This window comes from Capra hircus, chromosome 27 (genome assembly GCF_001704415.2).
Source record: "Capra hircus breed San Clemente chromosome 27, ASM170441v1, whole genome shotgun sequence".
NCBI lineage: Eukaryota > Metazoa > Chordata > Mammalia > Artiodactyla > Bovidae > Capra > Capra hircus.
This window is the reverse complement of record NC_030834.1, coordinates 19899691-20188048: the sequence shown is the minus strand read 5'-3', so window position 1 is coordinate 20188048 and position 288358 is coordinate 19899691. Positions and strand designations below refer to the sequence as shown.

Genomic DNA, 288358 nt, shown 5'->3' with positions numbered 1-288358 from the left:
CCACGATGTGCTCAAGATAGTGCAACTGTGCTGGTACAAGATATTTAAATATTGCCGCTACCGACGAAGCAGTCGCAGTCCAGTGGGAGAGCCAGTGTCATAATCAACCCACTAAGAAACAGTGAGCACTGTTTCTCACTGTAGAAACTAAATTGTATAGGAATGCTAATGAGGAAGTGAAGGTCCTTGAGGGACAAGGGAGGGGGCTCCCAGCGATGATGGCATTTGTGCTGTAAACTGTCTTATTTCCCTGATCTGGGAGATTGGAGGCACAAGGAGCTGTATCAGGCATGGGGAGAACTGTACACAAAGCTTGGGATGCTAGATAGGGGTCCATTAGGGGGTCCCTGCAAGGGGATGGCAGGAGATTCAGCTTGAGTCGTAGGTTGGATTCTGCATGAAGAACCTGGCATGTCGGGCTCCAGGGTTTGGCTTCCTGATGCAGGCAGTAGAGAACCATGAGAACTTCCCAAGCAGGGGGCCACCTATTCCCATTTGCATGCTGGAAGAAGAACAGGGGAGGCCATCTGGACCATAGATTAGAAAGGAGAGAGTTGGAGGCAGGAAGGCCGTAGTGACTCTTCAGAACATAAGGGCTGAGCAAGACCGTGGGAAGTGGACAGAGAGTAGGGCTCCCATCTGACAGGATGGATCACACATGTCAGAGATGTGGGGCTGTTATCCATTTCTCTAAGGAAATGCTGTTTAGTGTTCCTCCTTCTTTTTCAGAATCAAAAAATCTTATAGGTTTAAGGCAGTACTTGAGAATTTGAGAAGTGAAAGCACTTCTGTAAGAAATGAAGAAAAATAAGGGAAGTTTTCTGGGGTTTGCAGCAACGTGATGTGCTTGGTCTGGATGCCCTTCGACTTGCTCTCCAGATACCTCCAACGAGACTTTAAAGTATAAGGAGTTACTGAAATGGCCATTATGTAAATGGACTGTGAAATGGATTATATTAGCCATTTTCCCAGGCTCCATATTCTAACATTCTTCTGGAGAAAGTATGTTGGTCAAAATGAAGTCATTAAGAAAGAGAATACCTACAGAGGGGTTTCTCCAGGAGTTATTTTACAAACTTTGTCCCCAAAACACAAATGGCAAGATTGGCATGAATGTCCCAGTATTGGGGGCAACCAAAGTCTGCAAGATGCTTTGTGTTCACTGATACATCTAGATTTGAAAGGTAGAAGACGTTTGTTTTCAGATTTTTATTTAAACCAAGAGGTAGGATGCTGAGAGTACAGAAATTTTTTTAAAGCCTGTGAACTGAAAATTTTTGTCCAGGACTGCGTTAGGAGCTGACAGGGAAAGATGTGAATACATAATAAATAAACACTCAAAGGGCAACTTAGGAATTTCAAAACATTAAAAAAAAAATGAACTATTTGATGAATAGTGTCGGAACATTAAGTTGGCCATGTAGAAAAAGCAAAAATCCAGATTCCTATATACTCATTAAACCAAAATAGATTCTATATAGGGAATAAAAATATTAAAACAAAACATTTTTAAATGTTTTTATTCTAAGAAATTTGTAATATTTGTAATGATTTTGTAATAAGGAAGGCATTCTTAAGTAAAAAATACACCTTGAAGTCATAAAGGAAATAATAATTTTGACAATATAAAAAGTAACCATATATTCTATAACTTCTATAACCATATATTAATATATTATTAATATCATATATCAAAAAAGTCAATATATAATATACTTATGAATATGTTGCTGCTGCTAAGTCACTTCAGTCATGTCCGACTCTGTGCGATCCCATAGACGGCAGCCCACCAGGCACCCCTATATGCAATAAAGTCAATGCAAATATTTATATACTGTTAATATTATATATATTAATAAAGTAAGAAACAAACAACAATCTGAGAAAATAGTCATTTGCAGCACATATGACCACCCCTCACTTGGCCTCCACACCTCTGTCTACAAGTGTTAAAAACCTCCCTAAAACCCCATGGGTTCATGGCCAGGCTCCCTCTTCTCCCAGCTTCAGCTTCCCAGCCCCTTCAGCTCCACCCTCATAACCTCACCCTCATTTACCTCTTTGTGGTCATCAGCACTCATCTCTATTGCGACCTTTATCTTTGTTCATTTCAGTCCCCTCAAGAAGCCCAGACTCCCCCTCATTACTTGGACCCTTCCTCCCATTTGGCCCTTGCATTCCTCTTCCAACCCCACACCTCACCCATCCCTAATTCCTAAAACTGTTCCACTGTGTTATCACTTCAAAGCAGGTCTCCTATATGCTGTACTTCTTCTCTAAACATTCCCATCATTTTTTTTTTTTCATCTTTGAGGCACTTGGGACCTTAGTTCCCTGACCAGGGATCAAACTCACACCCGCTGTGTTGGAAGCTCAGTCTTAGCCACTGGACCTCAAGGGAAGTCCCTCCCATCAACTTCTTACTCTAACTTCTACCCCACTGTCCGTGAGCATAGTGCTTCCTCACAGCCCCAAAGCAGTCGACAGAGAGTGTGTGTGTGTGTGTCCATTAAATTATCTCTGGAAGGACATATAAGAAGCAGTTAATAATTTTTGTCTCTGGGAAGCAGTTTCAGAGGTTGAGGAAAGGGAGATTTTGTTACTGTTATATTTTTTTCTACAGGGTTTACTTTTCATGACATGTATGACATTTTCTTTTTTTCAAAGGAGAGCGAAGCATCTTAAAAGACATGATCAAGTTCTTTTTTCTTTTATCACTTCAACATCATTGTGTGAATCTATTCACGCGCATGCCCACACACACTTACACGTCACCTTTGATGCAGTGCATAGAGTGAAAGCAATTTCACATCAGTTAATGGATCCAGTTTTTGTTTAAGAGCTGTTTTCAGAGGGCAGAAACAGCTTGTCAGGATAGTTGATCAAGTGTTTCCCAACCCCCCATATACACATACATAAATCTGATAATAGAAAAATAATCTTTCAGACCATTTGTTTGGCATTTTGAAGACAAAGCAGCTAATCGATAAACCGCTTCTCAGTTGTGTGTGTGTGTGTGATTCTTCAGACAAGTATTGCATTTCTGGATTTAGATGGGGAAGTCTATTTTATCTGCCATATACCCAAAGTTGTCCAAGACCGGATTAGGTCCTAAATTAAACAAACCAAGTCTCTCCCTCAAGATGCTCATACTCTTTGAAAAGGTGGAAAGAACAATAAAATCATACCGGAAATTGTCGGGAAAGACTAAATGGAAGAGTGAAGACTTGAGAGGCCACAGCAGAAATCAAACCACATAACCAACAATCAATGTCTTTCTTCTAGCCTTTGAAATCACAGTTTTAATAGTCCATGTACTCCAGTAAATTATGACAAACCAGAAATGCTTCTATTCAAATGGACCCCTGGGGCAAAACTCCTTACCAAGCCAATTTGAATTCAAATGGGCAGCAGGATATACAAAGAGAGGAAAACAACAGACCCTATTTACAACACTGTTTCATAAAGATAATTAACTTTTATTTATTCAGATATAAGAAGATACTGCAGAGTGGAAAACGGTGACTATTGGAGAGATTGCTAAGGACGCAAGCCTTTCAGGAGATTTCCTCCCCTCTGTTCACCCTTCCTGAATTATTACGCCCATTACCAACCCCATGTCTAAATCAGAATATTACTGAAATGCAAATTGAACAGAGTAATTTATCTGTGCCCGAAAATATCTCTGAGTTAACAGAGCTCCACTGATGAGATCTAAACAAGCCCAGGGAATCGTGGTACCTAATTTACAGCAGTATTATGTAGCAACATAAATTTAACCACAAGCAACATATATTGTGAAAGTCATAATAAACACCAGAGGAAAATGGAGGAGAGATGAGGAGTCACACAAAATGTGTTTCATTAAAAGGGAAAGGAATTGCACCGCTATCGCATTAGTACCTGATGCACAGTCCAGTTTCAAATTGGTCAGAGTGAGGAAGCCAGCAAATTAAAAATCGTGATTCCTTCCCTCGCTCCACTGGAGACTTACAAAGAAGTACATCAACTTTCCGTGTGATGGAAGATTTCCACAGAAAACTCTTTCTCGTGAAAGATTTCCACAGAAAAATCTTTCTGTATTACCTTGTCATGGTACCTGAAATCATCAGTATGGATGTGAGGATTTTGAAAATCTTTTGGTTTCTAAGATTTCTGTATTAAATCTCAGAGAACACTGACTCTTTAATCAGCTAATGTATCATCAGGAATGATATATCAGAAAACTTGTATTAAAACTTGTAGACAAAAGAGAGTTTAGTCATGCAATTACTGTTTCTTCTGAATTTATAAATGGGTAAATGGAGGCTCAAAGATATTATCCAAGGTCATGAAGTCAACTGCTGGCTGAACTGGAACTAAAATTTAATCTTTGACATTCCTGATCTAGTACCCTTTCCCAACTCTGTACCTCAGTTTTCTTTCAAAGCTCTATAACAATGAGACATGAGTGAGATAGCTGGGGCAAGAAATAGGAATTGTCAACATGTCCCCAGAAACAAAAAGAGAAAGCACCATAAAGTAACTTCACTAACTGTACAACTTTGCCTAGATGGGCTCTGTGTCTGTGTTATGTTAGTCGGTCATTTGTGTCTGACTCTTTGCAACCCTGTGAATTGTTGCCTGCCAGCCTCCTCTGTCCACTTCCTTCTCCAGGGGATCTTCCTGACCCAGGGATCGAACCCAGGTCTTCTGCATTGCAGGCAGATTCTTTTCCATCTGAGCCCATAGATAGGCTTTATTAAAAACAATTGAGATTAGGAATTCCCTGGTGGTCCAGCAGCTAGGACTCTGCCCTCCACTCTAGTGGGGCATGGGTTTCATCCCTGCTGGTGGAACTAAGATCCTGCAAACCATGTGGTATGGCCACTAAGTAAGTAAATAAATAAAATAAAATGGACTACACTGCCTTTTTAAAAAAATTGAGTTTGGGTCTCCCACCCGCTCCCCGCCCCATCAAATTCAAAGCTGACCAAAGTAGACTGGAATTGAAGCTTGGTGTTGGAAAAGTTAAGACACTGTGTACAATGTTAAATCTTGTTCTTAGTTGTAGGTGATCTTAGTCCGCAGGCCTTACAAGGTAAAATCCCTAAATCAACACTATTTATTGTTCTCCTGGTCAAAGTTGCTGCTGGTCAAATTGATCACTTGTTATTTGCAAGAGTGAGTTATTATACCAAGTCGATATGTACTCACCCACTTATGGTAGTGAGGTGCTGGGTTACCTGGTGAGCACATTACATAAATGGTTGGGAAACTTGTAAAGCAGAGGCAGTAGGGATAATGGAAAAGAATCTGAGAGTTGGTATTTTTAAAAATCAAAGTAGACTTCACTTAGGAAAGAATGTTGTTAGATGGCTTTACACCTGTTTCATAGTTTGGTGATTCACTTTAAGTTCATACAGCTGAAAGGTACCTTAATCTTTTTTAGAGCTCAGGGCTGTTAAAGCTTTTGTACTAGAACTTCAGGTCAGGATGGCACAATGTCCTCAGGCTTTGCTACATTCCGGATGCCCCACTCTCAACCTCTGATCAAAACCAACCATGATAGATAATGAAATGGCATAGTCAATGTAAGAAAACAAGATAAATACCTCTGTGGACCAGGAGCCGAATGGGACCTCAGAATGGTGATAAAGACAGAAGCCCCAGCCCTGCTTGTATCTGGGTCTGGAAGTCCTTGAGGACTCACCCTTGAGGAGCGGCTTTTGAGGAGTCATCACTTTAGAAGGACATGGATGAACAGCGCTTCTCCCCTAGACGCACCTGAAGCCACATGAACGGAGAGCCCGGGGACTGGAATGAGGGCCTCTGTTCTTGAGAAGATGCTGAACACAAATGCTGCTGCCCTCTGCCTGGAACTGTGACTTTATGGGAACTCAGACGCCTGGGAGAGCAGAGAACAAGCCAGTCCTCAGCTGGAGACTGAAGTTTTCCTCTTGGCTCGAGAGAGGATCTGCAATACCCTCAAGGTCACCGAGGGCCATTCTTCCCCAAATTTCACTTTGAGCATCTGGTTTTGTTAGAATAGTGAACACTTTCTTAGTCCAATCAACCAAAGTCCACCAGGGACAAATCTATAGTCCAACAAAATCAGGTTCATTTGCTCATTGCTATGAGTAAGACAGCACATGAGAGAAACTGAGTGTCTCAACAAAGGAGGAAAGTACATTGATTATAGGATTTGGGGAAGAGTGGAGTTTGGGTGAAATTTGAATGAAGAGGGTGTTTGTTTTTTTTTTATAAACCATTTGAGCCACTGTGAAGTGTATGAAAATGAAAGTATTATTTGTTCAGTCGTGTCTGGCTCTTTGCAACCCCATGGACAGTATCCTGCCAGGCACCTCTGTCCATGGAATTCTCCAGGCAAGAAAACTGGAGTGGGTTGCCATTTCCTTACTGCACGGGATCTTCCCAACCCAGGGATCAAACCTGCATTGAGAGAGAGAAGACCAGCATTGAAGGCAGATTCTTCACCATCTGAGCTACCAGGGAAGCCCTTTGATGAATATAATCCAGTGGCATTTAGGACACTCACATTTTTGTGCTACCCTCTATAGAACACTTTCATCTATAGAGTACTTTCCATTTTGCACAACTGAAACTCTGTAGTCATTAACCGTTAATTCCTCATCCCTTCTCCCAACCCACACCCCTAGCAGCTACTCCTATTTTCTGTCTCTATGAATTTGATTACTTAGAAACCTCATGTGAGTGGAATTGTACATCTCTCCTTTTGTGACTGCCTGGTTTCACTCAGCCTAACGTCCTCAAGGTTCACCCATGTTGTATCACATTTCAGAATTTCCTTCCTTTTTGAGGCTGAATAATATTCCATTGTATATATATTATATACAAAATTTATACATTTTGTTTCTCCATTCATCAGTCGATGGATATTGGATTGTTTCCACATTCTGGCTATCAGGAATCATTCTGCTAAGAACATGGATGCACAAATATGTTTGAGTCCCTATTTCCAGAGCTTTGGGGCATATATCCAGAAGTGGAATTGCTGGGGCATCTGATAGTCCTATATTTAGCTTTTTAAAGAACCACCAAATTGTCTTCCATGGTAGCTACACCATTTTACATTCCCACTAGCAATGCATGAGGGTTACAATTTCTTCACATCCTCACCAACACTTGCTATTTTCCATGATTTTGATTATGGGCATCCTAGTAGGTATAAAGTGGTATCTCATTATAGAATGAAGCAGTGTTTTGATGGGCTCAGTGCTAAGCAGGACTGTGAATAAAAGGGTCAACACCAGGTTAGGACTGTGAAGTGGACTCGAAGTCTCATTTCCTTGGAAACTGCAAAGTTAATGTGAAATGTTGTGTTCCAAAACCCTCATCTGAGCCCCTGTGCCTGGTTCGGCCATCGAGGCTGCTTCTGTTACAGAATGCCTTTTGTAGATCTTCCTGGCCAAAATGGAATGCTCATTCTTCCTGATATCATTTTAAACTGAAAAATCTCAGACAATCTGTGATTTTTAAAAATAAGGTTTCACAGAGAATAAGCAAAAGAAACATCCCTTGAAAGTGGGGGTTGTTGTGAAAATTTACAATGGCAGAGTTGTCCTTGGGAGGAAATAATGGTTACTTTTCACTTTGAAGCTGGCTTTATCTGCTACCTGCTAGTCCAGAGTGATGACAGTGGCAGGGCCGATATTTTATTTACTTTCTTAGTCTGGGCTTTTACTTTTCAACATCAAGGATACGATAGCGAGAAAGGAAAAAATAAGTCATAAATCAAAAGCTTCCTACTGAAAAATGCACCTACAAACCAAAATTCCAAATCACATAAATATAATTAAAGAGTGACAGCCACATAGCTATGGTCACGTGGGCATGACGCTGATGGCAGATGTGATGGGGTGCGGGGGATTTGCCTGTTGCAGGAAGGCGGACCCCTTCCAGGGCCCGAAACTGAGCTCTTGTCTAACACTCGGAAATGAATTGTTCGAGGAGACACATGTGCTGACAAAGCAAGAGATTTTATTAGGAAAGGGCCCCCGGGTGGAGAGCAGGAGGGTAAGGGAACCCAGGAGAACTGCTCTGCTGCGTGGCTCGCAGTCTTGGGTTTTATGGTGATGGGATTAGTTTCCGGGTGGTCTTTGACCAATCATTCTAATTCAGAGTCTTTCCTGGTGCCGCACGCATCGCTCAGCCAAGATGGATGCTAGCGAGAGGGATTCTGGGAAGTGGACGGACACGCAGGGTCTCCTTTAGACCTTTCCCGAAATTTTCCAGTTGGTGGTGGCTTATTAGTTCCATATTCCTTATCAGGATCTCCTGTCATAAAACAACTCATGCAAATGGTTACTATGGTGCCTGGCCAGGGTGGGTGGTTTCAATCAGTGTGCTTCCCCTAACATGCCTGCTTTACCATTATCCAACAGGTGGCTAGGTGAATCATCAGCTTTTATTGGGATTTTTATTTCATTATGTATAAAATAGAATTAACAACATGACCCACTCCATAATCTTGTGCAGTATGTGAGACAGGCTTCACATTTCAACACATCTTTGAAAGACCTGGTATTACTATTAGTGGTGCTATTTATTCTTCTCTGAAAAAAAAAAAAATATATTTGGAGACAATTGGTGTTGCTTCACCTGCAAACAAAACCATCTATTCTTTCCATGTTAAACGAGATGCATGGAATATTTGCTTCGTAATCCTAAAATGTACGAAAGCAGGGCAGAGTCTGGGCAGGACTTCCTCGACCTCTTCCCTCAAACCTCTTCTGCTCTTCTAAAGGGTTATTTCAGCCCTTTGGACGGTATCTTCATGGATCGAGATATGGTTGGTAATCTCATACTATTTCAGCCATTCTCCCTTAAGCAGCAGAAACAGAGTGAGCCTGTGAGCCTCAAGTGCCGACTGTGCAATTTACATCCATCTTTACATAATTAGCAATTAGCTGAGCACTACAAAGGGAGATCCTGCTACGAATACCTCTGCATACAATCCAGACTGGGAGACCGCGTTTACTTCTGCCTCGAAAAGTGCAAATTGGGAGCCATCGAAGTCTTTAGCGAGAATAAAGTACAACATTTAAACGAACTGTTTAGAGATGATGGTGGGGCGGATTTCGGTGGATAGTCAGGGCTTCTTTGGGGACCTCATTTTCATTGAACTTCAGCTTCCTGAGCCCCGGGGGGGACTCCCTAAAGAAGTATTTAAGATATTTTCTAAATGAAGATGGGGCATTATTTTGGGTAATGACTTCAGACCCTAGGCTACAGTTAGCAGCTGACAAGGAGACTTTCAAGCTGAAAGCTAATATCTAAGAGGGGAAATATCGGCCCTTTTCTCTCTGCTTCTTGCATGCTGAAAGCCAAGTAGAGCAGTCCCTTGCTGGCAGGAAAGGTAAAACAGACCAGTGTAACCACGGCATCCTTCAGCTTTGCGATTAGAGCGATAATCACTGTGCCCCCTCATTTTCCTGCCACTGCAGGAACTATAAATGGCATTCTGTGAGGCCGCAAATTGCAAGGGAGCACTTTGTACGTGAGGGAAAGTCTCCCATTGTGTAAATGGATCGGTTCCCACCCCAAAATTACTGGCCTCTCTCTGACAAAATGATGTGGGAGCCTTGTTATTGCCTGCTGGGTTGTGTAAAATCCAACTAATTTTACAGGGAGAAAGCTTTTCCTACCTTATGATCCCTTAAAATGAGGGTTGGCAATTTTGGGGCAAGCTAGTGAGAGACGCAGCGGTTCTTTTCTTTCTTTTTCTCTTAGGAAAGGTCATCTCCTGAACTGTCACGGTCCAGGAAAAGAAAAGAGATTCCCCATCAGAGCACATTTTTGAAATCTTTTTCACCATGATTTTGGACCTAAACCCTCTAAAATGTACCCCTCGCCACAGCCTACCTATCTTTCCGTCTCCACCACCCTCCTACATCCACACCCATCCCCTACACAGATTTACTGTTAGGAATTTGCCTAAATTCCTGCACCCTCTAGGCAGTTTTTCTTGGGATATCCAAGAGAGGTAAACACATCCTTCTTTCCTCCTACACTGCCTTGCTCATGCTTCTAAAGTAGCTCAGCTCACATCCCCCTACTTGTATCCCCACTAAACTGTAACTTGCTAGACACCAGAAACCATATCGTATTACATTTAACTTTGCTCCCCCAATATTGACCACAATGCCTGGTACACAGTTGGTTTTTAATGAATGTTTGCAGTTGAATATGTCTTCTAAATGATAATTTACCTGTTCTTTCATGACCTGCAATTGAAGCAGAATTTAGGATACTAATTTAAGAAAAGATGGATAGATTTACTTCCTAGGTGTATATTGTATGTCTTCTCTGGACTGGGCAACCTGGGTACAAAGAGGACATTGCCTACAGCCTGAGGAGCTCACAGCTCAATTGTAGACAGACTTGAAGACACATCATTACCATAATGAAACAGAAAGAAATCAGTGCTAAACAAGCATGCTGGAAGTGACCAGCTCCATCAGGGCCAACTCCAGAGGATTCCACAGTGAAGATGACTTTTAAAGGGATCTTGAAATATGGGTAAAACTTTCCATGTATAGGAAGATGAAAGGTGTTCTAGGGGAAAGAAACTACATTTGAAAATAAACATTTCAAGTCTAAAAAGGCCATGAAGGACTGTGTTGCTGTCCTTCTTACTTTTGTGTTGTCTTTCAGTCACTATGTTGTATCCTGCTTTTTGCAGCCCCATAGACTGCAGCGTGCCAGGCTTCCCTGTCCTTCACTACCTCCCAGAGTTCGCTCAAATTCATGCCCATTGAGTCAGTGATGCCATCCAACCATCTCACCCTCTGTAGCTGCCTTCTCCTCATGCCTTCAGTCTTATCCAGCATCAGGGTTTTTTTCCAATGAGTCAACTCTTCACATCAGGTGGCCAAAGTATTGAAGCTTCAACTTCAGCGTCAGTCCTTCCAATGAATATTCAGGGTTTGTTGCCTTTAGGACTGAATGGTTTGATCTCCTTGAGTCCAAGGGATGCTCATGAGTCTTCTCTAGCACCACAGTTCAAAAGCATCCATTCTTCTCAGCCTTCTTTATGGTCCAGCTCTCACATTCGTACATGACTACTGGAAAAACCACAGCTTTGACTATTTAAACCTTTGTCAGCAAAGTGATGTCTCTGCTTTTTAGTATACTGTCTAGGTTTGTCATAGCTTTCCTTCCAAGAAGCAAGCATCTTTTTAGTTCATGGCTGCAGTCACCATCTGCAGTGGTTTTGGAGTCCAAGAAAATAAAATCTGTCACTGCTCCCACTTTTTCTCCTTCTATTTGCCATGAAGTGATGGGACTGAATGCCATGATCTTAGTTTTTTAATGTTGAGTTTCAAGCCAGCTTTTTCTGTCCTTCTTACTTGTGTGTACACCAACCTAATTCCCTCCCCTCCCCACCTCCCATCTCCAGCATGTGTTGTGGGCTTTCAAAAATGAATCTCTTCCAGTAGGGTATGGTTGAAATATGTGAAGGGGGTCAAAAGGTACAAGCTTCCAGTTATAAAATATAAATGAGTCCTTAGGATAAAATGTACAGCATGGTGACTGTTAAGAGACTTATTGCATATCTGAAAGTTGCTAAGAGACCAGATCTTAAAGTTCTCATCACAAGAAAAAAAAAAAACTGATACCTCTGCATGGTGATGCATGTTAACTAGACTTACTGTGGTGATATTTTCTCAATATATACAAATATCAATTCATTATGTTGTATTCCTAAAACTAATACAATGTTACATGCCAATTACACTGTTAAAAAAAGAAATGTCTACACAACTATTTCAGAGTCTTGTTTGCCTTTCCTGTCCTGTATTTGGGTCCTGGTAGACAGGGATAGGAATTCTGTAGGGGCTCAATCACTTAAGTCACGATTCACAGAAGGAAAAGAAAAACCCCTCTTCTCAGCTATAAGTGAGATCCCTGATTCCTTGTTTCTGGTTGCTTGTTTGTAGAATCGGAGATGCTTCTTACCAGAGAAGCCTTTAGAAGCCATAATTTCTGCCCCAGTAGGAATGTCCTTGGAGAAGGAAATGGCAACCTACTCCAGTATTCTTGCCTGGAGAATTCCGTGGACAGAGGAGCCTGGTGGGCTGCTGTCCATGGTGTCGTACAGAGTTGGACATGGCTGAAGTGACTTAGCATGCATGCATGCATTCGAGAAGGAAACGGCAACCCACTCCAGTATTCTTTCCTGGAGAATCCCAGGGACAGGGGAGCCTGGTGGCTGCCGTCTATGGGGTCACACAGAGTTGGACACAACTGAAGTGACTTAGCAGCAGCAGCAGGAATGTCCTAACACAGTCCCTCCACACTCCTATCCTCCCTTGTGTGTATCTGACTGGCTGAGTTCCAAAGACCCTGGAAAAAATTCTGGAGCATCACTAGAGAACATCCTAGACAAAATCTCACCCGAGAATAAGAATGTAGCCTAAGTTCCTACCAGTGGAATCCAAGGTGTTACCTTTTATCCTGTTTTCTTCCTCACTGCTGTTTTATCATCTACTGTGATATCTGAAATGACCTCCCACAAGATTCTGACAACAGTACCAGATACATTGCATACTTAAAAATAATGGTTAGGCTATTCTTTTCCAGCCAGGCCAACTTTAAATGTGTTCCTGAACTGCTCCTTTTAACTGCAGCCATCCTGGTTTAAGTGGACTGGAGGGAACGTATTAAGCCGATTTGCATTGTCAACTAAGATACAATGGTTAGCTATAGATCAACTTTAAGAGACTTTGACCTTATGAAAGTCCTGATTCAACTCCCATATTTTGTGTCTCTCTTGCCCCTTTGGGTGCCCCCCGGCAGTTGTTTTAGTGCTCTCATCCACCCACTTCACTGTCCACAGCCTCTGCAGGAACACCTTGCCTGGAATTGACCTTGTTCCCTATACCAGTGATTGCTCAACCTGGATGTCCAGTTGAATAATCTGGGAAGCTTGTTTTTTATTTCAATTCCAGGGCAGACTGCTGGTGTTTTTAAAAGGCCCCCAGACAATGCTACCGTGCAGCCAGGGTTGAGAATCATTTCTGTAGACAGTGTTTTGTTTTGTTTTTAAGCTTTTGAAAGCTGTAGAACTCAGTTCAAGGGAACACTTACACCAAAACCCAAAGTGTAAATCAAATTGAAGCAGAGTCTTCTTTAGTTGATGAAGTATAAGCATGGAAAGGAACACACATCTGTAGGGGACTCCCATAGGACTGTCTAATAGGCTTCATGGATATCTACTTGCTCCATCAAAATGTACCTTCCCTGAAAGTCACTGCATTCAACCCATGTGTCTGAAAACTTTTTCTATAAAGAGTCAGTGATAAATATTTTTAAGCTTTGCAAGTCATATGGTCTCTGTTGCAACTACTCAACAGTGTTATTGACCATTAAAACAGCCAGAATTTACAATAGGTGTATTAATGAGCATGGCTGAGTGCCAATCAAATTTTATTTACAAAAGCAGGCTGCAGACTGGCTTTGACACGCCAACCATAGTTTTCTGACTCATGTCTTAAAACATCATCCCCTTCTAGATGATGGATTGCTAATTTTAAAAATTAAGTATGCCTATGGTTTGCTTACATCCAAGTTACATCTATGCTCATTAAGTTACATGTGTATTAATTGGAGATCTCTGATAACACCCTCAAATACCAAGAATTGGACTTCCTAGATGGCTTTGGTAGAACAGAACTGAGGGGAGAATTATTCGGTGGAAGTGGCAGGTCTACGCCAAGGGCTAAACTGGGACGATGGTAACTCCATCAGTCGTCTCCTGTGAGTGGGAGTTTAAAGAGTAAGGAACAGAAGTCCCTCCAACCTCCTGGAGGGCTTCCCAGGTGGTGCTAGTGGTAGAGAACCCACCTGCCAACGCAGGAGACCTAAGAGACGCGGGTTTGATCCCTGGGTAGGGAAGAGCCCCTGGAGTAGGATGTGGCAACCCACTCCACTTGGAGTTCTCTACAGAGGGGCCTGGCAGGCTACAGTCCATGAGGTCGCAAAGAGTTAGAGACGACTGAGCATGCGCGCGCGTGTGCACACACACACACACACACACGCACATGTACACGCACACGCACACACCCTCCTGGAAGTACCTAGCACGTGGGCCCTGATTTGGGCCAGCTAGAGCTGTAGTGATCTTACCCTCTTTACCAGATAATCATGATATTGTGTTTAGGTGAAAACTGCCCTTTCAAAATCTGCCCTGTTTGCTTGTATGAATCTTTGTGTCCGGGCTTCTCCTACTTAAAGAATCACATCCAGTTCAGTTTAGGAACAAAAGCTGAGCCCCCATGCTCCAGGGAGGCTGTAACTGCTCCTACCGAAGAGACCACAGGAGCTGACATGGGGGCTGATCAAAGTGTGGGGATCTGATTCTGCCTGCCAACAGTTCTGCAGGTGTCTTTACCTTTGTGCCACCTACCTCTGGATGCGTTTCCCTTGGGCCTCATTCAAGGTCGACTTGTCCTCCTCCATCGACCAAACGGTCCTCTTTCCCCTGGTCATGCTGCTCCTGAGATGCCAGAGCTCAGTTACTGAAGAGCATTTTTTAAAACCACATTCTTTCTACTGCTTTATGTTTCAAATCTATTTGACACTTACTTTTCTTTTTCATTCAGAATGCCTTGATTTTTTTTTTTAATCTATAGCTTCTTGTAAGTAAGAAAAGAAATGAAATGTTGGAGCTAGAGATATGAACGCTGAAGTATTTATGGAGGAAGTGTGCTTATACTTTGGAGGAGGAAATGGCAACCCACTCCAGTATTCTTGCCTGGAAAATTCCAGGGACAGAGAAGCCTGGTGGGTTCCAGTCCATGGGGCAGCAAAGAGTCAGACATGACTGAAGCAACTTAGCATGCATGCATGTGCTGATATTTGCAATTTACTCTGAAATACAACAAAAAACTGGGATAGGTCGATCGGATGGAGAGAAGGATAGATGGGCCTGTGATATAAGCAGAGTGAATGTTAATGGTAGAGCTGAGGCTGTAGGTATATGGCGGTCATTGTAAAATTCTTTCCATGTTGCTGTAAATTTGAGATTTTCATAACAAAATGTTGAAAAGAATAAATGTTGGAATATTTAGAAAAAAATTATTTCTTCCTATGAATTATGCCAAGGCTTGAGTCAAGACTCAAAAACTTGGACTAATATATGAGAACTACTCTGCTTGGAGTACTAATTACGAGTAACCGTATTACAAAGGAGCCTAATTAGATTCAAACATTTTATTCCATCATCATGGTTATGAAATTCTATTAAACAACAAGTACTAAATGAAGTGTTCTAGAATCAGCATAAATTATTCTTGTTTTCCTCTTTCATCCCTTTAGCTCTCAGGTGGCCAGAATTAGATTTACCCTAATCCTTGGTCACAGTCTCATTATTGGCCTATGCTTGACCCATTTCTGTTTATTCATTATTTAGTCATTTGTATTAAACAACTATAAACCCACCACCCAAAATAATGGCCAGAACCTTGAAAACCCACATCCAACTATATGGTCTCCTCAACCCATTCCACACCATCTCAATTCTGTGGACATCACTTCCTGTTTTCATATGTGCGTGTGATCTTTCTATATCCACATAATCTTTTAATAACATTTTAAAAATTGCTTTTAACTTTGGAAAAGTAGTATATTCATTTAGACCAGTCTTAATTTTTCCCACTTAACATTACTTGCAGAGATTTATCCAGGTTCAATCCAGGCAGGTTCAATGCCTGGGTCAGGAAGATCCCCTGGAAGAGGGCATGGCAACCCACTTCAGTATTCTTGCGTGGAAAATCCCATGGACAGAGGAGCCTGGCAGGCTATAGTCCATGGAGGATCACAAAGAGTTGGACATGATAGAAGCAACTTAGCATGCATGCAAGCACCCCTACCTTAAATATGGTTTCTGTCCTTAAACAACATCCAGCAGAATATAAGAACATATAATGATATGATTTAATATTGCACATACATAAATGGGGTGAATAATGGAATAGAAGCTTCAGGAGAAGACTTTTAGCAGCAGGAAATAAGTGGTATTTGTCTCCCCTCTCAACTGATACTCATTGGAGTTACATCTAGATAGATGTTTGCGTTTCTCTCCTTCCACTCCTGTTTTGAAATTGTTTGTACTAGGGGAGTCTCTTGGGTTCCTCTCCATCTTAGAGGCTGTGGCTATGTTTTAACCTTTCATTCCTTGGCAAAACTGGAAGCCTCTCCCTACAATTCTTTCTGTACCAAAAAGCGTTCTGTACTCCCCACCCACCTCTGCCAATAGTTGTCTCTCCTTCCTTCTCTGTCCATGTGCTTCCGTCCAACGAGCAGCTTTGTGCTTGGAGGTCAGAGGTGCCAGATTCACTTACTTCTTTATTCAGCATCCAGAGAACTTAGCTGGGCCTCTGAGTTTGTTAAAAACACTCCCGGCTGGACACAAATTGGTGTGATTCATTTTATAGCTAATCCAGGTACAGTCGGGCTCTCAGCGTCCTATGGGTGTCCAATCCGTCTAATCTCTGGACAGCCAACCCTGAAAAATGGATGATCTCGGCAGCAGCCGTGATAGGCCCCTGACCACCCCCCACCGCCCGCACTAAGAGCTTTCAACATTTATTCTGCATATCAGTTTGCCCAGACGGCGACGGAATCTGCCACCTGTGCGGCAGGCGTGAGGGTCACCTCGGGTTTCCTGGCAGCCGGTGTTCAGTATGCTGCCCTGCTTGCCAGTGCGGCTCCTGCACCAGGCGGCCTCATCAGATAGCGAGCTTCATTAGGCACTGTCCACTGGGGGCTCCACTAAAAGCAATAACTTCATTTCGCTGTGCTAGTCTCTGGACTATTAAAGCGTTTTAGTCCTGTTTCTCCTTTAACCTCCCGGGAGCCAAATATTCACTCTGACAAATGCTATTCATTACAAAGTTGAGATGACTTTGACTCTGTTTCTCTCCCTTATAATACAATGAAGACTCTTTGTGCTGGATTCATCTACAGCCTGACGGTATTAGGGATGAAAACATGCCAAGGCAGGCAGCCTTCTCTCCAAAATGGATTGAAATTACCTCTAGCGAGCTATGCCTTGCTTAGATAAAGGGTAGCTGAAAAAAAAAAAGAAAAAACAGGTTTTCTGCTCATTTTTAATATCCTGACCAATAGATTGCTTAAGGGTAGATGATTGGAGAAAAAATAAAGTAGAAAAATGAAACATCACTGGAATATAAAAAAGATCAAATCCCTTTCACTCTTCTTTAATCCACAGATATTGTCCCCTGCTGTTTCTCCCCAGGCTGGGAGTTAGCAAATAAATGAAGGAATTTTGAGGAGTTATGGAACATCTCCAGAGCTGGACACGGAGAAGAGCTTAGAAAGATCATGATGACTGATTGATTTGAGCAGAAATTAGAGCTGTATTTGATGTATCATCAAAGTCAGCTGTGCGCCCAATTCATACCCCTAACATATACCAGCATCAGGTACATTTGATAACCTCTAGGGTGGTTAACCTCTTTTTTAACCTCTTTCCTCAACTATAAAATGGGAGAGATAGCACTTCCACTACAGATTCATTGTGAGGACTGAATGAAACAACGTATATGAATCTCAGAATCACTGCAGATGGGGATTGCAGCCATGAAATTAAAAGACGCTTACTCCTTGGAAGGAAAGTCATGAGCAACCTAGACAGTATATTGAAAAGCAGAGATATTACTTTGCCGACTAAGGTCCGTCTAGTCAAGGCTATGGTTTCTCCTGTGGTCATGTATGGATGTGAGAGTTGGACTGTGAAGAAGGCTGAGAGCCGAAGAATTGATGCTTTTGAACTGTGGTGTTGGAGAAGACTCTTGAGAGTGCCTTAGACTGCAAGGAGATCCAACCAGTCCATTCTGAAGGAGATCAGCCCTGGGATTTCTTTGGAGGGAATGATGCTGAAGCTGAAACTCCAGTACTTTGGCCACCTTATGTGAAGAGTTGACTCATTGGAAAAGACTCTGATGCTGGGAGGGATTGGGGGCAGGAGGAGAAGGGGACAACCGAGGATGAGATGGCTGGATGGCATCACGGACTTGATGGACGTGAGTCTGAGTGAACTCCGGGAGTTGGTGATGGACAGGGAGGCCTGGCGTGCTGCGATTCATGGGGTCGCAAAGGGTCAGACACAACTGAGCGACTGAACTGAACCGAACTGAGCCCTGCACTTGACATATACAGTAAGAAAAACTGAATATTTATTTCCTTTCCTTTGTCCTCCGACCTCTGTGGAGAGATAAAGAGAGAGGCAAGTTAAACCTTTCCTTGAGCAACAAAATATAAAGAAACTATATGGGTCTAAAAGTAACTGTGTGCGTGTGCAGTTGGGGCAAATTATGGAGGGAAAGATATGAAAAGACCAAAAAAAAACCAAAACAAAACAAAAAACCCTGATTGCGACTTCTGAAGAGCCAGGAGCAGAAAGTGGGCATTGGGAGCAAAAGCAGGGTACTGCACGTGGCCCCTGCACTCAGTGCCACCAGCGGGGCACGCAGCCGCCTAAGCCACCCCTGCACCCCAACCCCTGGACACACCCGTGCCCTCACCCCACATACGGAACAAGGTCGCCACCCTCCACCCCTGCCTTGGGGGCTAGCCGAGCGAGCAAGGGAAATTGTGTGTTCTTAGTCCCCTACTGCAGTAGGGGCCCCAATAAAGCCTTGCCAGGGGGAGGGGGGGCGGAAAGAGGCAGGAGTGAAGAATACAGACATAGATAGTTGTGAGTCTCAGACAGAAGGCTTTGTCCCACCTATTTGACTTCAGAGAATGTGATCTCTCCTCTGTCTACACTGATGGAATTAAACCGAATAACCACAGAACATTTGATCACTGTGTTTGATGTAGGAATGAGAGTGCAGATCTTTCAGATAAAAGCTGCTGGAGGAATTTCTTTGAGGTCAGAAGCTGGAGAAGAGCTTTGCCTCCCATGAGAACGGGCCTGCTCTGGTCTTAGGTATAACTGATCATCCTATACTCTTTATGTACCCTGGGCTTCATAGCTGTGTTTTGGGTACCAATTTCCCACCTAGTTGCATCTTAATCTTCCCCTTTATGTCCTTTCTCTTTCACCCACTGCTCTTCTTGATTTCCTTGCTTATTTCCTGCATTATTGTATGCTGGGTACTGTTGAGAACAACCTTGTCCCTATCTGATTACTTTGTTGGCTAATTAAAACTCCCCAGAGTTCTGCACCAGGCTTTTTCTTTGCACGCCCATTGGGAACACTGGAGGCTTGTCAGCTCTAACAGCTACAGTCCAGCCTCAGGAACAAAGGGAGGCTCTGTTGCTTCCACAGCCGTGGCTGGTCCCACCCCAGAATAAGGAGCGACTTGGGCTGGACTTTCCAGAACACTGGAAAAACAGCCCCCTATCCACCAAGAACGTAAAAGCCAACTCACTTGTCTGTCCAATTAGGGACACTGCTTTATAAATATTTTTCTAAGAATGTTCCTGTCTACTCTCTTCTGGTAGAATAATACCTGATGTTGTCAACTCTGTGGAGTTCCTTGGAGAGCATGCAGGATCCAACAGGATATGAAAAACTCTCCATTAATGCTTTCTTTTAGAAAAAATGTCTTCTTAAATCCTGGAATTACTTTTGAAGGACACCATTAGAATACCACAATGGGGGGAGGGGGAGAATAAGGACAAATAAGAGGTTTTTTCCCAATTAAAGTTGTGTATTTGTGCCTCAATATATTCAAATAACCCATAAATTATTAACTATCTGGGAAATTTTCCAAGTGCTGTGTCAAAACATACAACACCAGAAGGTATTCACCAAAACAGGTTCTATTTATCAAACGTTGTTTACTATCTCTTGGCAGTTTTGTCTTTGGGGATGCTGTTCGAAGTCTCCCTAACATATACACTGTCAAGGGGAGAGATCTTTGTTTGGGTTCTTCAAATGAAAGACTGGCACACACCCAAAGGCAAGTGTGCTCACTTCAGATCCTTAGAGAGATCAAAGCAAAGTATTTGGTGGTAAATCCACCTATGCAGAGTCCTGCCATATGTTGAATCAGTTCAGGACTCTGATATAGTGGTAAGGATTAGACCTGGAAAGCTGTAGTATGAGATGATGAAATTCTGAGATTAAAATATTGCGAGTGTGAAGCAAAGAACAGATACGAGTAGGGAAGAAAATAGGAAGAGTAGGAAGATCTCCTGGAGGAGGGCACGGCAACCCACTCCAGTATTCTTGCCTGGAGAATTCCCATGGACAGGTGGTCTGTAGGGTGTCAAAGAGTTGGACACGACTGAAGCGACTCAGCACAGTAGAGAAGAAAATCCATGGTATTTAAGATGTGAGCTGGTGTTGTCCATTCTTGGCAGCATTGAATATTTCTTTTTATCCTAAAATCCTGTAGTTTGTTAATCTGAAAGGTAGAAAGAGTGGAGGAAGAATGAGAAATACAGGAGATTCTATTCTGTATATCAGACAGCATTTTGTCAGCACCTACAAATATAAAGGCCCAGCTTTTGAAACCACCACAATTGTGAAGCCTTTTACGTGTGAAACTGTGAATTTATATGTCTTTTTATTGAGTTTTTTTCAGATGAGCATTTTATTGACGCCTTACTTACTTTCAAAGGAATAAAGAATGAGACCACAGAATGAGGGAAAACGGTTGGGAAAAACAGAGCCGCTAAGATCTCATGAGTGACTGGACATGATCTTGACTTTGCAACACAGTCTCAGAGATCTCAGTGTGTTAAAGATCACAGGGCAAAGCAGCCATTCCAGTGAATGACCTGGGCACCTGGGCCAGGCACAACAATTTAATGTATGCCTGAGTCTATAAGGGGGTACTTTAGAGGCTGTTTCTACCAAAGTAACCCAGAATCTCAGATGTCTATCTCAGGCAAGAGGTATGTGAAGGAATCTGGGGTACCTGATGTGCAGGTACAAAAAGCAAAGATAGGCAGATTCCTGGTGGTGGTATCCACCAGCATCTTTTGCATCCCCTCACCACCAACCTCCCTCACAACCTGAGTGAAGGCCCATGTAGGATTCTTGGGGCACTGAATGCCACAATCCATGGGGAATAGCTCTAGCCAAGCATTTGGATGACTTTTTCTATATTAACCCTTATTTCTTGGAGAGACTTAAGTCCAAGGAGGTTCAAAGTACTTGTTCACATCCAGCTGAAACAAGGCAATGGCCAAGAATTTATTAAAACCTTCGAATTACATATTCCAGGCCCATGATTAAATGTTCAAAAGGGCTGTTTTTCTCTGTAGAGCAGTACCTTAGAGTGAATAGTCCCATAATATAGGATCATATAATTTTTATTCTAACATAGAGAGGGATAACTGGAAAATATTGCCAAGTCTTTTTTAAGAAAAAAAAATGAGAGCATCTAAAGCTGTTTTTTTTAATTTTATAAATCCAGAATATAATAATGGTTTTATTACAATATTTCATTACCACTCACATTTCCAAGAAACATCGTCCTACTTAACCTCAGGAGACTTGAAATAGGCAGAGTCCCACTCTGTCTAGAACACTTGAGGAACTGGGGCTCTGACTTTCTTTGCGGACTCTTGAGAAGGACATATTCTTGCTATGTCATCTGAAGATTTACATTCCAAAAATAACCATCGTATTGTACTTGATTAACAGCATTCATGCATGCTAAGTGGCTTCAGTTGTGTCTGACTCTTTGTGACCCTATGGATTATAGCCCACCAGGCTCCTCTGTCCATGGGATTCTCCAGGCAAGAATACGAGACTGGGTTGCCAAGCTTTTCTCCAGGGGATCTTTCCAACCCAGGGATCAAATTCATGTTTCTTAAGTCTCCTTCATTGGCAGGTGAGTTCTTTACCACTAGCACCACATGGGAGGCCCCAATTAATAGCAACCATGTTCTATAATATTACTACCCTGGTGGTGGCTTAGACGGTAAAGCGTCTGCCTACAATGCGGGAGACCTAGGTTCAATCCCTGGGTCAGGAAGATCTCCTGGAGAAGGAAATGGCAACCCACTTCAGTATTCCTGCCTGGAAAAGCCCATGGATGGAGGAGCCAGGTAGGCTACAGTCCATGCGGTCACAAAGAGTCAGACACGACTGAGCAACTTCACTTTCTTTCACTTTCTATAATATTAATAACATTCCGCGTACTTGCTCCATGCTATCCCTAACACAGAATCATAAAATGGAGATAAACACTTGTAATACAGCCTTCCTCATCTCCTACCTTATTCCTCATTATATGAAAGCAGTGACATTTTTCTCTGAATAACATACCTAAGAATACTTTTCTTTTATACTTCCCCAAGGAGCACATTTCACAAGAAACAGAGTTATAGCCACCAAGAGCAATTTGTGTACCTAACGCACACAGAAATGCTCAGCCTGCAGAACCATCATTAGCATTCAATCACACCCTTTATTCTTAACAAGCACTCCTTGGCCCTACAAAAGGAAATAATTGTACTTCTTCTTCATTCACTTTAAATTAATTTATCCTTGGGGGTCACAGGACTGCCAGGTTAGCAGCCCTAGAATCTAACGTTATAATTGTTAGCCTTACAAGCCTCCTTTAACAATCACTTTTTAAAATTATGATTCTCTCCCAATCCTGGAGTTTAGAAAATAGGCAATGAGGGATGACATCTAACCAACCTAGACCTAGAGGTTGATTCCTAAATTATACAAGACAGGACACAGAGATTATATGCTTATTATACATATTTATCTGTATAATTAACAGATACTTACAAAGTATAATTAGGTTATATTATTATGAGTGATCTGAATTAAACAAAATTAATTAGAGAAAATATTAATAAAACCACAGACTTCCCTAGAGTTTGCTAATCTTGGTGGATTTGAATCCGTTGTGTCTTTTTGCTTGTGTCTACTTCAAAAGTGTATTTAACAAAGATAATAATAAAGTGTGCTGGGCTGTGTGTAGCCAGTCACGTCCAGCTCTTTGTGACCCCATGGACTGTACCCTGCCAGGCTCCACTGTCCATGGGCTTCTCCAGGCAAGAACACTAGAGTGGGTTGCCATGCCCTCCTCCAAGGAATCTTCCCAACCCAGGGATCGAACCCCGGTCTCCCACAGTGCAGGTGGATTCCTTACCATTGAAGCCACCAGGGAAGCCCAAAAATAAGGTGTAATCTTAAGTAAAGAAAAAAACAAACCTTATGGAGATTTGAGAGATCCAGTCGATGCCACAGATTTGAAATTACGAAGTAATCAACATTTTAAAAAGAAATTTAGTTCCAGCCTCACTGGGTCTTAGTTGCTGTGCATGGGCTTTCTCTAGTTGCTGTCCATGTCTGTCTCTTCTTTTGGAGCGTGGGCTCTACAGCATGTTCTCAGTAGTCGTGGCATGCTGGCTGAGTTACCCTGTAGCATGTGAAATCTTCCCGGACCAGGGATCAAACCCATGTCCCCCGTACTGGCAGGCGGATTCTTAACCACCAGACTACCAGGGAAGTCCCAGGAACCAACATTTTTAAGCAGTTACTCTATGCCAACTTATGTGCTGATAGTGTACATTTTAGTCAGTTCAGTTCAGTCGCTCAGTCGCGTCTGACTCTTTGCGATGCCATGGACTGCAGCACACTAGGCCTCCCTATCCTTCACCAACCCCTGCAGTTTACTCAAACTCATGTTCATTGAGTCAGTGATGCCATCCAACTATATCATCCTCTGTCATCCCCTTCTCCTCCTGCCTTCAATCTTTCCCAGCATCAGGGTCTTTTCAAAAGAGTCAGCTCTTCACATCAGGTGGCCAAAGTATTGGAGTTTCAGCTTCAACATCAGTCCTTCCAATGAATGTTCAGGACTGATTTCTTTTAGGATGGATTGGTTGCATCTCCTTGCAGTCCAAGGGACTCTCAAGAGTCCTCTTTAACACCACAGTTCAAAAGCATCAATTCTTCGGCACTCAGCTTCCTTCACAGTCCAACTCTTACATCCATACATGACCACTGAAAAAACCATAGCCTTGACTAGATGGACCTTTGCTGGCAAAGTAATGTCTCTGCTTTTTAATATGCTTTCTAGGTTGGTCATAACTTTCCTTCCAAGGAATAAGCATCTTTTAATTTCATGGCTGCAATCACCATCTGTAGTGATTTTGGAGACCCCCAAAATAAAGTCTCTCACTGTTTCCATTGTTTCCCCATCTATTTGCCAAGAAGTGATGGGACTGGATGCCATGATCTTAGTTTTCTGAATGTTGAGTTTTAAGCCACATTTTCACTCTTCTCTTTCACTTTCATCAAGAGGCTTTTTAGTTCTTCTTCACTTTCTGTCATAAGGGCACTGTACATTTACTGTCTTATTTAATATCCACCACAGCCTGATGAAATAAATTCTGCCTCCTTCAATTCTGCCTCCTTGTAATTGTTACAGAGTAGAATTTGAAATTCATAGATGTAAAGTAAATTAATTACCCAAGATCACACGTATTTACAGGTGGTAAAGACAGGTTCCAAAGCATGTCCTTCCCACTACTTGAAGCAACTCTCAAACACTGTATTCTCCCCTCTCCAGTAAACCCATGCTGTGGGTTGCTCTGCTGCTGCTGGCAGAGCAGACTAGGAGTCCAGGCAGGAAGATCAGGATCCATGGGTGCTGGGATCCACATACTCGACTGAGCCCCTAAAACTTTGTTTGACCCAACAGGTCAACCAAGAAATCACACAGTAAAGTACTTCTCCTGGGGCCAAACCAAGCCCAGAAAAACTGGGTTTTTTTGTGGTTACAATCAGAGCCCATTACAGAGTCCAGGAACAATTACAGGAATTAGAGGCTGTGTTGAGCAAAAAGAATAGCCATTTACAGGGTCAGACTGTACTCATCGGAGAAAGATGATTGCTGAGCAAAGTGGAGAGGACGCTGAATGAACCCAAAGTCAGAACAGAGAGATCCGAGCTGGCCTGAGCTGGCTGCCTGCTGCTCTGGTGGGCACCCAGGGAGCAGTCACTTTTTGAAGTTAGAGCTTCATATTCTGTCCTTACTTGACCTTCATTTCAAACGCCTTTCACCTTAGTAGGCTGAGAAGCTGCCTGGGTCCTCCCAGTGTTTGGTGACTCTAGAGAGAGCCATGCAGGGAACTCTGATCATTAGTTTGAACCTTTGTGTCCGAAAGGTTGAGCACGCTATGGAGATCATAAGAAGGACTTAATAAATATTTGTGGAAGGAGGGAAGGTAAGGAAAGGGTGAGTGGGCCAGATTCAAGTACCACTAGCAAACTATTCACAAGTCCTGGGTCCGAGGCTGTGTCCAGAAAGGACAGAAAGAGACATAGCTGAGCTCCAAGCTGCGGGATGGCAACCATCAGAAAAGAGACTGGGACCTCGGCCACTGGGGAGGTGGGTAGTGAAACTCTCCAGTCACAGAGAAGGCCTGAGGGGACTGCCCTGGCGGTCCAGTTGTTAAGACTTCACCTTCCAGTGCAGGGGGGTGGAGGTTCAATCCCTGGCTGGGGATTTCAGATCCCAAATGCCTTGCGGTCAAAAAACCAAAACACAGAACAGAAGCAGTATTGTAACAAACTCAATAAGGACTTTAAAAATGGCCCACATCAAAAACAAAAACAAAAAATCTTCAAGACAAAACAAACAGAGAAGGGCTGAATGCAAAACCCATTCAGTAGTGAGAACGAGGAATACATCCTGCCTCCAAGGAACTGGAAAATCGAGGATGACCTCAAACACCAAGACACAGGAAGGAGGAGAGACCAGGGTGTCAGGGTTGGGAAGCATTGATAACAGCAGGACTAGTAACTGTAAATCCTTACCAGGATATTCCCCTAACCAGGGTCACTGTTAGTCTGGGGTAGAGTTGAACCCGCACAAGTGGCTCCGTACTCTTCACAGAGAATGTTCAAGGTTGGGCAGAAATGGAAACCTAACAGGCTATTGCACATCTTTCTGGTGGCTGGTTATGAGGAATGCATTCTATTCCTCTGGATAGCTGGGGAGGTGGGGTAGGCCCTGCTCAGTTTGATAGAAAAGATCTCCCTGTCCTGTTCTTTTTTTTTTTTAAGAGATAAAGGACAAAGGATGTTAATGAGCTGTTACCTGGAGAAATAGGTGGTGGGGAGGTTCATCTATCAGGACAATTCTTTTAGGAAAGTGTGATGGAAGGAAACAGAATAACCCTTAACGGAGAGGCATGGTGTTTCAGCTCAACAATACCCTATCAATCCAGCCCATGGCTGTATATGATATTTCAGTTCCCAATGTGGGACTATTTGCCCCTTCCTAGCATCCTTTACTATCCCCATCTTAGTACACTCTGTACATTCTTTACAATTTTATTTTTATCTCTAACACTATAAACTCGAAGAGAATAGATACCATGTGTACTTTTTAAAATCTCTGTATCCCCAGAACCCAGTTCTGTGCCTGTGATACTCAATAAATAACGGTTGGATGGATGAATAAATACATGACTAAATGAATAAAGGTCAAGAATTTATCTCCAGTTTCAATTACAGAGAAGAGAAAATTTTAGTTTAATTCTTTTTTAAAAATAATTTTTATTGATTTGTTTATTTTTGGCTGTGCTAGGCCTCCATTGCTACGCAGGCTTTTCTCTAGTTGGAGTGAGAGGGGGCTACTCTAGCTGTAGTGTGCAGACTTCTCATTTTGGAGGCTTCTCTTGTTTCCGAGCATAGGCTCTAGGGTGGGTGGGCTTCAGTAGTTACAGCACAAGGGCATAGTAGTTGCAGCTCCCAGGCTCTAGAGCACAGGCTCAGTAGTTGTGGCTCACGAGCTTAGCTGCTCTGAGGCAAGGGGGATCTTCCTGAATCAGGGATCTTACCCGTGTCTCATGCACTGGCGGGTGGATTCTTTACCACTGAGCCACCAGGGAAGCCCAAGAGAAACTTTTAGAGACAAGTGAAGCAGAGATAGTGTTGCTTCTAAGCTTCTGCTTGGAAGGCTCCTGAGGGCTGTACTGCAACAACATATAATCTCTCTCAACACAGAATCTGGGGCTGGAAGTCCAAAACTGACAAGAAAAGAATGGATGACAAGATGTCCACAATAACTTAACGGTAATTTCTAGGTCACTTGCAAATGATTACCGTTAATAATTACCAGCTTTTATTGGGCCCTTTCTATTTTCAGAGCGCTTTGCTGTCATTAGTTTGTAATTTCTCACAATATTGCTGTGAGGTAGATCATCATTATTATCGCATTACAGATGCACTAAAGATGTCAAGTTGGATTTAATTGACCCAGGGATGTAGCTATTCTTAGTGGTTCATTTGCCCCTCTGCTTTCTGTTCTTACAAATCTATTGATGCTGCCTAGAGGGTGATGCTGCTGAAGTGCAATTTAGAAAGAAACATTGCAGACAGCCACAGCGAATCGCAGGAGCAGAGTAGGTACTAAATTTCTGAAAGGTAAGAGGCGCCAGAGAGAAGCTTCGATGTAGTCTCGAAGTGCACCCACTAGCTTCCCATCATTTTCTAAAAACTTCCTTTTCTCTTTAAGGTGACTGTCACCTTGAAAATACTGATTTAATTTAACATGTGTAGGTTTGAAAGCAGTTAACATAATATGGCCTCAAAATGCTAAGGCAGCTTTCCTATCCATGATAGAGCTGAGTCTGGGGACCAAATTGTTTTACTCATATGGGAGCAAATGATGTTCACTCCAAGGACTAAAAGTCATAGGATCAAAGGCTGGAAACAGTATAGCCCGAAAACGCTGGTGAATCTGGAGAGCAGCACTGCAACTATTGGAATGTTGTGTCTCCAGATTCAAGGAGAGAGTTTTACCTACATGTCTATGGGAGGTTTTTCCTTCCTTCCATTGTTTGGTTTCCATTTGCCCACCTGTAGAGAGTTCTCAAAAAGCACTGAAATTGTTCTTGCTGTGAGATGAATTGTGTCACTCAAATAAGATATGTTGGAGTCCTAACCCCCAGCCCCTCAGACTGTGACCTTACTGGGATACAGGGTCCTTGTAGAAATAATCATTTAAAATGAAGTTGTTAAGTTGGGCCCTTATCCAGTATGACTGGTGTCCTTACAACAAAGGGGAAGGTTGAACACAGACAGACAGGCGAAGAGGGAAGAAGGCCAGGTGAAGGCCAAAGATTAGAGTGATGCCTCTACCAGCCGAGGAACGCCAAGGACTGTCAGCAAACCAGAGGCGACAGAGAGACAGGGGGAGCCTACCCCATAGGGTTCAGAGGATGCACAGTCCTGCTGAGGTCTTGATTGCAGACTTCTCGTCCCCAGAACTCTGAGACAATAAATTTCTGTTTTTCTAAGTCCCCCAGTTTGTGGTAATTTGTCATGGCAGGTCTAGAGAACTAATACCATTCTAGTGATAGATTAATTTCAAAAGACAATGAAAAATTACATACTGTCCAAAGCACTGCCCAGTATCCAACTCTTCTTATTTGTTTAAATAAATAAGTTATTTATTTGGCTGCATTGGGTCTTGGTTGCGGCATGCAGGATCTTTAGTTGTGGCAGGTAGGATCTAGTTCCCTGACCAGGGATAGAACCCAGGCCCCCTGCATTGAGAGTGTGGAGTCTTAGCAACTGGACCACCAGGGAAGTCTGTATTCAATTCTTCTCTGGGTATGTCACTTCTTACTATATAATAAATTGGGTGTGCAAGAGATGATCTCCACCCTCCAGACCAATGGGCAGCATTTCCAGTTGTTATGTTAACAACGTTATAATTATGGCCACAGTTCTATACCATAGAAGCTGTGCTGAGTCGCTTGGTCCTGTCTGACTGTTTGGGACCCCATGGACTATAGCCTGCCAGGCTTCTCTTTCCATGGGGATTCTCCTTCCATGGGGATTCTCCAGGCAAGAATGCAGAGTGTTTTGCCATGCCCTCCTCCAGGGGATCTTTCCAAGCCAGGGACTGAACCCAGATCTCCCATAATGCAGACAGATTATTCACCAACTGAACCACCAGGGAAGCCCAGCTACCATCTAAAAAAAGTAAGGCTTTTGTACTTAGTTTCTTAGGGATCCTCATTTGAAAACACATGCTTTTGGTTCCTTAAAAGACAGCAGGGAGAAAGGTGAATGGTATAATGTAATCTATCACCACTATGGAGAAAGTATTTTAATGTATTTCTTCCCAGTATCCATCCATCACAAGCAATTTTTTTAAAGCACAGTAAATCAAATTCAAATAATGTTGAAGAAAAGAAATAACAAAAAGGGGAAATGAATGAAATAGAAAATATAAAACAAAAAAATCAACAATGTCAAAAGTTAGTTCACATTTAAATGTAACAGATACTGAGAAAAAGAGAGATAAGACACAAACTGTGAATATTGGAAATAGAATAGGGACATTACTGTAGATTAAACAGATGCTAAAATCTGATAAGATATAATAGATAACATTATGCCAACAAATTGACAATTTAGACAAAATGTATACATTCAAAGAAAAACACAACTCAATAAATTGACAGAGAGATAAATTTAAAATTTTAAACACCTATCTATTAAGCAAATTTAATCTGCAGTTTAAAACTCTCTCACAAGGAAAACACCAGAGCTCTATGGTCTTGATAGTAAATTCAGGAGTAACACCAGTCTTAACAAAACTGTCCATAGAATTTAAGGGCAGAAGCCATCTTCAACTCGTTTTATCAGGCCAGCATAACCTAACAATGACATTACAAGTAAGGAAAACGACAAGACGATATTTCTCATGAGCATCAATGTTAAAACCCTAAACAACATGCTAGCCAAGACCTCTACAGAAAACCATAAAGCACTTTTATAAAAATTAAAGTGGTCCTAAATAAATGGATAAACCATATTCACCAATTAGAAAACTTGCTATTATAAAAATAGAAATTCTAGGGCCTGGTGGGCCACTGGTTTGGACTCCTTGCTTTCACTGCTGAGGATAGGAGTTCGATTCCGATTCCTGGTCCAGAAACTAAGACCCACAAGCTTCACGATGTGGCCACAAAGAAAAAAGAATTTCTCACACAAATAGATATACAGATTCAATGAAATAACAATCAAAATCCCAGAAGGTTTACTTCTGTGAAAATCGACTCTAAAGTTTAGAGGAATAAAGGAATAGCCAAGACAACCTTGAAGAAGAAAGTTGTAGGATTTCCCTCCTAAATGCCCAGACTTAATACAAAGCTGGAATAGTTAAGACAGTGTGCCATTGGCACAAGGATGGATAAATAATTTGACTGATGGAAGTAGATAGAGATAGCAAATAAACACAAGAAAAGATGCTCAACATCACTCATTATTAGGGAAATGCAAGTCAAAAGTATAATTAGGTATCATCTCACACTGGTCAGAACAGTCATCAACAAAAAACTGTACAATAAATGCTGCAGAGGGTATGGAGAAAAGGAGACCCTCTTGCACCATTGGTGGGAATGTACAATTGATACAGCCACTGTGGAAGACGGTAATTAGATTCCTTAAAAGACTAGGGGTAAAACTACCATATGACCCAGCAATCCCACTACTGGGCATGTATCCTGAGGAAACCGTAATTGAAAGACACATGTACCCCAATGTTCATTGCCTGCAGCACTATTTATAATAGCTAGTGTAGTCCATGGGGTTGCAAAGAGTCAGACACAACTGAGCGACTTCCCTTTCACTTTTCACTTTCATGCATTGGAGAAGGAAATGACAGCCCACTCCAGTGTTCTTGCCTGGAGAATCCCAGGAATGGCGGAGCCTGGTGGGCTGCTGTCTGTGGGGTCGCGCAGAGTCGGACACGACTGAAGCAACCTAGCAGCAGCAGCAGTACATGAAAGCAGCCTAGACGTCCATCAACAGACGAATGGGTAAAGGAGCTGTGGTACGTATGCACAGTGGCCTACTACTCAGCCATAAAAAGGAACACGTTTGACTCAGTTCTAATGAGGTGGCTGCACCTAAAGCCTGTTACACAGGGTAAGTCAGTCAGAAAGAGGAAGTAAACAGAGAATCTAGAAATAGATAAATAAATACTTAATTTATGACAAAGGTGGCACTGCTGTACGATGCAGGAAATTACGGATTTTTCAATAAACTGAGTCAGTTGGATATCCATATGGGAAAACCATACTATGATTTCTGCCTCATGCCATATTAAAAAAATCAAGTCTAGACTATTTCAGATTTAAATATGAAAGGCAAAACAGTAATGCTTCTAGATGAGAGAAAATCTTCATAAACTGAGGAAGCGGATTTCTCAACTGGACACAAAAAAACACTGACCATAAAGATTAAAAAAAAAAATACTGGACTTCAGTAAAATTAAGAATTGTGTCCATCAAAAAGTAACATTGAAAGTGAAAAGGCAAGACTCAGAATGAGATAAATATCCATCCAAAAATAACGCTGAAAGCAAAAAGGCAAGACACCGAATAGGATAAATGCACATGTGTACATTTAGGATGCCGAGGATATATAACTCCAAATATATAAACAATTCCTAAAATCAATAGGAAAAAATGAGCAAAGGACTTGAATATAAACTTCACAAAAGACAAAAATCAAAATGGCCAATAAACATATAAAGAGTTTTTCAATGTCAGTAGTCAGCAGGGAAAATAAAACCACAGTGAGATAGCACTACTCATCCACGGAAATGATCAACATGAAAAAGGGCGATGTTTTTTTTTCCTGTCTTGCATACAGGGTCGTCATTGCCATCTTTCTAAATTCCATATATATGTGTTAGTATACTGTATTGGTGTTTTTCTTTCTGGCTTACTTCACTCTGTATAATCGGCTCCAGTTTCATCCATCTCATCAGAACTGATTCAAATGAATTCTTTTTAATGGCTGAGTAATACTCCATTGTGACACAGCTGTATATAACGGACTTTTGGACTCAGAGGGAGAGGGAGAGGGTGGGATGATTTGGGAGAATGGCATTGTAACATGTATACTATCATGTAAGAATCGAATCGCCAGCCTATGTCTGACGCAGGATACAGCATGCTTGGGGCTGGTGCATGGGGATGACCCACAGAGATGTTACGGGGAGGGAGGTGGGAGGGGGGTTCATGTTTGGGAACACATGTAAGAATTAAAGATTTTAAAATTAAAAAAATAAAAAACTGAAAAATAAATAAATAAATAAAATAAAACTGGAAAAAAAAAAAAAGAAAGAAAAAGGGCGATGTTACCAAGTGAGGATGTTGAGGATGTTGACGAGCGTTTATCCACTGTGGGCTGGGAATATAAACTAGCACAGCAACCTGAGTAAACTGCTTGGTGCTATCTATATGTATATCAGGGAAATATATACCCTGAAAGTGAAAGTTGCTCAGTTGTGTCTGACTCTCTGTGACCCTACACAGTCCGTGGAATTCTCCAGGCCATAATACTGGAGTGGGTAGCCTTTCCCATCTCCAGAGGATCTTCCCAACCCAGGGATCGAACTCAGGTCTCCTGCATTACAGGCAGATTCTTTACCAGCTGAGCTACAAAGGATGCCCAAGAATACTGGAGTGGGTAGCCTATCCCATCTCCAGAGGATCTTCCCGACCCAGGAATCGAACCAAGGTCTCCTGCATTGCAGACAGATTCTTTACCAACTGAGTTATCTGCTAATGCTAAGTTGCTTCAGTCGTGTCCGACTCTGTGTGACCCCATAGACGGCAGCCCACCAGACTCCCCCGTCCCTTGGATTCTCCAGGCAGGAACACTGGAGTGGGTTGCCATTTCATTCTCCAATGCATGAAGGTAAAAAGAGAAAGTGAAGTCGCTCAGTCGTGTCTGACTCTTAGCGACTCCATGGACTGTAGCCTACCAGGCTCCTCCGTCCGTGGGATTTTCCAGGCAAGAGTACTGGAGTGGGATGCCATTGCCTTCTCCGCAACTGAGTTATCAGGGAAGCCCTAAATGCTGGAGTGGGTTGCCATTTACTTCTTCCAGGGGACCTTCCCAACCCTGGGATCGAACCTGGGTCTCCTGCATTGCAGGCATATTCTTTACCACTGAGCCACCAGGGAAGCCCTTTACATATTTTATGGCCTAGAGCTCTTACTCCTAGGTGTATGTCCAACTATAATATATACCAGCAGTTGCCAAACAAATATACAAGAATATTTGAGAGCAGTGCCATCCCTGATAGTCCCCAAAATAAAACAACTTCATGTCCATCAAAATAAAATGGATAAACTGGAACACAACACAGCATTGAGAATAAACCAAATATTGTTACACACACGAACACAGACAAACCTCATAAACATATGTTGTACAAAAGAAGCTAGATATTGAGTTGGCCAAAATGTTCATATGGATTTTTCCGTAAGATGTTACAAAAAAGTCCAAACGAAATTTCTGGCCAAACCAACACAAAAGGGAAGATACTCTACATAAATAAACTTTACATGAAGTTTATTATATAGAGTTGAAGACTGGAAAAACTAATCACGGGTGATAGAAGGAAGGGGGCAGGGAGTGAGAGGAAGAGAATCTGAACAGACTAATAGGGGAGATGGCGATGATATGTCCTTGATTTGAATGAAGGTTATGTTATGAAAATTAATCAAGCTATTTATTGATTGAAAGTTGAAAGTGAAGTCGCACAGGTGTGTCCAACTCTTTGCGACCCCATGGACTGTAGCTTACCAGGCTTCTCTGTCCATGGGATTTTCCAGGCAAGAGGACTGGAGTGGATTGCCGTTTCCTTCTCCAATATATTGATTATTATTGCACAAACATAAAGGTTTGCGCACTTATCTGTTTGTATAATTTAATACCAATTCTCCTTGAAAAATGCATCTCACTGATAGTGGATCTTACAATACCACTGGACTTTAAAATCTGGTGAATTCTTAGATTTAAGGGTCAAGAGAGGATGACTGACTCACCCTTGACAGGGAGGTGGCAAGAAATGGGGCTGGAAGGATAAACTCTGGCAACACTGTGGTGGTCTCTCAGCACAATGTCAGGGATTTGAGAATTTGTTCAATGAACCCTAGAGGGTGAGATGGGACTCAGGGAGTCAATATGACCAGATTCATGTTTACAGAAAAAAATTTTATACCAAGATCCGAAATAAATTGAAAATGGAGAAGGGAGACAAGACCCAGAGGGACTAGGTAAGACACTGTCAAAATAATGAGGAAAGAAATGAAGGCCTGAGATGGCAAAGAAGTACAAAGTTTATGTTTTCACCCTGCCCATCCATGTCTGCCCTTAATCTGGATCTACCCAGTAAACAAGTACAGATGCTGAAAACACTGGTTATGCCTGGAAAGTTGCCGTCTCTTTAGCCCAGGAGCATCTTCATGTTGATGGCTAGCAGGAGAGAGGCCAGCCCCCAGAGCAGCTGCTGTCAGACCGTTTTTATTTTGATGAGTTCTTGGGTGCTAGTTCTTGTCATGCTTCACATCTCAAGGTACATTCAAGCGTGGCATTTCCTGGGAAGTTAAAAGAGAAAGTCATGTAATCTGTTGAAAAATCACAGGACAGAAACTGCAAAAAGCAAAGATCTGAGGACTACAAAGGTGGATTGACATTTTTTGACACTAACTTCTTTACTTGGGTAATACAGTCTGAAGTTTCAGGTAGACTGGAAAGGTTTTCTGGTCTCTTTGATGGATCTTTGTGCATAAATACCTTGTTCATGAATGGAAGGGGGATTTCAGATGTCCACAGGGCTGCAAGAATTCTTGTTATATATAAAACCATAAACAAATAACAGCATTCCCTATCCTTTTTTCCTGTTTCCCGATAGATGGATGATAGATAGGTAGGTAGGTAGATACAGAGGTAGGCAGGGATCTTAAGGAATTTGTTCTCATGATTATGGAGAGTTTGGCATATCCAAAATCTGCAGGGTGAGTTAGACACCCAGGAAGATAACCAAGACATCTGAACACCTGCTTTCCTTCTGGGAGTTTGGATATACGGTGTCATCCAGGCAGAGACTGCCTCTGTGAGCAGCTCCCAATAAAACCTCGGGCGTGGAGTCTCTAATGAGCTCCCTGGTGGACAAAAATTTGCAAGTGTCCTCACGACTTGTTGTTGGGGAAACAAGCACATGCTATGCAAGTCCACTGGGAGAGGATCCTTGGAAGATTGCATCTGGTCCCCCAGACTTTGATCGCATATTTCTTTTCCCTTTGCTGATTGTGCTCTGCATCTTTTTCTGTAATAAATCACAGTTGTGATCATGACTAGATATTGACTTCTGTGAGTCTTCCTAGGGAATCATCAAACCTGGTGGTGATCCTGAGAACCCCCAACCCATCTTATTGGGTAGTACAACAACCCATCTTATTCTTTTTCCCCCTTGAACTACACTGAAACATGTAACGAGAGTAAATCACATATTGTATTAAAAGAACATTATAATGGGTAACATAAAAACAGCTCAAGAGGAACCAGTGATTATATAGTATTTGGGGAATAAAAAGTACGAAAAAATACAAAGTAATGACGATAAGACAAATTATACTTTTCCATTAATTCCAAAGGACATTTCCACTGATTTTCACAGAAAACAAACTTAATTATGTATGTCCAGCAAGAACTATTGTAAATCTTTTAAATAGATCCAGAATATTTTTAGTGAGGATAAGTACAGAGATCTATTAACCAAAGAGAAAAATGTTTAGGGACAAGTGAATGAAATTTCAAGCCTAATAGGTTTTGAAATCAATTTATTAGAACTATAAGGAAATCTTTCATGTATAATGATCTCTGGGTTTTGCTTAATAGTCACACTAATTAACTTCTCAAATTCAATAAAAGTGTAGGAAATTTACTTATGTTCAGTTCTTGACAAATAAATCATGGTAATTACATATTCACATGGCCAATGATAATTCCTCTAATTCAGTCTAATAAGCAAGAGTTCTTTTGGATAATTACTCCTTTAAAAAAAAAAAAAGAAAAAATCACATGTGTAAAATGATTCCTACTGATTAGGAGTTTTGAGGCTTTGTTATGATGTATGAACAAGAGTTTCCGAAATCTCCAAGTCAATAGTAACATCCTTTCAGGTCCAGCTTTAGTAAGATGTGTATTCACAGGACATCATAACACATCCAGATGTGATCTCTGGGGGGAGGGCGGGGTTTGAGGTGTTGGGTGACACAGAACTGGGATTTTTCAGTTTCAGGTCTGCCTAGACTTCCACTGTTGCTTCATGGAGAACAAGGTAATATATCAAAATCCTAGGAAAACCATAGATGATGAATATCAAAAGCCTGCTGCCAAGTTGCTGCTAAGTGGCTTCAGTAGTGTCCGACTCTGTGCGACCCCATAGACAGCAGCCCACCAGGCTCCTCTGTCCCTGGGATTCTCCAGGCAAGAACACTGGAGTGGGTTGCCACTTTTTTCTCCAATGCATTAAAGAGAAAAGTGAAAGTGAAGTCGCTCAGTCGTGCCCGACTCTTAGCGACCCCATGGACTGCAGCCTACCAGGCTTCTTCATCCATGGGATTTTCCAGGCAAGAGTACTGGAGTGGGTTGCCATTGCCTTCTCCATATCAAAGCCTAAGAAGATATTAAAATCTAAGAAGTAAACCATACACCAAGCAAATTTTTCCCATCTTTTATACCACAAATAAGACTGGGATTCCATCACTTAACATATGTAATCTAAAACAGTGATTTTCAAAGTATTATTCCCAGATCATCATCACCCGGGAACTTGTTAAGAATAAAAATTATTCATTAGCAAAGACAAACCAATTGAAAAATGGGCAAAAGACTTGAATAGGCATCTCTTTTTTTAAAATTTTATTTATTTTACTTTACAATGTTGCATTGGTTTTGCCATACATTGACTTGAATCCACCATGAGTGTACATGTGTTCCCCATCCTGAACCCCCTTCCCACCTCCCTCCTGGCATTTCTGATAGATGGACAGATACATAGATAGAGGTAAACAGTACATGTGTGCAAATGGTTAATAGGCACATGAAAAGATACTCAGTATCACTAGCTGTAGTGTTAAGTGCTTGACTTTCAATTCCTGAGGCATTTATTTCAAAAGATATCCATTCTGAATAAACACATTGCCAGCTCTATGACACAGTTATTAATACTAACAAACCAACCAGATAAGGGGCCAGACTTTCCCACCCATGGAGATCCCCTTTTGGAAAGCCCAAGGTAATCAAGATAATTGATTGAGTTATCCCTTTGAATGACCCTACTTTCCCTTTCTTGTGCTATGATTCCTGCTCTTACGCTTTCAATTAGCCAATAAATAGTGAATCCAAGAAACTCTATAGACACCTCACTCTCAGACCCTAATAAAGGCAGAGCCCAAGCTCTAAGCTCTCTTTTTTCTCCCATGACCTCACTGTGGCCCTTGGTTGTGCAATATATCCTCCAGGACTTGTGAGTTAAAAGCATCTTCCTCAAAGTCCCCTGATGGTTTTTGCTGAAGTATGTCCTGCGATCATAACAACCACAAGAACTGGTCCAGTTGTAAGTAGGGACTCCCAGTGGGAAAACGTCTATGGAGATAGCTAGGATTAACATGTGCCCAGTGAGTTTAGCAGGCATTCCAATGGAGAGCACTACCCCCAGGAGGCTTGGGACCTATGGAATATTAATCATCAGGGAAATGCAAATCAAAGTCACGGCAAAATACCACTTCCAACCCATTGGGATGAAAATGTAAAATATTTTTTTAAAAAACAGGAAATAGCAAAATTTGGTGAGGATATGGTAAAACTACAACCCTTGAGCACTGCTGCTGGGAATATAAAATGGTGGGGCCACTGGAAAATTATATGGAAAAGCTAAACAGAATTATCAAATGATCTAGCAATTCTACTTCTAGGTATACATCCAAAGAAATTGAAAGCAGGAACTCAAACAGATACTTGTACATTGATCTTCATAGTAGCATTATCCACAGTAGCCAAAAGGTGGGAATGACCTAAATGTCCATTGACAGATGAATGAATAAATAAATGTAGTTTATACCAAAAACAGAATATTACTTAACTTTAAAAAAGGGATTAAATGCTGATTCATGCATGTTCACACAACATGCATGAACCTTGATCTTATTGTGCTAAGCCAGACATGAAAGGACAAAGACCAATTCCACTTATATAATAAGGTGCAAAGCCACAGCTGGAGACATCCAAGACAAACAGACTAGGCCTTCTCAACCTCAAAGGACAGTGAAGTCTAATCTTAACAACATTTCTGAGTTCTCACCCTCTCAGTAGGCAGCAGCAGGCAGGAAGAACTGATTCATTAACAGTCATAAGTAACCCTGGGAGTTCTAGAGAGTATTTGGAGAGGAGAAACCTAGGAAGAGTTGGACTTCTTGATCACCTGGGAAGTGAAAGGGTATAAATTTGGGTATAAATATGTGATCATATTTTATTGTTGCAGATCAGTAAGGCCCAGATTCTTATGTAACAAAAGGGAAATAATAATGAGATGTGATTCTCAGCAAGGCCTTTTTTCATCTTCTTACACACTTCCTTCCCATGGTACTTGTCTGCAATAAATCATAGTGGGAAAGAGTTTCGGCAGCCTATTCAGTAATATCTAAATATCCCTGGCAATGGAGAAACTAGGCACTCAAGAAAAGTAAAGTAGGAAATAAAATAGGAAGAATAGAGACTTTCAAGTCAGACGGAGGGTGGTAGTTTCTCCAGGGGTTCCCTGGCGGCTCCATTTCTTAGTCATACTTTGAGAAACATTGTAGCCTGTACTGGATTGATGGATGATGTTGTCATTCCTGTTATACGATAGCAGTAGACCTGTGAATGGGGCTTCCCTAGTGGCTCACTGGTAAAGAATCCGCCTGCAATGCTGGAGATCCGGGTTCGATCCCTGGGTTGGGAAGATCCCCTAGAGAAGGGAATGGCAACCCACTCCAGTATTCAAGCCTGCAGAATCCCATGAACAGAGAAGCCTGCAGTCCATGGGGTCGCAAAGAGCCAGACATGACTGAAGCAACTGAACAAGAGCAACAGCAGACCTGTGAAAGAAGTGCCTTTAGTAAACTCTTATCTACTGCTTAGTTACATCTGCTTCGTTTTTTTTTTTTTTTTCAGTTTTTTAATTGGAGGATAATTGCTTTACAATGTTTTTTTTTTAAAGATTTTAAAAATATGAACCATTTTTTAAAAGCCTTCATTGCATTTGTAAGAGTGGTGTTTCTGCTTTATATTTTGTGTTTTGTTTTGTTTTCTTTTTTTTGGCTGCAAGGCATAGGGATCTTAGCTTCCAGATCCTAAATGGGGACGAACCTGCAACCTCTGCACTGTAAGTCAAAGTCTTAACCAGTAGACTGCCAGGGTAGTCCCAACTTACATCTGCTTTGATTTCACAAGACCCCATAAGCACCCTGAGTATTCTCAACAGGGACCAAGAGCCACTGGATTCTCTATTTTAATCCATTGTCTCTGTCACTTTGGAGCACCTCCTCCTCCACTAATAATAACCACTCTTGGTAGCAGACCTCTTTGGGTATCCTCTACTTCTCCAAGTCTGAATAGTGATGATTATGTATTTCCAATCTTAATCAAGGCTTAAGATATTAAGTCAGCCCAATCAATAGAAGCTTTGTATAATTCAAGTTGAGCACCTCTTATTTTGCTTGAGAAAAGCCGTAAGCATGCTCTCGCTTCTTAGAAAGGGCTGGCTGAAGTCTAAAGATTTTCAATAAGTTCAAATTGCCAGAGACATTTGTTTCTCGGAGGGTTTGAAAGAAAAACGGTGAAAAGAGTTTGAGAGTACTGTAAGGGAAAGAATTATAAAGGTGATTACCCACATTAGTCACATTTTATCCATTTTCTTTCCTGCTTTTTTTCCTAAAACACTAGAAAAGGGATCCAATAAAAACACTGAAATCTGTGAGATTTTCAGGGTCGTACAAAATAACAGAACTACTATTTAATGAAGGTGTGATTCCATGAAGCTTTCAACACAGTAGAGTCGTACGTATTTGCAGCCCTCTGCATGTGAGGACCCATATGCAGGGGTGATAGTGGTATTAACCTGCTCTTGGGATGTAAATAAAAAATGGCAGTGCTGTAACTGCCAGCACCTGTTCAAATGTTCTGTCCAAGTTAGGGGCTGAGGTGACACTCCATAAAGATACGGATCACTGGTGTTCATAAGAACTTCTCGGGTGCCCTTGGGTTGGCATGGAGCTCATCAAGGGAGATGGTGGTGTGAATCTGGGCACTCTGCTCACAGAGTGGAAACAACGATGCTGCATTCGATCTGCCTCTAGAAGCACGGGAGGCCTGGGAGCCCAGGAGGCAGCTCCTTCCACGATTTTAATGCCATTAATACCACTCACCATTTAAAACAAGATCTCGGTAATCAATAATGGTGCTTCATGAATACACACCACACCTAACCGGCTGATTGCTGTTTGCTGGAGATCTGTGAGATTTTTGGTGTTGTACAAAGTAACAGAACTACTATTACTGAAGGTGTGAGTCCATGAAGCTTTAAACATAGTAGAGTTGAACGCATTTGCGACCCTCTGCATACGAGGAGTTCATTTAGTAAAGTCTTATCTTCTGCTTACTTACCTCTGCAACTTTTTTAAATTTTTAAATTGGATGATAATAGGTTTACAACGTTGTGGGTTTTTTTTTTTTAAGATTTTTCAGCAACAGTCAAAGTATGTAATAATCTATATGGTCCAGCCACCAACCTGTCAGATGTCAACCTGACAGATGTCAGTCAACAACAATCATTGCAGCCCTACTACTGCTTTTTTTTTTAAAAATTATTTTATGTTGGAGTACAGATGATTAACAATGTGTATTGTGTTAGTTTTAGGTATATGGCAAAGAGAAGCCCCACTGTAGCAACAGTAATTCTGATCTTAAATACTTAGTGCGTATTTCAGCAGAACAGTTTGAAAGAAGAGATCAAATTCTACCACTAGAGAAAGAATGCTGCTGGCTTTAACCATAGGGCATGATTGTACCAAATTTCCTAACAGATTTGGTATACTGAATAGTACTCATCTCCATTTTACAGTAGCAGCCCAATTTCCCTTTGGTAATCAGGATCAATCATCCCAGCCAGTATAGTAACTCCCTTATCTGTGTATTAATTCAGGAGCAAAAGGAGCCCAAAGCACTCAGGTACTAGCCTTAACTTCCAGTTCAGTGAAATAATTAGTGTGTTTCCTGGTGGAAGTATTCCTTGCTTTGGAACTAGGACTCCTAGGCTCAGATGGTAAAGCGTCTGTCTATAATGCGGGAGACCCGGGTTTGATCTCTGGGTTGGGAAGATCCCCTGGAGAAGGAAATGGCAATCCACTCCAGGACTATTGCCTGGAAAATCCCATGGACAGAGGAGCCTGGTAGTCTACAGCCCATGGGGTCGCAAAGAGCCAGACACGACTGAGCAAATTCACTTTACTTCAGACTAGCAGAGCATAAGGTCACAGGGACAGGAAGTAAACATTTTGCTGGTGGGTCACTAGGTGTAACAGTGAATGATGACACTTTAATTTCCAGCCTTTGATTCCTGGACTCATGAATCCTGACTATGGGAGAAACAGCACCATGGGGCTTTACTGGTGGCTCAGATGGTAAAGAAACCACCTGCAATGCAAGAGACCCAGGTTTGATTCCTGGGTTGGGAAGATCCCCTGGAGAAGAAAATGAGTACCCATTCCAGTATTCTTGCCTGGGAAATTCCATGGGCAGAGGAGCCTGGTGAGTTACAGTCCACGGGGTCACAATTAACACACACATCCTCCCAGAGAATATTGCCCAAACCCTGCAAGTACTGCCACCTAACTTGTGCTGTGTATCTGACCCTGTTTAAAAGACTGTTTTACAAGCTACCTGCTTTAGAGCAATGGGGAACATGGTAAGACCTGTGAATTCCATGAGCATGGTCCTATTGCCATACTTTATTTGGTGTGAAACAAGTTCCTTGATCAGAAGCAATGCCTATTACAAGGCTGATACTATGACAGTGGGTGAGGCATTCTGTAAGACAACAGATGGTAATTTTGGCAGAAGCATTGCAAGCCAGAAAGGCAAATTCATATCCAGAGTATCTGTTCCAGTAGAAGCAAAACACTGCCCATTTTGTGATGGAAGTGGAATAGTGTGATCAACCTGCCACCATGTACCTGGCTAATCATCCCAGACTGCTGCCATATTGGGAACTTGGTTTTAAAGTTTGCTTTGGAGAAGGACTGGAAAAGGTCAGTTTTCATTCCAATCCCAAAGAAAGGCAATGCCAAAGAATGCTCAAACTACCACACAATTGCACTCATCTCACACGCTAGTAAAGTAATGCTCAAAATTCTCCAAGCCAGGCTTCAGCAATACGTGAACTGTGAACTTCCTGATGTTCAAGCTGGTCTTAGAAAAGGCAGAGGAACCAGAGATCAAATTGCCAACATCCGCTGGATCATCGAAAAAGCAAGAGAGTTCCAGAAAAACATCTATTTCTGCTTTATTGACTATACCAAAGCCTTTGACTGTGTGGATCACAATAAACTGTGGAAAATTCTGAAAGCGATGGGATTACCAGACCACCTGACCTGCCTCTTGAGAAATCTATATGCAGGTCAGGAAGCAACAGTTAGAACTGGACATGGAACAACAGACTGGTTCCAAATAGGCCAAGGAGTACGTCAAGGCTGTATATTGTCACCCTGCTTATTTAACTTATCTGCAGAGTACATCATGAGAAGTGCTGGGCTGGAAGAAGCACAAGCTGGAATCGAGATTGCAGGGAGAAATATCAAGAACCTCAGCTATGCAGATGACACCACCCTTATGGCAGAAAGTGAAGAGGAACTAAAAAGCCTCTTGATGAAAGTGAAAGAGGAGAGTGAAAAAGTTGGCTTAAAGCTCAACATTCAGAAAACGAAGATCATGGCATCTGGTCTCATCACTTCATGGGAAATAGATGGGGAAACAGTGGAAATAGTGTCAGACTTTATTTTGGGGGGCTCCAAAATCACTGAAGATGGTGATTTAGCCATGAAATTAAAAGAGGCTTACTTCTTGGAAAGAAAGTTATGACCAACCTAGAAAGCATATTGAAAATCAGAGACATTACTTTGCCAACAAAGGTCCGTCTAGTCAAGGCTATGGTTTTTCCTGTGGTCATGTATAGATGTGAGAGTTGGACTGTGAAGAAAGCTGAGTGCCAAAGAATTGATGCATTTGAACTGTGGTGTTGGAGAAGACTCTTGAGAGTGCCTTAGACTGCAAGGAGATCCAACCAGCCCATTCTAAAGGAGATCAGCCCTGGGATTTCTTTGGAAGGACTGATGCTAAAGCTGAAACTCCAGTACTTTGGCCACCTCATGCGAAGAGTTGACTCATTGGAAGAGACTCTGATACTGGGAGGAATTGGAGGCAGGAGGAGAAGGGGATGACAGAGGATGAGATGGCTGGATGGTATCAACGACTTGATGGACATGAGTTTGAGTGACTCCGGGAGTTGGTGATGGACAGGGAGGCCTGGTGTGCGGCGATTCATGGGGTCACAAAGAGTCGGACACAACTGAGTGAATGAACTGAACTTGGAGAAGGAAATGGCAACCCACTCCAGTACTCTTGCCTGGAAAATCCCACGGACAGAGGAACCTGGTAGGCTACAGTCCATGCGGTTGCAGTGTCGGACACGACTGAGCAACTTCACTTTCACTTTTCACTTTGACAGATTAGACACTCAGCAGTGACTGCAGCCAGATCAGCATTGGTGAGTGGAAGTCTATGTTGCTGAACACAAGCTAAACCTCCATCCGTACCACCAGGACCACTTGGTTCCTGGGTCCATAGGATGAAGGCAAGAAGGGCTGGGGAAAGGCTGACTGGAACCCACAGGACATGTCATCTCATCCTCTTGATTATTAAAACCCCACTAGTTAGTGAGTATTAACATGGGATAAAAGTATCTTCATTTTTTTTTTTTACCCAATTACAGAGGTTTATCTATATATTGCTTCTCAAGACTTCTTTGTTACTAATTATTCAGTCACATTCCTTTTAAGTCCCTACCTATCCAGCTAAACTGCCAGCCACATTTCCTGATTGGTATGTAATTGCACAGGCCCCTTCTTTTTGCAAGCACAATGAACAATAAGGTGCACCCCTCCAAGGTTCACTTCGTGGGAGGATTTCCCTTTACCACTAAGAAAAGGGCTGCAGAGCTCCTGTGTATTGTGGTGCCTGAATCCTCTGCAGAACCGTCTGTGACTCAGGCACACATTCTGTCTTCATTAGTCAACTGGCTTTAGGGAACTCCCCAGGAGGCCATAAATGTAGGCTGGAGAAAACAGTGTTAAGAGTGGAAGTGGGAGCCAAGGGCACTTGGGCCATTTCCTCGTGTAACTAACTTGTTTCCTCAGGGCCTGCTCAAGCCTGATCTCTGTGCTGCTGCCGCTGCTTAGCCCCTTCAGTCGTGTCCAGCTCTGTGGACTGGAGCCCCCCCAGGCACCACTGTCCACAGAATTCTCCAGGCAAGAGTACTGGAGTTGTCATACCCTCCTCCAGGGGATCTTTCCAACCCAGGGATCAAACCTGTGTCTCCTACATTTCAGGCAGATTTCTTTTTTAAAAAAATTAATTTATTTTAATTGGAGGCTAATAACTTTACAATATTGTGGTGTTTTTTGCCATACATTGACATGAATCAGCCATGGCTGTACATATGTCCTCCATCCTGAACCCCGCTCCCACCTCCCTCCCCATCCCATCCCTCTGGGTTGTCCCAGTTCACTGGCTTTGAGTTCCCTGTTTCATGCATCGAACTTGGACTGGTCATCTCTTTTGCATATGGTAGTATGCATGTTTCAGTACTATTCTCTCAAATCATCCCATCCTCGCCTTCCCCCACAGAGTCCAAAAGTCTGTTTTTCATGTCTGTGTCTCTTTTGCTGTCTCGCATATAGGGTCATCATTACCATCTTTCTAAATTCCATATATATGTGTTAATATACTGTATTGGTGTTTTTCTTTCTGACTTACTTCACTCTGTATAATAGGCTCCAGTTTCATCCACCTCATTAGAACTGACTCAAATACGTTCTTTTTAATAGCTGAGTGATATTCCATTGTGTATATGTACCACAGCTTTTTTATCTATTCATCTGCTGAGGGGCATCTAGGTTGTTTCCATGTCCTAGCTATTGAAAAAAATACTGTGATGAACATTGAGGTACACATGTCTCTTTCAGTTCTGGTTTCTTCAGTGGGTCAATGCCCAGGAATGCAGTGGGATTGCTGGGTCGTATGGCAGTTCTATTTCCAGTTTTTTAAGGAACCTCCACACTGTTCTCTATAGTGGCTGTACTAGTTTGCATTCCCACCAACAGTGTAAGAAAGTCCCCTTTTCTCCACACCCTTTCCAGCATTTATTGTTTGTAGAGGTTTTGATAGCAGCCATTCTGACAGATGTGAGATGGTACCTCACTGTGGTTTTGTTTGACCTTTCTCTGCTATGAGTGATGTTGAGCATATTTTCAAGTGTTTGTTAGCATTTCTTCTTTGGAGAAATGTCTGTTTAGTTCTTTGGTCCATTTTTTGATTGGGTCATTTATTTTTTTGGTATTGAGCTGCTTGTATGTTTTTAAGATTAGTTCTTCGTCAGTTGCTTTGTTTGCCATTATTTTTTCCCATTCTGAAGGCTGTCTTTTCACCTTACTAATAGTTTCCTTCATTGTGCAAAAGCTTTTACATTTAATTAGGTCCCATTTGTTTATTTTTGCTGTTATTTCCATTACCCTGGGAGGTGGGTCATAGAGGATCTTGCTCTGATTTATGTCAGAGAGTGTTTTGTCAGGCAGATTCTTTACCACTGAGCCACCAGGAAGCCTCGGTCTCCTCTACACTGGCTGCACTGGATGTCGGAACATGCTGTGCACGCCCAACTTTATGGCTCCGTGGATCTGACAACATTCAGCTCATGAGCACAGCTCAGGTCTCATAGTCGGTTGGTGAGCCATATGTAAGCATTCCAGTCTCTCTAAGACCCAGTAGCAAGCAAGTTTCTCAAAAGGGGAATAATCACCCCCAAAGGCTGGCAAAATTTGCTCCAAAATCCTAACGGTTTGTCCTGTGATTCACATAGAGGGGCTGCCAAAGGCTCCAAACAGCGTCCTCACCTGCCACTTCAAGCCCCATTCCATCTGCTGACTTGTGTGGGCCAAGTAGCAGAGCAGTTTGCACAGCATCCTGGCCTTGCTGCAGAGTCTCCTCTTGCTCTGGACCCAATTCCAAACCAGCAGCTTTGGGGGGTGGGGGTGGGGTAAACAAGCTGGAGTCATACACTCTGAGGAAAAAGGGAAAGTTGCTCAGCCATGTCTGACTCTTGGCTACCCCATAGACTGTAGCCTGCCATGTTCCTCTGTCCATGGAATTCTCCAGGCCAGAATACTGGAGTGACTAGCTGTTCCCTTCTCTAGGGGATCTTCCCAAACAAGGGATGAAACCCAGGTATCCTGTATTGCAGGCTTATTCTTTACTGTCTGAGCCACCAGGGAAGCCCAAGATTACTGGAGTGGATAGCCTATCCCTTCTCCAGAGGATATGTCTCCTCTACAACCCAAAGAGACCCACTAAGCTTCATGCCTCTTTTTTGACTGTAGCAGGGCCAGATGCAACAACTTATTCATCTTCACCTTAGGAGGGATGTCTTGACATGCCTTAGAAATTTCACTGAGGCCAAAGACCCCATCCTCAGACATGAAAATGTTTTACTAATAAGTCTACTGTCATTACAAACTCTTGCTTACTAGGTCCAATCAGAATTCTATCCTCCGGAATTCACTGGTGGTCCAGTGGTTAGGACTCTGCAATTTCACTGCTGAGGGCCCAGGTTCAATCCCTGGTTAAGGAATTAAGACCCCACAAACTGCATGGCACAACCAAAAATTTTAAAAGATAACATCTTCAATGTGATGGGCCAGTGTGGTATCTTATGGAAAAGAAATCTATACTTCTGTGGACTAATCACAGGAGTCTAGGAAGCTGACATGCTCCTGATTCAGGACAGTGTGAAGCACAAGCTGGAATCAAGATTGCAGGGAGAAATACCAATAACCTCAGATATGCAGATGACACCACCCTTAGGGCAGAAAGTGAAGAGGAACTAAAAAGCCTCTTGATGAAAGTGAAAGAGGAGAGTGAAAAAGTTGGCTTAAAGCTCAACATTCAGAAAACGAAGATCATGGCATCTGGTCCCATCACTTCATGGGAAATAGATGGGGAAACAGTGGAAACAGTGTCAGACTTTATTTATGGGGGCTCCAAAATCACTGCAGATGGTGACTGCAGCCATGAAATTAAAAGATGCTTACTCCTTGGAAGAAAAGTTATGACCAACCTAGATAGCATGTTGAAAAGCAGAGACATTACTTTGCCAACAAAGGTCCATCTAGTCAAGGCTATGGTTTTTCCAGTGGTCATGTATGGATGTGAGAGTTGGACTGTGAAGAAAGCTGAGTGCCAAAGAATTGATGCTTTTGAACTGTGGTGTTGGAGAGGACTCTTGAGAGTGCCTTGGACTGCAAGGAGATCCAACCAGTCCATTCTGAAGGAGATCAGCCCTGGGTGTTCTTTGGAAGGAATGATGCTAAAGCTGAAACTCCAGTACTTTGGCCACCTCATGCAAAGAGTTGACTCATTGGAAGAGACTCTGAAGCTGGGAGGGATTGGGGGCAGGAGGAGAAGGGGACAACAGAGGATGAGATGGCTGGATGGTATCGCCGACTCAATGGACGTGAGTTTGAGTGAACTCCGGGAGTTGGTGATGGACAGGGAGGCCTGGCTTACTGCGACTCATGGGGTCACAAAGAGTTGGACACGACTGTGCAACTGAACTGAACTGAACTGAAACCCCATCATGGTTCTTTGACTGATTATAATGCTTTGTCTTCTCCTGCTACTTTCATGTTGTAAATTAACCCAAATCTGCCCTTAGAGCAGCCTCTCTCTCCTCTTCAGATGAGCGGCTTTTGGCATTCTCATTGTAGTAGGCTGAATAATGACTTCCCAAATATTTCCACATCCTAAATCCAGAAGCCATGAAACTGACTTTATATGACCACATTGAGTTTGTAGATATGATTAAATTAGGGATTTTGAGATGGGGAGATTATCCTGGATTATCTGGGTGGGCCTGAGTAATCACAATGGTCCTTTATAAGAGTGAAGCAAGAGGAGTCGTAGGCAGACAGAAGGTGATAGATGGTGAAAGCTGTCATTGGAGTGATGGGCTTTGGAGATGAGGGCATTATAAGTAAAAGAATATCGGCAGCTACAAGAAGCTGAAAGAGTCAAGTAAACATTGTGCCCTGGGAGCTCCCAGAAGAGACCAGCATGGTCAACTCCTTGATTTTAGCCCAGTGATATGGCAGAAACACCTCACCCCAGAACTTTAAATGAGAGAATAAATTTACTTTGTGGAAACTTATTACAGCAGCTGTAGGAAACTAAGATGCCCTGCTTAAGGCTCTGAGGTCAGCCTATGCTGTGAATTGTGATTGTGAAAAGTGAGGAGGACATTTTTGGGACTGCAGAATCCATTGCATGGTCTCCCATTCAACAAGAACCATGCCATTTTGTGAACTGATCCCTGGAAGGGGTCATGATTAGTTCAAGCCCAACTTCCTTATAGCTGGTTGATTCAGGAGCACAAACTCAAGTCAATCAGTGTGCAGAGTTGTCCTGGCAACAGGGATTCATTTAGAAGTGGGCATGTGATCCAACTGGGGCCAATGAGATACAGGGAGAAACAAAGACCCATCTTTCTCTTCTGTTTTCTATTTTACTAAGAAAGAAGAAGAAATTAACCCCATCTGCTCCCACCTGCTTCTCTTTACGTGAGATAATAAACCCTTTTTGTTAAAGAAAAACAAAAAAAAGAAGAAGCAATCAAGAGTCTTTCTCAATCTCCCACCATGATGTATAGCCATTTATTGCATCTGTGCCCATACACTCTGCCTTTTTCTGTGGTACTAAGGATGAATTACCAGTTACTGCCCTCTTGATTTGAGTTCTTCACCTACTTAAGGACATATGGCCCCAGAAATTCTCCCCTCTATTTACTGAAATATGAATTTCCCCCTCTACACTAGATTCTCCTTATCAGCATAAAAATATGCTTTAATTTTTGCCATCCTAAAAATGCCTCTCTTTAGTGACTAATAGCGGGTATGCAGTTTCTTTTTTGGGTACTGGAAATGTTCTAAAATGGATTATGGCAATGGTTACACAACACTGAATCTACTAAAAATCATGGGTGTTTGCACTTCAGATGGGTGAACTGAATGTATGTGAAGTGTCTCTCAAAAGAGCTATTTTTTGAAAAGAGGATATTGGCAAATATGATACTCTAAATGTTTGAAGTTGGGTAGGGTAGGTCACAATGATATTTTAACTACTTTAATGGAATATCTGAGAACATTTGCAAGCTTATTCTATAGAATGATATAAATAGCATCTATTCATTAATAAAAAACATGATTAAAAAGAAAACAAATATAAAAAATGAGTGTATCCATAAAAAAGACCTCTCTTGACCCTACTCCTCCCTCCAGTTGCTATTTTATTCCTCTTCTTCTCTTTGCACCAAAGTTTACTACTTTTAAAATTGCCTTTGCTTTAAAAATATATATATTTATTGGAGTCCAGCTGCTTTGCAATGTTGTGTTAGTTTCTTCCGTACAGTAAAGTGAATCAGCTATACATATACACATATCCCCTCATGTTTTGATTTCCTTCCCGTTTAAGTCAGCACAGAGCACTGAGTAGAATTCCCAGTGCTATACAGTAGGTTCTCATTGGTCATCTGTTGTATACATAGTATCAACAGTGTATACATGTCAATTCCAGTCTCCCAGTTCATCCCACCTCCCCTTTCCCTCTTGGTGTCTGTACAATTGTTCTCCTCAATCCTTCCTTTCCCCCACACTCTATTGAACCTATCACTTCAACACTTCAACAGAACTGCTCTTCGGGGTTGCCAGTAACTTTCATGTAGTTAAATTTCATTGTCAGTTCTCAATCCTGATCTTACTTGTCCTGTCAGTCGCATTTGACCCAGTTTACCATCTCCTTCCCTGTCTTCCTTTATCTCAATTATGGCTACAAGAGTACTTATAACAAACCACCCCCAAACTCAGTAGTTTAAAACATTTTTGCTTATTCATCTGTGAATCACATGAGTTTTCTGATCTAGGCTTGGCTCAGCTGGGCTGGGTGGGCTCCAAGCAGCAAGATGGGTTCAGATCTGTTCCACAAGTCTCTAATCTTTCTTGGACCAGTGTGCTAACTAGGTCATGTTTCTCTCTTGCTGATTATGCACCACAAGAAGGCAAGTGCAAACACAGGATGCCTCTAAGGTCTAGACTCAGAACTGGCATGGACAACTCCACCATCATTCTGCCAGCCAAAGAGAATCATGCCTTTGAACACCAAATCAGAGAGCTGGTGAATATGCTCTATCTCTAAGGGGAGTATTTACAAAGTAATATGGCAAAAAGCTTGGACACAAGGACACTAAGGCCTCTCATTTGATCAACTGTATAGGGCTTCCGCGATGGCTCAGTGGTAAAGAATCCATCTGCAATTCAGGAGACATAGAAGATGCAGGTTTAATCCCTGGGCCAGGAAGATCACCTGGAGAAGGCAATGGCAACCCACTCCAGTATTCTTGCCTGGAGAATCCCATGGAGCAAGCCTGGTGGGCTACAGTCCACAGGGTCACAAAGAGTCGGACATGACTGAAGTGACTTCGCACGCATATTTCTCCTTGAATCACTTTCTTCATTGATTTCCAGAATACCCCATTCTATTAGTTTTACCCTTACTCCATTGACTGCTTTTTAGCAGTAGAAATGTGATGCCTTGAGGCTCAGTCCTTGGACTTCTCCAGTTTAGTGACTCATCTGGTGATCTCATCTAGTTTTATGGTTTTAGAATTGTCTATATGTTGATGACTCCATTGTTTGTATCTTCACTCTGACTTCTCTCAACTCCAGACTCACATACCCAACTGTCTAAACTTGTATGCCGAACAGCAAGTTTAAACGTAACAAATCCAAAAACAAACTCCTGAGTCTTCTTCCTAAATAGTCCCCCAGGTAATAAATGGCAACTCTTTTTTTTCCAGATGCTCAGGTAAACTCTTGGTGTCATTCTTACTTCTTCTTGTCACCATCATCTCCTACATTTTAATGGTCTCTTCCACCCTAGAATCTGTTTTCAATACAGCAGCTAGAGCAGTGGTCCCCAGTATTTTTGGCACCATGGACCGGATATGTGGAAGACAATTTTTCCCACGGATCAAGTTGTGGGGGAAGTTTTAGGATGATTCAAGCACATTATATTTATTGTGCACTTTATTTCTACAATTATTATATCAGCTCCACCTCAAATCATCAGGCATTAGATCCCGGAGGTTGGGGACCCCTGAACTAGACTAAGCTTTTAGAAATGTAGCTGAGATAAAGCCATTCTTCTGCTCAAAACTTTCGATGCCCCCCATCTCACTTGTGGCTCAGCTGGTAAAGAATCCATCTGCAATGTGGGAGACCTGGGTTCGATCCCTGGGTTGGGAAGATCTTCTAGAGAAAGGAAAGGCTACTGACTCCAGTATTCTGGTCTAGAGAATTCCATGGACTATGTAGTTCATAGAGTTGCAAAGTGTTGGACACGACTGAGTGACTTTCTCTTCACTATGACTTTATAGTACAATCCAATCTTCTATTATTCTTTGACCTTATTTCTTTTCACCTCCTCATTCACTCTGCTCCAACAACATGAACTTCATTGGTGTTCCTTGAATAAGCCAACTACTTCCTGTCCCAGGACCTTTGTATCTGTTGTTCCCTTTCCCTGCAACTCTCCTCCTCCAGATACAGCCAGGCTTGCTCCTTTAAATCATGACCCTTATTTTTATCATCCATTTCCCAAGCTGTTTTTTCTGTTTCTTATTTTTTATCACCATCTGACAAATCATAGGTTTTTACCTATTTGCTTATTGTCTATATCTCCTCGGTGGATATGTAGGTTTCATGAGAACAAGACTTTTTGTTTTGTTCGTGGCTATATTCTCAGGATGTAAAACTGTGCCTGGCATTTGGAATGCACACTATAATGGTATTTGATGAATGACCTGATGGATGGATGGATAGATTACATTGAAAAATTTGGTTAACTTGATATTAATAAAATCTGCTTGATTCACTGTGGTTGAGCTTAATGACTGCTAAAACTAACCTGACAGACCTTAAATGTCTCAATAAAAAGTGACTGCCTAATGAGTGTTATTATTAATAGCATGATGGGTATGATGGAACTACCCAGGAATTACATATAAACAGGGAAAAGAGGGCAAGGATTCCCTTGCTCTTTCTTCACCTATCTGTCTAGCTACTTTCTATGTCTCCTTGAAGCACAACCATTTCTTTAAAAACTTTTTATTTTAACTAAAAAAAAATTTTGTTTTGGTCATGCTGCATGGCTTGTGGGATTCTAGCTCCCCGACTAGGGGTTGAACCCAGGCCCTTGGCAGCGAGTGCATGGAGACCAACCGCTGCACGACTAGAGAATTCCCCACAGCCATTTCTTAGAAGCTATTACCAGTAAAAACACTGGGGCTGCAGGGAGTTATTTTACCTTTGAAAAGAACTGGTATCTCTGCAAATCAGGGTCAGATAAAGCTCCAGAAGAGACTTGGGTCTCATAGCATGGACAGGCATTAATTTAACTTCTGGCATCCAAACAACAGTCCGGGAGTTATTACAGAACGTAGTAGAGGGTATAGGTTAAAAGCCCAGATGCCAGAGCCAAGATGTGTTGCTTCAAATGGTAGCTCCACACTATTAAGTGTCCTGTGACCTTGAGCAAGCAACCTAAATTTTCAGTTCTTCCCTGCATCATCTGTGCAATGCCTTTAATAACAGTAGAACTATTGAGAAGATTGCAGGATTCCCTGGTGGCTCAGACAGTAAAGAATCTGCCTGCAATGCAGGAGAGCTGGGTTCGATCCCTGGGTTGGGACAATCCCCTTGAGAAGGGAACAACAACCTACTCCAGTACTCCTGCCTGAAGACTTCCATGGACAGAGGAGCCTGGTGGGCTACAGTCCGTGGGGTTGCAAAGAGTTGGACACAACTAAGCGACTGACACACATACACACACACACACATTGGGAAGACTACATGAATTAATGAAGGCACTTGAGACATAAAGTACTATAGATGTACTAAGGCACTTGAGACATAAAGTACTATAGATGTACATATGATACATAGCAAGTACTGCATAGTGACAGTGACGTGGCTGCTGCTTGGAGCTAGGATCTTATTATTTGAGGCATGGCACCATCCCCTCCTTGGATGCTCATGCAGGGTTGGGTTATGAGAGAGTCAGTTCCTAGGAAGGTTGATAAGAAGTCCAAGAGTCCCTGAAGAGAGATGGGTCTGGGGCTCTCAAGGAGGAGCAAAGGACAAACATCTTTTTTTCTCTATATTCCTTAGTCTTAGTCACGTAAAATGTTTTTTATTTTAAGCCCAGAACTGATGATTACACAACAAACAACTCAGTTTAAACTCTGTACTAAGGATTATATAGCAACAATGTATCCTTCTTGAGGACAGTTTCTCCTTCCTGAAAACCTTCTGGCTAATCCTGTTATCTTAAAATGTACATTATGGGAGTGGGTCTAGTAAGATCTTCACAACCTTGAGACATACTTTTGATTTAGTGTAAGTTTAAAAGTATTTAAATTTAAACACTTTTTTACATTTAAATACTAATGTTAATTACTCATATTTAATAATTAAATACTAATATTAAATACTAATATTTAAATACTAATTTAAAAAGTATATAACTCCCTTGCTAACACTAGGGATAGGGGCATTCTCCATCCCCCTTCTGATGTCTGTGTCAGAAGCTTTCTCAGTCCCTTTTCACTTTAATAAAATTCTGCTATACAAAAGCTCTTGAGTGATCAAACCTGGTCCCTGGTCCGGAAGGTAAATCTTCTTCTTCGGAAATCACTAATCCGACACCGTTCTGGGGGATCGTCTGGGATCTTCAGGACAAGGTAAGGACACTCAGAGCTCTAGCCGCTCTGCTTTCTAAATATACCTGTTTCCTGCTTTACTCTTTTTCACTTTACTAACTCTCCAGTGTGCCGTGTGAATGAATGGCACACCGTGCACGAAACAAGGGATGAGCCCCGCTCTGTGGTTTCGAGGTGCCTCGTAATGACTGAAGGCAGCCCCCAAGGGGGGCGTCTTGTCGGGGGTTTATACCAACCTGCCAGTGCCAAGAGACACCCAAGCTCCCTGCGAGGGGAATGGCCAGGGATGCGCAAAGCGTGTGGACCTAACTTTCTTTTCTCAGTCATCCTTTCCTGGTCTCTTTGACCATTTCGTAATTGCGTGGGGAATTAGAACCACTAACCTAATCTGTCGGATCAAAGACTTTCAAGGGACTTGTGATCCATGCCATTACTGTGTACTTTTACTTAGACCTCAAGCTTGGTAGCCACGGGGAACCCAGACTTGCTGGGAGCACGTTTGGGAGCGGGGCGGAACTCTAGCTCCAGGAATGTCTCTCAGGTGAGAGGTCACTCTCTTGGCTGCTGCCCCAGGGGCCAGCCACCTGAAAGTGCGTCTTTGCCATGGCTGTGCCTCCAATCTGTGTGGACAGCAGCACTGCTGGTGAGCATAAGGTTTCTGAAGACACAGATCGGGAACTGTAGGATCTGGTCAGATTGTAAGTGCAATGGGCTGCTTCCTTTGGCAGTGCTAGCTCTTAGCAGGCCAGAGGAGGCTCTCTGACGGCTTCTGTCTCAACTCCTTAGATATTCTGTCTGCGGTATCTGTGGAAATGGACTGGAAGGACTGGCCCTAGTACCTTGAGGACAAAAATCACTTTTTCCTCACAGGGCGACCCTTTCGCTATCGCTTATACTGATGTGGCAATGACTCACCACTGCGACCTGCAGCCAGGGCAATATTCAGGAATGTGCGTCGACACGGGAAAGACCGATGCTTCCCCCAGGCGTCCCAGGAGACACTCCAGGAAAGCTATTCTGCTGCACTCGGGGTGACTCAGAGAAGGCGTGAAAATCGAACAGAGGTCTTGGTGGTAAGGAGCTGGAAATCAATCTGGGATGCTATCAGGTCTACCCCTGGTGCCTCTCCACCCCACCTCAGTGGTAGAACCAGGGGGGACGAGTAAGATGCCTGCATCAGTAAGGGACAGACTAAGACCAACCAAGGAAGGAAAGCTTTGGTGGAGAGTCTGTGTACAACCCCATCTAGAGCAGGAAGGGATGCCTCTGGTGGAAAGAAGCCATGGTGGTGGATACTGTTTTTTTCCTTCTTACAGATGGGAGCTAACAGTTCCAGAACCACTTCTTTAAAATGTATTTAAAGAACTGGGACAAGTTTGATCCCAAGAGTTTAAAAAAAGACACTCCTGATCTTCTTCTGTGATACTGAATGGCCACAGTATCCTTTAGAAGATGGGGAATGCTGGCCTGTTGAAAGGTCTGTTAATTACAGTACTGTTTTATAACTAGACCGGTTTTGTAGAAAACAAGAGAAATGGGTATAAGTGCCATATATGTTGGAGAAGGTAGTGGCACCCCACTCCAGTACTCTTGCCTGGAAAATCCCATGGACGGAGGAGCCTGGTAGGCTGCAGTCCATGGGGTCACTAGGAGTCGGACACGACTGAGCGACTTTACTTTTACTTTTCACTTTCATGCATTGGACGAGGAAATGGCAACCCACTCCAGTGTTCTTGCCTGGAGAATCCCAGGGACAGGAGAGCCTGGTGGGCTGCTGTCTCTGGGGTAGCACAGAGTCGGACACGACTGAGGCGACTTAGCAGCAGCAGCAGCAGCAGCAGCCATATATGTTGCTCTTTATCTCTCTGCAAGACATGCCAGACTTGTGTCCTAAGGGTAAGATTTGGGTGTGAAACCTACAGCTGCCTCCTGTTCTCCTACTTTTCCCCTGTACATGGAGCTCCTGACTGAACAGGTTGAGAATCAGGGCACCCTTCCAGAAGGGGTTTCCTCAGCCTCGTTAGAAACTCAAACACTCCCAACTGTGGTTGAGACTGTTCAGAGGATCCAAAAAGTACATAGAATCCTTTACGGGACTAACTTTACTTTATAAGATTACTTGGAGAGATGTAATACATGTCTTGGGACAGACGCTGACTCCTGACTCCAGAGCTTGAGTTTTGGGGGAAGCTACTACTCTTGAGAATCCCTTGGACTGCAAGGAGATCCAACCAATCCATTCGAAGGAGATCAGCCCTGGGATTTCTTTGGAAGGAATGATGCTAAAGCTGAAACTCCAGTACTTTGGCCACCTCATGCGAAGAGTTGACTCATTGGAAAAGACTCTGATGCTGGGAGGGATTGGGGGCAGGAGGAGAAGGGGACGACAGAGGATGAGATGGCTGGATGGCATCACTGACTCGATGGACGTGAGTCTGAGTGAACTCCGGGAGTTGGTGATGGACAGGGAGGCCTGGCGTGCTGTGATCCATGGGGTTGCAAAGAGTCGGACACGACTGAGCGACTGAACTGAACTGAACTGAACTGAACTACTTTTGGAGATTAATGGCTTAAAGGTAAGCAGAAAGAAGGAACACAAAATACCCCTCCTCCCTACTGGGAACCAAGAAGTTCCCAAACAGAACTTATTATTCCCTAAGAGAGCCACTCTGCTGGCTGTATTCTTGAAGGACTCAAGCCAGCACACACTGACTTTAAACTATGCTAAGTTGGCTGACATAGAACAGGGAGAGAAGGAAACTCCTGGTAAATTCCTAGATAGACTATGGGAGGCTCTCTGAAAGCTTACGGACATTGATCTTGAAATTACAGAGGGAGAAATTATCTTAAAAGATAGATTTCTCACTCAGTTGGCTCCAGATATCTGCTGATAGTTACAAAAACAGGAGTTTGGACCAAATCAGTCTTTAGAAAAACTGTTGCGGCTGGCTCACATGGTATATCATGGTAGGGAATATAAGGAGAAAAATAGGAAAAAAAAGAACAAGACAAAAGACTGACGCCCCAACAATGGCTGTTCAGTTCAGTCGCTCAGTCGTGCCTGACTCTTTGTGACCCCATGAATCACAGCACGCCAGGCCTCCCTGTCCATCACCATCTCCCGGAGTCTACTCAAACATGTCGATAGAGTAGGTGATGCCATCAAGCCATCTCATCCTCTGTCGTCCCCTTCTCCTCCTGCCCTCAATCCTGCCCAGCATCAGAGTCTCTTCCAATGAGTCAACTCTTCCCATGAGGTGGCCAAAATATTGGAGTTTCAGCTTTAGCATCAGTCCTTCCAAAGAACACCCAGGACTGGTCTCCTTTAGGATGGCCTGGTTGGATCTCCTTGCAGTCCAAGGGACTCTCAAGAGTCTTCTCCAACACCACAGTTCAAAAGCATCAATTCTTCTGAACTCAGCCTTCTTCACAGTCCAACTCTCACATCCATACATGACCACTGGAAAAGCCATAGCCTTGACTAGATGGACCTTTGTTGGCTTTTGAATATGCTATCTAGGTTGGTCATAACTTTCCTTCCAAGGAGTAAGCCTCTTTTAATTTCATGGCTGCAGTCACCATCTCCAGTGATTTTGGAGCCCCCAAAAATAAAGTCTGACACTGTTTCCACTGTTTCCCCACCTATTTCCCATGAAGTGATGGGACCAGATGCCATGATCTTCGTTTTCTGAATGTTGAGCTTTAAGCCAACTTTTTTACTCTCTTCTTTCACTTTCATCAAGAGGCTTTTTAGTTCCTCTTCACTTTCTGCCATAAGGGTGGTGTCATCTGCATATCTGAGGTTATTGATATTTCTCCCGGCAATCTGGATTCCAGCTTGTGTTGGGAGCCAGTGTGAGGAACTCCGCCCATGGCAAAGGTCATGAGGAAGGAAACTTGGCATATGCAAAGGCGTGATCAAGCCTCAGGAAACCCCCTGTTCCCGAGCATCTACCCCAAAACCAGAGTACTTTACGGGGAGCTCTCCCCCATAACCATTTCTCTCAGAGAAGGAGTTAACTTGCAGCTCCAGTTAATAAAAATTCCTGGGCGTGATAAGAGTGTTTCAACTTACAAACTCTGGAGGTTCTCTGGCCTGCCTGATCAGGCTCGTCCGGCCGCATGTGATTGTTTACAGCCTCCCAACAGTGAGAGGCACGGGATGTTTTAAAACTTTCTAAATACAGACTCTTTTGAGAAGTTAGAAGATCATTAGTATAGTATTGGTAGGTTGATTAGGAATTACATTGGTGAAGGGTTTTTTCATTTATCCTGCCAATAATTACTGCTGATTCCCTGCCCTGGGTGTGACAAGGATGTCTCAGGTCAAACCTCTCTGGTGACAGACTAGCTTGTGTGACAGCCTCTCAGCCATAAACAGCACAGAGAGTTTGGAGTATTAGCATAGGGCTTTTTTCATTGATGAGTCAATGATTGCCATCAGGCCTCCATATCCTTAGGCATATCCTTCCCTTATATCCTGGGAATATATTAATCAATGTATTTGGAATATAGAAAAGGAAATATAGTAGTTTTTTGATGTTAGCAATACTAGACTTTTCGAGTTAATGAATCTTCTCTTTTGTTATAGATCACTGTACTTTGTTATAAATCACTATAAATCACTGTGTCCTTGTTATGCAAAAATGTAACTTTATCACTATCTTAAGATAAAATAGATCTTAAGGGGAACATTGGTGAAGGGTTTACATTTGTTGAGCCAGTACTTGCTGCTAAATCTCCATATTCCTGTCCTTATAATGAATATAACTAGCATATAGGAGAAATAAGTATTAACCTTTAAGATTAATCATGTTAAACCTTAGGTTAAGTAAATTCCTTTCTTGATTGTAACTCACTACACCCTCACCCTATAGGAATGCAACTTTATTTGGAGGGTGGCGCCTGATTTAAGAAAAAATCACCCCTGGAAAAATAAGTTTTCTGGTTAACTGACCGGTATCAGAAAGGGCCATAAAATGTCAGCAGACCTCATGGCTAGAAGATGATGAAACTCATAAGACCTTTGTATAATTTTATATGAAGCACCTGATTGTGACAAGGGTCAGGTCTGCTGACCCCCGCGTGACTCTGTATTCATCCCTATGTATAACAAAAAGGTATATAAACAAACCTGAAAAATAAAGAAATCGGATCAGTTTCTGGAAAGACTGATTCCCCCGTGTTGTCTTTTTCTCGCTCCCCCGTTTTCCTATCTGAATTCAGCCTCTTTTTCTACTACACTATCTGTTCCTAATCTCCCTCTATATCTATAATTAAATAAGTTTTTTCCAGGACGCCGACTCCGTCTCCACCTTCGAATCACCCTGGATCCACCGGGGCTGGACCCCGGCAAGTGGCACCCGGAACAGGCTATTCGAAGGTAAGTTCTTTGGAGCAAAAGCTCTCCCCAGAGTGATCTAATCACTCCCCCCCGCCCCAGTGTTGAGTTTTCCGGATGGCTAGGACCCCACTTAGGGTGCTGCGGACCCCTCTGTAGGATAGACAGGGCGAGTAGAAGTGGGAAGTGTTGAAGGGTTTAGAGAAACCTAGTTTTCTAGAGGTCGAAGTAAAGACTTTGACAGGGCAGACTTTTACAGGTTGAAAACCCCCCTTGGCTAAGGTAAAACCTTTGTTGAGGCAGACTTTTCTATAAAATTTAAACTTTAAATAAGTTTTTTCCAGGACGCCGACTCTGTCCCCACCTTCGAATTCCCTGGATCCACCGGGGCTGGACCCCGGCAAGCTTGTGCTTCTTCCAGCCCAGCATTTCTCATGATGTACTCTGCATAGAAGTTAAATAAGCAGGGTGACAATATACAGCCTTGACATACTCCTTTTCCTATTTGGAACTAGTTTGTTGTTCCATGTCCAGCTCAAACTGTTGCTTCCTGACCTGCATATAGATTTCTCAAGAGGCTGGTCAGGTGGTCTGGTATTCCCATCTCTGTCAGAATTTTCCACTGTTTATTGTGATCCACACAGTCAAAGGCTTTGGCATAGTCAATAAAGCAGAAATAGATGTTTTTCTGGAACTGTTTTTCAATGATCCAGCAGATGTTGGCAATTTGATCTCTGGTTCCTCTGCCTTCCTCAGTGATCAATGCAAAGAAATAGAGGAAAATAACAGGATGGGAAAGACTAGAGATCTCTTCAAAAAAATTAGAGATACCAAGGGAACATTTCATGCAAGGTGGGCTTGATAAAGGACAGAAATGGTATGGACCTAACAGAAGCAGAAGACATTAAGAAGAGGTGGCAAGAATACACAGAACAACTGTACAGAAACAATCTTCATGACCCAGATAATCACGATGGTGGGAACACTCACCTAGAGCCAGACATCCTGGAATGTGAAGTCAAGTGGGCCTTAGAAAGCATCACTATGAACAAAGCTAGTGGAGGTGATGGAATTCCAGTTGAGCTGTTTCAAATCCTGAAAGATGATGCTGTGAAAGTGCTGCACTCAATATGCCAGCAAATTTGGAAAACTCAGCAGTGGCCACAGGACTGGCAAAGGTCAGTTTTCATTCCAATCCCAAAGAAAGGCAACGCCAAAGAATGCTCAAACTACCGCACAATTGTCCTCATCTCACATGCTAGTAAAGTAATGCTCAAAATTCTCCAAGCCATGCTTCAGCAATACGTGAATCGTGAACTTCCAGATGTTCAAGCTGGTTTTAGAAAAGGCAGAGGAAAAATGGCTGTTATACCTGCTCTGAAACAGCCTGAAAAAAATGCCCAGAGGGACCCAGGTGAAAAGGGATGAACTTGTTATTACTGTGGGAAGAAGGGGCATCTCAAGCTGGATTGCCCTCAAGTGTTTAAGCCTCCCCTGGCTCCATGTCCGGTCTGCAAGGACCACACTGGAAAAGTGACTGCCCTCTGAGGTATAGGTACCAGGGGTCAGACTCACAAGGCAAGCAGGACTGAGGGTGCCTGGGGGTCCCCGCACAAACTCCCATCCTAGCTACACCTGCAGAACCCCGGGTATTAATAACCGTGAGGGGCCAATCTGTCGATTTCTTTTGGACACTGGGGCAACTTTATCTGGGCTCACTGGGCTCACTGAAGCCCCTGGTCCATTTTCCTCCTGATCCACTACTGTAATGGGAATGTCAGGACAAGCCAAACGCTATTATTTCAGTCATCCTTCAAGCCGCAACTAGGATTCTGTGCTATTTTCTCGAGTTTCTAATTGTGCCAGAGTCTCCCCACTCCTTCTGGGGAGGGATATACTGAGCAAGGTCCAGGCCTCTGTTTTCATGAATATGGAACCTGCTCTTTTAACTAAAGAAAATGTAAATCCTAGAGTGGGGGCTGATGAAAAAACTGTGGGTTGAGCACAAAATACTGTTCCTGTCGTTATCAAACTCAAAGACCCTCACTTATTTCAAAAGATGCTGCCGCTAAGTCACGTCAGTCGTGTCCAACTCTGTGTGACCCCATAGATGGCAGCCCACCAGGCTCCCCCATCCCTGGGATTCTCCAGGCAAGAACACTGGAGTGGGTTGCCATTTCCTTCTCCAATGCATGAAAGTGAAAAGTGAAAGTGAAGTCGCTCAGTCGTGTCCCACTCTTAGCGACCCCATGGACTGTAGCCCACCAGGTTCCTCCGTCCATGGGATTCTCCAGGCAAGAGTACGGGAGTGGGTCGCCAGTGCCCACTAAAGCCTGAGATTAAGGAAGAGTTAAAACCCATCATTGAAAATTTAAAGAAACGGGGGCTATTAATTCCCTGTAACAGTCCATACAACACTCCTATTTTGGGTGTGAAAAAAGTCAAATGATAAATGGAGACTTGTTCAAGATATGCAAATAACTGCCTAATCCTTATACTTTGTCTGAAATTCCTAAACAAGCCAAATATGACTTTAAGACAATTGAGAGGATTCTTGGACATTACAGGCTATTGCCACATTTGGATTCTGGGTTATGGGGAACTTGCCCAGCCTTTCTATAAACTTGAGACTCAGTAGGCCCAAACCAACAAGCTGGTTTGGTCCCCAGAGACTCAAAAGGCTTTTAAAGCTATTCAAACTTCTTTCCTACAGGCTCCAACTCTGAGCTGTCCCACAGGATCAGAGTTTAGTTCGTTACTAAAAAAAGGCTATGGCCACATCGAATAAGGGCAACTGTTATTATTGTTTTACTAATGCCTAAAGCTCATAAGTTTACTAATGGGCAAAATCTTACTGTACTGACTTCTCATGATGTAAGTGGGATCTTAAACTCTAAAGTTCAGAGCAACAATGCTCCACCTTTAAAGCTGCTGTAACTCAAGTGGTGTTGAAAGCTCTAGGAATAGAATATCACTTACACTGTTCCTGGAGACCCCAATCCTCAGGAAAGCTGAAAAGGCTGACATTATTAAGAGGCATTTGTGTAAGCTAACTCAGGAAACACAAGACAGTTGGTTTAAAGTTTTACCCATACCTTTAATGAGGGCTTGAACTGCCCCTAAGAAGAAGGGACTGTCGCTATGACAGACTTTTTGTGCACAGATATTTTCATAGATCCTGAAGCCTTAGAATTAACTATGTGACTCAGCTTTTAGCTTTTCAACAGACATTACTGGGAAGTTAACTCCTGACCCAGCCTTTGAGTCAAACAAGCTACTATTTGAGCCAGGAGCCAAGATGGGCCTGAGAATCTACGTGGGCTTGCTTTTGCTGACTCCAAAAGTTATGAGTCTGCCGTTTGACCCTCAAGACAGCGACTTCCTGTCCTGGACTCATTCCTATGGTGCATTCCACAATCGGTCTAATTGCTGGGTCTGCGGAGCACTCCCCTCCTCATCAATTGAAGACTTCCCATGGTGGGTTTCTCTGCTTAAAGGAAAGGACTTTCTTCAACTCTGTGATGACATCTAACAATCCTAAGATGGACTGATGTAACTATGGACATAATGTGACTTTTAATTTTGGTTATGCTTTAACTTGGTTTAATAACTATTTTGCCTTACATCTGTAACTGTATAATGGGGTTTGTTTCTAACCATCTGAAAGCTTTTAAGCTATAAATGGTTGTTCAAGCTCCTACAAGTGCCACAATTTCCTCCAACTATTACTTGGGGCCCCTGGATCAAAGACCCTCAGTATGAGGGTTAGAAGAATATGTTGCCTCAACAATTTAGGGGATGATGCCCCTCAACAGAAGGAAGTAGTTATGCAACAAAAATGACGCTCCTTTCCCATGGCAACATAATTCTCCTAAAAGAAAAGGGGGGAATGAGGGAGTCAATTCCTAGGCAGGTTGATAAGATGTTCGGGGACCCCCAAGGAGAGAAGGGTCTGGGGCTCTCAAGGAGGAGATAGTGTTAGTTGCTGAGTCATGTCCAACTCTTTGCAACCCCATGGAATGCAGCCTGCCAGGCTTCTCTGTCCATGGGATTCTCCAGGCAAGAATACTGGAGTGGGTTGTCATTTCCATCTCCAGGGGATCTTCCCAACCTAGGGATTGAACCAGGGTCTCCTGCACTGCAGGCAGATCCTTTATGGTCTGAGCCACCAGAGAATCCTCAAGGAGGAAATAGGGGTCTGGAATTCTCAAGGAAGAGGAAAGGACAAACATCTTTTTTTCCCTTCTACATTCCTTAGTCTTAATAACACACAATATTTTTTTTCTTTAAGCCCAGAACTGATGATTACACAACAAACAACTCAGTTTAAACTCTGTACTAAGGATTCAGTTCAGTTCAGTTCAGTCACTCAGTTGTGTCCAACTCTTTGCAACCCCATGAATCGCAGCACGCCAGGCCTCCCTGTCCATCACCAACTCCCGGAGTTCACTCAAACTCACGTCCATCAAGTCAGTGATGCCATCCAGCCATCTCATCCTCTGTCGTCCCCTTCTCCTCCTGCCCCCAATCCCTCCCAGCATCAGAGTCTTTTCCAATGAGTCAACTCTTCACATGAGGTGGCCAAAGTACTGGAGTTTCAGCTTTAGCATCATTCCTTCCGAAGAAATCCCAGGGCTGATCTCCTTCAGAATGGACTGGTTGGATCTCCTTGCAGTCCAAGGGACTCTCAAGAGTCTTCAACACCACATTTCAAACGCATCAATTCTTCGGCACTCAGCCTTCTACACAGTCCAACTCTCACATCCATACATGACTACTGGAAAAACCATAGCCTTAACTAGATGGACCTTAGTTGGCTTTTGAATATGCTATCTAGGTTGGTCATAACTTTCCTTCCAAGGAGTAAGCGCATTTCATGGCTGCAGTCACGATCTGCAGTGATTTTGGAGTCCAAAAAAATAAAGTCTGACACTGTTTCCACTGTTTCCCCATCTATTTCCCATGAAGTGATGGGACTGGATGCCATGATCTTCATTTTCTAAATGTTGAGCTTTAAGCCAACTTTTTCACTCTCCTCTTTCACTTTCATCAAGTAGCTTTTTAGTTCCTCTTCATTTTCTGCCATACGGGTGGTGTCATCTGCATATCTGAGGTTATTGATATTTCTCCCAGCAATCTTGATTCCAGCTTGTGCTTCTTCCAGCCCAGCATTTCTCATGATGTACTCTACATAGAAATTAAATAAGCAGGGTGACAATATACAGCCTTGACATACTCCTTTTCCTATTTGGAACCAGTCTGTTGTTCCATGTCCAGTTCTAATTGTTGCTTCCTGACTTGCATATAGATTTCTCAAGAGGCAGGTCAGGTGGTCTGGTATTCCCATCTCTTTAAGAATTTTCCACAGTTTATTGTGCTCCACACAGTCAAAGGCTTTGGCATAGTCAATAAAGCAGAAATAGATGTTTTTCTGGAACTCTCTTGCTTTTTCCATGATCCAGCGGATGTTGGCAATTTGATCTCTGGTTCCTCTGCCTTTTCTAAAACCAGCTTGAACATCAGGAAGTTCACGGTTTACATATTGCTGAACCTGGCTTGGAGAATTTTGAGCATTACTTTACTAGCGTGTTAGATGAGTGCAATTGTGTGGTAGTTAACAATGTATCCTGCTTGAGGATAGTTTCTCCTTCCTGAAAATCTTCTGGCTAATCCTGTTATCTTAAAATGTACATTATGGGAGTGGGTCTAGTAAGATCTTCACAACCTTGAGACATACTTTTGATTTAGTGTAATAACTAATTTAAAAAGTATATAACTCCCTTGCTAACACTAGTGAGGGGGGCATTCTCTCTGCCCCTTCTGATGTCTGTGTCAGAAGCTCTCTCTGCCACTTTTCTTATTTTAATAAAACTCTGCTATACAAAAGCTCTTGAGTGATCAAACCTGGTCTCTGGTCTGGAAGGTAAATCTTCAGAGATCACGAATCAGACACCATTCACTGTAAGCTATCAGTTATGTGCTGCTTAGTACCCTAGATGCACTGGCCTTGGAGCACTCACAACATTGTGTTCACATCTGCTGATGAATCTGTCTCCCCCACTAGACCATAAACCCTCAATGTTTAGAGCCAGGTCCAATTCATTTTGATAATCACTGCCTGGCATGGCACCTGGCACCTGGAAAACACTTTTGTGCCTATAGGGGCCCAGGTCTACTGAGTAAAGTCATCCAGATATCAATCACTAAAAGGAATGGTAGAGAATAATTGCCCTCTCTCAATACCAAGTAGCAGGAACTATGCAAATTCAGTTTATTGTCACATGGAAAAAAAAGCCGGGGGGCTTCATATCACCCGATTTTCCAACGCTCTGTGTTCATTTTCTATTGCTGCTGTAACAATTAACAACCTTAATTCTATCTGCAATCTTGAATCCACTTTGCCATGTAAGGTAACATATTCATAGGTCCCAGGGGTCAGGGCATGGCTATATTTGGGGTGCTATTATTTGGCCTACTACAAGCCCCAAATATAGACAGAAAAATAAATGTTGGATTGTTCTATGCTTGCTCTGACATAGGGCCTTTTATTTGTTGGGTTGGCTTTTTCTCTCTCAGGTTATAGGTCCTTCTCATGTATTTGGTGACTTATTATGTAAGCTCATGTTCTCTTGGAGATTGCAGCACTCACTCACTGACTTGAGGAACTATGGCTGTGTGGGTTTCCCTTGAGGCTATGGTTTCTCAGGCTCTGTGGTTTCTCAACAGGCTCTGTGGTTTCTGAGTATTGTGGGCAGAATCTTTGGAGGGAGAAACATGCAAACTTCCACACTGAGGAGCCTTCCTTTGCAGAATCTGCACCTCCTCTACATCATGACTGCATCCAGAAGGGAAGATTTCAATCGTCTCTTCCAGTTTTCAAGTTTATTAGACCTTCCTTTACGACACAATGAAAAAAGACATATGAGAGAGTAAAGATCAACATTAGCAGGTGAAAAGGAACCTACGTGTAATTGGGCAGGCAAAACCAGTCCTGTCTCCCAGGTAACCTTTAATGTCTCATACCAGAGGCCTTCTCCAGTTTTTGATAATAAGGGCTGACATTTACATAGCATTTAGCAAGTGCCAGAAGCTGTTCTAAGCAACTTGGCATACATTAACTCATTTATTTCTCCCAACTCTTAATATCCCCACCTTGCAGATGGGTTTACAGATATTGAATAACTTCTGGATTATTCAATGTTTTATTCTGAGCAACATCAAAACAAAGACAAGATATGAAGGAATGGGCAACAGCCAGAGAAACTGCACACACAACACCATTTAGCTCAAACAGCTTCTACTCATTTATTTCCTTCAACCAGCCAAACAATGCAAGCAGGCAAGAGGAGAAGTGGGTGGAATCCTGTTCCAGGATGGACTAGTGCCTCTTACACCCTTCAGTCAGTTCAGTCGCTCAGTCACGTCCGACTCTCTGCGACCCCATGAATTGCAGCACACCAGGCCTCCCTGTCCATCACCAACTCCCGGAGTTCACTCAAACTCATGTCCATTGAGTCGGTGATGCCATCCAGCCATCTCATCCTCTGTTGTCCCCTTTTCCTCCTGCCTCCAATCCCTCCCAGCATCAGAGTCTTTTCCAATGAGTCAACTCTTCGCATGAGCTGGCCAAAGTACTGGAGTTTCAGCTTTAGCATCATTCCTTCCAAAGAACACCCAAGGCTGATATCTTTTAGAATGGACTGGTTGGATCTCCTTGCAGTCCAAGGGACTCTCAAGAGTCTTCTCCAACACCACAGTTCAAAAGCATCAATTCTTTGGCGCTCAGCTTTCTTCACAGTCCAACTCTCGCATCCATACATGACCACTGGAAAAACTATAGCCTTGACTAGACGGATCTTTGTTGGCAAAGTAATGTCTCTGCTTTTGAATATGCTATCTAGGTTGGTCATAACTTTTCTTCCAAGGAGAAAGTGTCTTTTAATTTCATGGCTGCAGTCACCATCTGCAGTGATTTTGGAGCCCCCCCAAAATAAAGTCTGACACTGTTTCCACTGTTTCCCCAGCTATTTCCCATGAACTGATGGGACCAGATGCCATGATCTTCGTTTTCTGAATGTTGAGTTTTAAGCCAACTTTTTCACTCTCCTCTTTCACTTTCATCAAGAGGCTCTTTAGTTCTTCTTCACTTTCTGCCATAAGGGTGGTGTCATCTGCATATCTGAGGTAATTGATCTTTCTCCCGGCAATCTTGATTCCAGCTTGTGCTTCTTCCAGCCCAGCGTTTCTCATGATGTACTCTGCATAGAAGTTAAATAAGCAGGGTGACAATATACAGCCTTGACATACTCCTTTTCCTATTTGGAACCAGTTTGTTGTTCCATGTCCAGTTCTAACTGTTGCTTCCTGACTTGCATATAGATTTCTCAAGAGGCCAGTCAGGTGGTCTGGTATTCCCATCTCTTTAAGAATTTTCCACAGTTTATTGTGATCCACACAGTCAAAGGCTTTGGCATAGTCAATAAAGCAGAAATAGATGTTTTTCTGGAACTCTCTTGCTTTTTCCATGATCCAGCAGATGTTGGCAATTTGATCGCTGGTTCCTCTGCCTTTTCTAAAACCAGTTTGAACATCTGGAAGTTCATGGTCTACATATTGCTGAAGCCTGGCTTGGAGAATTTTGAGCATTACTTTACTAGCGTGTTAGATGAGTGCAATTGTGTGGTAGTTTGAGCATTCTTTGGCATTGCCTTTGGGATTGGAATGAAAACTGGCCTTTTCCAGTCCTGCGGCCACTGCTGAGTTTTCCAAATTTGCTGGCATATTGAGTGCAGCACTTTCACAGCATCATCTTTCAGGATTTGAAACAGCTCAACTGGAATTCCATCACCTCCACTAGCTTTGTTTACAGTGATGCTTTCTAAGGCCCACTTGACTTCACATTCCAGGATGTCTGGCTCTAGGTGAGTGTTCCCACCATTGTGATTATCTGGGTCATGAAGATCGTTTTTGTACAGTTGTTCTGTGTATTCTTGCCACCTCTTCTTAATATCTTCTGCTTCTGTTAGGTCCCTACCATTTTTGTCCTTTACTGAGCCCATCTTTGCATGAAATGTTCCCTTGGTATCTCTAACTTTCTTGAAGAGATCTCTAGTCTTTCCCATTCTGTTGTTTTCCTCTATTTCTTTTCATTGATCGCTAAGGAAAGCTTTCTTATCTCTCCTTGCTATTCTTTGGAACTCTGCATTCAAATGGGCATATCTTTCCTTTTCTCCTTTGCTATTTGCTTCCCTTCTTTTCAAAGCTTTTGTAAGGCCTCCTCAGACAGCCATTTTGCTTTTTTGCATTTGTTTTTCTTGGGTGGGTCTTGATTCCTGTTTCCTGTACAATGTCATGAACCTCCATCCACAGTTCATTAGGCACTCTGTCTATCAGATCTAGTCCCTTAAATCTATTTCTCACTTCCACTGTATAATCATAAGGGATTTGATTTAGGTCATATCTGAATGGTCTAGTGGTTTTCCTAACTTTCTTCAATTTAAGTCTGAATTTAGCAATAAGGAGTTCATGATCTGAGCCACAGTCAGCTCCTGGTCTTGTTTTTGCTGACTGTATAGAGCTTCTCCATCTTTGGCTGCAAAGAATATAATCAATATGATTTCAGTGCTGACCAGCTGGTGATGTCCCTGTGTAGAGTCTTCTCTTTTGTTGTTGGAAGAGGGTGTTTGCTATGACCAGTGCATTCTCTTGGCAAAACTCTATTAGCCTTTGCCCTGCTTCATTCCGTATTCCAAGGCCAAATTTGCCTGTTACTCCAGGTGTTTCTTGACTTCCTACTTTTGCATTCCAGTCCCCTAGAATTAAAAGGACAGCTTTTTAGTTCTAAAAGGTCTTGTAGGTCTTCATAGAACCATTCAGCTTCAGCGTCTTCAGTGTTACTGGTTGGGGCATAGACTTGGATTACTGTGATACTGAATGGTTTGCGTTGGAAATGAACAGAGATCATTCTGTTGTTTTTGAGATTGCATCCAAGTACTGCATTTCGGACTCTTTTGTTGACCATGATGGCTACTCCATTTCTTCTAAGGGATTCCTGCCCGCAGTAGTAGATATAATGGTCATCTGAGTTAAATTCACCCATTCCAGTCCATTTTAGTTTGCTGATTCCTAGAATGTTGATGTTCACTCTTGCCATCTGCTGTTTGACCACTTCTAATTTGCCTTGATTCATGGACCTAACATTCGAGGTTCCTATGCAATATTGCTCTTTACAGCATCGGACCTTGCTTCTATCATCAGTCACATCCACAACTGGGTATTGTTTTTGCTTTGGCTCCATCCCTTCATTCTTTCTAGAGTTATTTCTCCACTGATCTCCAGTAGCATATTGGGTACCTACCGACCTGGGGAGTTTCCCTTTCAGTATCCTATCATTTTGCCTTTTCATACTGTTCATGGGGTTCTCAAGGCAAGGATACTGAAGTGGTTTGCCATTCCCTTCTCCAGTGGACCACATTCTGTCAGACCTCTCCACCATGACCCGCCTGTCTTGGGTGGCCCTACAGGGCATGGCTTAGTTTCATTGAGTTAGACAAGGCTGTGTTCCGTGTGATTAGACTGACTAGTTTTCTGTGTTCATGGTTTCAGTGTGTCTGCCCTCTGACGCCCTCTCACAACACTTACCGTCTTACTTGGGTTTCTCTTACCTGGGACGTATGGTATCTCTTCACGGCTGCACCAGCAAAGTGCAGCTGCTGCTCCGTACCTTGGACGAGGGGTATCTCCTCACTGCGGCCCCTCCTGACCTTGAACGTGGAGCGGTTCCTCTTGGCCCTCCTGCACCCGCACAGCCACCTCTCCACGGATGTGGGGGACTCCCTTGGGTGCCACTACTTATTCTTGCAGAATGAATATTCATCAAGACTTGGCTGGCTAGCACACTGTTCTGATTAGGGAGGCTGAGCCCTCAGGCTTTGCCTCACAATCTATCAGTCTGCAGCAGCATCAGCCGTATTCTGATTGCTGTGCTGTGCTTAGTAGCTCAGTCCTGTCTGACTCTGTGTGACCCTATGGACTGTAGCCTGCCAGGCTCTTGTGTCCATGGGGATTCTCCAGGCAAGATTACTGGAGTGAGTGGCCATGCCCTCCTCCAGGGGCTCTTCCCAACCCAGAGATTGAACCCAGGTCTCCCACACTGCAGGCAGATCCTTTAGCATCTGAGCAACTGCTGCTGCTGCTGCTGCTGCTGCTAAGTCACTTCAGTCGTGTCCAACTCTGTGTGACCCCATGGACGGCAGCCCACCAGGCTCCCCCGTCCCTGGGATTTTCCAGGCAAGAACACTGGAGTGGGTTGCCATTTCTTTCTCCAATGCATGAAAGTGAAAAGTGAAAGTGAAGTCACTCAGTCGTGTCCAACTCTTAGTGACCCCATGGACTGCAGCCTACCAGGCTCCTTCACCCATGGGATTTTCCAGGCAAGAGTACTGGAGTGGGGTGCCATTGCCTTCTCCATCTGAGCCACTAGGGAAGCCCAAAGTTACATAGGCCATTACATCATTGCATATGCATTATTATATATAGTTGTATCATAGTTACATCATTTCCACATCAATATATTCCAGAACTTTGGAGAACTTTCCTAAACGTGTTTATGACTTTGGAAGTTTTTCTAAACATATTTATGACCTTGGGAACTTTTCTAAACTTGTTTATGACCAGGTGTTTATCTTTTTTGAGTGAGAAAGCCATGTGCTAATCCTTCATGGGGAATATATGTTCGATTTTAATCACTTTTGGAAATAATGTTTAGAAAAAATGCTTTGGGAAAGCTAGTTTACCATTTTTAAAGTACAGCAAATAGATTTTTATTTATCCTTGTTAAAATGTAGATTATCCTTTAATCACACACAGCTAGTTAGTGACAAAGTTAGGATTCACATTCAAGCAGTCTAAATGCAGAATCCCCATGTTTAACTATTGTCTAATATTGTCCTTCTGTCATCAATGCCCATGATGCCAGAAGCCCAGATTTCTCTATGAAGGTATTACTACTAAGCTGAGAGAATTTTTAGCTGAAGTTTTATCCAGAAACCCAGGAGAATCTTTTTTTCTAAAGCTATAGGTGAACACGGTCTGGAACCAACAGTTCCTTGTTCCACTCAATACTACTCCCAAGTGTACAGTTCATACCTGGAGAAAATCCAGTTCATCAGAGGGCAGACAATGGATGTCTTGTGAGCAACATCCAGAGGACGTTAAAAAGATAAAAAGCAACTGAAAATTTTAATGGTGGGGGGGGCAGAGGGGATGCTAATAAACTAATATATAGGGAATCTTTAAATTATTATAATTTTCCTCCCTTGTAATAAGTTGCTTTACCTAATAAAATTTTCTCTGGCACAATGTGGTTAGCATGACTGCAGCTGTTAGAATTATTGTTCACCTATCAGTTCAGTTCAGTCGCTCAGTCATGCTATTTCAAATCCTAAAAGATGATGCTGTGAAAGTGCTGCACTCAATATGCCAGCAAATTTGGAAAACTAAGCAGTGGCCACAGGACTGGAAAAGGTCAGTTTTCACTCCAATCCCCAAAATGCTCAAACTACCGCACAATTGCACTCATCTTACACTCAAAGTGATGCTCAAAATTGTTCACCTATAGCTTTAGAAAAAAAGATTCTCCTGGGTTTCTGGATAAAACTTCAGCTACAAAATCTCTCAGCTTAGTAGTAATACCTTCACAGAGAAATCTGGGCTTCTGGCATCATGGGCATTGATGACAGAAGGACAACATTATCTTCTTCTAAGGCCCAGGTGAGGAAATGGCACTGTCTCAGCCAAAAGATGACTTTAGTTTACGCTGTGGTTGCAGAGGAAGCAAAGCAGAGAGCACTGAAGAATAAGTGGACTTAGTACATGGAAGACGCTGCCAGTGTACCTGGATCTGGAGCAGATCAGTGGGGAGGATACGGACAGAATAAACACACCAAGTCTAATGGCAATAAAGACACCGCACAAGTTCATGACTATGTAATTTACAAAGCTTATCCTATGGGGACAAAAATAAACATCACAACACTGTCCTGAAAATGAGTGACCTTTTAATCGGCGGCTCTTCTGTGTCAGCAATATGGTTAAGAGAGAGTGCTATGTGCTCACAATTTTATACCACTGGGACATGAATTTTCTGAAAACATTTTTGGAAATAAGATGCTATACAACTATGATACTCAACAACAGTTACTGGAGATAGTGAGGGGCTGGGCGGGATCTTCAATTTTCAGAAGAAACAATTAAACCTGATTTTCTCTGTTTAAGATTCCTGTTACATGTAAAACGGTGATATTTATTCCCAGTCAGTATCTTTGCCATAAAGGAAATTGTGGGGTGAGTGCTATCAATAGTGGCTATTAACACATTATGTACAACACACAAGAGCAAGAAACTAAAAACCAAAATATCCTTACAAAACACCCTGATCTTTTAATCCTCTCGACAATACTACAATAAAATCAGAATTTTAGAATGACACAGCTGAAGCCTATCTACCAAGACTAGCCAGCTAGTAACCACCAGAGATGTGATTCGAGCCCAGGGTTGCTTTACTATAAGCTTTGATTTTTTTTTCATAAGGGTACAGTTCATCCCTCATGGAACTGTGTTTAGCTATAAACACAATTATAGATATCAGGTAATGATATCTGCTCTTTCATGTTTAGAACTCAACATTAGTCCATACAAACCCAAACCTTATAAATACTTAATGTTAAGCACTTTTACTACTTTCCAGTGAAGGGGGAAAAAATTGCAATTGATTGAATGCATTTAAAGACACAGTTTACCAGTAGAATAGTTTCAAGCAATTCAACCTTTTTTAAAAAAATCTCTATCCAGCAGAAACTTTTAAATTTATTTTGTACAGATAAACAGACATACTAGATGCATTTGAATTAGGGTGAACATTACTATGAGTAATGTTTGCTGCTGCTGCTGCTAAGTCACTTCAGTCGTGTCCGACTCTGTGCGACCCCAGAGACGTCAGCCCACCAGGCTCCCCCGTCCCTGGGATTCTCCAGGCAAGAACACTGGAGCGGGTTGCCATTTCCTTCTCCTAGCAGTAGCAGATGCATTTTGAATTAGGGTGAACATTACTATGAGTAACTGGCATTCAGTGTAGCAGGTGACATAATTCCTGTGTTCCCATTTAGGGACAGGGTCACAGTAAACGGGGCAAAGGGGAGTTATGGACACCTAATGCAACATGTTGATTCACCAACTCCTCAATGCCACCCCGTGCTGTCCATTAAGATTCAAAACCAGGAGAATGTGTGCTGTGAACAGATTTTAGTTACACTGAGGGAAGTTTTTCTATCCAGTCACACATTTGCTAATGTGAACAATGGCACAAATTTATAAAACAAATGGATAATGTTAGTATTATAATCTGTAACCACAGACTAGATGGCAATAAATGTCACTCATAGCATTAATTATGTTTTTGACCTTATTGTATTCAATGGTAGTCATAAATAAACTTACCTACTTATTTGGATGGGAACGTTAGCATCACACTAATTACACTGAATAATGAACATGCGAAAAACCAGCCTATCATGTGGTTTAATATTCTGCAAAGCGCAATTTCTACCTGACCCATCTAAATCTTAGGAATTTCCTAAGACACAGACTCTCCATCTATGTCTACTCTCTTGGAATAATGCTATTTTTCTAAATTTCCATAATGCCTCAGTTCAGTTCAGTGACTCAGTCGTGTCCAACTCTTTGCAACCCCAAGAATTGCAACACACCAGGCCTCCCTGTCCATCACCAACTCCCAGAGTTCACTCAGACTCACGTCCATTGAGTCGGTGATGCCATCCAGCCATTTCATCCTCTGTCGTCCCCTTTTCCTCCTGCCCCCAATTCCTCCCAGCATCAGTCTTTTCCAATGAGTCAGCTCTTCACATGAGGTGGCCAAAGTACTGGAGTTTCAGCTTTAGCATCATTCCTTCCAAAGAACACCCAGGACTGATCTCCTTTAGAATGGACCGGTTGGATCTCCCTGCAGTCCAAGGGACTCTCAAGAGTCTTCTCCAACACCACAGTTTAAATGCATCAATTCATCGGCGCTCAGTTTTCTTCACAGTCCAACTCTTGCATCCATACATGACCACTGGAAAAACCATAGCCTTGACTAGACAGACCTTTGTTGGCAAAGTAATGTTTCTACTTTACTATTAAACAAGAAGCAGGAAATGGAGACCTTAATGAGATGATCCAAATCATCGATACATTTCTTTTGATGGTAGACAAGAAAAAAAGGAAGGTATAGGCAGAGGAAAGAGAAAGAAATTGCTGAAGAATGGCTTCTGAAGGTGAGTGATGGGTGCAGCAAGCTGGTTTTTTATCTTAGTTGGGGAACGAGAGGGAAGAAGGATGAGAGGAATAGAGAAGGTCAGCTAAAAAGAATTCAAAAGAAAGGAACATGTTTGTAATTATTTCAGTCAAGTTTAAGGTGAGAAATGAAAGCACAGAGATAACAGAATAGAAAAAAAAACACATAATTTTAGTAGTTAACATTTATTGAACTATTAATTCTATTTTGCAGAGGGGAACCTAAGACACAGAGGGGTTAAATAGCTTGCCCAAATCTACACAGCTCGTTCTTGGCAGAGCCTGAATTTCAATCCTTGTAATCCGAACTTCTATTTTAAAATGAAGTACTTAACGAAGCACATAAAGTGAGAACTCTCATAGAGAGGTGATATAGAGACCAAGGGATTAACTGGGAGGGGGAGAAGGCCGCATTAAAAAAAATTGTTTTTAACCAGTGGCATAATTATATGTGTTGTATGTTAGCCGCTCAGTCGTGTCCGACTCTGCGACCCCATGGACTGTAGCCCACCAGGCCTCCTCTGTCCATGAGATTCTCCCGGCAAGAATACTGGAGTGGGTTGCCATTCCCTTCTCTAGGGGATCTTTCTGACCCAGGAATCGAACCTGTCTCCTGCACTGCAGGCAGATCTTTACCATCTGAGCCACAAGGGAAGCAGACAGAACACTTTGTATATGTTAGCTCATTTAATTCCACTAACAATTCTGTTCGATAGATACTAGCTCAGTTTTCAGACAGGGGCACTTGACATTTGATAAACGACACATACCTTGCACAGAGTTCCATCTCAATAGCAGGTTCTGCAGCAAGATAAGGAAGATTGAAGGAGACTTGGCAACAGAACGGAACAGGGCAAGGTAAGCAGGTTCAAAATGAGAAATGCAGGAAAAGTTTCTCACTTAAGTCTAGGCTAGTTCGTTTTCAAATCTCCCCGGTCAGCCCGCGAAGGCGTCACAAAGCCCGCCCCTCGGCGGCGAGGCCACGCCCCCTTCCGCGGAGGGGCTCGGAGCTCCCAAGACTTCCCTCCCACCCTTTGACCCCGCCCACTCCTCCCAGCATCATTTCCTGTGCGCTGGGCGCTAATTGGTCCGGCAGTCGGAAGTGAGGGCGGGCGGTGGGGCCGTTGCCGCAGTGACAGAGCTGGGGGAGTCCGAAGATGGCGGCGTCGCGTCGCTCTCAGCATCATCACCACCATCATCAACAACAGCTCCAGCCCGCCCCAGGGGCTTCGGCGCCGCCGCCGCCACCTCCCCCGCCACTCAGCCCGGGCCTGGCCCCTGGGACCACCCCGGCCTCCCCTACGGTGGGCGGCCTGGCTCCGTTCGCCTCCCCGAGGCACGGCCTAGCGCTGCCGGAGGGGGATGGCAGTCGGGATCCGCCCGACAGGCCCCGATCCCCGGACCCGGTTGACAGTGCCAGCTGTTGCAGTCCCACGAGCACAATCTGTACGGTTGCCGCCGCTCCTGTGGTCCCGGCGGTTTCTGCCTCATCTGCCGTCGGGGTCGCTCCCAACCCAGCCGGCGGCGGCAGTAACAATTCACCGTCGTCCTCTTCTTCCCCGACTTCTTCCTCCTCTTCCTCTCCATCCTCCCCCGGATCGAGCTTGGCGGAGAGCCCCGAGGCGGCCGGAGTTAGCACCACAGCACCATTGGGGCCTGGGGCTGCGGGCCCGGGGCCAGGGGTCCCAGCAGTGAGCGGGGCCCTGCGGGAACTGCTGGAGGCCTGTCGCAATGGGGACGTGTCCCGGGTAAAGAGACTGGTGGACGCGGCAAACGTGAATGCTAAGGACATGGCCGGCCGGAAGTCTTCTCCCCTGCACTTCGCTGCAGGTCAGAGACTTTTTGAATTGTTTATTAAGGGTTTTGGTGTTTGGCACTGGGGTCCGGGTAGGGAAAGAAAACGAGTTATGATGATGGGAACGATGGGGGCGTGGTGATGATGCCTCAGTACTTCTCGGGAAGCCTTGAGGTTCCTTTTTTTAGGTGGTGCCAGGGTGACGGGGGCGTGGTAGGGGAACGTGTGAGTCCCTTTTTAGTTTGCACAGTGATCCTCGTTCTCATCCCCAGCCTCCCTTAGTGGTCGTCTCAGGACATGGATATACTTAAACTTTTTCAGTTCCGAGTGTGTCGGAATAAAGTTAGATCTGAGTAGTGTTAGAGTAGTTTTGTCGTGTGTTGGCTCATTTCCTTTTTACAGGAGTAATGTCGCATGAGGACAAACTAGACCAAGAGAAGTTTAATAAAACTCAACAAGTGTTAAGTAGCTATCGTAACCTTATAATTAATATAAGAGACTTAAATGTAGTTAGTGAAACCTTCTCTCCTTTTGAGGTAGTGTACAGTCGGATTGGGCAGATCAAAATGTTCCTATGTGAAACAACTGGAGAAGAATACTTGAATGCATTATGTGATGGCAGAAGAAAAGGCTTTGAAGTTCTGGCAACTGCTGTCTGTTGCTTGTGAAACAGATAATTTACCTTGTCTCAGTAGCCTCCATCTCCTCATGGGCAAAAATGTATATGGGGATTGTGTGAGGATTTCCTGAGAGGTATCTGGGACCTAAGTTCTCCCGCGAAAATACTTGTTCTTAAAACCTGGACCACTGCACACTTTTTTTTTTTTTTGAAGCAAGTTATTATTATCTTTTAAAAACAGATAGTATGTTTTTATATAAACTACAGAGAAATTTAAAACAAAAAGGATCATAATCTCATTGCCTAGATATCTCCTGACATTAAAAAAATAAAGATGATAAGGTTATATACCTTAGAAATGTTACATTAGAAATGTATATATTGTATGTACATTCATATAGTACAGAAATAAATGAAAAAGCGTCACACATAAACATCAAAGATCATACTCTGAAGATAACTTCTGTTAAGTTTCATGCTTTATTTCTAATATATACCACTCTTTGAGTTTGTTCTGTTAATGTAAAGCATATGTTAAGAACTTAATGTATTGTTTATCAGAACTCGGAAAATATTTTTATCCTCATTTACAGATGACAAAAGTGAAGCGTGTACAGCTTAGATAATCCTAAACTCACATAAGAAGTAGTGGAACCTGGATTTAAACTTAGTTTGATTTTGGAATGTGTGAAGTCCAGGTTAAACAATTATACTTGGTTTAAGATCACTTTTCAATTTGTGGGTAATTTTTATGGAGTTTTCACTTTGGCAGTGTTTGGGGAGAAGTAATTGGGGGCATATATACTCCAAGAGTAGTGTTCACACATTTTTTTTTTTTTTGCAGCCCATACTTAGCAATAAATTTTATGTTGTAACATGCAAAGTGAATCAAAGGTTTCAGTAAACAGTTCTTTGCCTTGCTACATGTGTTGTACTCTGATATTTTATATCCTAATCCATTTCCTGTCTTGCAAATGCTGTTTGTGATCCCATTAATGAGTCATGGTCAGCAATGTGAGAAATACAGGAAATCATTATTAGATCGCTGGGAATGTGGAGGCTACTGTTAGGAAAGATTGAGGGCAGGAGGAGAATGGGGCGACAGAGGGTGAGAGGGTTGGATGGCATCATCGACACAATAGACTTGAGTTTGAGCAGACTCCAGGAAATAGTGAAGGACAAGGAAGCCTGACATGCTGCAGTCTGTAGGGTCGCAAAGAGTCAGATATGGCTTAGCAGCTGAACAACAACAACTATTAGGAATGTAGTGAATTGAATCAAAATCAGGCTCCCCTTTAAGTAGACAGATGCTCACAAGTGTTGCTTCTTTTAGATGAAATAATTTCTTTATTTAGGCAGGATGAAAGATCTGTAATAAATAAAGCAAGACTGCCTTTGTAAACTTTGTTCCAAATTTGACTATTATAACATGTTGTTTCACAAATCTTGTCATTTTTCATCATACTGCATTGTAAGTAATCACTTGCAGATATTACATTAATTTTTGTAATATTTAGAATTAGTTGCACATAAAATAGTGCTTATCTCCCAAGTCACATCTTTTTGCCATAGTAGTTATTTTTTGTTCTATTTTAGAGTTTTTTGTGTACCCAGCTAAGCTAGAAGACAACCAGTGAAACAGTCCTGTAATTATGTTGTAGTTATGAGACCCTAATCTTGAAGTGGCTTATTTAGGGGAAAAAAATAATCTGTTTTAGTTCCGTGTGGAAACCTGAACAAAAACAGTGAAACTCTCTATGGGTTAAAAGCATAACACTCTAGTCAATTTACTGTGTTTCATGTTTGTGTTCATAGCATTAAAGCTTTGTTTAATCTAGTCTTCTTCATGCATAGGCTGGGTAATTAAAAGTGATTGTCAGTTGACTATTACTTGATTGGAATGCTAGTCACTGAATGTCATGGAAGAGCTGTTTTAAAGATAGGAAATTGGTACCATGCCTTGGATGGAAAGATTTAAAAATTGTAGTTCCAGTGTTCCACAAATCTTTCATTAACTAAAGATGTGAAAGTCACTCAGTCGTGTCCAGCTCTTTGGGACCCTATGGACTTTACAGAACCCCATGGAATTCTCCAGGCCAGAATACTGGAGTGGTTAGCCTTTCCCTTCTCCAGGGGATCTTCCCAACCCAGGGATTGAACCCAGGTCTCCCACATTGCAGGTAGATTCTTTACCAGCTGAGCCACAAGGGAAGCCCAAGAATGCTGGAGTGGGTAGCCTATCCCTTCTTCAGCTGATCTTCCTGACACAGAAATCAGAACGGGATCTCCTGCATTGTAGGCGGATTCTTTACCAAGTGAGCTGATAGCTTATCATGCTGCTGCTGCTGCTGCTGCTAAGTCGCTTCAGTCGTGTCTGACTCTGTGCGACCCCATAGACGGCAGCCCACCAGGCTCCCCCATCCCTGGGATTCTCCAGGCAAGAACAGTGGAGTGGGTGATAGCTTATCATAGGTTGGTGTTAAATATTGACACAGTTTTGAAGTAGTCAGTTGTCCTTACCCTTATGGAGCTTACAGTCTAGTGGGGAAAATTAAAAGCAACAATAACAAAAACCCCACAAAGTGTCCTAGAGTGATAGTAAAAGTAAACTACTCTCTTTTGGAGCAGGCAGTAAGGACGTTTGTCCTGATTTTAGATCATTTAAAGAAGTCTTTCTAGATAAAGAGATGTTTTAAAGTGAGGATTTAAAGGTTGAGTCCAAGCTAGCCAAGCAAAGATGGGAAGGAAGAATGTTAATTAATGCCTTTATTTCCGTTTAAAAATAAGTATAGTTCTATAGAATGAAATGAAATCATTTTTAAGGCTCTTTGAAGTGGTGTGCAGTCATATTCATATTTAAATCCTTATGCCTTTTTTTAAACCATAATTCTTTCTAGCAGCAGAGTTAAGAATCCTTTCTATCCTACTTTGGACTGTGATATTGTTAAACATGCCTTTCAGTTCAGTTCAGTTCAGTCGCTCAGTTGTGTCTGATTCTTTGCGACCCCATGAATTGCAGCACTCCAGGCCTCCCTGTCCATCACCAACTCCCGGAGTTCACCCAGACTCATGTCCATCGAGTCAGTGTTGCCATCCAGCCATCTCATCCTCTGTCGTCCCCTTCTCCTCCTGCCCCCAATCCCTCCCAGCATCAGAGTCTTTTCCAGTGAGTCAGCTCTTCGCATGAGGTGGCCAAAGTATTGGAGTTTCAGCTTTAGCATCAGTCCTTATAAAGAACACCCAGGACTGATCTCCTTTAGAATGGCCTGGTTGGATCTCCTTACAGTCCAAGGGACTCTCAAGAGTCTTCTCCAACACCACAGTTCAGAAGCATCAATTCTTCAGCACTCAGCTTTCTTCACAGTCCAGCTTTCACATCCATACATGACTACTGGAAAAACCATAGCCTTAACTAGATGGACCTTTGTTGGCAAAGTGATGACTCTGCTTTTGAATATACTTTCTAGGTTGGTCATATCTTTCCTTCCAAGGAGTAAGCGTCTTTTAATTTCATGGCTGCAGTCACCATCTGCAGTGATTTTGGAGCCTAAAAAAAATAAAGTCTGACACTGTTTCCCCATCTGTTTCCCATGAAGTGATGGGACCAGATGCCATGATCTTCGTTTTCTGAATGTTGAGCTTTAAGCCAGCTTTTTCATTCTCCTCTGTCGCTTTCATCAAGAGGCTTTTTAGTTCCTCTTCACTTTCTGCCATAAGAGTGATGTCATCTACATATCTGAGGTTATTGATATTTCTCCCGGCAGTCTTGATTCCAGCTTGTGCTTCTTCCAGCCCAGCATTTCTCATGATGTACTCTGCATAGAAGTTAAATAAGCAGGGTGACAATATACAGCCTTGACGTACTTCTTTTCCTAACTTAGAGACAGTATTAATAATGTCCACAACTAGAAACATAATCTTTAGTTTCCACTATTGGTATAGATTCTTACAGTACTGCTTCTGATACCTTCTTAAAATGACTATGTCAGAATGATCCAGTCTTTTATTGTTGAGGAGAGTTTATATAAGTCTTTTACAGTTAAGATGCTTGACCTTGGTTGTTCAAAGGACCATCAAAGCTGTTGAAATAGGATCAATTTAGAGTGATATATCTCCTGAATTCAATTCCTAGTAATGACATATTTTTGTTAAAGGACCAGTATATTCTGATAAGTTTTCTTTTTAAAGAAAAGTCTGGATAAGGTCTTTGTGAAAAAACAACAACGAAAAAAGAGTTTAATGAAGCACTGATTTCTGAAATTTCATGGTATTTAAACTGAAGAAATTTTGAAGTAGGTTTCCTGGTTACTTTAATGGTGAGCATTAGTTAACATAAGACTTGACTAGGACTTGTGATATGGGGTACTTCAATATCAAATCCAGCAAAATATGTATGGGATTTTTGTGCTTTCTTTTTATTTGAGAGATATCTACCTCAACACACATTAACTGTATAGAGATTGCCTTACTCATTTCTCTTTCTCTTAATTTTTTGTCATCGTGTCCATGCTTGTCCCCCTACCTCCATCTCCTTCACTGTTTCAATTCTGTTTAAAAAAGAGCAAAACAAAACACTGTCCTCTAGACTGTTGTTGCCCATCAGTAGGTAAAAAAATGAGTCAGAACACTTCAGTTCTGGAATGGGAATCTTCCTATACATTGTGTGGCAAAGTCCTTAATTATACTTTTAGCCAAATGTTTTTGCCTCAGGGTTTAGGAAGGGTCCGATTTGATAATAGAAGGAAAGGAGCTAGTTCCATAAATATCTTTTCAGACTTAAAATTGTTGGCTGCAAACTGAATTATCTTTTACTTAGTCTTTTCTCAACATCTTATACTTTGGTTAAGGTACTGCTTTAAAAAAAGTTCACATGGAACTTTTAGTTAGAAAGGTGTACAAAGTGTCTCTCTTTTTTTTTTTTTGGATTAATGGTACTACTCTTTGGAAGCAAATGATTGAAAGAGCAAATTAGTTATATGAAGGTGTTATGTAGAAGTGTCTCTCAATAGTAGTAAGTTGGTAACAAGCAAACTGCAGCCATAGAAGAATATGTGCATCAGTTAAAAATACTGTCTGATTTCAGTTACATACCTGTCTGCTTATATTTTCCTTTATCCATCAGTATTTTTTTATGATGTGTAAATTGTAGACATTTATGCAGCTGCCCGTAAATACACCACTATACATATCATTATCCAGAGTTTAGTGTTTGTTTAAAGATTTGTCTTTTCATGTAAAGTCTGTACAAATCTTACGTGTTATATTCACAGAATTCTGACAAATTCAAATGCCCATATAATCCAAATCCTTACAGATAATTCTAACTTCAGAAAGTTCCTTCATGTTATTTCCCTCTATCCCTATCCCTCCCCTTCCAGCAGACACATTGTTCTGACTTTTTTCCACTATACATTGAGTTGCCTGTTTTAGAAGTTCATATAAATGGAATTATGCACTATTTGCTTTTTTGGTAAGACTTCTTTTGGTTTTGATGTAACTTGTGTCAGTAGTAGGTATTTCATTATATGAGCATGCTACGTTTGGTTTATACCTTCAGTTTGGTTTATCCCTACTTTTCAGACCCTTAGGCTGTTTTCAATTTTTGACTATTATGAATAAAGCTGTTATGCTCATTCTTGTAAAATTCTTTTTGAGAACATAGATCTTTCTCAGTACCTTGTATTGAAATTGCTGGGCTTTAGGCTAGGTAAATTTTAAGTTTTATAAGAAACTGCCAACCTTTTTTCAAGGTGGATGTGGCATTTTACATTCCCATTAACAACATACGAGAGTTCCCGTTGTTCCATATCTTTGCCAACATTTAATGTTTTCTGTTGGTTTCATTTTAACCATTCTGATGAGAATGTGTGCTCTCTCATTCTGGTTTTATTTTGCATTTCCCTGACCTTTCCATGTGTTTATTTGCCATTTATATTTTTTCATAAAGCCCACTTACCCTTTTTTTTGAATTGGGCAAATCAGTAGTACTATATTAGTAGTTATTAAAGCCTTACTATATTAGTTACTGTATTTCCTAATGTGTATGAAACTACCCCAACACTTCCCTGATTTCCCCCTGGTGGCTCAAATGGTAAAGGATCTGCCTGCAATGTGGGAGACCCAGGTTTGATCCCTGGGTCAGGAAGATCCCCTGGAGCAGGGAATGGCAACCCACTCCAGTATTCTTGCCTGAAGAATCCCCATGAACAGAGGAGCCTGGCAGGCTATAGTCCATGGGGTCACAAAGGGTAAGGCTCGACTGAGTGACTAACACTTCTGCTTTTCACCCCAAAACTTAGTAGCCTCAAATAACAAGCATATTTTTTATTTTCTGTGGTTCGAGATTCCAGGTGTAGGTCGGGAATCTAGGCAGGCAGATTCCTTACCATCTGAGCCACCAGGGAGGCCCCTTATGTATAACTGAATCAGTGTGCTATATACCTGAAACTTACAAACATTGTAAATCAGCTGCTGCTGCTGCTGCTGCTGCTGCTGCTGCTAAGTCGCTTCAGTCGTGTCTGACTCTGTGCGACCCCATAGATGGCAGCCCAGCAGGCTCCGTCGTCCCTGGGATTCTCCAGGCAAGAACACTGGAGTGGGTTGCCATTTCCTTCTCCAGTGCATGAAAGTGAAAAGTGAAAGTGAAGTCGCTCAGTCGTGTCTGACTCTTTGAGACCCCATGGACTGCAGCCTTCCAGGCTCCTCCGTCCATGGGATTTTCCAGGCAAGAGGACTGGAGTGGGGTGCCATTGCCTTCTCCCTTACATATATATGGCCAGACAATAAAGATTTTAGGCTTCATGCCCTGTGTGATCTCTGTTTCAACTGTGTCAACTGGTCAGCTCTGCTTTTGTGCCATGAAGGTATCCATAGACAATGCATAAATGAATAGTATAGTTATGTTCCAATAAAACTTTATTTATAAAAAAAAAGGGATGGCCAGATTTGGCACATGAGTTTTAGTTTGCTGATCCCTGTCATAAGGCATTGTGTGTATCTTTTTTTTCACTTTTGTTTTCCTTCTTCTTTAGTCTTTACTTCTGAAATACTTTTTTATTTTGAATTATTTCTGAGTTCCATCTTAATTATTTCATCTTATTCTAACTCACATATATACTGGTCTTTCATATCTTACATCTTTTTCATATTGTCTTTTAGCTAATATTGAAGTAGTAGATCCTAATTTTGTTTTTTTGGGGGGAGCATTTTCTTCTAGTATATATTGCTGATAGAGGTGCTCACATTCTTATGAAAACTCTGCATGGAATTTGACCTAATTTTTTTTACTGCTCATTTTTAGAGAAATTAATTGCTAAATAATCAAGGATAAAAATAGAAGCCTGAACCTTGAGGGTAACTCCCCTTGTCCTTTCTCCTCATGTTGGACATGGAACTCTGACCTAAAATAGATTAAGTCTCACAGGAAGGTTTGCAGTATCATCTCTTACAGTCATAGCATTTAAATTAAGAAACATAATTTTATATTAATATCTTAGTTTATATAGCCTACATTGCTGCTTTCTAGGAGCCTTAACCAGAGACATCATGCTAAGGGCATTTTATAGGTAAGATGTCTTCCTCATGGTCTATTTACATAGAAGTTTTCATGAAAAGAGGCTTAGTATAGTCACCTGCCTTTTTTTCCTCCCCTCAGGCATCCCTTTGTTTCGCAAGGAACTGACTAGGTCACAGGCTAGGTGTGCCTTTCTTCCAAACCAGACATGATTCTTTGGCAGTTTAAAGACCAAAGAAATCTATCTGGAGGATATATCTTCAAGGGCCAAGTTGTGAGCATAGGTATGTTTAAAAAAAAAAAAGTTGGATCTTCAACTTAAATGCCAGGAGAAGAAAAGTGATGGAGGAATGTGAATAATGCTAAGCAAATGCATTTTATTTTAGTGTTAGGTCTTAGAAAGGAATAAACATCATCATGAGTCTTGCAATGAAATGCAAGTGAAGACACTAGAGTAACTTATTCATAAATGTATTTAATAGCCTGTTTTTGCTTCTTGGACAAATAAATGTTTTGAGTAGTTGATTATAAAATATGTGAGAGATACGATTGAAGACACAAGAGCCTCTTAAATTCTCATTTTCCCCCTATGTCAGGGTACTTGAAGTTACCTTGGTCTATGTTTATTCTTCTGACAGAAACACTCAGAAAGGTGGGTTGTAGCCCTGATCTTGGGGGGAGCCTAACACCTGTATCATCAATGTGGGTTCATGATAAGAATTGAGTAGCATGGGTTTCTGGGGTATTTATGGTAAAGCCCAGGTGCTCAAGATAACTTTGAGGTTCATATTCTAAAAGTTATTTAATTTTGAATAATTGAGGAAAGTTATGAATGTTTTGTTTTTGTGTGCCTACTGGGTTTTCCTTAAAAGGCTTCATCAGATATTCAGAATTGCTTTTCCCTACAGTGAGTTGCTGGGACCTTTGTCAAGTAGAAACTTGCTTTGCCTGTTAGTTCAGGAATCCATGTTTAAAATTAAATGAGAGCAGTGTGAGCTTAAACTTTTTTTTTTTTTTTTTTTTAGTGTTTTCTTGAAATGTGTCAGTTCCCTTTTGAATTGAGGTTTGTGAATTTTTTAATTGTGCAAAAAAAGGAAATAAAGTGTTGTAAATTTTCCTTTCCCTTTTGCCTTTTTGGTATAACACAAACTAAACTAATGGTTGGTGGCAGATGATTTATTGGTTTGTTTGTGTGGACTTGAAACTTTTTTCTTCTGTGGTAGGCTTTTTGTAAAAAAGAAGCAACTTTTGTTTTATGAAGAACACTTTTAAGTGAAGCTGCTGGGTTTTTAAAAAAAATTGTGAGGGTCTGATGGTGAAGAATGCAGTGACTAACGCGTATCCAGGTATGTCAGTGCCACAGAATACAGTGACTGCCTGGTGCCCGTGTTTCGGTTCACGTCAAGGTGTCAGCAGTTTTACCTACTGTGGCTTTTGCATTATCATGAGCACCATCTTAATATTATTTTGTAAATGGTTTTGGCTTCTCAGATACCCCCAGAAAAGGTCACTGGAGCCACCAAGGGGTCCACAGACCACACTTTGAAAACTGTTGAGCTAATACAAATAGTTCTTAATTTTGCTTTTTTTTTTTCGTTTGAGAATCTGATAATAGGTATGGGCATTTCCTCTGAAATATATATTTAAACATCAAACTTACGTGTAATTTTCAGAGGGTTATAACTTCCAGAAGCACTAGCTCGGTGATTCTCAAACTTTGTGTCAGAGTCACCGGGAAGGCTTTGTTAAGGCAGGTTGCTAGGCCACACCCCCACTGCTTCTCATTCAGTTGGTCTGGAGTAGTCTGAGAATTTGTATTTTTTCATCCATCCTCTTTAGTACTTCATGAACTCTTACTATTTTTGCATTTTCCTTTAATTAGGAGACATCCTGTCACTATTTCTACAAGTATCTGTCCTCTCTTCCAGTCCTCTGTCTCACCTCTCTCTTCTCTCCGTTACTTCAGTTTCTCCTTCTCCGATGTATTTTGGGAGAGTTTGTCAACCGGTTTTTCCCCAGGAATTGTTTCCTTTATTTCCACTATTATTCAGTCAACTTATTGTATCCTTCATTTCTCCTGTTTTGTTTTTCATGATGATATTTCCAGTTGGTTTTACTTGATAGAGTTTTGTTCTCATGTTTTCAGTATTCCCCAGTTTTTCGCTGGCAACACTTAATTTGCCAACTTTAAATATCTTTTTTTGGTCTATTAATTCTGCTTTCATTTATTTTGTCATGGTGCTTGCACTCCTCAGACATTCTATTATTTTCTGCCATGAGTTTATAATCCCTTGGAAATGACAGCTACTTGGGCCAGTATTGCATTTGAGAGGATGAGTTTGGGGTTCTAGGTTTTGGTTCTTCACGTGGTTTTAGACAAATAAGGGCATGCGTCAGGGTAGAGAGGCCCTGGATGTGATGCCATCCTAGGTGCTCAGGATTCCCCTGACTCTCTTCTGTCCTGTAGGCATGTAGGCATGTCCTTTGCATCCCACCTCAGCCAGGTTCCACTGTTCTGCCTCGTATTGTCCCTTCTCTTTTGGCTAGAGGCACACTGGAGATTCCGAACTCATGTTCTGCTGCAGCCCAGGGGACAGTGTGGCAGAGGTGAGGGGGAGGACACAGATCTCTCGCCTCTCTTCTCTGTTCTAGCCAGGATTACTGATCATCTGCAGTTAAGCTGATGATTCTTCCCTCAGTGGCACTCAGCCTTTCTTTTTCCCCTTCCCAAGGAGCTGTGATTTCTTACCGTGTTTTTGATTGTTTTGTATTTTTGTTGTTGTTTAAACTGGCATCGGGAATTTGTGTCTTATCCTTTTGCTTTTGGTGTTTTTTCCCAGTGTTTTGGGGGAAAACATACATTTTTCTACTGCTTCCTAATGAAATACTTCTTTATTAGTGCTTCCTGATGCCATACGTCTCTTCTTCTATCTAACTATAAATGTTTTCCTTTCTAAATCATATTCTGTAAGATGGAGAAATTAATTGGTCAGAGTCCACCTTTGACAAATGAAAAATATATGCGACTTTATTGCTTTATAGAAGTCATTTTGTAGTTTGCTTTCTAAACTGTTTTTTTAGAATTAATAGGGAATATACTCCCTTTTGCTTAACCATGACTTCTCATCTAATGAAATGTAAAACAGTTCTTTATTTAAAAGCTGATATAGTTAGGATTGAAATTAGAAAAGGAAGTAACAATGACTTTGAATGTTAAGTAGAAAATGTATGTTTCTTTGTCATAGAACATTTCTTATAAAGTAAGCAGAAATCTAATAGGTATCTAGGGATCTGTGTATATCGGACTGTGTAAATTTAACCCAGTGCATAGGAAACCTTTGACATTTTAAAGAATTATCACAAGACTTCCCCTACCTCCCAATTTAGAGCGTAATATTGTGGCATGTAATTTCCTCCACGCATGCACGTGTGCTAAGTCGCTGTAGTCATGCCCAACTCTTTGCGACTCTGTGGGCTGTAGCCCGCCAGGCTCCTCTGTCCATGGGTTTCTCTAGGCAAGAATACTGGAGTGGGTTGCCAGTGCCCTCCTCCAGGAGATCTTCCCGACCTAGGCTCGAACCTGTGCCTTCTGCAACTCCTGCATTGCAGGTTTCTTTACCACTGAGCCACCGAGGAAACCCATAATTTCCTCCATAAAATGTAGTGAAACTGAAAACTTAAAAAAAAAATAGAACTACCCATCATGTTGAAATGGATCTGCTCTGCTGAGTGTCCTCTTAATTTTGAGACTGCCTCTTGCACATCAGCCAAGATACAGGTGTGAGTCAGGCTGTTTTCCTTCTAGTTTTATTGAGATAAAATTTACTTTATCACACTGTATAGTTTTTAAGATGTATGGCATAATGATTGATTTATGTATGTCATGAAATGATTACCAGAGTAAGTATACTGAATATCTGTCATCTCATATAAATATAAAATGAAAAAGAAACAAATATTTTCTCCTTGTGATGAGAATGCTTAGGGTTTATTCTCTTAACATCTTTCATGTGTAATGTAGAGCAGTTGTAACTGTGTTTGTTCTGTTGCACATTACATCCTTCGTACTTACTTATAGCTGGACTTGTCTGTATTGACAGTCTTTATTCAGTTCCCCCTCCTGCACCCCCCACCCGATCTCTGCTAACCACAAATCTGATCTCTTTCTCTGAGTTTGTTTACTTTTTAAATACAGTTGACACGTGAATAATGCAGTGAACATAGTGGTGCAAAAAAAATATTTTTTTGAATTAGCGTTTTAATTTTGTTCAAAAAATACCCAGAAGTGGACTTGCTGGATTGTCTGGTAGATTTTTTTCTTTTGAGGAACCTCCATACAGTTTTCCATAGTGACTAGGCCAGCTTTCATTCCCGCCAGCACTACACAGCAGTTCTCTTTCAAGGAAATGAAGACCTGTATATTGAAAACTATAAGATGCTAATGAAAGAAATTGAAGAAGACAAATAAATGGAAAGATATTCTGTGCTCATGGATTAAAAGAATTAAAATTGTTAGAATGTCTGTACTACAATATAGCAATAAAGATTCCATGCAACCCCTATAAAAATTCCAATGGTATATTTCACAGATATAGAACAAAATAGTTCTCAAATTTGCATGGTATCACACAAAAGACTCCAAATAGCCAAAGCAATCTTGAGAAAGAACAAAGCTGAAGATATCACATTCTCTGATTTCAAACTATATTACAAAGCTAACTTAATAAAAACAGTATGATATTGGCATAAAAAAAGACATGCAGCCCAATGGACAGAATAGACAGCCCAGAAGTAAATCCATTCATATATGGTCAATTAATTTATGACAAAGGAACCAAGAATATACAATGAGGAAAGAACAATCTCTTTAATAAATGGTGTTGGGAGAATGGACATCTACATGCAAAAGAGTGAAACTGGACCACTGTCTTACACCATACATAGAAATTAACTCAAAATGGATTAAAGACCTTAAACCATAAATCTCCTAGAAGAAAACATAGGTGAAATCTCCTTGACATAGGTCTTGGTGAAGATTTTTTGACTCTGATGCCGAAAGCAAAGCAACAAAAGCAAAAATAAGTGAGACTACATTGAACTAAAAGGCCTCGGCATAGTGAAGGAGACCATCAGCAAGCATGAGAAACCAACCTACTGAATGGAAGAAAGTCTTTGTGAATGATGTTTCTGGTAAAAGGTTAATGTCCAAAATATACAAAGAACTCAAGTTGAAAACAATGTTGAAAGAATGTGTGTGTGTGGGTGGGCAGATTGACATTGAGTAATTAGAGTCTCTCCAAGTTGTTATCTTTGGGCTGAGAATCTGATGACAGAAGGAGCTAGGCATGTGAAGATCTGGGTCTTCAAGCAGAGAACACAGCAAGTACAAAGTCCTCTAGGCTGAAATAAGTTTGGCATATCCAGGGAACAGAAAGTGAAAGACAGGGTTGGTAAAGCTCAATGAGATAGGAGAGGTGAGAATGGCCAACTCACTTGTTAGGTCATAAGGAGGTTTTACTATGTGTGTTATTGGAATCCATTGCAGGATTTCAAGCAGGGAAGTGACCTGATCTGATGCATGCCTTGAAGAGAGACACACAGTCTGCTCTGATAAGGATGAATTGTTAGGCAGCAGATGTGACAGTAGAGAGACCAACAAAAGGTTTTGTGCTGAAGTCTAGACAAGAGATTGTGGGGCTTCAAACCAAGCTGGTGACCCTTGGGAGTAGGCAGATTTGAGATGTGTGTTTGGAAGTGTAGTTCACAAGTTATCAGAACTGAGGGAAAGAATTCTTCAACAATAAAATGAGGAAAATGCTTGTCACAGGATATTATCACTGGAGCTAATGCTTGTCAAGCATTTGGCATTCTTCTTGTCAGAAAAAAGAGCTTACTAAATGTTACCTACTTACCATTATTATTGCTATTTTTATTGTCAGGAATGAGGCATATACTTAAGCAAAAAGAATTTTTCTGTAAGAAATTTTCTGTAAAAGTTAAATTATACCTTTTGTACAACTCTCATTTGGGAGTCTCTTCTAATAGCACATACTGTTTTGTTGGTAAAGATCAGAGTATTACACTGTCTTGATTTTTAACAGCATCTGTTGGCTCAGAGAGATGGTTCATTGGTTTTTCTTTTGTGCTTTGTAACACTAAGCCATAAAGATATGTATAAATAGCAACATTATTCCTTTTAAAAATTGTAGCCTTTTTTGACATGTGCTAGATTGGTGGAATAGGACACTGAAAATCTTGTGTGGGTCTGTAATGCTTTCACTTAGAAGCTATTTCCTATGAGTTAATTTATAGGTAAGTTACTGTGTGGTTAAATTCTGTGTAGTTCTTTGAACCAGCCCTAATTATTATTTTTATTTTGGTTCTTTAGACCCCCCAAAAAAATCAATTACAGAGATAATTGCTACAAACCTTGGTTATGAAACAAAGGCCTTGTATGACCATCATAGGTAATGAATTCTCTTTATGTATAAAAAGTAATTAATGCATATCCATTAAACATGGATAGAGTGGCCAATGACCAGTTATGAATTGTACTTAATAGTACAGGTAGAGTACATGTTTTGCTAAGCTTTTTATGTATGGTTTTCTAAATTACAGTATTTTAAATAGGGGATTAATTTTTTTGTGGGTAACACTGATTTAATGCATTTTATATCGACACATAAAATGTATCTTTACTGATTTTGGCTGTTCACCTCCACCTTTTTAAACTTGTGTGTGTACACATACATATATTTTATGCAAAATTATGTTTTATGTAATAAGAAGAGATAAAAAAGAAGAAAAAATTCCGTATTTCTGGTACCTAGTGATTTAGTCTCATTTTCTATCCATCTATATTTCAAATATCATATTTTTTCTCCTATATTTTGTTTTATATATTTGCAATCCAAAAGGCTAATTGAGGGACTTCCCAGGAGGCCCAGCGGTTAAGACTCACGCTTCTACTGCAGGGAATGCAGGCTTGATCACTTGTCAGGGAACTAAGATCCCACATGCAGTGTGGCACAGCCAAGAAAGAAAGGAAGGGAGGGAAAAAGGGAGGGAAGGTGGAGAAAGAATGGAAGGAAAACTGATTGATGTATAAACAACACCTTTCTGTGTTGGAATTTTTTATAATATTGTATGTTTATCTGTGAGGGTGGGTAGGTGGTTGGTCTATAGCTTTGTGTTTTTTTTTCACTGTGGTAAAATATAAATTTAAAATTTTTATTGATTTTAAGCAGTTTAAAAGTAAAATGCCATTTTCTCCATTTTAAAATATATGGCTCAGTGATATTAAGTCCATTCAGTGTTCTAGCATCCTTTCAATACAGATTATTTTATTCAGATACTGTCATTTTATCATTTATGTAACAATATTATTGGACATCTAATCTCCATGATTTTCTGTAAGTAACATTATGATAAACATTCTTGATGCAAAATCTTTGTCCATGGATAAATCATTTTTTAAATGATAAAAATTGAAGAGTGGTATTTTGAGTCAGAGAGTATATTTGTTTAAGCCTATTCATGATAATGCTACATTTTTTTCTGAAATGTGGTGCCATGAGACTTCCCTGGTAGTCCAGTGGTTAATACTTTCCTTCCAGTGCAGGAGGTGCCGGTTCAATCCCTGGTCAGGGAACTAAGATCCCACATGCCTCTAGACCAAGAAAACAAAACATAAAACAGAAGCAATGTTGTAATAAATTCAATAAAGACCTTTAAAAAATGATCCACATCAAAAAACCTTAAAAAAAATGTGGCACCAGTTAATATTCATATTAACAGTGTGTGAACACAGCTCCATTTCACCACTTTCTTGCTGATACCAAGCATTTTTGTTTTTACTTCATTTATTAGTGAAGAAAGGAAATTAGTTCTCAAACATTGTTAGTACACTAATTAGAGAAATGTGAATTTGCACGCAGGCTTTACTCAAATCTATAAAGCAGGAGACTTTTTCTTGGCCCACTTTCCTGGAGTGAGTGAATTTCTAAAGATAGTGTAAAGGACATATATTGAAATAAATCTTTTTTTGGTTTCTATTTTCCACATAATTCTCATTTATTTAGTTAATATATGCATAAAATGAAAGAAGATATGACCATTACTGCTTTCCAGTGTTAAAATGTCATTTTCTGTCATTTTCTAACAACATTACATGGTAAGTAATAGCATGGAGGCAGTGATACCCAGCTGGCAAGTCCTAATAAAATTTAAAGTAGGAAAGGAAAGATCACTAATAAAAGTATTAAGCTGGTAAAGATAAAAATAGTAATATTTTCAGTTATCTTTTTTTTAACCCATTGAATTGTAGCTTAAAATTTCATCACAATACTATGATGACCTTCAAATTGTCAAAATGGCTATTTTTTCCATTTTTCATTATCTCACTAAATCCTCATCGTGCTGGACTTGGCATAATGTTGTGGCCCTTTAACATCCATAATGTGTTTTCTTGGTATTCCTTACCATTCTCAGTGTTTGCCTGGTCTGTACAGTGCTTTAGATTTTTTTCTGGCTCTTCTAATAATACCCTCCAGTACTACCATTTTTCTGTCTGAAAATTGTGATGCTTTTCACCAGTGTTCTGGTTCTGTATTTCCAAAAGCCTGTATTCTCATTTGTTTGTCCTAAAATTCCCTCAAACTCAGTAAATCCAAATTTGAATTGTAACTACACATTCATTTAGTTTGCGTACCAGTCCCAAGAGTAGATATTATGGCATTATCTTTAGTTCTTCCTTTTCAGATATCTTGTAACCAAACTGTCACCATGTATTTCTGGTATCTGTATATTCTTCTCCAGTTTCCCTAGTATAATGTTAAGTGCTGTACTTTGTCTTAGATTTGATTTTCATTGGTATTTAAAAATACAGAAATGGATTTTATGCATCTGATTTTGAGAGGAAAGTGAATGCCTTGGACAGGAATCTTGCCTCATTCATCCTGCATTTCTAGCATGTAATAGGTGTTGAAGAAATGTTTTGGGAAGGAATTGCCCAAACTAAAGGAAGAGCTTCCTTAGTTCTCAGTTCTGTGAGATGAGAGAATCTATTTGAATGGCATCTTTTTTTTTTTTTTTTTTTACCTTTTTGCTATAGAACATAGTACTTCAGTTGTTCATATTTGTTGATATTATTGTTAAAGGAATTCTAATGGTTCTTTTTACAAAACTGATTTACAATATAAAATATTTTCCCTATTTTTAGGTTTTGGAAGAAAGGACGTGGTAGAACACTTACTACAGATGGGTGCTAACGTCCATGCTCGTGATGATGGCGGTCTCATTCCACTTCATAATGCGTGTTCTTTTGGCCATGCTGAGGTTGTGAGTCTGTTACTGTGCCAAGGAGCTGATCCAAATGCCAGGGATAACTGGAACTATACCCCTCTGCATGAAGCTGCTATAAAAGGAAAGATCGATGTATGTATCGGTAAGTATTATTTGGTGATATCTAAATTGTAAGGTCAACCCCACAGATAGAATAACATTTAAAATAAAGGTTTACCCTTGCTTGTTTTTTATTGTAGTGGAAATAATGTTTCCTCAGAATAAAGAACACTTTGTTACTTCTTATAAGCCATTCTTTTCCATCAAAGGGAAAGTAGAGACATGGAAATCTAAAGTTGGTTAGGAACAAGATTCACAATATTAACTCTCCAAATGTAAGGCAAATGCCAGCTGGTGTGGAACTAAATTTTGATGGATTACTGTTATCAAATTTAGTTAATTTACAGTCTTTAAAAGTCTGAAAGTTTTCCATCCTAGCATCAATGAGAACCATTATAAAGTATAGGTTCTTACTGAATTGGATGACATATTTGGATGTTCAGGTTGATTCAAGGAAAGTCATCTAGTACTAAGGCAAAACCTGTTTCTTTATGTTGCTAAAATTGAACACCAGCTATTTTATTAGCCCTGGAAAAGCTTTGAGTGATTCAAATACAACAGTTCAAGGCTTAATATTTTCAACAGAGTCTAGAGAAAAAGCAGTTTCAAACAAAATTGAACTTTTCAACGATTTTAAGTATTGCGATTATATGGAATTGTATTCAATCAGCATTTCTTTCTCCTTTATATGTATATCTAAATAGGCATCTATTTTAGACTTTGCTTTATTGTGTAAAATCTTTCGTTTTGAAATCTAAAATGGGCTTCTAGAGAACAAGCATAGTGTCTCTTGAATGTATCGTCTCTTTCTTGAAACTCAAGATGATGGATATTTGTTTAGCCTTTGGCAGGTTGATTTATAAATTATCTTCTTGACTGGCACCCATTTCAGTATAATTGGCTATTTTTTCTGATAAAACCCAAATAAATATGTCACGTTTAAAGATACAGAGGTGGTGCCAATATAAGATTTTCTCCCACTTTATAGCCATCTATTCCAGCTTCAAATATATTTTTTCATTTTCCTCAAATTATTGCATTGTCTGACAAACTTCTTTATCCTATTCTCTGTCATTATCCTTTATCACTTCACCAGCCAGTTTTACCAGATGAAATTCAAGGTCATTTCAACATGACCCTTGAATACCCTATCCTTTGACATCTTACACTTTCACTTGATTGTCCCATTTCCTCCTAAGTCTCCCACTAAACCAGCCATGTCCTAGACTAAGTCATTCATAAAACTAATCTGAAAAGCTTGAGTTTACCACGTATTCTCTGATTACTAAATCTCTTAAGTTATTTATGGTAAGTTACTATGTGTTCACTGTTACTGAATTTGAAGTGTGCTCTTATCAGATCTTCCTAGACCTTCAGCTTCCCTGCTGTCATTCTTTCTTGCTTCACTTTGTCACATCCATTGGATTTTTCTGTTGTTAGTTATAGGATTTTACACAATTTTCACCTTCCAACGTATTATCTCTTTTAGGCTGACGTGTTCTATTTTCCTACCTGTACCTCCTGAATTTTTCATTCTGTCGCTGCTTTTAAGAAAATTTCCTTTTATGTTGTCTTTACAAGATTGTGGTACTTACCAGTAAACCACAGATCTTAAGAAATCACATTGCTTTATTATATTTGACTCTTTAGAACTCTTTACATAATAAGAGGCATTTATTGTGTATTTTTAACTTTTTGTTTTGAAATAATTATAGATTCATGGAAAGCTCCAAACATAGTACAAGAAGGTCCACGTATCCTTCTCCTGGTTTCACCCTTTGGTTATGGTGAATCTTACGGTGTCATAATACAGTATCAAAAATAGGAAACCAGTGTTGGTACAGTGTGTAGAGTTCTGTGCCATTTAATCACATGTTCAGATTAATGTAACTGTAGTCAAGATACAGAACATATTATTGGAAGCTCCGCCTCATTTATGAAAGAAAGTGGAAGTATTAGTCGCTTAGTCATGTCCAGTTCTTTGCTACCCCATGGACTGTAGCCTGCTAGGCTCCTCTGTCCATGGGATTCTCCAGGCAAGAATACTGGAGTGGGTTGTGGTTCCCTTTTCTAGGGGATCTTCCCTACCAGGGATTGAACCACATTACAGGCAGATTCTTTACCATCTGAGCCACCAGGGAAGCCTACTTATAGCCTACTTTTATAATGTTCTACTCCCCATCCCAGATCCTTAACCCTTAGCAACCAATAACATGTTCATCTGTATACTTTTGTCATTTTGAGAATGCTATAAGCGAAATCATACAGTATGTAATTTTTTTGAGATTGGCTTTTTTTTTCTTATTTGTCTTCCAGATCTTTTTAAAAATTGCTGATTATTATGCCATGGTTTTGATGTACTTTAGTTTTGCATTCACAACTGAAGAACGTTTTGGTTGATTCCACTTCTTGGGTATTACAAATAAAGCTCCTGTGAACATTTGTGTACAAATTTTTATATAGAGATGAGTTTTCTTTTCTCTGAGATAAATGCTTTAGAGTGTGATTGCTGGGTAATACAGATACTCCTATATTTATATACAAATATAAAACATTTTATAGTCAGATATAAACTATGTTTAGGTAATCGACTGTTCGTCAAATCATTTTTATTCTTCATTAAGAATGGGTTGTTGAAAAAAAAAAAAAAAAAGGATGGGTTGTTGGATATTGGTCCTGAGCATGCATTGACTTCTCTTTATGGATTGTCTATAATGAATGGACTGTCAAACATTTTTTGTTGGTACTTGTAGATTAAACCCATGAGTTCTGTCATGAATTGAAGAGTTGAGATAGGGAGGGAAAAGAAAGAAAAAGGTGATGCTGGTAAATCTACCAAAAATTGATGTGGTTAGATGATATATAATTCACTGTTTTCCCTTGAAGGCAACTCAAAGTACTTAACCAAAGTTCTTCACTAATGTTTATATTCTATGCATGAAATGCATGATTCAAATTTCCTACCGTTTTACTAGTAAAGAAAAGAGAAGGCTGTTTGTTTGCCACAGTCTCTAGAGCTGATATAAAGCTGTTATAATAAGAAATGTTTTCTCCACTGAGAATGAAAAGTTCTCTCTGCTTAGTGAGATTTATTTAAGAGTGTATTTCATGTCAATGTATGGCAAAACCAATACAGTATTGTAAAGTAAAAAAAAAATAAATAAAAAGAGTGTATTGTAAGCCTAAAAAAATTAATTTCATTCTTTAAATGTGCCAAACATTCTTCTTTATTCTTAGTTTAGTTTTTTTTAGATCATCAAAAACTTAACAAATTTAAAGCGGCAATCTTTACCTTACTTTAAAAAAAACTTAAGATAATCTATTTACTAAAGCTTAAACTAAATCCTTATTATTATAACTCACTCCTAAAGTAATCTTGCTTTCATGATTTCCAGGAATGATTTCTATTTTCTGTGTCTTATATCTAGAAAGATATATTTACTTCGCTTGTTCAGACTCTAGTTTAAATTATCTGTTCTATGTACTCATGTTTCTCTTCAGATCATATACCCCTTTACTAAATTACCTGATCACTTCCATGGTCCTTTGATTAAAAAGTCCTGGAACTTGAGAGTGGCATGGGATTGGGAGCAGAGGAGGGAAGAATGGTACCACTTGATACATTCTTGTCTTTTGTTATTTCAAATATAGTATATTGAAGATGAACAGCTTTCTGGGTTTATTAGCAAGTACAATGATATTAACTGGCACACCTCATTTTCTGTCCATCAAGATTTATGCTGTCTGATATTGTAGCCAATAAATGAAACCTGGTTAAAATGTAAAAAATTTTAAATTTAATTCTTCAGTTGCACTAGCCACATTTCAAGTGCTTAATAACCATATCTGTCCATTGGTTACTGTATCTGAGTGTGTGAATAGTGAAATCTCCATCATTGTACAAAGTTCTGTCAGATAGTGCTGTTGGAGCCAGTGTACCTGTGTACATAGTCCTTATTCTACACGTGCCGTTTTCTTATTTTTTCACTGTGTTATGACTGTATTTCATTATCAGTGAATTTTTTGTTATCTAACCCTACTTTTAAAGGCTGTCAAGAATTATATAGAAATAACCACTTTTTTAATCTTTCACCCATATTAGGCCATTTAGAAGATTTCTGATTTTTCACTATTTTATAAACAGTACTATAGAGAATGTCATTTTCATTAATCACATATGTAAACCCTGATTACTTTTAGGAAACTACTGGAAAGCTAGAGCTTCTTAATAAGAATCAAAGAAATATAGCTGCTGGAGAACTTGGAGGACTAGGGCTCTGGACTTAGCTTGTCACTTTCTTTATCCGTATGTCATCTATAAATGAGCTGGGTTAAGAAAAGTCATTTCCCACACCTTTCTTAACTCCTTGCAAAAATTCATTGAAAATTCAGTGAAGCCTTGAGAATTTGATTCGTTTGCCTTTGTTTCATTGTTCCATCTCTTGCCTCTTCCTGCCAGAGTACCTCCCTTTGGCATTTTTAACATCCATTTTTCATATAAAAACTGAATTGGGATCTTTTAAACAAGTCTCAATGTAGCATTTTTGTAAAAGTAAAAAATTGGCAAAATTCCATACTTGTATCTTTCAAAAGGAGAAGAGCCAAAAATGATAGTAATTTTTCCCTTCTGAAATAATCCCTGCTGACACTGAGCACCATTATGTTGATGACTTGCCCACTGATTTCAGCTGCATTCAAGAAGGGTAGTGTTTTTGCATTTACCTGATAAATTTAGGACTGCTTTAGTAGGCATTCTGGTTAATAGTGTTAAATTATATAGAGAGTTTATTTGTTCATTGTATTCTATTAAAGTTTCTAGAATGAATGCCTTCATTCTCATTTAAGAAATATATCAAAGATGCTTAAATTAGAGGGGAAAAGGTCAAATAACAGAACAAAAGAATGACCGAAAAAGACCTCATACATTTCTTAAAGTGAGATAATGCTTTACTTAATGCTCAAGACTGTCTGTTAAGGAAATTAATTATATGCTTGCATTTACTTTTAGATTAAACATGGCCATTCAGATCATCTGTGGAGTTCATTGAGATGCATGGATTAAGCTTGGGGTTGTTTAAAAAGTGGTATTTGAGACAAATGGCTCATGTAACCATTTGGCTCTCTCTTTACATGATCACCGTGTTATCTGAAATGCGTGTAATAGTTGTAGTTGTGATATTATTTAAGAAATTGTGTCCTTGCTTTGTACAGTTCCCTGGTAACTGAGATTTCAGAGGCAGGCCCAAATTGGAGATAAAGATTTATGGAGTCCTTCTCACTCCTCTTTCTCACTGACCAAACTAGAAGTTGTTAAGTATAATAATTGCAGTTTTAGGGCTTTAAAAAATTGTTTAGTTGTTCAGTTATTTAAATCTGCTAATTCTGTTTTTTTTTAAATGGAGTGGGTGTTAGACTTTTCATCTATAAACAGAATCTGGGATTAAGAATGTTGCTTTATTGTGAGTTATTTGATAGTCTACCCTCAGGTATGACAGTCCAAATAAGACATTAAGAAATGCCACAGTGTGCCGAAATATATGTTTATTTTGTGTCAAGCCGGAACTTTTCTATATTTGCTGTGGTATAAATAATTGTGGTTAGAGATAGAGGGTGTATATTTTATTTTGCCTTTGGGGGAACCATTTTGAGTGTTGATCTTTTGAAATAATTTACTTGAATGTAAGGATGGAGGGAACAAGAGCAAGAAGGATTTTAGTGGGTCTCCTGAAATGAAACCCTGGTGTCTTGGTGTTCTTGCAGAGTTGTGGTTGCATGTTGATGGGATTAGGACAAGGTCATTTGTCATTGGAGGAAGGTATTTAGGACAGTTGCATAGATGCCCCCATTAGAAGTCACATAAAGGAAAGAAAGCTTGAGTTACAGTTCTGGTGTGATCTTGACTTGTACTTGTGTAGAATGATACGGCAGAAATTAAATGCTTGGCTTTAGAATTAAATATGAATTCTCTTTTACCACAAACAATTTAATTGCGTTGAGCCTCAATTTCTCATTTATAAGGCGGGCATCAGACCTGCTGCACTGGGTTGTTATGGGAAGTTAACTGAAATAATAAAGCAGGTAGAGCCTCAGCAAGTGCTTGTGCCCTTCCGTGCTCTTTCTCCCTTGGGTGGCAGCATAAGATGTCCTCAGAGATCATTTTTGTATTCTGACCGTCAGTAAAACCTTAATGAGAGATACGTGGCTCTTTGTTGCCATCACTGTGAATTCATTTATGTCTTTTGTTTCAGATTCATTGTAATTGTGTAAACTTGAATTATGATTTGATAAGACATGAAATTTTTTTTTTAATTGCAATTTTGGTCTTTTAACTTAGCAGAGATACTGCAGATAGGATAATGGAAAATCACTGTAACTTAAACCTTTCCCCACAAATAATTCAGTAGCAGTTGTATGAAGTTCTAGTGATTTGCTGTAACTGAGTAAAAAGTCTGTGAAAGCTTGACAATTGTAAAGAAGTCTGAACAAATGTTCACACTTGTTTTTATCTATAAACAGTCTCACACCCACTCCATTTAAAAAAACAGAAGTGTTTTAAATGAGCATTATCATTTAGAAAATGATAAATTTTTAAAGGCAAACTAATTATGAGGAAGTAGTTCTTCAAGCTATTGGAGGGCATCATAATTGGCTGTTTCTGAAAATTGCAACCCCCTAGGAATGAGAGAAGGGAAAGAGCAAAGGAAAAACTTGAATAAAAGAAAAAGGCATTCTTTTCTTCCTGAACGTGGGCTAAAGGAGCTAAGGTGGGAGTCACACTTGTGACTGAGTACTGTCGTTAAGAGTTTCACTCATAGGATAATTTATTGAATCTAATACAAAATAAGTAGCATTAAAAAATTATTTATTTCCCAAAGAATGAAAACTTAACAGTTATGTTCTTTTCCTCCTTCAGATTGAAAGTACAACAGTGTATTGAAGTTCTAGTCATTTGAATTCTTAGAGACATAGGAAAATAATAAAGTTGTGATATTATTGAAGAAACTGAAATTCAAAGCAGGATCAGGATATTATGACATCGGCTCAACCCTATGTTCTTTGTGGAAAATATTTTAAAACATTTGACTTTAAACTTTGTGTCTAGTAGCACTAAAACTGAATTGGTCTTAATATTTTATACTAATGAGCAATTTACCTGGAAATGCTAGTAAGTCCTTGAGGCCTTACTTGGCCCTTGACAATTTAGGGATGGATTCAGAAAACCATGTATCTGAAACTTCACTTAGAGACAGATTGGAAAGCAGCTCTTGCGTGTGGTCGCTGTCCCTGGAACTGTAAGACTTCTGTCATCCTGTTATAAACTTGAGGGCTTCGCAGGTGGCACAGTGGTGAAGAACCCACCTGCCAGTGCAGGCAGGACACACAGGTTCAGTCCCTGGCAGTCTGCGGTTTAGGGGGTCTCAAAGAGTCGGGCGCAACTGAGCACCCGTGTTATAAACTTATCTGGTCAGACTGAAATGTCTGCTTTGTCCCTTAATTAGTATTTTATCTAGCTGATCCTAGTCAAGTATTAGAAAAAGTAATCTTCTCCTAAGTACAAGCAAGCATAAAACAGTACTTGGGCACAGATTCATTGTTCCTAGGGCTGTTACCAGTTTGCCTTTATTTTAATCAACTGTTTTTTGTTTTTTTTTTTTAAAGCACCTTCTGTGTTTGCAGTTGTTTTTGAAAGCAGATGAAAAGCTGATTGAAGGCACAGGGTTTTTATTGAGTTCCTATTATGTGCTAAGAACCAAGCTAGATTTATATATATATATATATGTATTGATATCATAATTGAGCCTATATATATAAGGTTTATAATTGAGACTATATATAAGGTTTATATATAGTCTCCATTATGACAGCAATCCTTGGTGAAAGGTAGTGTTTTATGAAAGAGGAAATTGAACTCGACAGAGGTGAAGTCATTTGCCTCAGGCCAGACAGTTGCTAAGTAGAGAGCAGTCTTCTCAAACACACATTGGTCTGACTCCTAGACAGGACTTTCTTTTAGACTTGATTCCCTAGGGTTTCCAGGTAGAAAGGAGATATGCTTTGTCATAATCACTCTTATATTTATTCTACTACCTGCTTTATCTTAAAATAAATTGTGGTTTGTGTAAGAAGATAAGACTGATTTCCCACATGTATTGGGGCCTGCCTTAACTTCTTATTGCAAAAAGGATATAATTGAATTGGATATTAAAATCTGCTGTACACACATACAGAATAATACCTAGTTACTCCAGATGTAACAGGCTTCTTCAAAACTTCTTGGTTTTTTCTGTTTATAGGAAGACTGGGTTATAGGAGCAAAATTTAATTGGATGATTCTTTTATTAAAACATTTCATGCCAAAATTTTATCCTAAAGAACTGCTCTCTTATGTAAATCTGGTAAAATTTTATTTTCTGAAATTAGTTTCCTAATGTCTTTTAAAAATTCTTATATGCACATGTGGACTATATGTTAGTCCCTGTTCTAAGAGTGCCTCAAATATTTATTTTGTCCTCCTGGTAGCTCCATGAGTAGATACTGTTACTCTCTCCTGATTTACAGATGAGGAAATGGAGGCGCAGAGAGGTGATGTTGCTTCCAGGGGTCCTAGAACTAGGAGATGGTGGACCTGGGATTCTGTCCTGTTCAGTCTGATTCCAGGGGACCACTCTGAACTGTGGTGATTTGCCACTAGTAAGTGAAGCAGCCTTAGGAGAGAATTTGATTTTTTGAACTTAATTTTACCTCAGTGAACTATCTGCATTTATGTGCCTCATTAAATAGGAACCTATTTTTAATCCATTTATTCTTGTGTACTTGACCAGGAAAAAATAAGAATGCACTTTTTTTCTAAGTTCAAAGGCACATAAAGGCAGATAGTTCATTGAGGTAAAATTAGGTAATGTATCACAAATATGTTGACAGAATTCTGAATTTTTGGTGACTTATATCAAAGGCAAAGACAGAAGGTGGTATGGTTAAAAATCTGGACTTTTATACAATAGAAATTACTTCTTGACAGTTTTACTTAAGACTTATTCTCCAGTCTCAGCATTATCACAGTTTCTAAATTAATATATTTATTTTATATTGATCTTGTTAATTTAATGCTGCTGCCATATTTAATGTTATTCAGTTGGTAAGAACTACCTGATTTTTATTTCTCCATTAGTTACAAATTAATTACTTAAACAGCAACTTTAAGAGAAGTATTGTTTTGGTGAATATATTTGCACAGTGTGCATAAAGATCTTTTTTGTCTGAGGAGAAATATCTCTCTCATTTCCCTCTCATTATAAATATAATATACATTTGTAATAATTGGGGCTTCCCAGGTGGTACTAGTGGTAAAGAACCCTCCTGCCACTGCAGGAGATGTAAGAGACACAGGTTTGATCCCTGGGTCAGGAAGATCCCCTGGAGAAGGGAATAGCAACCCACTCCAGTATTCTTGCCTGGAGAATCCCGTGGACATAGGAGCCTGGCAGGCTACAGTCCATAGCGTCACGAAGAGTTGGACACGACTGAAGTGACTTAGCATGGCATGGCATTTGTAATAAACATTAAAATACTGTAGAAATGTGTAAAATAAAAACATTTTTATAAGCCTACTCATTTACCATGTATTCTATATAATACTTTAAAATTAAGATCTCTTTTTGCTGTAGATGCCTATTGAGATCTGCCCAAGTACTCTAGAACTATGCCTCTTACTCCATCATCATTGTTTTTATTGCCTCTTCCTCTTCTCTGGAAAAATTTTTGAAGTCCAGAACAGGATTTTGAGGCAAGCTGGAGCAAATTCTCTCCCATGAGAATTTGGAATTAAGATTCAGATAGCATATGTATTGTCTATATCTGAGGGTGATGGCGACAGGAGCTGAGAGACAGGGATTGGCAGCAACAGGATGAATTTGGGGTCATGTTTCTGCCTTTGCTTTGGATGAGATACCTCTCTTCTTTAAAAAATTTTCATGTTGTTTAAGCCAGTTAAAGTAGTTTTTATCCCTTGTAATAAATAAAACTGCTTTATTAATATAAAGTCAGTACCCCAAAAAATATCTTCATAGGTCACAGCATCTTAAAATGAGAAGAATCCTTAGAAATCACTTTTATATTTACCATTTACTATTATTTACTATTACGTTTTTAAAAGCTATTTATGAGTTACTATTTTACTAATTTATTATTTGGTTCTTTCTTATTAAGTTATTAAACCACAAAAGTCTTCCTTCAAATGAAATCTAATGCAGTAACCCAATATGTAAAAGTGTGGAGAGGAGAGAAGCAAAGACCTTCATGTATTCCACCTCACACAAGTGCATGTGTATAAGGGGATTGGCTGTGGGCCCATAAGACCCTCAGGAGCAGTGGTTTCAGCCAGGAATAGTTTTGCCCATTGAGGAGATATTAGCAATGTTTAGAGATGATTTTGGTTGTCACAGCAGGGGAATGCTGTTGACATCTAGCGGGTAGAGGTCAGGGGTGCTGTTAAACGTCTTGCAGTGCCCAGGGCTACACCCTGTTGTTCATGTTGCATGGCAGTCCGGGGCCAAAGCCAGAGCCTGACTGATTTGATTAGAAAAGATGCCACAAGCCACTTTTAGACAGTTTGTTGCATACATAGATTGTGAAAAGAAGAATAATCGAAGTGTGCCAGCTCCTTGTGGTCCTTGTACCATGCGCTGCAAAAGATAACACTGAGAGAAAAGGGCCTAATGACGGCAGCAGGCACTGTGGGATGCTCTATTGCTGAAGGGGAGAGGAAGAGCGCCCCCTACCCTACCTCATCAGTTACTTCAGTTTACAGTTGAAATGGTAGATTAACATATCTAAGGTGTTCAGAACAGATTAAACATTTTCCAATAGTTGGATCATGCTTCAGTTTTAATATTTAATTAAAATGAAATATAATCAATAATTCAGATCATCAGTCTCACTAGCCACATTTCAAAGACTCAATACTTGTATTTGGTGAATGGCTACTATACTGGATGGTGTAACTCTGGACACTGGAAAATTACTAATCATCTTAATTTCTGGCTAACCAGACCAAACTCAGAGAAGGCGATGGCACCCCACTCCAGTACTCTTGCCTGGAAAATCCCATGGACGGAGGAGCCTGGTGGGCTGCAGTCTGTGGAGTCGCGAAGAGTCAGACACAACTGAGCGACTTCCCTTTCACTTTTCACTTTCATGCATTAGAGAAAGAAATGGCAACCCACTCCAATATTCTTGCCTGGAGACAGGGCAGGGCAGCCTCACGGGCTACCGTCTGTGGGGTCGCACAGAGCTGGACACTACTGAAGCAACTTAGCAGCAGCAGACCAAACTAAGACCACGTGACCATGACTTCAAAACTTTTCTCTAGTTTGCTTGGTTCTCGGTTCATTATACTAGAATGTGCTCAGTTGCTCAGTGATGTCTGACTCTTTGTGACCCCATGGGCTGTATTCTGCCAGGTTCCTCTGTCCATGGAATTGTCCAGGCAAGAATACTGGAGTGAGTTGCCATTTCCTTCTACAGTATACTAGAATAAGTTCAGTTCAGTTCAGTCGCTCAGTCGTGTCCGACTCTTTGCGACCCCATGAATCGCAGCACGCCAGGCCTCCCTGTCCATCACCAACTCCCAGAGTTCACTCAGACTCATGTCTATCAAGTCAGTGATGCCATCCAGCCATCTAATCCTCTGTCATCCCCTTCTCCTCCTACCCCCAATCCCTCCCAGCATCAGAGTCTTTTCCAGTGAGTCAACTCTTCGCATGCAGTGGCCAAAGTACTGGAGTTACAGTTTTAGCATCATTCCTTCCAAGGAAATCCCAGGGCTGATGTCCTTCAGAATGGACTGGTTGGATCTCCTTGCAGTCCAAGGCACTCTCAAGAGTCTTCTCCAACACCACAGTTCAAAAGCATCAATTCTTCAGCGCTCAGCTTTCTTCACAGTCCAACTCTCACATCCATACATGACCACTGGAAAAACCGTAGCCTTGACTAGACGGACCTTAGTCGGCAAAGTAATGTCTCTGCTTTTCAATATGCTATCTAGGTTGGTCATAACTTTTCTTCCAAGGAGTAAGCGTCTTTCAATTTCATGGCTGCAGTCACCATCTGCAGTGATTTTGGAGCCCCCAAAAATAAAGTCTGACACTGTTTCCACTGTTTCCCCATCTATTTGACATGAAGTGATGGGACCAGATGCCATGATCTTCGTTTTCTGAATGTTGAGCTTTAAGCCAACTTTTTCACTCTCCTCTTTCACTTTCATCAAGAGGCTCTTTAGCTCCTCTTCACTTACTGCCATAAGGATGGTGTCATCTGCGTATCTGAGGTTATTGATATTTCTCCCGGCAGTCTTGATTCCAGCTTGTGTTTCTTCCAATCCAGCGTTTCTCATGATGTACTCTGCATAGAAGTTAAATAAGCAGGGTAACAATATATAGCCTTGACCTACTCCTTTTCCTATTTGGAACCAGTTTGTTGTTCCATGTCCAGTTCTAACTGTTGCTTCCTGACCTGCATACAGATTTCTCAAGAGGCAGGTCAGGTGGTCTGGTATTCCCATCTCTTTCAGAAATTTCCACAGTTTATTGTGATCCACACAGTCAAAGGCTTTGGCAATACCTGCTCTTAAATCTCATTTTAGAAGAGCTTTATTAGTAAGGTCAATTTAAGCCAGGCATTATATTTGAGGTTCTCAGAGGTTTCTCCAAAGGATATTATTTAAGATGAAAGAAGCTTATTTCACTCATTGAATGTCACTGCTCGTTCAGTGAGAAGATAGCCACTGAGCATCACACACACAAAAAAATCAACATGAGTCTCGCTTACATTGAAACTTACTGATTAGCATGAGTATGTTGACAGGGAATTGAATTGATCACTCTTTCTGAGTCCCAAATTTAATTTGCTATTTAGAAGCAGTATTTATCACCAATGAATGTTAAAATTTGAAGAATTTAAATGTTGAGTTTTTTTAGAGGTAAGAACTCTGCTGGGAAAAGATAGATCTTAAGAATTGATGGGAATTCTAAAAAGAAATATAAAGAGGAAATTTTTTAAAATGAAAATTTTGCAAATGAAAATAAATATTCATATCAAAGGAAAAGTTTTCTTGGATTTGGCTAATCAGACCTTATATATCTTGCTTCCAGAGTAGTTTTATAGAAAAACTTTGAATGTATTTAAAGCTATTAACATTTGTTTTAAAATAATTTACTTACATTAAATTTGTCCTGAGAATAGGAATATGGTGTTTTTATATATATGTAGAAACAGATTTATAATTAAATCATTGCTTAACATTTGCTATATAGTATAACATATACTATAGTTGGGTTTCCAGTGGTAAAGCATCTGCTTGCTAATACAGGAAACACAAGGGACACAGGTTCAATCCCTGGGTTGGAAAGATCCCCTGGAGAAGGGAATGGCAACCCATTCCAGTATTCTTGCCTGGAAAATATTATGGACAGATGAGCCTGGTGGACTACAGTCCATGGGGTTGCAAAGAGTCGGACACAGCTGAGCCACTGAGCACATGCTATAGTTAGGGTAGTTTTACAAATTGTTGATATTTACCTCTGATGTGTTGTACTATTACTCTATTAACGTATTGACTTGTCTTGAATTATCAGCTGTTTTTTATAGTAGTTATTCCTAATTTATATGTTTAATATTTTTTTCTGTATCATTGACTTTATCCTGTTTGAGCTTCTTGAATCTGTAAATACCTGTAAATTGCCCTTCTTATTTTTAATGTCTTATTAGTTACGGGAAGCTCTTAGATATTATTTCTTCAAATATGTATGTGTTTCTTTTTCTTTTAAGACTGGTTACAACTTATTAGACATTCTCACTCCATCCGTTGCCCATGATAATTTCTCCTTGTAGCATTCTTAGAAGTATCTATTGATATATTTTCGAGGTCAGTGAATTTCTCTTCAGGTGTTTCTAATCTGTGGTTAGACCCCTCTTTGAGCTTTTAAAAAAATCAACTTTATTGAATTTTACCATAAAATTAGTTTGATATAATGAAATAAAATGCATCCATTTTAAGTATGTGTATTGATGAGTTTTGATAAATGTATAGGCCCATGTAATCACTACTATAATTTTGTAGAACATTTTTATCACTCTAAAAAGTTCTCTGGTATCTATTTGCAGTCAGTTTTCTCTTCTCCCTCTACCATCCCTAGAGAACAATTGATGTGTTTTCTGTCACAGTAAATTAGCTTTCTATTCTAGAAATAGGTTCTTTGCTGAGTATGTTTTAGAGATTTCATCCCTACAGTGTATTGTTGTTGCTTAGTCCCGAAGTCATATCCAACTCTTTGTTACCCCATGGACTGTAGCACTCCAGGCTTCCCTATCCTTCACCATCTCCCAGAGTTTGCTCAGACTCACATCCAATGAGTCAGTGATGCCATCCAACCATCGCATCCTCTGTTGCCCTCTTCTCCTCCTGTCCTCATTCTTTCCCACCATTAGAATCTTTTCCAGTGAGTTGGCTTTTCCCATGTGGCCAAAGTTTTGGCGCTTCAGCATCAGTCCTTCCAATGAATATTCAGGGTTAATTTCCTTTAGGATTGCCTGGTTTGATCTCCTTACTGTCCAAGGAACTCTGAAGAGTCCTCTAGCACCACAGTTCGAAAGCATCAATTCTTTGGCACTTAGCCTTCTTTATGGTCCAACTCTCACATCTGTACATGACTACTGGAAAAACCATAGCTTTGACTATACAGACCTTTGTTGGCAAAGTGTAAGTCAATAGTTTATTTCTTTTAATTGCTAAGTAGAGTTTTTTTGTATGGATATGCTAAAATTTGCTTATCCTTTCACCTGTTGATGAATATTCAGATGTTTTTCATTTTGTTGCTGTTCTAAATAAACATGCAGTATTCGTGTGCAAGTCTTTTGTATGGCCATATTTCTTTTCCTCTTGGATAAATATCTAAAAGTAGGATGTTAGCATGTAACAATAGTGTATATTTACCTTTGTAAGTAATTGCCAAATTGATTTCCAAGTAGTTACGGACCACTTTATATGCCCACCAGTAATATATAAGAGTTCCAGTTTAGTATAGTCTCACTAATACTTAATACCGTTAATAATAAAAGATGGATTACTGCCCATCTTTTACATTTGCATTTTTCTTTTGAATGATGATGTAGAGCATCTTTTCTCATACTAGCAGTTTGTGTGTCTTTTTGTCTTATGCATTGAAGATTACAGCTAATTAAAATTTGGTTCCATAGTATTTTGCTTTAAAATTTAAAAATTTTTATTTGCTGAAAAATCTAATAAACTTAATGCTTTGTATGATTTAATTTTAGAAACTCAGTCAAATGAATATCTCTGTACTCTTAAGAAAGTAAGATGATATTGAAATACTTGTAAAACATTTCAACATAAACATAGCTTCTTTTAAAATTAAATATCTGTTCATTGTGAAGAATAGTTTTAGATCCTTAATGTAGCTCTAAAATTGACATAACAAGGAATTTGCCATAGTTTAATAGGTGAATTTCTGCCATTAAAAGTGAAAACCATTCGAAATGGTTTTTCATAATTTACGTAAAAGCCTTGCTGCATTTTTAGCTTGGAAAATTCACATTGCTTCTATTTCTTCCATCTTCTTAAATCAGTTATTAATGCCTGTACTTAAATATAATTTACCATTATAGCATTTCATTTTTTTTTTTTTGGAATTTGATGAGACTTTTTTACATGTATATAAAATATTTCTTTTTGTTTAGAAGAATTAAAATCATGTGAATACTTAAATTTAATAGTTTTGAGGAATTAAATGAGTCCATTTCTATCTCTGTTTGATTGGTCACCGGCTGAAGGCATGCTCTCTGAATCTGGTATTTTACTGTAGTTGAACATTTGTCCCAGAAATAGGAAAATCACATGTCCTTCATGCCATAGCTCTTTTGAGAATGTTATTTTGAATATTGGGATCTTTCCTTAGTTTTAACTCCCTGTTATTGTGTATGCTAGCTGCTATATTTTCTCCACTCTTCTAATTTCCAAAGGAGATAAATGAATTTGAGATGTATAGCCTAGTCATTTGGGATTTGAGGTTTGATAATGCCCTAATGGTTAAAGATATTGTAAAGAGATTTTGAATGTCTCCAGTAGTCTCAGATTTACATACTGAATATCATTCAGATCTTAGTTTTCTGTTTTTCCTTCAAACCTTATTTTGTGTATTGATTGTGTATTTGGGGGACTTTCTTCAGACATATGTGCTACTTTTGAAGAAGAATCTATTACAAAATGAATTTCTTATTGTATTATTTATCTGTAGTCATATTTTATTATTCCTTTTGGTAGCACATAACTTTGAAAGCAAATTTTGAAGCCTTTAGCAGAGTCCTGCTTGTCACCACTTCAAGTACAGACTGACATTCTTGAAAGGCATGGTTGTTATCTTTGCCCTATGTATGTGCTGTTCCTCTGGTATTAGAAAATAGTGCCACACAAATCTTCATGGAGAATAACGTGAAACAGAAATTTGACTTGAGCAACTGCTCGAAAAGTCGACTTTTTTGTATGTACCCTACAACTTTCATTGATCTATAGTCTCAACTTTTAGTTTTGTTTTAGTTAGATAGTGTTAGGATAAATAAATCTTTCTTTTTTCTTTGACTTAAAGCAAGGGAGAAAAAAGGTCTATTTGAGGCAATTTTTTAAAAGATTTTAGATATTAATGCTGAGACTGTAAATCTAAAAGCTTCATCAGGGATTTGATACCATTCTGAACAAAGAAGGTTAGTCCCTCGTTAGTGTCCAACTCTTTGCAACCCCTTGGACTGTAACCCCCCAGGCTCCTCTGCCCATGGAATTCTCCAGGCAAGAATACTTGCTGCTGCTACTGCTAAGTCGCTTCAGTCGTGTCCGACTCTGTGTGACCCCAAAGACGGCAGCCCACCAGGCTCCCCCATCCCTGGGATTCTCCAGGCAAGAACACTGGAGTGGGTTGCCATTTCCTTCTCCAGTGCATGAAAGTGAAAAGTGAAAGTGAAGTCGCTCAGTCGTGTCCGACTCTTCGCAACCCCATGGACTGCAGCCCACCAGGCTCCTCCATCCATGGGATTTTCCAGGCAAGAGTACTGGAATGGGGTGCCATTTACTTGAGTGGGTAGCTATTCCCTTCTCTTGGGAATCTTCCCTAACCTAGGGATCGAACCTGAGTCTTCTGCATTGCAGGTGAATTCTTTACCGTCTGAGCCACCAGGGAAGCCAAGACCATTCTCGATACCTAGAAATCCTCTGTGGTGGCTCGGACGTTAAGACTCCATCTGCAGCGCGGGAGACCTGGGTTCGATCCCTGGGTTGGGAAGATTCCCTGGAGGAGGGCATGGCAACCCACTCCAGTATTCTTGCCCAGAGAATCCCATGGACAGAGGAGCCATGGTGGAGTCTCACGGAGTCCATCGGGTCACAAAAAGTCAGACACGACTGAGTGACTAAGGACAGCACAGTCCAACTCCTTCACTTTGTAGACCTGATAATTGTCTAAGTTGTGCTTCTCAAGCTGTGGTTAGGGACCAGTTTTTTTCTTTCCTCAATGAATGGCAGGCCAATAATTTTGTAAACTACAATAAAGAGAAAGTACTGGAAAAAGTAATTTTTACATGACATACACAGTTTTAAATGCTTCTTACTTTTTGTGGTTATCTCAATGTCAATTACGGCAAATTCTGGGACTAGAACAGTCCATAGACCACACTTGGTCTATCCCTGCCCACACTTTATCTGTTACTGCCCAAGGTCAAGGTTGGCAAACTGTGACTATGGGTCATGCTCAACCCTTGTTTTTGACTTGTCCTTTAAGCTAAGAATTGTTTTTATATTTTTAGTGCTTTCTTAAAATTCACCATAATAGTAAATTTTCTTATACATGAAAATTATACAAAATTCAAATTTTAATGAAGTTTTATTGGAGCAGAGCCACACACATCCTATAAGTATTGTCTGTGACTGCTTTTCCTCTTTAATGATGGAGTTGAGGCAAGGCTGAGTAGTTGGGACAGAGCCCATGTTATCTATAAAGCCTAATATATTTTCTCTCTGGGCCTTTACAGAAAAAGTTAAAATCTGAAGGTTTGGCCCTAGGACACAACATAGAATTAGTAGTTAGTGCTAGAGTTGAGAGTACAAATAAATTTTAAAATGTGTTTTAAACACAATTATTATTATTATTATTAGCTGATACATATTATCAGTCTCTGTGCTTAGTACTTTTGCTGCCATTTCTGTTCTCATTTAATCTCCTCAGTGCTGTCCTTTTCTAAAAACTTAGGTAAGTTTAGATCTTTTCTGGTCCAGTTATAGATACCTTTATTGCTCCTAAAGCTCTTAACTCTGCTCGGTATTATGAGTTTTTTAACCCATATCTGGTCAATTTAAATGGTTTGATATTTGAATTTTGTTATCAGCATGTGGCTTGGAAAATCCAGCTTCTTCCCTGTTGCTACATAACTCTGCAGTGATATTTCTGTGTGTTCAAGTCCAGTGAATGAAATGCATATGACTCAAAAATGTTAAGAAAACAGATATTTCTAGTGAAAAGATTAATCCTTTAAAAGTGAGCTAAAACAAAACAAAACTGCAGTTAAACTGTAAGGGCAGATTTCTGTTGCAGATAGCAAAGATATAACAGCTAAGGTTGAGGCTTTAGGTGACTTTTGGAGGATCAATAAGGCTTTCAGTGTTTTGCCTCTGCCACTCATTAAACTGCAAAGTCAAAGCTCCCATCATATTACTGTCAAGGCTTTTTAAACTAACATATTTCTTTACTTCTTGCTTAAAGCAGGTTCTTAAGTTCTCAAAGTATGCAATTTTAAAAAAAACTGAGCTTTTCATGGTAGCTGTTATTTCTTTGTTTTCCTACCCTTTGCATGTGATCACTCAACAAGTAAAGATAGAGCAATAACTGTCATCTTTACATTTGATACATGAGCCTACTTCATGGTATAGACCCATTATAAGCCAAATCTTCATGCTGGGATTTCTTCTTGGAATAAAAAATTACCTAGTTGCAGTGAAAGCTTATTCATTATGAGGAAAGAATAACTGCAGTTTGATAGTATGATGTTTGATATTATGATACTTGCTATTTTGTGCTACTTAGCTCTTGTCACTTTATGAACATATGGAAATGAATTATGTTCATTGCTTACAATCAAGAATGAAATATTATAGACAGTCTTGACAAAATCTCACTGCATCTTTTCAAGCCATGGCTAGTTGTTATTACCCTAAATCTCAAAGTACCCAAGGTTTAGTGCAAGAGATGCTGGTGTACATTGTCCTAGCAGCTGCCTCCCAAATCTAGATAAGGCTGTTCCTTTGTACCTTGTAATAAAGCCATTGACTAAGTGGCTTGTGCATTACAGGGAGAGGAAAAGCCTTATAAACAGCAGGATTTATTACTTAGTAATACATGAGGATTGCATTCCCAATATTCCAAAAGATTGTATGTACTTTAGCATAAGACTATTAATGAATGAAAATCTGGGACACATAACAGTCATTATATAATGTCTTTAACCATTTATTTGAATTGAATATTTCTGCTTTGTTTTAAATTTATTCTATAGAATGTTGGTAAATGGTAACAACTCCTGTTCTCTCCAGGCATACACAAAATCTTGTGTTAAATTTGAACTGTTAGAATAACTTGTGATTGAACATCCCTATACACACACATACCAAATGTATTTGAAATCTTTTGAATTAATAATGAAACAGTGTTCTTTCTTTTGGAAGCCTACACTTCTCAAAATTGTCTGTAGCTACTTTTTACCCATAATAGCATGTGTAACATTCATTCCTCAGCATATATTACAGTGATCAAATTACTGATTCTAAAAATTTTAGATGGCCAGAATTATTGTGGAAGGCAGTTGTTTTCTGCAGCTTGACTGCAGGGAACCCGAGTTGCATGCATTGCTGTGTCTGGTAAACTTCCTGGAAGCCAGCCAATGTGTTCTAGTGAGTTGCCACATATGTAAGTGGTGAGCACTAAAAGGCTTACCCAGTATTACAACCGTTCTGAGGCGAGGAAACGGTGGGAAGTTCAGCGAAGCAGCGGCAGCAACAAGCAGCCACAGTGGTAGGAAAGACAGGGCAGGCTCACCGTGAGCGGATTTCCTAGCGCGAGGCAGCGAGCACACAGCTCCCCATCCTGCCTCCCGAAGGAGGCAAACCCAAACTGTCTGTGGCAAGATTTCTCTAGTTTCATGTTTATGATGTTCAGTCACGTGATAATCCTGTACCACAAGTTGCCAACTTCACTGTACTCTAGAGAGGAGCCTTTGCTGCAGTGCTTTTTTTCCTCCTCTCTTGCTTTTTCTTCCTTTGCTTTTTTTTCTTGAAAGAGAAAATCGTGCAATGTATGTTTATGCCTGCACCATGCCGAGGCGACACTTACCAGTAAATACTCTTTGTATCCCCGAGGTAAGATACTGTTTCTGCTTTCCCTGCACAGTGCTGCTGCAGCACGGAGCTGATCCAAACATTCGGAACACCGATGGGAAGTCAGCCCTGGACCTGGCAGATCCTTCAGCCAAAGCCGTCCTCACAGGTAAGGAGACAGAGCTGCCCAATTATCCTATCTACTAGCTATTAGATCTATCAGCTTGCTTGTATAAAACCTTTATGTTCTGAATTTTCTTTTTTTTCCTACTCATAAAAGCTCAAGAAATATATCCCATTACCTCTACTTTATTATTGATTTGTTATGTTAACTCTTAACCATAATTGCTGTACTGTCACAGCAGAAGCAATAGGATTGCTTATTCTGCTTAGAATGTCTGAGAATTACAGCATGAGATGAAAACATAATTATTCACATTTTACACTTTCTTTTTTTATGGTTTAGATCCTCATTTCCTGTACTTCATCTTCTCAGTTAAATCTTGTGGAGACCTTCACTATGGAGCAAGCAAGGGCATTTGTGTTACTTTATAAAAGTAGTTTTGATCAGAAAGACAACCTGCTGCCTCATTGCTTAGGTCAATAATTAAATAAAATATGGTGCTGCTCCTCCCTTGCCACTCTATTTATATTTTTTATCATTATCTTCTCCCCATGATAACTAAGTAAGTACTTTTTAACTGAGGCCATGCATTGCCTTTTTACTTCAGATAATACAAATTTGGGCTTAAGTATTGGTTTTATTAAGGCCGATGTCAAGAAGAGCAAAGAAGGAATGCTGGAATAGAAAGGCTCTCAATAACAACATAGGAAAGAATGCTATGAGTGATGTGATATTGAGCAACCATTTTCATTGATCTTCATTCGCAAAATGCTGCGTTGGGTCTATTTTTGTTTTTATTCTTAGCATCAGAGTTCTGCTGCCTCTGCCTTTTACTTAACTGACCTTTGTAATTTGGAGCCTCTTAGTCACTGCAGTGCTAACAGTATTGTTTCAGGTTGCATGAAAGTAAATGACTTTTAGCTTCCTTTTAAATCTGTCCAAACTTGAGAAAAATAAATCTTGTATTTACTTTTAAATTTAGAGTCCATTTTTAACAAAGTCCCTGACATGAATGAAAAATATCTATATACAGAAAGGTTTAAAATTATGTGGACTTTTGCTTAATTATTCTACATAGAAAGACAACTTCCCTCAGTGTTAAAATTAATATAATCTCTGCTAAATCTGAGTTATCTGATTTATCTAAATTAATAAAAGGTTAATTAGGTGATTCGGTTGCTGAATCAAGATAACACACACGAGAGGGATGAAGCTATTTTAAACCAGAGTAGATAAGGAAAAATTTAAATGTAATTATGAAGTTTTAAATAATGAAATGAAAGTCCCTAGCCTCAGGTCTGCTGTTTAGGTTCCACAGCCTTTCAGTTTTTCCATTTAACAAAGCCCTGGGCAACAGTTGCAGCCTTGAAGTGGTCTCTGACCAAAGGAGAAATATGATTCACAGCAAGAGAGGGATGTTATAAAAGCTGACCAAGACTGTCTGTGCCTCTGTGTCCTCCCTCTGACCTTTGCTTCTCTCCAACCCTCAGCACCTGCCTTGTCCATGGTCTAGATTTGTTCATTTACTGCAGCACTGCTTAGATCCACTTTCACTTTTTTTAAAAGACAAAGTTTGAATATGTTATTAACAACAAGAAACAATCTTCTAATCGGAAATGAATTTCATGGGAGATTATATTGCCTGTTGTTAGTTTGGGAAAGAAATTTGGCAGAATAACTCATAGACCCCAAAGATTTCCTGGAGGGCCAATACTGTGTCTGTTAAACTTCACTTGAAAAGCATCTAGCTTGTATTTTGCTTAGTAGGAAAGTATTAAATTCTTCTTGGTCGTAATACTGAGCTCATTAATTGTTTTTTTCAAGAATATGCTCTCTTGGAAATGATATACAACTTTTCAGGTATGATTTATAAGAAAAACATTCTAGTGGAAAATGTTTGTAGAAAATATAAGCTAATGATATTTACACATTTGTGTTATATAATGCAATGAAATATATTCTAAAATGTGTTTCTGCCCATGCAGGTTCTCTTCTAAGCAGTTCTTTCTGATGGAAATATGGTGGAAGTAATATTTCCTAAGTTAAATTTAAAAGATTGAGCACTGACAAAAAGATAATCTTTTGAAAGGAAAGCCTTAATTTAGAGTTATTAGAGATTATTCTGGATGATGTGTCATTATTTTCATGCCAGATATAGTTGTAGTACCGTTACTTACCTTGAGGGTCCAGTATTTTTTATGTTACTGTTCTTGTGCATTAGCCAAAATTGCATATAGGTATATGTATAATCTTTAAAAGAAATTAGCAAAGTGAAAATCCCTTTTACTGAATATTTTAAATATGTAAATATTTTAAATATGTAAATTACTAATACCCTCTTCTGTATAAAGAATGCATGGGTTTTTACAGAGCTGTATAAAACAACAACATACTTCTGGTTTTACAGCTAAGGGACCCCAGCTTATAGCCATCTGCTTTGGATAGTCATTTAGGCATTTTTAAGAGAATAATTAATTGGAAAAGCTCATTAAACTCTTTGTTGAATTATTATGTTAAGTGACTGATGTGCTTAGAAGAGATCTTGAGGGTTTTGTGATTTTGGTTTATAAGTCTGAACTTCTGGGCAGTCAACTGAAGGACTTGGATATGGTTTTGTTTTTTTTTATTTGTTTGTTTTTTAGGAAACAAGGATAGGAAAACTTTAAACAAGCCTGTGTAAATTTCATTGAGGAGCAGTTTCAGTATGTTAAGATGATGAATTTTTAAAAACTTATTTGTTTTGACCTTTGTTCTAGGTATATAAATATATTCATTTAGAAATTGGAGGAAATAGGAAAAGTACAAAAAAGAAAAAAATTGCTCATTATTCTGCCACCTAGAGAGAACATTTTTGTATATTTTATTTATAACCTTTTTTTCTGAGCACACACACCCCACATTCTTCTTTCTCTTTAATCAAATCAGCCTTATACATTATATATTGCTTAATAATCTTTTTTAAAAATTGAGTTATATGAATATCCCCAGAAGGTACAAAGTATTATTCCGCAACATGAATTTATAAAGACTTCATGGTATCCTTCTATGAATACATTTTAGTTTTTTGAGCTAATCTTCTAGTGTTTACCATTTAGGTAGGTTGTTTTCATCCTCTATTCTTTCTTATGAATTTAGAGTTATTTTATCAATTCCATTGGCATTATCTTCTTTACCATATTCAGTTTTAGCGTCCACACACGTTTCTGCTTCTGAATGAAACAGAGAATTTGGTGAATGAGGGACTTCCTTTTTAAAGGACTGCACTGTATGTGATATTATTTTGAGAGAGCTACATGTAAATTGAAGGTGGGTGATAAAGGGAGTATTCGTTGAAGAGGATAAAGATGTAGAAGTGTTGGTTAATCATGTAAAGGGGATTCTGTGGGGCAGAGTGGGAAGTTGGGTCATAACAAGAAGTGACAGCAGATTGAGGCTGAGAGTTTGGGAAAGACTAGATGGCCAAATGAGAGTTATAGCTGGCCGAAGCCAGGATGACAGGGATATAACAGTGAGTTTAGGTGATCACAGGGTTGCCAAGGTCATTTGTCCCAGAAGTTTCCTAGTAGATTTAGGGGTAAGGGAATAAGGAAGAGGGATATATTTGCACCAGGGTGTCTCAAGAATAAACTTTAATCTGGATTCATTGCACTTCTGAGGAAATTCTAATCTGTGATTGATGGGCTGGCTTTTGGCTCCCTTTTTAGAAGGAATCAGCTGTGGCTCAGTCTAAAGGCAACATTGAGGGGTCTTAATGTTTAGCTTGCTGAGCCTGGTGTGCTAAATCAACAAAATTTATTTGCAATCCTATCTCTTTTTTGTGTTGTTGTTATTCTACTCCACTGCTTCCTCCTGCTTTTCAGATAAAATGAAAACCTTCAGCATGATCAGTGAATACTTAAAATGATCTGAATCCTGATTGCTAGATTTTAGTTAAGCAAAAATTTAGGATTCCTTTCTTTTTCTCACATTTCAAAACCAACCTATCAGTTGTTCAGGTCTACCATACTTTCAAATCCCCAAGCCAACCATTTCTTACCAGCTCCACTACCCTAGCCTTAGTATATGCTTTTTGTTGTCTTTCTTTCCTGACAGCAGTAGCTTCATAATGGGTCTCTGCCTCCACTATAGCTGGAGTGAGTTTTCTAAAGCATAAATCAGTGCTGTGATTAGAAAACTCATCAATATGTTTCATTACCACTGAATAAAATCTAGACTCTTAACCATAGCCTTCCATGGTCTGGCCCCTGCCTTGCACATCTCTGATCTTGTCGTCTTCTGTGTTCTCCCTTGAGCTCTCTGCTTCAGCTACAGCAGGATGCTTGCTGTTGCTCAAACAGATGAAGCCCATTTTGGTGTCTGGGCCAACGCATGCTCTTTACTAAAACTGGAACACTGGCCCAGAGCTTCACATGGGTCATCAGTCAAATCTCCACTCAAATGTTTACTCCTCAGGGAATGCTTCTTGTCCTCAATCCTGTCAGCTTACTTTAGTTCCCTTATAGATTTATTATTGTATTTTCTTTACAGTGTCTAAAATTGCATTAGTTTGTTATCATTATTTTTTTTTGCCCGAATAGAATGAAAGCTTCACAAGAATTTGGGCTTTTGTCTGTTTTGCTCACTCCATTGTGCCCAGGACTTAGATGAGTATGTGAAACTATTGAATAAACAAGTACATCTAGGTTCTGATTATTAAGTTTTCTGCTTCTTAAAAATTATTTTGAATTGCTAATAGTCATGTACACCTCTTAAAACATAATGCACTAAAGTTTTTTCTGTTCTTTTAATCAGTATATACCTGATGCGTAAGATACGTACTGAACATTTTATCAACAGAATTCTTGGATAGCTCCTTTGATTGAGAATATTTCAGTTCTGGAAAGATCAAACCTGCAGCTGTCACATCGGAATTCCAGATGTCAAGCCAGGGCCTCATTTTTACTCTTCTTTGGTTCTGTTAATTGACTGTTTTGCACATCGCCCATACTACGGTGTAGCCTATTGCCTTTCATGTGTAGTACATTTTTACTATGTCTCCCATGATTGAAGACAGTGTTTACCTGATTAATATTGCCTGCAATATTTATCATTGTATTATTATAAAAGTTAATTATTTTGATAATAATTAAATTAATAAATTAATAATAAATTGATTTATCCAACATTATAAATGTTCTTCTCAAGTCTTTGCTCTCTAGGCAGTAGGCTTGAATTCAGCATTCATTTGAAATATTAAGACAACAATATTTAGAATCTATAAGGAAAGATCTAATAATCAAAATGTTTGAGCTATTCATAGTTAAGAGGCAACTCAAATAATGTAAGTATGTAAGCCTTATATGAGTTACAGGCCGTTAAACATAGATACGAATTTACCAGGTGGCTCAATAGTAAAGAATCTGCCTGCCAATGCAGGAGACGTAGGAGATGCAGGTTCAATCCTTGGGTCTGGAAGATCCTTTGGAGATCTAGTATTCTTGCCTGGGAACTCTATGGACAGAGGAGCCTAGCAGGCTACAGTCCATGGGTTGCAAGAGTCAGACACTACTTGGTGACTAAAAAACACAACAGACATAAATACATGGATTGGAAGAAAATAGAAACTTTCTTTTTGGATAACCCAGAATTCTAGTATCTCAATCTCTTCCTATTAGCCTTTTGTGTAATTAAAGCCAGCAGGCCTGCATCATTAAAACCAGCATGATCTTTCAGCTCATCAAAAATCACCTGTTTGTGAAGCATAATAACCTGTTAGTGTGCACTCTGAGAGCAACTGTCATTTTCCACAGTAAACTGTAGCAACTTTATAGTGTTTTCACTGTATTTTGTATTAATACCTCAACTACAACCAAATTGCTGTTTTGAATGGTTCTTTTAAAAAATTCTTATAATAATTACTGTTAACATTTGCTTTCTTAAATAGCACATTGGACATTGAATTCATTAATACTTTAGTATTATAAGGGTTAATAACTCTATTCTTTGCAATTTTTATTAAACTTTTATTTTGACAATATTGTAAATTCATATGCAATTATACAGGGAAGTTCCCTGTACTGTCTGCATTGCTTTCACCTAGTGAAACAATAATGTCTAGTGAAACTGTGGTATGGTATCACAACATTGCTGCACTCAAGATACAAAACATTTCCATCACCAGAGATATTCTTCTGTAGTTTATTCTTCTGTAGTTTTTACTACTTGTAATGCCTTAACAGACTGGTTCCAAATAGGAAAAGGAGTGCGTCAAGGCTGTATATTGTTACCCTGCTTATTTAACGTATATGCAGAGTACATCATGAGAAACGCTGGGCTGGAAGAAACACAAGCTGGAATCAAGACTGCCGGGAGAAATATCAATAACCTCAGATATGTAGATGACACCACCCTTATGGCAGAAAGTGAAGAACTAAAAGGCCTCTTGATGAAAGTGAAAGAGGAGAGTGAAAAAGTTGGCTTAAAGCTCAACATTCAGAAAACGAAGATCATGGCATCTGGTCCCATCACTTCATGGAAAATAGATGGGGAAACAGTGGGAACAGTGTCAGACTTTATTTTGTTGGGCTCCAAAATCACTGCAGATGGTGACTGCAGCCATGAAATTAAAAGACACTTTCTCCTTGGAAGAAAAGTTATGACCAACCTAGATAGCATATTGAAAAGCAGAGACACTTCTTTGCCAACTAAGGTCCATCTAGTCAAGGCTATGGTTTTTCCTGTGGTCAGGTATGGATGTGAGAGTTGGACTGTGAAGAAGGCTGAGCGCCGAAGAATTGATGCTTTTGAACTGTGGTGTTGGAGAAGACTCTTGAGAGTCTCTTGGACTGCAAGGAGATCCAACCAGTCCATTCTGAAGGACATCAGCCCTGGGATTTCTTCAGAAGGAATGATGCTAAAGCTGAAGCTCCAGTACTTTGGCCACCTCATGCGAAGAGTTGACTCATTGGAAAAGACTCTGATGCTGGGAGGGATTGGGGGCAGGAGGATAAGGGGACGACAGAGGATGAGATGGCTGGATGGCATCACTGACTCGATGGACGTGAGTCTAAGATGGACAGGGAGGACTGGCATGCTGCAATTCATGGGGTCGCAAAGAGTCGGACACGACTGAGCGACTGAACTGAACACCTTTATCTGTTTGGGTATTAGGGTAATGCTGGCTTCATAGAATGAATTAGGAAATGTTCTATACTTTGGCCACCTGATGTGAAGAGCCAACTCATTGAAAGACCCCGATGCTGGGAAAGATTGAGGGCAAGAGAAGAAGGGGTGACAGAGGATGAGATAGTTGGATGGTATCATTGACTCTACGGAAATGAGTTTGAGCAAACTCCGGGAGATAGTGAAGGGCAGGGAAGTCTGGCGTACTGCAGTCCATGGGGTTGCCAAGAGTCGACATGACTGAGCAACAACAACTATCTGCGTTTATTTTCTGGATGAGATTGTTTTCTGAAAGAGATTTTTTTTTTTTTTTTTGAGTGAATGTTTGGTTGAATTCACCAGTGAAACCATCTGGGCTTGGTACTTTCTCTTTTGGAAGAGTACTATTAATTCTTTATCTCTGATTGGTACAGTGGTAACTAGGTTATGCATTTTTTCCTGGTGTGAGTTCGGTAGCTTCTGCCTTTCAAGGAATTTCATCTAAGCTGTCAGATTTCTGTGTATTGAGTTAGTTGTAGTTTTCCTTTGTTAGACAGTTTTTAGTATCTTTAAGATATATAGTGTTATCCTCTGTTTCGTTCCTGTTAATAGGTAATTTGTGCTTTCTCTTTTTGTTTTCTAATTCTCTATTAAATTTGTTACAACATTGCTTCTGTTTTATGGGGTTTTTTGTTTGTTTGGTGACAAGGCATGTGGGCTCTTAGCCTTCCCCACCAGGGATTGAACCTACAGCCACTGAATTGGAAGGCAGAGTCTTAACCACTGGACTACCAGGGAAGTCCCTGTGTTTTCTGTGTTATAAATGTTGCTTAGAAGTTTGTTAAGTTTTTTGACCTTTTTCAAAGAAGCTAGTCATTTTTTCATTGATTTTCTTTCTCTTTTCCATTATATAGATTTCTGTTCTTATGTTTATTACTTCCTTCTGTTTACTTTGGGCTTATTTCACTGTTTTTCTGGGTTCTTGAGGTGTCTAGAAAACTGATTTGCGATTTTTCATCTTTTCTAATGTGCCATAAATGTCCCTCTAAATATTGCTACTGTGATTGTGTCGCACAAATTTTGTATTTTCATTTTCATTCAGTTCAATGTGTTAGTTTTTAATTCTCTAAGACTTTCTCTTTAGCCCACAGATATTTAGTAGATGTATGTTGCTCAGAATCTTAAGTGTTTGGAGATTATTTATTATCTTTTTAATATACCTTCTAGTTTGATTCCATTGTGATTGGACAACACTTATGTTTTCAGTTCTTCTCATTAAAAAAATTTTTGTTTTATGGCCTAGAATGTGGTCTGTTTTGGTGTATGTTCAATGTGCATGTAAAAAAAATGTGTTCTGGTTGTTGTTAGGCGAAGTATTCTATAAATGTCTGTTCCATCCTGTCGGTTGATGGTGGTGTTGAGTTCTGCTCTATCCTTGCTGATTTTTTTCCCCAAATGGCCTTGATTGGCATCATAGGAAGAAAGGAGCAGTGACTTCATTACTATTGGGCTGTAGTGAAAATCTGTGGAAGTCTGTTGTCTCCACCAACATTGTGGTGCTGCTGCTACTGCTGCTAAGTCGCTTCAGTCGTGTCTGACTCTGTGCAACCCCATAGATGGCAGCCTACCAGGCTCCCCCATCCCTGGGATTCTCCAGGCAAGAATTCTGGAGTGGATTGCCATTTCCTTCTCCAATGCATGAAAGTGAAAAGTGAAAGGGAAGTCACTCAGTCATGTCTGACCCTTAGTGACCCCATGGACCATAGCCTACCAGGCTCTTCCATCCATGGGATTTTCCAGGCAAGAGTACTGGAGTGGGGTGCCATTGCCTTCTCCGAACATCATGGTGAGGAGGGGCTAATTATTACCTGGAAAAGATGAAATCTTGGTTCCTAATAAGCTTGCAGATTTAGGCTCATCCCATGGGCTTTGCTTCATGAGTAGGGGTAGAGCTATAGGTTTTTTGTTTGTTTGTTTTGAGGTGTGATTTTTAATTGCTTATATATTTATTTATTTATTATTATTATTTTTTAAGTATTTGACTGGAAGAGGCAGTTACTGTCCGAAGGTTTGCTGTCATCTTAGACTGTACCTGTCTTGGTCCTTTGGCTTGAGAGAACAGGCTTTTGTTTGTCTGAACCTATTGGTGTTTTCTGAGTTGCTAGCTTCTTCACTTCTTAAAGTCTGTTATCAGTTCAGTCACTCAGTCATGTCCGACTCTTTGTGACCCCATGGACTGCAGCACGCCAAGCCTCCCTGTCCATCACCAACTCTTGGAGCTTGCTCAAATTCATGTCCATTGAGTCAGAGATGCCAGCCAGCCATCTCATCCTCTGTCATCCCCTTCTCCTCCTGCCTTCAGTCTTTCCCAGCATCAGGGTCTTTTCCGGTGAGTCACTTTTCACATCAGGTGGCCAAAATATTGGAGCTTCAGCTTCAGCATCAGTCCTTCCAATGAATATTCAGGACTGATTTCCTTTAGGATTGACTTGTTTGATCTCCTTGCTGTCTAAAAGACTCTCAAGATTCTTCTCCAACACCACAGTTCAAAAGCATTGATTCTTCAGCAATCAGCTTGCTTATGTCCAATTCTCACATCTGTACATGACTACTGGTGAAAACATAGCTTTGACTAGACAGACCTTTGTTGGTAAAGTAATGTGTCTGCTTTTTAATATGGTATCTAGGTTGGTCATAGTTTTTCTTCCAAGGAGCAAGTATCTTTTAATTTAATGGCTGCAGTCTCCATCTGCAGTGTTTTTGGAGCCCAAGAAAATAAAGTCTCTCAATATTTACATTGTTTCCCCATCTATTTGCCGTGAAGTGATGGGACCGGATGCCATGATCTTCATTTTTTGAATGTTGAGTTTTAAGCCAGCTTTTTGTCTCTCCTCTTTCACTTTCATCAAGAGGCTCTTTAGTTCTTCTTCCCTTTCTGCCATAAGTTCAGGTCAGTTCAGTCACTCAGTCGTGTCCGACTCTTTGCAACCCCATGAATTGCAGCATGCCAGGCCTCCCTGTCCACCACCATCTCCCAGAGTTCACTCAGACTCACGTCCATCGAGTCAGTGATGCCATCTAGCCATCTCATCCTCTATCACCCCCTTCTCCTCCTGCCCCCAATCCCTCCCAGCATCAGAGTCTTTTCCAGTGAGTCAACTCTTCACATGAGGTGGCCAAAGTACTGGGCTTCAGCTTTAGCATCATTCCTTCCAAAGAAATCCCAGGGCTGATGTCCTTCAGAATGGACTGGTTGGATCTCCTTGCAGTCCAAGGGACTCTCAAGAGTCTTCTCCAACACCACAGTTCAAAAGCATCAATTCTTCGGCGCTCAGCCTTCTTCACAGTCCAACTCTCACATCCATACCTGACCACAGGAAAAACCATAGCCTTAACTAGACGGACCTTAGTCTGTAAAGTAATGCCTCTGCTTTTGAATATTCTTTCTAGGTTGGTCATAACTTTGCTTCCAAGGAGTAAGCATCTTTTAATTTCATGGCTGCAGTCACCATCTGCAGTGATTTTGGAGCCCAACAAATAAAGTCTGACACTGTTCCCACTGTTTGCCCATCTATTTCCCATGAAGTGATGGGACCGGATGCCATGATCTTTGTTTTCTGAATGTTGAGCTTTAAGTCAACTTTTTCACTCTCCTCTTTCACTTTCATCAAGAGGCTCTTTAGCTCCTCTTCACTTTGCCATAAGGGTGGTGTCATCTGCATATCTGAGGTTATTGATCTTTCTCCCGGCAATCTTGATTCCAGCTTGTGCTTCTTCCAGCCCAGCGCTTCTCATGACGTACTCTGCATAGAAGTTAAATAAGCAGAGTGACAATATACAGCCTTGACGTACTCCTTTTCCTATTTGGAACCAGTCTGTTGTTCCATGTCCAGTTCTAACTGTTGCTTCCTGACCTGCATACAGATTTCTCAAGAGGCAGGTTAGGTGGTCTGGTATTCCCTTCTCTTTCAGGATTTTCCAGTTTATTGTGATCCACACAGTCAAAGGCTTTGGCATAGTCAATAAAGCAGAAATAGATGTTTTTCTGCCATAAAGGTGATGTAATTTGCATATCTCAGGTTATTGCTATTTCTCCCAGCAATCTTGATTCCAGCTGTGCTTCTTCCAACCCAGCATTTCACGTGATGTCAGTATATAACCTTGATGTACTACTTTCCTAATTTTGAACCAGTTTGTTGTTCCATGTCTGGTTCTAACTGCTTCTTAATCTACACACATATTTCTCAGGAGGCAGGTAAGTTGGTCTGGTATTCACATCTCTTTAAGAATTTTCCAGTTTGTTGTGATCCACACAGTCAAAGGCTTTGGCCTAGTCAATAAAACAAAAATAGATGTTTTTCTGGAACTCTCTTGCTTTTCCTGTGATCCAACAGATGTTGGCAATTTGATCTCTGGTTCTTCTGCCTTTTGTAAATCCAGCTTGAATATCTTGAAGTTCTCAGTTCACGTACTGTTGAAGCCTAGCTTGGAGAATTTTGAGCATTATTTTGCTAGCTTGTGAGATGAGTGCAATTGTGCGGTAGGTTGAACATTCTTTGGACTTGCCTTTCTTTGGGCAAGTTTTCCAAACTTGTTTTCCACTGTTGAGTTTTCCAAAGACATTTTCACAGCATCCTCTTTTAGGATTTGAAATAGCGTAGCTGGAATTCAATTACCGCTACTAGCTTTGTTCGTAGTGTTGCTTCTTAAGGCCCACTTCTTAAGGCTTGACTTTGCATTTCAGGATGTCTGGCTCTAGGTGAGTTATCACACTGTCATGGTTATCTGGGTCATTAAGATCTTTTTTGTATAGTTCTTCTGTGTATTCTTGCCACCTTTTCTTAGTATCTTCTGCTTCTGTTAGGTCCATACTGTTTCTATCCTTTATTGTGCCCATTTTCGCAAGAAATTTTCCTTTGGTGTCTCTAATTTTCTTGAAGAGATCTTTAGTCTTTCCCATTCTGTTGTTTTCCTCTCTTTCTTTTCACTGATCACAGAGGAAAGCTTTCTTATCTCTCCTTGCTATTCTTTGAAACTGCATTCAGATGGATATATTTTTCTTTTCTCCTTTGCCTTTCATGTCTCTTCTCAGCTATTTGTAAGGCCTCCTCAGACAACCATTTTGCCTTTTTGCATATTTGCAAAGTCTGGATGTATGGGACAAAAAGGACTTGGGAACTCACCACCATGTCTTTCCTTGGGTTCCAAGGTCTTTAACCAGTATGCCTTCTTCTGTCCATCATTGAGAGTCTTCTCATGCATATTTTCTATATGATGTCCAGGTTTTTAAAGGTGTACTTAGTGGGAAAAGTATGGAAAAGTACATATACTCCATTTTCCTGGAAGTAGAAGCCTTGAAACTGTTTTTGATTGGTTCCTATAGTATTTGGAACCAGTCTATTCTCATATATATACTCTGAATATTTAAGCATTGAGTGTAACCACGTGAACAAGGGACAGTTTGGATGGCATGCTTATTTTTCTAAAGCTATCTGCTGATCAGAAACCTAAATTTAAGCAACTGTGAGTTATGAGGGGTATGACTGGGCTCCCAGTTGTAGTCTCATAGTGCTGCAGAGAATGTAACTGTGTAGTATGTTTGTTTTTTTAGCTGAATCAAAAGGAAAAGTACGAGTTTACAATTGAAATAGTTGTGACCAGAAGTTACCAACAGCTTGCTGCTTTATCTGTCAGTTGGTAACTGGTAGATAAGCCCATCTTCCATGGTCTTCTTTCTGTGCTGTTCATTATTTCCATTTATTCTTTGACTTAGCCCTAAGGTTGGAATAGCCCAGCAGCCAGTATTTTCCTAGTTGGTCTAATGTAGGAGAATTATTTTTCCTAAACTTTAAACAGTCATTGAACACATGGCATGAGGTTTTATTATTTAAAAAATGAGGTGTCCCTGAGTGGAATAAAGGGAGTAATTAGTAATTATTTCACATCAAAGAGGCTCCATAATTAAAGTAAGTTAGTGTTGGAGAATTTCCTAGTAGAATTTTTGTAGAAAACCATCTTTTCCTGCTGTACTCCAGCTTTGTCAGTGTGCCTTCCTAACGTTACTCATTCATAAGGCTCAGGAAACTGGAGCAGGATATGATGATGCAAAAAATATAAGTTGACCTAAAACAAAAACCTCCCCTTTGAACATATACCCACTTTTACGCCTGATATTTTCTAGCAGCGTTTGCCTTACACCTACAATTTCACACCTTCCAACATGCTGTATAAGCAGATGTCAAGAAGGAACATGTGCTAGCTGGCAAGAAGAGGCAAACGAGTTGTGTATACCCTTTTACTTAGGGAGCAGTTTAGCCAGGCTTTGGACTGGGAGGGTGTTGACGACCTAGGAGACAGGGCTTTTCTTAACCCTTCCCCCTCTTTACAAAGGAAAAGGCATCACGAGCTGTAGGTTCATGGCCATGCTGTAAGACTGCAGCATTCCACCAGGCCCTCAATCAAGAATGGGGTAGAAAGAACAGTTTCAAACAAACCCTGAATTCCTTCCATTAAGCTGTTTTGCAGTAATGGGATATAGTAACTATGAAACTATTTTAGGTGTACTGTAAGATTGAGTCAGTGTGTTAGGAGTAAATGAGTTAGGAGTTCTTTGGGGGAAAAAATGATTGATTTCAGGACTAGATTGGGGAAGGTATTGTGAACCTGGAATATCTTCATGTGCTGGAAAGTAAGGACGTGCTCAAACAATAATGCAAGCAGGTCTAAAGGACACAGGGGCATGTCAAAAGGACAGCTTGAAGGGGCTCCCACTGAGCAAATCTAGGACAATTTGACCATCAAAATAAGTGAGAGTAAAGAATTATAACCCATTAGATAACATAGGAAGAGCTGTGTTCATCCAGTGATCATAAATGAGTAGAGAGAGTTCTTCTCACTGCTCAAATGCTCATTGATAAATGTGGATTGAACTGTTGGAACTGGAAAATCCCCATTTGCAGGCACAGTAGCAGACTGGCTGGGACAGGACTCCTTAGTGGATGCTGAATTTCAAGGACCAGGTTTGATGAGGAGCAGAATGTTGGGTGGTTCTGAGCATGGCTGCCAATAGATTGATTATTGCTTGGGGGAAACTGACACTATGCAGTAGAGAAACCTGACAGTACACTTGTTGAGGAAGCAAAGTTAATATAATCAGTGTGAGTCAGATAAGCCTGAGTCTGGCAGATGTAATACCTGAGGAGGACACAGCATCTCTCATGTTGTATTCTAGCCAGGGATGCATAACTGAATCTCTCCAGGAGACATTAAACGAATACAAACTTAGGTGCAGTCTACAGAATAATTGGCCTGTAGTTTTCCAAAATGTCAATGTCAGGGAAGACAAAGGCTGAGGAATTATTTCAAATTAAAAGAGACTAAAGAGACATGGCAACTGAATGCAAAATAGATGATCCTGGACTGGAGGGGGAAAGCGCTGTAAAGACTGTTACTGGAACAGTAACAAAATTTGAATGTGTGCTCTCTAGTAAATAAAAAATATTGTACCAGTGTTAAATTTCCTGACTTTAATTACTGTATAGTGCTTACATCAGAAAATATCCATGTTTTTAGGAAATAAACAGTGAAGTAATAAAAGACAAAGAGACATGATGTATTGCAAGTTTCTGAAATAGTTTAGAAAAATTACTTATTGCTTCTGTGTACCTACATGGAGATATAGAGGAGAAAGAAAGGATATAAAAAACATGGACAAAATATTAAAACTGGTTGAGAGGCAATTCCCTGGTGGCTCAGATAGTGAATCGTCTGCCTGCAATGCAGGAGACCCAGTTTCGATCCATGGGTCAGGAAGATCCTCTGGAGAAGGAAATGGCAACCCACTCCAGTATTCTTGCATGGAAAATCCCATGGATGGAGGAGCCTGGTGGGCTACAGTCCATGAGATCACAAAGAGTCGAACACGACTGAGCAACTTCACTTTCAAAGGAATTCTCTGTACCTATTTTGCAGTTTTTCTCTGTGTTTGAAATTATTTCAAATGAAAATATCTTAAAAAATTAGTACTCCGGGCACACACACAAAAAATGTGACAATTTGGTTAATAAATTATATGGTCACCCTGTAATATTTTTTTGTACTTTTCATCCTCAAATAGTTTCATTTTTTTTCATTACTACTGTTTAGGAAAAGCTTAAGCTTTTTTTTTTTTTTTCTTTGCATTTTACTTTTAACTGCCTTGGTGTCGTTTTCTAGTTGTTACTACCTCAAAATTAAATACTTGTTTCTTTTCTATGAATAAAAGTTTCTTTGCCTTGTTTTAGATTGAACACCATCTTATGGTCATTGTTACAACAGTTAACTTTTCTTGTTTTCTGTCATGTTCGGAAGAAAACTCTTGGGCATTAGATTTGTTGAGATTGTTTTGAAACAAATATTATTTGTACCCTTTTGTTTTGTTTTGTTTTTGTCTCCTCAAGAACACAATAAATTCAATGTTCCTACTTGGGCAGGAGTATATTTCCTTTGGTTCTTTGAGGATACATGGCCATAGTGGGCCCAAGGTTGGTACTGACTATTTCCTAAGAAGCTTTTTAATCAAATGAGCCTTCTCCTGCTTCTGTGGAAGGAGCAGTATTTTCTTTTTTAGGGAAAGGATAAGGTTTAGTTACAGTGTCAGTGACTTAAGAATATCTACTGAAAAGTGTGTATTTGGGACTTCCCTGGTGGTCCAGTGGCTAAAAGTCCACCCACAGTTCCAATGCAGGCAGCCTGGGTTCGATCCCTGGTCAGGGAACTAGATCCTGCATGCTGCAGCTAAGACCTGGTGCAGCCAAAAAAAAAAAAAAGTATGTGTTTGATCATCAGCCTCTGACAGTTTTAGAATTGCTAGACTTTTTTTGCTGTGGACATTGAAAGTCATCCGAATTGATAGCCTGACAGGGCATGGAGAGAAATACAGTGAATTATATACTCAAGTCTTTCTAAATGAAAGTGGATATATAATCTGAAATAACTACAAGTATTGTTTTTTATATGTGGGGATTTCTTTTAAAAGAAGTAGTTACTAGGAAATAGACAGGAAATCAGTACTAGATAAGGAGTGCTTGACTATCCTTTGATTTGTGGATTATCAGAATTTCATCATCCCCAGTTTGTATCATGTTTCTTTTCTTTCTGAAGCAAAGGAACATTCTATGTATCAAATTTTATTTATGTTGTTTTCCCTCACAGTTTTTCTTTGTAGGGAAAAAATTCATTGCTCTTTATAATTCTAGTTATATGTATTTGGCTTCAGTGTTTGAAAATGGGCCCCAGGTGAGTGAAGAAGAATCCTTCTTTCTTTATTGATGTTCTAATCTTGCCACATGTTGTTTTTCTATTATTCTATTATCCTCCATTGTACTGAAGATGAATGATATTTTGCTTATGACAGGACATAAAAATGACTCTAGTTTTTAAGAAGTTATTAGAATGCCAGTGGCAATAACAGATAGACATGGAAGAGGATCCTTTCCTCCGGAAGAGCAGCTGATTTTGTGAACTTGTTTGCAAATAAGTCTTCTTCTTTTAAAACCTAATAAGAGAAAATAAAATAACCGCTTGCCTATACTGTTTGTAAAACAAAAACATGCCAGGTAGTAATGTTAATGATGATTTATAGAAGAAAAGGCTAGCCATAAAGTAGAAGGAAAAGAAGTTCAGTTAAAAATAGAAGTAATCTTTATACCAGAAGTTCATGATATTACTCATTCCGTTTTCTTAAGGATATGTTTTTATACTTAGCCTTCTTCATATTTTAATTCTTAACTTGACCCTTAAAGGACTAGAACTTCATAGAAAATTCTTGGATCTTTTATATTTCCCTACATTCATCTTAATTATGACTTTTCAATGTCAATGTTACTTTCTCTTTTATTTAAAGTACACTTTGGGCCAAGTTCAGTTCAGTTCAGTTGCTCAGTCGTGTCCAACTTTGTGACCCCTTGAACCGCAGCACGCCAGGCTTCCCTGTCCATCACCAACTCCTGGAGCTTACTCAGACTCACGTCCAGTGAGTCAGTGATGCCATCCAACCATCTCATCCTCTGTCGTCCCCTTCTCCTCCGCCTTTCATCTTTCCCAGCATCAGGGTCTTTTCTAGTGAGTCAGTTCTTCACATCAGGTGGCCAAAGTATTGGAGTTTCAGCTTCAACATCAGTCCTTCCAATGAATATTCAGACTGATTTCCTTTAGGATGGACTGGTTGGATCTCCTTGCAGTCCCAGGGACTTTCAAGAGTCTTCTCGAACACCACAATGCCAAAGCATCAAATCTTCGGCACTCAGCTTCCTCTATAGTTCAACTCTCACATCCATACATGACTATTGGAAAAACCATAGCTTCGACTAGATGGACCTTTGTTGGCAAAGTAATGTCTCTGCTTTTTAATATGCTGTCTAGAGAGCAAGCATCTTTTAATCTCATGGCTGCTGTCACCATCTCTAGTGATTTTGGAGCCCCCCAAAATAGTCTCTTACTGTTTCCCCATCTATTTGCCATGAAGTGATGGGACCAGATGCCATGATCTTCCTGTTTTGAATGTTGAGTTTTAAGCCACCTTTTCCACTCTCCCCCTTCACTTTCATCAAGAGGCTCTTTAGTTCTTCTTCACTTTCTGCAGTAGGAGTGGTGTCACCTGTGTATCTACTGCTGCTGCTGCTAAGTCGCTTCAGTCGTGTCCAACTCTGTGCAACCCCATAGATGGCAGGCCACCGGGCTCCCCCGTTTCTGGAATTCTCCAGGCAAGAACACTGGAGTGGGTTGTCATTTCCTTCTCCAATGCATGGAAGTGAAAAGTGTAAGTGAAATCACTCAGTCATGTCCAACTCTTCGCGACCCCGTGAACTGCAGCCTACCAGGCCCGTCTGTCCATGGGATTTTTGCAGGCAAGAGTAGTGGAGTGGGTTGACATTGCCTTCTCCCTGTGTATCTGAGGTTACTGATATTTCTCCCATCAATCTTGATTCCAGCTTGTGCTTCATCCAGCCCAGCATTTCACATGATGTACTCTGAATATAAGTTAAATAAACAGGGTGACAATATGCAGCCTTGACATACTTCTTTCCCAATATGCAGCCAGTCCGTTGTTCCATGTCTAGTTCTAACTGTTGCTTCTTGACCTGCATACAGATTTCTCAAGAGGCAGATAAGGTGGTCTGGTATTCCCATCTCTTTAAGAATTTTCCACGGTTTGTTGTGATCCACACAGTCAAATGCTTTGGTGTAGTCAATAAAGCAGAAGTAGATTTTTTTCTGGAACTCTCTTGCTTTTTCGATGACCCAACAGATGTTGGCAATTTGATCTCTGGTTCTTCTGCTTTTTCTAAATCCAGCTTGAACATCTGGAAGTTCTTGGTTCACATAGTGTTGAAGCTTGGCTTGGAGAATTTTGAGCATTACTTTACTAGTGTCTGAGATGAGTGCAGTTGTGAAGTAGTTTGAGCATTCTTAGGCGTTGCCTTTCTTTGGGATTGCACCAAGTACCATGTTAAATGTTGTGGAAATACTGTATAATCTAATTCCTTATTTGTTTGACTGTCTGGGTTTTCCTAAGTAATTTTCAATGGAAGACTTAGTATCTTTTCATGATATAGGATAATGTAATATGTATTTACTATGTTTTATGTGTTTTAATGAAGCTCAATAACTTTTGTATTTATCTGATTTAATTAAATGGGCTTAATTGACCACTGAGTCTATTCCTCAGAAACTATGGTGAGTTCTTAGTGTCATAATTAGGGAAAATTGCTTTGTGTTGTGAGTCTGCTACAGTAAGGGGGTGCATGGAAGACGGTGCAGAAACAAGATTTCTTTGAGTAGTTGCAACGAGTCCCTATGTTTAGAATCTTTCATTCATTTTCCCTTAAGACACTCATGTGTACATTATGTCTTCTAGTAAACTATATAAAGCTTGATGTTCAACACAAGAAAGATCAAGAGCAGTGGGAGATGTGATTTTTATTTACTCACCAAAGGATGATTGCAACAAAGCACTGTAGGCCTCTGTAAATCTTTCCCACTGTATCCGAACTCCTTAGCTGAAAAGTACTTTTACAGGGAATATATCAAAAGATGTCTCTGGTAATTTTGATATTCTTTGATCTTGATCATCCCAAGGTTAGCCTTACTTACCCGTACATACAAGGCTCTACTAGTTGGAAAGATCCCCCTGGAGGAGAGTGTTGCAACCCATTCCAGTGTTTTGTCTAAAGAATCCCCATGGACAGAGGAGTCTAGCAGGCTACAGTCCAGGGGTTCGCAAAGAGACAGACATGACTGAGCAACTAAGCACATACTTTTGGAATTATTTATTGCAGAATTGTTTTCCCCTTGAACATTTTTAGTTAGACTGTAATATTGGAAAGTAAATAGATCACTGTCTGCCTCCACTGCATTCAAGAATCTGTTGGTTATGTGGATTGGGCATAGGAAGTTTCCAAAGAGAAGTTTACCTTTTTTTTAGCTTGTAAATTTGTGCTCAGCTAAACAATAGAAATATTAGAATAATTTTTTCATTATCAATTAATTGAGTGTTCCTTTTGAGAAGGAAAATAGAACTTTATAAATGGGAACTGTTTTAATACATCCAGGCCACAGATCAAAACAAAGTCATGGTGCACTCACAGCAGAGCAAACATCTTCTTCATCTGGTTAATATGAATGACAGCTGTCTTTTCACCCAGCCATAAAATAATTGCCCACCATTTTCTAATAGCATACAGTCTAGAAGAAATCTTAGTTTCCTTAAACCCTCTCCCAGTACTCTCAACTCAGCTCAAAAGCTGTGGTGGAGTCTTAACACCCTCTGACTGAGGCGCCTGCTGTCCCCTGTGGCCCGTCTTTTCCCTCACTGTAACAAGTAACAATCCCAATTTATTCACCTGTAGCTGTCTTCCTGGTGGACTTTGGCTGGAAGGCATCAACATTTTCCTTAAAGACATTTCTTAGATTCAGATTACTCCCCCAACACTTAGAAGGTGAATGAAGGATTTGTTAACTTTGTGTGTGTGTGTGTGTGTGTGTGTGTGTGTGTGTGTGTGTGTCCAGCCCAGCATGTTTGTTGGCACGTACATGTTCATTTTGATAGTTGTTAAGTATATAAGTATAAGTAAGACACTGTCTCTGACCTCTAGGAAGTTTCAAACTGAATGATTAGTATGTTTTCATATGATAATAACAGTGAGTCTGGTTAATTTATAAATCTCTTTCCTTCATAGATTTTAATCATTTTTACCATGTTTCATCTGAAGCCAAAAGAAAATGCTTGAAAATTTGTTAGCTTTGTGTAGTGTAGGGTATGGAATTCTGATTACCAGTACCACAGAGTTTATAAAGGAAACTCTTACTGAAAATGTGTTTGTATGCGTGTGTGTGTCAGAGAAAAAGAGATAGGGAGTCATAATGATTTACACAGAACCACCTGATGGTAGTTTTGATGATATAGTATGTGCCTTTCCTAAGAGAACTTCTGGAATTACTGTTAGTTCCAGCGTCTGCCCCAGAATATATCTATTTCCGCAAGTCATTTTCAGTAAAATGTGAAAGTTTCTCAGTTTCATCTATGTCATGAAAACTGTAGGTCTTCATCTCACACAAAGAGAATGAATCTTAATATGTTTCTTAGTTTCGCTCTTCAACAAATAACCTTGCCAAGTCTTAATATTCCAAGGCAAATCAGTGGACCCTGGGATTTAAAATTTTGCACTTCCAAACAGCTATAGATATTTCTTTCCACACTGGATTAGAAATGTTTGCCTTAAATCTTTTAAGATTATCAAAATGAGAAAACATCAGGTTGTCAAGAATCTGAAAATACCTTCCTTCTATACTCACTCACTCTTAGGTAGTCCTTTTCAGGATTCCTGGGTAATTATGTGCAGAAGCCGTTATACAAATGGCTGGTTTTATCAGTTAAGCCACATTTACTCAAAATGAATGCATAGTATTTTTTGCTAGCATAGAATGAGAAATTATGTATGGAAAGAAATATTTTCAGTATTTAAACAGTGCTAGTTAACCTTAACTATAACTTTCCCCAAATGATATGGTCATTATTATATAATCACAAATTAGAAGTATTAAATTATTTAAAATAATTATCTACTTTTGTCACACTAAGATTTCTACAAACATTATTTAATTTTGTGTGTGTGCCTATATGCTATCTGGGCTGGAAACAAATAACTTGAGATGGTGACAGGTGGGTCAGAGTAATGTCATCTTTCATGAACACAACTGGCCATGAACTATCATAGCTGTCATTTGTCAGACTGTTTGTTTTATGTATAAAATAAATTTCTCAATGGTGTCCTTGAAGTGAGACTCAGTTTTAGTTTAGAATGTTGTATACCATTTTTTCTTTGATTTTCTTAGCACTGGTTTCTCATCAAGTCATTTCTGGAGATACTTTCTGTTTAAAATGTGTAATAGTACCTTTAGTGAAAACATGTTATCTCTTTCTAGCATATAAACCTTGGTTTATCACTGCAAAGAAAATATGACTAAATAAATGTACCTACTTTTGTGTCTCATAAAAATGTACATAAACTCAAAATATGGAAAATTTATTATTTTACCTGTTTTGGAAGACTACTATCAATAATAGCCTGCTGAAAGTATGTAGTTACTATACTTCTTTATGTTGTTGTTTAGTAGCTAAGTCATGTCTGACTCTTTGCAATCCCATGGATTGTATCCCACCAAGCTCCTCTGTCCATGGGATTTCCCAGGCAGGAATACTGGAGTGGGTTGCCATTTCCTTCTCCAGGGGATCTTCCCAACCCTGTTATAAAGTAGCTGATTATACTACACTACAATTATACTGAGAAAAAAATGAATATTTTATTGAATTAAGTCAGTGAAAGGAAAACAGATCAAGTAAAAACCAAAATCTGCTCTAGTAAACATAAGTTAATATAAGAAATCTTTCAGATAGGTTTGCTCACCCATATTTTGAAGTCATTTATGGAATCTTGAAAAGTCAGCTTTTATTAAAAATTTATCCGTTAGGAATAGTCTTGAAATTTAAGGTAATACCACTTCACACCCATTGGGATGGCTACTATTTTTTTAAAGAGAGAGAAAAATAAATATTAGTGAGAATGTAGAGCAATGGAAACCTTGTGCACTGTTTGTGGGGATGTAAAATGATGCAGTGGATGTGGGAAACACTATGGAGGTGCCTCAAAATTAAAAATAAGATTACCGTGAGGTAGCAACTCAGATTCAAAAGAATTGAAAACAGAGACTCAGAGAGATATTTGTACACTCATGTTTGTAGTAGCATTATTAGAGCCAAAACGTAGAGGCACCTTAAGTGTCCATCGAGAAATGAGTGGATAAACTAAATGTGGTCTGTACATAAAGTGGAATTTTACTCTGCTTTATAAAGGCCCATCACTCATTAGTCCAGTATTCTCATAGAGAAAAGTAAGTTCTTTGCATAATATAAAGGATAATATGTTTGATTAGTTTACTATTGCTATTAATTTTTTCTTATTCAAATAGCTCTCTCCCCAAAACTATTTGCCTTGCTTTCAGGAATAAGACATGTTCGCAAAAGGCTAAAAAGTAATAGCAAGCCAAAGTTTGTACTGTAAAGAGCTGTTATATGTATGTGCTTATAATAATTGTTTTTGACTGAATTAGAATCATAACAGTTTCATTCAACAATTTCAAATTGCCACATCAAATTTTGTTTTTATTCTGATTTACGATGCACTTATATCTGAATCCTGTCCTATTGATACTCCCCTCCTCCCTGTGCCTGCAGGGATTTCCTATGTAATAACCTGGTGATACTTTCATTTTTATATCTAAAATTAGATACAGTAGACTCTCTCATTGTTGCAGTGGAGTTTCCTCCAAATAAGATATTTCTTTTAGGAAACACAGGCAGCTCTAGCAATGGGGACATGGAATAGGTATGCCTTTTTTATAAAGTTCATTGTGCACTTCTGGAGATATAAGAAAGAGTATAAAATATGGTCCCTGACTTCAAGGGTCTCAAGTTAGGCAAGGGAGACAGACCCACAAGTGATTTTTCATACAACATAGAAAGTGTTATGGAGCACAGAGGAAGGCGCAGGTGGTTCTTTGCAGAAATAACTAAAGCCAGGAATTCAGCATTTACTGCCCCTGGGTTGTTCTCTGTCCACTTTTGTGACTTAGTATTTTCTGTCTAACATATCTGTGTATTTTTCCATTTAGAATATGTTGTTTTTCTGTACTTTTGATCAGCAGTGTCGAAAGAATATGACCTAGACTAAAACCAAACACTCTTACTCAGTTTCTCTCCCCAGTTACTTCTGGGGCATCTAAAAGCTTGGCACCAAATAAAAACAATAAGCAAACTAAGGAAATGGAAAAAAAAAAAATACAATTCTTCTGTAGCTTGTCCTCATCAACAACAGTATCACTCTACCAAGTGGACAATACTTTCTTCTGAATCCATCAGAGGCATCAAGTGATCAGTATTATGCAGAACTTGAACACAGAAAATTACTGTCTAGAATGAGGGTACAAGTGTGTTTGCCTGTGTGTGCACACTGGTTTGGTAGTTGTTTCTTAAAGTTATACAAGGTTAGAACTTGTATAACCTTGGAACCTTTTCCGGAAGATGGTGATTTTCGTACTTATTTGAGTTTCAAATGTGCCTTTTCTTTAATTTTCTAAGCTATTAATACCTTGCCACTAAAGAAGCAAGAAAAAAGGAAAAGGAAATATTAATATTAATAGATATCCCCAATCCACAGATCGTAGATTTCTGTGCTAATTTATTTAGTGGTTAGCTGGTACACTGGGTGGTATATACACCTATGCCTACACACATACGCCAGCACCCGCCACCCCCACCACCACCCCCCCCTGCCCCCACATACACACACAGGTGTGTGACTAGCAGCCCTGATCCTGAGCTCAGGTTGACAATGTTCTTATTAAGAAAGCAGCAGTAACTGAGAAGAAAGGCTTGTCTGCCACTTTTTCATAGCTATGGTATGGCCTTGTGGAGAAACATTGTTTTATGTGGCCTTGTCCATGTCCTGTTGGAAACGGTCATTATCAGCAGAGCTGACTTGCACATCCTCAGTGTTTAACAGTACTAATGTTAGATTCGATGGACATGAGTTTGAGCAAGCTCCGGGAGTTGGTGATGGACAGGGAAGGCTGGTGTGCTGCAGTCCATGGGTTTGCAGAGTCATACACGATTGAGCAACTGAACTGAATTCTAGATTAATTTTATTTTAAATTTATCTCTAACTTCATGCTTTAAAATACTGGCTACCTGCATACTAACTTTCAGTCACATGTCATAAGGATTGCTACATTGCAGGGTTGGAACATTCCTGTGGTAGATAAAAATATGCCAAGACTGATAAACGTTTCATGAAATCATTGTAATATAAGGTAAATCTAAAGTTTAAAATTAACAAAAAACAAAGCACATCATATATAGTAAAATTCAGTTTGCATTATGACTTAGCATTATTGACTCATGGATATAGGTGAAGCTGGCTACTAGAAAACAATAGTTTATTAAGAAATATCAAATATCTAAAACAGGAATTTACTAAACACACACACACGTATATCTTTTGGAATGAAATTTTCTCTCTCATAAGGAAGTGAGACTTGCTCTCTGCAAGGTTCTATCAGTCTCAGTGAAGTTCTGCCTCTTCACAGTATGGAGGAGAAGGGAGAGCTCATCTGCATGGTGTTCTAATTATCTTCCCCTGAGTAGCTTTCGCTTTTTCTTGGGATTATTTAATTTTTTAAAACCTATTTTTTCCACCAGTTGATTAATGTTGTACATCAGTTTTTATAGCTTTCTGCTCATATTGTGATTGCAACTTTCTATGGACCCAGAAAATGTTTCGGACAGAAAGATAAAATGCCTCCACTTTTTTCACTATACAAAAGCTATTGTATTATAGAGAAAGTTAGTGGAGTATGGAGAAATCTATTCTCTCAGATCTCTTAAATGTCAGTTGTTTTGAATAAGAATTCTTTCACTGATGTTAATTAAAAAGAGGTCCTATCTCTCTGATGATTTACAGGGAGAAATAATAAACAATTGTCAGTAAAGCAATTGCTTTAAAATTTGAAAAGCTTTGTCACCATCATCGTCATCACCATTATCTTGTGTCGAAGATTGGGAAGTGTCGTTGGGTGTTGTATTTATTTATATTATCCCTGACCCTCAGAGGAACCCACAAGATAAGCTTTATCTTTGTCATTTTACAATGAGAAACATGAAGCTGAGAGGATGGTTAAATGATTTGGTCAAACTCCTATGGCTAGTCAGTAGTCGACCCAGGGTTTATTCAAAATATCTGGCACAAAAGTTAATGTTCCTTTGATATGACTTCCTGGTGATTCCCAAGCCAGACCCAGGTCATGTACCCCCTGGATATATGCACAAACCACCCTGTCTTTGTGATGAAAGTCATAAAGTTAGAGGAAGAAAAAAATTTAAAGGCAGCAGTAATAAGTTGGTTCAGTCTTTTTTTTTTTTTATTCCAGCATGCCCTTAATTCCCTATGCCATTAATTCACTATTTCCCTGTGAACTTACTGCCATAATTAGTCTATTGTTGAATACCTTAAATAGTTAGGAATATTCTCCTATATTTTAAGCCAAATACAATAACTTCTTGTTTGGAGCCAAATTGTATATGGCTAAGCACTTTTCTTTTTGAGCACCTCCTCTGAAATACCGACAAGAGTAGATAGGACCTTTTGTATAGCTGCAACCATCACCTCTACCACCTTGTCTTTTGGTCGTGTAAGCCCAATAGCTGCCTTCCTTCCTTTTTCTTTTTTAATTCTGCTGATACAACATGAGTTTCCATGTGCTTTTCTGTAAATTCGTCAAGTTGATTCATTGAGTTTCCTGTCAAATCAGCTCCAGAGTAGTGAATCCAGGCTACTCTTACGCCAGTTTTCAGTCTTTCTTGACTTACATATTTGAACAGTTGTGTGTGTTTGTTTTTTTTACTCTAACATCAGGATACTACATTTATCTTCCTCGTTCTTTATGTTCTTTTTGTAATGTTCGCCATCAGTTGCCATTATTCTATATCCTAAGTTCAGGTTCTTCAAGACCAGAATATTGTTCCTCCATGTTATCTAGATAACCAGCTTTTTTTTTTTTTTTTTTTTTTTTTCAGATTTCCATTTCTCTTAAGTTAGTCAGCAGGAAGAAATGATGAATTTACCAAGTCCTTTGGTCTTTTGCCCAGGACTTTCACAGTCACTGGAAATTGTCTATATTACTTGGTAAAGTTATTCATCTCTACAAGATTCAGTAAAAGTGGTTAGTGGAGTATGATACACTTTCTAAACACACTCTCAGTCACTTCTTGGCATGTACATTTGAATGAGGTAACCTTCTAAAAAGCTTGTGCTGTCCCTGTGAGTCATCATTAACCATACTGGTCCCTTTCTCTAAATGCTGTAGCATATTACAAGGACTCTTCAGTGCTTAATACCTGTGAATTGTCATCCATTATCACATACATCTTTAAAAGCCTTAGATTACCTACTAAGATAAGCCTCGTTTTTGCATTATGCAGCTCATTAATGTTCAGTACTTCTTATGTATTACTCACCTCTTGAGTTTCTAGCCTTCTCAACTTTATTATTGGATTCTCTTCTTCTCCCAGCTTCATTCCTTCCTCTGTTTTTACTACTTTTCTCTTTTACGGCTCCTTCTTCCATTTCCCTTTCCCTATTCTCTCTCCCACCCAGCACTCCCCTCCTACCAAAGAAATGTCCAGAAGTCGTGCTCTGAGCCAGAAGCTGCTTATGCCCAGGAGAGCCCTTCTTAGATCACTCGGAGAAGGTGCTCCTCCACAGCAAGTGTTCACTCAGTTGTGTAACCTTCCAGCTCAGGGTAGTTTTAGACGCACACTGCGCCGGACTGTGGCTACTGGACACGTAAATGGGTCTAGTGCCACATGTTGAAGTGATAATATTCTAGATATACTGGATGAAATAAAATACTAAAATTAGTATCCTCTGGTTACCTTTTTTTCAGTGTGGCCGCTGAAAAACTTGAAATTACATATGTGCTTTGAATTGTATTCCTACTAGACAGCAATTTTAGACACTCTAAAAGGAAATACATAAAGAGATTCATTAGCACAGAGAAAAAGAGGAAAATGAATTATACATGAAGAAATAATAAAATGCATAGCGTTCTGGAGCCATTTTGGATCGGCACATGTCAATATACCCAGAGCGCTTTGTTACATTATTGCACAGTCTGGTGGAGGTTGAACATAATCAACCCTGATTTGTCAAGAAAGGTTAAACTATGTTTGGAATAATCCATTTTTGAATGCATAGAAGTGTTTAATGTGTTTCAGAAAGAAATTCCCTCAAGAGCAGAGGAATTAAAATGCTAAATTAGTAGTTATGTTGAAAACTTGACTATCTAGAGTGTTTTAGTCCTTGAGTTTTCCAAGAGAATTAATTTTTATGGCTGCAGCTTTTTAATAAGGCTAAGTGATAATTTTTATGTGAGGGTAGTTGACTAATTTACAGGAGCAGAATAAGCCCCTAAAAGAATAAAAGTACCAAAATATCAAAACCACTTTTTCTTCAGAAATGTTTCTTAATATTTGATAGGAAGTGTTATATTTATATTAAAATTATTTCAAAAAGAATTTATTGTTTAAAATTAGTACACAAATTTGATCTCTTCATTCAAGAAGCTTTTGTGTTTAATACCTGCAATCTCTGTCTTTGTTCATCTACAGTTAGAAATGGTAGTAAATGTTTCTCAAAGGCAAATTCTACAGTAAAGTTGTGGATAATACAAAACTAAAGCCTAATCATGGAAAAACCAATTAATGTTTTGAGCATCATGGAAGGGTCGTATGCATGAAGTGATATTATATCACAGGTTAATCTAAGCAGCTTTCTAAACAAGGAAGCTCTGAATAACCATCTACTGAAAAGATAGTAAAATTACAGAAATCTAGTTTCTGCTAAGAAATTCATAATAGCACACACAGAAGACATGGAATGTTGACACAGATTTCATTATTATTGATGTCAGTTCAGTCGCTCAGTCACGTCTGACTCTTTGCGACCCCGTGAACCACAGCACACCAGGCCTCCCTGTCCATCACCACCTCCCGGAGTCCACCCAAACCCATGTCCATCAAGTCAGTGATACCATCCCACCATCTCATCCTCTGTTGTCCCCTTCTCCTCCCGCCTTCAGTCTCTCCCAGCATCAGGGTCTTTTCAAATGAGTCAGCTCTTCGCATCAGGTGGCCAAAATATTGGAGTTTCAGCTTCAACATCAGTCCTTCCAATAAATTGTCTTATGTATGTTTCCGATAGAAATGTCGCTGCCCTGTTTTGCTAGGTGTTTACAATAAAAAAGAACTGACAATAGACAATAAAACTGACACTAAGGGGTCGAGTTAATACATTCCAGATGAGAAAACTAAAATGTACAGTTGTCATGTGGTTTCTTGCCCTCTTACATAGTAGAATATATCCTAGTAAGATAGTAGTTGTAAGATTATCTGAAATTGAACATCTACTTCTATTTCATGGGTTTGCTACTTCAAATAAAGATGTTTTTTCTGATTTACATTTTGAAAAATTTGAAGCAATTTCCCAAAATAAAATGCCGTGAAATAATTTTCCCCCAAAATTGCAAATATATTCTCGTTTCCTCAACTTTAAAATCTTTCCTTCATATTTTTCTGAAATAATAAGCATCCTTATATATCTGCTCAGTTAAACAGTATAAGAAAACATAGATAAAAGTATTTAAACAAAATCAGTAGTTATAATGATAGTACACTAGCCCATTACATTAACCTTAGAATAAGGAAATGAAAATGATTAAGTAAATTAAGTGAATGTGCAACTGTATTGAATTTTTTTAAGCTAATATTATGCTCAGGAAAGGAACAAACTGGCCTTCCAGATATTATACCTCAATAGCTCTCTTATAGTCGTCCTTTTTTTTTCTAAAACTATTTCTCATGGAGAACATTTTCTTTAATATGCCTGAAACACCTCCTAACTGACCTATGAACCCTCAGTGTCTGTCTTGGAATAGACTATGCAAGAATCAAAGACAAATTAAGTTTTGACAATTAAATTAATAATTAAATAAACTATTAATGGCTATATTATTTAAATAGATTGTTCTGATTTAATGGACATTTCTGAGTCTGTGATTATATAGCCGTTAAGTAGAAGCTGAATTAACATGCTGCTGCTACTGTGATCATGTTCAGAAAGATTATTGGGTGAAGTATTAGTCTAAGATTGAGAAGTAAATATTTTAAAATTTACTGCTGATTTATAGCTATGTTAGATCATATCCCTTAGTCACACATAAGACTAGCACATCAAATATAGACTCAGCTGCATTGTGATCCATTCAGTACCTTGTCTCTACTTGACTCTTCCCATTCTTACTGTCGCCGTTTATGTATGTTTGCTCTCACCACCCTCCTACAATAGTCCTGTTACTAGTCTTCAGTGTTTCCCGGTCCTAATTCATCGAGCTACCAGGTTAAGTTCAGTTTTAATTAGTTTACTCCCCTGCTTTTTTTTTTTTTTAAAAGAGTGACTCCCTGTTCCTATTCCTTATAAAATCATATTCAACTCTACAAGCTGACATACAGGATCCTTTAAAATATAGAATAAATTTATTTTTTAAATTATTATTCAATGCTCCCCATTCCACTTCATCTTCCCAACATACACTCTAAATTTGACATCGGTCACCCTTCTCCAAATATGTATTCCATTTTCCTGCACTTCTTTCCTCATGCTGATAATTATCTAAACTCCAGTCCATCTCCACATGTTAAAATTTTGCCCAAAACTGTGTGGCCAAGGTTCTGTGTGTCTTCATGAAATCACCCCATATTATTCCAATTAAAAATACTGTCAAAGAGCAGAGATTCTAGTCTGAGCTTTGCCCCTACATACATAGTTTTAGAATATTAGGTAAATTATTTGTTTATTCTGGGTCTTAACTGAGTCATGTATAAAATAAGGATATCAAACTAATTTATCTTGCCAAGCCTGCCTTAAGGTTATATTTAGAATCAACAAGTGTAAGTCAAAGATCCTTTTTTTTAACAGTAGTTCTTAAGCTGTAGTAACTTCACAGACTTCAGCAATTCTGTGAAAACTATAAAACTGGAGGCAAAAGTTTGAGTTTATCTTACAATATGCAGAGAATTTTCTCCCTAGGGAGAGGGTCTAAAGCTACTTTCATTAGCTTCTTAAAATGGTTCATGATGCCCAAAAGGTTGTCATTTCCCTAATCTAAATCTTTTATTAACACAGACACACTCAAGGGCTCTGTCCCTCTTTCACTGTCAATGGTAAATACCTAAAAGCTTTAAGAACATAGTGCCTAGGTCGGTTATCTTCTATTAGAGATCCTCAGCACCTTTTCCTTACTATGCCTGACAGTTGGTGTGTGCACAGGTGGTGCGCCTCCGTCAGCAGCAGTTGCGCACTGCAACGTGCTGAGTAAGTTCATCATTTACGCTGTGGACCTGACGCCACGTCCTGCAGGCTTGGCACCATCACTCGCACACCAGCTCCAATTCCATCGCTGACGTCCTACTATTCCAAGGTTCAGTACGTGATTCAGTAGCAGTAGCTGTAGTATACCTGGCATGTTACAGATAGTAAATATTTGTTAAATGAAATAAATTCCTTCATTCAAAGGAGAGCTAATAAATGAATGGTATTTTTAAAAAGAGAGTTTGCATGAGAAAGATTATGCCCAGGATAAAATACCATTACTCAGGTTGCACTAAGGTTAATTTACTCTTAACTGTGAATAAGAGATTTAGTGATACTTCAGGGAAATATAAGAAAGAAAAGTAAGTTAAGCATGAGCAGCTTAAAGAAGTAAATTGTAATTGCTGCTTCCTGAAAAGACCAAAATTGCAAAGTTACTGTGTCTTTCAGAGACTTTGTTAACAGGACAAAATATACAAAGGATAAAATACAATCATACACAATAATAACAATGAAGACAGGATAGTTCTTGTATCATTCATGCAGTAGTCACTTGTACTTCTGTGTTAACTTTAGTTTCCTTAATTTTTTATATCTAATGTAAGAGGGCAGCCGTCTGACAATCCCAAATAGGTATCTCTCCAAACTCCAGGCCCTCAGTAGGCTGATGCATTGAGAGGCCAACCATCCTGATAAGAGCAAGGACTGCAGGAAGGCAATTTTCTTTTCACAGATAACAATCTGATGCCTATAAATCAAAATATGCTTTGTTCATGTCTTCTTATAGCTCTCAGCTCACAGGTACTGCATACAAAACAGTCCTTGAATGAAGAGGTCAATTTTATTAATATATATTCTGCCTATTTAAAAAATACAAAAGCTAGAACAAGTGAGCTGTGAAGAACTAAAAGCTGTGCAGTTAGCTCAGTTTAGGTGAATTCTTCTCACAAACAGGCAAGAATGTGATTTCTAGCTGTGAGGTGGGATTTCTAGCAGTTCTGTCATATTTCTCATTAGTCAACTTCTTCTCTTTTGTTCTTTTTCCTTTCTAAAGAAGGCATGTTTATATTCCAGAATTAAGAATTTTTCAGATTTTAAAAAAGATGTGATTTGGCAGCTTCTTATAGAGTTTAACATTTCCTGTACATTTTAGCATCCCCGCACTTTTAAGTATTTACTCAGGAAATGATGACACAGGTCCATACAAAATCCTGCCTGAATTTTTAGAGGCTTTATTCATGATCGCCAAAAGCTGGCAACAACCCATATATCTATCAGCTAGTGAATAGATAAGCAAATTCAGGTGCATTCATATAATGTAATGCTACATAATCAAAATGGTCAAATACCGGTATGTGCTTCTCCAGAGGACCATCCTGACCCAGGGATCCGACCCACATCTCTGTGTCTCCTACATTGGCAGGAGAGTTCTTTAGCATCTGAGCCACCGGGGAAGCCCTGGTTTTGGCCAGTGCGTGTTTGTAGTTATGTCCCAAATTTTAATACTTAAGATTTTTAAGTAAAAAAAAAATGTAGTGAAAATTCTTGAGTTACATCCCAAATACAGTTGACAGTAGCCTGCCAGGTTGCTCTGTCCATGGGATTTTCCAGGCAAGAATACTGGAATGGGTTGCCATTTCCTTCTGCAGGGGATTTTCCCGACCCAGGGATCAAACCCGGGTCTCCCACACTGCCGGCAGACTCTTTACTGTCTGAGCCACCAAGGAAGCAAATACAATTGACAGAATGTCTGAAACAGGTATAAGTTATTTGAAACCCTTCTTGTTGTTTATTCGCTAAGTCGTGCTCTACACTTTTGCGACCCCATAGACTAGCCCGCAAGGCTCCTCTGTCCATGGGATTCTCCTGTCAAAAATGCTGGAGTAGGTTGCCATTTCCTTCTTCATTGAAGAATCCTGCTAAATGTCCATAAATGGGATATGTTTTTAAGGTGTTGCTGGGTCTAAGTGAAGACATATTACTGCATACAAAGAAAATGGTTGTTAACAATCATCTATTGACTGCATTATTTTCTTTTTTTGTAGAATCTTTGTTACAGATGTAATGTTGTGGTTTTGAAATATTTTAGGACTTTTTTTTTGTTAACGTATGTAATTGTCATAAATATTATGATATAAGATAGGATAGTTGTATTTGGGAGGGGGAGCTTTTATCTTTGAAAATTGATTTCAGCTGCCCTGCAGGGATTGAGACATCTCCATTTTCCTAAAAAACTGGAAAATTCTGTTCCAGCTATACTGTTTGGACAGCACAGCTCCAAGTTTATGTTGCGCAGGTTGAATGTTAGCTAATTAGAAAGATCAAAGTTGTAGAAGACGAAAGATAGAAAGGATCTCCACCAGGAAAATACTCTGTTGACACTTAAAATTTTAAAGCCCTCAATTTTCCCATGTTTAGCACTGATATGGAGTGTTTAATTTGATCACGATTCTTGACTTAGCCAATGTATGGACTTTGAAACCAGAATCAGAATGAGCCAGGAAGATTGATAGGGTTCAGAAATAGGAAGTAGGCATTGAGAACTTTTAATACTTTGGTACTTTTTTCCCAAAAAAATTGTCCTGAAAATGTTCATGAAAGATTTCAAAGAGAGAAATAATAAATTCAGTTAACAAGTAATTGAAATAAATAATTCAAAAAGTAATTTCAGAGAGAGAAGTCAGGTCATTCCTAGGGTCATGTTCCTGTTTGGTAGATATCAAAGACCTAGCTTAACATCTTGAGATTAGATTATTTCCTGGTGCTTCAGTGAAATTCCTTCCACAGCTACATACCTGTTTTTAAGTTTTCAATTCTATTAGTGAAAACACAATGGATTATGTCACTTCTTCCTAAATTGTCAGTTTAGTTACAAGAATCAGTTCACCTCTTGTATCTGTTGGCACTTTAATGAGAAAATACCTATATGAGAATGATCAATTCATGGTCTTGGCACTCAGCAACCTGAGTCCCTAAACTTGTTAACTGAGATTCTTGATTTAAGTCTTTACATAGCTCTTCTCTTGAGAAACCTAAAGCATGAGAAATTAATGCATGCTATGGGAAATGCAAAATGCATTGATCATTTTAATAGACCTGGAATACATTTTCTCCATTCCTATTCTTTTGGTCCAAAATGTTAAACTAGAATGTAAAATTTACATACCTATTTTTGGGTGGGGGGCCCCATGTTTACAAGCTCATGTGAAAGTTCACTACTTTAAAGTAGTTTTGATGGAAATATTTGGCTTGTGTTATATAAATATGTTTGGCCTATTTAAAGCTAGCTGTTGTCATTGTTTTTAAACCTATTTTGTTGCTATTTCTGTTGTGTTACTCTTTTCTTTTGTTTCCTTCACTTCTTCCAAAACTCAGATTTGGTTAGTTTCTGCTCACATGTTAGCATTTTTCAGGGCTTGACAGATAGTGAATAATACTCAGTGAAACCTTAGACAGTTCATTTAATTGCCTTGGCATCAGTTTCATTAACTGTAAATGAATATGTTGATGATCCCTTAGGACAGCAATTCTGAAATTGGGGATGAGGTGACAAGAGAAAGGTGACTTTCAAATTACATCCCCTCTCATTGCATATAACAAAAGATGTTACTGATAGGCATGTGTTATGCTTGGTTTCAAAGCAGAGAAAAGAAAGGTTACAATTCATTTTTAGTCCTTTATTGCTTCTAGAATTTATGATTCTGTGTTCATAATCTTTCCGTATTGTTCCACCTCAACAAAAGCAAGTGACTCATTTTTAGAAAACTTTGTCTGCTTTGAATCCTGTCAGTTGCTGAAGAAAGGGACAAAAACACTTTAAGATGTTGAAATTGAGATGTCAGTAATTATGACTTCTGTTTATTGATTCAGTTTTTCTTCATTTTTATCCACAAAGTAATTTTGCCTTCACAGTAAGTGAAAGAGAAGTTGTTTCTAACTACCTCAGAGAAATACAAGGGGGAGTTTCACTTTTATCCTTTCTTTTTACCTTTCATTTTTAACCTCCTTTCTGACAGCGTACTCGTCTTAACACAGTGACTCATATCCCTGTCCCCACTGTGTATGCCTGTCTCCGCGTGTGTGTGTGTGTCTTTCTGTGCATCCTGTCAATACTTACACCAATAAACCATTTTTACTAATAAAACAATTCAGACTTTGGAAAGTAAACTTTGTGGCTTGCTTTTTTTAAAATCCCACTTATTCTAATAAAAAAATATATATTTTTTAAGCCATCTATTTTATCCTTTCCTGAGTGCTATTATCTTGACTATAATTGCCTGGTTTCCTTTCTGGCTGATCTATTGCTAGCCTTTATCTGGATGTGGTTAAAGAATAGAAATGCTCCATAAAGCACCAGAATCTCAGCCAGAATATCTTCAGATTTGCAGCTAAAATGAAATAGAACAAGGGGTTTAGCTGTTAAGTAGCTCAGATTTGTTGTCAGAGTGTGTGAGGGACTCTAAATTCATTATGCTAGTTGTTCCTGCAGTGTAGCATTTGAAAAATCGCTTCCACTGTTTATGGATTGTGGTCCTCGGGCACCAGATAGTGGATGTTGGAATGTATTGCAGAAAAGCTGATTAAAGTACTAGGATCTCTAACTGTAAGAGTAGGAAGTCATTTGTAACACCTGAGTCTGACGCCTTTGGTGGTACTTATATGTTTCCTTTTGAAAGCTTTGGTTTATTATCGGTTTAACTATGAGGGAATAACTCCCCCCCGCCCCAAGAAAAGTGCCTTTTGGAGAAAACATCAGTAAGCTATACTAGATGAGAAATTTAGGTAAGAGGATTGATTTGAACTTTGAAGATCCCAAATTCTATGTGATTTTCTTTCTTAGGTTATTGGAGTCATGCTTCACTGTGACTTTAATTTTAATAGTAGCTGCTTTCAGTTCTCAATTTCAGATTACTGTATCTCAGGAAATGTATAACTTACTCCAAAATATGAGCTATGCTAGAATTTATTGTTTTCACCTCCCATTACCCCCACTTTGGGCCACTTTGCTCTCCAACAAAAAGTTCACTGGCGTGGAATATGGAACGACTTTAATCACAAAACTTTTACAAATCTTTAAATATACCTTGCATTCTCCTTGTTGAACTATTTCAGTATTTTCTCATTGTTTTCAAAATAAAGTTCAAACTTCTTAGAGTGCTATTCATGTGATCTTTCTGTTTCTTCTCTATCTAGTTTTTACTCAGTCCCCTGTAAAATGTCCTTTTTTTCAGGTTTAAAGTGGCCATTTCCTGTCTCATTTCTTTTCCTTTGGTTGCTTCCTTCTCCCCCACCCTTCATCAGAGTATCACCTGTTCTTACTTTAAAAACCCTGCACAAGTTTTCCCTCTTCCAGGAAACATTCCTTGGACTACAATTAGCCTGCTTCTTATTTATCCCATTTAGATTGGCCTTTAAACTCTTTATAGCACTCTGTAAGACTCATTTCCTACTCTCATCATGGGTTTACTTGTTTGTCTTGTTTAATAGACTATTATTTCTTGAGTTCAGAAATGATAATGTCTTTTTCAGTTTTGAACCTGGCCTATAGGCCTTTCAAATAAATGTTTTTTGACTGAGTGACTTTTATAGGTAATTCCATAATTTAACTTACTTTGCTCTTGATTCTTAAGGCATTTTGAGGGTATGGGTCGAACCGTTTTCTCAAAAGGATCTTAAATTGACTCACTTTCATATTGCCACCTAAAATATTTAATAAGGGTAGATTTTTGTCTTTGGAAAGAAAAGAACCTTATTTGCTAGGAGATTATAATATAGATTTCAAACTGTCAATGAGTTGAAGAATCTGGGATATGATATATGGAAATTGGAAAGGCAAACTCTTATCGTGAAGCAAGCATTCTAGCTTATTCACATATATTGTTGAACCCATGACTTCATTGGTATATAAAATTCTCTTAGGAGAGAATAGATATTTAACAACTTTTTCCCGGTTTGAAAATTACTGCTCACAGTTTCTAGATTTTAATAAAATCTTAACCCAAGAATCAAGAGAAATGTTTAAACTAAAAAAATATTTGCTAATGAAGGGTTATAGAATTTAAACATGTGCTTAATGGTCCTGAGATGTCCTTAAAATATTTGCATCAGTATTCCACATTCTGTAGCAGAGCAAACAAAATGCAAAAAAAATCATGTTTATAAGTGATAAGATTTTTAAAAGTAATTTAAGTTTATTGCTTAATAGAATTATAACATCTTAATCAAAAATTTTATTTCTTATACATATATATGTATACACACTTAATATTTGCCTTCATATAACTATTTGCTTAGACATTTTATGTAATTATTTCTTTAATGATATAGCAAACTGAGTCAGCATATTATAGCTGAATCATGGTCCTAGCTGTTCTTTTTATTCATTCAGTGAGCAAACTCTGTATTATTAAAATTCCTTGTCCTTCAATTGTGCTGGCAAAGACTTGCTTTTTAGTTCTTGAATGCCCTAAGACATTTGTGTTGAAAATTGTAAAGTATATACCTATTTTCAGTCTTTGGTATGTTAAGCAATAGAATGGAAAAATATTATCCACATCTTAATAGATGAATGTCTGCTCATTCTCAGAGACCCTAGTCTCCTTTTAAAAAAATATTTTTAAGATTTATTGTCTTTAAAATTTGGTATTGAATTTGCATAAAGTGTAGATTGCAGCATGCTAGAATATTACTGTCATTTAAGAACATATTCATGGGTTTTTAGAGCACTGCCTCCAAGGGGTTCATAGCATTTGGTACGTAGTTCACGTATTTCTAGTCTACAGACTTACCCTATCGAGGCAAGGGCTTCATGATCCTGATGTTTTTTTTTCCACTGCTATAAAGCTCAGCAATGGTAATTAATGGTTGTGTGGATTTTTTTCTTTTGTTGGAAAAAAACTTTCCATGCCATTAAAATAAAATTGAGGATTTTTGAAGACTAGTAATGTGTACCTTTAAACAGCCACATTATTTTGCTTTTGTCTCAGAATGTATTATGCTTCACAAGTATACTGTGACAGTCTGAATAGAAAAGGGGGGAGGGGACATTGTCTTCAACTGGCATGCTGTTATCAGAGGGAATGTGTTTCTGGACACGAGATTTAGCATTCATTGGTCGTCTGAAGAAAGCTATTTCATCTGAGGATTGGACAAGAAGCTGCGTCAATTTGCTGCCCGTCTCCAAGGCACTGGTGATGCTGCCTGCACAAGCTGGCTAACGTCACGGCTCCATCACCCAGCGGGGTGTGGACTCTCTTTTTCTGTTCTTCTCTATTTAATTCTCTATTTGCTGCCTACTGCATTTCTTAATCTGTCTTCTGCCAAATGCTAACAGCATGATATTTTGCAATCATCTAGGTGAATACAAGAAAGACGAACTCCTAGAAGCTGCTAGGTAAGTGATTCCATTCATTTTAAGTGAGTATCAGGCATTTAAGGGAGAAAAAGGGGAGGGCAGGTAGAGGACTATAAAAATTAAAGCATGTTATTGTCTCGCTTGGATTTTATGAGATAATGTGGCTAAGACCTTATACTAAATCTTTGTATACTTTATTTTGCACAGTTAGTGTATTAAATGAGACTGTCTTTCAATATGGTGATGATTGTAAGGTTAATTCTATTTGGAACATTTCTTAAGGTACCTGCAAACCCGAGTTGCCCAGCTTTTCGGTTCATATTCTTGGAGTATGTAAAGAACTATATCTGTATTTTTCTCTAGAAATTTTTGTAGCCGAGCTTGAATGAGGGGCATAAAGTAAATGTTAAAATTCTCATCCATTTTCTTTTGTTCTTGTTCATTTATAATTTAATTGCTTAGCTTTCTACAACATTTTGTATGTTTATTTAACTCCAGTGTTTTAGATCACTTATCAGACTAAAGTTTGTTTGTAATTAAGAACATGACTTTATGCAGATAAATAAAGCAAATAATAATGTAGAAAGCTCCCTTATCTAAGATATACCACTATATGATGATTAACAGGAATTAATTAGGAATATATTGATTGAATTGAATTAAGTATAGCAAAAGACATTCATTCAGAACCATAAAAAAGAAATTAAAGAAGTCATATGATTTTCCATTCTGTTGTGAAAAATATCCATAAATATTCATAAGAAGCACTATAATTTTATAGGAATTGACTTACTACCTTTTTGTAGGAGTGGTAATGAAGAAAAACTAATGGCTTTACTGACTCCTCTAAATGTGAATTGCCATGCAAGTGATGGGCGAAAGGTAAGTCATTTAAGATGTAATATTCCCCTTCAATGATTCTTTTTGCTTTGCAGTAAAAATTTTTGAAGTTGGCATATATGTGTGTGTGTGTATACATATATATACACATACATATATATATGGCTGCATTTCACTGGCATCTTTTCACTGTAAATGAAATGCTGTCGTATCTGTTATTGGCAGTTGTGACATATTCATAGAGCTGGTGAAGCAAGGATTTTAAGCCCTTTCTCTTAAATGTCAGACACTGAAAGTTATTTGTTAAATGGAACTGCAGCTTTTGTGGTGATTACGATTATAACAACATATGTTATTTTCTGTGTGTGATTATGAGAAATAAAATTTTTTGTTTATGTCCTAATTACCCATCTTTGTTAGGATATGTGTATTTTTTGTTTCTTTCTGGCAGAGGAAAATTTGTTTGCTAGATAACCAATACTTTCTCAAGCTGAGAAATGCTAGATTTTTCAGGTCTGTTGTAACAGCCCTGCCTTTTTTTTCCCCCCATTGGCTAAGTTTTCATCATTATATATTGAAAGAAAGTAGATTAGAGCAGTGAAAAATATCTATATTAATACACACTTATCATGAGGTAATATATGAAATGGGCAGTTGGTATCTTCATTCTCTGCTTAGTATTCTTGCTGAATTTAGACTGAAAATGTAACCCTTTATATCCTTTGGTATTTAACTGCAAAGTTTTGCAGTGGTTTACCTAAAAGTACTTTGTACTATAAAGTCTTTTTTTAAATGATGATTAATTTTTTAATGTTAAATGATAGCTTTTATATTTTTAAAACCTAAAACAATTTTAAAGTAAATGTAGACACTGAAGAAAATTATCTTGTACCTAATATTTAAATAATTAACTGCTTTGGAATTATTTATATCAAAAATATGCTATAGATGGTATCAGAAGGATGGTACCCCCTTAGAAATAATGAGCTGTTTTGCATTTTAAAAAATCATTTTTCTCTGAGTGATAATTTTATAGATTAAAATTATTCAGCTTTCCTGACGCCTCCACACTGTTATCCCTATTCTAATGTAATTCATATAATAGTGGCATTGAATTGAATCCTTCTGAATATATGTTGTTGTTGAAGATGGCTTGAATATTATTTCGCGTGGCCTAACATTTATCCATCTAACACGTCTCCATTTTTCTCTGAATAAATAAAGAGAGACTTCTACTTTCTTGGAAAGTTAAACTATGTACAAATTAAGCTATAAATTAGCAAAGATTTATCCAGTACTATGAATGACTTTGGGGAGATGTTTTCAAATGATAACTTCTCATTTTCCCTTCAGTTTTGAAGTTGCTTTGGAAATTTTAACTTTCTTGAGTTACTTTGAGTTCCAGATTTTGCTTGTATCCTCCTAGTAGATAGGTGACTTTTATCACTATGCGCAAAAAGGCTGTCTTATCTGTAAGTGCAGCTATATCTTTAGACAGAATTCTCTGAGAACCTAGCCTTCTTCAGTTTCTCACAGCCATTTTAATATTACAAAATTTATGTGAGATTACTGTAACAGCAGTCAGTTTCTATCCCAGCCTTATTTCTCCCTTCCTCACCCTTATACCTTGACAACCCCATTTCTGGCTCAGTAAATCATGATAAGTAAGGAGCATGAACTCTGATAACTAACAAATTACCTCTTCTCTCTGCCTCAACCCTACACAAATAGGTAGAACTTCTTTATTTTTCCTTTTCCCCAAAGAAGGATACCCTTTCCTTATTCCTGTAGCTGAAACTAATATATTCCTCATTCAAATTCCTATGGTTCTTTTTCTGTATTACTCTGTGGCATTTACCACAGAGTTCTTGAATTGTAGTTATTCATACATTTCGTTTTCTTCTACTCGTCTGTTAGCTCTCTTTTGTACAGGAGTATGCCTGGCACTTTGCATGTAAGAAGCTTAGGCTACAAATATGTTCCCCAGTGAACATAATTTTATCCTGCGAGTGAAAATAAATCATCTGTACTCTTTGCCATGTAGGAATTTAACTCAGAAGTATATGAATGGGAAATTGTGTACTTTCTGTTATTATATATTATTACTAGTATTATTTTATTAATTTATTTTTGAGTAATTATAACACAGAGGAGAATTATATATCTTAATAGGTAGAACATTTTAAATGTCTCAGATATTATTATTATACTGAAGGTCTCATAACATATAAATAATGCAATAATTTTCCAAAATGTGCCCCTATACTTTTTTAGATTATCAATTTTCTCACATTAGCTAGAAAAAGAAAATTAGACTTAAGCATTTATTAGGTTTTGGTGCTATGCATAAAACATAAAAAATCATTCAATATTGTTCATCAATATGCAAAATGCAAATAAAATTTCATGATTAAAATTGAATACTGTGCATATTTAGATACTACCCTTATTTATGGCACAGAGCAATTCTTATTAGATGTACCACTTTCACTGAAGCCATAGAATGGTAGATAATCTAGGTGCTAAGGGAGGCTGGGAAAAGATCCTTTAGTTATGAAAATCTCTTTGTTTTCTTGCTGTTGATGTCAAGAGAATGTGTAAGCAAATCTAGCTGCTAAGTTACAAGTCTACCTGATATATTCAGTATTTTTCCAGGCCATTTAATTCATTTGTTTATCTAGAATTAAGGAAGTCAGATTGTATATTAACAAGAGGACACAGATGCTTTACGTGTATAGTAAGGTATATGAAGTTTTATTTCTTGATTTGCATTTTAGAGCACAATGCAGAATCGAATTCATTTTTAATAGGTTTTTAAATGACTGTCTTAATGCTTAACTGAATCTTTGGTTGGCTCTGGTTTTACTATGATTCCTGGTTTGTAAATTTTAAAAGCCCATGGAAATGTCAATTTTGAAATGTTTTTAGAAAAGAAATGATCCTTATATACAACTAGTAGGTGGAGAAATTGCCAAGTTATATGTAGGGGTTTTAGACTTTAGTATTCCTTTTTCAAGTAGTATGTGGGCTTATACAATGACAGTGTAAATTTTAAAGTCTCCTAATTCTATACTGTGACTTGATGATTATCTAATTAGGTAATAATCTGAGTGGTTAAAATTTTTATTTCCGACAGACATTTGGTTTTCTAACCTGTAGAGTCTGAAAATAGTGAATAAGGTTTTAACTAGTTTGTATTGTTATATTTTGTTTTATTTACATGTGAATCAAAGCAGAGCTTGGCTCCTCTAAAAATTTCCAGTTGTTGTTGTTGTGTTCCCTGAGAAGCAAAGGCAAAAATGTTTTTAGTAATGTTTTATTTTAAAATCCTACTTTCATTTAATTATATGTGTATTCTAATGCTGGCCATTTTAGAAACGTAGGGCATTGATATAGTTAGACATAGCATTCCAGTTTCCTATTTTGAATTGTAGTGACCAGGTCCTTAAAACAGATTGCTTCCCTTCTATAATTCTTGTATTTTTGAACTTATATTTCTTGTCCTTTAATCTCCTTTACAGCATTTTCTGTCAAGATCAGATGTTTTATTAGCAATTATCCAAATATTCTAGTCTTGTTTGATATGTATATTTAAGATGCTGGTCATCTCGTTTTTCAATATTAATTTTTATAAGGATTTTATAATGCATGAAAACTAATATTTGAATACATCTCAAATTATTCCAACACTCAACCCTTTCCAGAATTCTTTTAGGTCTCTCTGTGTCCCTTTCCTGATTGCCTATATCCCCTTCCAAAATAAATGTCCTAAATTTATCCCCTCCTTATAACTAGGAATAAGTTGAAGTTTGATATCACTGTATGTATTCCAAAATATGTATCTTTGCATGCAGTTTCTATGCCTACCATTGCTGTAACTGTACATCACTAAATATTGAAAGTAAGTAAAGTTTGGTTGGAATTTTTATTTTCAGTGTAATTTCTGGTGGTTTCTCTCTGCTCCTTTTGTTCATTCAGTCAGCACTCAATACATACCATGTATAGGTCACTATGCTAATGTCATGGGAGCTAACTGTGTATTTAATAGTATTGGTTCAGTCGGAGTTCAAAATTGATAGAATGATTAAGATACTATCCTAGACATTGAAACCAGTGCCTAAAGATGTGATTCCTTTTGCTATGATGCAGTTATACGATGTAGATTTGAGGTGAGGTTTGGGGTTTTTTCCCTAGCTCTTTTATTTTGACAGCATTAATATTTAGACATGTATGCTCTTCTGTAAGAAACCACAAATTTAGATTTAGAAAGACAACTGGAGAAGCATGTTTTAAATTGAGAAAGATTACTGAAGGGTTTCTTTAAATGTCCAATTTCTACTGTGTAAATGTTTGCTTCCATAAAATAGTTAATAATGAATAAGACTCTGGAAATGGAAAAAAGTAAAGTGTTTAAAAACTATTTTTTAATGGAGATCAATCAGAAAAAAAGTAGAGTTTAGTACCATCCCTCGAAGATACCATAAAAAACTGTGTGATAGAGTTGAAAGAGCAAATACGCTTTGAGGCCAAACAGATGGGTTCTGTTCTCTGCTTGTCTGCTTTCTACGCGTGTGGCTATGGCACTGCAGTTTTCAGTGTATTCTTTACCAAGTAGGGATAGTGATTCCCGTTCCACAAGACATTTGAGAGGATTAAATGAAATTATGTGATTAATATAACCCACAGTAGAACCTCAGTAAATTAGATCCCCACTCCTTTGATACATTTTTTAAAGCTTTTAAACATATTTAGAATAGACATATACATAGTTTGGGGCTTCCCAGGTGACACATGGTAAAGAATTCACCTGCTATTGCAGGAGACGCAGGGGATGCAGGTTCAATCCCTGGGTTGGGAAGATCCCTTGGAGAAGGAAATGGCAACCCACTCCAGTAGTCTTGCCTGAGAAATCCCATGGACCGAGGAGCCTGGCGGACTATCGTCCATGAGGTCACAAAGAGTCGGAGATGACTGAGTGTCTGAGCATGCACATCCATACCTCTGAGTACTTTAACAGTCCCTAGTTCTCCACTTAAACTGTATATTATCCAAGCTCAGTCCCAGGTGGCATTTGGGTAAAATGTAAGTTACCAGGTAATCTGTAACACATTCAGTTGAATTAATTGTCTTGAAACTTGGTCTCTGTTCCCTGTCCACCCCACATCACATGTAATCAATAAATTTATTTTTGTAGATTATAAATTGAGAAATGTGTTCATAAGACACATATGCCCATTTTAGGAATATCTTTATTAAAAATTAATATCTGGCTGAAAAATAATGCCATGATGTTCATTTGAATTCCATTTTAAGCACATCCAGTGAGGTACAAAGGATAAATAGGATTAGTGCAATGTTTTTTGTATTCATACTTAAATTTAGGATTATATGAATTTGTCATATTCTCATACAGTATTCTTGGTGAACAGCTTTCTCCTTCAGTGTAAGTCTTCTCTAAATATCATGTTGGAATGGATATTAACAATCCTCACATTGTTACTTTGAAGATCCCTCAGTGAACCAAGCCTCTCTTTATTTATGATCTTGACTGGTCCTTTCCCACACAACCTGTGCACAACGACTAGGACTGCTTTGATGAATAAAGTTGAAGTGATGCTATGCCAGGTTTGGGACTAGCCCATGGAATGGGCCTGGTAGCTGCAGTTTCTTTCTTGGAACCCAGATGCCACACCGTGAGGAAGCACAAGCAGCCGTGTGGAGAAGTTCATGTAGAAAACGAAGAACTGAGGCCTCTAGCCAAAAACCCCCACCAAGCTTGGTTAACCATCTGAATGGCTTTTTTTTTTCTTTTTCTTTATGTTTCTTTTTTTTAAAAAATTATTTATTTTTATTGGAGGCTAATTACAGTATTGTAGTTGTTTTTGCCATACATTCACGTGAATCCACCACGGGTGTACATGTGTTCCCCATCCCGAAGCCCCCTCCCACCTCCCTCCCCATCCCATCCCTCAGGGTCATCCCAGTGCACCAGCCCTGAGCACCCTGTCTCATGCATCGAACCTGGACTGGCAATCTGTTGCACATATGATAACATACATGTTTCAATGCTATTCTCTCAAATCATCCCACCCTCTGAATGACTTTTAACTCTCCACATGTCCTAGACTTTGAGCTTCAGTTGAGTGTCCAGTCTAGCCTCCAGGTGACACTAACCATCCTAACACCTAGTTCATACCACACAGAGCAGAAGAACCAGCCAAGTAACCTACCATTTTGGGAGTAGTGTGTTATGTACTAGTAGCTAACTGAAATACCCCATGCGAAAATACAGCTCAGTGCCTATTATATAACTCAGTGCATATTATCTATTGGGCAAGAAAGTTTGTGTCTTTTCTCAGGTGGATTACTGAAAATGGTTCTTTCTTAGCTACTTGGAAGAACGAGTGAACATTTTTAAGTAAATCACCAAACATTTATTTCTTTTGATATGCTTACTTATTTTATATCTTACAATTTAAGATACTTTCCCCTCAGAATGCAAAAAAGAAAAACACAAAATTTATGCACATCTTTTTGGTCATGACATTGCAGGAAAAAGCAGAACATTGAAGCCAAAAGACCAAGTTTTAAGTGAAAATTATTACTAACTGTGTGATCGTGGCAAGTTTTATTATATCTCTTGAATTCTCGATCTTTTAGCTTAAGAAATGATGGGTTTGGGCCTCATGAACTCAGATTTACCTTTCAGCTCTAACATCTTAAGATTTTTATGTGGTTTGTTGTTTTTCATCAGAGTTAATAATACAGAATTGGATTATATAAGAGTCACGCCTGATATCTAGAATAAAGTTTACATACAGCGTTTTTCACCTTTAAGAAAGTCTTAGTGTTACCTGAAGACACATGTGTAGATCGCTGTGGCTTTTAGTGGTCTTTATCATCCTCCTCTGTTCTTGCCAAATCTTGGTTTAGAAAAGGTCAGAGCATTTTTTAATTTCCAGCTTTTCTGGCTCATAGTTTAGATGTTGCTTGGGATTTATAGGAAGGTCAAAGTGCAGTTAAGTCTGCATGAGGGAACTCTTCAAATACTTAAATTATGTATCTAATCAAATCACTTCTTTTAAGTACATCTTACTGAGTAGTGCGTGTCATACTGTAAGGCAGAAATCACTGAGAGCAAGTGTTCTTGCCTGCTGATGTTGGGATATACCGTATAAAATCTTTATGCTTGTGTATATTCATTTTATAACAATAAAGGCTTAAATGCCTTCTTTATTTTTCATTAGGGAATCACTTCTACTAAAACAGTCTCTATTTTGTCTAGCATGACATCTCTGCTGGTGAGGGTAATTAATACCCATGCCAACCATGTTTTGTTTCTCTCTTTGAGAAAAAAATTTTTGGTAGAAAGGGATATGTGTTAAAAAGCAGGTGGTAAAACTTAGGAATTCAGTTTAGCTCAGCTTAGCCACCCTCTTCTGAACTTTGGTTTCTCCTATATGCTCACACTAAGTCACTAAGTTGTGTTTGACTCTGCAGCCCTGTGGACTGGAGCCCGCTAGGATCCTCTGTCCTTGGCATTTCTCAGGCAAGAATACCAGAGTGGGTTGCCATTTCCTTCTCCAGAGGATCTCCAGGGGTCGAACCCACATCTCCTGCATTGGTAGGCAGGTTCTCTACCAGTTAGCTACCAGGGAAGCCCCTGATTTCTCCTATACTCATATCGAAAAGACCCAAGTTTCCTGCAGTTTTCCACATAGATGAGTTGAGGGATGAAAAAAGAAGTGAGATGAAATCATTTTGCTATGAGTATGATTCGTTATTAAAATTCAATTTAGAAGTGAAATTACAAACGTGACACTTCAGTATAGACTTGTAAGAATCTAAAGTGATTCCTTTGTCTCTCCAAATTAACCAGACTTTATAGGGTCGGTTAAATTACAACTGCAGCCGTAGCTTGAGAAACATCCATCTGGCTGGCAGAGTGTTAAGGGAATAGGAGATTAGGAAGAAGCACAGAAGGTCACTCTAATGCCATTCCTGGTTCCTCAGTAGTGGGATTGTCAGTGGTGTCATTTACATATAATTATTTATCAATTATTACATGATAAAGATATTTTAAAATAGTTCTCTGATGATTATGATTGGTTATGATCTCTTTGGCCTAAACTGTTCAGTTAATATCACGTGAAGTAGAGCGTTCCCCATCAGCTCTTAAGTCTTTTTAAGTGAATGGTGAACCTTAGTCTGTGAAAAGGCTTCCTTAGTTACAAAGAAAGTCTGGTTTCAGAAACTCTTCTGGCCTAATGAGAAGCAGCAAAAAGTGGAGAGTTCATTATGGATTGAAGAGCCTTGATATTATCTGTAGCTTTGGATTGGTATTATGAGAAAGAGTTGTTTGGCCATCATGTAAAAACAGTGTAAACAGTTCATTCATTGTGTACCACCGTCTGGTGCCTCAGTTAGCTCAGGCTGCCATACCATAGACTAGATGGTTTAAATAGCAAAAGTTTATTTCTCCCAGTTCTGGAGGCTAGGAAATCCAAGATCAAAGTGCCAGCTTGGTCAGTTTCTGAGGAGGGGATCTCTTCCTGACTTGTGGAGGGCTGCCTTCTTGCCAAGAGAGAAAAAGAATTCTTGGCTGTCTCTTTATAAGGGCACCAATCCCATCTGGAGGGCCTTTACCCTCATGACCTCATCTACCCTGATTACCTCCTGGAAGTCCTATCTCCTGGAATATCCCGTCACAGTGAGGGCTAGGGCTTCAACATATAATCCAGAAGGATGGACCCAAACATTCACCTGGCTTTTTTTGTGTGCTGCCTTTTTTTTTTTAAGTATAATAATTGCTCCTGAAATCTCCACACACACACAAAAGCATATTCATCCATTCCCTCACTTCCTCAATTAATTTAGAATTATAAAAGGAAATTTCTAAAAGTATTAAGAATCTAAATAATATTCTTTTTTAAGAGAAGACTATTTTCAGTGACTAACAAAATGTCCTCCTCTGATAAAAATGGCATCAAGAGTAAAACTTTAAAAACACTATAAATGCCATTCATGATTATTTGAAATACATATTTGGGTAATCAAATTAGTAAATTTGGAAATTGACTAAATATTAAATACTTTATATGTTGATTTTTTCCTTTTGTAAAGATGTTTTTATTTTTCAACACTAACATGATAATCCCCTACTGTGAATACCATAAAAATGCCCATTAAAGTTATCTCCTAGTTTCTGAGAGGGCTCAATACCCTTAGAATTGAGTAAGGGCAAGGAATCACTTCTTTTGTTAAGAAGTCCCACATTTTTAGGGAACCCTCCTACACCGTTGGTGGCTGTGTAAATTGGTGCAGCCACTGTGGAGAACAGTGGCTTGGGCAGGGAATAGAGCTGGAAATCTTGGCACCTGGCTGCCGCTGGCTGCTGAATTCGTATGTGCCAACTCAGAAATGACAGGACTTGATCACTGAAGGGACTTTGAGGTGACACTGTGTCTCCCAAGTCCTGGAGCTCTGGAGACACTAAAACCAGCTAAAAGAATTTCTCATTCTCACAGTTTATATAGTTAAAATGACTCCCCAAGGGTCTAAGGTGAAATGATTTCCCCATAAATAATCTTTAAATGAAATTCGGTGGACTCGTTCCCTTGTACTTCCAGAATAAGGCATCTGTCTGTTGAACTTTAGTTAGAATCTTTGATGTTTAGATTTGAAAACCTGAGATTGTAAATATTAATTATAAAAAGGAATTCAGGTGAGATTCAAATAGTCGAAAAACTTTTCTTTTGAAAAGTATAAAACATCAGGCTACTGTCAGACCACACAACCTGATTTCCATAAAGTCTGCCAGCTGTTTCTCATTAAACAATGCAAAATTAACATTGCACCCCCTGAAACTGCTAAGCATTCTTTTTTCTTTCCCATGCAAACCCTATGAGAGGATGCTAGGAACTCATTTTCATGCATACATTTCAATTCTTCTGCTGGTTCTGAGGCTGGTAAAGAGAAACACAAATTTCTGGCTGTTGAAGAATCCCCTTGGAGTTTCCACAGTGATAACGTTAAGTTAAAATTTAATTAACTTGGCATTCAGCGCTTTACCCTCACAAAGATTACCCCATGGATTACCTGCTCTTTCTTGTCTGTTCATTACCTTTCCCCTGTCCTTCTCTTCCCCATACAGAACACTTAAAGATAGTCCTTTATAGTCTTACTTTAAAAAATAAACTATAAGGCAATTGAAGTATAGAAGTTTTATGTTATTAGTTATTTCATAAATTCTACAAATTTTCAAGTGCCTTAGATTCCTTCCTAAAGATAACTACATATGTTGCTTTGGAAAGGCATTCTCTTTGAGGCTGTAAAATATCAATCATTATTCTACCTCGTTGAACTTTATTTGGAAGAGGACTTAAATGGCAACTAGTCCAGCTTCCCAGTACGGTGTTGGAAGCTTCCCTCTAATAACTCTGATAGGTTGTCATCTCACTGTACTTGATCGGGCTCAACAGATCATCTCTGGATTTAGCACCAAACTTAGAATTTCACAATGTAAGGAGAGAGATTGACCAGTCAGAAGGTGACCAGGAAGGTAATTTTTTAAAAAATCATTCTTTAAGAAACACTTGAATCACTGGAGGGATTTAGTTCAGGAAGAGACCAAATGACCATCCATTAGAGATACATAGAAAAATCCAGCACTAGGAAAGAAGCAGAAAAATCATCTTCTTTAATTTCCGTATTCTGTTATTCTTCCATGTCCTCTGATTCTTATTCTATATCACTTCTTTTGTTAAGAAGTCCTACATTTCTAGGGAACCCTCCTACACTGTTGGTGGCAATGTAAATAGGTGCAGCCACTATGGAGAACAGTATGGAGGTTTCTTTAAAAAAATAAAGTTACCAAGTGATCCAGTAATCTCTCTCCTGGGCATGTATCCAGAAAAAGATGAAAACTCTTAAGTCAAAAAGATATATACACTCCAGTGTTCACAGCAGCACTGTTATAGCCAGAACATGAAAGCAACAGATGAATGGATAAAGAAGACATGATGTACATATACAGTGGAATATTACTCAGCCATAAAAAAGAATGAAATCCTGCCATTTGCAGGAACACACATGGACCTAGGGATTATCATACTATGTAAAGGAAGACAAAGACAAATATCATAATAGCTGAAATGAACTTATTTACAAAACAGAAATAGTCTAACAGATATAGAAAACAAACTCTTGGTTACCAAAGGGAAAAAGGAAGGGGAGATATAAATTAGGAATTTGGGATTAATAGATACACACTACTATATATAAAGTAGATGAACAGCAAGAACCTGCTGTATATCACAGGGAACTGTATTCAATATCTTATAATAACCTATAATGGAAAAGTATTTATATATGAATCACTTTGCCATATGCCTGAAAATAACACAACAGTACTTCAGTTTTTTTTAAAAAAAGGAAAAAAAGAAGTCCTACATTTCTGGGGCACTCATCCAATAGTGTGGCACACTCTCAATATTGATAGGGTTTGATTTGAATGCTGAGTTGAGTCAGAACTGCCAAAGTGATCCCTGCCCACGAACACCAATTTCCCCTCTCTCTCAGCCATACTCATCCATTTCTGAACATCCTCTCCAGAATCTGCGTGTCAGAACCCAGCCAAAGGAAAGGAAGGAAGGCAGAGTGAGAGTTCTGAAGTCAGGCTTCCCTGCATTTGATCTGACTCTGCTATTAACTTGCCGTATTAATCCCCATGTTTCTTAGATTCCTTATCTGTTGTGTGGAGATAACAATAGTCTCTGGCTCTGGTAGTGGTTATGTAAAGTAAGCAAGTTAATACATATAATGCACTTTAGTACATAGAAAGTACCCAGTAGGTTTTAGCTATTATTTTAACAAAATACTCTGTATTTTCAAAGTGTTTTTGTATCTTCTATTTCATTTTCACCAGAAAATAACACAGTAAAGGAGCCAGTACTGTTATTACTCTCTTATTTCAGAGATTGAGTCTTATAAACATTAATATGTTAAATGCTCCTAGGTTGTAGGAATAGTATGTCTTACTAATGAAAAGTAACAGTCTTGATGTAGTCCACTGTGATGGGACTGTAGCTATTATTAGGTGCAGTAGCTCTAGGCGCTATGCTTCAGAGAACTGCTGACCAAGTGTCCCAGCACCGGAGAAAAAGACTCATAATGGGAAAGAAAACATTATTATTAGAAGATCTAATAATGTGTGGTCTGTAGAAAAGAGACAAGTTAAAGGAGATACTTGGGAAAGAAGTGAATTAAGGTATCTTTTTAAAGTCTTATTTCTACTTTGGTTCATCAGTTTTCATTCTGCAGAGTTTTTCTCTTTTAAATTATTTGTATAATAGCTCAAGAGTTGAGAAGCTACAAGGAAACTTGTTATGGTACTACTTAAAATATCCGTTCTAAAGACAGGTGTCAGTGATGAGATGTAGTTATTTCCATGGACTCATGCCCATATTGATTCTCTGGCTTTTAATTTGGTTGATGCGGATTTAAGTTTCACTGTCTCAAAGAACTTCTTAGCTATACCTCACATCTATGCCTAAAGGAAATTTAATAAGCTCTGATTATGCAGTTATTATATCTTCCTGAGAGTTTTATATTAATGGCTGATACAGTATTTTATTTGTAGAAGGGGCACACTGATCTGTCTTAACCAATGGTAAGTCTGAATGAGATGTGTTTTGTTAAGATAAGCAGAGCAGAGGTGGAGCATTTATAAATGTCCATTTATAAGGTATTAGTCACTCAGTCATGTCCTACTCTTTGCGACCCCATGGACTGTAACCTGCCAGGCTCCTCTGTCCATGGGATTCTCTAGGCAAGAGTACTGGAATGGGTTGCTGTTTCCTTCTGTTTATAATATCCAACCAGTCCATTCTAAAGGAGATCAGCCCTGGGTGTTCTTTGGAAGCAATGATGCTAAAGCTGAAACTCCAGTACTTTGGCCACCTCATGCGAAGAGCTGACTCATTGGAAAAGACTCTGATGCTGGGAGGGATTGAGGGCAGGAGGAGAAGGAGACGACAGAGGATGAGATGGCTGGATGGTATCACCAACTTGATGGACGTGAGTTTGAGTGAACTCCAAGAGATGGTGGTGGACAGGGAGGCCTGACGTGCTGCAATTCATGGGGTCGCAAAGAGTCGGACACCACTGAGCAGCTGAACTGAACTGAACTGATAAGGTGATGGTTATTAAATAATTACAGCACAGGACTTCCCTGGTGGCTCAGACGGTAAAGTGCCTGTCTACAATGCAGGAGACCCGGGTTCAATCCCTGGGTTGGGAAGATCCCCTGGAGAAGGAAATGGCAATCCACTCCAGTACTATTGCCTGGAAAATCCCATGAACAGAGGAGCCTGGTAGGCTACAGTCCATGGGGTCGCAAGAGAAAGCCAATTCAGAAGAATATTGTGTGATCTATGTGTGACAAGTGAAAGTGTTAGTCCCTCAGTTGTGTACAACTTTGTGACCCTGTGGACTTAGCCTGCCCGGCTCCTCTGTCCATGGAATTCTCCAGGCAAGAGTACTGGAGTGCGTTGCCACACCCTTCCCCAGAGGACATTCCCAATTCAGGGATCAAACCCAGGCCTCCTGCACTGCAGGCAGATTCTTTACCATCTGCGCCACCAGGGAAGCCTTGTGTGACAGAAGCAACAGCACAAAGAACTCAGAGAAAAACAAACATATCTTCATATAACATAGGAAAATATATCAGATGATACAACTATAAGCAGTGCCTATCTTTAGGAAAGGAGTTTGTTGGGTAAAGAATGGCAACCCACTCCAGTATTCTTGCCTGGAGAATCCCAGGGATGGAGGAGCCTAGTGGGCTGCCATCTATGGGGTCACACAGAGTCAGACATGACTGAAGTGACTTAGCAGCAGCAGCAGCAGTAAGTCTTAACCTCATTGCACATGCATGTGTGCCCTTGGCACACACACTCAGACACACACGCTATTTTCTGACTTGAGACAGTTCCAGAATCCAAGAGTCATTCAGCTTGAAGTCTGCTTAGAGTTGGATTATCAACCATCCCAGTTTGCCTGGGGTGAGTGGGTTTCCTGAGACTAGGAATGGCCTGAGCAAACCAAGATGAATTGATTACCTTAGCCTGAAAAATCCCAGAGGATTTCATCTAGGTCAAAAGGAAAATCTTAATGAAAACCGAAATACACTGTACATCATGAAGTTAGGCAACTCTGTTGACTTCCATCATGGCTTTGCAGTTGTGGTTTTGTTCTTTCTTAGGGAATGCTTCAAACATCACACAGGCCTGTGCTGAAATGTGGTGTAAATCTTTTACACAAATTCAAAGTCATATTCACCAAGCTGGATTATATGTATCCCCTCTTCTCTTTCACTAATGTAAATCAAAAGCAAACTATAACTTTCATTTCATTACTAGCATGAAGCACTGTGTTAAGCCTTCGAACATAAAATTAAAATACACTCCTCATTCTCAACAAGCTCACAATGGATTAGAGGAGACAGACACATAAATATCAATGTTTAACTGTTATTTTGTGACAAGTGTTAAAGTAAAAGATAGTGGCACATAGTTTTAGAACCAGTCTTTAGCAATCTTTTGAGTACTTTCTGTTGCCATTAACAGCGATAGGAAATTCTGCAACCAGAAAAGAAGTGTGGGTACCTAGGTGTCCTAGATACCAAGGAGAAAAACATTTCAAGAAGGAAGAAATGATCACCTGTGTCAGATGATGCAAATAGGTGAAGTAAGATAACAGCTGAGAAATGACTTCTAAGTGTGCAAGATACTCAATAAGGTGATAATAAGTAATAACCACCATTTGTTGAGCTTTTTCTGTGTGATACTGTATTAGGTGCTTATTTATATAGTTAACTTTAATCCATAAGATAGTCTTATATGGTAGGAATTATAATTCTTATTTTATAGATATTAGAAGCCAAGGCTCAGACATTAAGAAACTAGTCCACAGCCACATAGCTTGTAAATTTTGCAGAAGAGAAATGCAAACCCAAAACTTAAAAGTCTCTGCTCATCATTTCTTTGTACTGTGCTGCCTGCACTTCGGTTATAAAGTTGTGTCCACAATTTTTTATATACTTTTAATTTAAAATTTTTTACATTTTTACAGTGTCGTGTTGTTTTCTGCCATACAACAATGCAAGTCAGCCATAATTATCATCCACAATTTTATAACAGAATTGTCGGTTGTTCCTGTTTTAGCTGTGCATGTATAAAGTTTAGGATAGGTTAATGCGTTATTGTGTACTTCAAATCTGTATCAGAAGAAGCAAAGATAAATATACATATATGTTTCTTTTTTCTCTTATGGCCTGATTCCAAGAAGAAAACTTTGAATTATGGGATTTAAGTAAGGATTCTTTTTTGTATAAACATTTTACAATATAAAAATAGTAGTAATAGCAAATCTCTTACAGCAGAACAGTATTAAGATAGGTTTTTTGATAGAGCTATATGTTTGCAGTTGTTTCATATTTTATCACTCTACATGTTTGACTTTTAAAGTATTCACAACAAAAAAGTCTGTTTTAAAAGTAAATCTGAGATATGCATACTGACAGATTGCTGTGCTGTCCTGTCCACAATGATGCCTTAAATGTTTGATTCTTGTGTTTGCTGGTTTACAGCCACCACAAAATTATCAAGTACCATGTGTGAGTAAATGGGTCTGCTTTTTTTTTCTCCCAAAACCAAAATTATACTCTGTTAATTATCTTAGCATTTAGAAAATTACTCTTACCATTTGTTTTGCCACTTGGTAGTTGAGGTATGAAGTTGTCACTATGTGGTAACCATTCACTAAATTTAGTCCTGCACCATGTGATTTTAATTGCTTTGCATCAGAAGATAGCATTTAGTATATAATGTTTAGTTGTAAATTTTTTTCTAGAGGAAAAACCCCTGGGCTCAGTGGTAGAAGCTTGTTCAAATCATCCTTTGTTCTCAATTTGTACTTCTTCTTTTTGCTGTATACCATTTCCTCAGATTTACTGCATGCGTTTCACAGACTTTTATGGGCCTTCCAGTGATACTGTTTAGTTTGCATAATTAGCATCCCCAGTAGAATGACTGCTGGGAAAGTTTCATCCAGCGTGTTCAGCACTCACTGCCTATGAATTCATCTGCTCCTGTAGCTCATCCGTCTCTGCCTAGATGCTGCTATCATTTTGCTAACTGACACTGTCATTCTCTCTCTCCTAGATTAGTCCTGCAGGCTTCTGTTCAGGTCTTGCTGCCATCAGATTTGCCCTCCCTGTCCAGTCTATTCTCCATTGAGTAACTAGAGTGATCTTTCCAAAACTCCATTCTCAGCCCCATTACCACCAGGGTATCATATAGGCACTTCAAACTCAATAAACCCGAACTTCACATTCTTTCCCTTTGGGTTCCCTTCCCATCTCCCCTCTATCCCTCCCTCCCTTCTTTCCTTCTTAAAAGCAAGCTTCAAAAGCAGGCTAACATCTGTTTAAGGAGAGAATGGTGAGAGAGAAGACAGAAAAATATTTGAAGAAATAATAGCTGAAAGTTTTTCAGATTTGGTGAGTACTATACATAATAGTTCCAAGAAACTCAGCCAGCCCCAGGCATTCACATATACCAAAAAAAGAAGAAAAAAAGCTGTACCAGGGTACATCACAAATCAAATTGCTTAATGTCTCTTAATGATAAAGAGAAATTATTAATGTATCCAGAGGAAAAACCACATGTACACAGGAATAGAATGTAGGCGGACTTCTAGTCTCAAAGAGTGCAAGCCAGAAGATAGTGAAACATCTTTAAAATGTTAAAGGAAGGGAAAATAAGTCCTGAAAAATAACTTGATAGTCCTTGGAGGTATTTGCAATAACATTTGACATGTGTCTGAAGACAGACACTTGGACGGGCTTGTTGTTTGATGATTCAGAAATTTTAATCATCTATTTTCATATGGCATTTTACATTTTAAAGGTGTTTAAATATGGGAGAAAATTTTTCACACTGTTTTGAAATAGCCTAGAGGAGCGGTTTTATCTCCATTTTGCAGGTGAGAAAGCTGAGCTGGTAGTTAACATAACATTTACGGTTCCATAATATCCAGGACTGTGATCAGCTTTCCTGACTTCCTATACGGGACCTTCTTCTATCTACCCGACCTCGTTATTAGCTATGTTTTGCTCAAGAATAATTCCTAAAGTTAGAGACTGCCAGAATAAATAAAATGTATGGAGTGCCTTGAAAGCAGTAATAGGTAATACAGTATTTAGTAATTCTTTTGTATCTTGACAAAACATGTAAAGAAAATAAAATGAAAATCTTTTAAAATCCCAAGGCATATGAGAAACCATTGCAGTATTTAAACTTGAAGTGAATGAATAGAGGTAGGGAAATTGCTATGATTGTGGAGAAACTTTTAATTAAAATAATGTTATTTCTGATGTTTTTTTTTAAAGGTAAGAAGTTTGATTATTTTTCATTTTCATATTATATGTGAGCAAAGAACCTTTTGATAACAGGTCAAATTAAAATGTGACAAATTTGTTGAAGAGGAACTTTATTTTCCTCTTGTATTTATACTGCATGTAAATTAAATACCATCTTGGCATATTTCATTGTATCTAAGGTAGGAAATTAGTTTTGACCTATTGCTAGCAGCAGTCTGATGGGAAGAATACAGTCCATTATCTTTTTTCTGTTTTTCCACTAGAATTTCTTCAGATATTCTTTAGAGATGTTTTTCAGCTTTTCCTATCAAGGAGGAATTCTGAAAGCTAGCTCTTTATAATAGAATTGGGATTTAAAAGTTAGAATTTGAATGGTGGACAGGGCATAAGTAGGATAAAGAAGAATATTTCCAGTTATGAGGAATATGAACTCCAACATGCCTTCCCAGAACAGTTGGAATGGTCCTTGATGTAAAGAAACTAAGAAATAATGTAGAGTAGATAGAGTAGGGCATGATAACTGAAGGCCTTGAAAAAAACCACCAGGAGAAATAGGTGGATGACATGGAGTTACGGGGCTTCCCTGGTGGCTCAGTGGTAGAGTCCTGCCAGTGCAGGAGATTCATTCCTCGAGTCTGAAAGATCCCCTGGAGAAGGCATGGCAACCCACTCCAGTATTCTTGCCTGGGAAATCCCATGGACAGAGGAACCTGGCGGGCTACAAGTCAGGGTTACAAAAAAAATCAGACATGACTTAGTGACTATAAACAGCAACAACAACTGAAATTTGAATTTACTTCTGAGATGAGTGAATTGTCTCTTATCCAATTAAGAAAGATGAATTTGGGCACTTCACCTCAGTATTTTCTGTGTGTGTTAGCACTCACTGCCTTTAAAGAGATACAGATTAAATGCCAAAATAAGAATTATTTACCTTTATTTTACCTGATTATTTTACCTCTGTTTCTTTTTCTTTTCTAGTCAACTCCTTTACATCTAGCAGCAGGCTACAACCGCGTTCGGATCGTTCAGCTTCTCCTCCAGCATGGTGCTGATGTGCATGCAAAAGACAAAGGGTACGCGTATCTGCTTATTTTCCTAAATGGCGTCACTCACGGGTTGTTTATTACACTTGGTGTTCAACGTCTGATACACCAAAGCTTTTGAGCACTGGGCAGAGTCTTACATCCCATTGTTTTATGGCTTGTACAGCATTTTGAGAATGTTCACAGTGATTTGACTTATTTTCATATTCCTACTAATTAAGGATTCGTCTCATAACAATTCCGTAAATTAGTTTAATTTTACTGTGTTCTGTTATTTGCAGTCAAAATTTGTTTCTCTCAATTGCAATTACTATTTTTCAACTCTTAAGTTGTACTTCAGAAAGACAGATGAATCAAAAGTTCTGATAACCCAATAATATGACTGTTCTATTTATCAGATATGAAAGGATCATCTTTTATTAATAAGCTAAAATCTTAAGTATACAGTATTTTAATTTTTTTCCTAATGAAATCTTGACCATCTAAACTGAGAAAACCTTAAAGATCCTTATGAAGATTGATGTAAGAGAGAGGTGTCTGGGAACCAAAAAAAGCAGTATGTCATTTATTTTATAAACAGGTGACTTTTGGAAAACTTTGTACCAGTTTCCTAGCTAATCTCCAGGGACGTGGAAATTGGATTTGTTAGCCCATACATTGGGCTAACACTTCTCCTTACGCCACTTTAAGATCCAAAAGATAATTACCTGACTGCCCATGTGGTGTAGATTCCTATTGCAGTCGTGATGGGTAGCGTGAAGGAAAGAAGCCCCAGAGAAGGCTGTCTTTCACTTTGCCCCTCTCCACATCAGGAAGCAGAGACAAGAAGAAAGAGCTCAGTACTTGAGACAGTTCTCAGAAGGTGGGGGGGTCTGTCATTTCAAATCTGCTCTTTTTGGTGCTCTGTTTCTCTCTTGCCTGCCCCATTCTCTGCACCATATGTACGTGGTATTCCCACAGGACAGGGGCACACATGCCTGATGCTCTTGTACACCTCTGTAATTCTTGAGCACGTCTGAAAGCAAATGGGTGAACCGTAGGTGAGTCCTCAAGAGAAGTACACCCCCAACAAGAGGGTCCTTGATTTGTGCAGAGTGACATTTGGATATGCAAGCTATAATAATTTGGATATTGAATTCTTGTGTTGGAAATCACCATGAAAGTAAAATAATATGGTAGGAGTATTTCAGTTCACTATCAGTTAACATTTATTTTCTGTAAATACTTAACATATAAAGCGTGCAGTTTGTAGTTAGTACAGGCACTTCTACCTTTACTTAAAAGCTTTTCTACTCGGTGCTTTAATGATTGACATAAAATAACATAAGTAACGAAAGGTTGGACATTAGTTATGCTTTGTATTCTCTTATTACTCTAAAGTATTTTGAATATAATTGTATTGGAATTTGTTAGATTTTTGTTCCTTAGCATTTCTTCGATGAGTGACTAAGTTGTTGGACATTATAGTGTCTTAGTTTGCTTTTTTTCCATTTAGTGGACTTGTGCCTCTTCATAATGCGTGTTCATATGGACATTATGAAGTCACAGAACTGCTACTAAAGGTAAGAAGAATTAAAGATATTGAATATTGTTTGCCTTTAATTTGTCATGAGTTTACATGGGGATTTTTTAACCAAGCTTTTTAAGAGAACAAAATTGTTTCGTTTTGTTTTTTAATATTCACTGTTGCCTTGAAATGTTTAAAGTATTCAGCTTATTTTAAACTGTATTTTAAATGCTGAAATTAAAACAGTTGTTGACATTTCAAAGTTATAACTGAAATTTACAGTGAAATGAATGTTTTATTTGATTCAGTGAAATGATTCCTGACCATTAACTTTTCTTTTCTCAATTCAGCATGGAGCTTGTGTTAATGCTATGGATCTGTGGCAGTTTACCCCACTTCATGAGGCTGCTTCCAAGAATCGCGTAGAGGTCTGCTCTTTGTTACTTAGCCATGGTGCCGATCCCACTTTAGTTAACTGCCACGGCAAAAGTGCGGTAGACATGGCTCCAACTCCTGAGCTCCGGGAAAGATTGACTTGTATGTATTTATATCCTAAAATCAACCCTGCTTGTTGTAAATTAGAATATCTTCTTTTTGTTATTAGGGCTGATGTTTTGTCCAGCTTAGATAATGGCCTTGTCTTCTTGTATGTAGACTAACTAGTTATTGTCTTTTCTGATTCTTTTCTTTATGAATTCTGCAGGAATCTTATATATGTACACTATATTTATTTTGTGTTTATTCAAGCTTAATTCTAGTTTATGTGTTCAGGCTCTTTTTTTTTTTTTTTTTTTTTGAAGACTAGAGAGAATGAGTTCATCAGTAACCATTTATTGAATATTTACTGTATGCCAGAAACTGGAAATGTAGATGTGTACAAACTAGGAAAAAAAAATCTCTAAGCTCACAGGGCTTATATTCTTATACTGTTCGTAATAATAGATGCTATATAACATCATGGAATGCTCACTGCCTCCCAAACCCTGCAAGCTGCACAGTCATGTTTTTATTTGTGTTACGGCCCAAGCACAATCGCTAGTCCAAATTAAATAAGATAATTTTTACGACTTGATTGAAGTAATTTTCTCAGATACTGATACATCTTACTTATATTTACATATGCGTGTTTTTTATAAATTTTTGTTTTAGAATAGTTTTAGATTTAGAAAACTTACCAATTAATACAGAAAGTTCTCATATGTCTCATGCCCAGTTTCCCCCCATAAACGTATTAATATGGTACATTTGTCATAATAATGAACCAATACCAATACATTGTTAACTAAAGGCTGTAACTGTATTCAGATTTCCTTAGTTTTTACCTAAAGTTCTTTTTCTGCTCCAGGATCTCATTCAGAATTGCTACTGCGGTTCAGTCACACAGTTGTATCTGACTCTTTGCGACCCCATGGACTGCAGCACAGCAGGCTTCCCTGTCCTTCACAGGGAAGTCCTTTTTCTGCTCCAGGATCCCATTCAGAATACTACATTAAATTTAGTTGTCATGTCAAATACTAAGATATATTTAATTCTACCTGTAGGCATTTCAGGTTTAAATTAAAGTAGGTGTCACATACCTAATTTTAAATTTGTCCCACAGTTGATACTGTCTTACATCTAGGATGCTAAGAATCAGATAACTGGATTTAAACACCTGAGAAAACCTTTAAACCATCATTTAAGAAAAAGGCATAGTCAAAATGAAAACATCAATAAAGTTTAAACAGACTGTAAATTTGTTTATGTTAAAACAGGAAGAATTCCTTGCGATTTTGATCTCATTTAAATGGAAATTCAAACTTATTTTTGTGCCGGAACAGATGACATCCACTAGATTACAGGCCCGCACAAACCAGGTTGTCACTGGGCAGATGTCTTGGCAATGAATCCTTGTGGAAGTGCATTTTTTTCTCTCTCCCACTCATATGACTCTTGTCATATGTTATCTTCCATTATATAGCTTATTTTTCTATGTGATGTTCTGTCTCCTCACTTTAGTTTTAAATTCTTAGAAAGATCTTTCATTATTCTATTTTCTTAGCACCTACACAGTGCCTTATTACCTAATAAAAATGTGTGGATGGTGTTCATGCTTGGGCTTGTATCTACCTGCCCCCACCCTAGCACAGTACATTGTGCATGCTGTGTGCCCAGCAGGTTTATTGAATTGAATTTAACTTAACTCAAAGTATATTTATTTTTTAATATCTTTTTCTAATTTCTTTCTTTTAGTTTTATACCCCAGACTGGGCTTTATCCCCTGTCACCAATTGACTTTTTTTCCTTCCAGTCATTTTGTAAATACAAGTATTGTCATGGGTTTTTACATTGTATTTCATTGGTCTCTCTGATTCCAGTGTAAACATTAAAATTTAACCAAGATTTCTATAGTATATCCTTAAATAAGCTTCTACTCATGAGGGAAAGCATTTAACAGAGTTGGAACTTTTCTAACCAGTTCTCATCCTCATGCTCACTGCTTTATGCTAGGCAATCACAGTAACAGACTTCATTTCATATGTACTTTATGCTAGGCAATCACAATAACAGACTTCATTTTAAGAAAATTATACAGGAAACAGAAAACAATATTTTGATCATACCCATCATTACAGCATTTTCTCTATACATTTCTTCTACTCTTTCTTGTTGACTTTTTTAATTTGTTGTTTTCATGAAGCCAGATGAATTCAATAGTGTGGGTTCTGCACATACTGGAGTTGAAAATCCTAAAAGTAGCTTTCATTCTTGTTTCAAAAGGCTTTGATAAAGAGAAACTTCTAAAGCATTCTATAAATGTTAAGTTTTCAAGGTAATTAGGATTTCTGAAGTTGCAAAGTCTGGTACTTTGAAGAATTTGGCAATGATAAAGTACCACTAAACACACAGTTTTACAAAAATGTTTTCCCCCAAACCTGCCATGACTTATTTTATACATATCAGCATTCGTGCAACAATTATTTATTTGCTACCTGCTGTATGCCAAGCACTGTGGTCAGTGATGGGACCACTGTAGCAGATAAGACAGTACGATAAGCCCTGTGATAGAAGGCTAAAGGCAAGTGCAGAGGCTTTTAGAAGAACGAATCCTAACAGGGAACATCAGAAAGGCTTATCCGGAGGATCTGAACTGAGACCCTGAGGAATGAGTAGTAGTTAATATGTGTGTGTCTCTGTCTCTCTGTCTTACAAGGGAGAAAAGAAAGTGACAGGCGGCCCTGAAAGGAAAGAGAGAAAGCCAAAGAGAAAGAGTTCAGTGCCAGGCAGATGCAAAGGCCTGAACATGGGCAGGCCTGGAATTATGTAACATATTATGTCACGTATAATTTATATCTTTTCAGAACAATTTTCAGCTTTTTGTTAACAAGTAGTCTTATCAAAATACACTCCAGTCTTTTAAAATAAAAAGACTATTTACTTTTAATAAATGAGAGTAGTGGATTCTTATTCATGTAGTTAATTTAGAACTCCCTTTTAAAAAGTCTTACTTGCTTATATAAATAATAAATATATAACATTAACTGTTCTTTGAAAAATTTTCAGACTCTGGCACTTCCTCCATAAATCAGTTCTCCCCTCCTGTGTGTTAAGATACAATCATTGTTAATATTTTGGTGAATATTTCTCTAAATGTATTTTTTATATCATTAGTTGTATTTAGTTGCTGACAGTAAGGTAGTAGTAATCATACCCAAAAAATGGGTCAACCTTCCCTTTCTCATTTGCTACCTGAATTTTCATTTAAAAATATATACTCTCATGTCCAGTATATAGAGAGTTATGCTTTTGTTTATGAGCTAGAAAGTATTCTAGTGTGTGAAAGTGAAGTCGCTCAGTTGTGTCCGACTCTTTGCGACCCCATGGACTGTAGCCCACCAGGCTCCTCCATCCATGGGATTTTCCAGGCAAGAATACTAGAGTGGGTTGCCATTTCCTTCTCCAGGGGATCTTCCCGACCCAGGGATCAAACCCAGGTCTCCTGCATTGCAGGCAGACGCTTTAACCTCCAAGCCACCAGAGAAGCCTATTCCAGTGTATAAGTGTTCACAAATTACTTAACTGGTTTCTATTTGGTTTACATTTAAGTCACTTGATTTAAAACTTTGCTGGAGTGAGTATCTTTATATGTGTATCCATATGTGAACGCTGAGTAGAAAGCAGTCTTATTTCAGAAATTTTCATTAACCTACACCCTCCTCCTTTGCACTTTTATCATTGTTTTGTCATGTTGTGGCTGTTGCTAAAATAGAGGAATATGTAAAATTAATAATTTTCCTACTTTATAATCATGGTAATGATTTTTTAGATTTTAAATATTTATATGTCACCATCATTTCATTAACAGATGAATTTAAAGGTCACTCTTTACTACAAGCAGCCAGAGAAGCAGACCTAGCCAAAGTTAAAAAAACACTTGCTCTGGAAATCATTAATTTCAAACAGCCACAGTCTCATGAAACTGCACTGGTAAGATCTTATTGTTAATCCGTTCCTTGGGTCTGTAACAGTAGTGTAAACTCAAAATATGATTTTCATTTCAGAAACCTTAAGGTAACTTTAGTATCTCAAGTGCCAGGAATTTGCATTTTAATATTGGTTGCATTGATTTTTAAATTTGGTTCAGGAGATGATTGCTTTCATGGGTGAGAGGAGCCATTTGCTCAACCTTAATTTGAAAATTATTTTTACATTTGCATTTATCCAACCATATTATAACAAACCTTCTTTTGTGGCCAGTGTACTCATGAAATACAAAATGTGATTTTTCTCATAGAATCTCCCTTTTCTTGTGGTTGCTAGTTACTAGGTAAATATTATATTTGCTTTCTACAGAAGATTCAGTTATTTTCAAAGGTACTTGCCTCATCCTTTTGAGCAACTGTAGTCAAAGAATTATTATATTCCTTAATGAAATATAGTAAGACTAGGAAATTTTTTGTTCCAGACTGTAACAAATTGTTCTTTTAAACTATTCATCTTCTTTCTGTTGATGTACTTTCAGAATGATGATTCTGTTTTCTTTGTCAGTGATCACATTAAGTTTCAGGTATAGGACTGGTTGGATTACACCTTAATCCAGAATTTAAGCATAAGGGATGCCTCTATCACAAACCTCTAAATATGCTCCAGTTAACATTCTTAACTTATATCTGGCACAGAAGGGTCAAACTGTAGGCAGTACCTGCTGAAAACAACACTGTAAGAGTTACCAAACCAAAATAGGCCAACTGTATGTATGGCTCCCATGCAGGGGTTTAGATACTTTCAGGCTACACAGTGTTATGCCAGGACACACTCAAAGCCATGGAATAAACCTGACCTGCTTTTTTAGAGTGTTCATTTTATACATTAGTACATAGTTTTTTACTTTTTAAATTTTAATACAAATATGAAGTGAAGTTAAACACAAAGGTTGTATGAATAGAGGATAAAACATAAAATTTCTGAGACTACTTCTCCCTCTAAGCTCCTTCAAGTCTGTTGCCTTCTTACCTGTCCCTGGGCGTAGGGACTTATTCTCTAATAGTGCTAGGAGTACTTCTGGGGAAGAGCTTGAGAAATACTGACTTTTGTGGCTGACAGCCTACTGAAGGACTGAGTAATTCAGTTATGGATTTTTATAGCTTCAGAGAGGCAGTATTCTGATACCTCAAGTAAATATATACTGGATAATAGCTTATTGGCTAAAGGGAAAGGAATGAAGTCTCTGAATACTCAACTAAGAGCATAATGTCACCTTGATTTAAAGGCTTATGTTTCATACTCCTAGTGTATTTTGGAGGAATTTCGGTCATCTCTGTAATGTGAAAATGTATGTTTTGAGACAGCAGTGTTTTAAATAGTCAGCAGGTGCTTTTCAATTCAGAAATCTACTTTCACACAGAAGTTTATTTTATTCACTGGTTTTTCTTTATTTTACAGCACTGTGCTGTGGCCTCTCTGCATCCCAAACGCAAACAAGTGACAGAATTGTTACTTCGAAAAGGAGCAAATGTTAATGAGAAAAATAAAGAGTAAGTTGCAGAAGGCGTTGCTCTGTAGTTAAAGTGAGAATGCGATACAAGTTAAGAGGTGACCTTTTCCTTTTCTCCTCCACAGTTTCATGACTCCCCTGCACGTTGCAGCAGAGAGAGCCCACAACGATGTCATGGAAGTTCTCCATAAACACGGAGCAAAGGTATAAGGCACACACCTGAGATAAGGTGCCAGACTTGGCATTGAGTAGCTAGCTGCACTTAGAGAGTATTCCTCTCCTCTCTGATTCTCCTGAAGAAGTTAATCTTATAAAGGACTGTTAACATGTATTTGAATTCACTGATTCTCCTTTAAAGCTGATTTAAATCTGGTTGCTAATAGAGATAATTCCTGGTGTTTTGTTGTACTTTACTGTCATTCTTCTCTAAAGCAATAAATGTGGTTAGGGTCTTATCATTTGAAATGCATTTCAACTTTACATTGTTTTACCTTAATACTGGAATTGATACATTTTGGTAGTCAACATCAATGATGGCTTGTCAGAAAATAATTTATGTAAACGATGGGCAAAACATTGCTACTTATTTTAAAGAACATTTGTTCCTTCCAACCTGTAATGATAATCATTTTTTCACATAACCTCAATATAAAGACATTTTTAATAACCATTTTTATTGGCATTGTCTGAGTGACATTATCTGCAACTCCATGACTCCCATGAATTGCTTGAGGAAATTTTGCTTGAAGGAAGCAAGTTAGTTGTTTTTCAGAGGTACTTGAACGTGAAAATTTTTAAATCCTCAACAATTTTTTTTTTTAACAGCTCAGCTTTTTCTTGAATGTGTTACTAAAGAGATTTAGTGAAAAAGACCAAAGCCCATGTCATCATCATACTCTTCAGATTCTTCTCTTTGCTTCTACTTTTTCCTCAGCTGGGGCAGCAGTGGTGGATGGGGCAGGACCTCCTGCTGGTCCAGCGCCAGCTACCGGAGCAGGTCCACCAGCCCCCACATTGCAGATGAGGCTCCCGATGTTGACATTGGCCAAAGCCTTTGCAAACAAACCTGGCCAGAAAGGCTCAACATTTACACCGGCTGCTTTAGTGGGGGCATTGATCTTATCCTCCGTGACCGTCACCTCACCGTTGTGCGGAATGAGGGCAGGGTAGATGCAGGCGAGCTCTGAGACGGAGGCCATGGTGCGGGTGGGTGCTCAGTGGGAGCTGCCAGGCGCGGGGCTAGTTGCCGGATGAAGTGAGGGCCTCACCCCAAAATGGCCTTAGCTTCCTCGGAAGACCCGAGCGCCTTAGCAACAGCTGAGGAAAGAAAGCAAGAATGTATATTTTAAAACAGGAGTCCCCAAAGTAGGATATAGCCACTCTGTGGAACATACAAGAGGAGCCACTGGGTGGAGGGGGGAAATACTAGAATTTTTATTTATTGAAAGTAATTTATTAACTTATTAAGAACAGAGAAATTAAGATCTACTACTTCATAAACAGATTGATACTGCCATCAACGTGTGTGTGTGTGTGTGTGTGTGTGTGTGTGTGTGTGTGGTGGGGGGATTGACAGGGATACACTCACTCATCTGCTCACATCCAGCACGATGTGACACGTTGCACTTTACATGAGTAGATTCATGGGTATTATTCTAAACGGTAGCATCTTGACAAATACCACTGTTGAAAGTCAGAGGAAACATGACAATCTTACAAAAAGGTTTATCTGGCTATTTCATAAATGAGGATTTTCAGGAATTGGCATACTTAGCTGTTTTGCCTTTTTTTAATGAAAGTAAGTGAGTTCAAAATTTGCTTATTCTATGGTGACAAATGATTATTACTTGCATGTAGGTACATATTTTAAAAAAGAAACATAATCAGAACATTAAAGATCAAAGTTACATATTTTAGAGAAATGAATGCGAAAGTAGCTGCTTTTTAAAAGGAACTTTTAACAAATGAAGAGCCCATTTTGAAAATCAATTTTTAGAAAATATCTGCTGTTTTTTGAGTTTCTTGCCAAAAAATGATGTATGTTTATCAACTAGCTGTCATCTATATAATTTGAAACTGGGCAACAGAATTTTCTAACCTGTTTAAAAAAAATTTTTTTTAATTTGTTAGGTAGTTTTTGAACCTATTAATGAACTTTAGTGCAGTACCTTATGATAAGTTTGCAAGAATCAAGAAAGATGCAATTTTACTAGCAAAATTCAATTAAAGCCTTAGCATAATTAGTAAATTACATTAAAAATTAAAAATAACCATTGTGATTTAGACGACTTCGCTAACAATGTACTTTTTCCAGTTGGACCACATATCTATGTGAAATCTAGCTGTTATTGAAAATGAATCTAGAATCACACCCTCAAATCTACATCACAGTTTTTATAAGATTTTTTAAAGTCTTTTAATTGAGCCAAATGACATTTTGTATGACTGATAATTTAAATTTTTTCAATATTTTATTGTTTCATCTTTGTATATAAGTTTTATAATACTCATTATATATTAGTTTAGTACTGCTTGGTTATAATTTACAGATGAACATAAATGAATATTGAGAGGGTTCTCAAAACACATTTTTACTCCTGAAGTGCATGATCCAAAAATTAGTATATCCTTGCCTTAAAAGGACCATTGATGTTTTTAATTAAAAAAGCAGAATGAACTAGAATGAAAGGAGCAGTTCTACAAATTTATTACCTATTTTGAGGTACAGCTACTGTGTTGTTACATAAATAATGTCTTGTTGCTCTATCAAGCAGAAAATAATAAGCTAAGTGGGCTTTCTGCTACTGTTAAGAGCATTGTATGTTTATCATTGACCTGTTTTTAAAAATATCTTATGGCATTTATAATGTTCTTGAACAACCATGAATAATGCCCTTCATTTTGGCAAAGTATCTATTTGTTGTCTCCCGTGAGTCATTTTATTTCATGAAGATTCAGTGAGAAATAACATTATTTTATATAACCTATCCTAGTCAGCATTACTCTAGGTCTGTGGCTCTAAATCTTTTTCTGCCCTTCATGTTCACAGTACAGTCTCATCAATAACGTCGCAATTCATCAGTCAGGCATGTGTATAATTTTAAATGCCCTGCCAATGTTGTAGAATGACTTTTAGACTAGTATATCTTCCCTAGTCCTCCCACTGTAGTTCAACAAAATTGAGAACTCCTGCTACTAAGCACCTTAAATGGAAAAAGAAATTCAGCAGGGTTATGAACCCACAGATACCTATTTCCACCCTCCCATTCATTCATTCCCTGATCCCAAGGCAGACTGCTGTCCCTTAGGGTTGGTTTATCTGGTGACTAGCATTAGTAAAAGCTCACTGTAAAAACCCAGTTGAGCTACTGATGGGCCCTAATGTTTGCCTGCCTGGTGTTCTTTCTGGGGAACTTATGGTTTCAATCTGATTTTTGAACAACTCATTGTTTCCATTTGATCTAAAAGCACCTTCCCAACAAGCAAGCCTACCCTTGAATTACGATTCAGCTCTCTTACGCTGCTTCTACCCTTCTGCTGTCTTCACCTCCTCACAGTGGTCCCAGTTCTTAAGCTAAGACTAGCAAATCAGAAACGGCAGAGAATTTGGTAGGGCGATCTAATGCCATTAACTAATTTGTCTTACTTAAATAGAACTTAGAAACACAAGCCAAAACATTCTTTTGAGTGAAGCTTGAGCAATACAAAGTTTAGGTTCATTGTGCCTGTTAAATTAAGCATATTGTGTACATAACATAAGCAGGTATACTTTTCCATTTAGAATCTTCCACTTTCTAGTTTTATGACCTTGGACTTAATTTTCCTGAACCTCAGTTGACTCATTAGTGATATATATGGGTATTAATACCTCCCCTACAAGGGTGACTGTTGTTGTTTTGTTTTGGTAAAAATTAAATGAGCTTATATATATATATGTTGTATGGTACCTTGCATACAAACCATACTTTCTTTAATTAGTAGTAAGTATGAGTGTTATAATTTTTTCCATATTTGTCTTTCTAAACTTATATAATATGTATTTCCCCTCATTATCTAAATTTTATATAAGACATATGTGTATAATCACTTCCTAATTTGTTTTGATCCACTAGTTCACCACTGAGATGTAAAATGATAATGATAATGTTCTGGATACTGTGAGAAATACCAGTTTGAAAGTTAATGCAGTCACCAAACTTGAAGCTAATCCTGAACCAGTTTAGTGGCATCAGTAGTGAAGAAGGAAGAAAATGATGAAAGCCTTTTGCGAAAGACTATTTGTGAAATACTAAGCTGTATTATTTGAAAGTGAATTGGGTGCTTGAATAGACTTAGAAAATAGTGGTACAATTAAGGAAGTAAGAAAGCTATGTGTTGGCAATGATTTTGTACTTGGAGTTAATATGATAGGAGGAATAGAAGGACATTAAATAAAACTAGTAGTTGGAAACAGCCCTGGAGTATGATAGTTTAGGATTAGAAATACTGGGAAGCCCTTGACATAATGATCACACACTGTGGGAATGAGGACGGTTCCAGGTAGAGAATGTGGAGAGATGAGCTGAGAGTCAAGGAAAGAACCTTTGAGGGTTGCTCATATTTGTGGAACAGCAGTGGGAAGAGGGGTTTTCCCAGGTGGCATAGTGGTAAAGAATCCGCCTGCCACTGCAGGAGGCAAAAGAGATGCAGGTTTGATCCCTGCTCGGGAAGATCCCTAAAGAAGGCAATGGCAACCCACTCTTGTATTCTCATCTGAAAAAACTGCGTGGACAGAGGAGCCTGGTGGACTACAGTACATGGGATCACAAAGAGTTGGAAAGGACTGAGTGTGCACACACACACACACAGCTTTTGAAGGAGATATTCCAAAAGTATACAGGTAGAAAATTGTATTAATTAGGGTTTTGGCAATAAATACACACTCAAAGTGGATAATCTGAGGAATATTTAATAAATTATATACAAAGATATGGGCAAGATTTAGGAAATCAACAGGAATAAGGTAGTACCAGCAGCAAGTGGGAGCTATCGTCATCCCTGGGCCTGAAGGGGTGCAGAAGCAGGGGGCTAGCTAGAGAAGACCACCTGACAGCATCTGTATCCTTTGATAAGGGGTAGACCTCATCCACATTCCTCATTCCGCTCCTGCCCACCACCCACTGGCCAAATACCACAGAAAGTTAAAGACAAGCCATCGCTGTCATCTATACAAGTGATTTTCCCAGGACACAAAGCAGGGTCAAGGATGATATTATGGGTCTGGAGAGGCAAGCAGGCAATATTCAGCGAAAGGACTAGTAAGGAAATGATGGTTATAAGAAAATGGAGTTATTAACCAACTTATTTGAGAAGTCCACTTTTATAGGAGTAAATGTCTGTATCTTAAAAAAATATAACCCGCTACTTTACAAGATTACTGTTAACCGTAAATAAGAGAGACATAAAGATTTTATCTTTTTCTTTATTATTGTCAGTCTACTCTGACATTCTGCATTCTATGGCTACTGCTTTGTCTACTATCGTTATTAAGTAGAACCTAAGCCCCAGTTGCATATGGTATTGTTAGTACCTAGAAACAAAAGGTTTAATTCAGAAGTTCTTTTTTTCATATTTGAAAGCACTACTGTTTTGTCATTAGTGAGCATCTGTTAAATGTGTGGAACATGAAGAAATTTTTTGATGTTCATGTCTTAATTTGACAGATTTATTTATACTGTATGTAAAAAGAAATTGTGTCAATAGTAATTGGTGTTTAATGGGCTTTTTCTCACATTGAGAGTGATCAAGAATCTTTGCTGTCTTTAGAGAAATGTGTTAGCTTATTACAAGGATTTTATTAATTCTCTTTCAGAGGTGAGTTGATAAGCAGATGCTGTCAGCCCAAAAGTGTTAAAGTGCTTTTAAAACTGTAGAACCCAAGTAGCTTTTATAGTTCAAATAATATCTGAGGTTTGATCATATCAGAATAAAGTCCCAAGGGGCCAGTGTCTCAGAGACATTTTAGTTACCATTCAGTTAGATTGACTGAATATAGATTAGGCAGAAGTAGAAATCTGGCTTATTACTTCTGTGAGATAACCACAGAGCTAATCCCAAAAGAAATGATTTGCAGGAGTTATAGCTGAAATTCACAAAAGATGGAACAATGAATTTGGAAATAACTGTTGGTTTCCTTAGCTGCCATTCTCCTTGTATATGTCTCTCTCTTTCTGAGATTGCATGAGTTTCTTTTCTCTGCCAGTGTTTGTTCATCTGCTTCATTCTTTTTATAGACTGTATTTTTCTGTTGTACTTCTCTGTGGCCTGAATACGATCTTCACAGCCCTTACTTTATAAACCTTTGGCTTGGAAATATACCACCTGCAGCTGTCATCTCATCTCAGAGACGAGAAAGGGAGAGTAAATAAGACTTCAGTTTGTTTAGCACAGCCACGGCATTGGCACCTCGAGTAATCAGCTATGCTCCACAACTTACTTCTCTGACAGTTAGGGCATGTGGGCAGTGTGAGTACCCCTTTAAGAAAGCAAAGGAAATGTGTACCATTAGAATATAATATATCTCTTTTCAAAAAACCTGATTGCTTCTTTTAAAATTCCATGTGGATGTTGAGGTTTACAAATAATACTACTCAAGTATGGCTAGTAAACACTAACCTAGTTTCCTGTTTCTCAGATTATATCAAAATTTAACTTCCTAGAAAAATTCTATACTCTGTGATGGATTCATAACACATTAAAGGATGAAAAGCCTTTGAGTAAAATATTGATCACTGTAGCAGAACTCTAGCTAAGAATTAAATTGGTAGTCATTTTGTTTATTTCATTCCTCATAGGAGATGCTTTGATCTGTGTACATCCTACCATGGATAACAGTGGCCTGTAATAATCTGTAAAAACTTTAATTATACTTTTACTGCAGATAAAGTGAGTCAGTTATTTTCAGTATTAAACAATTCTGTCAACATAGGCATTTAGCTTTTTTTTCCTCCAGATTTCTGGAGGGAAAGAAGAATACATGGTTTTTGGTTAGAGAATGTTTCAGTAGTCTGTTCATTATACAGAATGGTATATCGAAAACTGTATTCTTTATCATCAGAATTTACTAATTTGTCATTGTTTTGAGCCATCCATTTACCAACCATTTTCAAATACCCAGTATACAAGGTGTTACACTTATTACTATGAGGTATATAGGAAGTTTGAATTTGATAAAGATTCTTAAGGGACTTAAAATCTAAAAAATGGTCTCAACTAATACAGTCTACTTGAATATCTATTATCAGATTAGAAAGGACAGGTAGATTGTTATTCAGAGGAGAGACCAATTACTTCTATTAGTGGTGGCAGGCTTGGGAGAGAATGGGAGAAATTTCATGAATAAAATAGAATTTTCACTAGGAATGTCCAGGAATTAGATCTATAGAAATAGTAGTAAATATAGTTGGCATCCCTTTCTTATACTAGTGAGTGGTTGATTTTTGCTCAGAATACATTTTAAATAATGGCTCAATCAGGAAAGCAAAGGAGTTTGTCAGTCACAAGTTAATGATTAGTTAGTTCAGTAGATAGAATAAGTACTTAGTTCATGGGGAAATAAGGAAAATCTAAAAAGACATATTGGAGCAAGGTCTTAGTAGTCTCAGTTGGAGAGTTTGGGGTTTGTTCTTATAATACTTGGAGAGCCATTGGAAATTTTTGAATAGGCAGATGGCATGAGCAAATCCTGCTTCAGGAAGATAAACTTCCTGAAAGTAGTTATTTTCTCTTAGAAAACCACTTACAGAAATGTAGACTTAAGATGTGTGTATGATAGTTGGCATAATCATTTAGCAGTATTCAACAAAATTAATTTGACTTTTTTTGTTTTTTAAAGGGAGGGATGATGCAGAGTTAATGTTTCTTAAAAAAAAAAAAAAAAGGAAGTGTTAGTTGCTCTGTCATGTCCAACTGTTTGCGACCCAATGAACTGTAGCCTGCCAGACTCTTCTTCAACAGACTTCTCCAGGCAAGAGTGCTGGAGCGGGTTGCCATTCCCTTCACCAGGGGCTCTTCCCGACCCAGGGATTGAACCCGAGCCTGCTGCATTGCAGGTAGATTCTTTACCATCAGAGCTACGAGGGAAGCCCAGTGTTTCTTAACTTCAAGCTAAAAAGTTTACAGTATGCCTGCCAACTGTTCCCTAGGTTGTAGTTTCTGTCTACCAGGATATAGACCTGTTTCAGATTCCTGTCCTTGTCCCTCTATTGTGGATTTTATTTTTACTATTCCTTGCTTTTAATTTCAAAGTGCCCTGATTTGAACAGAAAAAAAAAAAAATAGCTAAAATAATATAGAGACCGTTTTCAACTCTCAGATTACTTGAAATCAGATTGGAACATCATCACATGTTCATAGTTAATGTAAAATTGTGTGAGTTCACATTGCTAAGTACAGAAATGTCACAGAATAAGTCATGATGAATTACCACGTGAGTGATGTGGACAAAGATAGCTTAAGCTTAGACAAGAGGTGAACTCAACTTCACAGTTAGCTGTTGAGACTAGGCTGTTCACACTGACTAGAATTTGGAGAAAGTCCCATTATCATTTCCTTATCCTTTGCTTACTGGTTTCCAAAACAGTTTTGGGCATTTTTTAGCATAATTTTATGTCCTATACGTTTCCAGCCACATATCATTACAGTACTCTTAGGAAAATCTTAAAAGCATAGTCTCTGCTTTTAAACAGCTTACAATATATTAAAACAAGTAGTATCAGGCACAGAGTCTAACATTGGTAAGTACTTAGTAAATGTAGTTGCGTCCCTTCCTTATGCTAGGGAGTGGTGATTTTTGCTCAGTATTGCACCCCATGAGTGCATGCCCCAGAGTGAGTGAGAAATGGGAGAAGTGAGTCTGCAGTTTTCTGTGCTGCACCCAGTTCCACCACGCATATTTATAGAGGTAACCACTTCTGACACACAGTGTTTTGTTAATGTTTAAAAATATTCTCTGTACTTCATCTGGTGTTTAGTTGATTTGCTCAGACACTGGAAGTGAAACTGGCTGATGTTGGATTTACTGAGAAACTGTATCTGTCTCTACCACTGCATTATTAAGGTATCTTCAAGGATAATCTTGACTAAAGGCAAATTTTACCTTTTACAATGACTTTGGAAACTAACAGCTCCAGAAAATAGGGCTTCAGTGTAACCTAATAACGCTGGAGCACAGCAAGCCTATCAGATTGTGATGAAAAAATATTGTAGAAGGGGTGGTGATGTAAAAGTAAATGACAGATGGTATTTAATGATATGTGGAGGGATTCAAGTTTATGTGAAGGCATGAAAGAGTCCCTGTGTTTGAGCTGAGGAGTAACTTGGTAAGATCTGTATTTTAGACTAGTAGTTCTCAAACTGTGTTCCCATGATTTGATGAACTGGATTGAGGATTTCCATCATTGTAATTAAATTGGTGTTTTATGCAAATTCCAGGAAAATGTTAATGATTAGAATGTTCTCAGTTTTAAGTTTTTTCTCCTGTGATGAGAACGTAATAGAAATATTCATAGAAAACTTCAAGTTTAGTTTGACTTCTTGTGTTTTCCATCAGTACTTGCTAATAATGACTGTGCTTTTATGTATAAATAGTCATTTTTCTGCTGGCAAATATGATATAATTAAATTTGTCGGTATTTCATGGTGATTTTTGTGAAACACTGTTAAGAATTTATTTGAACCCTTGCCTGAAGTGTCACGGCCTTACTTACAACAATGAAAGACTGGAGACAGGAAGACCAATTGTCTTAAACCCTCTCTTATTCTTACGTTTGGTGGGGGTACACAAGTGTTTTGAATAACCAGCCAGAATGTATTTGAGAATTTACTGTGTACCATTAACAGGAGCTTTCTAGACACAGAAAACCTATGCAATACAGTCCATATTTCCGTAACCTTAATTTTACTTGGTAAACAAACAATATCCCAGTGTTCTAATTTCTAAAACAGTGCTGAATTGACATAGGTGTTCAGAAAGGAAGTAATCATCAAGGTTTAAAGTAATCAAGGAAGACTTCTTAGAAAAGGTGAAACTTGCCGTGGATCTCGTAATCCAGAAAGGCAGAACGAAGGGCTTCTCTGAAAGAAGCATCATGTACAATGAATGAGGACTTTGGTCTGATTAGAGTAGTCTTTACTGGGGCATTCCAGAAAACAGGTTAGGACTAGTTAGTTTTGATCAAATTATAAACATGATCCCAAAGTTTAACATTGTCTTAACAGTCTTAAAAGTAACCATTCTTTCATTATAATTTTTCAAAGTTTTAAAAATGGAACTTTTGAATTTTCAAATCAAGTTTTTGGTTAAATGTGTTTGTAGTGCAATTAGGTCATTCTGTTATAATTATTGACTAAAATCAGGAAAGAAACACAATTAACTACTCTGTCTTTGCTTGCTTACTCTGTTGTCTTTACATTCTGGGAACAAGTTTGGTAGAACCCACTCATCCAAATACTCATGTATTTAATGTGCATCTTTGCTGTGACGGGCAGTGAACCTCAGACAAGAGTCCCAGACCTTGGGGACCTTACAGAGACCTCGAGTTGTCAAGGAGAGTGGCAGGCAATGGAGGATGGACAGGAAGGCAGTCATTCAGGGAAGAGATGGGTATATTATAAGTTTTAAGAAGACGGTATTTGTTTAGAATCAGTACGCAAGAATTTGTGAATAGTTTATGAATAGTCTATTGTATTTTTCATAAAAGTTGACAATTGATTTTTCTCAAGAATTTATTTACTAGGGTGTAAAGGGGAACAAAATAGCTGCTCAGTCTCATGTGCCCCCTTCAATGATATTTCAGATGAATGCACTGGACACCCTTGGTCAGACCGCTTTGCATAGAGCTGCCCTTGCTGGTCATCTGCAGACATGCCGCCTGCTGCTGAGTTACGGCTCAGATCCCTCCATCATCTCCTTACAAGGCTTTACAGCAGCACAGATGGGGAACGAGGCCGTGCAGCAGATTCTGAGTGGTAAGTTCACACAGACAAACTTGCTTTCTGTTCTTCCTTTTCCAGGTCTGTCCACTGATACGCAGACTTTGTGCCCCTTGTTTTAAGGGGCTCTATGGAATGTTTTCTTGGCCTGAAAATTTTTCCTGCCTTTCTTTGCTTACAATTTAGCCTGTGGCCCTGCCCATCAACATTCTCCTTTTTGTAATTCTTAAACTTCAAACATTCCAAATTTTTCTCTTGTACTAAGAACCATTTAATAGGGAATTTTAGGTTAGTTTCTCCAAGTTATAACTATAAATCAGGGAAACATATAGCTATTTCATCAGAATTTCTCATAATATTATATGTAGGTTTTAGAGGTAATTCATAAAATGGGGAGGAAAGGATTGAATAAGCAGATAGCTCCAGCAATGCTTTTAAAATGTCTTCTAAATGAAGACAATTAAAATATATGGCTGCTAGTAAAAGATTAAATTAAATAATCACAAATGAAAATTTTATTATTTTGATAATTCTTCTTAAAAATTGATTAGTAAGATAAAACATTATATGGGTTATTAAATGCCTATTTTAGTATGTGCCAGAACTTTTTAGTGTAAGTCTTCATACTTCTTATTGATCAGGAAGGATAATATAAATAATAGAATTTGGTGGTAAAGTCTTGCCCTTATAAGGTTTTTTTTTTTTAATGAGAATTCTTCTTTTTATTTAGATGACAAAATAATTTTTTAAACTAATATTTCTGCAAAAAATTTGTATGTCTATAGACCATATACAGGCTGAACTTTTCAGTTGTACCTGTATTTACTAATCCAATTCCAGGTTATATCTGTAATGACTCCTGAAAGAAGACATCAGTTATACAGAATGTATAGTAAATTATTGGGGTTCTGTTCTGGGCAATATTTTAAAGGTTTGTTTAACAACCCCTATTAATACCAGGTTTGAGTTCCACTTTTAGAGACCCTCACTTTCATCTCACAAGCCTGTAGTTACCAACAGTATACGATAGTAAAGTTTTAATGGTACACTCTGACAGCATTTATGTTAACATCTCTCTTTCCATTTACCAAATAATTTTCCCTCCTTTGCTACTTAAAATCCTTAAAATCCAGCAGTAATCTTCCCTTGTCTTTAATGCAGAAAGTACACCTATACGCACTTCTGATGTTGACTATCGACTCTTAGAAGCATCTAAAGCCGGAGACTTGGAAACTGTGAAGGTATATCAATGCTTTAATGTCTTGGGTAGCTCTTTGAAACCTTTGCTTCCCAATTCATTTTAAGCTTGTAAGTGAAACAACTCAAATCCAAACAATAAGAGGGATGAGCAGAGTGGACTCATAAGGAGAGATCTTTATTAAGAATTTCCTAGTATGTGCCTTTCATTAAATCATTTTTTAGTCACTTTACTTCTGGTTATATGAATGCTCTTTTCATTTCTTTCCACTTTTTAAAATTAAAGTGTTATTTTGGACCACACTCATAAATTTGCAAGCTAGTGCAAGCCCAGGTAATAGTACAGTAAAGTTTGAAACAGTGTTCTTGACCTTTTCCAAGAGATTCTCACCTTTGCACTAGGAAATCATCCTTATGATCCTGCAGTTGGGAAGTATTTTTTGATTCTACAATTTATGCATTAATGTAGCTACAGACTCACTTGTCATGAAAAGATACAATCTGACCAAATGATGATGGCTCTTTAGGTTATAGAGTCTCTCCCTTATGCCCAGACTTCCTTCTGTTGTGTAAAAAAACTGTACTACCTGAAAAGTCCTGTGTTCACCCTACCAGCCCCTTCTCAGTATATCTATAGGTGACTTCCAGGTTCTGAGTTTTTGTTATAACAGCCCACTACAGTGGCAGGAGCAGCAACCAGACTTGTCAAATACCTGGAAAGCCCTTGACATCAGACCATGTAGCCTAGAAAATGTCACTTTTTCTCTGCCTTTTTTTTTTTTTTTTTTACCTTTTTTAGCTTTCTTCTTTTCATTATCTCTCTTCACATCACTTCCCTAAATTTAGGATAATCAAATAAGTAAGCAGTGACTAAATAATTAAATAAGTAAGCAATGGAAGAAAGATGGCAAGATTAAAAATCAGGAAAATGAAGTTTGAGTTTTTATTCTACCCCTTACCACTCTAGGACATAGGACGTCACTTAACCTCTCTGAGCCTTGGTTTTTTTATCTGTAAAATGGAGATGATGATTAACTTCTCAAGTAGATAATAATTCTCTCACTGGAAAAAAAATGAAATTCTTTATAAATTATTACTCAGATATTTGTATTGTCATCCATCTGTCACCACCAATGATGCAGCCTCTCCAGCCTGACTTTGCTTCCACTGCTTTGTAAGCAGACAGAGTTGAGCTTGTGCTGAGATGATAATGTTCAAAAGGAAAATGAACAGGTGACAGAGAGGCGATTTGGAGGACACAGCTGAAGGAAATAGAAGGCCAGCAACTAGTATGATCAGAATCAGTTTGACCTGTAGACCTAAACAAATATCCCCTTGAAGATGGATCGAAGGGCCAAAGAGGTGGCCCAGACAGAATGAATGTAATTTTTCCAGAGCCTTCTTGTTGCCACGTCAAAGCAGGCAGAAATTTTGGGTAGTTCTACAGTCAGCCAGGTTTAATCTTACTTGAGCAAAGGGTAGTTAAGAGCGTGCTGGTACAAGCAGACAGGCTCTCACGGGGAAGAAATCCTTCTAACAATGAAAAGAAGGCACCATTTGCCTTGGCAATGCTTGCTTTATTATGTTTTCTTCTTTTTGATTAGGATTTTGGCCAGGAAATATTGAAAAAGGTGAAATTGCTGTGCAAACATAAGAATATTTGTAGACACCGTAAAGCAAAACATCTTGCTGATTTTAAAACATCACTTGTATTATCTAATCAAAGAAATAGTCATTAGAAAATTACAACTTATCCAAGATGCCTGCAGTATTTTGGTGCAAGATCCTTAAATAAATACTAATGTTCTTTTTGTGTTTGTGTGTGTGTGTGTGTGTGTCAATAAAGCAACTTTGCAGCCCTCAGAATGTGAATTGCAGAGATTTAGAGGGCCGGCATTCCACGCCCTTACACTTCGCAGCAGGCTACAACCGTGTGTCTGTTGTGGAATACCTCCTCCACCATGGTGCCGATGTCCATGCCAAAGACAAAGGGTATGTGTTAGAATGTCACTGTGTGGAATTCGTTTTCTTGATACTTAAAAAAAAAATTTCTTTTTTTCATGATAGATTTTTTCCCCTTGTTAAAAAAGTAATTTTTTTTAAAAAGCTTAAAGCATAATGCTTAAAACTTTGTTGCTGTATAGTAGCTAAGTCATATGCAACTCTTTACAACCCCATGGACTGTAGGCTTCTCTGTCCATGCGATTTCCCAGGCAGAAATACTGGGGTGGGTTGCAGTTTCCTTCTCCAACGCATCTTCTCCAGCCCATGCATCAAACCCATATCTCCTAAATTATCAGGCAGATATATTTTTACTACTGAGCCATCTGGGAATCCCCCCAAATTAAAACTTTATGAAAATGTAGAGAAAGTGAAAAGTCCCTCTCATTCCACCTCCTAGAGATTACAACATCAAAATTTTGTTATAATTGTCAGGAGTTTTGAAGCACATGTGTACCAGTGTGTGTGCTGTTGTGATGGGGCTTGTGTTTAACATAAATGAAGATGTCATCCCGCACAGGCTGCTCTACAGTTTGCCTTTTTTATAATAGTATATCTTGAATGTCTTTCTGTATCAGTACTAAGCAGTTCATTTCATCCTTTTAATGCCTATATATAGTATTTTTTTGTATTTTGTAAATAAGTTTATATAGTTTATTGTTCATCCCTCCTTTTGCTATTAAATCTTTTCTCCTCCAAAAAGAGTCATCCATATTAGTAGAAACATTTCATTTTTACTAATTCAGATATTCTCTATTTTTGTATTAGCTTATGAAACTATTTCAGTTTATCTAGACAGGGTTTAAAGCAGACACAAAAGACATTTAGAAAAGCATGAAGGAAGTTTTAACTGAAATGAGCTTCCATATCCTGAGTTAATTTCATATCATCTCAAAATATAAATAAGCACCTTCCTGTGCAGTTACATTGCTAACAAATAAACCACACAACTTAGACTTCAGTTGGGCTTCCTTGGTTGCCCAGACAGTAAAGAATCTGCCTGCAGTGCAAGAGACAAGGTTCGGCCCCTGGGTCGAGAAGATCCACTGGAGAAGGGAATGGCAACTCACTCTAGTATTCTTGCCTAGAGAATTCCACGGACAGAAAAGGACTGCAGTCCTTGGGATCACAAAGAGTCGGACCTGACTGAGCAACTACCATTTTCACTTTCACTAGATTTCAGTTAACCATTTTGCATTTATTTCTCTTTTAAAAGAAACACGTCAGACATGAACATTTAATATTAATCACTATCTCTTTCAAAGTATTATGGTTCGTTAGAGAGGAGCCAACATCTGTTTCTATTGCCCTATTTTAGCAGTTAGTATTTTTGGTCTCAAAACAATAAAAACAAAAACAAAGAAACCGGATCTCTCTAAGCAAAAAGGTCCTAACTTGATACCATGTGTCTGCTATGTACTAAGTGCAACTTAAATTTATCTTTTGAGGCACCCTCCTTTTTTATGGGGACACTTTTTGTCCTTTTAGAAGGCCAGCTGCCTTGTAATCAGAACTTAAACGAGTCATCACAGAATAGTTTGTACATCTGACTAGAGTTCTTGGTTGATGTCATTATTTTCATTACTGAATACTGACTATCTTCAAGATCAGAGAATTATTTTTCTTAAGGGAGTGTTCAATAATAGTCAAATGCCATAGAGAATTATTTTATTATATGTATCATTTTAACACACAGCTTTATTGTATGTCTTTAAAATGATTTTCTTTGGTTTAGTGGCTTGGTGCCCCTTCATAATGCTTGTTCATACGGACACTACGAAGTAGCTGAGCTCTTGGTAAGACATGGGGCTTCCGTCAATGTGGCGGACTTATGGAAATTTACCCCTCTACATGAAGCAGCAGCTAAAGGAAAATATGAAATCTGCAAGCTCCTTTTAAAAGTATGTACTTTTAAAAATTATAAAATATAAGGTAATTTTATATATTATTTGGTTAGGATGTAAAATGACATCAAGGTAAATTATTCTGTAATACAGTGCAGTAAGTGCTGTAGAGACTGCTTCCGTTTTCTGTTCTAGGGGGATGTTTAAGTGTGATATCATGATTCTTACGTAGCTTTGAGTAGTGGCTGAAGTGCCTTTCTGAACTGATTTGATTATGTTGAGTTCATCACAATTCAACAAGGTAGGTTTTGGAAAGAGTTGAATTAGCTTGCATTACTTACCTGTAACTGACAATTAATATCAGAAGATATTTATATAAGAAGAAATGTGTTTTTCCATCAAGTTCGATTTTTTTTTTCTCGGTAGCTATTTTTATTATTGTTAACAAACTCACCTCTAACGATTAAGCATTAATTAAACATTAAAAGATAGAAAATTAAAAGATGTGAAAAATGACTGGACATGTATTTATATCATTTTCTCTCTCTCTTTTTTAAACTAGAGAGAAACTTGTCTTAGTTAAATATAAAATTCTTCTCCTACCACTTTTATGGGATCAGATATGTTCATATGAGTTTTAAGAATAACGCTGTAGTTGATACTAATTTTTATTGTCCCTGGTTAAGTAAGAAATAACTTCTAGGTCACTGTGAATTCACTGTCTGGGTTGGTTATTCCAAATTTCCCCAGTGAGCCAATAACATCTGTGTCAGGTCTGTAAATAAAGATTCTTGACTTTTAATTACTTTATTTCATAGGTATAAATGATTAAATGTATAAAATCAAGTTTATTGTTAATATTCTATCTAATTTCACTTTAGGTGCTCAGACTTAAAACAAAAATATTTTTAAATTACCAAACTTTCTTTTTACTGATTCCATTTGGAATTGAGTATTAATACTTTTTCCACCTGTGTCTTCCTCTTCTCATTTCATCAGCACTGAATATCTTTACATATTAATAATTAAGATTTGATTAGCATTAATAACCAGGCCATCACTAAAAGGAAAAGTGGTTTCCAAAGACAGCACAGAGTCTGAGACAGTATATGCTACAGAAGTGAAAGGCATTTGACACCTTTCCCTCTCACCATCACAGGTGATCCTGAGGCATGGGGCTTTGGTTGGGAAGTAGTTAGAAAGCTGATCCCAGTTTGTTGCTAAGTAGGAAATTTGCAAGAAAAACGAAATGTTGCCTCTGTTTTTCCACAATGCACATTGAATAGGTATTTTTCTTTGGAGGAGTGAAAGTGAAGTTAAAAATAAAGAAACAAAACGTAATAAAGATGCTACAGAAAACAGAAACACCATTTGGTTATTTTGTAGCATGGAGCAGATCCCACTAAAAAGAACAGAGATGGAAATACACCTTTAGATTTGGTAAAAGAAGGAGACACAGATATTCAGGACTTGCTGAGAGGAGATGCTGCTTTGTTGGATGCTGCCAAGAAGGGCTGCCTGGCAAGAGTGCAAAAGCTCTGTACCCCAGAGAATATCAACTGCAGAGACACCCAGGGCAGAAACTCCACCCCTCTGCACCTGGCAGGTAAGCATCACCAGCACTTCCAAGGCTCATGTCCTTTCTTGGATACAGTTCATCAGAAGAGGAAAGAAATGCTGATCAGGAAGAGTGCTGCTACTCAGTAAAATGCTTCACTGACATAATTTTATATAACTTTTATTATAAATCTTATAAATTTTTTTATTCTTAATCATTCTTACCTAGTTTTTAAAACAGAAAGTATTAAAAACCCAATATTTTCTGATCATTATCATTTATATACATTTTTTTTTCCTTTTAAGCTGACATGTTTGCTTTTTTTTCATTCTAACAGCAGGCTACAATAACCTGGAAGTAGCGGAGTATCTTCTAGAGCACGGAGCAGATGTTAATGCCCAAGACAAAGGTGGTTTAATACCTCTTCACAATGCGGCATCCTATGGGGTGAGCGTGCTAAAGTCCAGAAAAGTTCACTGATACTTACTACTTGGTTAAATACATACCATACATGAAGTAACCAACAGATACCTAACCAACAGCATAATTTAGTACAATTTTAATCTTACTATTTAAAGTGTTTCTAGCCTTCTCAGTTAGGCTTAACTGTCTTTTGCCCAAAGACCGTATATTTTTCAGCTTTTTGGACTCTTCACATTATGTAGTACAATAATAGGTATTTAATGGCTGCTCAGCTAATAGTTATTGATACAGATAATAAATCTTAACTGTACCTTATGTAGATTTTATAAACTCTGAAAGCCAGCAGGCTACTCTGTAAGCATGGAAATTATGCTTGCTTATGTTTATCATCAGCATCTTAGAAATATTCAAGTAAATGGTTGAGTGATTGCTATATATGGTTTCATACAGTTCAGATAACTAGCTGAAACCCCACTGACTAGCTGAAACCCCACTGTGAAAGTCGAAATTTATTCTTTCAAAGCCCTGTAACTATAATCGTCGGCTGAAAGAGAAAATGGATGTATTCCAACCTTGATGATATTTGTTGGACCACCTGCCTGGAAGTCACCAGGGCCCACTCTAGGTCTGATGACTCACGCAGGAAGAATATGAATGCTCCTGTGTTTTCTGCTGAGCCACTTAATCCCTATTTGACTGTAAAAATGCCCAGATGCCAAAATGTACATACCAGGGGCTCTCATAAATGGAGTCATTATTGGTGAGGACAGTTTCTAGATTTGAAGAAACCTGACAGACTATAAGTAAAAGGTAATCATATGACTTCCGTATTCTTTTACTGTCTCCTTCCTTGCCCTTTATGATGAGCATATCCACACCTCCTCATGCCCCCTCTCAGTGACCAGTATTTCAGGGGGATGACATGTCCTGAGTTGAAACACTCTTCAGGAAAGCAGCAAACCAGTTTCAGGTTGGACAGATAGGAAAGAAAATATTACTTCCGAGTGTGTATCTGACCAACTCAAAATCAGTATTAAATAGACACAGATTAAGTGACTTCAGTAGTGGACGATAACTGGTATCCTGGGGATAAAATAATTTTGTGAGAGAGCTGAAATGACATAAAGTTACTTAGCTGTTATTTATTGTTCATTATTCTTTGATACATATTTTACCTTTTTCCTCTGAGAGGTCAGTCAGCTGTCTGTGTATCTTTGGGCCTTTTTATATAGAAAGAACTTACCACTTCAGTTTTTCCAAATGTAGAAACAAACACATAGTTTAAGAAATTTGAATAAAAGTTAAAGGTTTAATGAGAATATATATTAATGGTAATGTGCATTACCCTGCTTAGTGTTTTTCTATTATAATGCCTTATATTAGTTTTAATATATATTTATACTTGACCATTAATATTTTTGCTGTTCAGTAGATATAAGGCATTGATATTTGTTTACCACACGGCCTGTAGTTTTGTATTTTTTCATAAGAGTAAATCAATTTACTGAGTTTTCTTTCTCAACTTTTTCATTTTTTAGTGCTGTCTCTAAAATGTATAATATATGTTAGGGGAATTGCATGCCATTATTGTAAAATTAAATTGCTCTAACTGGAGCCCAAGCACATTTCTGTTCTCCTTGCTTCCCAACTTTCTAAAATTGAATTAGGGCCCTTGAAGTTTTTTTATGTCACATTTGTCATTTAAAGCATTTTGTGTTGCAGCTGAATTTTGAAACCATATTAAATTGACTCCTGGAAACAGTCCAGCAGAGTTCAGTTTCTTTTCTAGACCTTCCAGTTCAATACTTCACTCAGTCCTGTTGTATAAGACTGAACTGTAGCTATTTATTGCATTCACCAGCCTTAAATTTCAGTTATAATTTTTGCCCCAGTGATGTGGCTATTTAAGACTAAGAGTTGTGTTTTTAAGACTAAAAAACACTATATTTTTTAGTGTTTTAGTGTATAGTACTATACAAGTACTATGTTACATGTATAGTAATATGCTTCCTGTTTTTGCATTTCCAGATGTTTCTCAGCATATTTAACAAGCATGTAGTTGGTTTCTCCAAGCATGAACTACAGATTTTATATAAAGAAAGTTTAATAATATATACCATATATATAATTAATTTTATCCCCACATAATTTTCCTTGGACTGCCTTAATTTTGGAGACCTATACAAATTCGCCTACCTGATTATATTGTTCCATCAGTATAAATGTGTGTGTTAGTTGCTCAGTCACGTCTGACTCTTTGCAACCCCATGGACTGTAGCCCACCCAGCCCCTCTGTCCATGGGGATTCTCCAGGCAAAAATACTGGAGTGGGTTGCCATGCCCTCCTCCAGGGGGTCTTCCCAACTCAGGGATCAAACCCAGGCCCTCCCGCATTGGAGGCAGATTCTTTACTATCTGAGCCAGTAGAATAAAATTAATCATCAGGAACATAGTTTAAATACCCTGTAACCTTACTGGGGAGAAGCTTGAAATTACTTGATGCTTTTGGATTAATTGAATAAAAATAGCTATTCTTTTCAACATATATCCTTTGAATAAGGGAAATAAATTACAGGGGTTTGTTTTAAGTGATTTTGATAGTACTATAGATGTTACCTCTTCCTATCTTTTGTGTTAGAATCAATTTTATAATTATGCCATATCATTCATAATCCCTAGAAGGCCCAAACATGGTCTGTTTTCAGAAGCCTTGGACTGATTATGCTCTGTTGCAGTTGTTTTTATATTGTCAGAGCAAATACGGAAGCTTTCTTAGATGCTTCTGATTTGTATTTGTCTAATAAATTTTCTTCTGTTTTCTGAAATCACTTTTCCTAAAATTAGAAAATATTTGTATTGTATGAAAAAAAATTTAATATACATTTCTTCTTCCTCAGAAGAAGTACCTATTCCTTTTGAAGTGAGTGTATTTAGGAGAACAAAGAAAATATTTTAAGGGATACTTAAGGAAAATTTGAAGAAGCCTGCCCTACATCCCAATACTCCTGTCTTTACTTTCCTTATCTCTTCCCATTCTCATGAAAGTCAGCCTCAGATAGGTATTCAGCAGATGTCTGATTGGTGGGCAAGTGCATTAGAGAGAATAAGTGAACAAATAAATGACCGTCCTATCTGTGCTCTGACCTTCTGTGTCAAACCATTTACAGAACACCATTACTTAGATATTTTACTTTAGAAACCACATACCTCGAGTGAACCTTCCTTGAAGATTCCCTCCTACTTATATTTGTGCTACTCAATTTCTGCTAATGCTTCCCTCTACCTTTTTTGTAAATCTTCTAGACTACATTAAAAAAACAAAAGACAGTCAGCTTTGAATTCTTTCTCAACTCTTTCTTCCTCTGTAGTTAATTTGTTTTTCTAAAACCCAATTTTTTTTCCTTCAGAATTTCTCAAATTTAGCTCTTCTTTTGTGTTCTTCTCCAACCATCACAGTTCAGCCTCTTATCACCTCCTGTCCAGATTATTAATGTATGTGCTGCTGCTGACATTTCCTCCACCCCCTAAGTCACTTTAGGCATGACAGACTAATTTTTGTAGAATGTTGCTTTGTTACGTTACATTACTTCCCCAAAGGCTGAAGAAAGAACATTGAGAATCTTTGAGATAAGTGTTTAAATAAACAGATCAGATTGCAGTGGGTTAGAGAATTTAAGATAGGTCTGAATATGCTATAGGACTGAATAAAAAAATTTTTAAAGCTCCCATGAAGAATTACAGAGTAGCAGAATAATTACGAAATTGATACTTTAGAGGAAGCAAGAAAAGATGAAGTCCAAAATACAGCTGGAAGCGTGCAATGAATATTCTTTTTTTAATCAAAGAAACTTGTTAAGGATGAGAATAGAGATGTAGGGGCAATGAAATGTTAAATAAAAACAAGTATACCTGAAGGAGCTTTACCAGATAATCTCATTGTTACCTCTTGGTAACCTTTTGTTTTTCTTCAGCATGTGGACATTGCAGCATTATTGATAAAATACAACACATGCGTAAATGCAACAGACAAGTGGGCATTTACTCCTCTTCATGAAGCAGCCCAAAAAGGCAGGACGCAGCTTTGTGCCCTACTCCTAGCGCACGGTGCAGATCCGACTATGAAGAACCAGGAAGGCCAGACCCCTTTAGATCTGGCGACAGTAAGTCCTCAGAATATTTAGAATTGCTTTTTATAATTCCAGGGATGACAGTAAATTCCAGGGTTTATTAGCAGGTTTGCTTTAGTGGTGCATATTATCCCTTAGGAGAAGAATAAGTTTCCTTCCTTCTGGAAACTTGAGAATTTTTTAAAGTTCTTGTTGTTGTTGTTGCTTTAATTTAAAACTATTAAAACAAACTAAGCAGTAAGTTACATTTTTTGACCATACTCGGAGGGAAAACATGAATCATAGGAAAACGTGTGTAGATTGTATTCTCAAAGAATTACATTTAATAAGCTATCTTATAAAGCTGAAACTCCAATACTTTGGCTGCCTCATGCAAAGAGTTGACTCATTGGAAAAGACTCTGATGCTGGGAGGGATTGGGGGCAGGAGGAGAAGGGGACGACAGAGGATGAGATGGATGGATGGCATCACCGACTCAATGGACAAGAGTTTGAGTGAACTCCAGGAGTTGGTGATGGACAGGGAGGTCTGGCATGCTGCAGTTCATGGGGTCTCAAAGAGTCAGAGATGACTGAGCAACTGAACTGAAGCTATCTTATCACCTTCTACATTTCACATAGTATGCTAGAGCATCTGGTGTTTATGGTAATTTACCTGGGCTTCCCTGGTGGCTCAGACGGTAAAGCATCTGCCCGAAATGAGGGAGACGTGGGTTCGATCCCTGGGTCGGGAAGATCCCCTGGAGAAGGAAATGGCAACCCACTCCAGTACTCTTGCCTGGAAAATTCCATGGACAGAGGAACCTTGTAAACTACAGTCCACGGGGTCGCAAAGAGTCGGGCACGACTGAGCGACGTCACTTCACCTGAGGGGATGAGATAATCAAAGAAAAATTATCTTCTAAGCAGTATATCTTAAAGCTCAACATTCAGAAAATGAAGATCATGGCATCCGGTCCCATCACTTCATGGGAAATACATGGGGAAACAGTGTAAACAGAGTCAGACTTTGTTTTGGGGGGCTCCAAAATCACTGCAGATGGTGATTGCAGCCATGAAATTAAAAGACGCTTACTCCTTGGAAGAAAAGTTATGACCAACCTAGATAGCATATTCAAAAACAGAGACATTACTTTGCCGACTAAGGTCCGTCTAGTCAAGGCTGTGGTTTTTCCTGTGGTCATGTATGGATGTGAGAGTTGGACTGTGAAGAAGGCTGAGCGCCGAAGAATTGATGCTTTTGAACTGTGGTGTTGGAGAAGACTCTTGAGAGTCTCTTGGACTGCAAGGAGATCCAACCAGTCTGTTCTGAAGGACATCAGCCCTGGGATTTCTTTGGAAAGAATGATGCTAAAGCTGAAACTCCAGTACTTTGGCCACCTTATGCGAAGAGTAGACTCATTGGAAAAGACTCTGATGCTGGGAGGGATTGGGGGCAGGAGGAGAAGGGGACGAGAGTATGAGATGGCTGGATGGCATCACTGACTTGATGAACGTGAATCTGAGTGAACTCCGGGAGTTGGTGATGGACAGGGAGACCTGGCGTGCTGCGATTCATGGGGTCGCAAAGAGTAGGACACGACTGAGTGACTGAGGGGAAAAAAAAAAAGCAGTATATCATTCTTCTGAAGATGGAAAAGTAAACTGATATATTATAGAAATATTTTCAAAATTAAATTTTCATGATTAAATGTGTTATTTAACTACAGAATTAAACACAGTACAGAAACATCTTTCCTGAACTTTCTAGAAATTAGGGAGTTACTGTATGGTCACGTAATTTAGAATTTTTTAACCAAAAATACTTCTGTAAGCCACGTTCTGGTTTATACATCTATTACTGAGTATTAAACAATTTCAAAACTCACAGTAGCTTAACCGAAACCAAGTGAGTGACTCATTATGGTGACTTATAGCTTCTCAGAGCCGTGTACATTGACTGGGCTCAGCTGGGCAGTCCAGCTATTTGCGCAGTGCCTTTAGCTGGGAGCTCAGCTGAGGCTACAGCATCCAGGGTGGCTTTAAATCCTGCAGGACCTCTCTGTGCGTCGTATCTCAGACTCAGTGATCTAGTCCAAACTTCTTTATAGCATGGGAGGATGATTTCTAAGAGAAAAATGTAGAAACCACCAGTCCTTTTAAAGCCTGGCTCAAAAGCTTCAGAGCACCACTTCCTTTGCATTCTAATTGTCACAGCGACTCACAAGCAACCGAAATTGAAAGGAAGGGATATAGGTGCCACCTCTTGATGGGAGGAGGGGTACAAGATGTACACGGAGGAAGGGATTCCCCCACATACTCTAACAGCACTTGTGCCTAACAGACTGAAGAGTTCATGAATAAGCTGGCCAAAGTGCGGTCCCTTTAAAATTTTACCAGGTTTTTATTATACATTAAATTATTAAACGTGCACTAAATAAATGAACAAAAATCATCATAGTTGTTAAGCATAAACAAACATAGTAAGTATGGAAACTCCTTCTAAAGAAGAGATCGAAAGTCAGTGTTCTGAAAAGTGCTCTTTTTTAGAAGAAGGATGAAATATTTTAATTTTTAACTCTTCATATCTTTGTTAGTTTATATGTCCTTTGAATACATGGGCAATCAGTATGAACAACTGTGTGCGTACTTTTCATTTAGTGTTAAAAAATGTGTTTCTGGGAATCAATATAGTTCACACTCTTGGATTCTTTCCACAGTTAACTTTTTTTCTGTGTGTGTTGTGGTGAGAACACTCAAGATCTGCTCTCAGCAAATTTCAAGAATATAGTACAATATTATTAACTATCATCACAGGATGCACATGAGATCCTCAAAAAATGAAATATTTTGAAATAGTTTGAAAAAATTGGATACTGTTTTTTTAGTATCGAATAGTTTCTCCAGTTCTACCTACTGAAACTACTGGGACTCTTTGGAGCTGTCGATCAGAGAAGGAAAGAAGAAGGAATTGTCAAAAACTAATAGGGAATAATGGAGCATCCATGAAAGAAAAAAATTCACTACGTATTCGGTCCTTAGTGAGAAACTTATTTTAAGATGTAATATTTTGTGTGTGTGCTTCATCTGTTTGTTTCTTAGGCTGATGACATCAGAGCTCTGCTGATAGATGCCATGCCCCCAGAGGCCTTACCGACGTGTTTCAAACCTCAGGCTACTGTCGTGAGCGCCTCTCTGATCTCACCAGCATCCACCCCCTCCTGCCTGTCTGCTGCTAGCAGCATAGACAACCTCACCGGCCCCTTAGCAGAGCTGGCCGTGGGAGGGGCCTCCAACACCGGGGATGGCGCGGCGGGCGCAGAGAGGAAGGAAGGAGAAGGCAAGTACACCGCTGAATGCCCGCTTGGTTTTGGTGTTCTAAATTAACAGATTCCCTCTTTTCTATTGGTAGTTATTGAACACCTCACTTAAAGACATCCTGTCTATGAGTTTTCGCGTACACAGCAGTTCATAAGAAACATGTCTTCATAAACTACCACTGTTCTGGGCACCAGAATCAGACAGCCACGGCCCCTACCCTCACGGTCTTACCCTCTTTCCCTCATGCTCTGCTGTCCGGGTACCTGAAACTTTGAAACACACATTTTATTTAATCAGTTGTTGACTACTGAAAAGTGTCCTCCATTTGATTTCTTCTGTGCTCAGCTCACGGCAGAAAAGTCCAAGCAAGTGTATTGCATTCTTTGTATGGCCCTCCTGCCTGTCTGCCATGAGTTTCCCTGCCATGAATAATATATTTGAAGAACTAAGGGCTGGCCGGGGCTTATGCCTTCCTCCAGCTTCCCCAAGGGAGGAAATCTTAGCATTTATATAAAATAAGATATTTTCTTTAAAAACAAAAATGCGTTCATAGACTAAATGCCTTGACTTCTGCATTGTCCTTACTCACGTATATCCCAGTACACCCTACTCCAGCTGTAGTATGTTACTGCAGTACTGAGTGAGGCTTACTGAAATTACATCCAAAAAATGAGAGTTTATGTAAGAAATGAAAACTGAAACAACAGCTGGTAAATTTTGATTTTTAAATTCCACTGTTAAATATATCACTAAAATCATTATATTGTGCTTTAAAATATTAATATAAATACTACTGATAAGATAAACTCTTCTTTTACTTCCCCATAAAATTCAGAGCTAACTTGAAGTGTCTGAATTAAATTTATGTAATTTAGATCGTTTTATGCTGTGTAGAAGCAGCTGCACAGGTGTGTAGAGGGGTGTGTCAGAGAGCCACGGCTTTAAGTAAATACTGAAGCTTCCTTTAGCTTGATGTACTTCCTTCTGAAAAACTTTAACGTGTGTCTGTTTTAGTTGCGGGTCTTGACATGAATATTAGCCAGTTCCTAAAAAGCCTTGGTCTTGAACATCTTCGGGACATCTTTGAAACAGAACAGGTAAGCTCTCATATATTGTCCAGTCTTTTCAGTTAAATTCTAGGAGTTATTAATTGCCAGTTACTCTTTTTTGCTTCTTAACCACTCTTTTAAAACTCAGAACAGATTTCTGAAGAAGCTAGGGGCATCTACTAATTATGCTTCTTTCCAAAATTGTCTAACAGATGGTAAGAGTCTTTAACGTTACGTTGTTGTATCTTCATAAGCAGTCTGGCTCAATATGTTTTATTACATGTCAAAATTTAGGCCATGAAACCACCTCAAAAGAATGCTTTCAAAATCTTCCCTCATCTTGTTTCCAAAAAATTATTAGCCTTTATTTACCTCATTTTATTACTAATGTGACTGGATTCACTTAAAACTAGTAAGAAATTTTTATGTTAACTATTTAGCAAAATCTTCATGAAGCAGTTGTCCATTAAACTGGAAAGCAAAATAATTCCTAGGCAAGTGTACCTTTAAAAATTGCTCCTTTATGAAGTTTCCACTGTCTAGCTAGAGAGTGAAATATGTTGAACCGGAACTTGGCCATATGCTTAAAGACTTAGACTGTTTTCAGACAGATCTGAAATGCCTGTAAAGATCTTAGTGTGAAATCATTAGGTTGTTTATGAATTAAGATCCTTCTGTTTATCAGTCTGTTTTTATATGGAATAGTGAGTTTTTAACATCACTATGTGATTTTATTACCATTAAACATCAAGAAATAAATCCCTGAGTTTAACTTGGGTATTATCAATATACATAGAATCTTAGAATGGGAAGAATTTTTAGAGATCAGTAAGTCTTTCTCCCAGATACAGGAATTACCCTTTTTATATCGATGTGGAACAATATCTTGTTACAATTTGGACAGGTATAATGAAATGCTTCTAATCTAAAATACACCCACATCTGCCCCATGTTTAATCTGTTAATCATCTGTTTATCTTTACACTGTTTTGCACAGACATCTCACCCCTTTCTGCCTATTAGACTAGCATTAGTTTCATAGGGCTGCCTTGCCAAATTTCCACAGACCTGTGGCTTAAACAACAGAATGGTATTCCTTCACAGTTCTGGAGGCCTGAAGTTCAAAATCAGGGTGTCAGCAGGGCTTCAGTCCCTACAGAGGGTCTAGGGGAGAATCTGCCCCACACCTCTGCTAGCTGCTAGGCCCCTTCAGCTTCTGGCCGCATCCTTTCAATTTCTGCTTCTGCCTTCACCTTGCCTTCTCTGTGTCTGTCTTCTCTTCTGTGTATCTTTTGTAAGGATGCTTGCACTGAGTTTAAGCCCTCCCCACCTAGTCCGAGATGATCTCCTTATCTCAAGATCCTTAACTGAATTTACATCTGCAAAGATGTAGAAAAAAAAAAAGAAGTTTTTCAAATAAGGTTCTTCTCAAGTTCTGGGGATTAGAACTTGGACATATCTTTTTGAGGGTCACCAGTCAGCTCGCTGCAGCATAACTATAGCCCTTCTTACATTTCTAAGACCTAGTAAACTTATTGTGGATTTATCCTTCTAATCAACTACCCACCCCTACAAAGTTTCTCCTAATTTAGCATAATAAATTCATCTTCTTTTTTAGTTATTCTTTTTATGGATACAGTGTCCAGATTCTTCACTGGCCTCTCTGGCCCATTCTGATTTCTTTGTAGGCATATAGTCAGTTCAGAGTTAATTTTAAAAACTCCAGGTCTTTTTCGTATCAATGATGAAAGATTTTTTATGTCAGGATTTTCTAGTGTCTTTCATTTTAGCTAAATTTCTTTATACTATATATTGTAGTTGATCTTTAATGATCAAAACGGTTTGGTAGAAGTAGCACTGGAATGAAAAAAGACCTTGATTCTGATTAAGGCATTTAACCTATCACTCGCCTTACCTATAAAATAAAATAATACTTTCAAAAGTCCAGATAATTAAAATTCCCAGCCTTGTACTGCTGTGCCAGTTTTTAAAATATGCTTTTATGAAGCAATGGTTGTATTTTCTGTCTGGTGGTAGAGGTTTTATAAATGCTATAATAATTACCTTTGCCTTTAAGCTTCACCTGCCATTGATTTTTCCTCTGGCTTGGAGATTTCTTATGGGAATATCCTACACTGTAATACTCTTCTTCCCTTATCCTTTCCCTGAAGGTATTAAAGCTGCCTTAAGAGCAGTATCCTCTGCTACAGCCATATTCTGGCCATTTCCCTTTTTCCCAAATCATATCCACAATAACTGTGAAATTTCACATAGCTTTGCTTAATAAAAACAAAGATCCAGATTCAAGCAAATCATTCCAGTTAGCCATTTTTCAAAAGAGTTCAGCCTCTACTGTTTTAGTCAGCTTGCATCATAATTTTTTCTTTTTTTACTTTATATGTTCTCTTTTATAGTAATGGTACCCTATGGCATACTTATTTTATTGTTTTTAATAGTTTAATCTTACAGTTGGTCCTTTTGACAGCTTATCGTAGTTTCATCAGTTTCATTGTTATCTTTTTCATTGCACTTTTGTTCTGAGTAAATGGTTCCATTGATTTTCCTTTTGCCAGAGTAATTTCTGTATCCTTTTTTTTAATCAATATGTTGATGCTTCCATTTAACGTGTATTACCTAGCCTAATTCCTTCCCTGCAGACAAATAATATCATTCTCTGTATGGAACTGTGTGTGACTATGTTCTGGCCCAGTCTTCAAGCAATCAAAAGTTTTATTTTGACTGCAGTTGTTTCTTGACTAGCCTTTAGTTCTAGAGTAATAAGTTCCGTAACCCTTTCCATAACTTATCCAGAGGACTTTTCTGCCGTTAACATTCTACATCAGTCCAGTAGAATGTGATGAGGTCAAGGTACTCATGAGGTGAGGGGAAGTGTTATGGTGTGTGTGGATTGTACCCATTTAGTTCTTGTCTATTACTGATCTTGAGCCAGTCATTCTGTTTCCTGAGATGCTTTGACACATAACAGAGTATTACTTCTATTCTGATAGATACTTTTCTCCCAGTGGAGTGGGGAAGGAAGATCATTTATTTCTCTTCCTTCAGAGCATCATCACCCCACCTCTTACCTTCACAGTTATTCTCTCAGAAGTCTCTTAGCTAGCTTGTCATATATATTTTGCCAAGTTCTGTATTAAGTAATATATACCTATGTCCTTTACAGAAGATTATTTACTTCTCCTCCTTCAGAGCATCATCACCCCACCTCTTACCTTCAGTTATTCTCTCAGAAGTCTCCTAGCTAGCTTGTTTGTCATATATATTTTGCCAAGTTCTGTATTAAGTAATATATACCTATGTCCTTTACAGTTAAGTGTCGTACCAGGGTCACTCGGGCCCTTTCTCTGTAACCTAGCTTCCTGACTATGATACTTTTTCTGTGGGAAAGGCTCTATGATTTACATTGCAATTCCTGCAACATAAATGCTATGACTTAGAAGACTCCTTGTGAACATACTTCTGGTCCACATATATATATGAAAAGTGACCAAATCAATTTTTATTTCAGAATCTAAAGACAAAGGCGTGGACTTGGTAAATTAATTATGAACATGATTGCAAAGTTAATTCTAATATCTGTTACTATAGCCTGCAACCTAGCAACGTAAAAGAAAGGCCTTTTTCATTAAAACCCCAGTGTTCCTCCCTCCACCCCAGAGAAAATAAATAAATCTTAGAAACAAGAGGCAGCTCTTCTTAAAGTAACATTCTCGAAGTGAAATTTGCTTTATATGTAAGATGATTTAACTGATAGATGGGTGATCTTCGTGTTAAAGGTTATAATTTGGTTTTAATGCATGTTGAATATAAATAACTGGCCCAACAAACTTGTAATTTCCTAGATGTAACTACATTGTTTTTTTTTTTAAGTGAGTTAAAAATTTTCAGAAAAACATTTCTAGCAGTATAAAAGCTTTGAATCTTGGAGAAACGTGTCTAAAATCCACCTTCCAGCTATTTCCACTTCCTTTTATTATTAATACAGTAATATCATATTCACTCATCATCAGAATTTGGAATAACCTTTACTCCCGTGCCTTTCTTTTCCTTCACCGTGTCTGTTACTAAGCCCGGTCATCTCTCCCTTTGAAGTTGCTCTCCAATTCACCCCTTCCGGTCTCCTCCACCCCACCATCGTCACCTTGTTCACAGTCACTTTCCCGTCCAGATCTGCCCTTCGTACCACCGTCCTCCTGAAATACAGTTTGTATTGCTCTGCTGAAAAGGTGTCCTTGGGCATTTGGACACTATCTTCGCTTGATGTGTAAGACCCATAAAGCCCTGCTCTTAGCCTACTGCTCTGTCCATCACTTTTTTTGTTCCTGTATATACATTATACACTAACCATTTTGAACTTTATTATTAATACTAGAGTCTCTCAAATGTTTTATATTCACTTGGTTTTCCTTTTGTACATAGTGTTCCCTTTGTCGTAAACACTCTTCCCTTCTTCCTCTAAGTCTTCCTCCTCAGCTGAATTATTACCTTCTTTTAAGAACCTTTCCTGACCCCCTTCCTGTTCCTTTCTTAGTTCCCAGTCCCACTTGTAACCTCAACACAGTAGCCTTCCTGAGAGTTCCCATGGGATTCCTCCAAAACATTGACCGACCTTTACCAGATATTTGTGTTGACTTTTTATCTCCTTGGTAGAGGAACTGTCACGACCTGTAGTGTTAGTGTTCTGTTTGTTCCCTGGCCCCACTGTTTCACTACCACCTGGGGCCAGCTGTTTACCTTTCTGAGCTGTAATGGGTCATTTTAGAATTAAATGAAATGTTTAATTAGTCACTTTTGGGGAAATACCTAGCATATAGAAGGTACTCATTAAATACATTATGTATGAATGAATGAACAAGTGAACATAAGTGTAAATTCAGTAGCTAGTTATTTAAGGTTTTCTAGTCCCCAGTTCCAATAAATATAAGGACAAATTGAGTACCATGTAACTCAAAGCAGTTAAATTTAATGTTTAATTATTTTAGCTCTCTAGTCATCCCTTTTAAGACAAATAAGCAAAGAGAAAGACAAGTATGGCAATACATTTCAGCTCTTCTGTATACTGTTTTTATGATTTCACTGAGCCTGAATTTCTTCATAAGGACAGTAATAGTATAACATGGGTCATTATGAGGATGAAATGAGGTATTCATTTCACGATTGGAATCACATAATGAACAAATGTATCAAACGTTCTCCATTTCTTCTCTGGAACCTAATACTATGTTTTGTTGGCCTGGTTTCTGCTTCTTTCAGACACACTGTACGTATCAATTCAGAAAAGCTAAAAGACTCTTTAAGTTGAAGCTGCCACATAGATATGAGATCCTGTTTTTATGTCAACCTGATCTGAAGTTTAGAAGAAAAAAGTGGAATATCAGTACTGTAGTAAACCTTGTACATGGTTTCCAAATTATATTAAAATCACATCTAGCTGAAAATGTAAAGACTCCTATTATGTTGCAAACTTTGCTGTCTCAAAGATGTACATTTCAGAACTGAGCTTTTTTAAGAAGCTCTGCGGAAAACTTCTTTGGGTAATTGGAAGTGAATTGCCCATTTTGTGCAATGGAGAGATTATTTCTTAAATGGCCACTTAGGAGCAATATAGCAGGTTATTTCCAAAGAGTGAATGATGTATGCTTTTTGCTCTGAGAAGATCAGACTCATTATATAATATTTTATTCTGACAATAAAAATCATCAGAGTTCCAGACCTAATTTGTTAGTTTTTTAAAATGTTATGTGCAAGTATAAAGGTAGAGAAGGCCGTGGATAAAAATATCTTGAGTTGGAAAAGAGTGTTTATCAAAGGATTTCTCTGTTTCCCAAGGAAAAAGAAAATCAAAAGCTAATCTTGTGAAGTAGTATTTGAATTGTCACAGGACCAGCTTCTGAGCTGAAAATTTAGGAGATGCCGCTACTGGAGATTTCACCCTGTGCGTTCAGAGCACCACCACTGGGTGGCGGTAGAGGCGCAGCTACTTTCAGTCAGCAAAGAAAAGACGTTGATCTCGAAGTGTAGAAGCGAACTACCTCCGTTTACAGGGATAAATCACCAAAACTTAAAAAAAAAAAGACCAAAACTTTTAATCCACTGTTTTGAACAAAAATAAAATGTATGTTAGACTTCAGGGATTGTTAGATGGCTTTTAAACTCTTTCAAATTCTACCTACTTTCTTTTCTCCAAAATGGAATTCTTTGTATAGTTTCTATATAAGATGGTTTGTAATCTAACTAAATACTTGTGATTTAAATCTTGCTACTTTCTCAGACACCCTCTTCCATGCTTGAATACTTCTTAGCACTAGGAAGTTCTTTTTTATTTTTATATAAATCCCACTTCCCTAAAGCTTCTTCTGTTTCATTGTGCTGAGCCCCTCTTTCCCCTACCATTCATCTTTGCCTCCTTCTGGATATTGAGATCTGGTATTTCCCCCATTTTCACGCTGCTGGTTGTCTCCTCTTATATCTTGAGGCAAGCAAAATGTGGTAGAATGAAATAATCAAAAGGAAAAATGGCAGAGATCATTTTATATTTCTATAGCATTGTTTCTCCCATTTTCCTTCTCCATGGACTGAAAGCAAATCAAGGAATATTTCAAGTAAGCAAAACCCTGGTAAGGTTATGAAGGCAACTTTAAGAAGATTTAAGTTCATGCTGATAAAGGAGACAAGGATTTTCTTAATTTGACTGGATACTGGAACACTGAAGACAAATGGAAAAGTTTTCATCATCTGATGAACTGTTAAAGATTTAGCAATTTTGTTACATTTTTCAGATTACCCTAGATGTGTTGGCTGATATGGGTCATGAAGAGTTGAAAGAAATAGGCATCAATGCATATGGACACCGCCATAAATTAATCAAAGGAGTAGAAAGACTCTTAGGTGGACAACAAGGTAAGCTATTGAAAAATAAAGAGGTTTCAGAAATTAGTGATAAAGTGTCCTGTGAAGTGAAAGTCACTCATTTCATGTCCAACTCTTTGCAACCCCATGGACTATGCAGTCCATGGAATTCTTTAGGCCAGAATACTGGAGTGGGTAGCTAGCTGTTCCCTTCTCCAGGGAATCTTCCCAATCTGGGGATCGAACCCAGGTCTCCCTCATTGCAGGCAGATTCTTTACCAGCTGAGCCACCAGGGAAGTATCCTGCATGGCATTTAATCAGGTGGCCTGACCCCAGAGCTCACACACTCAGCTTGTGGCATCTCCTGCCTGTCCGTCTCCATCATTAGTCTCGCTCTCCCTCAAGTCATTCAGGCTAAAAATCAGAGTCACTCTTCCCTCTCCCCCATAACATTGCATCCTAAATATCCCTGGATCTGCACTTCGGGCCCTTCCCACTGCTATCACCTAATCCACGTCACTATCGTCTCTCTCTTGGACTGACACAGCCACCTTCCAGCTTGTCTCCAACAGTCACCTTTGCCGCCTCCCACCCCTACCCGGCTCCCCGAACCTTCCTTAGATGATCACCAGAAGACCCTTTTCAGGATGACTGTATGATCATGTCATTCCAGTGCTTGAAATCCTTCAGTAGAGTACAGAGTACTGTTGGTTTTAGGAGAAAACCAAGGGTTCACAGCATGACCGTTCATATCTGCCGTCTTACCCTGCGTCCTTTTCCCTCCTTCACAACTGTCAGCGCAGTCTTTTTCTGCTGGACTTTGCTGTTACACACCTCTCTTTCTTTTTCTGTATGCCTCCATGTTTGTCATTTCTCTGTTTGTTAGAAGTGCTTTCAGTCTAGAAAAGCAAAGAGAGAGAAAAGAAACAACTGAATTAGTCTGCAGAGACAGTAAAATTGCAAGAGTGACATGAAAGTAAATGTTAGCAGGTATTGATCTTGACTCCTGCTTGTTTAGCTGTACTAACTCAACAAGAATAATGAAATTAACAAGAATAATGGACTTTTAACTTATTATATAAGGGACCATTTCAAGCTGTCTCACAGATGCTAATTCTTTTAGAGGATAATTCTTACATTTTAGACCTGACTGCATTTAATTACAGTGTGTTCTCTTTTGGATCAGAATCATGTATGTTCATGATTGAGTTCAACAAATAATTGTTGAGTCTGTTGTGGGTATAGGGAACTGTAAGAGCAAATTGAACCCCAAACACATCTCCATTACTTTTTTCTTGTCTTTGGATGTATTTGTTTAATATAACCTTATATATTGGGTTCAAGTTGCAATTAGCTTAGACTTGTTCCAAAATGTCAACTATTTATGAGAGTTTTCCATAAAATGGAGCCTGGATAGTGTAGCTCTTTGTTTAATATGTTAATTTTTCTTCCCTGCAGGCACCAACCCTTATTTGACTTTTCACTGTGTTAATCAGGGAACCATTTTGCTGGATCTTGCTCCAGAAGATAAAGAGTATCAGTCAGTAGAAGAGGAGGTAATGTACATCAGAATTTGTCATTATCTTTTCCTGAAATCCCTGCTTACATCTCTGTTTCCAGGAGAGGTAGACTTGTCTTGTATTGACTGACGGCCTGTTGCCTGTTCATTGTCTTGTCTCCCTTAGCCGTTGTGGTGGCATGTTGCCAGCATTAAAGCAGGGCTGTAGAGGCGGCGCTGCTCTATGTTGCTTTCGCATCAGAACCCCGAGGGTTTCCAGTGGGTGGGCCACAGGTGCCTTTTTACTCTGGACGCTTTCCTGAAACTCGTAGAAGTAAAGAGACCCTATAGAACTATATTTTTATACTGTTAAAATGCTACCTAAAAATAACACGGAGTGAGAATCTTGTCTCATAAATAATAAACATCTTCTCATTTTCATCAAAGTTCTAAAATGTGGTTATAAAGTAATGTGTGCTTAGGAAACCTGCCTCATAACTCCAGTCACCTTTCATTTCTACAGTCAGTTATTTTAAAGCACCAGAGTAAGACTTTGTATGAACCTCCTGGTAGACGTGATGCCACAGAGATGCCCCCTCTCCTGATGGCTTATGCCTCACTTAGCTTATACATCACAAAGTGCCTAATGGCATTATCATAATAAATAAGCTTCCTAACTAATTCCAGCGTTTTGCAGAGAAAGGCATACCTATATTTTTGTTTGTTTTCCACCTTTTAATTAGTGCTGACATGATTCCCATCCCAGGGTCTCAGGACCCTTACCCCAGGGTAACATTGAAGCTCGTTCTTAGTTTAGCAGGAAAGCATCCTGTTTTCTCCTGTCTTACTGAGTAGTCATTCTCCTTATAGTAAGTAAATTCTGATTATAAGGTCAAAAATGTAGTGAGTAACTTCACAAAGGGAGCAATAAGTAAATTCTGATTATAAGGTCAAAAATGTAGGGACTAACTTCACAAAGGGAGCAGTGAGATAGAGAATCAACTGTTTGAGTCAGTTCTCTGAGAAACTCAGGAATTTAAAACATCTTAATTTTCAAACTATCATAATTCTTAATTTGAAGAGTAGAAGGGTAAGTAGTATTCAGAAGACAGTTATTCCACTTACTTACAAGTTATACCCAGCTTCCCCCATCTGTGCAAATATACTTTGAGATCCCAGAGCAAAGAGATGACGTGGACTTTTTCACCTAAGGGACAAAAATTTATTGATTTTTATCAATTTTTTCTGTTTATTTTTAGCACTAGTGCAATGGGGTATTAGTTCAACATCAGTAGGAGTTTTAGTTTGACTTAATCACAATGTTGGTTCTCCTCAATAACAAAAAACAGTACTGTGGATGACTTACTATGGTATTTTACCCCATGGTGTTTGCAGAAAGACCTTTCAAAGCTTTTATTAAAAACTAAATAGAAAGTGTAAAAGTTTGATATTTATGTCTATTTTCTCACCAGAAATACTTATTCACTAAACTTACTGACTCATTTATAGTGAACTCCTATTTACTTACTTGTGCTGAGTCTTAGACTCATTAGTGAAACAATACAATAGAATTAAAATGTTGAAAACAGGAGGAATGTGTTCAGAATTCCACACCAGCATATTTTCAGAAAGTTGTTTTGTTTTGTTCTGTAGATGCAAAGTACAATTCGAGAACACCGAGATGGTGGTAATGCTGGAGGCATCTTCAACAGATACAATGTCATTCGAGTAAGTTTTGACCATTTCAGGGTGAAAATTGGATTGCACAGCTTGCCTGACTATCAGATATAAGCTAGATCTGTTGACATTCATGAGACCAGTGTGGTGATAAGACTCCCAGCTCATCCACAAATTTGAACTGTAATTTCTGTTTTCACGATTTCAAAGTAGTATTAAAGGCCTCGGTTTTTAATCTGATTGAGTCAGTGATTATATCAGAATGCATATATCTCTTAATCTCAGTATTTTAGTTCATAACATGAAATAAATGACTGCCATGTGCTTTTTTCAAAGGGGTGTCATAAAGATGAATAAAATCTGTTGATAAGTAGTTTAACCCTTTGGATTAATGGACCTATTGATATTACACCAGTGCACATCAGAATTACCTGGGGAGCTTTCTGAAAGTCCAGATTTACAGGCCCCTACAACCTGAAGTCCTCAGGTGATTTTGAAGTATAGCCAGGTCAGGTGCAGATAACGAACAAAAAGTGTAGTTGAAAATTGTCACTGAAAACAGAGTATTAACTGAATTATAGTGACCTGGCAACTGTATCGTTTTTAAATAATGTTTTAAGCAAACAAAACAAAAATTGAACCTCCCTAAAGAAAAACATACTTTTTATTTTAAATTATAAACTGCCGGTTAACACGCATTTCACTGATTCGCGTCTTTCTTCCTCATCTTTAAAGATTCAGAAAGTTGTGAACAAGAAGTTAAGAGAGCGGTTCTGCCACAGACAGAAGGAAGTATCCGAGGAGAATCACAACCACCACAATGAGCGCATGCTGTTTCACGGTGAGCACCCACTGGTCATCAGCTCTGTTTGCAAACTCCAGGAAGGTGAAAAGCCTGTGATATTGACTGTATTCGTGTCATGTTAAAAATGGTTTTTATTTATTTATCTTTTTCATTACATGTTGGTACCAGCTTTCTAAAGCATTACACATAGGGGCTTTCCAAGGCACGTACAATGAAAATAATTTATCTGAAATTGTCTCATAATTTAAATTGCATGCTGAGCCATCTAGATGGTAAAACACTATTTTTGTAGTAGTTCAGCAGAATTGTTTTAGTTTATTGGATTATCTGTTTTTGCTTAAAGCAATACCGGGTGTAAAATAATCTGTATTTTCAAAGTTACGTTGTACTTTGCTATCTGAAATCTCACTATGAATCCCTGGTAAAATTCTAGTACATGAGAGTAATTTATGTATCGTAGACCATCCTACAGAGTAAACTTCCCGTATAAGCATTATTAGTGTTACCCTGCCAAGTGCAAATAGTATGTAGCTAATGGAGATTCTAGAAAGTGCTCAGAACTGATCTGTCTTTATATTTTTAGGTTCTCCTTTCATTAATGCCATTATTCATAAAGGGTTTGATGAGCGACATGCATATATAGGAGGAATGTTTGGTGCTGGGATTTATTTTGCTGAAAACTCTTCTAAAAGCAACCAATATGTTTATGGAATCGGAGGAGGAACAGGCTGTCCCACGCACAAAGACCGGTCATGTTATATATGTCATAGGTGAGCATCGTGCCTTCTGTGTAAGGGTTGCTATTCTCAGGTCATGGACCAGATTAGTTTCTCAGGCTCTGCAGAAGTCACAGGTCATTCTCACTCTTACTCCTAACAAATCAGACCATCTTGGGGGTTAGATAGGAATAGCTGATCTGCCCCTGCCCTAATCAGAGCAGTGACAGCAGAGCCAACAGCAGCTGTGGTAAAAGCCAGGTATTTGTCTGGGAAAAGCCAGTCATGGGTTACAGCGAAGCTCCCTCCATCTTGACTTTCTCCCTGGGCTCCACTCTCCTTATTTCAGATTCAGGACAAGACTGAGAATTATTTCTGGAGAACAAGGAACCTCTAGCACTGGTCACATTTGAACTAGAGCACATAACTTCTCTAAACAAACAGAATCTTTCATTTGTTCCTGGTCAGCGTTTGCCGCACAGGGTATTGGTATCCCACACTGGGGCCACTGCATCTGCAGGCCACACACAGGCACAGGGCAAGCTGGCGAGCAGACATGAGCCAGCTCGGCAGGGCCTGCATCTTCTCCTGTCTCCATAGCAACACGGATGCCCTGGGGCAGGAGGCAGAAGGCAGGAGCGAGGGCTGTCAGGTCACACTTTGTGTGACATACGGACACTGGGTATAGCCATGGCAGTGGGCCCAGCAGGCTGAACAGGCAGAGTCCTATGGCACTGTAGTGCCACCACAGTGTGGAAATAGAGCTCAAAAAGCTTCCTTCTAATGCACGTCCAAACCTTTTCCTCTGGGACCTACAAGAGGATACAGTTGATGCCAAGCCAACATCACCAGTAGCATCACACTAAAAAAGCCAGCCTAGGCAGGATTCAGTTAAACTGGGTCTAGTACAGTTTTGATTCACAGTAATATTTGTTTAGTCATAATGCACAGATCATACTTCATTATTTAAAAACTACTTGATTGAATAATAACTATTTACAGTTAACAGTAGGACCAAATCTTATAGCTTAGTTAAGATGTCTATTAATATGTTCGAGTATTTATTAAGGGTTTACAGACTTTTATTTCAAAAGGCCACAGTGGTAAAAATTTTAGGCTTTCCAGGCTGTAGGATCCCTGTCACAATGACTCAGCTCTGTGCTTATACAAAAGCAGCTACAGACAGCCTGTAATGAATGTGTCTGTGTTCCAATAAAGTTTTATTTACAAAAACAGATGGCAGCCTAGATTTGGCCCATAGTTTGCCAACACCTAGTTTATTTAATACACTCTCTTCCCAATCAGTCTTTCTTTTCCTCCAAATATTTAACAACTGCCTCAATTCATGTTTCACTCAGGTAGTGAACTTTCTGGCCATATATTGAAGCTAAATATTTGTATATATAATCCACTTTTATTATTATTCTTTATCTCATCTCAGACTTTACATCTTCATAATGAGTAAACCTAATTTTAACTTCAGACGCTGTTGCCATCTGCTTATTTTCTTCACTTTCCTCCTATCCATCCATACTCATTCTTCCAGAATGCAGTTTCACCAGTATTTGTCTTTTTCCACTAGTCAAAACTTGCCAGGTGTTATCTGTGATTGATTTCTAAACTATACCAAAACCACTTTAAACTTTAAGTGGAACTATTGAACCTGCTAACTGCTTATAGTAAATCAGTATTTCAAATCGTATCCTATTCCTACTCATAAAATTAAAAATGACATTTAAATTAGCTTGCCTTACATTAACTATCTTTTTAAAAAATCAATAAATCTACCAGTTATACCATTCTAAGATTTAAAGCTTCCCTCAAAGTATTGCTTTGCTTTTTTCTTCAGGCAAATGCTTTTCTGTAGAGTGACCCTTGGCAAGTCCTTCCTGCAGTTCAGCACCATGAAAATGGCCCACGCCCCTCCAGGCCATCACTCTGTCATTGGGAGGCCAAGTGTGAATGGGCTGGCCTACGCTGAATACGTCATCTACAGAGGAGAGCAGGTATGGTGCTCGTGAAATAAGCGAGACCAGGCTGCTGTAAACAGTTGATTCAAAATGCGAAGACCACATAAGAATTAAAACCATTTAATGTAATAATATAAATATGAATTTAGTTGAATTTTCAAATGGATTGAAAAGGAGAAAAAATAGATTATATACACGGAAGCAATGTCTTATCATATGCCAGCAGTCTTGGGTCAGGTGAGGTGTGGAGTAGTGTGAAGAATTGCAAACAAATACTGGATTTCATTTAGATCTGTTGATTGTGGGCAAAGATTTCAAACTCTTTCAGGTGTATTCTGGGATTAAGCACTTGAGTAAATATGTTGATGTGTTGATTTGGGGAACTGGGTTCTCACTGTGGAAGAAGAGACGTAAATATGGAATGAGGGAAGGTAAGAATGACTCTAGGGACAGACAGAGATTGGAGGTATTGATAGGAACAAATGGTTCCTAGTAAATGTGTATATGTTTGTACACATGTAAGTATACGTATGTATAGGTTTATGAACGAGATATGTGTTAGGCACATGTATATATATGAGTACATATGTGCATGAATTTCTTAGCACTGTCTGCTGAAAGCAAAAAAAGAAAACCAAAACCCAGTAGTAATGAGGACTCCTCAAGCCCAGATCTTGGCCTGTAATACCATGCCCCATAAAAGGATCTTTGAAGAAACAGCTAATTCCAGGGCTGAGCAGATTAGGAACTGGTTACACCAGAAAGGAATGAAGTCCTCAAAAACAATGATGGGAGCATGTCACAGGGACACAAAGTCAGCTCAGAGTGGCTCCCAGTGGCCAAATCTGAGATAATTTGAACATCAGAATAAGTATAGTAATAAATTTTACACCATTGGAAAGAACAGGAATTTATGATTCCATACGGATAACAAAGAAAGGAAGGAAGAGAGGGAGGGAGGAAGCTTTCAGGTTAAATGAAACCCGAGAGACAGGACAGCTAACTGCAGATTCTCCCCCCAAAGTAGATCTGGTACTAGAAGAGAAAGGACGTTATTAGATCCACAGTTAAAATTGAAATATAAATGGTAGGTTAAAAAAATGTTTTATGTCAGTATAAAACTTATATATGAGAATATCCCTATTCTTAGGAAATAAATACTGGCATTTTTAGGGATAAAAAACCATGACGAGGTATATTACTTACTCTGAAATGACTCAGGGAGAAACATATCTGAATCTCTCTGTGTGTCTCTCTAGTATATAGACAAGTAGGGGGAAAGTCCACATGATAAAGCAAATAGGATAAATAAAACCTTAGCAATATTTGGGTGTAGGTAAAGGGTTGGACACGACTGAGAGACTGGACTTAGAAAGGGTATACAGGTATATTAGGTACTAGTTTAATTTTTGCAACTTAATGTGCCAGTTTGCCGTTGTTTACAAATAAAGAGTTTTTAAACTACCAAAGAATACTTTTGTCAGATTTTTCGTTTTAAATCAGAAATGCCCAGCTTCTAGAAAAAATATTTTCACTTTGACTCAGTAATTCTACCTTAAGAAATTTGTTTCAGATAAAATCAGTGACAGTCACATCCCCCAAAAAGCACCTAGAAGGATGTTCATTGCTGTCTCGATTATCATAATGAAAATTTTAAACAAGCTAAATACTTAGCAAAAAGGGAATGATTAAATGAATGTTAGTATATTTGTGTGCCTGTGATTTAAAAATATGTCTACATGGTATTTGCTAAACACAGAATCAACCAAAACATAAGAGCAATTATCTCTGGGTATTAAGATTATAGATGATTACAGTTTTCTCTACCGAACACTTTTTCAGATCTTGTAAGTTAGCTATGGGAAATAGAATTTCATTCACATTTGGGTGGAAAGAAATAACATGTCTAGTATTTGCTGATCTTTTAACCATTTCCCAAGTACTTTGACTTGATAACTTGTTGAAATTCTCTTGCTAGAAAAATTTAAAGAATGATGTGGTCCACATCCTATTTGAAAGAAAAAAAAGGTACCTTGAAAATAGATAAGCTCTTTTGTTTCAGGGGAGCACACCTGTGCTTCCATATGCAGGTAACACATGGACAGTGTTAATTATAATGTCTACTAATTGAGTCGTTGCCCATGAGCAATTTCTCCTGACTTATGGTAGTTTTCCTTTGCCAACTTTTCTTTCATTCCCCTTAGTTATACCTTATATCATATTTCACCTTTAGTATCAACATTTTTAAGAACATGTAAATGTTTTATTCAGAGGGTTGATCTGAGGAGCATTATATATTATTGGTGGGATTGTTTCTTTCTTTAGAATTGAAAAGATTAATTGAAAATTAACTGCACTGTACTTGAAGGAAAAATAGTTCCGATTTTAGTATATGACTGGACTTAAAATATCAGGAATGCTTTTGTATGTTATACTTTAAGCTTCACATTAATTAGACATAGAAGAGGTATTCTCTGGTCATTGGCAGCCACAGAGATGTGGCCTGTTTTACTGAAGTGATATGAACAACGCAGAGCAACTTAACCTGGAGAACGGGACAGAACAATTTGTAGAATGATTTTCAAACACACAGAATCATTCAAGGGAGCATGATGCTTCCTCATCTCAGTGGAGAATAAACTATAAACACTTGAGTTTATAGCATTGAGGATTTGAGTTCACTCAGTCATGTCCAACTCTTTGCGACACCATGAACTATAAAGTCCATGGAATTCTCCAGGCCAGAATACTGGAGTGGGTAGCCTTTCCCTTCTCCAGGGGACCTTCCCAACCCAGGGATTGAACCCAGTGTCTCCCACATTGCAGGCTGATTCTTTACCAGCTGAGCCACATGGGAAGCCCAAGAATACTTGAGTGGGTAGCCTGTCCCTTCTCCAGCAGATCTTCTGGATCCAGGAATCAAACCAGGGTCTCCTGCATTGTAGGAGGATTCTTTACCAACTGAGCTATCAAGGAATTTGGCTACTAAAAGTGATTGTTGAATCTTTTCTTTCAAGTACTTAAAAAAATATGCTCTATGCTCTTAGAACCAGCTTAGGTTTAGAGTAACACTTGAGAGGAAATAATGTTTGTTGGTCTATCCTGGGCCCTTCTGGTCCTGAAGTTTAAGGCAAGTAATTCTCTTGCCTTAAAGCCTACTTCTGGACTTTGATATGATTAATTCCTATCTCAAACTATGTGCTCAGTCATTCAGTTGTGTCCAACTCTTTGCGACCCCATGAACTATAGCCCTCCAGGCCCCTCTGTCCATGGGATTTTGCCAGCAAGAACACTGCAGTGGGTTGCCATTATACACAGAAGCAATTCAGTAGCCTAATGAGTAGGAAGCAGAAGCACTCAGAAAAGGACCTTTAAGTCATTCATACCATTAGAATCTGCCTAAATTTTACATGTGTTGGGAATCTAAAATACCATACTACCAAATTCAGATGCTTGCGTTACCGATTCCTTTGCTTAAGCAACTTTTCTACAAGCAAAAGGATGTATCACCCAAAGGATCATAGAAGACAGGGGTAGAGGCTTATCTTCAGAGCCATTCTCTTTCCTGTCAAAGTTGCCTTTCACTAGTCAACTTGTCAAAATGACCTCCAAACTCTTGCCTCTAGGTCATTGGTGACCCTGCACACCTCGCCCTTCCCCCTTCTCACTCAGTGGGCTACCTCATCATCTATGATTAACTTGAAATCAGTTCAGTGAATTATTCTGTCATTGACTTTTCTTGAAAATGCCATGTGACAGCAACCCACGAGGTGACATGAGAAAGATTTTTCTTTGCCTTAGTTTTCTGGTTTATAGCATGTGACTCTAGGGAGGCATAAATGTGGTGTGACGAATTTACAGTATTCAGAGGTGAAATAACATGACAGCAATTCTAGGATTACAGAGTTTACACAGGTTTCGTACAGAGATGAAAGTGGACCTCCTCACTGCCCAGGCACCTATGAATTAGTTGGCCTTTGCAGGCTCTCAGGTATATGTAGAGTGTGGGTTATGACTAGCAGCCTCTGAAGCGTCCACATGAAACTGGGCTTCAGTATCATACCTGCCCAAAGGGTGATAATGCTTTCTTCCTGTCCTTTCCAGGCATACCCAGAGTATCTGATCACATACCAGATCATGAAGCCAGAAGCTCCTTCACAGACCGCGACAGCCGCAGAGCAGAAGACCTAGTGAACGCCCATCGGTAAAGGCCAGATCGGATTTCAGCCCGGGCCTGGATGACAGTGGATTGTTTTCAACAAAATCAATATACTATAAATCCCCGACAGCCTAGAAATAAGCTGTTTGTCTTTTATAAAGCATTGCGATAGTGATGAATATAGTATGAGTAACTAATACATACTCAACTGCTACTGTTCCCTTTGAGGAAATGTTTACAGGGGCGGCCTTTTACTATATCTCAGGCTCATTTTCATTGCAGTTATCCATCGCTAAGACAGGACTACTTTGATCTAGACTTGGAAATGGGAAAAAAGACAACATAACCAATACTCTCCCAAATGTTCACAATTCACACACTACATTTGCTTTTCTACATACGGCCCGTGTATATAATAAATATGCACATATGACAGGCTCATTTTTTAGTTTTTTCTGAGCATTTATCATCCACTTTTTGTTGCTATCATTGTTGTTGCTTACTTTGAAAATGAGCCCGAGCCTTCCTGAGGATATTTTGCACAGTCACACTGACTAAAATCACTAGTGACATAACCCGAGCTTCCAGCTGAGCAAGGCTTTTAGTGTCCACTTTTTTTCCCCCACTGATTTATTTTTTATCTGTACCTCTTATCAGCATAAACGGAGATGGAAAGGAAAAACGCCACATTTCAGTTTCCTTTTATGATTGGCCAGTCTTCCAAGGGAAAGGCACCCAGCATCCACCTGATTTAGGAACTCCCAGGTTCAGAGCAAGTCGAAGCCCATGAGAGTCACTCGCACTTCCCAACGCAGGCCTGCCTCCGAGGCGTTCAGGACGGTGCTGGAGGGCCAGGAAGAGCCCAGCCAGTGAGAGGCTGTGGTGACATTCAGAGGGGAAACCGCCGGGGAGGCCTGTGAATCCAGAAGCATCATTAAGACGCGTGAGGGGCCTGAGGTGCGAAAATACGGCAACAGAAAAGGACCACGAGGACTTCTCCAAGATAACACTACTTCCCTTCACTTAACCCGCACCACCAGAACTGTCGCCCCAGAATCAGCTGCCTTACTTCCCAATTCGGTGGAATTACCATGCTCCAGTAGAATCACAGAAATATGCTTGATTGTTTCTCTAGTTTAGAAAGCTGGGGTTCAAATCCTGTTTAGTCACTAGATAGGCACAAATGGGAGAACTCTTTTGTTTGCTCCAGATTTGGGGTTTATTTTGAGTGAGGTGCTTCAGATAGTTTACATAGGTCCCTGCACTAAATTTTTGAACCATTGTCTCAAACTGCTTAATAGATGAGGAGAACAAAAATGGAAACCAAAGCTCTTTTGGTTGTTTTTTAAATGAAAGAGAAAAAGTCAATACTGTTCCTTCTTGAAATCACTGCTTTGCTTTGCTTTTTTTCCCTCAACATTTGTCAAGTGCACGTTGACACTTAAAAAAATTATCCGTGACAGTTCTCACACTTGTCCTTTTCATCTTAACTGAATATTGAATTGAGTGCATTAACATATTGGACATGCTGTGTGTCTACTCAGCTTCGAAGCAAAGTAATATAAATGTGGTGGAAAAAAAGGAAAAACAGTGTGATGCAAACTTGCCATTTCAATTTACAGTCCTGAAAACTAATTTGCTTGTTTGTTTTTTTAATGCAGGTTGATTAAGCTGTGACTTCATTTAATCTCCTAAAGAAAAATAAAATGGTTACATGCAAAGATTCTAGAATAGGGTCTTAAAAATACACATTTTGCTTTCCTTTTGGCTTGAGTCCAATGCTAGAACTAGGCATCGGGAATTAGTTTTGAGTTTTATAGCTGAATCTTGCATGGGTCCTCAAAATTAAATCAAGAATTAGCCTCAGTTGTTGCTTCTATTGAAGTTTTAGTGACCCAAGCTGGGTGTTTGTGTCTTGGCTACTTGTTTAATAGCACTAGAATTCCACACAGAGCTCCCAAGTGTGATATTCATGAAGAGGGCTTTCTTCCTCCTTTCCTTCTGTTTTGCTGTGTTTGTAACAGTGGGTTGAAGGAATTGGCATTTGTGTCGTTTTCCGTAGCTGTGAAAGTGTATAATACTTGCCTCCAATTAGATATAGTTTAAAATGGTAAACACAGCTGTGATTTTTAGTAAAGTAAAAGGATGAATATGGTATGGATCTCAAAAGCTTTATAGCTTCATTAAAAACATAAGCCACTACCTACTCAACTGTGGTTATATGTCATTTCCGTCACACTAACTAGGTTAATGGATGTGCCAGTTTGAAACTTCAGCCTTATATTTGAGAAGCTAAGCCGTGGTTCGGTATTTAAACTGCCAATGTTACATCTGACATTCTGTGTGCCGAGTAAAGGTACCGTGTAAGGAAGACATTTGCTGTGCTTCTTGTCTTGTAGTGATTTGAGTATGTAGTAGTTCTTGAAGGAATGTGTACATATTACTCATCTGCTGAAGAGAATGAGGTAATCAATATCTCATAGGAGCCAAATACATTTTTTCAAAACTTGAAAACCAAAGGTTACCCTGAGCGTGTTTCAAGTTAGCAGACATTGATTGCATTTGGAATTTCCACCCATAGTAGTGTGAAAAACCCTTTGGGGCTTAAAAGCATGGCATTCAGTTAGGCTGAAATGCAGTTAATGTCTTGTACACGCTCTACAGAAACACTAGCAAGTGAGGGCTTCCAGTATGCCCGCCCCTGAGTGGCCCCTCTGTTTCCCAAACCACACAGAAGAAAGAATCCAGACCCTCCACCAGCCCACTGCAGGTCTGACATCAAAGAGCTTCTAGCCCTGATGGCCCAGTTTGCTAGCTGTTGGCATCAGTTAAGTGGTCTGGACTGGGCACTTTTCTCCTTGTTCTTGGCCTCCTTCCCTTTTCCCCAGATTGCTAATCTGGATTTATGATTAGCTCCAGCAGTTACCTTTGACCCCACTCATTTGCCTCCTTTCTCTGTCTTGAGTCTTGCATACATACAGTGACTGTACCTCAGTTTCCAGTTCACAACCAGAGTCAGGTAGTAGGCCTCATGTTCTCTGCTTAGAAGATTCGGCCACTGTGTTGACAGATGACAGCGTGGAACCCAGAGTTCTAATTCTATGCAGAATAATAGCAGTACAACCAGAATCCTTCCCTTATCTTTTCCTTCTTGGAATTTGGAATTCCTAGCTTTTCAGTAACATAAGTAGAGTAAACAATACTAGGATGTTTGTGTGAAATGACATCCTTGTGCTCCTTTGAGCTTGATGTTAGTGACTACACTAATTTCCCTTTGTTCTCAAAATAGCGAAGTGCATTGATAAGTGCAGAGAAATGCCTGAATGTGGCAAATAAAGTAATATAGAGTAATATCATAGCTTCTATTCAAAAAATAAAATTTTGGTGTACTCTAGAAAACAGCATTAGAATGCAATAAGTTGTCTATGTTTTTCTCTGTCTCACAGCTGCACAACGGTTCTTGGCCACTGCTCACCCTCGTTCTTAAACACCTGTACCTTCTGGATTTCCAACACTTTCAAACAGAGATGGTGTGTATTTTTAAGCACCTTTCCCCTAGGATATCCAGATCCCATTTGTATGATAATCTCTGATAAACAGCCTTTTTTCTGTATTTTTCTTTTGGGCAGTTATCTGACATAGAACTATAGATTTTAATCATTCAGGCAGCGCTTAAAACTGACATTAAGATAGGGTTTCATCTGTCAGAAATTTAAAGACTAAACTTTGATGTCAGATCAGTGACATAGAAATTAAAAGAAGGTAATTGTGAAGATGATATTTGTGCTTTGGCTGGACACGTCTAGCATATGAAAAGGAAATGCATTAAAAAAAGAAACTTAAAAAGTAAGACTACTTCAGATACCTTGTGCATTCTGAAATTAATAGACAAATAACTATGGCAGAGAACTTTTAAGCTTTTATATCCTAATAAACACAGAGCTGTAATTCCATTTCTCAGCTTGTGAAAGATGTCAGCATGTTGGGTGTATCTCCATGTATCTCACACCTGGTAAACGTAGTTGACAAGGATCTATTTTCTAAGGAATCCTCCTTTATCTGCAGAGGAGCTGAGAGAATCAGACCATCCCCCATTCCTCTGTATCTGAACTTCCTCAGCTATCAAACCTTCTGGTTGAGAGAAATGATTTCAAAACCCGTGAAGTTTTGTGCATGTAGGGATTACCAGCAACTCATGAAGTGATGGATACCATGTAGAATTTGAGTGTTGCACAAGCTAATTTTGAATCATTTAAAAATATAAACCACAGTGATAAGTGACAAGCAGTAGGAAGCTAAGATTTTACATACGCCCCAAGACTAAATATGCTCACAAAGTGACCAGTTTTAAACGTCTACAGAGGTTTTTAACTCCTTTTGAGATAATATTCACACAGTAGAGGTGACTGCATTCTGACTCCTCATTTTTTCACATTTTCTTTTATGCTTTGCACTTTCATATCTCCATACGCACCCCACCACCCATCTTTTTCAAACAGATTGCTCATGCCCTAGGATCTAGAGTGTTTGGTTATTCTTCGTAAGCCTGCCCTTTTCCGCAGGCAGCTCTTTAAGCCCCTTGTTGTCTCTTAGTGTTTGCAGAGAAGTACAGTTAAACCCTGGTGGAGTTGCTCCCTTACATGCTCCCAGCCCCTCCCAAGGCTCAGGAGGAAAAGCTAGAAAACACAATAAAAATTGGAAAGGAACCAAAATCTTTGAGGCTAATAGCCTAGACCTAGAAGCCGACCTTGACTATATAACCATTCTATTCATGACAGAATATTTAAACTCTTCATGTGCATAGAATACCTGCTTCTGCTTCCATTGTTTCAAGCTCACCCTGTCTATTGTCTTTGATACCTACAGACTAAAAGGTACTTATATCATGGTTTCTCAAAAACATTTACAAAACCAGCTTTGAGGAAATCGAGAGTGTTTCCTGGCGACAGCATTTGAAGTAGTAAGTGTACTTTCTCACTGTGATGTTGTTCTGTGTACATAACCAATGTAGTGACTCTTCGGTTCATTATTGGTAATGTTTTTATTTGTAGTCTCTGTGACCCACCAGTGGCAGGGAGTTCCAATTCACTCTCCTGTCCTGTTTTGCATTTGTCTATTTGTAGAATTGCCAGATAAAAGGCACCCAGTTAAATTTGAATTTCAGATAAATAATTGTTTTGCTTAAGTATGGTTTGCATTATTTGGCTTATATTTACTGTAAAAAATTATTGTTTATCTGAAATTCAAACTTAACATCCTGGGCTTTTTGGCTTTGTTTTGTTTCGTTTTACTAAATCTGGCAAGCCTGTTGATTTGGTTGTAGGAAATTGCTTACAGCATGTAAATTCTTCTAGACTTCACTCTCTTTCACATGGATTGGAGGACCTTTTTTTCCCCCCTCACCCTCTTCTTTCCAAAAGAGAGCGTCAAGGAACTCAACCTGCCTGCATGGTGGGTTTCTATTTAAGACATCTTTATGATTATATTTAACCTGTAATTGTGCTTTGGCTAAATGTCTAACTTACAGTACTTGTAATTGTTTAATATTCAATAAAAACATTTTTAAAGTATATGGTATGTGGGTAGCAGTTAGCTCTGAAGTGTTTTCGTTTCCCTGTTTGTTCCTTTCAACCTGACCAACCTTAATGCGGCTGCCCTAAAACTGCCGGAAAAGACAAGCAGCAGCTCCCTCTCATCTTCAGACAAGTCTCTAGTGGGACCTGCACGGAGGGCCGTATCCTCACCTCGCAGCCCACGTGGGAGCCACTGAGGTATAGCGATAGCAGAAGCAAGCTGCCTTTTAGAAATATCTTCCCAACAACAGGGCATGCGCTTTGGAGACAGACTTCACCCTGGCTCCCAAGGCAGCTGGGAGGCCGGCAAACTGCTATCGCTCCGGACCTCACTCCCTCCTTGTATCCTGTGGGGGTGTGGGGCACAGGAGCCAGTGGACTGCCTGCCTCTTGTGATGGCACTGCTTTGGTGGCTGTGACTCAGGCTAGAGAAAGTACACCCTATGAATAGCGCTTATGACCCTTTGTCATTGGGCATGGTTCACTTTTCCTTGTTACTTTATAATCATAAGACAGCACAGTGGGCGTCTAAGCTGAAGGAGCACCTGGCATTACAAAGGTCATCTAAAGACTATAATGGTGGCCCAGTGGTTAAGAACCTGCCCTCTAATGCAGGGAACGCAGGTTTGATCCCTGGTCAGAGAATTAAGATCCCACATGCCACGGGGCAACTAAGCCCACATGGCCATAACTAAGATCCAACGCAAACAAATAATATAAAAGGTCATCAGTTCCCATTCAGCTGAGACCTGGCTGCCAGATTTGCAGCTTAGCATGTGCTCTAAAGACCTGCGTCTAGAACAAGGGGAAGGGGATGGTGCAGGACTTCAGTTGGCCAATCCCCACCTGTCCTATAGAGCTAATAATGAATAAAACGTCTGACAGTATGTAGGTGACATGTTCATTTTGTTAATAGGATTCTTGGCATACTTTACTTTGTCAAAGGCTGATTTGAAAAGTAATTCTATTCATCTCTACTTTAATAATTTGGTTTACAAGTCCGGAGAATGTTACACAAAGCATAAGATAAATTAGGTGTTTAGGAATTACAGATCCAAACTACCATATATAAAATAAATAACAAGGACTTACTTTTGGATGGCATCACTGACTCAATGGACATGAGTTTGAGCAAACTCCTGGAGATGGTGAAGGCCAGGGAAGTCTGGTGTGCTACAGTCTGTGGGCTCATAGAGAGTCAGACATGACTGAGTGAACAACAAAAAATATAGAACAGGGAACTGTAATATCTTGTAATATCCTAAATGCAAAAGAATCTATATATAAAGCTGAATCACTTTGCTGTATACATGAAACAGAACACTGTAAAATACCTATACTTAATTTTGTTTTAAAAAGAAGAAAACCATGGATTGAATCCATGGTGGTATGAAGACGCTGGAGTTTTTAGGAAACCATGGCTGCTGTGGACCACCAGATTGCTTCACAACCCCCGGGAAATTCTGTGGAGGCTCTGGGTCTCTTCTATCTGCCAAGTAGGAATAATTTCTGCCAAAGTTATTTAGTAGGAATATTTGCAAGATATTCAAGTGCTCTTGGGGTCCTAGGAGAAAGCAGAAGTGTAACGAGAAATCTGGCTGGCTACAGAGTCTGTAAGTGCAGCAAGTTTGCTGAAAGACCGTATAGGATGAAGACACCTCAAAGTGCCTGAGCTCAGGGCCCAGCCCTGCCACTATTAATAGCCATGTGACTTTGGGAAACTCCTTACCCTCCCAGTGCCTCAGTCCATTTTCTTTTTTTAGAAAATGTATTCATTTTAATTGGATGCTAATTATTTTACAATATTGTAGTGGTTTTTCCATACGTAACCATGAATCTGCCACGGGTGTACATGTGTTCCCCATCCTGAACCCCTCTCCCACCTCCCTCCCCATCCCATCCCTCTGGGTCATCTCAGTGCACCAGCCCTGAGCACCCTGTCTCATCCATCGAACCTGGACTGGCGATTCATTTCACATATGTAATATACATGTTTCAATGCCATTCTCCCAAATCATCCCACCCTCGCCCTCTCCCACAGAGTCCAAAAGACTGTTCTATACATCTGTGTCTCTCTTGCTGTCTCACATAGGGTCATCGTTACTATCTTTCTAAATTCCATATATATGCCTTAGTATACTATATTGATGGTTTTCTTTCTAACTTACTTCATTCTGTATAATAGGCTCCAGTGGGACGTCCCTCATGGTCCAGTGGTTAAGAGTCTGTGCTCCCAATGCGGGGGGCACAGGTTCAATCCCTGGTCAGGGAATTAAGATCCCATATGCCCCACAGTTCATGAGGTCCATGGGGTCACAAAGAGTTGGACACAGCTGAGCGACTTTCAGTTTTCATGCCCCACAGTTCAGCCAAAAATAAGACTATAAAATGAGTCTCCCGCTACTAGCAGTTCATAGAGTTGCTGTAAGAATTAAAACTAGCATTTTCTGCTGAGTTCTGTATGGGAACTGAGATCCTACAGGGTAGACCTGGACACACAGTGAGCACCTGCTGATTTAGGCCCCGGTCAGCTAGTTCTCATAAGGGAAGATTGTTAAGAACAGAGGTTGTGGTTTATTTCAAAGTGGTTCCTTTCTCTCTCCTACTGCCTGAAGAACAAGGATATTTTTCTCCAGTGTTTACTATGAGAACCTATTTGAGCTCCTGGAAATAAATCTCACAGAATTGTCACGGTCCCCGATGACTGGGTCCCACTGGAGTTTTGAGCTCTCAGGGTTATCCACATTCAGCCTCTAGCAATTCATTGCAGTTCTTGTTTTCCTGACCAGTACTGGTTCCCCGAGCAACTTCAGCTCATGAATCTCAGCTCCAGTAAACTGTTATTCTCTGTAATTGCCTGTCAACTTCTCCAGTCTCAGGGACAATTTCCCCTGTGTCCTTACCTCTCTTACATATCCTAGAAGAGTTGATTTTTCACTCCGTTTGGCTTTTGACGTATTAGAACTAGCACCTTCCAAGTTCCTTACATGTAGAACTAGAACCCCCAGACCACAATGACTGTTTAAAATATAGCACTAAAGGCATCATCTATCAAAGAAAGAAACTGATAAAGCTAAATTTTTATTGACAACTTCTGCAAAAGATGCTGGGTAGAGAATGAGAAGATAAGCCACAGACTGGGAGAAATATTTGCAAAAGGCATATCTGATAAAGCACAGCTATCCAAAATATACAAAGAACCCTCAAAACTGGATGTTAAGAACATCAACAACCTGAGTAAAAAACAGAACACTTGAATAGACACCTCACGAAACAGATGAGGAATAAGCATAGGAAAAAATGCTTAACGTCATATGACATTAAAATGCAAATTTGAAAAACGACATGCCATTACACACCTATTAGAATGGCCAAAATTTGGAACACTGATACCAAATGCTAGTGAGGATATGGAGTGACAGGAACTCTCATTGTTGGTGGCATGCAAGATGGTATAGTCACCTCAGAAGAGAGTTTGGCCATTTCTTACAAAACTAAACATAACATATGTTCCAGCAAGAGTGCACTTTGATATTTATGCAAAGGTATTGAAAACTTAGGTCCATACTGATACCTGCGTGCAGGTGTTTCTAAGGTCCATACTGATACCCGCGTGCAGGTGTTTCTAACAGCTTTATTCACAGTTGCCAAAACTTGAAAGCAATCAAATGCCCTTCAGCAGCTAAATGGATAAACAAACTCTGGCACCTCCAGACAGTGGTATATTTGTTGAGCGCCAAAAAGAAATGAACTTTGAAGCCATGAAAAGACATGGAAGAAACGTGAATGCTAAGCAAAAGAAGCTGATCTGAAAAGGCTACAGGGTGTATGATTCCAACTATATGACATTCTGAAAAAGGCAAAACTATGGAGACAAATACAGAAGTGGTTGCCAGCAGTCAGGAAGGGAAAGACGGCTAAGTGGAGCACAGAGGATGTTCAGAGCAGTGAGAATACCTTCAAAGATACTGTAAAGGTGGATGAATGTCCCTGCACACTTACCAAAACCCACAGAATGTACAACCACCAGGGTGAACCCTAATGCAAACTGTAGACTGGGTGACTGTGATGTGTCAACATAGGTTCATCAATTGTAACAGATGTACCACTCTGGTGGAGGATGTTGATAATGGAGGAGGCTTTTATCAACCGAGACCAGGGGTTTATACAAAATCTCTGTAACTTCTCTCAATTTTGCTGAACCCAAAACTGCTCTTAAAAAATTAAATGTTTTATAAAGGGAGAGAAGGCTAAAAACACATGTACAAGCATAATGTATACATCAATACTTCCTCTTTTAGGGAGGAGACATAGAGATGCACGTGAAGAAATAGTAAGTAAAAATAATTAAATCTAATCCTCCTTTGACTTCAAGGAGGTGTGAACATGTATTTTTTTAAAAGTTGATGTTTTAAATTCGTTTAAAACTGGGGAAGACAGAGGGTAAATTTAAATATTCTTTATGTTTCTGCCACTTCGAACTTAGGAACTGATTTCGTAGACCCGTCCTCTAAAGTTCAGACCCAGGGGAAGTACTGGGAAGAGGGAACAGTTACCCAAGCAAGCCCCTCTCTCAGGCACTCACTCAATGTATGATGTTGAAATAAAACTGATGTTTCCTTGCTCATCACTGGGACCAACCTACAAGGTAAGTTCTCGGTCTCAATATTCTTTAAAATACAACAGGAAACTGGAGCCTATTATACAGAGTGAAGTAAGCCAGAAAGCAAAACACCAACACAGTATACTAACGCATATATATGGAATTTAGAAAGATGGTAACGATAACCCTGTATGCGAGACAGCAAAAGAGACACAGACGTATAGAACAGTCTTTTGGACTCTGTGGGAGAGGGCAAGGGTGGGATGATTTGGGAGAATGGCACTGAAACATGTATAATATCATATGTGAAACGAATCGCCAGTCCAGGTTCGATGCATGATACTGGATGCTTGGGGCTGGTGCACTGGGATGACCCAGAGGGATGGTACGAGGAGGGAGGGGGGTTCAGGATGGGGAACACGTGTAAACCTGTGGCGGATTCATGTTGATGTACGGCAAAACCAATACAATAAAGTCATTAACCTCCAATTAAACATATTTAAAAAAATAATAAAATATGACAGGAGAATGTATACAAAAAGAATGGAAAGGAAAGACTCAAAAAGATACATTTTTTTTAAACTATTATAAACAAAGTCAAAAGACAAATGACAAACTGGGAGAAATGTCTGCAATTCATGCTGTAGAAGGGCTTCCCTTGTAGCTCAGTCTGTAAAGACTCTGCCTGCAGTGCAGGAGACCCGGGTTCCATCCCTGGGTTGGGAAGAGCCCCTGGAGAAGGCAATGGCAACCCACTCCAGCATCCTTGCCTGGAAAATCTCATGGACAGGAGCCTGGTGGGCTGCAGTCCATGGGGTCGCAAAGAGTCATGCACGACTGAGCGACTAACATTACTTACTGTAGAAGGGGGCTAATCTCTTTCATACAGAGAGTTCCTAAAAGCCTGGAAGATTATGAAAAAAAAAAAAAAACTCAGGGGAAGCAAAAAATGGCGCCTGCAAATGAGCAAAGTTTGTGACGCAGCAAGCTTTTTGTCTCTGGCCGAGCTCTTCTTCCCAGGACGGAAGAAAGTGCAGGTTCCTCACTGGGCGGCACGGGTACGAACAGTGGGAGGTGTACGTACAAGGAGGCGATCAAGACTCCAGCATCTTCTCTGGCTGCATCAACAAGGCTGAGGTCTTTGAAGACCAGGTAAACGGACGCCTCAAGAAGGGACTGGCGGAAGGTAAGGACTATGTGCTGCTCCCAGTGGCTGCTCGGCATTACCTGGTCAACCGGTATGTTCTAGAGCATGACCAGCCTCGCATGGACCGCAAGGTCGTGGAACTGCCCAGCATCCACAAGGTTGAAATGCACCCAGTAGAACTGGTGCTCGTCCGGCTCAGTGATACGGGCACACCTCCCACGGCTCAGCTCAGCCCCGCAGATTCTAGTGACCTCGTTTTGCGCACCTCTTGAGAGCAGTTTCCGGGGCACCCCAGGAAGAGACCCGGCTGTGGCTCAAGAACGCGGAGGGCCCTTTTGAGAGGTTGTGCAACGCCCGCGTCACAGTGCTTGACGCCCGCTCTCGATACTGAGCAGGTGGTCGTCATGGAGACCCGAAACAAGGATGGCACCTGGCCCAGTGCGCAGCCACAGGCCACGAGTGGAGCGTCGGAGGAGGGTGAGGATTTCCAAGGCCAGCCGGGCATCTGCGGTCTCACCAACCTGGGCAACACGTGCTTCATGAACTCGGCCCTGCAGTGCCTCAGCAACGTCCCGCAGCTCACCGAGTACTTCCTCCAAAACCGCTACCTGGCGGAGCTCAACCTCGGCAACCCGCTGGGCATGAAGGGGGAGATTGCAGAGGCCTATGCCGACCTGGTGAAGCAGGCGTGGTCCGGCCACCACCGCTCCATCGTGCCCTACGTGTTCAAGACCAAGGTCGGCCACTTTGCGTCCCAGTTCCTGGGCTACCAGCTGCATGACTCACAGGAGCTGCTGTCGTTCCTCCTGGATGGACTGCACGAGGACCTCAATCGCGTCAAGAAGAAGGAATACGTGGAGCTGTGCGACGCTGCTGGGAGGCCAGACCAGGAGGTAGCTCAGGAGGCCTGGCAGAACCACAAACGGTGGAACGATTCTGTGATCGTGGACACTTTCCACGGCCTCTTCAAGTCCACCTTGGTATGCCCTGACTGTGGCAATGTGTCTGTCACCTTCGACCCCTTCTGCTACCTCAGTGTCCCACTGCCTGTGAGCCACAAGAGGGTCATGGAGGTCTTCTTTGTCTCCATGGACCCCCGCCGCAAGCCCGAGCAGCACCAGCTCCTGGTCCCCAAGAAAGGCAAGATCTCGGATCTGTGTGTGGCTCTGGCCAAACACACCGGCGTCTCTCCAGAAAAGATGATGGTGGCCGATGTCTTCAGTCACCGCTTCTATAAGATCTACCAGCTGGAGGAGTCTCTGAGCAGCATCTTGGACCGAGACGATATCTTCATATACGAGGTGTCAGGCAGGGTGGCTGCTGGGGAGAACTCCAGAGAGGACATTGTACTTCCTGTGTACCTGCGGGAGCGCACCCCGGCCCGGGACTACAGCGGTTCCTATTACGGCCTGATGCTCTTTGGGCACCCGCTTCTGGTGTCGGTGCCCCGGGACCGGCTCTCATGGGACGCCCTGTATCACATCCTTCTGTACCGCCTCTCACGCTACGTGACCAGACCCAGCTGGGATGATGAGGAGGATGGGGATGAGAAAGACCTGGAGGGTAAGGACAGCCTCCCTCAGCCTGGACATGGGCCTGGGGGCAGCTCCCAAGACCCTGGGCCGGAGCAGGCTGGGTCCAGCTCTGGAGTCGCGAGCAGTAGTTGGGGCCCTGTGGACACCTCTCCTGGGCCATCTCACTGGCCCCAGAGGGTGCGGCACAAGCACCTCTTCACCCTGCAAAGGGTTAATTCCAATGGGACCAGCGACTGCTCGACCTTCAAGGAGGATACTCAGGCTCAGCCATATATTGCCATTGACTGGGAGCCAGAGATGAAGAAGCGTTACTATGACGAGGTGGAGGCTGAGGGCTACGTGAAGCATGACTGTGTCGGGTACATGCTGAAGAAGGCCCCAGTGCAGCTGCAGGAATGCATCGAGCTCTTCACCACCGTTGAGACCCTGGAGAAGGAAAACCCCTGGTACTGCCCCACTTGCAAGCAGCACCAGCCGGCCACCAAGAAGCTGGACCTGTGGATGCTGCCAGAGACACTCATTATCCACCTGAAGCGCTTTTCCTACACCACGTTCTCCCGCGAAAAGCTGGACACCCTTGTGGAGTTTCCTATCCGGGACCTGGACTTCTCTGAGTTTGTCATCAAGCCGCAGGACGACTCAGCTCCGGAGCTCTACAAATACGACCTCATCGCGGTTTCCAACCATTATGGGGGCCTGCGGGATGGACACTACACGACATTTGCCTGCAACAAGGACAGCGGCCAGTGGCACTACTTCGATGACAACAGCGTCTTGCCTGTGACGGAGAATCAGATTGAGTCCAAGGCAGCCTATGTCCTCTTCTACCAGCGCCAGGACGTGGCACGCCGTCTGCAACCCCAGGCTGGCTCATCGAAACCCCCGGCATCCTCTGCCTGCGGTGCGCCACCCAAGTCGGGGTTCATGGATGTAAACTGAGGGGCCCCGGCCCCGCCAGAGGGAAGGAAGCTGTCCCGGCTCTCTTCCTTCCCGAAGCCACCCCTGTTCTCTTACCCGTTAGGTGCCCCGCGCCAGGCGTCACAGGCTTAGTTGTCGCTGCCCTTCTCCTGTGCTGTTACATTGCTCTCTCCCAGGGAAAAAGATCTCAAGGCTCCTTCCAGCAGTGTGTTCCCACCCGCGTTTGCCCTTCAGAGCATCGACCTTCCCTTCTAGTCTCTATTTATGATTCTCCCCTTCCTTCTTGTCCTCAGTCCAGGGTGTTCTCAGGGGGTGGGGGTGGGGTGCACCTGAACAGGGTGTACCTGAACAGAGGGTATTTTCTTTCTGAGACCTTGTACCTTGCACTGTGTATATATAAAAGTGCCAGTGTGTTCCTAAAAAAAAAAAAAAATTCAGATCAAAGTTATAAACACACAGTTCATAGAAAAATACAGATGGTTCTTGAATGTGTACAAATTGCTCTATCTCATAGAGAAATGCAAATTAAAATTAGTTAACACAAGTTACCTCTCAGACTGACAAAACTCAGGAAGTTGTGTAACAAGTGTTAGTGAGTGGGTATAAAAGCAGTGGATGGGGGGAGAAATTGCATAAATATGGACATACTATATCTTCATATGCTTACTCAAATGATTGGAATACCTTCTTGGTAAATATGTCAAAATCTGGTAACAATTTTTTTTTCAATCTAATAACATTGGTAAATTGGTGGTGAGGTGACTTAGTTGAGAAGGAGGCATTTTATTATATAGGTGTCTATATTTTTAAAATTATTGATCTATGTGAATAATTTATCTGCATGAAAGAATTGGGAGTGGGGGCTTCTTTGGTGGTCCAGTAGTTAAGACTTCACACTTCCACTGCAAGGGGCTTGGATTCAGTCCCCAGTCAGGGAGAACTATGATCCCTCATGCCATGCGGTACAGCCAAAATATGTTAAAAAGAAAGAAATTAGGAGTAAATTATCTCATTTATCTTTAAGTTGAAGCGATTTCCACAATACATCAAGGGAAGCAAGATGCAGAAACTGTGTATTGTATGATGTTGTTTTTATAAAGCAAATAGCAATAAAATCCCTATATGTAGTTAAACATATAGATACATGGTGTATGCACTTTATACCGTTATACCATATAATACAACACATCATATCGTGTATGACTCTGTGGGGATAGAGAGAAAAGGAAGGACAGGTGATGGTTAACAGTGGTTGTTTGCAGAGTCTGGTGGAGGGAGACATGTGAAAAGAAAATATTTTTTAACGATATGGCTGACATTTTTGAAAGAAAAAAATGTGTGCATATATATTTATGTCTATCTGTCTGGAAAATAGAACAAAGATAGAAACATCGTCTGCAAGCCACAAGAAAACATAACTATCCTGACTCTTTGTCCATGAGCTAGAACATGAAAACACATGTGTATATATGTATATGTGTATATATGTATATGTGTATATATGCACACACACATATATGTAGAAAGATGGTCATGGAATGTTGAGGATGAGTGTTTCAGAGATGCAGGATTTCAGGAGATTTGTTTGCTTTCTAATATTCGGATGTATTTGACTTTTTCAATAAAACTATGTCACTGTGGGAAGGGAAGAAATTGAAACAAGAATAATACATGCTTTCTAAACCATGCAGCTTAGTAATTCAATGCCTGTCTCTAAATGTACAGTCTTATTTCCAGGTGAAGTGCTTCATTCTGTTTGAAAACTTAAAAGCAGGAGCAATTGTCTTAGAAATGAAGAAAGTTGTGACGATGACGACAGAACCATAAGTGTGCGATTCTGCTAGCATCTCTGCTGTTTTTGCCCATTTGCTCAGAATGTTGGAAGAAAATCATTTCCACTGGGAGATGAAAGTGAAAAGGGCATGGAAACATCACTTCGGTTTTCTTGCTGGATCCCTTCAAAGCCATGGGTTATATTTTAAAAGGAGTAACATTGTTGGAAGCAAATATCCAGAATCAGCATTCACCTTAATTACAGAATTCAACCTATAAATCTAGTCATATTTCTATCTATTGTCCTGTGTTCTCTAGGATTAAAAATAAATCCCCCCCCAAAATAATAAATAAATTCCCACTGTTACTTAAAATGAAAAGGAAATGTATAAAGACGTACCAGACAAGAGGTGACCAAGCAAATGTAGACATGGTATTGTTGATTCCCAAGTATCAATAGAATGGCACTCAGTTCAGTTCAATTCAGTTCAGTTCAGTCACTCAGTCATGTCCGACTACATACATGGAAAATGAGAAACATCACCTACCTATCAACCACGTGCTACACGCGTGCTAAGTTGCTTTAGTCACGTCCAACTCCTTGCACCCCCATGAATTGTAGCCCGCCAGGCTCCTGTGTCCATGGGGATTCTCCAGGCAAGCATACTGGAGTGGGCCACCGTGCCCTCCTCCGGGAGATCTTCCCACCCCATGGATTGAACCCTTGTCTCATGTCTCCTGCATTAGCAGGCGGGTTCTTTACCTCTAGCGCCACCTGGGAAGCCCAGCTGCTGACCACAAGAAGCTGTACAAAGCACAACTTCATGCGTGCAAGGCATCATTGAAATAGAAAACACAAACTGTCAAAGTCTTCCACTGTGATTCTGAGTTTATCAAATCCTCCTCATATTTGTAATACATTCCTCTAAGAAACTGACAAAATAAAAATGAAACTATCAGGGTGTTGAATATCATATTTAACTAACTTGATTTTTAACAAATAGAACAAAAGCAGAGACTGTACACTCTGAATGTCTATTTAAAATAACTGGCTTGTGGAGAAGGAAATGGCAACCCACTCCAGTATTCTTGCCTGGAGAATCCCAGGGACAGAGGAGCCTGGTGGGCTTCCATCTACGGGGTCGCACAGAGTCGGACACAACTGATGCAACGTAGCAGCAGCCGCAGCATAGAACTGGGGGGCTAGGAATGGATGGCTAGGGAGGTGACAGCTTAAAGATATGGGGTTTCTTTTTGAGATGAAAATGTTCTAAATGGTGATGGTTGCATATATCTGTGAATATGTCTAAAAACCATTGAATCATATACTTTAAATGGGTGTATTGTATGATGTCAATTATATCTCAATAAAACCTTTTTTAAGTTAAAAAAAATAAAATAACTGGCTTGGCTATAACTCAAATGTTATCCTGTTGTCTGGGAGGAAGAAGTTTTCCCTCTTCCCTTCTACGTTATTTTGACTGGTCTAAGAATTAAACTGGCATGAGATATGTATAGATAAATGGGAGAAAAGCCCACAAAAGCTGAATGACATGTATCCGTGAAAGAGACCCAGAGTAACTCAAAACGGCTGAAACTCTCCAGTTAAAGACCATTTTCGGCTAAAGATAAAAGAGGATGTTGGGAGTAGTGATTTGGCACTTCAAAGGAAAGCAATTTATATGGAGATGAAAAGCAAATGTTTGGTAAATAAATATTTGCTGGGCCATGCGGAGACGATTTGACGGAGGAATTTTAACAGACTTTGCTGGATTCCTCCCCATCTACACACCTGGTCCAGACTAGGTTATCTAAGGTGATGTTCTCTTCCTGAAGCAGAGCCTCTGTCTGCATTCTTCAGGAGGAAGGTCAAAGTTTCTTCCTGAGCCTTTTGTTCCTTCCTTACTTTCAGCTTGAAATAATCTGCATGCCAAAAAGACATTTAGGGGTGGCCAGTTTCGCTCCCCTGCACTGTCAAACACTTGAATTTATAAAATGCATAAGTCAGAGTCTTGAAGTAATTACACCCAATGGCTCATTTGGGTTACTGAAAATTTCTTAAAGTGGGGTGTAAGGCAAGGATATGCAGAAGGAACTTTCACCGTTCCTTGTATGTATTTTCATTCTTTGAATTTTGTGGCAGTGAACATATGTATTTATTTTCGTGTATTAATCATTGAACAACTTTATTGGGATGTAATTTACATACCATGAAATTTACCATTTTAAGTGTACAAGATTTTTTCCATAAATTTACTAAATTTAAGAGTTGTACAACCACCTCAAGGGGTCACACAGAGTCAGCTTGGCAGCACTTTGGTAGAGATGCCAGGAACCCCAAAGTCAAGAGCAGGAGCTTTTCCACTGAACTTTTCTATGGCAACTAGTAGGGAGTCAGTTCCCTCAGCTACTGTTCTAGTTAAAAATAGATTCCCTGGGCTTCCCTGGTGGCTTGGTCATAATCACTTGTGGAAGTTTGTGGAGTCTTTGAGTCAATGTCTTAGATGGCCTCAAGGATCTCTATTTTTAAAATAATCTATAAAAAATTCTAAACTATTTTTATCACAATGGTGATAGATGGACAGTACAAGTGGTCCCCCTCCAACCTTACAACTTCCTTTCTTTTTTCCATTTTCCTACACACTTCTACCTTTTTGTCTCTTCAGGTGAAATCAGGAATATTTTGCCCTGTTCCTCCCAAATGCTGCTGGTGTTTTGATTGAGATCATATTAAATGGATAGGTTAATTTATGGAGAAATAATATCTTTTCAATACTGCATCTTTTTATCCAAGAATATAGTATGTCCTTCAGCTTTTTTTCAAGTGTTCTTATATGTCTTTTGGTAGGACTTTTTTTTTTTTTTCCCCTATGTCCCTTAGTAGGATTTTTTTTTTTTTCCATTGAAGAATTTTTTTAGTTTTTGGCCACACCGCACCATCTTAGTTCCTGACCAGGGATTGAACCTGTACCCCCTGCATTGGAAGCATGTAGTCTTAACCACTGGACTGCCGGGGAAGCCCAGCAGTGCTTTACCAGGTCCATCAGCTAGGTCTTGCCTATCTCTGGTCAAGTTTACTGTAGGCAGTTTATCTTTAAGCTGATACTGTAAACAGGATCTACTACATCTATTTTAAATTGATATTTTCATATGGGGAAGCTATTGATTTTTTTCATACAATCATACAATCAAAAATTTCATACAATTTTTTAAAGCAATCAACCACTTGCTGAATGCTCTCATTTCTAATAGCTTTTCAGTTGATTCCTGTTTTTCAGATACATATCATCTGCAAATAATTTGGCCTCCCATTTTTCAAACTGTACACCTCCTTTCTTTCACTTGCTAATTACATTGACTAGTGCTTCCAAATTGCATTGCTAATTGCATTATTTCTAGTGAGAGTCCCTTGGACAGCAAGGAGATCAAACCAGTAGATCCTAAGGGCAATCAATCCTGAATATTCATTGGAAGGACTGATGCTGAAGCTAAAGCTCCAGTACTTTGGCCACCTGATGCGAAGAGCGACTCATTACAAAAGACCCTGACACTGGGAAAGATTGCAGGCAGGAGGAAAAGGGGACGACAGAGGATGACAGTTGGATGGCATCTCTGACTCAATGCACGAGTTTGAGCAAGCTCTGGGAGTTGTTGATGGATGGTTGGGGGGAAGCCTGGCGTGTTGCAGTCCATGGGGTCACAAAGAATCAGACACGACTGAACTGAGCTGAGTGCTTCCAAAATAATGTTAGATAAAAATGACACAGTGGAAATACGTGTTTACTAACATACTTTTGGTTTACACTTTGGGACATTTGTACCAACTGAATCTGATAGAACCAATCCCCAAATAAGCACTGGGGAACCACTGCCATACATCACCTTCGTCCGGTTATTTCTTCAACCTGGCCTCGAGGCATATTGCTATTTCCAAGCTCCCAACAGAACAGGAGGGAACACGAGGTCTCTAAAATTTTCTTAAGATTTTGGGAGCCAGGCCCCCTTGCTATTGTTGGGGAAGGGTGTGGCAACTCCTTGTACAATCTTTGGCTGTGGCCCTAACCACTTGTGCTTTGAGGTGTTTAAGACAGACCTCGCCTGCCGGAGAGCCATCCTTATCACTCCATCCTGTGCCTGGCAGAAAGCAGACTCTCAAAAGCAAATGTTGTATATTAACACATATAAATGCAATCTAGAAAGATGGTACTGATGAATCTATTCTTAGGGTAGCAATGGAGATGCAGACATAGAGAAGAGACTTGCAGACACAGTGGGGAAAGGAGGCGGTGGGACGAATTGAGGGTAGCATCGAAACATATCCACTACCGTGTGTAAAACAGACAGCCAGTGGGAATTTGCTGTGACTCAGGGAGCTCAAAATGGTGCTGTGACAAGCTAGAGGGGTGGGAGGTGGGAGGGAGGTTCAAGAGGAAGGGGACATATATACCTGTAGCTGATTTACATTGAGGTACAGCAGAAACCGGACGGTATACTTCCCTGGTGGCTCAGACAGTAAAGCGTCTGTCTACAACGCGGGAGACCCAGGTTCAATCCCTGGGTTGGGAAGGCCCCTTGGAGAAGGAAATGGCAATCCACTCCAGTACTATTGCTTGGAAAATCCCATGGACGGAGGAGCCTGGTAGGCTACAGTCCATGGGGTCGCAAAGAGTCGGACACGACTAAGGGACTTCACTTTCACTTTTCAGGGCAGAAACCAGCACAATACTATAAAAAATTATCCTCCAATTAAACATAAATAAATTAAAAAAAAAAAAAGCAGACTCTCAGATGAGGACATCTGTGCCTTACCCTTTACCTCTTCCTGTCTAAAAAATCCAGTTCTCAGGGATTTCCTCTCTGCCTTCACCTGTCACCTTCTGTGGTGTTTAGGGAGCTCACAGATTTGAGTGGCCCGTCTCCACAAGATTACCATCAAATGATTCGGATCTTCCAAGTCATCATATTGGCAGTTTTTCGGGAAAAGATAAACCAAGCCAGAGGTGGTTGAAAATGTATTTATTTTTCTTCAAATGATCTTTGTTTCAAGCAATAAATAAAAACAGACATGTTGACTTTTCTAAAAAAAAAACCAAACAACAAAAATATTCCCCTAAACTATATACATCCTACAGAAATACAAGCATATCAAATGTAGAAATGACATCACTCTGAAAGATGGGGCTATTTACAGAAATTACAAGTATTGCATTGCTGCCTTGAAGAAGCCTCTTTCTGGCATGACTCATAAGCTCTAAGGGAGAGCAGGGTCCTCTTCAAAGAGGTGGCACTCTCCAGCCTTCCTTTTTTTCCCCCGGCTGCACCACGCGACATGTGGGATCTTAGTTCCCTGACTAGGGATCGAACCCACATCCCTGCATTAGAAGCGCGGGGCTGGACTGCTAGTGAAGTCCCTCTCCATACATCTTGATAAACAAACAAACTTGCAAAGAAGAGCTAGACAGCCAGACACGTTCCTCAGTTCCTTAACAACCACAGATCAGCTTTCGAGGGGCGTGAAAAGGGACCTCGTCCAGGTCTTAGGCCCCATGAGCTCCTGACAGAACCCATATTGTCCCTCATCAGAGCTGGGGCCACACAGGGCCAGGGACAACTGTCTGCTGTGGTTTCTGCCACACAAGCCAGCTCTGTGTTATCAAGCCCTGGCCTCCAACAGCACCTTGCCTAAGTTTCCCAAACTCAGTTATGCAGGGAGAGCACTTGGAGAGCTTTGAAACCTACTGATGCCCAGGTCCCTCCTCCAGAATTCCTGGTGTACCTCGTGTGGGCTAACGGGCAGCCAAGGCGAACCCTTACTTTACCAACAAAGGCTGGTGGCCAAACTCTGATCTCACAGGCCCCTCCCCTCACATTGAAATCACCCATCCCACCTCCCTCTGCCCATCTTCCCAAGAATTTTGGATTTTTTTTCTCATATAGAATCAGAATCAACTCTCTAGAACCAGGCTAGGATGGACATCTGAGGAAAATGGCCTCAGAGACCACGACTAAGGCCAGGAGGTCCCTGCCACCAGCTCACAGGTGGCTTCAGTATAATACTGCTTGGGGGGGGGCGGGGCTCACCCACACCCTGGGGTCACAAAGACACTGGAGGGAACAGCAGCATCCTCCAGTCTCTATACATGATCCAGTGAGTCAATAGCACAGGTCACCATGGATCAAAGTGGCAAAGCTTTCTGACTGAGACAGAAATTGCTTGTCACCAGAAATCACTTCATGGGAGAGACACCTGTTGAAACCCAGTGGCCGTTTGGAGGGACCTCGTGGTGCCGTCTTCATTAGAGCTCTTTCTTCCAAGTCATCAAAGAGGCTTCTGATGGTAAAAGTAGACAGTGACCCCAAATCCCAATCAAGCCCATTTCCTATTGAATTTCTAAGGGTTTGGGGACTCACACTCTTAAGGTACAAAGAAAATGGCTTTATAAATAGAGGTTTGACAACTGTGACACATGACTTGAATTGGAAAGCAGGGAAGAGACCCGGTTGGGGCGGGTCCTGGGCCCCGACTGTCTGGGCAGCTGGAATCCAGTCTGGGAAAGCACGACACACAGATTTTGGCAAATGTACACTCATTCTGTAAAAAGTCAATCTGTTCTAAGCTACTTTCCCTCCCCCTTCAAGCAGTCCCTCCTGCGGACCTGTCTGTCTGTGGGAACCCACACTTTTACAGCGGTGGAGCCCATTCGACCGCAATTCATCACAAAACATGAAGCAACTTCCAGGAATCAAGGAAGACAAGGGAACGTCCAGCTGAGCTGTCTCAATAGGCCCAGTGTCATGAACCTGACCCCTCCACGTCTTCAGGAGGGGTTCAGCCAAGCAGCTCCCAGCAAAGGAGGGGGTCTTGGGCTTTTCTGAAAACAAGAAGTGGGAACTCTGGCCACACCCAAGACAGGGCTTGACAAAGGTAGGACAAATGATGCCAGGTTCACGTTAATGGAAGGAAGTGTAAGGAACCTAGTCCTATCTGGGACGTGGGGACAAGAAGGAGCATTCCGACACTATGCTGACATCGAGGCTTGAAGTTATCAATGGGTGAGCAGCACTTCGATCCTCAGAGGACAAAACAACCCCCAAAAGCAAAACCTAAAGCATGCTCTCATTTCTAGACAAGTCTGGAATTACTGCTAACCTGGCACTGGGTAACAACACTGTTCCACGATACTATAAGTTAAATAACCCGTGGTTAGTTCCCTCCTCCCTCCCCCCAAGCCCAACCCACCTGCTCCTTGTTCCAAAAGCCACTCCTCTATTTGGAAAGGCCCCCTGAAAACGGCATTATCTCAAGAAAGGATTCTGCTATGGCACTCTAATGCCCATCCAGAAACCAGCTTCCCTGCAAAGAGTCTGCCTGACTCCTCACTCACGCTCTCTTGCTGTCCTAATCTTCCACGGGACCTCCAGTGGGGTGTCCACCACGCCCTTCTTTTTATTCACCTATTCACTTTACAGATATCCACCTACACCAGGAATCTTTTAAGATCACAAGAATTTGTTGGCATACTTCATTCCAAGCAAACCCCCTAAAATTAAAATCTCTGATTTAGGCAAAAGAGGAAAAAAAAATTGGCGCTTCCACTTTCCCTTTCGGGTCTATCTCTTCTTAGCTGGGTTCCCCAAGGGCCTTGGCAAATGCTTCGCTGCAGGAAAATCCGATCTGCGCCCAGTTTTTTTTAGGAGCACCTTACACGATATGGTATTTATCAAGTCCTCGGGCAGGTCTAGGAGAAAAACGCTTCCACCGCCAAACTGAGTTACTGATCATCCGAAACAGTTGTATGGTTGCGGTTTCAAATTGCTTCGGTGGTCCATATGCCCAAGAACCAACTTCAAAAATAGTCTCCAGTCCATATTCAAGAATGCGCTATCTGCGGATGTACACACCCACAGGTTCTGGTATCTGCGATGGAAGGAGGGGGTGCTGGAACCAATCTCCCACGGATACCCAGGGTCAATGCTAACAACGTCCTCGCTTCCCTTTCTCCTCCTCCCACCCTGCCCCCCTTCCCAGCAGTAGCAAATGCAAGCTGATCGTCACGCCATCTCGAACACACCACCTCACTGTATTGACGTCTGCATGCTGCCTGCGCTCCGCAGGTCCACACCAGCATCAATATATTCTAAAGTCACGGTCCCTAGACTTTGTGTACTCACATACTCTGAGGAAATTCTCAATAAATACTTTTATTTATTATTAAGCATAAGTATTCACCTGTTGATGGTGACTTAAAAAGGAAAACCATGTCCTAAAAGATTTCTTCAAAAAAAAAAAAAATAAAAATTCCTGTAACTACAACAAGAAAAGGACCAAGCACACAGAAGCAGGCACTTCTGGTCAACTTGTTTTTGGCCCTTTGCCTCCCCTCCACCACCACCCCCACTTAATAAAACCAGGAGGGCACATTTGCCAGGATCTGTAGGTTTCCTAACTTCAAGCCTTACTGCTTTAAAAAAAAAAAAAATGAGGTAAGAAATTCCTATCTGAAAAGTAAAACTGACACAAACCAAGACCCAGGTCTTCCCTGCCTGCCGAGGAAGCCGTTATTGCTCTAAGTTGGAGTGTTTTGTTTGTCTGTGTTTAAATATGTATTTGAGGTCCTTATTGCCATTCTAGCTGGCCCCAGCCAAAGAGAGAGGGATGGAAGGAGCTTGGTCACCAGGCCCCCTGCGGGTCAGTCCAGACCTGCTACCCAGCCACCGGGCCCCACCTGACATGGGCTGGTGTGGGGGTGGGGGGGCGTTCTGAGGGTTCTAACAGCTGGGGGAGGTGGTGATGGGGCTGTGCAGGTAGGGCAGGCTGCTGGGGGCCGGATGCACCCCCACGGAGACCGGGAAGCTGAAGACAAACTGTGACGTGGGCGTGGGGGTGGCCTTGCCCCGCTCGCGCAGGGGCCCCGACGGGCTGGCGGCCTCCACTGCGCAGGACGTGGCCAGCACCTGCGACTCGAACTGCAGCAGCTGGCCCATGAAGCTGAAGTTGGGCGAGATGATGCTCCGCCGCTGCTTGACGAACTCGAAGGCCTCCTCCAGCCGCACACGCTTCTTCATCATCAGGTAGGCCAGGCAGATGGTGGCCGAGCGGGAGATGCCAGCCTGGCAGTGCACCAGCACGCGCCCGCGGCAGTCCTTCACCGCATCTGGGGCAGAGAGCCACGCGCCCGTTAGCGTCCCCAAGTCCCTGTCCTTCCCTGGGCAGGATGAGGGCGCTGTGGGGAGGATCTGAGAAGCATTGGTCGGGGCCCTCCCTCTGAACCACGGGAGGGACAGCCTTCCGAGGCTGAGGCCAGGAGAGAGGAAACCCACCGGGCCAGGGAGTGCCATCAGTTCTAGGCTATTTTGGAGACTTAACCAGACAAATGTGCCGGGCTTAGGAAATACACATGCTTAAGCCCGGTGCCAGCACACACGGAGGGGTTTTCATTTGCAAGAGCAAAAACAATGACCCAGTTCTCTCTGTGTCTTCCTCTCCACCCCTAAGTCTTATCTGCTTGGCAGGTGGGACATCCAAGGCAAAAGTTCTTGGCTCTATCAGCTACCAGTGCCTGCGGTTTGTATAAGTCCATCTTCCTACCCCTGGGCAACTCAATACCCCAACGGCCAGCCTTCCTACTGAGAAAGAGGGAAAATAGGCACCCTCTGGGCAGAGCCCTTTCTAAGTCCCTCCTTCAACACTCTAGCTCCAAGTGGTTCCTTCTTCCCTCGCTTCCTGTCTCTGCAAGCCTTGCACCCAGCGCCCCATCCCTGAACCCAGTGCCCCGGCCAGGGCCAGCCTACCGATGTACTCGATGGCCTCCATGAACCAGGAGCTGATGTCAGCCTTGTGATTGTCCTCCACTGGGATACACTTGTACTGATAGTGTCCTTCGAAGTGGTTTGGGCAGTCAGAGGAGACATTCAGCAAGGCTGTGATGCCCAGGGCATCCAGCATGTCCCTGCGGGCAGCATGATAGGCACTGCCGAGGTAGAGGAAGGGCAGGATCTCCACCGGACCCCCCTGCAGAAGGGGAGAACAAAGGGGCCCCCCCAAACATCGTAAGTATAGAACAGCGGGGCAGAGGGCTAGGGCGGTGGGACGAGGAGAGGGAGCCAGTCTGGGGTGGGGGTGCTGCTGTCAAGGGCAGTGGGAAGATGGCCTGTGGACACAGCCCCTCCAGGTCTCCCCATGTCCTGCTGGGGCTCCAGGAGGGAGTGATGCGCTCAGTGGGACCTCTCTGGCCTTGATGCTGTGCTCTGCCTTGATACTGGGCTCCACTCTCTGGTTCAAGCAGCCCACCTCCACCCCCCCCCCTCCGCCCCCGGTGACCAGTGAGGCAGAAGACGCAATGCTGGCCTTATTCATCGTTTGTGATGTGAGGAACTTACACCTGCTACCACTAAGCTACTTGCTGCAGATCAAAAACAGACGCCACAGCAACCTCAAAGACAAGAGGAGGGATCCTGGCAAAAGGAGGTTATGTTGGCTTTGCTAATGACATGATTCTGAGGCGGATCAACACAAGTGATGTGGGGTTTGTGGAGCAGAGTTGCGGGACCCCATCATTTTACTCCATCTCTGTCTAAAGGAAAGGGCTGGAAGGGGCGTGCTCGTAAGAATCATAGTGGCATGAGCTGGTTTTCTTAGAAGGGTTGGTTGTCCACTGACGTTCACTTAGCATTTATGATTAGCTTGTATGGGGGGCGGACAGCTCTGCCTGTTGTAAGCCAGGGCTGGGGTCTCAGCTTCCCACAGAGCAGCCCACACACTTCTGGGCTCCTTGCTTGTCTGCACATAACTCTGGGAGCGAAGTCAGGGACTTATGTCTTTACATTCTTTTTTTAAGTAAGGGTAATGAGAGAAGGAAGGGGAAGAATTTCAAAGGAATAATGGATTCCACCTAAGGTCGCATCCCAACACTCAGGGTTCATCAATTCACCCAGCATTGAGGCCCTGAGTCCTGAGCCTCTGACAAGCAGAAGTCTGATCTCAGCCCGCACCTGGTCGTGCAGTGGGGTTCCACAGGAGCTGCAGCTCAGATCCAAAGACTCCGCTGTGCTTGGGGGTACAGCAGGTGGGATGGCTGCCAGAGCCTTGGTCTTGGAACAGAATTCTGGGTACTCAGAGGAGAACCTCTCATAGCCACCTGTAAAGGAGAAAGATGCTCAGGTTAATGGGGTCATTGAACAAGCAGGAAACCAAACCAGGGGAGAACTTGAACCCTACGCTTCACAGAGAAGAGCTGTTGGGAAGCTAGGGCTGGTTGCACCTATATTGGCCACTGGGTGGCGCTGTGGGCCCAGAGATAATGGCTAAGGAGCCCTTCTTCCAGAGATAGGGAGACTGCCTTGGGGAAGAACGCATCCTAAAGCTGGAAGAAAAGCTTTAGGGACAAGACTTCGGTTTAGAATGCAGATACACAAAGGAGGATGTGCAGGGGGAGATGAAGAAGGAATGCTTTCTTTACAGTGATGACAAAGAAAGAGGGAAGAGCCACTAGGGGTTTCCATGAGGCCACAATTGAGTCCTGGGACCCACAAAGATGTCTGTCATCCCCCACCTCCAGCTCTTCTTTTAGAGAGGTTCTCCAGTGTGGGAGAGAATAAAAAAACTATTATCCTGGCACCAGCCCTTCTGGACCTCAGCAACAGAACAGATGCCAACCACACAGCCTCATGAACAGCTGTTCCATCAACAAGGGGCCAAAACGAGAGGAAACGGGCTTAGATCTAAACAAATCCCTCTTGCCTCATCCAGGTTTGGGGCACAGGAGGATTTCCTGACCTGAGAGTTGCTAAGCCCTGGAATGGTTCTCTACGGAATCATTTTCCGGGGAAGGGAGGTCATTTAAGTAAAAGGAGACCAATGGCCAACTTCTGTGGAGTAGCGTTAGTGGCACTCAGGCAAGGGCGGCTGCGCAGGGGTGGGCAGAGACGCAGGTGGAGGCGGGCAGGGAAACACACCAAGAAGAGACAGTCGGCCTGTGTTTCTGATTTTCTTGTGCACTCTGGGACTTTGCTTTTTGGGAAACCTACCATCTATTATTGTCAAGGTTTGCCCTGCTTGTTTTTTTGTTTTTTTGGGTTTTTAAAATTTTTTGTTGTTGTTGTAGGTTTTTGTTTTGATGTGGACCATTTCTGGAGTCTTGATTGGATGTGTTTGGGGGGCTTCCCAGGTGGCACAGTGGTAAAGAACCTGTCTGCAGTGCAGGAGACGCACGCAGGTTCAATCCCTGGGTCAGGAAGATCCCCTGCAGGAGGGCATGGCAACTCACTCCAGTATTCTTGCCTGGAGAGTCCCACGGATGGAGGAGCCTGGCCAGCTACAGTCCACGGCGTCACAAAGAGTCGAACACAACTGAGCATGCATGCACTGCCTCTGCTCTGTGTTTCGGTTTCTCGGCCCTGAGGCACGTGGGATCTCAGCTCCCCGATCAGGGGAATCACACCTGCGCCCCCTGCACTGGAAGGTGACGTCTCAACCCCCGGACCAAGAGAGAAGTCCCCCTGCTTGTATTTTTGTTTTGCAGTTTCTATTGGACCAAAAAGAGATTATGAATTAACTCAGTAGGATCTGCAGGTTGTGGAACAACCGCTCAACGGATGGTCACATAGGCAGCTGGCCCTTTACACCTTTATGACTAAGTGACAGGGTGGGTGCCATTGCTCTCTATCCCTACCATTCAAAGCAGTTTTCCAACATGTGACGGTTAGTCAATTCCTTGACACTACCGCTTCGGAGGGGAAAGAAAATGATCGTTTGCCACATCATAAGGCTTCCAGGAACAGGGCAGACATTTTTTCCTCTCTGAGCGGGAGGCTCCTGGTTTCCCTCCCCCAGGCTATAAATGGCCATTTCTCTGGTCACAGGCCCTCACTCTGCTGAGTCATAATGACCAGCCTCCCTGGAGGGAAAACCTGCTGGAGGCCCAGTCCTGCCCTCTTCAGAGGTGCTACGGGCCTGAGTGGACCTCTTGTCAGGAGCAGCCCTCCCTTTCGCCTATAAACCTGCCAACGCTTCCGCCCCAAACGGAGGCTATAAGCAATGGGAGCCGGCAAGTGCCTTTAGCTGAAGCCCCTGTGATAGGCCTCTGAGATGGAAACTTCGGGAAATGCTGCCTTTTGGAGAAAATAAAAGGAGAAGTGGGTCCATCCACAAACCGATGTTGATCGTCTATATGAAATACCATCACTTGATGCTTTGTAATTCTAGAGGATCTGAAAAATTGAGTGAAAGGATCTGTGTGTTTATTACATAACTTGAACATTAAAATACATCTCAAAGAGATGCAAGACGTTGAGGGGTGCCCTCCAAAAAGCTCATCACCTGGATGGGCAGGCCAGCAGTCACAGGCCGGTCAGGGCAAGACTCCAAGGTCATAGAGAAGCAGTAGCCCTTAGGGCTGAAGGAGCCAAGGAACCTCAGTGGTAGAAAGAACGTACTTCCCGTTGCTGAGAAGGCACAGACCAGGGCACCAGACAGAAGGGAAAGAGACTCGTCTTTGCAGTCAGCTCTGAGTTGAAATGCCAGCCCTGTGAATGAATCATAGGCTGTGCAGCCTGGAGACATCACTGAACCTCTCTGAGCCTCCTCCTCATTTATAAAATGTAATGAAACTTCCAGGCTGGAAGTCCGGGAGTCTCTGGTGGGGACTGACTGGAACAGCCAGTGTGCTGTGCCTGGCCCCAGGGAGACACGCAATGAACATTTCCTTCTTCGGTACCTAAGGGGACTCCAGCTTCACTGGCAACTTCTCACACTTTCTCCTCCTGGGCTTTCCTTCTTTTTTCCAGTGGGCATCTGAAGAGCTGGTAGTTAGGCAGCAGAAGAACAGGTACCAGGCACTTCCTGTGTCCCATGTCCCCTGCCCAGTCAAGGACATCTGCTACCTCCAGGGCTGACCATCAATCAATCCCCAGGGAGCAGCAGAACCCTGGAGGGGTCCCCAGCCTGCAGCTGACCCTGGGGGTGTGGCCGGTGTAGGGGATGGGAGAGGGTGCAGGCAGGCCCAGAGACCAGACCAGGCTTGAAAGGGAGGGGCTCTCTGTCATCTCCCCAAGGCTGCATGTAACAGGACAGAGAGATAGTAGTAGTCAGGAAAAGGCACCATTACAACGAAGCGGCAAAATGATTACTGCAAAGTTCTTTCGCTCTGGAGACAGGAGCAAAGGGAGGGTGGCGTCCCTGACATGGGAGCAATGGAAAGGATTTCCCTCCGGAGCCATCATTAGCTTTGGGGGGGATCTGTGACTGGCAGTTACAAGGAGCATCAGCAAAGGACCTCCTTCTGGGGCAGTCAGACCAGGACCTCGGATGAGCAGAACACACCCTCGTGGGGTCGGGAGCTCCTGGGTGATGATGCACTGAAGATACAGGAGTGCAGGTCAGGGGCCATTCAGTCCACGCCCCACAAGGTCACACTCCGATCCAAGTTAATAAAAATGACAGACCCTCTTAAAAGGAGATGTTCATTATGTGTCAGGCTCTTCCCACCCTGGTATCCAACCAGCAGCCCTGGAGGAAGGTGTGTGGAGCCCCAATTTAACAGAAGAGAAAACTGAATTGCATGGCGGCCCCCAAGTAAGGGCATTCAGCCCACAGCGGCTGCTGCTGCCACTATGTCACTTAAGTTGTGTCCAACTCTGTGCGACCCCATAGACGGCAGCCCACCAGGCTCCCCGTCCCTGGGATTCTCCAGGCGAGAACATTGGAGTGGGTTGCCATTTCCTTCTCCAATGCATGAAGGTAAAAAGAGAAAGTGAAGTGGCTCAGTCGTGTCCGACTCCTAGCGACCCCACAGACTGCAGCCCACCAGGCTCCTCCGTCCATGGGATTTTCCAGGCAAGAGGACTGGAGTGGGGTGCCATGCCTTCTCCAGAAGGGGCCTCAAAGTCACTTGGAACCTGGTCATCAGGAGCCCGTCCTGGTGCTTGCCCACCGCTGCTCCTCCAGTGACCCTTCTCTAAGGGCTGGACCCCCTCAGTGGTTCATCACTCTAGGAAAGAATTTTGATGCAGAAATAAGAAGAAGGTGAACAGGGCACTGCTGACATTTCACTGGACTCTGCTTCTCTCCGATGCTTTTCGAACTCCAGGTAGTTATGGAGGAGTCCTGACCAGCATCTTTTTTTAATTTAATGAAACAGAATAAAACCAACCTGCATTTATAGAGGGTATGGTTTCATGGCACTCTGGTTTCACAGTGATGGTCCCCATCCCAGGGACTCCCCTGGCACTTAAAGGCACTTGCTGGCTCTTCTCCCAGACTGTACACAGCACGTGCTGCAGTGAGGCAGGAGCCCAGTCCAGGGCGACAGACACCTGGCCAGGCCGTGAGCTGCTGCAGGACACCACTCGAGTCTTACATCTCTTGGGGGAAAGTGTGTTTTAAGAGCTCAAATTATGTAATAAACACATGGATCATTTCACTTTTTAAAAAAGGTCAGCTCCTCTAGAAGTATATAGAGAAGCCCTATACTAGGTCCTGATGGAAATGAAACTCAGTTTCTTACGGAGGGTGGCAGTGAAGATGACTGTTCCCAGCCTCTCTCCTCAGTGCCTGCCTCCCCAGCTCACATCTGTGCAGGTACCATAGCCACGACCCTTTCAGCAAGAGCGAGATTTACTTGTATTTTTTTAATCTTTGACCACATCCTGCAGCATGTGGGATCTTAGTTCCCCGACCAGGGATAGAACCTGTGCTGCCTGTACTGGGAGTGCAGTCTTAGCCACTGGACCACCAGGGAAGTCCCAAGAGCTAGATTTCAACCTCCAAGCTTTATCTAGAACTCATGAGAGGGAAAGTTTATTGCCACTGTAGACACAGCGGGGTGGGATGGGGGAGCTTCCATCCTGTGGCCTTGGAGCTATGCAGGGTGGGGGGCGGAGGCAGATGGGTGTAGAGGAGCCCCAGCTCTGACTGGGGGAGCTGGAAGAGACACATCCCCTCCTAAGCCCCGTTTTCCACCCTCAGAATGCAAGGATTCCAGACGCTATCATCTCGAAGTTCCAACATTCTGTGCTCCTAACTGGTCATGAACTGACTTGCCGACTACCAACTGACAGCAGGTATATTTCCATCAGACCTGTGTATTTCCACCTTCTGAACACAATCTCACAACACATTCGCCAGTGAATTCCCACCGTTTTTTTTCCTTACGTCCTGTCGCATGTAATTTGGTAACATATGCTGACTAATTTTGACCTGTTTTTCCCATGTTCTTATTTAATAATATACCTTCTAACCTTAAAGCTCTCATTTTCTCATCTTAATTTAAAAACCGGAGCGTCGGGGGGGGGGGGGGCGGGGCAGAAAGGACTATAATTTTCTACCCAACTTCCTTGAGGAATAGCTACGCCTACGGTTCAACTTTGTGTTCTTTTCGTCTTCTCACAGGGACAGCAAGGCAGTTTTCAAAGTTGACAGAAACTGTGAAACTGGCTGGCCCCCTGCTCATGCAGGCGGGGTGGGGGAGATGTGTGAGAAAGTCCTTTGAAAGGGCAGGCTGCTGCAGTGCCCATCATCTCGCCGTAACAGGACTCTTAAAGGGGTCTGTGGTGGGAAGGACAGCCTTTTGGTGGTGACGATGATCGCGGCTCTTAACGTGGCTGCCACTTTTTCCCTGTTACCCTCTCTACACTCACGATATCAACCTGTTCACAAACAGGGCTCATGGCCTTGCTGTCCTGGGACGTCTTATCAATATCAAGCAAACAGCAGGCAAAGTCTGGGGACATCTGAAGGTCCTTTGGCTTTGAGAACTTCCCAGACTTCTTCTTTACATATACGGGCTCCTCACCTCGGGGTTACCGGCTGAGACCTCCGGGTCCTGGGTCTGACACCTCTGGTGTCCCAGGCAGCTGGCTGGACACCCGAGGTCACACTCGCGGCTGGATCTCGTTTGCAGCCCCTCCCGGTCCTTCTCTGCCATCTGCTCCCTTCAGCAATCTGGCTTCCGTCTAGTCTCCATTTCTTCCTCCCCAACTTCCTCTTTGTTAAAGGGAAACTGCCTTCCAGGGAGGAAACCAGCTATCTGGTTTCGGATGTTCTGATTTTTTTTAAGGAATTCCTTGGCTCTTTAAAAAAGCCACCCTTTCTCCTCTCTGAGTTCTCTGTGCAGCCCACCTTGGGGAAGGGCAGCCTACCTTTCGTACAAGCATCCAAGACAAGCCCAAAGGAGCTGAGATGGACTTCCTGACAATAAGGCTGTCACTCTCAGTTGACACCTAGGCCCTGTCTTTAGTTGCTTTTGTGGACTGGAACTATCCAGTGCAGATGATGCAAAGAGTAGTGACTTTGCCTCTTTCTTTATAATTCTTTAAAGTCTCACACCATGGGTTAGGAATTTCCCTTAACACCTACCTTTATTTTTATATTTCTAATTCTAACAGTTCTCCACTGTCATGGGTATTGTGTCCTGTATGCAAGGAGAAAAGCCAGTCTTTTTGCCTTTGGGTGAAAGAGCTGCCCTTAGCATCCCCCAGGACTCTGCCATTTGGTGCCACTGACCTGGAAAGGAGGATGGGCAGGGCAGATGGACACAGAAAGAGAAAAGATGGAACACAGCCACCTGACCTCTGCCCATAGATAGCTCTCAGGATGGGCCTCAGTCGCTGATCACACGGAAGCTATCATGTCAGGTCTCTACGATCAGGCTTGGGGACTGTCGGGTATGTGACTTCCAACCTGGAAGGAGAAGCTGAAGTATACTGATCTTCCCAATTTCTCAAAACAGCTCCAGGACAGCTTTTAAATCAGAACTTGAGTAAGAACTGACAAAGGTCACAGGCTGAGAAGAACTTTAGACAGAAGAAAAAGTAAGATAATGTTTTTATACCTGAAATCTTCTGTGTAACAGACTGATCTCTTATTGGGGGGATGTGGGAAGTAAAGAATGACTTCTATTAAGGTACGAAAATGTTTTTTTTTGTCTTTCTCTACTGGGGGGAAGGGGTCTAAAACCCTAATCTAAGGATCTATGAAGGAAAGAGAAAGGGATTTCAAAAGAGATATGTACTATAATTAAATCTGAAAAGCTGAAATCTCTAAACTGTCCCAAAATGCCTTACAGGGTTTTCAATAAAACGAGTTTTACCCCAGTGGGAAGATTAACTAGCCAAAGGACCAGAAAATGTAGTGATTTGGGTTACTGCTTTTAGCAAACCTTGAGTATTATTAGGAATTGTAAAGGCCAGCTAGCATTGCCTTAATCTTAAGTAAAGCTATGAATTCTTGCCTGTGGTATTAGTTATTAACTACCTGTAATATATAACCAACTGCCCTTCAAAGTGGCAGAAATAGAAAAATCTGCTGTTTAAACCCAGTTAATTGGTAAAAGTCATAACTTGTGACCAGGAAGGGTAATAGAACCTCTGAAAATATCCGGCTGTATTTCCTGTCCCCCCAGGATGGCAGATATCAACAGTTTTCCACGGCTTAATGTCTGACCACTTTTACTGCACATCCAGCACCACACATGAATGGTTGCACAGAAGGCCCCACTGGCTGCAAAATAAAAGGAACAAATTGGGGAGGGAGGAGAATCATCCAAATTACCCAACACCTAATCAATTCAGGTATTTACTAAAGATAAATCTAAGGGGCTTGTCTCCTCCCCTTTCCCTTTAGTTTCCTGCCCCCAGGGCCTCCTGCGAGGAACCCACGTTTCCTGCTGTTCCTCTGGCGTCTGCACTGTCCGCCCCCAGGCGCATCTCCCCGCAGCGCCAAGGGAGCCCATTTCCTTCTGCCCTCACTGGGGGATTCCTTTGCAGGGGAAGGCTAGGAGAAGGAAGAGGAACTGTTGAGCTGAATAGTATTTGAACCAGTTAACCTCAAAGATGTTCTATCACCACTGCAGAACAAGCTGGAAGGAGAAACCCTCCCTCTTTAGGCGGCGGTTGCGTCCAAAGGCAGGCTCCCTTTGCTTAGAAAGACCCAGCTGAACCTGTAAAGAAAAGTTTACAGGTTTACAGACCCAGGGCCTGTAAAGAAAAGTTGGACCCCAAGCCCAGGCCATGCCCTCCCCAGCTCAGAGGATGCGGTCTTGGAGAGGCAGCGAGCGGTCCGCCCCTGCGCACGCCGGGTCAGACAACAGGAGGCAGTGCAGGGCTCGGGAGGGAAGAGCCCTTAAAGCACTCCTTTTCCTTCGGCCAGGCACCTCGCCAACCGCCAGGGGACTGCAGACCCTATAGACCAGCAATTGCCTCGCGCCCGGCGGCCGGCCCGCGGGGCGGCTCTCGGTACAGATCTGGCTACGGGCTCTCCCGGCGGGATTCGGGGGAACCAGGCAGGTGCCGTGAGCCCGAGGAGGGAACCTTAAAAATCTGCTTCTCTCGCCGGGAGCCGGGCCTCAGTGCGCGCCCGGAAACCCTAGGGCGGTCCTCTCTGGATTTCTTCCAGGAAAAAAAGAAAACAAAACGAACCCAGACGCCACGTGCGTCCGCTCTGCCTAGAGAAGGGTCCCAGGTTCCGAGGCCGAGTAGGTAGGCGTGCGATCGGGGTCCAAATCCAGAGTGATCGAGGTGAGCACAGCTCGGAGAACACCGCGGCCAGCCCTTGCCACTCAAAGGGGCTTTCGTCCTAGAGAAATTTCTCTCACTGTCCTTACGTGCGCCAGCACCACGCAGAGGAGGACAAGCGGCGTGCTCAACCGCGGGGACCCCATCCCCGCGCTCCACCCGGTCCGGGGCCGCCGGGCTCCCAGCACACCTCGGCGCCCGGGGCCCCTAGGCCCCTGCGCCCAGGTCGCCTCGCTTAGCGCCTGGTCCTTCCGGTGCAAGGCCCTTCCTGGCACTTTCCCTTAAAGCGCTGGGAGGAGAAGGGAGGAGCGCTGGGCCCAATCAGAGGTGCCAGAGGCCGCCCTCGCGAAGAAAGAAAAATCAGCAAAATCGCCTTAGTGGTTCAACCAAAGGTCAACAGCAGCACTTCCCCAGCAGCTGACAGGTCAAATGGCCAGGAAACAACTGCCGAGAACAAAGCCCCCCGCTGTTCACAGGGGCCAGCCCGACCCGCCGGCACCGAGCGGTGTGGTCGTGCCTTTTGGAAGGGGCGGTGGGGAGAGGTTTCCGCCGCCGCACCTCCCGCCCCATCTCCCTTCCTCTCTGGTGAGCGGGTCCGGAGAGGAAGGGCAGGAGGGAGGGGGCTGGGGACGCCGGCAGGGAAAGGGGCGGCCCTTTGATGGCGGGGGTACGAAACGCCTCCCTCGGGTCTTGGAGCGGCCAGGACCCGCAGCGGGCTAAGGAATGCACGGAATGCGGCGCGGGTGGAAGGGGCGCAGCGCCGCAGGGCCCCAGCGACTCGCCCGCTCCCGCCCAGGCCGGGCAGGTGCGGCCTGCGCCCGGGTCCTTCCAGGTGCTTGGGTAGCCTTCGGCCCTTTTGGAGTTTTCGATTTGCAGATTTGATAAGATCTCCCCTTCCCTAGAGTTTCGCACTTAGGCACGCGCCGCCATCTGACAGTCTTGAGTCTGAACAAAAGGTCGTTACTTCTCAGCTACCTTCATTTAAGAGGCCCCATCCCGCTTGGCGACACCCGCAAATACTCGGACCTCCCGCCTCCGTCTCCGGAGCCTAGGTCTAGCCCGAGGCGGCAGGGTTTGGCCACCCTTCCTGGTGGAGCTCCGAATTGGGCGGCAGGAGAGGAGATACGGATTTGCTCCACACCAAGCCCGCAAGCTGATCCTCGATTTTGCATTTATGAACGGTTGGTTTCCAGCAGGAGCCACAGAACCGATCACACCCCAGCGCTCACCACCCCCCCTTCCCTCTCTTCCCCCCGTCTCGGAATCTCGTAATCAGATTCGGTGCGGGACCCGGCCATGCCAAACCAACAGGCCTAACCTATCCCCCACCTCCCGCGTAGTGGCACTTGAGAGCACTTCCCTGGACTCGAAGGTGGAAAAGCTGCTGAGTCGCTTCTCCCGCAAGGCCAGACCGTCAGTGGATGTAAACAAATGCAGAATCGCTGGGAAGGGTCCGGAATTGCAAGTGACTGAGCCCTCACCGTCTCTGAGGACTTCAGGAGCTCGCGCTTGCACACAAACGCACAGAACCCTTGCACACCAGCGCGCACACCAACACGCACAAAGCGTTTGGGGGGCATCCCGCAGCCACGAGTTCCCCCCCCCCAGGCACCTCTTCTCCTGCCCACTAACGCGCAGGCCGCCCAGCCCCGCCGCACCGACCCTCCAGCTCGCGCCCAGCGCCCGCGTTTACCTTTCAGTAGGCAGATGTCGGTGCGCTCGGCGTTGCGACGCAGCGCCTGCACCACCAGCGACACGGTGCTGTCCTCGCGGAGGCTCTCGGCGCGCGGGCTGCGCTCGTCGTAGACGATGACGGCGGAGTAGAGGCCGGAGCGCAGGCGGGCGCGCACCTCCTCCTCGGCGGGCAGGATCTGCTCCAGGCTCACGGAGCCCTTAGCCCGCCGCCGCACAATGGTGTTGCAACGCACGTTGACCGAGCCTCGGATGTAGCCCGCGCTGTGCGCCAGGAACGGTCTGCAGTCCAGCAGCAGGCACTTGCCGCCGCTCAGCAGCCCCAGGGCGCCGTGGCTGCCGCTGCCGCCCGCGCCGCCGCCGTTCTCGTCCCGGTTCATCAGCCTTTTGAGCACGCTGCAGTCCATCTCCCGCAGCTCGTCCACCGTCACCATGGTCGCCGGGAACCGCGTCTGTTGGACACGCGAGGAGGCGAAGGACCCCCGGGAGAGCTGGGCTCCAGGAAGGGGTGAGCGGGGGGCTGCGAAAGGGCGCGCGCGGGCAGAAGCGGCCTCAAACTTGGCCCCTAGGGGCTCTCACTGGCGAACCTCTTCTCCCGGCTTCCCCTTTCTCCCGCAGCCTCTCAGTTACATAGCAGTCCGGGCGGCCTCGGGCGCCGGGCAGCACGATGCCAAGGGGGAGGTGGCAGTGGAGTAGAGTGTGTTTACGGAAGAGGTACGAGGGCTCCCTTCTGTTGTCGCCTCTATTGTAGTTTGCCCGTTGCGCTGCCGTTCCGGCCGCGGTTCCCCCACGAACTGCCGGAGCTCCGCGCTCTGCCCCAGCCAGAGTTTCCTCTCCTCCGCGTATAGATTTATTAATGTTCCTCGGCTCTCCCGCGGGAGGGGGTAGATGCATTACTACCTCGCGAGGCTCCGCCTCTTTCCATTCTCGGCCGCGAGCCCTGCTCCGCCCCCCGCGCCAGCGCCCCGCCCCCTGGCGGCTCCCCCCGCCCCTCCGGCCCCACCTCCTCCGCGCGCCCCAGCGAGTGAATGGAGTGCCGGCCGCTCGCTCCTGGTCACGGGGACGCGACGTCACAAAGAGCGGAGTAAACAGGGCGCGCGGCGGTCGCCGCCAGGCCCATTCATAAAACCGAGACCTAGAGGAAGAGGGAGGAGGCCTCCGACCCGCTCGCGAGCGGCTGCGCCGGGACTTTGTGAATGGAGCGTGGCGGCTCCTTTCCCCTGCCTCCGCGCGCGTCCAGCCCGACCCGAGTTGCCTTGCAGCCACTGCACCCCCGCCTCGGTGGTGGCGGCGATGATCCGCGGGAAAAAATCGCCAGCCGAGAAGCTGGCCTAGCGGAGGGCCGGACTCGGTTTTGAGCTTTCATTCCGGTTTACCTCCGCGCTTCCCGCTTGCCCGCCTCGCAGGTGGCCCCCTAGTACCCAAGGGGACTAGGAAATGCCGCCTCGCAGCCGGCCCCCTAGTACCCAAGGGGACTAGGAAATGCCGCCTCGCAGCCGGCCCAGCCAGGCCCTCCTCGCCCCAGCCTTACGGAGCGCATTCAGCCCGCCAGGCGTTTTTGGCTTTTTTTTTTTTCAATTGCAGTTTCTCAGACTTTAGCTTCTGCCTTAGCCTGATCGATTTTCATCTTAAGGTATTAAGTCAGTTTTATAGCTTCCCGAGGAACGTGGGCAAACCCGAATCCAGAAGATGAAAGAGAAAGCCCTCGCGCCCTGAAGCCCGGTAATAGGAGTGAAGTGTTGAGTTTGTTGCTTTATGACCCAGAGGGAGACATTAATTGGATCCGGAATGTTGTTCCCAAGGAGGAAGGCGGAGTGCCACTCCCTTCCACGCTTCCTAAAGATGTTTATTTAACCCTGATAGGGGGTGGGGGACAGACATTTTCGGCTTTTGGAAAAGTCCTCACGCCTCTGGTACTCGTGTGAATTGTCTCTCAGGAAATGACAATTAGGGTCCACATTTGGTGCAAACTAGACCCCGAGAAATGGACGCGTAAAAGAATTTAATACATCCCAGGGCCGATTCGGGTTTCTTTGCGTCCGTCTTTCCCGGTCCGGTCTCATTTTCCCCGACCCCGCTTTTACTTATGCATTTAATTTCCCAGAGGCCACTTTTGGCAGGAGGTGCGTGCGCGCAGCGGTGGGGGACACGACAGAAGCCAAAAATGATGCGTCCGACATCTTGCCAAGTCTTGTTAGTGAGGAATTAACCACCGAGCAGGGAATTACGAGTCTCGCTCGAGGCCGCGGTGGCTGTGGGGTCGAGTCTTCTGCTCCCGGCTGGCGGAGGCGACAAGGGTCGGTGAACCTGCTCCCTCCCCCGACTCGGCCTTCCGCTCCGCCTTTGTTCCCCGCGGAGCAGCTCTCCAGGGCAGTCGACTCCGGCCCCCAGGGCCACCCCTTCTCTCCCCAGCCCGGCTTCGGCGGCGGCCTCCACCTCCGAAATATACAGCCTCGATACCCTCCCGCTGCGTCAGGGCTCCCGGACCCCAGGCCTAAGCCGAGTGCGCCAAAATAGCTCTGCGATGTACTGATCCTGTCTCTATTTAGAATTTACTATTTTATTCATCGTGGACTTGGGGGGAGGCGGCACTGATTTTAATTGTTTAAGCCACTACTTTATTTTGACTACTCAGTTTCGGGTTCCCCTTGACATTTGGCACACGAGGAGTGGCCACCACTGAGGCCACCACTGAGGCCGCGGGGCGCTCCGGAGGGGAGGTCACCGGTCAAACGTTTGCTGCTTGGCTTCTCCGCTGGGAAGGAGACTGTAGTCCCTTCCAAGGCTTTTGTCCGGTTTTTCGCGTGCTGAGGTGGTCGTGAGGCTCTGTGTAAAGACTCGCTCTCCCTGGCACACCAGGAGCGCGCCCTTTCCAAGGAGCCCCCAGCGCGCCCACCTTCCCCGGCTTTCCCGGGACGCTCTTGGGCAGCACTGGAATCCGCTTCCAGAAAAACGCCGATGCCTTTACAAGGACTTCAGCTGGACATCTCTTGGAAGAGCCTCTCAGTCGGAGACAGGTCCGGGCGAATTGCACACGTGTCGCAGGAGCTGGAGGACGTCCCTCGGCGGCACGGCCGGGCTCCGCTAGCCTTTGTCTGGCGTAAGCCGGGGGTGCCTCCGCGTCCGCCTGACCCCCTGCCCGGCCCTCACGTGGCCAGTAAATAACAGGTCCGGAGGGAGGAGAATGCCCACCGGACAAAGACTTGCTTTCTGCACCTGACGGTAATCCGCGGTGGCAAAGCCCGTAAATCCCGCAGGCAATTCACACGGAAGGGGGCGTGGGCGGGCGCGTGTGAGTGTGTCTGTGTCCACGTGTGCCCGCCCGCGCCTGCGCGCCCGCAACCTGGAGGCGAGCCGCAGCATCCAATTCAAGTATTTAAGCCAAGATCCTTTTGCATTACCAACGCGAATGCCTGGTATTTGAAAAAAGACTGGGGAAAAAAAAATCCTCTCCCTTCAAGTCAGGAATTAGCTTTCGGTTATGTGAATTTCAGCCAGCAAGATTTAAGTTTTGTTTTTATCCGGGTTCTCTGTAAGCACCCTAGATAATTTTTTAAATTTTTGGTATTATAAGTGTGTGGGCCATTTGCTACACAAATAAATACAATGTAAGGGGTCCTCGATCCTGGCTATAGAGGTGATAAAACTTGTCTCCAGTGAGTATGCAGGCGGGGGCGGAGGGGTTGGGTGGAGGGTAACCTTAATCAGTTTACACGAGAACCGCGTGAAACAGCTTGTCTCCAAGATCTTGGAGAAAACAAAGGCATTTGGAAGGAAGACAATGAATGTCATTTCAAAGTTAATTTGATTAAGGAAGGCATTTCTGCGGGAGCTGGAGAGATTGCCCATGGAGAGATATTTTATTTTTACTCAGCAGGAAACCTCGGGGTGAAAATACTTTAAACATTCACTGTGACATGTAAATCCAACTTCTCTTTCATCAGATAGTCCTCAGACCGACCTTATTAGTCACTGTTAGGCCTGGCAAAACCCTTGTTCTTGTTTAAAAACATTTCTTTCCGATTGGAAATAGGAAGTTGTGTGATCTGGGAATTTAAAGCCCAGAGCAGGATCCCCTGAGAGGACTATCTATGGCTTCTATTCTGGTTTTGATGGCAACCTCTGACTCACTGCGCTGTGTCCAAGTGCCTGAATAAAACTTGCCTGAAAAATCACTAATGAATTTAAGTGATGAAAAGAAGAGTTCTGTGGATTCCTCTTTACTAAGTGGATCCCTCTCACCTTGCTTATTACTCTCAAGTGGAACAGGAGTGGTCCTTTTGGCATTGAGCTGTTGGCTAGGTTTCTTAGATCAGCTGATTGGGGAGCTTCCACCCTAGTAATGAGAATGCTCAAAAGAACTGAGAGGCTGTCTCATGCTCCTCAAGGGAAGAAGTCTATATATACTGTGTGTTCTTAGGTAACAGGTATAGATGAATTGAAGAATGTCTTGTCCTTTCCTGCCCACCTCTGCTCATCAAGTCAGGACTCAAAAGCAATGGAAAGTCTTCAGTGTTGAGAATGAACATCACCAAACAACCTCAAAAACAGCCTGAAGGCTTTTTTTAGTCCTGACTTTGTCATAGATTTGTTCAGTAACCTCCATTTATTTTTCTAGCCACAGTACTGTAACACTTGCTGATGATTTAAAGCGCTATGTTTCTAATCCAGGGTCTCTGCAGAAAGGTTTTAATATATCGCTTCCCCCCATACTTTATTTTAAAAACAATTTGATCTAGGCTATGCCAGCGTCTAGCTTACTGATCTTGGGCAAGATAATCTCCCTGGAGCTCAGTTTCTTCATCTGCAAAATGAAGAGTTTGGGCGTGATTGATTTGTCAGAGCCAGTTCATTTCCAACCCTGTGTGATTCTGAGTTGGAGAGTTCTCTGCCAGCCTGAAATAACTACCTTCTTTCTCTCAAAGCCAGGCACTCTGAAATCCACAAGTCACAGCACAGTCTCTGCCTTCCTCCTGTCCCTCATTTGCTTAACGTTGGTAATTTTAATTTATATGTTAAGTGCTAATGTCCCAAGCTTCTTATTAAAACTTCAAGTTTAGAAAATCAAATTTCGAAAGCAAGTACTCCGCAAAGGAGATAAAAAGTGGGCTCAGATTTTTTGGGGGGTTCACTCCAGCTGTGAATATTTTCATATTCATTTATTTGACACCCATGTTACATTCAGTGGGGGAAACAAACGTCTCAAACACTGTCCCTTCAAAAAGTTTATGATCTATTTGGTTTAGTCAGGGTGTGATTGTTACTGTTTGTTCCTGCAGGGCAGAATCAAATATCTTTAGGGAGGGACAAACACAGTGCCAAGGGGATTCAGACAAGAAAGGGGTTGAAATGTTTTGTGAGATCCATAGGGAAATGGAAGAAAAAGGTCATCGTGAATAAAATGAATTTCATCTATTTAGATGTTATCCTTGATTTCTCTTGGTTGGTGCCTATTCTTTTTTTTTTTTTTAAGCTTTCATTCCACCTCTGACATTTATTCTGTCCTTGTGACTTGTGTCTTTTCCTTTCATCTGTTAACTTCTCTCTTCCCCAGTGGGTTTGCCTGCTGAAAATAGATGAGCTCTTGGTCTGAAGCTGCAAGGGAGCCAAGATGATGCAAAGGTTCTGTAGAAAATCTCTTCCATGGACAGTGAGCTGACCCAGATGTAAGCTGATCCAAGTGTGGGCCTGACTCTAGGTTGCACTGTCATCTTCAGCAAATCAATTTTCTGCATCTTAATTTCACCATCTGTAGAAGTAGGGAAAATAATGCACTTATTTACTTTTCTTAGGACAGCAAATCACTTTCCCAGGAATCCTGCTGTGAACTTCTTTCCCAAACCAAATACTGGCATGCTGCTACTGCTGCTGCTAAGTCACGTCAGTTGTGTCCGACTCTGTGCGACCCCATAGACGGCAGCCCACCAGACTCCTCTGTCCCTGGGATTCTCCAGGCAAGAATACTGGAGTGGGTTGCCATTTCCTTCTCCAATGCATGAAAGTGAAAAGTGAAAGAGAAGTCGTTCAGTTGTGTCTGATTCTTAGCTACTCCATAGGCTACCGGCTACCAGGCTCCTCCATTCATGGGATTCTCCAGGCAAGAGTACTGGAGTGGGTTGCTATTGCCTTCTCCAAAATATTGGCATAAGTGGTCAGAAAAGATTTTTGGAATTGTGAGATTTTATATATATATATATATATATATATATATATATATAAATTCTTACCAAGAATTAAGCATTAAATCACATTTATGTATTTTCTAAATTTTTTTTGAAAGCAATAAAACAACCCTAAGTTAAGACTATCACAGAAAACCTGAGACTTTGTGGCATTTTTTCTTCACTGGTGAAACAGTATGTGCTCAGTCACTTCAGTCATGTCTGACTCTTTGCTGCCCCATAGACTAGACTACAGTCTAGTCTACCAGACTCATCTGTCCATGGGATTTTCCAGGCAAGAATGCTGGAGCAGGTCGCCATTCCTCCGGCAGGAGATCTTCCCGATCCAGGGATAGAACCTGCATCTTCTGAGGCTCCTGTACTGGCAGGCAGGTTCTTCACCATCAAGCCACCTAGAAAGCCCCATTGGTGAAACAGTAGAGGAAACAAAGTTTATAGAAGACCCCTGTCATGCCACCTGTTTGCTATCACAGCCCCTTGTCATCCTTATCCACTGAAGTCTCCATAATCGTTCTGCACAGGGTTCCGGATGCAATCCTTCCTGCCCAATAATGTAACAAAGGGAGTGTGTGTCCTGCCTTTCAGATGGTTTAGCTGTACTTTGCTTCCACATTTTGGCCTAAGTGAAGTCTTTTTGCCTAACGGTTGGTTCATTCTCTTCTTAACTGTATAGGAGAGACCAAATATCTTCCTTCAACTCTCTTAGCTTTGTACCTGGAGCAAATTAAACTGACAAAGACAGGTTGTGCATGTGTGCGTGCTCGTCGCTTCAGTCATATCTGACTCTTCGTGACTCTATGGACTGTACCCCTTCAGGCTCCTCTGTCCATGGGATTCTCTAGACAAGAATACTGGAGCAGGTTCCCATGCCCTCATCCAGGGGAATCTTCCCAACCCAGGGATCAAACCTGAGTCTCTTATGTCTTCTGCCTTGGAAGGTGTGTTCTTTGATACTAGCGCCACCTGGGAACCACCCCCCCCCCAAACACAGGCTAACAGGAGAAAAAGCATACAATTTTAGTTGATGTTAATATGTACATATATATTTTTTATTCAACATGTACAGGGGATTCATAGAAAAGGAACCCAAAGAAGTGATTAGACTAGAAGGCTTATATGCCATTTTAACAAAGAGCAATAAGTTGCGAAAGCAAAAGTTGCTCAGTTGTGTCCGACTCTTTGTGACCCCATGGAATTCCAGTCCATGGAATTCTCCAGGCCAGAATACTGGAGTGGGTAGCCTATCCCTTCTCCAGGGGATCTTCCCAACCCAGGGATCCAACCCAGGTCTCCCTCATTGCAGGCGGACTCTTTACCAGCTGAGTCACCAGTGAAGCCCCAAAATACTGGAGTGGGTAGCCTGTCCCTTCTCCAGGGGATGGCACATTGTGATCCCCTTCAGAACCATCTTGAAGCTTGACCAAATGCTGGGCTGGGCAGGGCAAAGAGAGATGCCAGAGTCTCAGCTTGAGGCTTGCTTGAATGGTGAGTACATCGCCCGTCAGTGAATCATTGAATGATTCAGCCCATTAATGGTTTTAGAAACCCTTTAGAAGCTCAAGTCCTTACTTCTGAGTTTTCAGGCAGATGGAAGGAAGGGGCCAAGAAGCAACAATTCCTAAAGGAAAAATATCCACATTCGATGAACTATTTTAACAAAAAGCAAAATGCCATGGATACTCCATGATCAGTTCACAAATCATTGGTTCAGCTCACCTTGGTTGAAATCATCTGAAATCAGGACCAGCCTCTCCCAGCTGGATGGATACTCAGATCAACAACCCTGGGAAGGAACAAAAGAAGCAGAGGGAGGTGGGGCAAAGGGGCTCCACTGGCCACCTCAGGCTTTTCAGTGAGCTGCCAGGACTCCGGCAGGACAGCCCACCTGCTCAGGGGCCCTAGACCCACCTTTGCTTCCATCATCCTGCACCGTGAAGCCGTCCTCAGACTGTGTACATTTCCTCTGTGTGATCTAATTGTCCAGGATATCCAGTTTCTGTCTCTAAAAAAAAAAAATTATTTGGGCCACCCAGAGTCAACATGCCAAAGGAATACAGCTAAATGTGCTCCATTCTTGGCCAGGTAAGAGCTGTAGTCTCTGTCTACCTTTTCTGTTGGAATTAGCATAACCATCCACAGAGGTTTACTCCCTGAGGGAAACACCCAAGGCCCTCTTTAAGCAGTGGTTAATTACATCCTGCTATTTATCCCATTTATCAGAGGTTAACTAATTAGCACCCAGCCAACTCCATTTTTAATCTAGCATGTTCCTCTGCCCCCTCCCCCCACAGACTCCCGGTGTCCTGAGTGGTCTGGGTCACGTAGTCCTGAACCAGGTAAGCCTCTCCTCTCTTCTAGGTGACCCAGGCCCCTTTAGCAAGGCCCACCCTGCTGCCCCTGCGTGAGCTGTATCCTCTCTAGCCCTAGATCTCATTTGGCTTTGGAGCCAGGCAAATGTGGGTTGTTGGCTCAGCCGTATAGCGGCTGGGGAACTTTAGGTAAGTCCTGATTCCCCTTTCCTTGTGTTTTCAATGGGAATGTTACTAACATGTAAACTAATTATTGGGAATGTTATTCAACAAATCTTATTCCCTTTTCTTAAAAAACTTTTTAGAAAGAAGCTAAGAGATGTCTATGAGGCAGCATAGTTTTGTTTTTTAATATTTATTTATTTGGCTGTGCCTGTTCTTAGTTGTGAGATCCAAATTCTTAGCTGTGGCATGTGGGATCTACTTTCTAGACCAGGGATCAAACCTGGGCCCCCTGCAATGGGAGCTCTGAGTCTCAGCCATTGGACCACCAGGGAAGTCCTAATATTTATCCTTTTATATCTGATTTATCTATCTCAGCACTGTGCTTTCAAGACTGGTCTATATTGTACCATGTATCAGGATTTCATTTCTTTTTAAAGACTGAATAGTATTTCATTGTATGTATAGACCACGTTTTCTTTATCCATTCATCTCTTGATGAACATATGGGTTATTTTTAGCTATTGTGAATAATGCTGTGCACATTGGTGTACAATATCTGCTAAGTCCCACCTTTCAAATCTCTCAGGTTTACACCTACAAGTGGAATTGCTAGCTCACGTAGTAATTCTCTGTTTAACTCTTTGAGGTTCATCTTTTTTTTTCTGTTTGATACTCATATGCTTTATTTACTTTTCTATAGCTCACATGTCACGCAAGTTAAACAACAAACATTTGTTCCTCGCAGTTCTGGAGGCCAGGAAGTCTAAGACCAAGATTTCAGCAGATCTGCCGTCTGGTTTTATCTTCTCATTGTGACCTCACATGGCAGAAAGGACAAGGAAGTTCCCTGGGGTCCCTTTTATAAGAGCAGGAACCCCATTTCTGAGGGCTTTGCCTTCATGAGCTAATCACCTCCTGAAGACCCCACATCTAATACCATCACCTTGGGGGGTAGGGGTCCAACACATGAGTTCTGAGAGGACACAAACCTTCAGTGTGCAGCACACTTCTCCACTTAGTTTTCCTCATTTTCTGTAGCAGAATTGAGTCATCTTAGGTATTGCAGCTGATTCTCATTACAACCCCTGCCAAGCAACATGGTTCAGATCTGATCATGGACCTTGACAAAACTGCTACAGTCCTCAGGCCAGACCTAAGCACAGAATGCCTGGATCCGAGATGTATTAATTTATTAATTGCTAGGTCTGTGCTCAGAAAAAAGCCCTGAGTCCTCCATGCCTCTGTCCTGCACTGCCGCCAGCCTCTCTGCACCATCCGTGCTATTTACAGTCTTTCAAATGCTGTAGGATTCATTCACCTGCTCTCCACACCGTCCCTGTGGCTGCCTTCTCTAACCTCCACTTCCTGCTCCTTTTATGTAGTTCAGATGTTTGCTGCCTGGGGGGAAGGGGGTAAAAGTGGGGGTAGGGGGTGGAGGTGGGAGTGGGTGGGTGCCCAGGGCCACAGCTCGCTCCCCTGGAGCGGGAGCCTCCACTTCTTGGCTAGTCCACCCAACCAACTGGCCCCGGCCCCCCTCAGCGCCACCAACAGCCCGAGGGCCTTTCCAGTCTTCCCTAGAAAAGGCAGATTTAATCCTCTCGAGTTCTCTGCAGCAACTTCTGAGCAGACAGACTGCTTCCGCTCACCAGGGGCTCACAAACCCAGTCACACTGAAATGCGCTTATGTGTGTGGATGGCTGTTCAGAGCTGAACCCGCGCTGGAGGGTACATACGCACTTCCTGGCCCCAGGCATAAACACCACGTATGTATTCTTTCCTTTCAGAAGGGATGCTTCTCATGCTTGTAATGAAGTGTGGTCAGAACATATTCTCTTCTAGCATATTAGGTCAGTCAGAGGCTTTTCCGTCTTCTTTATTCATGTGAATGAAAACGGAAGTCAGCAAAGCCTGTCATTGAATCCTGTACACACGTGTCAGAGAGGCAGTTCTAGAGTGGTGATTTAAAGGGAAAGGCAAGGGATTAGACTGTGTGAGCCTCTTGCAGCAGCTTCCATCTATGGGTTGGGAAAAACACGGAAATATCTAAATATTATATAATATTTAAATAGTTATCTAAACATGATTAAGTTTTCCACTTGGAAGTTATCAAGTCTGAAGTATATCAAATTGAAGAGAGCTGTAAATATAGATTCTTTTTTGAATCTTATGAGGACTCCTGTCTCTGTGCCTTCTCTCCAGTTGACTGAAGAATTAAGGAAAATGCTTTGCTTGAACTTTCTCTGAAGGGCAACCCTGGCAAAGGTCTTTTCCTGTATTAAATTCCCCATGACCTTGCATGGCAGAGGTGAAGTGTGTGTGTGTGTGTGTGTGTGTGTATATACACATACATATATGTATGTATGCATAGGCGTGTGTACATATACACATAGGTGTATATAACATTTATTTTTTTTCTTCTTGAAACACCCGTTTCCAACTTCCCCCTCATTTTCGTAAAATCCCCTTATCCCTTCCCCACCCCTTGCAACGCAAAGGGGGTTTTCTCCTTCCCACTCTGTGTTGCTATTAACTCATATACACTCGTGACAGGATGTATTCAAATTCAATGCTCACAAAATTCAGAGACCGGTTTTTCTTCCACCCCCAGTGTGCGTTTTCTGACTCGCCTTTTAGTTAGTTTTCACTTTAGAAGGTCAGCAGCCCTCACTGGGTGGTGATTGACAGGCGAGGGTGGGGGGAGGGGTCGCCCCCCTCCCCCACCACCCGCTCCTCTGGAGTCAGCATCTTGGCAGAGCAGGAGAGTAGTTGCTCACACCCCCAGTCAGCACCTCGGGGTCCCCTTGTGTCTGTGTACCTGCCTCCCTCCTGAGCCCCTTCAAGTCCTGTTCTGAGAGGAGACAGAGGTAGTCGCTGCCAGGATAATTAAAATGGAAAGGTGGTTGACAGAGGCACCAATTTGTAGCCAAGTTACCCCATTAGCTTAGGGAGCCTGTGGACACCTGTGATTCTCCAACCTCCTGCCTACCCCCTGGATTGGTGGGACTCCACCCTGAAGATAACGCAATATAAAATAGCCTGCATGGGGGCCAGGAAACCAATACTGGGAACCGGGGGCCTGTGCCCTAGGGCTGCCGTGATGAAGGACCGCAGACTGAGTGGCTTACATAGCAGATATTTGTTTCTACACAGTTCTGGAGGCCAGAAGTCGAGAGCAGGGGTGGCTTCTTCCGAGGCCTCTCTCCTTGGTGGATGGATGGATGGTGGTCTCCTCACCGTGTCCTCACATGGCCTTTCCTCTGTGAGTCTGTGTCCCCATGGCCTCTTCTTTTAAGGCACCAGTCGTATTGGATTAGGACCCACTCTAAGGTCCTCATTTTGGATTAGGACCCACTCTAAGGTCCTCATTTTAACTTAAGTACCTCATTAAAGTCCTCGCCTCCAACTATATCTCATTCTGAGGTCCTGGGAGTTAGGACGTTAACTTACTAATTCTGGTGATGTAACGGAATTGCAGAGAAGGCAATGGCACCCCGCTCCAGTCAGTACTCTTGCCTGGAAAATCCCATGGATGGAGGAGCCTGATGGGCTGCAGTCCGTGGGGTCGCTAAGAGTTGGGCACGACTGAGCAACTTCACTTTCACTTTTCACTTTCATGCATTGGAGAAGGAAATGGCAACCCACTCCAGTGTTCTTGCCTGGAGAATCCCAGGGACGGCGGAGCCTAGTGGGCTGCCGTCCATGGGGTCGCACAGAGTCGGACATGACTGAAGCGACTTAGCAGCAGCAGCAGCAGCAGCAATGGAACTGCTGTGAACTTTTCCCAGGAGCAGATCTGATCCCCTCGATGTATTCTTCCTGACCCTGTCTCCCCAGGAGGTAGCTTCCTGTAGGTTCTGGAGTCAGACTTGGACTCCAGTTGGAGCCTTTCTAGCTGTGTCACCTTAGGTTGGTTACTTGATATCTCTGAGCTCAGGTTTCCTCTGCTGGGAAACAGGGGCAAAATACATACAGGCCTGACTTGGTACTGGTCTCCGTACCCAGATCCTCTACCATTCTTTCCTCTTGGTCTATTCCCTTCTTGAGGTCCCCAAGGACATCCCATCCACAGGGACGACAGATGCATTTATTTGTGATATGTCAGCAGGTACCAGCTGGGCCCATCACTATGACCACCTCAGAACCTCCACGGAAGGAGGTCATCTCCCGGGGCCCTGTCTCTTCCTGGGTCCCCCAGGCTCAGCTGAACCTGCTCGGGGCCCCTGGTCTGGCTTGGGCGTAGGGGCAGACTAGGGAGTCTCACCTCCAAGGCCACCTGTCCCTAAACAGGCAGGGGGCGGGGTTTAGACTCCAGAGGGGACGAAGACTGAAATCAGAAGGCTCCAGGCTTGGATCAGGGCCCACGCAAAAGTCACTCATACCAGTTGTCAGATTCCAGTGATTAGCAGTTTTCCAGACTGGGGAAGGGGACCTTCGCTTGTCCAGGAGGGTGGGAAGCAATGGCTCAGGACATTGGGGGAGAGAGAGGAGGCAGGGAGAGGACCAGACTCCCTGGGAGAGAAAGCAGTGTGTGGAGGATGGCCCTGAATTCAGGGAAGAAGTTTCTCAAACAAGAGTGTCACAGGGCAGCTGGCATCAGCCCCATCCAAGTACCACCCCCATATCCACCCCTCCCGCCCTGACCAGCGGGCTCCGCTGAGGCAGGGGGCTCTGGGCCAGGGGCATGGCAGCCTCTGGCAGAGAAATGACGAGAGGCTGGGAGGCCAGCCCCGCTAAGGCTTTGCACGGGGACAGGCTGGCCCGCTGGTGGCCCCGTTCTCTGCCTGTTGCCTTCTCCTGCCCTCCGTGGCTGGCTCGCATCTCTCCAGATGGTGCAGAGGCGGGGAGAGGTCACAGAGAAGCAGGTCTGTTGTGCTTGGCATGGAGGGGAGCTGAGTTAGGGTTCGCGGGTATTGTGTGCTTGGAGGCACCCCCTTTCTTCCCAGAGCAACAGAAAACAGACAAGAGTTTAAGTCAGCTCCCTAGTCCCAGTGTCTTCCTGCAGCTCTGCTGAGGGTAGCGGAGGAGAGATCAGATGGGCACAGGGCTTCCCGGGCTCCCCAGCTTATCCACAAAGACACAGACGCCTCTCAGCCCTGAAGTCCCTCCCCCAAGTCTAGCTGGGTATTGGGAGCCCATTCCCAGCCGTCTGGCAGCCCCGGGGGCTGGCTGTGTAGCCCAGGCCTGGCCTTTCCCCACGATTCCCTGGTCTTGACTCCACATCTGTCCTGGGCCTGGGCTGTTGCTGCCTGGGTCTGACAGTCAGGCCTTTCCCACCTGGGGCTAGATGCTGCCTGTTGAAGCCCCACTCCCTAGATGGGAGCAGGGTGTGCTCTATCTGGTTGGACTGAAAGGCCCTGCACCCCGTGAGTGACCCCCTTGGCATGTTGGCGCCAGCTGCGGCGAGTTGGAGCTGCCCCGCTGACCACGGGGATTTACATTTCCTGTCCTCCCCTCCTCCCACACCCAGTGAGCAGCGAAACCAACCAGGGTTAATCTCTCTAGGCCGCTGGCTGCCACTGTGGGGTCAAGCGTGCCTCCTGGCTGAGCCCGCAAGCCCCGGGACCTGTGGGAGTGTCCACGTGGGAGGTACATGTGGCAGTGGGCTGTGGACCCCCTGCGGGCCCTCCCAGAGCCATCTCTCTCTCACTCTCTTCTCTGAGCACTTCCTTGGCATCTGGCTCATCTGGCTCACTGTCTCTGAATCTTTTGACTTGGATGACCTCCCACCTGGGTTACTGCCCCAGCCTCCTTACTTGTCCGTCCACCTGCACCATACCAGGCCTCTGCCCTGTCTCTTCCTGCTTCTATGAACCCTACGCACGAGGCTGCTCTGATCATATATCCTCATTACAAATGTTTATGTTTCTGGCCACCTTCATGGAGTCTGCAGTGGACCCTCCACCTCCTTTCCCAGTGTCCACCCTTTGTCTGGAACCTCCCTTTGCCCCAAGTCATTCCTGGATGTGCTCTGTATTTTCTTTCCCGAGTGACTGGGCTCGCCCTGTTCTCTGTGCCCCGAACGCCCTCCTCCTGGGACTCTTAAGACAGTTTAAGAAAGATCCTGCCTCTGAGCTTTAAGCACGCACATCCGAATCTGCCATCCATGTGATCCCCAGCCCACTCTGACCAGAGACTTATGCAAGCTACCCCCAGTCTGTCTTGAGAATTGCCCCATGCCTAAATGATGCAAAACCAGAGTCATAACCCCCTCAAGAGAGACTTTGAACTTCACTTATTAATCACTTGGAAATTTGGACAGCATGATGTCTGTCCCTTTCACTTTCAGTTCGGGGAGGCTCACTGAGCTTCCTTCAAGGATGTGGATCTTTGCCTGGCAAACAATACATTCTGTACATTTAGGCCACTTTGTTTGTCTTTGTTCCATGACAAGACCTAGTCAGTGTTTTCTTAATTTTTCAGCCAAAAGTAATCTTCTTGTCTCTCTAGCTCCTTTAACGTTTTGTCTGTTCTGTAAAGCAGGCCCCTATTTTCTTTTATTCATTCATTTACCAGATACCCAGGCATTATTATTATATCAGACACTGTTGCTTGCCCTGAGCTATGGTAGCGAACAAAACAGACAAGGATTAAAAAACCTGATCTCATGGAACTTACATCATGTACAGAGAAAGGCAATAAAAACACAGAAGTAATTTGTATAATGTGTTACATATTGATAGGTCATGGAGAAAAATAAAGCAAGGATAGAGATACAGAACGTTGGAGGATGCTAAAAATTTTAAATAAGACATTTTATAAACTTAACCTAACTCATTTTGGATATGCTCAGTTCTTAGGGGGTTTTTGGTAGATGGTGGCAGCTGCTGAGAAATATGAGGTAGGTGGGGGTTAGCCGTTCCCCTGTAATGTCACTGTCAGGAAATAATCAAAGTACAGCTCATACTAGACTCTGCTTATGATGATTATTAATCAAATACTTTGTTCACAAAGCAGATCTGAAATTGTTCATACAACCCATACTGAATTTCCATCGACTTTTCGTATTTCCCAGGTCTGTGCCTTCCAGTCAGGATCTTGGTCCACAAATCCCTCTAAACCAACCTCTGGGTATGGCTCAGAGCAGGAACTCCAACTCTTTGTGACCCCATAGGCTGTAGCACACCAGGCTCCTCTGTCCATAGAGATTCTCCAGGCAAGAGTACTGGAGTGGGTTGCCATGCCCTCCTACAGGGGCTTTTCCCAAGCCAGGGATCAAATCCAGGTCTCCCACATTGCAGGTGGATTCTTTACCATCTGAGCCACCTGGGAAGCCCAAGTCCCTAAATGATTGCAGCCAATTATCAAACCAATCCCCCTAAATAAAATTTTAATTTTACTAATAGAAACACTATCGCTTTGCTTCTTCATACGTGGCTAGCTTCACCAACAAAAACTTACCTTTTGAATTTAATGAACTCATCAGCAAAGTGTTGGTTGTGACTTGAGAAAAGTGGAAGTGTTAGTTGCTCAGGCCTATTAGACTGTTTGTGACCCTGCGTACTGTAGCCCACCAGGCTCCACCATCCATGGGATTCTCCAGGCAAGAATACAGGAGTAGGTTGCCATTTCCTTCTCGAGGGGATCTTCCTGACCCAGGGATCGAACCCAGGCCTCCTACATTGCAGGCAGGAGATTTGAGATGGGGGTAACAGAAATTCTTGAAATAGTATCCTGGGAGTGAGGCCTTTTCTGGGAGAATGCCAGCTGAGTATTCCTGGACTGTGGATTCTTTTTTTTTTTTTTTTTAAATTTTTTTTTAGAATCTTTCCTGGTGGTCCAGTGGCTAAAATTCCAAGCTCCCAATGCAGGGAGCCCAGGTTCCATTCCTGGTCAGATAACTATTTCCCACATGCCACAGCTAAGAGTTTACATGCTGCAACTAAAGATTCCTCTTGCTGCAACAAAGACCCAGCATGACCAAATAAATATGAATATTTAAAATTATTTTTACATTATTCTTGGCTATGCGGGGTGTATGTTTCAATGCTGTTTTCTCACATCATCCCACTCTCTCCTTCCACCGCTGTGTCCAGAAGTCTGTTCTTTATGTCTGCGGCTCCTCTGCTGCCCTGCCTGTAGGATCATTAGTACCATCTTTTTAGATTCCATATGTATGCTTAAATAATATGATATTTATCTTTCTCTTTCTGACCTACTTTACTCTGTATAATAGCCTCTAGGTTCATCCACCTCCTTAGAACTGACTCAAATGCATTCCTTTTTATAGCTGAGTGATATTCCATTGTGTTTATATACCACCACTTCCTTCTCCATTCAGCTGTTGCTAGACATCTAGGTTACTGCCATGTCCCTGCTGTTGTAAATAGTGCTGCAGTGAGCGTTCGGGTACATGTGTCTTTTTCAGTTATGGTTTCCTCAGGGTTATATGCCCAGGAGTGAGATTGCTGGGTAGCATGGTAGTTTTATGTCTAGTTTTTAAAGGAATCTCCATACTGTTCTCCAGTGGTTTTATCAATTTGCATTCCCATCAAGAGTATTCTTCAGTTTTTTTTAAAAATTTGAGATTAAGGAAAAAACAAGGGAAGGAAATGGCAACCCACTCCAGTACTCTTGCCTGGGAAATTCCATGGACCAAGGAGCCTGGTGAGCTACAGTCCACAGGGTCACAAAGAGCTGGACATGACTGAGGGCCTAATCAACAATAACAAAGGCAAGAAAGAGCAGATTAGGGCGATGCTGTGAGGAGGTGCAGGAGGGGACCTCTGCAGTGAACATCACTGAAGGAGTGATGGCCTGTGATGGAGACTCGGGGGAGGGAGGCATCACTCCAAGTTTGTGCCTCAAACGGGGGCACAAACAGTGCCTCAAACAGTGGTTGATGAGGCTCTTTTATTGTAGATGCCTGAAAAATCCATCTTGGTTATTGAACTTAAATATGAAAAACCTAAAGGAGAGTTTTAAAATCAATTTATAGGAAATCAGGACACACTCCCGCAACCCACACATAGAAGGTCTAAGTTCCTAGAGACCATGGACACGTTTTAGATGTAACCGACACCCACGAGAGGCCTTTCACTGAGTTGGGTGCTCACCATTTCCCCAAGAGGCAGAGAGAACCATGTGGATGAGTAACCCAAGTAAAACCTATTGACAATATATTGTGAAATAAGCTTTATATCGTGTGATTCAGGTGAGATGTTCTGTGGGAGTTTGGAGAAGAAAAAGAACCCCTCCCCGCGCCCCCCCCCCCCCGCCCCGAGATGTCCAGTTGCGCCCGGAGGGTTAGGTAGGTGGGATTAGGACAGGGGTGATAATAATTTAAATATTTATCAGGCAGCGGCTGGTGCCAGGAGCTGTTCTGCCAGGAGCTGTTTGGGGCCTTTGCGGTGGGTACTGTGAATATACCCAATTTATAGATGAGGACAGTGAGGCCCGCAGAACTTGGAGCGCTTCTGGAGGTTCCCTGGGGCAGGGGGATCTCACAGAGCCAGGATTGTGACCCCTGCAGCTGGCCCCAGAGTCCTACACTAGCCCCTCCTCCTTCCTGACCCTGGTGCACACAGGTGGAGGGGGACAAATGAGCAGCTGAGTGGGGCTCAGGAGGGAGTCTGGGGTTCAGTGAGCCCCCTTGCCTGGCTCAGAGGAACCATGCTGAGCCGAGTAGGGGAGTTTTCCAGGCTGTTGAGGATAGTCTTGATGGCCACTCTCCTGGCTCTGGACAGTTGATTGCCAAGGGGAGGCACTTTCTGAGCACAGAAGTTGGGGAGGGGAGTGGGAGAAGAGAAGCAACAGGAAGAAAGCCAAGAGGGGGCTGCATTAGGGACCGCATCACCAGACCCCAAACACCTGTGGGGGTGGGCTGGCAAACAGGGCTGCACAGGACACCAGGATGGAATCAGCCCCTGCAAAGGGCGTCTCCAAGGAGACTCGGTGGCTTTAAGGCCCATCAGCCCGGCTGGGTGCAGTGGGAGGTCCCTTTTAGTGCCTAGGGGAGGGGTGTGCCTGCCAAGTCTCTTCAGTCCGACTTTTTGTGACCCCGTGGACTGCAGCCCACCAGGCTCCTCTGTCCATGGGATTCTCCAGGCAAGCATACTGGAGTGGGTTGCTATTTCCTCCTCCAGGAGATCTTCCCAGGGATCGAACCCACATCTCTTACCTCTCCTGTATTGTCACGTGGGTTCTTTAGTACTGATGCCACCTGGGAAGCCCTGGTGGAGGGGGGCTTGAATTAAATGAACATTTGTCTCTCAAGCTGAGTGCGTGAAGCTTTTTCAGCCACAGCGTTTTTTTCCCCCTCCTTTTCATCTCACCCTCTGGAGTGGCAGGAAGAAAGGCAGCCCAGGCATGGTGGCCAGGAACAGCCGGCCTCAAACCCCCTCCCTCATCTCTTACATAAGCCTCCTGCTCTCCTTCCGGCCCGCAGGCTTCAGCCCCGGGCTCCCGTGTGCGTCTGTGTGCGTGTTTCTGCTGCGAGCTGATGCCCAGAGGGGCCGGCGGGCCACGTCACAGCCTCTTGGGCTCAGTGCTGAAGGCCGAGCACCTGACTCATCCAGCCCTGAGCCTGTGGAGCAGCTGGCCGGCTGCCTGGGCCCGTCCCTGGGCCGCCTCTGATGGCCTTTCCAGCCCCTCTTCACAGGCCTCGGAGGGAGAGGATCCCAAGCAAAGGAGGTGACACAGTGTTACCCCTTGAAGCATAAGCACTTCTGTCTCCCAGACGGGCTGGGTGCTGCTCTAGGTGGTGAAAGCCGAGCAGTTAACAAAGCCAGCTAGAGATGCTGCCCTTCAGGGGTTCACATTTTAGCAGGTGAATGAATGGGCTTAACCAGCTGCTGGAGAACTCCAGCCCTAAGCTGATCTGGCCCCACCAGACACCCCGTCATCCGTGTCCTGCAGTCCCTTCTGCTGCCCCCTCCCCCAACCTGCTCCTATCTTCTGATCCTGCTCATCTTGGGAGTCAGCCTGGATGCAGAACGTGGGCCTCTTTGACCCTCTAAGCCCCCATCACGGCCTCCTGGAAGCGCAGAAGACCTCCCTAAGGCCCTGTTGGGGGCCCAGCCATGCCAGACAGAGGTGACTTAGGAAGCTCATTCCAGTGATTGCTCAGGGACAACCCCTCGTCAACTTGAATTTAGGTTCATCCAAACTGGGGGGCCTGGGAAACTCACATTTGTGAGCATCATTTAGCTGGTGGGTTTGGGGAAAGGTACACTCTGGAATCCACACTGTCTAATACCTGTGCTTACTATCTGAGGTCCAAGCTGGGAGACTGCAGGGGAGGGGACATGGGGGAAGCTGAGGGCTGGCAGGTGCCTTCGGGCACAGCGGACGATGATGCTCCGTAATGTGCAGTCACTTGGAAGTTGCCCTGCAGCAGATGATGGTGGAACAAGGCCAGGCATCTCATCAGCCCCGTGTTTCTTCTTTCAGCCACAGTACCATGATTTTCATCTGGAGAAATGAGATTTCCCTCAGTCGTGGTGGGGTTGTCAATCCAGCTGCCTGCCTGTGATGGACACATCAAGGTGGCTTCTCAGAGTGCCTTTCTCTTGAGTACACGTGAGATCAGCCGTGTGGATTTGTCCCAATGGGCCTGTGGATAGGATTCTGCTACTCACATCCCAAGTGGCCCTGGTTCCTGTCCTTTTCCTGTTCCTGTTCCTCAGGGACAACCCCTCATCAACTTGAATTTAGGTTCATCCAAACTGGGGGGCCTGGGAAACTCACATTTGTGAGCATCATTTGGCTGGTGGGTTTGGGGAAATGTACGATCAGTTCTTTCTCCTATACTGGGAACCACTCTATTCTCCAATACATTGGTTTTCTTGCCTAGATTATCTGGAGTTGTCTTCCATTGCTGGCAACCTTAGAACTCTAAGTGATGGCAAAGGTAGCCTGCGGCTGTCCCTTGACCTGATTCTGGGCAGGGAGAGGTTGACACAGAACTGGTCAGGCTCGTAGGGTCCCTAGAACACTGCCTTCCCCAGTGATGGCCGGGAGAGGAGGGTGCTGCTAGCAGAGGCGCTCAGCTGCACTGCGAGCTCCATCCACAACAGCTCCTGCCCCTCTGCCGCATGCTCTAGGTGGCATGAAGAAAACAGCTTCGTATTTTGAACAGCAGTTTCCAGAAGATTCTTTCCACCTTTCCTGTGTCCTGGGTGGAGTGCAGGGAGGTTCTCTCATTAGGTGGCCAGCATCCAGCCTGGCCTCTCAGCTCTGACTCCAGGCCAGGCTCCAAGTCTTCTGTCTCCCTCCTTGCCCTGCCCCTTTCTTCCAAATCACCTCACCCAAGAAGCCCTGGAGCTGGGTCAGTACTAGCAGACAAGGAGAGTGTATGGCAGAGAGGAAAGAACTCTCGAGTCTGACCGAGCTATAGGCTGCAGCTCTGCAACCTGCAAGGGTATGGCCAATTTTGCTCACTGTTGCATCTGCAACAGAGGCTCCGAGGAAGGGCTCAATGGATGGTCATGCTTGAATGGCCTGGCTCCTAGGGAGGTGGGCTCTCCTGGGGGCCCTCCCTCTCCCCTCTCAATGTCCAAGACACCTCGTCTCTCTGCCTCCTTGGCTGCTGCACCCATCATTGCAGTTTTGGAACAAGCTGCCCCAGGAGGCAGTACGCACGCTCCCTCCATCGGTGTGCTCCAGCTGAGTCTGGGAGACCATCCAACAGGGATAGGTTAAAGCGTCTGTCTGCAATGTGGGAGGCCTGGGTTCGATCCCTGGGTCGGGAAGATCCCCTGGAGAAGGAAATGGCAACCCACTCCAGTATTTTTGCCTGGAGAATCCCATGGATGGAGGAGTTTGGTGGGCTACAGTCTACGGGTCACAAAGAGTCAGACACGACTGAGCGACTTCAATTTTTTTTTTTTTTTCACTTCCAAGTTCAAGGTGGGAAGTTGGGTTAAATGACCTCTGGGATTCCTTCTCACTTGCGGGTTTGATTATTCTATAGCTATTTTTTTGTTTTTTAATTAAAAAAATATTTTTACTGTGAATTTTTCAAGCACACAGAAAAGTACACAAGTAACATAGTAACTGACAAACATATATGTAACCAGCACCAACTGTCAAATTTAGCCTCTTGCCCTGTTTATTCTGGATACAAATGAATTCCCTCTGCAGATTTGTGGGGTCTTTCTTTAAATTAAATATTTATTGAGGTATAATTTACATATACAGAGTACACAGATTTTGAGTGTACAGTGTGCTAAGCTTTGACAACTGTATACATAGGTGGAACTACCACCCCAGACAAATTAGAGAATTTTCTCCTATGTATCTTTTCCGGTCCATCCTCCCCTGCCAGAGGCAACCACTGTCCTAATTTCTCTCACCATAGATTCATTGTGCCTGATCTAGAACTTTCTATAAATAGAATCATACAGAATGAACTCTTTTGTGGCTGGCCTCTTTTGCTCATCATTATGTATTTTTTGGATTCTTCCATGACACTGTAAGTAGTTCATCCCTTTTTATTTCTGAGTAATATTCCATGAGATGCAGATACCACAATGTATCTGTTCACTCAATAAAGGACCTTCCCATAACATATTTGTCTAAGATAAATGAAGATGTATGTCCATAAAAAGAATCCCACAAGTATATTCATAGCAGCTTTTCTCATAATAGGCTCAAACTGGAAACAACCCAAATGAGTGTTCTATTTTGATGCGATCATCTTTCCTCAAAGACAGTGAGGACAGGATGCCCCCCTGATTCTTCCAGGGACCACTGCAGTGGTTTGAACATAGGAGAGAATCGGGAAGTCTTTGTTGACTGGGTGGAAGGTAGAGAAATGTGCAACCTAGTCTCTGAGCCTAGTTTAAGAGATGAGGGGTAATGCTCACCCCTGATCAGCTCCACCGGGCAAAAGACAGAATGTGAGCAAGGAAAACATGGAGGTTGTTCATCCGAGAGCCTCAGTGCTAAGCTCAGCTCCTCGTACAGGGTAAGTGTTCAGAATATATATGTCGAATAAATGAAGTAAACACACTGTGGAGTGACAATCACTAGGTTCTCTACCTTTTGGACCATCCTGGCTTCCACAGTAAACTTGCTTCCTGGAAGACACACTCACCAGGGTATGGGGACAAAGAGTCAGTGTAAAACACAGAGAAAGGTCCACTGGGAAGGCCTGGAGATAAGGATGAGGAGGTTAAGAGTTTCCAGAAGAAAGTTAAAATAAGCTGGTTCCTAACTCTTGCCCCCAGGCCCTATACGTTAGCTCTTTCATATTCATCCCTGGTAGACCCAAGCACAGGAATCCACCCATTTACAATTGAGAAATTTGCCTGGAGATCCCCAGGGACCCACCGCCTCTAGAATGCCCTGCCCCCTCCCTTTTCGTGGCTGCTTCAGGCTCACACGTCCTTCAAGGTATCCAGCAAAGCCAAGAGGAGAACTTTTCCTCTCCCCCAGCATGGGTTCCAACAGTTCAGCTCTTCAGGAAACCAAACACGTGCCCGTTGATGGAAAGTTGATTTTACAAGGGATAGAAACTGCGTTCTCAGTTCAGTGGGTCTGTCCCAAGGCAGGGATAAATATGTTCCCTTAAATGACAAGTCTTCATAACTTCAAGTCCCTTCAGGCAGGAACAAAAGGTTTCAAGGGAAGGCTGGGGAAGAAGATGTTTCCTGGGTCCTCTGACTCTACTGTGACTCACAGGAGGATTAGTATCTAAACATCTAGAGTTGGGCCTGTGATGACCCAACTCTTTCACTTGTCCTGGAACCCACAGGCACTTTAGTTTCCAGGAAGTCATAGTGGAAAAATGATGTAGGATTCCAAACTCGAATCCTTCTGGTTCTGCACCTAGCTATTTATAGGGCCTCTGATGAGCCTGTTTCCTCACCTGTGCAATGAGAACGCTGGATTAGACAATCTCTAAGCACCACCTTTCCAGCTCCAAAACCTATGCTTCTAGCATCACAGATTCAAAACCTTGATCCCACTGGTTCTCATCGAAATATTTATTCATTTATTTTTGTTGGCATAACATTGCTTTACAATACTGTGTTAGTTTCTGATGTACAACAACTTGAATCAGCTATAAGTACACATATGTTCTCTCCCTCCTGAATTTTCGCCCCATCTCCCTCGCTACCCTGCCTCCTGTGCCTTTCTGCCCATCTAGGTCATCACGGAGCACCGAGCTCAGCTCCCTGTGCTAAACAGCAGCTTCCCACTGGCTATCCATTTTACCCACCAGTCTCATCCCTATAAATGCATGGAGGGGAAATAGTCACAGCCATCTCTAGCATCGAGTTCATGTGTTTTGAAGGCTCATACGCATGTTTTAAAGACAGCAACGTTCCTATCAAGGCGATTTTCCTGCTTGTGATGTTTCTTTTTTAGGGTCCAATTCGGAAATGCTTTTAGTCAACTGTCAGTGTAGATGGGGGGGAAAAAAAAAAAAAACCTCTGAAAGATTTTCTGCTTTCTATCTTTGTTGATAATACAAACAAGGCCCCACCGCCTTGAGAGGATGATGGAGGCATAGGAAATTCTCATCCTTTCAGGGCTAAAAATAAGCAAAGGGCCAAAAATCAACAAAGATGATCGGGACACTCTGACTGCTTGAAATGGCAGCAGCCTGGAGTCTTACACCATGTGAAAGAGGAGGGTGCCTTTCCCTGGCTGGACCCAGGGACACAGAGTTAAAATAAAGTTGACCTTTTGAAGAGGAACACTGAGAAACTTGTGTCTGTGGTTTCCATCCGTTCCCCACCCCCATTTTGTGGGCCAAGCACTGAGTTTTACATAAGTACATACTCTAAACTGAACATCCTTTATTTCCTGTTCGGACTTACAGTGGCATACATATTCAGCCTGACCTTTAAAGAACTCACGGCAAGAGGAGGATTTCTAAGGATTCACTTTATGGAAGATCCTGAAGATTAAAGATAGTTCAGTCAATAAAAAGGGCTTTTTCCCTACTTGTTGACTGACAGAACTGTTGGTCTGTTTGTTCACTTTGGCCTTCGTCCTTTCTTTCTAGAGGTTGAGGGCTTGGAGAAGACGGATCTGGCCCCAGATTCAGACTTTGTCCCCCATCCCCATGTCAGGGGACTATTGGTGACGCACTGAAGCCAGGCTGACCACTGGGGCAAATGGCAGGATGACCTCGAAGGATGCGGAGAATCTGGGGAGCAGAGATAAGTGGATTGGGCCCCCACAGTGGTGTCCCAGTGACAAGGAAAGCCAATCTTAGGCTAAATCCTGCCAAGCAGCCAAAGGATTATTAGCACATTGGCACAACTCAGTTGTATTAATAGAACCTCTCCAGCCAGCCTGTTTCACAGGGCTCTGATACGACCTTGCCTGGAGAGTTTGCTCAGAGGTGTGGGGTGTGCCTTCTCAGAGGTCAGCAGGGACCTGAATGAACACAGGGGATATCATCTCTAGGGCCCTCTTCCTGAAAGGTGCCCAGTGGCCTCTCCAGACGGTCAGTTTCCTCAGCAACAAATTTGTGATCATCAAACTGTTAGGGGAAGCACGCTGATTGAAACCGCCCACCCTGGCCAGGCACCATAGTAACCATTTGCATGAGTTGTTTTATGACAGGAGATCCTGATAAGGAATACGCAACTATAAGCCACCACCAACCGGAAGAGTTCGGGAAAGGTCGAAAGGAGACACCGCGTGTCCGTCCACTTCCCAGAATCCCTCTCACTAGCATCCATCTTGGCTGAGTGATGCCTACGCCACCAGGAAAGACACTGAATTAGAATGATTGGCCAGGACCACCCGAACCTAATCCCATCACCATAAAACCCAAGACTTCGAGCCACGAGGCAGACCAGTTCTCCTGGGTTCCCTTACCCTCCTGCTCTCCACCCGGGGGCCCTTTCCCAATAAAATCTCTTGCTTTGTCAGCACATGTGTCTCCTCGGGCAATTCATTTCCGGGTGTTAGACAAGAGCCCAGTTTCAGGCCCTGGAAGGGGTCAGCCTTCCTGCAACAAAACCTTGCGGGGTTGAGTATATAATAATGTTAATTCAACTAAGAAGCAGACACTTTATTAGAAGCATTTCATAAATGAAACAAAGTGCTGCTTTAAAATGCTTTTTTTAATTATTACTTTACATTTTAAAAAGATTCTGCTTTCTCAATTGAAATAATGTGGCATATGTTCATTTCACAATCAGAAAAATAGAAGACCTTCTGTGCATTCACATGGCAAAACTTGTTTGCAGGGAAGGACCTAACAGAACAGACTCCACTTTTCCATATTGGCCTCCCAAGTGACTATGGCTAGGTTACACTGAGGTGGTTTCAAAAGACTTTCTGACCATTATGACCTGTATACTGGCGATCTCCACTTCTTCACACCTTTTGGATTTTAACCTTAAGACCCTATGACTTCACCAAGGATGTCAGAGCATGTGACGACCTGGATTCACGACTCAGCTCTACCCCTTATTATGCTCTGTGACCTGCTTAAGCTCCTTAACTTCTCTGAGCCTTAAAGTCTTCCGGTCAAAATTAGGGCGAATAAAACATACTTTGCAGGATGGTAGCATGTGGTGGGGGGAAATGTGTGACTTCATAAACTTCTAGTTGCAGTTTGTCCAAGCACTCTTTTTTTTTGAAAAGAAACTGATTTTTTTAATGTTGATAAAATCATGTCAGTGAGCTGGATAAGGCCCCTGGTCAAAAGAGTCATTTAGAGAGGAAGTTGTTTCTTAGAGTGGTGTATGCGCATGGGAGCAGGAAAGGAAATTGAGAGTGATGAGTGACTACTGGCCTCCTTCCTTTCCTGAACTATCTCCACTACGGCCCCCAAATCCCCCTCCACCCGACCCCAACCTTCCTCCCCGTCCATTCCCTCTCTCTGACTTTTGAGAGGTAAAGGCCTTTATGCAGTCCTCTCCCTGAGCACATTACAGCCTTTGATGTCGGAATATCCATTTCCTGCCCCCCTTCCAGCCACCAGCCAGCCAGGTAGACCACGCCCTCCCCAGAGACTGACCTGGCCTCACCTGCAGCATCCTCATCCCTTGCCTGGCTTCCAGAAAGAGCATCTCCTCTGTTGCAGAGGGTCTGGGGGGCAGTTCTGTTTCCATCTTTCACTCCCTCCCCCGTGGAGTCTGGACGATTCTTCAAGTCTCTTTCACACCCCGTTAAACCGATGGAGTTCATTGCTTTACACTCCCCCAGAGACACACACTGATTTTCTGTCCCCTCTCTCCTTCCCTCTTCCTTATTTTTAAAAAACTTTATTGATTTATTTGGCTGTGCCGCGTGACATGTGGGATCTGAATTCCCCAACCGTGGACCAAACCTGCGCCCCTTGCGGTGGAAGCGCAGAGTCCTAACTGTTGGACCTCCAGGGAAGTCCCCTCTTTCTTATTAAGCTGTGGGTTCTAGATGCACCAGGCATAGCGCATGCGTGGACAGTGGTTTCAGTCGTGTCTGACTCCTATGGATGGTAGCCTGCAAGGCTCCTCTGTCCATGGGATTCTCCAGGGAAGAATATTGGAGTGGGTTGCCATTCCCTTCTTCAGATCTTCCCGAACCAGGGATCGAACCCACGTCTCCTGCGTCTCCTGCGTCTCCTGCGTCTCCTGCGTGTCTCCTGCGTCTCCTGCATTGGCAGGCAGGGTCTTTACCACTCAGCCACCGGGGAAGCCCTTGTATGCCCCAGGCTTTCAGAACTGAAGCCTAGCACTGTGTCTTCACTTTTCAGCTGAATACAATAAACGCTCCCAACCTAGCTTGGATACTAGGGTCTGCCTTTCCTTTTTTTTTCCTGTTTCTCTTTCTTTTCTGTGTCTCCCTCACCTAGCCACCCTCAACGTCCTTTACCACCTTGGAGAGGTGCCTGTCTGGTCCTTGCCTGAAGAAATAACAGAAACAGGATGGTCTTAATTTAAACTACTTGGTGGAGGTGGGGGCGTCCAGACAGAAGGAAAAGGAAGGCCGTGTCCTCTTAAAGTGTCACAAGACAACATTTTCTCTTTTTCTGTTGTTCTTATTCACATACAGCCATGCTTTATCTGATCTTTGTACCTCGGAAACCAGGGGTAATCTTCAGAATCTCTTTCATCACTTTGAACTTGACCCCAGGGAAAAATGATACAGCATCCAAGTTCAGAGGAGTGTATTTGAGGTTGGGGGCTTATTTCCTTTGTCCTGGTGGGTAGCAGTGTCTCTGACTCATTTGCTGTTTTTTATTTTCCTCTGAGGAGTGACCAGAATCACAAATCTTGACATCTGTCCCATAAAGCAGCTGGGGACAGTAGCAAATGCTGGGTGCCTCCTTCTTCCCCGGCATCAAGGAGTCAGCGCATGCTGCTCAGAGAGGACCAGCACGTGTCACCCCGTGAGCAGGTTTGCACAGCACATGTGCCCTGGAGCACAGATGCCACTGACTCCTCAGACTGCCCAGGTCTCACTCTCTTACCAGTGAAAATCGGTTTTGTGTGTGCCTGTGCA

The 288358-nt window shown here is 41.0% G+C and overlaps 2 protein-coding genes, 1 long non-coding RNA gene and 2 pseudogenes across 5 annotated transcripts; 2 read left to right on the top strand and 3 right to left on the bottom strand.

The window, feature by feature from the left end:
* TNKS (tankyrase) lies at window positions 75815-229127 on the top strand. 2 transcript variants are annotated; one of them, XM_013975432.2, is made up of 28 exons: window positions 75815-76524; window positions 93842-94066; window positions 114522-114617; window positions 152588-152624; window positions 153392-153467; window positions 171850-171944; window positions 173410-173476; window positions 173772-173958; window positions 177767-177888; window positions 179344-179435; window positions 179521-179599; window positions 190231-190402; window positions 191528-191607; window positions 193410-193555; window positions 195300-195465; window positions 196795-197014; window positions 197304-197413; window positions 201361-201549; window positions 204597-204834; window positions 205830-205912; window positions 212662-212782; window positions 214191-214288; window positions 215884-215958; window positions 216643-216748; window positions 217296-217482; window positions 219278-219434; window positions 223503-223602; window positions 224215-229127. In XM_013975432.2, exons 1-27 carry the CDS (start codon window positions 75852-75854, stop codon window positions 223587-223589), a joined length of 3984 nt encoding a protein of 1327 aa, XP_013830886.1. In that variant the 5' UTR covers window positions 75815-75851; the 3' UTR covers window positions 223590-223602; window positions 224215-229127. The 2 variants fall into 2 exon arrangements, with proteins under 2 accessions (XP_013830886.1, XP_005698853.2); XM_005698796.3 differs by having other exon boundaries at window positions 223503-229127.
* Window positions 180280-180742, bottom strand: LOC102168886 (annotated as a pseudogene).
* LOC102173915 lies at window positions 234561-238600 on the top strand (annotated as a pseudogene). Its single transcript, XR_001917376.1, has one exon. The product of XR_001917376.1 is annotated as a ubiquitin carboxyl-terminal hydrolase 11 pseudogene (transcript).
* Window positions 244108-261217, bottom strand: DUSP4 (dual specificity phosphatase 4). Its single transcript, XM_018042022.1, has 4 exons — window positions 260309-261217; window positions 250099-250244; window positions 248899-249118; window positions 244108-248261 (listed from the first exon to the last, which is right to left on the bottom strand). The coding sequence occupies exons 1-4, from the start codon at window positions 260739-260741 to the stop codon at window positions 247876-247878; spliced, it is 1185 nt and encodes a 394-aa protein (XP_017897511.1). The 5' UTR covers window positions 260742-261217; the 3' UTR covers window positions 244108-247875.
* Window positions 267860-268482, bottom strand: LOC106503671. Its single transcript, XR_001917357.1, has 3 exons — window positions 268398-268482; window positions 268206-268272; window positions 267860-268107 (listed from the first exon to the last, which is right to left on the bottom strand). It is a non-coding gene; the product is annotated as an uncharacterized LOC106503671 (long non-coding RNA).

Excerpts from the sequence above, each read along its gene's own strand:
- TNKS (XM_013975432.2), top strand. The coding sequence starts at position 75,852 with ATGGCGGCGTCGCGTCGCTCTCAGCATCATCACCACCATCATCAACAA. Across the intron at positions 94,067-114,521 it reads AAAGATCGATGTATGTATCG|TGCTGCTGCAGCACGGAGCT; the intron begins GTAAGTATTATT and ends TTCCCTGCACAG. Across the intron at positions 216,749-217,295 it reads TGAGCGCATGCTGTTTCACG|GTTCTCCTTTCATTAATGCC; the intron begins GTGAGCACCCAC and ends TTATATTTTTAG.
- DUSP4 (XM_018042022.1), bottom strand. The coding sequence starts at position 260,741 with ATGGTGACGGTGGACGAGCTGCGGGAGATGGACTGCAGCGTGCTCAAA. Across the intron at positions 250,245-260,308 it reads CGACATCTGCCTACTGAAAG|GTGGCTATGAGAGGTTCTCC; the intron begins GTAAACGCGGGC and ends TCTCCTTTACAG. Across the intron at positions 249,119-250,098 it reads GAACCCCACTGCACGACCAG|GGGGGTCCGGTGGAGATCCT; the intron begins GTGCGGGCTGAG and ends CCCCTTCTGCAG.